The sequence below is a fragment of the Urocitellus parryii genome, unplaced genomic scaffold (assembly GCF_045843805.1).
Source record: "Urocitellus parryii isolate mUroPar1 unplaced genomic scaffold, mUroPar1.hap1 Scaffold_53, whole genome shotgun sequence".
Lineage (NCBI taxonomy): Eukaryota > Metazoa > Chordata > Mammalia > Rodentia > Sciuridae > Urocitellus > Urocitellus parryii.
This window is the reverse complement of record NW_027554068.1, coordinates 2,553,966-2,842,323: the sequence shown is the minus strand read 5'-3', so window position 1 is coordinate 2,842,323 and position 288,358 is coordinate 2,553,966. Positions and strand designations below refer to the sequence as shown.

General features: G+C 36.4%; 2 protein-coding genes and 2 pseudogenes across 5 annotated transcripts; 1 reads left to right on the top strand and 3 right to left on the bottom strand.

Annotated features, from left to right (window-relative positions):
• Nucleotides 1–61,179: 61,179 nt before the first annotated feature.
• On the bottom strand, nt 61,180–63,127 carry LOC144252725 (protein spire homolog 1 pseudogene; annotated as a pseudogene).
• Nucleotides 63,128–89,754: 26,627 nt separating this feature from the next.
• Nucleotides 89,755–125,684, bottom strand: LOC144252711 (corepressor interacting with RBPJ 1-like; annotated as a pseudogene).
• A 17-nt stretch (nt 125,685–125,701) lies between these two features.
• LOC144252709 (secernin-3-like) lies at nt 125,702–166,014 on the top strand. 4 transcript variants are annotated; one of them, XM_077794855.1, is made up of 8 exons: nt 125,702–125,781; nt 127,527–127,693; nt 130,726–130,907; nt 131,386–131,585; nt 143,632–143,694; nt 155,109–155,271; nt 156,215–156,395; nt 159,221–160,497. In XM_077794855.1, the coding sequence occupies exons 2-8, from the start codon at nt 127,538–127,540 to the stop codon at nt 159,395–159,397; spliced, it is 1,122 nt and encodes a 373-aa protein (XP_077650981.1). In that variant the 5' UTR covers nt 125,702–125,781; nt 127,527–127,537; the 3' UTR covers nt 159,398–160,497. The 4 variants fall into 4 exon arrangements, with proteins under 4 accessions (XP_077650981.1, XP_077650980.1, XP_077650982.1 ...); XM_077794854.1 differs by having other exon boundaries at nt 125,704–125,781; nt 143,485–143,694; XM_077794856.1 differs by lacking the exon at nt 159,221–160,497 and adding an exon at nt 165,937–166,014 and having other exon boundaries at nt 125,706–125,781; nt 143,482–143,694.
• LOC144252710 (lysosomal cholesterol signaling protein-like) lies at nt 163,868–212,410 on the bottom strand. Its single transcript, XM_077794857.1, has 16 exons — nt 212,349–212,410; nt 201,248–201,744; nt 193,038–193,437; nt 191,159–191,324; nt 190,165–190,320; nt 188,317–188,400; nt 187,583–187,700; nt 183,904–183,988; nt 183,719–183,809; nt 182,531–182,741; nt 176,247–176,351; nt 173,232–173,368; nt 171,259–171,354; nt 169,099–169,163; nt 167,352–167,489; nt 163,868–164,801 (listed from the first exon to the last, which is right to left on the bottom strand). Exons 2-16 carry the CDS (start codon nt 201,711–201,713, stop codon nt 164,504–164,506), a joined length of 2,616 nt encoding a protein of 871 aa, XP_077650983.1. The 5' UTR covers nt 201,714–201,744; nt 212,349–212,410; the 3' UTR covers nt 163,868–164,503.
• Nucleotides 212,411–288,358: the final 75,948 nt, after the last annotated feature.

The following is a 288,358-nucleotide window of genomic DNA, read 5'->3' as shown; positions in this document are numbered from 1 at the left end:
TTCTTCAAAGAACTAAACACAGGTGAAAAGTCAGTAGCTAGACAACTAGGCAAAGTAGAGAGAAGACTCAAATTCAGACAAGAAAAGGTAAAGATTGCAACTGACACCACAAAAGTACAAAGGATCATTTGAGATTATTAGGAACAAAGATACCCATGTTTGTTATTATTTGCAAAAATTTGGTAACCTAGAATAAATGGAAAAATTCCTGAACACTTACACATATATATCTTACCCAGGTTGAATCATAAATAAATAAAAAAGCTGAGCAGACCTATAATAAGTAACAAGATTGAATCAGTAGTAATAGCCTTCCAGAAAAGAAAATTCCAATACAAGAGAGCTTTACTGCTAAAAGTTCTACCAAATATTTGAAGAACAGTTCCTAGTTCTCCTTAAGTAATTCCCAAAAATAGAAGAGAAAGAAATTCTTCCAAATACATTTGATGAAGCCAGCAATTCCATGATACCAAAACCTGACAACACACACAAAAACTAATCCACAGCTATTTTTTTAGAATATTTTTTAATTGTTGATAAAACTTTTTATTTATTTATTTATTTATTTATATGTGGTGCTGAGAATCGAACCCAGTGCCTTACACATGCCAGGCAAGTGTGCTACTGCTGAGCCCCAGCCCCAGCCCCCACAGCTAATATTTTTGATGAATAAAGATACAAAAATCTTGAACAAAATACTAGCAAATTAAATTCAATTGCCCACTAGAAAGATTATTTAACATGACCAAGTGGAATGCATCTCAGGGATGCAATAATGGTTCAACACTATCTAATCAATAAATGTAATATCCCACATTAACAGAATGAAGGGCAAAACCGATATAATAGATGTAGAAAATGCACTTGATAAAATCAACATCTCTTCATGATGAAAATGCTGAACAACTAGGTATAGAAGGAATACATCTCAACATGATAAAAGGTGTGTCAAATAAGCCATCAGCAAGCATCATATCAAATGGATAAACACTGAAAGTTTTTTCTCTCAGATCTGAAACAGAAGAATGATGCCCATTTTACCACTTTTAATCAATGGAATTCTGGAAGTGCTTGCTAGAGCAATCAGGCAAGAGAAAAAATGAAGGGCATCCAAACTGGGAAAAAAGGAATAAAATTCTCACTGTTTGCAGATGAGCTGATGTTACATTTAGAAAACTCCAAGGACTTCATCCAAAACTAGTAGTGGTAATAGATGAATTTAGCAAAATTGCAAGATACAAAAAATAAAATTATTAGAGTTGTTATATACAAATAGCAAATCATCTGAAATAGAAATCAAGCAAACAATACTACTTACAATAACTGCAAAAAATATAAAACCTTGGAACAAATTAAAATAAAGAGGTAAAAGATCTCTAAAATGAAAACTATAAAGCAATGAGGAAAGAAATTGAAAATAACACACACACACACACACACACACACAAATAAAAAGATAACCAATATTGTTCAAATGTCTATTCTACCCAACAAGATCGGCAGATTCAATGTAATCCCTACCAAAACACCAAGAGCATTCTTCACAGAACTAGAAAAGACAATCCTAAAATTTCTATGGAACCACAAAGCTCCTGAAGAGTCACAGTTATCCTGAATGAAAAGAACCAAGCAAGAGGAGTTCCATGACTTGACTTCAAAATACAGGACAAAGCTGGAGTAATCAGAACAGCATGGTGCTGACTTATAAACAGAAGCATGGACCCATGGAACAGAACAGAGAGCATAGAATTCGACCCACACACCTACAGCAGCCTATTTTTGAAAAAGGTGTAAGAATGTACAGTAGAAAAAGGACAGTTTTGGGGCTGGGATTGTGGCTCAGTGGTAAAGCGCTCGCCTAGCACAGGAGGGACCCGGGTTCGATTCTCAACACCACATAAAAAAATAAGGCATTGTGTTGTGTCCATCTTAAACAAAATTCTCCCTCTCTCTTAAAAAAAAGACATTTTTTTCTATACATGGTGTTGGGAAAACAGGGTAGGGAATCCACAGGAAAAAGAATGAAACTAGAACCCTGTGGCTCTTTACTCAGAAACAATCAACTCAAAGTGGATTAAATGGGCTGGGGGTGTAGCACAGTGGTAAAATGCTTGCTTACCATGCAGGAGAACCAGGGATTAATTGAAAAAAATAAAATTTTATTTTTAAACATTTTAAGGCTATTGTAATGGGAAAAGATTTTTTAGACAAGACCCCTATTTTAGAAAACAAAAGCAAAAACAGATAAACAAGATGAATCAAACTAAAAAATCCTCTGCACAGGTTCTACTCCTGGACATCTACTCGTATCAGAAACAGAGAAAGATACCAACAAAGGGACACATGTAAAAAAAGAGGAAAGAAAATCCATCTCATTTGAAGTGAAAGTCCGTGATCTCAGAAAACATGAGGAAACAGGCACGCGCCCCCCCCCCCCTTCACAATGCTCCAACAAAGGATCCCACAGTTATGGAAGTACATAAAATCACAGATAAAGATAATGAAAAACTAATTATTAAAATGTCCAATGATCTAAAAGAAGATCTAACAACTGAATAAGAGAATAAATGCAGACTAAAGACCTTAGGCTATTTCTAAAGCTTTCAACTTTTCTAACTTTTCAGAATTTTTGGTGATTTGAAAAAAATATTTATTTTAAGAAATGAATTGTTTAAAATTAATTATTTATCTTTCCTGCATTATTTTTCACTTTCATTGATTTTTTTAGAAGAACTAACAGAACAGAATTCCAAAAGTGTTCCATGTAAATTTAAAGGTATGTTTCTAATGATCAATATAGAAAGTAGAAGCAAAACATCATCTAGTTTGGTGGTTCTGCCTCACACTAGAGAGTTACTTATTTATTTCTGCCATTATTCATTAGGTTCCTGAGGTTGCAGAAATCACCAACCAACAAAAAGAAAAGTCTTTTTAGTTTGTTTCTCACAACCAATTCAAGCTAAAATACACTAGTATCATTGTAGTTTCAGACCAAAGTATGTTTCTAAATTATAAATATATGTATACATAAATATATAAATAAATATAAAATATAATATAATATTAGAGAGAATCATTTTGTTAATATTTCCCTTTAGACACAGTTCTGGGAACAAAGTGTCACAAATAAGACATAAATCCTACATTGCTACACACAGTAATTAAGGCACATACTAAGAGCTTGGTATAAAACATAGAGACATAAATAACTAGAGAACAACATAGAGAATTATACCTAAGTGCTAAGCAGCAAATTCATAGTCTTTAAGTACATGAAGAGACAAGTTATCATAGCAAATTTTATAACTCAGTTGCTGCTAATATACAGAGATAATATTTTTCTGCATTTAGTACCTTTTTTGCAGACATATGAATTACAATTAATTCCAACCAGTAAAATGCAGAAATAGTGTAAAGATTATTCACCATGAGTAAAACTACTTAAAGAGAGAACCAAAACTTCCATTCCTGTCCAAATGTTTATTCCTGACAAAAAGACTGCTTCTTTTGAACCATTTCTGTGGAAACAATTTTTTATAATAAATATTTTGGTGATTTTTTTTGCATATTACTTAATATATTTAGGCTTCACATTTTCTCTTTTGTCCTATTTTACTACCTATATTCTGAAAGAAAAGAATTCTAACTCCTAAACTACCTTGATATTTGAGCTATCTTTTAATTTTTAAGCTTATATCATTTCTATAATGAATACTGTGCTTTCAGTAAAGAATGACTATTTTTATGCACCTGGCTCATTTACAGGAGTTTTGTTGTGTTCTTTGGTTTTATTTACAGTGAAGTTAAAAAAAGGTTAATGTTAAACCAAATCACAAAGAAAAGACCACCAACTCCAATTTTAAATCAAATTAAATCAAGATTGTATTGTGTACACAAAAACTGGCCAGGACTGTCTCTTTCAAGATTCCATGCTAGAGATCATCCCGCTGATCTTCAGGAAAAAGTTTTTAAAGCACAAAAAGTTACAAAGGAGGTGGGTGTATAGGGTGCTTACAGCTAACAAGATTTTGACAATCATAATACAAAGGCAGATAGCAGGTTAAGGATCTACATCACTAACATTTCAGGGGAGGGAATAAATTCAGCTCCAGACATTAGAATTTATGAGCTGCCACTGAGATTTAGAGAGAATTGTTGTTTGGTCAGTGGAAGCCAGAATTTATGAGGCACAAGTAAGGTTTTAGAGAGGGTTGTTATCTGGTAAGGGATAGCCAGGCATAGGTGAATTCAAAACACAGGTAGAAATTACAAGTAAGTTTAAAACATCAAAATATTGTCAGGCCAAAGAGAAATTTTAGTTTTCTTGCACAAAACAGAAATAAACTTTTTACTTCTGAAAGCTCTAAGAGAAGATTTTATTTTTTGTATTTTTTCACATCTAATGGCTTCTGGCTTTCCTTTGTTTTTGAGCATAAATGCTTCCCTTTTGTGTTTATGGGGCTTCCAAAACAATATATATATATATATATATATATATATATATATATATATATATATATATATATATATATATATATTGGTAAGCCCTTCTCATAGGGAAGATGTTTTTAACATAGCAAGTAATTACCCTTTAACCCACAGGGTCTGACAACCATATTATAGGATATGAAAGACCCTCCAATATGCTTGTTCTTCCAACCATTGTTGGCAAAGATTGACAAAAGTCAATTCATTGCACACAATGAGTGAGGTGGGTCTCTGCTCTGCAGTCCAGAACAGGAGGTAAAAGAGCCCCCAAAGTGAGTTTACACAGGGCTTTACATGACATAGCTGACAAAATCCTAAAAACAAAAGAAAACAAATTCAAAGAGAACCATACCCACATAATCTCGTTTGACAGAATCAAATTCATAAGAGGAACAGAGGACAGAGGCAAATCTAAAGGGATTTAACTATATTTTCTTTTTCTAAATTGCTATTAATTTCTCCTACAATTATAGAGTTCTGGATCTCCTCAGTTCTACTTTCTCATTACTTTCAACCTACAATACATGAGGCACAGTGAATTTACCCTACTCATGTACTTATCACTTATTTTTTTCTATAGAAATGAATATGAATATATTTTTCCCACATTTCCAAGATTCTACCCTGAAAATTTCTGTGATATCACTTCCCTGAAATGCATTTTCATTATTTCATGTCAGTTCATCTAAGTATTCCATATCATGTGTTGGAAAAGATGAGACAACTCTAAGGCCCTTCTTATTTGACTATTTATAAACTATAATGAAATGTCAACCTCAGTACCTCCACAGAACTTAAGTCTCATTCACCTTTCTCATTCATAGTGCTTTATTTTTTAAGTAGGTAGCAAAAATTTTATTTTGAAGAAGAGTAAGTCATTTTTAGCCATTCAGTGTTCTTTAGAGGATCCCAGAAACCTATGGTTGTGGTTCTTAAACAACCTTACCACTGAAAGGTTGGACATTGATACTATGCTTCCATGGGAAATGGTTTCTTGGTTGTGAATATTGTCTTTCCCTTTCTCCTATAGTCTTGGAAAGGTGTGGATTGTGCAAACTTTTAGAATCACTATTTTCAACACACTTAGCATGGACCCATTTGATAATAGAAGACATCTAAATTCTGAAAAAAAAAAAGACTCTTCACCAAGCCCTAAAGAAGTGATAAAATAATCTCTGGAAAAAATAACAGTCATCCATTAGATTATTTTTAAAAAATACTAAGAATAAGTTTAGTTAGTAATACATTACTATACTAGGAAAAATGATATAAATGCAATTTTAATTTTTAAAGTTGTTTCTGATTACTACAAAGAGAGTATAAAAAGCTGGGTACATGAGCTAGAGTTATGTCTCAGTGGTAGACTACTTTGCTAGCATGTGCAAAGCACTGAATTTGATTCTCAGCAATACATATAAAGATTTTTTTAAAAATTTTTAAAATAAATGACAGCGGAATGCATCACAATTCTTATTACACATATAGAACAATTTTTCATACCTCTGTTTGTATATAAAGTATGTTCACATCAATTCCTGTCTTCATAAATGTACTTTATTTTTTTAAAAAGAGAGAGAGAGAGAGAGAGAGAGAATATTTTAATATTTTTATTTTTTAGTGTTCGGCAGACACAACATCTTTGTTTGTATGTGGTGCTGAGGATCAAACCCCAGCCGCATGCATGCCAGGTGATCACACTACCACTTGAGCCACATCCCCAGCCCCATACATGTACTTTAGATAATAATGTCTATCACATTCCACAATCCTTGATAATCTTTACTCAACACTCCTACACTGGCTACTTCACATAAACTGCCTCAGGGATTTAATGCAGTAATCAAATAGATTTTCTGCAGCCTATGCAGTGCTGTTGGAATAGCTATTATAAAAATATAAAATTGTCATGTATGGTGGCAGATGCCTGAAATTCGAGAAGCTATGGAAAATGACACAGGAGAATTGTTAATTCAAAGACAGCCTCATTAACATAACAAAGCTACAAACAACTTAATGAGAGCCTATCTCAAAATATAACATAAAAAAGAATGTGGATGTATCTCAGTGGTATGCACCCCTGGGTTCAATACTCAGCACCAAACCATACAAAACCAAGCAAATATCTCATAATTAATAGGGATTCCAGGGTACACAAATATGTAAAAATGTTGGTGACATTTTTAAATAAATTTAATAAATATATTTTAAGTAAATTTAATAAATATATTTTATAAAAGGGTTAAGGTTCTTTAAAAGCCCAAAATAAAAATGCCACATAATCCACTAGTAATAATTTGGGGTAGCAGTGCAAGGTTGTACATGCCTGTACTCCCAGTGGCTTAGGAGGATGAGAGGTAGAAAACTATGGGTTTATTCTCAAATTAAAGACCAGCCTCAAGAACTTGGCAAGGTCCTAAGAAACTCAGTAAAACTTTCTCTCAAAAATAAATAAATAAATAAAAGTGTTGGAGACTGGGTATGTAGCACACTGGTAAAGTGCCCTGGGGTTAATTTCCATTATTTAAATAAATAAAAAGATATAAATAATAATTCTTGGTTAAAAAATGCCATACAATCCAGTAATAATAACTCTGGGTATATATGTAAAAAAATTGGAATCGTTTTGCTAAATATATTGCCACACATCTATTTTTATTGTACCTTTATTCACAGTATCTAATTAAAGGAAACAAATGAAGTACCTTTTAGATAGAAAGTATATCAGAAAATGTCTTCCAACTGCAAAGCATCTAATTACTCCATCCCTTCAGATGCTATACACTTAAAATTCAAACTGGTCCCTAGAAGGCAAGACTTAGATAGTGGTGTTTTCTAAATACTCCAAAAAATTTGGAATCTCTGGGAACCTTGTTTCAGATATTCTAAAACTCAGAAATAGGTCATATGGGGGGTCAGAATGAGAACACAACACACAGTAAACTCTTTAATGGGGAATCTGAACTCAGACACTGTCATAACCAAAAGCAGTGTTGGAGATAAAAAAAAAAATAGATTCTGTTTCACTGATTTCTGGGTTATGGATTCAAATCAAATATATATTAGAAAAAAAGTTAAAGCTACTGGTTAAAATCTACATAAAACAGTATTAAAATGTACCAGGGGCTGGGTGTGTTGGTGCAAGCCTGTAATCCCAGTTGCTGAAGAGGCTGAGGAAGAAGTATCAAAAGTTCAAAGACAGCCTTAGCAGAAGTGAGGTGCTAAGAAACTCAGTGAGATCCTGTCTCTAAATAAAGTAAAAAAAAAAAAATCCTGGGGATTTGTCTTAGTAGTCAAGTGTTCGTGAGTTCAATCTCCAATATCCCCCATAAAAAAAGTACCAGGGGCCTAAGGCTGGAGCTCAGTGGAGCTCAATTTTCTGGCACATGTGAGGCACTGGAATCAATTCTCAGCTCCACATATAAGTAAATGAAATATAAGGTCTATCAACAACTTTTATATATAGTACCAAGATATTGACATGGACTTTGATCTAATTTGCTATGTACTTTAGCCCTTAAGATTGAAGTTGGCCAGGCATGGTGGTGCATGCCTGTAATATCAGCTGTTTACAAGACTGAGACATAAGGATCATGAATTCAAAACCAGTCTCATCAATGGCGAGGCACTAAGCAACTCAGTGAAACCCTGTCTCTAAGTAAAATACAAAATAGGGGTAGGGATGTGGCTCAGTGGTAGAGTGCCCCTGACTTCAATCCCTGGTCTCTCCCCCCCCAAAAAAAAAATAAATGGGGCTGAGTAAATAGCTCAGCTTGTAGAGTGCTTGCCTTCTAAGCATGAGGCCCTGGGGTCAATCCCCAGTACAGAGAGAGAGAGAGAGAGAGAGAGAGAGAGAGAGAGAGAGAGAGATTTAACTTGCATGTAATTTAAATTCAAGTTAGTCCCACTTTTATTTTTTCCTGCCACACCAGAATAAAAGAGTTTCCTGAAATGTTTGGAACGTTTCTGTGCGTTATTTATTTATTTATTTATTATTTACTTATTTTTATGTGGTGCTGAGGATCGAACCCAGGACCTTGCACATGCTAGGTGAGTGCTCTGTCACTGAGCCACAACCCCATCCCCTTCTGTGGGTTATTTTAATGAAATGATCTGACCATAAATAAGTAAATAAACAAATTAATTAATAAATGAATAAATCCTCAATTGATGACCCATTAAACTTTTTAAAAATCCTTAAATGGGACACATAAATCTCATTTAGGAGAGATTCATTCTTTTTAATGTCACCTAATTTTATTCTGCTTTTTTCTCATGTGAAAATCTCAGATGATAAATTAAAATCTTTTAAAAATGCCCTCAAGTTCTTGAAGAAAAACATTATAAATGATGCATACATTTGAAATAAAACATGGGAAAATAATGATTAATAATGCTGAAAGTGCAGTTTTGAGATGAACCAAAATTTCTCAGTTTGCCAATTGAATCTGGGTGCTTGTCTCATAAATTTTGAAGAAAAAAATCTATTTAAGCAAAAAGAAATAGAATGACCACCATGTGGTATGAGGAATGATACCAGAAAAAAAATTCATTTTTGTGTACCATCTTACAACTTTACTGATGGTTTTGGGCAGAACAAGGAGCAAACTGCATTTAGAATAGGCTTTGGAAAAGGCATCCTGACTACCATATAGGTTCACTTTCTGTGACCCGTCCTTTTTTCTTCAAATTCAATCAGGAATCACCTCTGGGGCAAAGGACTTTGTAGAAGGTGTTCCCACAAGTGGGCTTCAAGGTCTTTTACATGTCAAATAGGCCTTAATGGTGCTCATTAACATATCTTTCAGTTAGCCACCAGGTGTGTTTGAGTGAGGCCCATTATTCGAATTACATGGTCATTATATCATCTATTCTATTTTATACTCATTCTCTGTGAACAGAGAACCCTAGTTTTGGATATGTGAACAGAGAGCTAGAAAACTAGGGGTTTATTCTGAGACCTATGGAGAGCTGAGCTGAAGTTCTGGATTTCAGATTTTTGTTCTGGATTTGAGATACTGCTTCTGCTACATTTAAAAATCTCAGGACTCATGAAGAGAATGAGTTAAAAGCCAGCATCATCAAATTTCTGAGTCCCTAAGAAATTCAAAGGGACCCTGTCTCTAAATAAAAATATTTCTAAAAAAGGGGGTGGGAATGTCAATCAGTGGATGGACACCTCTGGGTTGAATTTCTGGTACCAAGAAGAAAACAACACACACACACACACACACACACACACACACACACAGACAAACACTGACACATACAAAATAAATAAATAAATAAACAAACAAACAAAACCCTCATGAGTAACAAGCCCTAAAATCAACAGCCTCTCTCATGCATGAATACAATAAATGGATTTGGAGTTCTTTCCTGGTAATTATCTCAGTCTTCACTATGCAATCTGGAGACATGCTGGACTCATGGCACATGGAAGCCCACAAAGGGCTCTAGAAAGAAGCTGAAAACACCATACAATTATGGAATAAAATGCCCAGGTTTTCAACTGCTGATCTAAGCCTCACTAGACTAGTCAGAGGGAGGTGAAGGCTAAGCTACCACAGAGAGACCCTCTGGCCACAAGACTCTGGAGAGGACCACGAGGAGTCCCTAGCCATGACTGCCAGTTTCCACCATTGCCACTCCTGTCAGCTTTAAGCCACCTTCCTACCCAGTCTCAATATAACAAGGCACACTTACCATTTCCTGGCTCTCAGGGTTCTCAGGATTCTCCCTGTGGTTTGTTTTCAGATTCTGCATAGCACAGACACCTGGGCTCCGGATCCAGGACAGAAGCCTACCAAAAGATTGAAAAAATGGCGGGCTCCATACGAAAAGGGAACGGAAGATTGTGGAAGCCCCCCCCCCTCATCACCGGCTGCTTGAGGATTGGACAGTTCTCACCTAAGTGACTGATTGGTCAAGGCTTCAGGCACTGCCCCCAACCTGAGCCAAGTGGACACACAATCAAAGTCTGAATGACAGGCTGCTCCATTGTCACTGTATAAAGACTACACATCTGGGGCTCAGGGTGTGGCTCGAGGGGTATCGCGCTCGCCTGGCATGAGTGTGGCCCAGGTTCGATCCTCACCACCACGTACAAGCAAAGGTGCTATGTCTGCAGAAATTCTCTCTCGCTTTTTAATTTTTTTTTAAAGACTCCAGATCAGGGCTGAGGATATAGCTTAGTCAGTAGAGTGCTTGTTTTGCTTGTATAAGGCCATGGATTCAATCCCCTGCACTACACGCACACACTCCCTCCAAAAAAATGAATTAAGTAAAGAACTTTGGGGACTAGGGTTATGGTTCAATGGTAGAGTGCTTCCCTAACATGCGTGAGGTACTGGGTTGAACACCCAGCATCACATTAAAAAGCCAACCAACCAACAAACTACTAATGATATTGTGTCCATCTACAACAAAAAATATTCAAGAAAAAAAAAGACTGTGGGGAAAAAAAAGACTACAGAACCCATAAACACTTTTTATAAATAATATTTACATATATGTCTTAAATATATATGTCAGTGTATAAAATTCTCCTGTGATGGCTTTTCAATTAACTTATATTACAGGTATGCTTTACAACCCTGAAATCCTCCACACCTCACTTATTATTATTATTATTATTATCATTATTATTATTATTATTATTTAATGGCCTGTAAATTGCATTAAATACCTGTGTATGGGGTTATTTTAAGGCAAAGTTTTCTTCCAATAATAGGAGCTAGTGCAGAGAGAAGTGCATTGACACTTATAACTGTTTATAAGGTTAAAGCAATTTGTGAATAAATATGTATATATTTTTATTTATTAAAATGATATCTCAATTACTTTAATATTTTTTAACTTTTCTGTTCTTTGTCTCATAAAAAATAGTTTGAGCTTTAAACTCATTAGCAATGTCCTTATATCCCTTCCCCACAAAAAAGTGACTCACAAGTATAATTCAAATTATTGAGACTCATAAATCTTGGATCCTTTATTTTAACTAGTGAAGTCTAAAGGTTTTCTTTTTCTTTTTATTTTTAAATGAAGCCCACATTTTATAGCTTTCTTGTTATGTAACTGACCTTTAATATTCTGCAAATTTTACCCCCAATTCTGATCACTTTGGACTATTGACGTTTTGATGGAGGGGATCTCAAAGTGGTCATACACAAGGTAGGAAATGGATATAGTAAGATATAAGACTGGTGATTGCTGAGTATGTAGATTTTGCTATACAAAATAAGTATTGGTGGATGATATGGGGGTAGGGAGAAAAAGAGCAATGAAAAAAGAGAAGAAAAACTTGAACAGTAGAGGGGTTCAGATGCTACAAGTCTACAATGATACCCATTATAGAGGTTAGTGTTCTTGGAAGCAGCAATAAAATTTGAGGGGAAAGAAAATGGTAATTTTTTGCACAGATCCCAAGTGAGAGAGCCAGGTGAATGGGTTCTGTGTTCAACTCTTCCCACCTAGGAGTGGAATTTATAGTTCATAGGGTATGTCTCAGTAAGTAGTAAAACACTATTTCTATGTACCTTTACACTTTTTCATGGTTATGAGCTGACTTTGACAATTCCAGTCACATTACATCTTTGTACTTGTTAGTTATTCATTCATTAATTAATCCATTACATTATTTATTTGTTTTTTTATTAATTCACTTTTTCTTTAGTTGTCATTGTTCTTACATTACTCATCATTACATAATTGCATAAATATTCTGAATGTTAACTTTTTGTTAAATATTGTTTTATGTGTTTATTCATACATTTACTTTTCATTGAAATGTTTTTCCTTAGCCAAGCCTGATTTATATTAGATCTCAATCTTTGTTTATGAAGACTAGATAAAATCACATTATTTCAAATAAATCAAGAATTTATCATCTTGGCAGAACCCTAATCACCCACTAAAGTTGACCCAGTCTGGGTCAACTAAAAGCTGTGTCAAAACTCCCCTTTTTTTCTTATACACACCCTAATAAAGAATTCCTCTCTCACTTTTATATGTTGGAGAGCAGACTAACTTTCCAAAGCATCAGTTAACAACCTAGATGTGTTTTCCAACTAGCTCACTATTACTTTAAAATTATTTACATACTTGACACTAAGAGTGTCACTGATTATTTTTTTTTATTTTTGCAAGATCTCTCTCATATTACAAATTGAAATCAGATATGCTTTTTTGCTAAAAACACTCTCAGTCTTTAATAAATTATTCTATAAAGAAAAAGGGTTTTGTTGATTTTCTTACAGCTTCACTAAGTTGCAATCTTTTGGCATTGCTCCTGGTGAGATTTATGTTGCTAATTAGTGCTATAGGAGATGATTCCTTTTTTTGCTGCTGAAATGTTTTGTCTAGAGATAAGAGAGAGACACAAATAATTTCTATTGCAAAATCAATTCTTATCTCCAGTCTCCATGTTGGCAGTCCTCCTTTCATACTGAAATGGTGTTCTAGTTTGTGTTGGGGCATTTTAGAATTATAGTGTTAGCACACAGTGTCATCCCTACCATTTGTTAACATCTAATTATCTCATTGTGTAAATGGTGTGCACAGTCAGCTACTGAGAGAGGGATGCATGAGACAATGGCGTTATTAAGCAGAAACATAGGGTAATTTGCATATATTTATGTGTGTGTCCATGTGTCTAAGCAAGCCTCTAGAGGTTGATAGCAAAATTTTACTTGTCATCACTGTGAGATTAGAAATCTCCATTAGAGTCATTCTTAACAGTCTTCTCCCAGCCCTTACGGCCAGTTGGTTCATGGATAGTGTCAGTTCTACTACTCGGGTACACATTTATTTCTCTGTATCCTGCTTTTTGCCATTCTTCAAGCACTTATTATTTCTTACCTGTATTATTGCACTGTCTTCTTATCTGTTGACCATACTCCTAGGTTTCCCTTTTCAAATCTATTTTCTCACCCTCAAACAAACAACAACATTTATTGTAGCATTTCTTACTAATGATCTATAATATTCTAGAACCAGTATCACACTTGGTGAATTATGAATCAAAAACTACTATACATTGTATGTTTGTGGTTAATCAGATGAAATTAGGCATGGTATTTTTCCTATTTTTTGGTCTCTGTATAAATTATGATATTTCTGACAATATATGATATGAATGATGAATGCATGTTGTTATACTTTACATGTAGGTGAAATTTTGAATTTCTAATCTGGTCATTTTAATATACATTTGACTTTTCCCAAAAAAAATCTTTAAAAATATTTGCTGGCATTGTATGTTTTCTGTATATAATTTTCAACTTAAATGGTATAGTGTTGATTAAATACATAGTCATATATGAATATTACTAATTGTTTAAAAATAATTTTGTAATCTCATAAATTAAGTTTTTGTTAAACTTAAAATTACTTTTTTATATAGTGACAAAAATAATTGAAATAATTCTTGAGGGGAGTACCGTTATATTTTACTGTGGAAGCAGTTCCTAAGTTAAAAGTAATTATGTGAAATATTATCCTACAAGATCAGGTTCCAGATCTTTAGTACAACCCTAATTAACTTGGACTTGGGCAGCTGTAGAGCCTTCAAAATCAAATATCTGACATTGTGGCCTCAGTTGATGACTTGTCTTTCATTGTGAAATTTCCCCCATTATTTCTTTAATGGTTTGAAAAATAGAAGTAGAGCCCACAAGGCATTTATGAATTGAGTTGTGTGTGTGTGTGTGTGTGTGTGTGTGTATACACTCCCATATACTTTTGATAGTTATCACATTTTTGATATAAGAAAGATTGAATTGCTGAGTGAGTGGGTCTAATGTACTTTTCACATGCAGTGCTTCACAGTGATATAGTAACTTTAAAACAGGATTCTCCACATCAAAGTCATATTAATAGTGATTGTCTTAGTTTGTATATGCCACCATATCAAAATGTCATAGACTGGGTGGCTGAAGTAATAGAAATCTATTTGCTCACAATTCTGGAGACCAGAAGTCCCAGATCAGCCTGGCAGGGTCAATTTTTGATTAGAGGTCTCTTCCTTACTTGTAGCTGACCTTCTTGCTTATGTCCTGATAGGGCCTTTCCTCAGTACAGTTTGCAGAGAAAGAGAGAGCTGTCTGTCACTTCTTATAAGAACACTAATCCTATCAGATCAGGACCCCTTTCTCATTTAAGGTTAGTTATTTCCTTAGAGGACTAAATATAATCACATTGAGGGCTCAGGGTTCAACATGTGAATCTTGGGGAAGGTGAATGGCATTCAGTCCATAACAGTGATTTCCAAATTTGGAACATTTTCTGAATTTCATGGCATATCATAAGAATATTTCTAGAATTGAGTGGTTATTTTGGAAGGTATTTATACTTGTGTGCTTAACATAGTACCATACGTTCATTTTGTGTACTGCTAATATGTGTTTTTCTATGTTATTCCTAACATACAAACCGATGGAATACTTGGCTTAAGAACTTTCATGTTCAAGTATAATGTGTATGCTCACATAACATAAATTGATTTGGATTTTATTTGAAGCCTTTGGTAAAAATAGCTGTGGTGACTGCATATAGCCCTCAAGGCATCAATATCCACTTAGCTATGCAATTATAGCTATGAAATGGCCATTGCTTAATATATCTTTTTATTCTGTCAAGCTTTCTTTCTCCATTCTTCCAAATAATTGAGCAAAAAAGGTAATTTAAGTGATTTTAGCTTTACCAAGATCTAGGTATAATTTACTCCAGAAACACTGAGCACTCTATAAATATTTCAGTGCAGAAATAGAACCAGAAATGGATATAAAATTACACTGTGCATGAGTCTTTCTAAGTATCCTGTGCAGGTGAAAATCTTTGGGGAGGAGCAGGCTTGTAAGCGTCGTGATTTTGTTTCATTCTTTCCTAAGTGGTGCTTTTCTCTTCATCCTTTCTTACATTCCTTGTGCTCTTAATTGCCACACGCCTAAATGATTTTAGTTTTGCTTCATTGTTTTGAACTTGACAACATAATTCAAATGCAAAATAGTTGATATGCTGACATGGGGACTTCTTTTTATAGTTGATTTGTTTTCAGAAGGAATAAAAATTATGGTATTTTGTTGAGCCAGGTTTTCTAAAAGCTATAGTGCATAATTCCTAAGAACAAGTTGTACTTCTCTTAGGGGGGAAAAAGACTATTTATCTAATGCCTCCTCACATACCCAAGCAAAATTAAATTGCTAATTGTTGGCTGGAACTCTGCCTGAAATTCAGGTGATTATTTTGTTAACCTTTTTTTTTTTGTTGTTTAAGTCAAGACCTGTGCTAGGTGTAGTGTAAAGATTTTTTTGTATTTGGTCTCTTCAGTCTGTTGGTTATCATCTTTTGGGTTTTTCTCAGTATGCAAGTGTGTATGCCCAGGATGCATAGGAGTTACATTAGAGGGACATAAGAGAAATTAAAGGGCATCAAGGAATATAAGTTGTAGAGAGAGACTATCGTTGCACAAAGTTGGCCAGTTAAGGGCCTACTCAGTGTTCACTTACAAGATCCTAGGGGCTTTGTGGAAGTTAAGAGGCAAATATTTATTCTGTTAGCATTTCTAAGCCCATGATGGGGTTAATAGAAAAACAAAATGTGGTCTCTGCTTTGGGGTTTAACACTGTGGTTCCAGATCAGTCTTTGTGTTATTTAATTCAATCTTCTAATCTCTGTGAAGCATGTCTTAAACCTAGTGCATAATGTTTAACTTTTATACTTGGGAATGTCTAAACTCTTGATTTTTTTTTTACAAATATCTGGTATTCCAACATGACAGTAAAGATTGTCTTTCTAGCACAAATCTAAAATCATTAAAATAAGAAACTGATACCTTTATCCATTAATTTTCTTAGCAGAGTGCCAAGACATTGTGTTTTATGTAGCATGTCAGGCAAATTAATGAGTAGGGACTTGATGATAAAAAGAATACTGATGTTTATTGATCCTTTATATTAGGCTGAGGACTTTGTGTGAATTATCTTTGTAAAATAAGCACTGCGGTGAGTAGATATTCTGCTATATCCCATGTTACAGAGAAGAAATGGGGGAAGGTGAGGTTAAGTACCTTGAGATAATTCTTCCAGTGGCTAGTGATAAAACAGGATTTCAACTTTACAAAGTTAAAACCTGTAAGATTCTATTAATAAATACTCCTCCCATCTTCTTTAGTGGTTTTTCTGGTTCATTGTTGATATCTTGTATATATTACTCACCAAGATTAAAATCTAACTTGTAGGTAAATGTGTTGAAGTGCTTTCAGTTTATAGTCTATTTGTAATTAGGATGGATGGATAAAAAAAAAAAGCCTTCTCATAAACCCTGAGATTTGTGGGATGCCACGCCTTTGACAGACATTGATGACTATGCTTGTCTAATATGAGGAGGTGATTTTGAGTAAAGAATCAAGGTTATGGGCAGCAGCAAGACATCGTTCAAATGCAAAATTTTTACTTTTTTTTTTAACAAGGTAACACTGTGAGAATGTGACTTGTACTGTGAATAAAGGGAGAACCAAAGACTTCATAGGAATATTACTGTTTTATTGTTGATCTTAGACTTAGAAATTAAAATTCTTCTTTCTGGCTAACTTGATTAATCAAAGCATGATTACTAACAAAATGTAGATAATCCAAAAGACAATTTTAGAGATTAGCAGTCTGTCCATTTGTGGAAACAACTGAATGAAAATAGATGGTATTGTTTAAACCGTGGTTGGGTGGAGGTACTGGAACACTGGGTTATTAATCCCATTTTTCTTTTGAGAGACGCAAGTAGGAAAAGACACTAGAAGGCTGAGAGGCATAAGTAAATATAGTTTCAGAAGCACCATCAGTGCTTCCTTTAGGAAATTTTGTTAAGCAGAAAATGACCAGAGACAATTTACTGTTATTTGTAATTTGTATCATGTCCACTTATCTATCAGCCTTCCTGTACTCCTGCTGGGAGTCACAAGATCGTTTCTCTTTCCTTTTAATTTTTACTTTTACAATAGACACGCACAATTGCCAGGCCATGGTTCTCCTGAATCCATGACTTAATTCTTTCCTAACATGTCTTCATGAAGTATAATGATTTATATAACAAATTATTCAACTTGTTGTTTATGTTGTGTTCTTTGAAGAAGACCTGCTCATTGCTAGAAAATGGCATTGCTGCAGATCTAGGAATAGGCTTTTGTTAGTGGGATAGTTGAAAGAATGCCTCCAATCTTAAGTTGCTAAGTGTTGGGGTTGCTGGCAAAGTTCACTTAGGAATCCCCCACATGTTCACTCCAAGAAGGGAAGTGCACATCTAGGAACAGAGATTCTATTAGGCATTACCAAACCAGTTTCTAACATTAAAAATATTAATTTTATTTATTTATGTATGTATTTATTTATTTATTTATTTATTTATTTATTTATTTATTTATTTTGCAGTGCTGTGGATCAAAACCAAGGGCCTCATGCATGCTAGGCAAATGTTAGAACACTGAGCCATATCTCCAGCCCCCCACCCTCTTAAAAATTCCAATTTCAATATTGGGAATTTTAACTTGATTTTTAAGATGATCACTTAATGCTTATTTTTACAAATCATTCATCTGTCATGTTACCAAAAAAAAGTTACAAACTTTAGTTTTTATACTTTCATAAATTACTTTGTATAATCAGGCACAGTGGTAGAATAATGTGAACCTACAGTCTTCTTTGAAGAAAGGGATGGGTACTTATGAAATAAACTCAAAGGCATTTGGGGAAATTAGGATAATTATCTAAAATTTAAAATCCAGTCTTCCCTTTACTCAACTTCAACTACCTAGTTTCCCAAAACTTCTAGTCTTTATTTAAACAGTGTGGCTCTGTGAAAACAAAGTGGACGGGTAGTGAGAGCCCTCAGTATCAGGAGGGGTTAAGTGCTTTGGTAGAGAGAAGGTCGGGACTAGTTTTACTGTTGTCATTTGTCAACCTTAAACTATTCTTGTGAGAATAGTTGTGAAGCGCAAACTCCCTTCTAGAAGCAGATCCTTCAGACAGCTCCGACTTACGATGCAAGCTAAGATGTGATGAAGTTTAATTTGGAATTATACCATTGTGTTTCTGGGGAGGACTTCACAAATCATATAGTTTTAGATTCTTATTTTACAGATAGTACACTAAGACTTTGAAAATGTAAGTCACTTGTCCACAATAGTAGAGTTGGTGAATATTTGAGTCATCTTTCAACTTAGAAAAGGGTGATTGTTTTGGAGTTTGAGTAGAATATACAAAAGCCTACTAGTGAGTGAAGACTAGACTTTATAAAGAAAACAGGTGTGTTCTAAGGTACTAGTAGAAGGATCATGCCTTTCAGTTGTTTTTACTGAAGTGTTGAGTTAAAGATGACTGTGATCCAGTCATCTTCTATTACCTGATTTTATTATCATCTTTATTACCTGATGACCCATTTGCCTCCAGTAGCACTCTTGGCATAAGGGTAAAAGAAAGATTGTACTGTAGATTATAATCGTGATCTAAAGTTCTTGGTTCTGGTCTCATGGGCTCCTTGGTTCCCCAAAGGAGTAGCAGGAGAATAGACTTTCCTTGCTGGGGGCTGATTGAAGAGATCCAGCGAGAGCCAGGCTCAGTGAACCAATGAAAATGGAACAGATAATTTTATTGACTATTCCTAGTCTAGTTGTTCTTTCTAATGTACATGAGAATAAGACGAGTAAAACAAGGGCCAATAGATTTGCCTGCAGATAGTTTGAATAAAACGGTTCATCCAGCATCCATTTTTCTCTTGATTTCAGTTTTTCCAAGTGGACTTGCAGCCTATTGTGCTTTTATGTATTAATATTCTTAAATGTTATTCTATTTTATGCTTACTTATTATATTTTCTCTTCTCTATATAAACACAGGTGGATAGCAGTTAAATGCACATATATAAAAATAATTAAATATATAAATATAATCAATGAAATTGAGGTGTCTGAAAAGTCCATTGGGTAAATGAAAACATAGACCAATGTGAACCTACAGCAAAAATCAAGTTTTCAATCATTGATTCCTATTTTTCTGATATTAATAATTTATTTGACTTAATGAATGGGTCTTTAGGTATCAACGTAGCATGGAATATGTGTAATGATTTTTTAATGGGTTAAATGAGGTTAAATTCATTACAATTTGTGGCTATCAAATATCTTTTGTAATTAATTATATGTTTTATTATTCCTCACATATAAAATAATATTGAACCCTGAATTTTCTAATGTTTATGGCTGTTCCATAGATTAAAATTTAAAAATACACTTAAAAATTCTTACAACTGCATGTTGCACATTTTATTTTAGCCCTTGCAAATAATTTACATATTTTCAGATTGTTTTGTTAGATTTTTGAGAATTACTTTTGATTGCTATTTACTTTATACAGTAACCTATTATACAAGCTTATGTATAAGTTTAATTAGGTATGATGGATTTCCCACATAAGTGGCTTAATCAAATAGGTGTTTGAAGGGGAGTCCCAGGAGTGATGGGATTAGCTTTGCTCTACCAAGATGTCCCGGGAACCAGATCCTTGCAGCTTGTTGTGTTCCCATCTCTGTGATTTTCTTCTTATCTCATTGATCTGAGAGAGCTTGCAGTTGGAAGAAGGAACACATGTAATCCCTTTGTAGATTTGTTCTGGACGTTAAGGGCATCAGTTCTTTCCTTATGTCCTATTGGCCTTACCTATACTTGTACTAAGCTCAAAGAGAAGCTGAGGCGGTGGTTGGGGGTGGGCAGGGGGTGGGTGTACTATGGTTATTGCAAAAGAGGCATGTTCCCAGTTAAACAGTGGGCAGGACTTAAGTGCAGGGAAGTCCTTATTGAGGATGAAATAACAACCTCTCCCATTCCTATTTTTTCATTTAATCTCATGCTTGGACTTGATTTGAGTTAAATATGTGTTTTTATATTGAAAAAATTGTATACTTTATGTAAACATTTCATGTGTTTTTTAGGTCTGTCACTGCCAGCCTATAAGGATCCTCACTGTTTCTTGCTTTCCGCCCCCATCTTCAAGGCTCAGATGTGAAGTCCACTTTCTCAGTGTAGAATTCTTTTAACTCCTTCAGCTTCAGTTCATCATCTTATCCTTGCTTTTCCATTATAACATAATGTGTGTGTTCCTTTGCTGTAGTACCTAATAAACTCTCTCAAATTTTCTCTTGTTGTAATAGGACTACAATTTCCTTAATGGTAAAGTTCATGTCTCATTGATCCTTTTCTTCCCTATGGTGCCCTTCACATAATAGGCTCATGATGTTTTCTGATTGAGGGAATGGAAATTTGAATTCCAGATTTATTTCTGCTTCTAACATAATGTGTTATCCTGGATAAGTCAGTCAGTCAGTCATCAGTCTTTCTGTCATTTCTTTCTCATCTTTCCAGTAAAATAGAAGAAACTTAACTTTATTTGCATTATAAGGCTATATAAAGATATAAATAATGTGGAAAAATTTGAAAATGTGCTGCCAATTGTAAGATACTTGGTTTATGAGATTTCATGTTGGCCATTTTGTTAGCAATTTGGAGGCAGTTAATCAAGATGGGATGAAGTCCAATTTATATTATTCCTAAGCTATTTACAGTAGTATTTTGTCACAGTGGTGCCAAATGTTTCACATTTCAATAAGAAATGTATAATATCATTGACCAGTTAAGTTCTATCTAAAATTTCATCCAAGATTAGAAAAGGGATTCTAGTTAGTTTCTTAATTCAGACTCCATGACAAGATTTTAAATTACTGTGAGTTGGTAGAGCAAAGCCAGTTGTTATTAGTAATGAAATATGCCAGGGATGAACGTTGGGAGTGTGGGATTAGGGATTTTCCTGATATAGAATACCAGGAATTAAATTATTTTTTGTGAAATAATATGCTTTCCTCGGTCTTATTTGCAATCTATAGAGTGTATTTCCTTAGGTAACTCCCATTGTTCAGCCACCCGAGCCTTCTGAATCTACAGTCTTGATGTAGAATTTCCTCTGCTCCCTCACCTTCTAAATTCATATGCGTTAACATATAGTATCCTGAAAGTACTCCTAATTATCTAATTGGCGTGGTTTTATTTTTTATTTTTGGAGGAAGGAAGATGCATCATAATGTCCTGCGTATTTACATATCACCTAAATTTTGTTTGAAATTCAATTACGAAATTTTAAAAACACAAAATAAAATTTTGGAGAAGAGACTTTAATGAACAATCCCATTTTGCTTTTTCTTAGCTCTAAATTTATATATGTTGTAAATAATTAATTTCTTGGAAAATCTGTGTCATTATTTTTGTACTTCAGTCACTGAGATTCTCACAGCTTTTATATATTTGAATATTTATAATATGTGAGGAGTTTTCTGTTATAATGAAATAGTTTGCTGCCTGTGAAACTAAATATACCATAGTGTATATTTTAGTTGCAAGTATTGAACTGATTTCCAAGATTCTTGTAAATTGCATAGATCTAATGGCTTAGCTTCTGTGGGTTATTACTGTCACTGTCATTCGAATGCTTGTTATCATTTAAGATACAGATTGTCACTTTCCTGATGAAACTTTTCCCATAGCATCCAAGCAGAATAAATTTTCTTTTGTATTTCATGGGAATGTTTTTACTGTATCATTATTATAATTGTTTTGTTTATACCTCTCTCTTTCAACTGAATTATGAATTCCTCAATGGTGAGTGACATACCTTATATTTGCACATCCTGTACGTTTCCTAGTTCATAGTAGGCATCAGAGCAAATGTTTATTGACCAAACCTTTATTACTTACAGATAACCTTTAGCCTTATCTGCATAAGTGATGGTTTGAAAACTGATAAACTTACTGTGCTATGGTCAGAAACCAGATAATGCTGCAGGGTTCAATTTGAGAACTTAACATTTAGGAGGAAAAGCACTATTTTGCAAGCACCAAGCAGTCTGTGAGCTTAAACTAAACAACCAAGTATACTGTCCCTTCAGTTTTTATATCTCTATAAATTTTTAAATAATGTTTTCTGAGTCTTAACTACGTGAATGATCCTTAATGAGGGACATGTCAGTTTTAGGAGATGTAGTGAGGTAGTGGGGACTGTGCAGAAAAACATAATAAGTATTACAGGTCCAAATCTGTCTGAAAGATTTCTGGATATTTAATGTCCACAGAACTTAACGGAGTTGGGAGTGAATGTATGTAGGCAGGCTAGCAGATGGACATTTCCAAGCTCTTTTAATATAAACTGAATGTAACAGATAAGGATGGAGTGAGTCTGGCCAGGAGAGCAAGTGAAAATGGAGATAAGACAGAATTCTACTAACTTTTAAATGGAATTACATGTGACAAGCACTTTCATAGGTAGCTGTTTGCTTGATACAAAATAATTTAGGGTAAGTACATAGAAAATAATGTTGCAGTGATATAACTCATTTAAAACATATTCTGGAAATAGAAACTTGGTAAAATTTTGTGGTGGGATTGAAAGTTGTAGTTGTCTGTATTTTCTTTTAGGTAAAATGGGCAAGCTGAAAGGAATAGTCTTCAATCTTTTAATAAAGGGCTCAAGATAATAAAAATGGTGACTCTTTGATTAAACTTTGTATACTCTATCACCTTCTTTCTAAAAAGTCTATTCATTAAGGAGAGAGAAGGAAATTTTTTTTAAAATTGTCTTGAATTTTATTTTATTTTATTTTAAGTTATAATAGATCTTGGGGCTCGATTGATCACTTTTCTGTTTTTCCTCCCAGTTGAAGTTGTGGTTCACTCTAAGGTTCCTAGCCCTCCCTGTCTCCGCGATGAGTAAGTGCAGTAGAGCTCTTTGATGAGCACAGAGTCTGATAATGTGATTAAGGTGGTGGTAGTTAGGATTATGAAAGCAGTATCTACCCAGTGGGATTCAGGAGATGAGGCACAATTGGTAATAAAAAATTGAGCTTCAAGAATTAATCTGGCACTGTTATTCTATCCCCTGAAAATGCCAAGGCTTTTAAAACAATCAGAATAGTTTGATCCTGTCCACCAAGTTTAGAAAATTAGCCTTGGAAACCAATATTGTGTTTTCTCTCTTCCCTTCAGGACAAAGTATGTTCCATTTGGGATCGCCTCAACCACTTTACCAGGCAGCACCAGGTCTTCATATGCTTTAAGTTTACCTTCTACTATGGAAAGGATCTTTCCTTGAATGGTCATATTTTCACCTTGCAAAGGTGATGCATAGAGGATGGGATTAGCAGTTGTAAATAAATATGACAAAGTAGAAGAGTGGTTTGTGGGAGTTTTACTATATATACACATATATAATATTTTCCAGTCTGGTTTCAGACCCCGGCATGGCTTGGAGACAGCGTTGGTGTGTATGAAGGATCTTCCTCAAATGAAGGATTTGGGACAACTTTCCATGATGATTATATTAGAGCCTCAGCTGCTTTCGTGTTGGTCATGGGGTGATGCTGAACCGAATGCTTGAACTAGCAGGAGTGGCTGGGATTGCATTGGAGTGGTTCCGTTCATTCCTTCCGGGTAGGTACCAGCTAGTGATGTGGGTGAAATGGACATTGAGGGTCTTCCCATATGGAACCCCATAGTGGTCACTCATTCCCAGTTCATGTTTAGTGGACATGAGAGGACAACTTAAAGACCAGGCAGTGCGATCTGAATGACTGGGTAGAAGGTTATGAGAGTGATTCCCAGAATGATGTCGCTCACATACTTTCCGTCTGTCAGTGTGGCAGTGCCGTCTGGAATGGAAATTGAGAAAGGGTAACATGTAGGAAAGTGAAAATATGTGGGGCGCTCTGGTGTGCTTTCTAATTTCTCTGTTAGAATTACAGTTCGTGTACACTGTGGCCATATTTTTAAGCACAAATTTATCTCATCATAAAAACCCTATTACAATTTGAGTAATGTTTAATCGATATGCTGGAGGCTGATGGCTGATTTTTCCCAGTGATTTTGTTTTTTTATTCATTGAAAGCACTTCATTATTGTGACTCTGTTTAACCGAGAATCAAATTGGGCTGTACTTTTAAGGAATTCTGCAACATAATTTTCCTTAAGCTGCTCAGGCATTTTAAGTTTTTTACAAGCAATATGGTAGATTTTCTTCAATTTTGGACATGTTTTCTTAGAAATCTGGTGCCTCTTTTGGTTGTTATTTATTTATGCAATGCAGTTTCAGTTATTTTCCTTTGGAAGAATGAAAATCGTTTTGAGCACTGCACATAGAGGAATCTTATTAGGCCTGTGGGTAAAGAACTGAAAAGAAGAAACACAGATGTATGTGTCTGTAAATATCATTAGAATTGTCTGTTGAATGTCATTTTGGCAAAAGGGCAGGAAACTAACATTTATGCAGTAAGTGATCAGTGTCAGGCACTGAGCCAAGCATTTTCTATTTTTTTGGCTAATTTAATCCTCACAGTAACATTGAGAAGTGGGTGCTGTGTCTTCATTTTACACATGAGGAAATTGATGCTGAGAGAAGTTGGGTATATTGCCTAACTTCACAGTTAGAAGTGGAAGATCTGGTATTTGAGCCTAGGTTGGCTGATTCTAGATTCAATCTTTTCGTCACAGTGGGCTATAAGCAAATGTTAAGCTTTAAGTGGGGTCTCCAGAGAAAAGAACAAAAAGATGAAAAAGAAAAAAAAAAGAAAAACATGGCCTTTTAGGAGCCATGAAAAAAACCAAGGAGGAAATGGGAGACATAGGAATGTACTAGCTGAATGTTTATTTTGAAAACTTTCAGAGTTTTTCTTACAACCCAGTTTGACAAGCCAAGTGACAAAAGGTATAATTTTAGGGTCAGCAAATGTTTACCATTTAAGAGATGAATAGGTTTAGAGTTTGGATTTTATATCTTTGTTCTGACATTTGTTCACTATTGGTGCTGAAAATGAAGTAATGATACCCTGTATTGGATCCTAGGAAACTACTTTTAAAGATCAATGCATGAAGTACTCAGGTAGTAATTATTTGAGAAAAAACAACGTTTGAAGGCAAATACCAGGTGTTTACTGTGAATAAAGGCTTTTAAAAAATGTGCAGAATTTTTCTGTTTGGAACCTCTGCTTACGTGTTCTCACACGTGAACATGATAGATGTGGCCGATAGTGTGCTGAATTTTTTTTGTTCTGCCTAAAGAGTAATTTGTATGTATTTTAGTAAATGGTTGTCTTTATCTTTGAATTGGATTCAAAGTTGGGATTCGTATTGTTAGTCTTCCTTTTTATATTGATGGGTAGCTATCTCTTACCACCACAATAAATTTATTTCAGGAATAGCCCAAAAGAGTGTTGTTTCTGGGCTTACAGACTGGCATCTGTAAATAGGAAAGTGCTATATAATAAATTAAAGTTGTTACTGTTATCCTAGCACAATGTTGTTATTAATTACTTCATTGGTACCTTAGAAAACAAACCCCTTGCAATAAAGAGAGGTAAAACTCTTTGACGATAGTGGTGTTCAATTTCATTGCTATCTTAGCAACTCATAAAGCAGCGTTCATATTTGAGTTCAGTGCCTTAGGATTTCCCAGCTTGGCTCCAATGAAATATTGATTTCATGGAATTGGGTGGCAGGTGTATCAAGGAAATATTTCCTGAAAGCTTTATGCAAGTGGCAGTATAAAAATTCAGGAATATTGATTCCAGTTAACTGAATGGATTGGAGTTATGCTTATTTAAATAAGATGTTTGACAAATTGCTAGAAACCATGATAGCTCATGTTGTGTTTTTAAAACAATTAAGACATGAAGACAGAAAAAATCTTTCTCCTGTAGTTAGGTAAACATAGATGGTTTTCTGTAATTTTAACAACCGGTTAGTTGGTTGAGTAAGACCACGAGTTTGAAGTAGTTTTTCTTGAATGTTACCTTAGCTCACCATTTCTTTTTCTTGCCACCCCAATTTTGTTTATCTATTGTTCTCCCTCTTTCTTACTGTGGTTGTTCTCTGGGGAGTCTGTGTATGCCTGTTTGGAACATTGATATTGCTGTCAAATAATGTACAAGAAATCTTGTTTTATCTAAACATGTATTTCTCCTCATGGGTAATCAAAATGCACAATTTCCCAGAGGAAGATATTTATTACTATAAAACAGAAGTAATATATACATAACCTAATAGTAACATTACTTTTGTAGTTTATTAATATGTATGTATATGTGATTTTATAATTTTCAAAACTGGTAGCCTGAAACATTAGTATTTGTTTGCTTTAAACATTTACATTGATTGTATCCATCCTGAACTTTATGTTATTTTTTTTTTCTTTTACTGTATGAAAGAGTATTACTGTGGGTTACAGTAAACACAAGCATTTCGGCAATCCCCTGCTTCCTATTTATATCTCTCATGAATCATATTTTCCTTAGGGTGAAAGTAAAGCAAGAACTAGGTGTATTGCCTTTCTTTTAGACCTCCTGCTGATTCTTAAGATATATTTTTAAGTGTTGCATGCTAAGTTTGGGAAAAGGAAGGATGCTTCTTCAAATCATTGGTTTTTGTATTTATACTTCTTTCCAAAGCACATTATTTCCATAAGAAGTATTATCTTGAAATTATGCCTTTGGTAAAATAAAGTTTGTTTTTACATTATAATTCTATCAAAAATTTATCATTATAAATAACTATGGTGTTTGAATTTTTACAAAACACATTTTATAGCAGAAAGTTATCTTTTTCCTAAAAGGTTATTTTTATTAAATATCTTTTTATGTTAACACTTCTAATCAAGTAGAAGGCATTATGAACAAAGTAAGAATATGTGTGGACAAAGAAAGAGAAGGGAGAGAGGAGAGAAGAAAACTAAATCAAATTGGCATTTGTTTTGTGGTGTGAATGCCAATCTTAGCAGTAGTGGTCCGTGTAGTTATTTTTAGGCATTTCCTTTATCAAACATTTAAAGGTAAAATTTTTCCCATAGCCAGCAAAATTCTGAGCTGAATTCTTTTGACATTCTGCTGATCAAGGAATTTCAGAGTAGTAGTGCCAGAGTCTTTTGCAGAGAAGGAGTGGGAGGATTCATTTGAACTGAAGTAATGGACAAGGGAACTATATACCTTTTCTTTCTGAGCCATAGAAAGCCATTACAAATGATAAATTTTTATTGAACCTGTAGTGTGGTAGTTGTGTTTTATGTTGAAGAAGATACAAGCCTGATAGAAAATTCAAATATGAAACATTCATACCATTGGGAAAAAATCAGAAAAAAAATCAAATCTAACATTTAAATTCACCACTGATAGAGAAATAGCTTTTCACAGAAGCTATAAAACAAAGCATGAGGGAAAAGGTGGATGTAATTGGCTTGTAATATGCCTGCATATAAAAATGACAATAAACCCATGAAGAAAATATTTTAGTGCACATGTTAGAAGGGCTATATAAATAAATTATTATAACAATAAGAAAAGATAATAACTGTCAAGCATCATGGTGGAAGGATGTGAACAGAGGACCTCCAGTGGAGAAGATTAATGAATAATAAACAAATAGGTGGATAAATATCTGTTCTTACTAATAATCATCAAAGTGCAAGTTAAAGCAACCCTTTGAGATTGTTTTTGGGCGCACCAAATACATTAATAAGTCCATGCTTTTGTCCCGACTCCAAATTGTGCTTCTTGCTTATATGAAAAGTCAGTTGATATTATTCACCAAAGGTCATTAAATAACCTCCATCTCATGAATTAATAATGCCACTTCTGCACACCATCTTAAGAAATTATTCTTGATTCCCAGGAAAAGATATTATATGCACTGAGAGATTCATATCGATGCTATTTCAATTGTCAATAAAGAACATAATGTAAATGTTCACTGGTGATATCAGTGTTTCTCAAATTTGGTTGTACATTGGAGTCATTTGGAAAGATTTAAGAAAATGCTAATGTTTGGGCACACCCAAAGATTTTTATTTAATAGATAGAGAATGGGTCCTGAAATTCACAGTTTTGAAGAGTTCACTTAAGATTCTAAAATGCAGCCAGGTTGAAGACCACTGACAATGTGTTCAACCATATGTGATATGATGTTAATGGTGGTTTTGTGGTAGTATGGAAAAGCGTTATCATGAGTTGTAATATTTAGGTAAATTATAACTTTAAAATAGGGGAATAATAAAAATAGTCTAAAAGAAAATTCACAAAATGCTGAAAGTATTTTAAGGGGTTATGAAGTTGAGCAATTTTTCTCATCTTTTTTTTCAATTGGCAGATGTTTTGTAATATTCTTGTTAATTTGAAAAAGAAGACTGTTAAAGGAAGGGTTTCTGCTGGCAAGATTCTCTAGATAACATCCTATTTATAAGTTGTTTCACCTTGTGAAATCAGATTTTTTAATTCTGGCTTATAAAATAATCAAATGCTGATGTTAGAATAGATCTTACAATATTATAACGAAGTCTTCATAGAATTTTTCCATTCTTTGGTCTCAGGAACATTTTCTCCTGTAGTTTTCAGAAGTTGGAGTATAATAAACTCAAATGAGTAAGTTTTCTTTTGTTTCTCTACAAGTGTGCCTATCGTTTGTCAGTATTCTAAATGCTATCTAGGAAATGATGGTTCCCAGTGTTTATCTCTAACCCCAGTATTGACTCTGTGATGTCTGTGTCTATCTGAATTTGGATGCACACCTTAAATTAGAAAGTCCAGAACTAATTTCACCATATTGTCTTCTGACCATTCTTCTTATTGCCCATCTTTTTTTTTGGTAGTAGGAATTGTACTCAGGGATGCTTGAACACTGAGCCACATCCAAGCCCTATTTTGTATTTTATTTAGAGACAGTGTCTCACTGAGTTGCCAAGTGTCTTGCTTATGCTGAGGCTGGCTTTGAACTCACTATCCTCCTGCCTCAGCTTCCTGATCCGCCACGGTGCCAAGCCTTATTGTCCATCTTAATTAATCAAAGCATTATTCACATTTAGTGCCTGAAGCAATCCTGTCATTGTCTGCCCTACTTCTCCCCATGTGTTTCTTGACTTTTATCCACATCTTTTGTCCTAACACATTTTTATACTAATATCATTGTCTGGTGGAACTCTTCCCATCTTCCCTGCAGGCCAGTCTTACAGGTTCCTAATTGGTATGTATCTAGGAGTGTCTCAGTTTAAATCTGTTCTGCTGCTGGCTGAGGGACAAGAGCACTTTTCCTGTTAATCCTCTGGGCCTCACCATCACCTCCTGCATGAAGTGTAAGCTGTTTGCTGTGTTAGTAAACGTCATGCACTATGATGGAGTGCATGCCTTCCCTCAGGAATCTGCTCCCTACCCTAGACTCTCTCCTACTGTCTGCTGAGGAAATGCCAGCTAATTATGTTGCACTGGGCATTCTGTCCTTTCCATTTATGCCTCATTTGTGCTGCTCCCTCTACTTGGAATGATCTTGCCACACCCACGTTTGATGGGCTTATCAAAAATTCAAAGATTTAAGATCCTTCATTAACTAGGCACTCTCATTGGAAGGTACCCATCAACATTTTTAAAGCACTCTTCAAATTAAAAACTCAACTTTTGGAATTGGTTCAAGATATATAAAATCTAGGGCTGGGGATGTGGCTCAAGTGGTAGCACGCTTACCTAGCATGCCTGAGGCACTGGGTTCAATTCTCGGCACCATATAAAAATAGAAGATATTGTATCCACCTAAAAAAAAAGCTAAAAAATAAATATTAAAAAAGATTTATATGAAATCTAGAATATATACATATATATATATATATGTATATATTCTAGAAAGTATAAACAAGTCTCTTTATTGCTGCCCTATTCAAAATGAAAAAATTATATGCAAATTGATTACTTTATAATAGGGAAATACTTAAGTCATGATACAGTATATGGATTATATAGACTCTTAAAAGCTTTAAATGAATATTAAAATCATTCAGATTCTGTAGACTATTAAGAATAAAACATGGGGCTGGGGATATAGCTCAGTTGGTAGAATGCTTGTCTAGCATGCATAAGGCCCTGGCTTCAATCCCCAGCACCACCAAAACCAAACAAACAAAAAGAACAAAAATTATTCTGTGGGGAAATCTCCCAATCATGTTAAGTACAAAGGCGTACCTACTATGATGCTCTTGTTTGTTTTGAAAATAAAGCCTTTAAACCATTTGAATATGTGCATAAATAGATGTAAATACAAAAAGAGCTAAAAGAAAACATTGTACATTTTTCAGTAGTTATTGCTTCTGAAAATGTTGGGTAGGATTGAGGAGAGTTGAGAGGCACTTTTACTTTTAACCAAGTATAATGTTTATCTTTATACTTTCTATGTACATAAATATTAATTTGCTTGCATAAAAATTAGCCATTAACAAAAATTGAATCAAGCAGGAAATCCGATAGTATTAGAGAGAAGCTGAATCATGGGTAAAAGAACAATAACAATGATCAATCATATATATATATATATATATATATATATATATAAAATTCTGTTTTGAAAATACCACAGAGTGCCCAAATACCAGCAGAAACCAGTTGGAATTAACAGTTCTGGACATATTGTCATAGTTTTTCAGGTTTTGTTTTTGTTTTTTTGTTTTTTAATAAAGTATCAGAAAAAGCTGAAATTCCTTCAATTTCCTTCTCTTTCTGCTCAGAGGCAGCCACTGTTATAGATTTGTTATGTATTACTAAAGTTTGGAACTTTACATTTTACTTTGATTATCTGGGTGAAAAGTTTGCCTATAGTTGTACCCTACTGAACGTTTAGAGTATTTATAGTTCCCCCCACCCCCATAGTGAGTAACATCTCTTTGTAAAAGTGTGAGTTTCTCTAGAGTTATACCAAAAAGTGGAATTACTGGTCTGTAGAGCATGTATGCTTATTTTCACTAGATATTGCCAAATGTCTTTCCAAATTGGTTATATCAGTTCATGTTCTCACTAGAGTATTTCATAATTCCCATGTCTGGACATCCTCAGCCAATACTTGGAATCCTCAAGGTTTAAATTTTGTTCCTCTCTGTAAATTGTGAAATGTTAGCTTCTTAACAAGCCCTGAATTTTTCTGAGTGTTCAAGGCCAGTGGGTTCCAATGAGGGGAAAAGGAAGAATCATTAATAAAGCCGGAGTCCTCCGGCAGCTATTGCCACAAGCATTGCAGTGTTAGACTGGCCAGAGCTAAGTGCTAGGATAGCAGCACAGACTACACTGCCTGTGGAGGTGCAGAGAGGATCCTTAGAGGCTGGAGAGGTAATTAGCAGTTTATAGGAGCAAAGGGCATTGAGAATGAGGGAAGCATGTAGCCAGGAAGCCCAAGTGGAATGAGCTTTAGAAAGCTAATAGTCAACCACTAGCTGCCCTTAAAACTTTAGCCAGAAAGAGATTAATAGAGCCTTAAAACATACCTGTTTTAAACTCATCATTTTATAGATGAGGAAATTGAAATTGAAACACATAAAAATAAGGTCAGCTTATATAAGTCATTTAGGCTTTCTATTAGCCAGGTATCGAAAATAAAATTAGCCAGATTTATTGGCTTATTTGACTTCAACATCTAATGAATGGGTTGATCTTCAACATGATTACATAATGCAGTAGATTCGGTGGGATAATTTTTCTCCCTCTTCTTTCTGTGTTTTGCTCTGCTTTCCTCTTGGTAGCCTTATTCTCAGTAGGCTCTATCCTTGTAGAGGCAGAGAGATACGCACCAGGTAATATTTTTTATGTTTTTACAGCTAATGTTCCTACTGAAAATTACTTATATTCCTTCTCTTTATTTCTTTAAAAATTCTACCCACTCACCCCCCACCCACCAAAATACTCAATTCCCATCCGAGGACTAATCACTATGATCAGGAACATAGTTTAATCTGGCCAGTCTTCTTGGGTTCTTTTTTTGTTTTTGTTTTTGTTTGGTGCTGGGGATTGAACCCAGGGCCTTGAGCATGTGAGGCAAGCACTCTACCAAATGAGCTATATCCCCAGCCTAATCTGGCCAGTGTTCTTGGTGGGAAAATTGGACCATTTCATTGATTTCTGCACTGGAATCACATTAATAAGGAAGGAGAGTTTCTGCAAGAAAGACTGCAGGGCATGCCAGTTGTAAGATGACCTCTGCAGACGGGTGTGTGGAGTGTTTTCTGACATGAAGGGAGCCATTATGATATTCACCACAGGTGTTTTATGTCTATGCATCCATGGTTGCAACAGTTTTATAGCAGTAATCAAACTTACTTCAGTGAACACCTTTTGAGTATATTGGAATGTTTTGTCAGCTGATACAGAGATAAATATATGTCTATCTCCAGGGGAGTTTCCAAACATTTTGGAAGTAGGAAGAATAGCAAAGTTAGAGGTATAAACAGTTTTTGAAGACAAGAAACTGTGCAAGAGGACCTCAGTGTTAATATTTTCCAGAGGAAGGGGGATATACTTGAGTTCAAAGGGCTTCACTGTATAGTAGGTGGTTAACATCTCCTTTAAAAATTGTATTAGAGTGGCAAAATGAAACCCAGTAGGAATGAGGTGATGGTTGCAGGCACAGGTCCTAACCTGAGCTCTAAAGCAGAGAGGTGGAAAACGGCAGAGGCATTGTGATTTACTGAGTTGGACTGGACTGGGAGAATGTCTGAGGGTTGAAGCCGATGAAATGAGATGAGAGCCGAGCATGTTGTATAGGACTACACTGCCGGCGGGGTGAGATTGTACTTCCTTTGGTGGGCAAAAACCCCCCACAAATTAAAAAACAAAGCCAGTGAATGGTATAGCCTAAGAAGCAGTCTGAACAGTGTTTTTTTGTTTTAAAGTAGGAAAACTATTTGGCACCACTGTGTTGGATGAATTATTATACAGCAGGGAGATATTGAAGGCAGAGAAAACATTTAGGGGCCATAGAATTATCCTCTTGTGAGTGAGGCAAGGACTGAATTAGAATGTGAGAAAGTAAAATAATAATAATAATAATAATAATAATAATAATAATAATAATAATAATGTAGTAAAGTTAAGGTGAACTTTGAGGAGGCTTTGTGGAGGCAAATAGTTGGAATAGTCTGAGAAATGTTTGTCCCAAGTGATGATGATGATGAAGAGGAGGATGGTGCCGCTCACTAAGCAATTGGAAATTGGGGAGGATGAGCTGGGTAATATAGTTTTGAAAATTCACAGTATTCTCAATTATATATGGTTACTGCTTATAATATCTCAATACTACTCAAAATTCTTGTCAGTATTTTTCAATTTTATAAATGTACACAGGAAAAAATCTCACCTTGCATTATGTTTTCATAAAAAATAGATATATTGTATTCTTTTAAAATAATCTTTTTAAGTTCTCGCTAATAGAATTAAACACATTGGGAATGATGACTACTAGTACTCTCCTCCAAATGATCCTAACCATATAAACATAGTATTGCATTTTTTTACCATGTATATTTTTTGGCATATAATTGGAGACATTGCTAAATATCATGCTGTGGAGAATTATTTTATTATATGCGGTTAAGAAACAAGGAGTTAACCAGAATTTTTCAGAGATTTTTAATATACATTGCTAATATATTTGGTAAATTTGCCAGAGTCAACTACAGCATGCTGTGTTTTCCAAACACATTTGTCAGGTTTTTTTTTTTTTTTTTTTTTTTTTTTTTTTTTTTTTTTTTTTGAGCATCACTTGGGAATAATATCCCAGAGAACAGATTTTGGGAAGGGAGTTGTGGTATTAACTGTTGCTGACAAGATGGAAGAGGATGCGTAGGTCCTAGTAGAATGTACAAATTTTCATTTTGATCTGGCAGTATTCTCTTTGGGCTTGCATGACTGGGGAAAAAGTATATAGTCCCAGAGAGTCACCAGTGGACATGGATTGACTGTTGCATTTGGAATTGATGACATGAGAAATCTACACATGATCATATCTCCAGTCACCTCCTTGGAATAAACTAAGGGCAACATTTCAATTCTAAATGGTTCACCTCACATTTGTAATGTGCCCCATGGCAGCCTTTTTCCCGAATCCCAGTCCTTTCATATGTATTCAGAAAATTCAGTTCAGTTCAGCCTACATTTCCATTATGTGCGAAGCACTGTCAGAGTGCAAATTTATTTCAAGATTATCTTGACATATATAGTGTTTGAATAAATGTTTGTTCAATGAATGGATTGTTTTTCTTTAATGATCCAATTCTACAAAGGCATCTCAATTGTAGGTCTGAATTCTCTCTCATATTTTCTCAAAGTTTGTCCTTCCTTAGTTTCCAGGGATAGCGTTACCCAAGTAAGAAAACTGACAAAATCTTCTATAGCCTAGGTCTATATTTATAATATTTAAAATCTGTGCTGTGGAATTCAAAGCCATATGCAGTATTGACTTAAGATGGAGCCAACCACCTTACTATTCAGCAACATCTGGCATTTCTTGGTGTGTTTCCTTCAAGTGCTAAATATTCTTCCTTTTGTGGTCAAGATGGGTGAAGTGTAGCAGGCAGTTTTGTGGAGACAGAATATAGGACAGTGGAAAGTTTTGGAATTAGATTCAATTTTGGATTTCACTTTATCACTTAGTTGTTATTGTACGTCAATAAGATTCTTAATATCTGAGCCTCAACCACATCTGTAAAACTGGGAATCATGCTTACATCTTATGTAGCTGTCAGGGATATAAGAAATATGGATCAGTTGTGAAAGCCTAGACACATTTTAGATGTTCTTAATAATCAATAACTGTAATAATCATTTATTGCTGTTATTTTCTCTGTATTCTGACTGTGTAAGTCATCCCTGATTTTCAATATTATTCACATGTGAAGGACTGCAGACTAGGAGTTTCACTGTCTTTGTCTTCACTTGCTAATTCTTACTAATGAGATGAAAATGAAATTAGAACTTAAACAGTATCTTAACTGAACCAGTTCTTTTTTTTCTTTCTTTCATGTCTTTATACATGTATTTTTTTCCTGAACCAATTTTTTAAACAAGATATGAAATACTAACTTCTTTCCATTTTCCATTCTTTGAGCCTACAGATAGATATTGGTTATGTTGAGTAGCAGTGGTAACTTTTGAACACTTAGAACATGTCAAACATCATTCTAAATGTTTTCCATGTTTTGACTTATTTAATCTTTAGAATAGTTCTCTATGATATTGTGACTTTAAGTGTTCACATTTTGTAGTTGAAGAGAGTGTGACCCAGGAAGGCTGAGTTCATTGTGATGCATCTTGTGAATAGTCTGCTTCAGTTGAACTCAGGCTGCCAGCCTCCAGGGACCACAGTCGTGTTCATTCTGTGGCCTTCCGTAGTGAGCAGGCTAACATAGCGTGTCAGGACATGCATGTTCGTAGAGGAAAAGTTATCAATATCTAGCCCCATATGTGGCATACAGGCTGTTGGATGTCTTCAATCAAAGATGATATCTGTCCTCCTGTTTTACTGGAAAGACTTTGAAAATTATAATATAGATTTTATACTTTGTTTATACTTATAGGGATATTTAATGCCCTTTTAGGTCCTATTTTAAAATGATACTAATTAAACTTTTATCTTTCTTTTAATGTTTTGAAATTTTTGTTTCCTAATTATTGTCAGTTTAGTAACAATGTATGAATTATTACCATCTGTTTAGTAGCAGTATCGTAGTATATAGAAATGGATAAAATGTCTAAGTTTCAATATCTGTTTAAGAATATCTTCTTATATTGAAGTCCATCAGATGTGCATTAAGGTTGAAGTCTGAAATTCTCATTTAAGAATTGAAGAAGTAAGTTGCATAATATATGGCATTTGATGATCATTTCTTGCCTCAATATCTTCATCTGATAAAAGAGGACTAGGATTACATTTCTATTACAGACATGCTGAATATTGAAAATCATGTAAATATGTTTACATAGAAATTTACCCAATATCTTCCTTTAACCCATCTCTTATTTGAGTTCCTGAGTTATTCCTGTTTTTTTTCCCCAACCTCTAATCTTTGTTATTTCTCCTGTGTCAGTGTTCATCAAACTCTCATTAGTGAGCTTCTTGAAGGGAATGTGTAGTTTAGGAGACTGTTCTTCAAAATCAATTTCAAGCTTACTTTGGTCATTTTTGTGCATGTTTTGTGCTGGGGTTATTCAGATAACAATTACATACTTACATGCATGTATTATTCATATAACATACAAAAGACCTTAGTATTTAATAAAGGTTTTATTAGCAGTCATTTAAGAAAATATCTTACTAGTAGTAACATTTCTTTAGAGTAGACATTAGTTTGGTCTTTACTTTTAGGGTTCTTTTTATTCATCTAGGCCTCTGCTTTATCAGCTGATATATACTATATTACTATGTGTGCTTAGATGTTATCCTCATTCACTGGTAAAAATAGTTTAATTTTCCACTTGTAGAATGAATAGTCAAATATATCCAAAGGTACATTATTTCCTTTTCAACATTCAAAAACTTTTTTGTGAAGTAAAACGTGTAGATTTAAGTGCATATATCCTAAGTATAAACAATTTAATTTTATAACCCAAACACAGAGATCAACAGCTGAAATCATATTTGCACTGCCAGAGGCCCACATACTTTTCTCTTAAAGATGTGTTCTTTATAATTAAGATATTTTCTGAAAACTGATACTGGAAATACTTGAACAAAGCAATTATAATTTTTCTGAAAGGAGAGTGAGCATATAATTGTTGATATTAATAGTACTTCTAATAACTAATGGTGCTTAATAATTGCTTGTTCAATCTGTTTTTACACTTATGTTGAAAAGGATTATTTTTTGTATTTCCATATCTGAAAATGAGATTTAAAAATGTTTATGAGAAATAGCTTCCATCTAAATTTTTTATAAAGTAACAGGTACATTAATAAAATAGTTTAATATTAAGCTTACTTCAGTACTGTCATGTAAAGCATTTTACTTTATATATAAAGGAATGGAGGCTCATGATTATGATATTTCTTTGTCATGTTTGCAAATAGTCTTTCAGTCACATTCTCCACTATTCTTCCTGAATTTTAAAGTTATTTAAATAGAGAGGCTATTCATTCCCTTCACCAAGTGTTTACTATTAGTAAAATGTTGTATGTCCCATCAGCATTTTGATGGTATAAAGCAGTGGTTTTTCTATGTTTCACACAGCACTGGGGCTCTGCAAAGTGTCTCTGGGGGTTCTTTGATGTCTAGAGAGTTTAAATTATGCCTGCTCCCCTGCCTCCAAATTCCACCCCTGTTCTGCTTCAGGGGTTGTGGGAAATGAAAACAAACTAGAAGGGTTCCACAACCTTACAGTCTAGGGGAAAAAAACAAATAAACAGAATAAGCTGTGTATCTACCCTGGCAGGTGTATAGGAAAAGGCCCAGTTATAGAGGATGGAAGAAAGAAAAGAATTGGGGGTGTACATTGTCCTGCTTATTTGTTTCTTATTGTATTTATAATCTGAAAATATATGTGCATTATGAACAAAATGAAAACATTGTAGAAGAATTAGGAAGGAAAGCAAAGTAACTTTTAGCCCACTGATCTTTTTTTCCTTCCTATCTTCTCATAGGCAGCCAAATCTAAGGCTTTGGTCTAGTTCTTACACATTATCCTATGCATGGAAATGGTAAAATGTGGAATCATGTTTAATGTTGGAAAACTAACTTTCTTTTCTTCTTTTTTTCTTTGTTTTTCTTTTATAAATTGGGACATCATGATTCCTCCAATGCATCTTGATAGAAAGTAAGTAACTTCTGAACTTTTAGAGATATTTTGTTAAAACATTGAAGTTTTATTGCTTTTTATATAAATGTATATATGTGTATGTGTGTGTATGTATATGAATATATACACAGAGATATAGAGTTTTAAACTGTGTAATTTTGATTAGGGTGATTAACTTTTGCATTAACTGTAATTTTAAAAAATAAGTGAAAAATAAGAAATGTTACATAAGTGTTCCTAATATCTAAGAATAGAGACTTCTGGAGCAACCCATTTTTAATTTTTGTGGTTTAACTACAGTTAGCTATATAAAATGTACACTTGATAATTCCATTATTTTCTGAAGATAAAAATAACAAAAAAATATTTTATTTATTCCCAGTCAATATCAGTTAACTAAGATCATATATTTCCTCAAGAAAAGTAGTCCAAGTTTTCTAGACTTCACAGAATTGGTGAGAATAATAGCAATAAGTAAAAATGAAGCTGATGGTCATTAAGTCAAAGAGTTTCTGGCAACTTTGATTGTCTTAAACTCCTCACTGATGACTCATGATACTCCTCCCTATAAATTTTGAAAAATCAAAAGTTTTAAGGAAGCCGTAGCTATTTTCCATTGCCAGATGCTGTGGAGAAACCACAGATAAGCTTTCCTTAAAGAAAAATGTCATTGTTTATTCTCAGTATGAAATCATTTTTATGACATCTGAAAACATTTAAAAGGCATAGGGGTCATTCTTCAACCCTTCACTCAAACTTAATTTTGTTTACCTTCTTATGTTTGAAAAAAATGCATGATACATGGTAATAACACACATAACATGCAGAATAATACAACTTACTTTGAGAGCATAGAGGCCTGACTTTCCAGGGATTTTGAAGAATGTTCCATCCCCTATCCGAGTGTCAGTGTGAAGCATTGCATTCAGACAGGCTAATGGAGAGGTTCCACTAGAAAATAAAAGTGTGGAAAAAAGCGATCTGAGATGCAGCTTCTGTAGCAAAACTGTTCTCTGACTCTCTTAAAAAGAGACCTTCTTGCATGCCTTTTTAAAATATCCTCCCAACCCCAAAACATCTACATTACAATAACAGGCCAGGCCAGTTTCCCTAAAGTTAATCAGATGCATCTGTCTTGCAGGCTTCAGGCAAAAAGTCTCCTAAATTGAAATTATGCTTTTATTCATAAAGCAACCAACACTGTATTTTAAGGAAACCAAAGCCCAGACTTTTATGTGGTGTTATTTTGTAAAATAACACTATGAGGCCTCAGATTTAAAATATTACAGACAAGTTGATGGTTGCACTTGAATGATCAGGGTGGGTGGCGGGGGGTGGAACCCCCAAGTTCAAGGGCAGCTCCATCTCATAGGTCGAAAAGCAACAAAAGAATAATAAGAACAAGGGAAGAACTGATTTGAAATTATAAGTATTTAACTTACAGGACCGCATTTTTCACATGGCCAAATAAGAATATATATCTGTATTCATATCCCTGATACAACTTACACAATGACATCTTCTTCTCAGATATGTCAATAAAAAAATATGTGTTTGAGAATTCTGCCCACCAATTATGTTCTGTAGAAAAGATGCAAGTGACTGAATTATGAAATCAGTTTTCTTAAAGAAATCAAATATTAAATTATGATTAAAATATCAATGCACATATCTACAAACATTATTGCAATGAATTTGTATACTTGCAAAGATGGTTATGAAATGCATAAAACACACACACACTGTCGCGACCCCTTGCCCGCAAGGAAGACGCAACTCAGGAATCTTCTCTCAGCAGTTTATTCAGGTCCTTGATACTTTTTCTTCTCTCTCCCGGATGCCCCTCCCAGCCTTAATAAACCACCTCAAGCCCCAATGCGAAGCTGCCACGTGGACTTTTCTCACAGGGTGCCAAGTCACAGCGTGCCAACTCATTCTGATAAGGAGTTGTTTGTCACAGACTACAGGGGAAACCAGCGCCATCTTGTAATGGCGGCCACAGTTCACAGAAACGGCTCACCACAGTTCCCCCTTTTTTGTTTTTGTATGACAATACAGGCGAGAGTAGAGGTCCTATCCCACTGTGCAGAAGTGGCTGCATAGTATGGCTCAGCCTTAAGGAGGGCCCTTCCCCAAACCTGAGGCCATATCAGCCGACGCCTTTTTTCGTGGGGCGGGGCGTGGATAAGGTGGGGTAAGGAAGGACGTCAAACCCGCATGCAATAGGACATGCTCTCCTTGAGGTCCACTCCAAGGATCACTCAAGTGCAGTGCCTTGCCTCGCATCCTGTATCGTGACGATGGTGGACGGAGGGGGATAGCTGAGGCTGAACTGTGGCTGTTTACAACGACAAACAAGTTGACAGCACCCTGAAAGAAAGGCACGGACTTTAAAGCGATAGAGAAGCACTAGTGTGGAAACCCATCTGCGTGCAATGGCAGCAAGACCGGCAGAGTGCAAGGGCTTTCCAACACTAAGAGAATAGCGAGGAAAGACATGTCGATCCCAGTGCAATGTTATAATAACTTGGGGTGCAACGACCATGTCAAAGATTTACTGTTTAAGATGCGCAAGCCAGACCTGTGGCGAGTTGCCGTTTTCTAAAGCAGCAAGAGCTTGTATGATCATAGCCTTATCGTGAGCACTGCGGGCCTTGAGGCGACAGAGAAACCACAAGCAGAGAAACATACCAAAGCAACACATTGCACCAAAAATGCTTACTCCCACCCATTCCTTAAAAAAGGAAAAGGCAGATGACAACCAATTGGTAAATTGACCCAAGGTCACTGGATCGACACGGGTGTTATTCAAAACAGCAATCTGAGTTAGTTGAGACTGGATCAAGTTTTCTGCTTCCATGGACCAGGTTCTGGATAGATACTCTCCGATGATGCATGAGGCATTTCTGGAATCATAAAATCTGACAGAGGTTATACATAAATGTGCTCGTTGATCAATACAACCCAAATGTACTAGGTCAGACAATTCCTCAACTTGAGCTTGAAGTAAATCTATCCTTTGATTAGCAGCCAAAATCCCAGATAAAATGTGTTGATTAATTCTACTTTGAGATTTAGAAATTACTTGATTGTATTTTTACTTAAAAGCAAATTTATAGTAAACACATTTATCTCAAATATCTGTAACTGAAAAGGCAGAGTATCTGATAAATGTAAATATAAAACATAAATTATGGGTTTTCTGTTGAAGAAAAACAATTAGGCAAATATATATTATCTAATCAATTAGGCATGTGCTAATTAATTTATAGATTAACAAATATAGGTTATCTAAATATCTAAAATATATATATATATTAAGAATAAGAACATAACTTATAATTGTATTAATTTTATGTAACCACGTGGTCTTAAAATATTTGGATCCATTTAAATTTATTTTTAACTAGGAGTGCACTCTTCTATGTGACGTCACTTGATGTAACTGAAATAAGATCCTTGAGTATACATTTTTATTTTTATAGTTAGCAATGAAAATAAGGATTTTTTGGTCATCACAGGAACTTTGCAGGCTTGTTCCTGTGGCGAGCAAATGCATCCTCATAACCTTCAAAATTAAAAGTAAAATATAAAGAAGCATATTTGATATCTCCCATCAATAGAACATTATTTAGTAACACAACTATAGAGAAAAAGTCAGGTTATTTAACTTAGAATTAGCTTAAATTTAGGACTGTAACATAGAAACCTGTGGAATTAAATTTTGTCTGAAAAAGATATCTTTCATTAGCATTTACAGGTAGGCATTTTTTATAAATACAGGCTCTGAGCAGCTCCGGTAGAAATCTGAAACACAGCAGTACAGGTTAGTGGCTGGAAAGCGGGACTAGAAGTCCTGTCTGAGTGACTGTGGAAGAACCAATGAGAATGAAAAGTCCTCCCGGAGCCTTGGACTCCTCCCACGTACGGGGGCAGAGCAATGGGCGGATCTATGGGTGGAACATCAGGTATAGAGCCCTCCTCTAGGTTCTCAACTTCCTCCCCAGAACTGGATTTATTACCCTTCTCACAGCAGGCTTTTACATCTGTTGTTTCCCGTTTTTTCTTTCTTATCTTAGTCTTACGTAATTGTTGTAATAACTTGTCTAATTCCTCAGAACTGTCCGAGCTCCTTGTGTCCTTGGGAGTTTTTAACTCAGTCAAGTCCGGATAGAGCCTTCTCCTCTGTTTAACTTCAGACTCCCTTGTCTGTTCACCCCTCTTACTCCTAATACTTTCTGCTACCTCGCTATGTGACCCCTCCGATTTTTCTTCATGCAATTGCTCAAGAACGGCCTGACCCTCGCTCACAGCTTTCTGGCATTTACCATCCATTATACACCCCCTCACTAATTTCCAAAGCGGAATGGTACTGCCCCTTAAAGTTCCTTGTTTGTAAGCGAAATCCAGATCTTTCCCTAATTTGTCCCAACTAGGTATAGTAAGGCTGCCCGAAAATGCAAACCACGGCGCAGCAATATCTGTCTTCTGTAAAAATCTCTCTAAAGTACTACGTTTCACTTCCAGGCCCTTGGAACGTAACAGGTCATCTAGGGCCAGGAGGAGCGGACTTGAAGATGCGACACCCATGACACAACAACAAAAGACGCACAAAAAACAACAAGAGATACCACAAAAAACAAAAACGAGATGACACAACAAAAGAAACACAGAAAACAAAAGTGAAAGTACACAGTGCAGCTGCAATAAACATGAGGCTCTCTCTTTCTTTGTAGAGGAGCTGACCCCGCTTTGGACGCGGATCCCACGTATTGGGACTATCCCTGCTTTCATAGCAGATCCCACTCACCTGGGACTAACCGGTGCACCACCCCTGACTGACTGAAAGTTCTGGTTCCCGGGTCTCGGCGCCACTTGTCGCGACCCCTTGCCCGCAAGGAAGACGCAACTCAGGAATCTTCTCTCAGCAGTTTATTCAGGTCCTTGATACTTTTTCTTCTCTCTCCCGGATGCCCCTCCCAGCCTTAATAAATCACCTCAAGCCCCAATGCGAAGCTGCCACGTGGACTTTTCTCACAGGGTGCCAAGTCACAGCGTGCCAACTCATTCTGATAAGGAGTTGTTTGTCACAGACTACAGGGGAAACCAGCGCCATCTTGTAATGGCGGCCACAGTTCACAGAAACGGCTCACCACAACACACACACACACACACACACACACACATATATATATATATATATATATATATATATATATATATATATATATATATGTATATATTCCCCCCTTGGGGTAAATTTTAGACTTTTTGTTGTTGTTTACTTATAAACTAATAGTTTTGCAAACCAGAATTTAAAGCCACAATTATTGCACTTTTATTTAAGTCCCTATCATATGCTGCCTATTGGAGACTCATGTGATAGAAAAAGACATACACAGACTGAAGGTGAACGGTTGGGAAAAAACATACCACTCACATGTACTGCTGAAGCAAGCAGGGGCTTCCATCCTCGTATCAAATAAAGCAGACTTCAAGCGAAAGCTAATCAAAAGGGATAAAGATGGACATTACATACTGCTCAAGGGAACCATACACCAACAAGACATAACAATCATAAATATATATGCTCCAAACAATGGTGTGTTCATCAAACAAACTCTTCTCAAGTTCAAGAGTCAAATTGACCACAACACAATCATCTTGAGTGACTTTAACACACCTCTCTCACCACTAGATAAGTCTTCTAAGCAAAAGTTGAATAAAGAAACTATAGAACTCAAAAATAAAATCAATAAATCAGACTTAACTGACATATATAAAATATTTCAACCTGCATCAAGCTGATTCACTTTCTTCTCAGGAACATACAGATTCTTCTCTAAAATAGACCATATATTATGCCAAAAAACAACTCTTAGCAAATACAAAAATGTAGAGATATTAGCATGCATTTTATCAGATCATAATGAAAAGAAATTGGAAATCAACAAAAAAATGAAAATAAAAATTTCTTCATCACCTGAAGACTAAACAATATGCTACTGAATGAACAAAGGGTTAGCGAAGACTTTAATAAGAAGATTAAAAATTCTTAGAGCTAAATGAGAACATATACACAACATTGAAATCTCTGGGACACTATAAAAGCAATACTAAGAGGAAAATTAATTGCATAGAATTCATTCCTTAAAAGAAGAAAATTCAATAAGTACATGACATCACACTACATCTCAAAGCCCTAGAAAAAGCTGAACAAATGAACAGCAAAAGCAGTAGAAGGCAAGAAATATTTTAAATTAGAGCTGAAATCAATGAAATCAAAACAAAAGAAACAAATTAAAAAAGATAACAAAACAAAATTTGTTTTCTAAAAAACTAAATAAAATTGATAGACCCTTAGCTATGCTAGCAAAGAGAAGGAGAAAGAAACCTAAAATTACCACCATTGGAGATGAAAAGTGTAATATCACAACAGACATTACAGAAATGAAGAGGATAATTATAAATTATTTTGAAAACTTATACTCCAACAAAATAGAAGACACTAAAGGCATAAACAAATTTCTTAAGTCATATAATTTGCCCAGACTGAAACAGGAAGATATACACAATTTAAACAGACCAATATCAAGTGATGAAATAGAAGTTGTCATCAGAAGCCTCCCAACCAAGAAAAGCCAGGACCAGATGGATACACATCCGAGTTCTACAAGACGTTTAATGAAGATCTAATACCAATACTCTTCAATTTATTTCAGGAAATAGAAAAAGAAGAAGCACTTCCAAACTTATTCTATGAGGCCAATATCACCCTGATGTCAAAACCAGGCAAAGATACATTGAAGAAAGAAGACTTCAGACCAATATTTTTAATGAACATAAATACTCAATAAAATTCTCAATAAAAAAGCAAAAATTCTCAATAAAATTCTGGCAAATTGAATACAAAAACAGATCAAAAAATTGTGCACCATGATCAAGTGGGATTCTTCCCAAGAATGCAAGATTGGTTGAATATGTGGAAATCAATAAATGTAATCCATCACATCAGTAGACTCAAAGATAAGAAACATATGATCATTTTAATAGATATGGAAAAGGCATTTGACAAGATACAGCACTCCTTCATGTTCAAAACACTAGAAAAACTAGGAATAACAGGAACACATCTCAATATCGTAAAGGCTATCTACACTAAGCCTGAGGTCAAAATCTTTCTAAATGGAGAAAAATTAAAGGCACTCCCTTCTAAAAATGAGGGAAAAAAAAGTCATGGATGCCTTCTTTCACCACTTCTATTCAACATAGTTCTTGAATCACTGCCCAAAACAATTAGACAACTAAAGAAACTAAAGGGATACTTGTAGAAAAAGAAGAACTTAAATTAGAACTATTTACTGACAATATAATTCTATACCTAGAAGACCCAAAAAGCTCCACTAGAAAACTTCTAAATCTAGTAAATGAATTCAACAGAGTAGCAGGATATAAAATCAAAACCCATAAATCAAAGGTATTTCTGTATATCAGAGACAAAACCTCTAGAAGTAAATGAGGGAAACTACTTCATTTACAATAACCTAAAAAAAAATAAGATTCTTGGGAATCAACTTAATGAGAGAGGTGAAAGATCTATACAATGAAAACTACAGAACCCTAAAGAAAGAAATCAAAGAAGACCTTAGAAGATGGAAAGATTTATCTTGCTCTTGGATAGGCAGAATTAATATTATCAAAATGACCATATTTCCAAAAGCACTATACAGACCTAATGCAATTCTGATCAAAATCCCAATGGCATTCCTCATAGAAATAGACAATGCAATCATAAAATTCATCTGGAAAAATAAGAGACCCAGAATAACTAAAGCTATCCTTAGCAGGAAAAATGAAGCAGATGGCATCACTATACCAGATCTTAAACTATACTGGAGAGCAAAGTAACAAAAACAGCATGGATTGGCACCCAAACAGACTGGTAGACCAATGGTACAGAATAGAGGACACAGAGACTAACCCACAAAACTACAATTATCTTATATTAGACAAAGGTACAAAAACATGCATTGGAGAAAAGATAGTCTCTTCAAAAATTGGTGCTGGGAAAATCCATATGCAACAAAATAAATTTAATCCCCTATCTCTCACCATGCTCAAAACTCAACTCAAATGGATCAAGGACCTACGAATTAAACCAGAGACTCTGCATCTAATAGAAGAAAAAGTAGGCCCTAATCTTCATCATGTGGGATTAGGCCCCAACTTCCTTAATAAGACTCCTATAGTGCAAGAATTAAAACCAAGAGTCAATAAGTGGGATGGAATCAAACTAAAAAGTTTCTTCACATCATTAAAAACAATCTGTGAGGTGAATGGAGAGCCTATATCTTGCGAGCAAATTTTTACTCCTCATACATCATATAATCTCTAGGGTATATAAAGAACTCAAAAGATAAGCACTTAAAAAACAACCCAATCAACAAATGGGACAAGGTCTTGAACAGACACTTCTCAGAAGAGGATATACAATCAATTAACAAATATATGAAAATGTGTTCATCATCTCTCACAATTAGAGAAATGCAAATCAAAACTACTCTAAGATATCATCTCACTCCAGTCAGAATGGCAGCTATTATGAAGACAAAGAACAATAAGTGTTGGTGAGGATGTGGGGAAAAAGGTACACTTATACATTGCTGGTGGGAATGCAAATTGGTGCAGCCAACTTGGAAAGCAGTATGGAGATTCTTTGGAAATCTGGGAATGGAACCACCATTTGACCCAGCTATCACTCTTCTCAGTCTATATCCAAAGGACTTAAAATCAGCATACTACAGGGACACAGCCACACAATGTTTATACCAGTACAATTCACAATAGCTAAACTGTGGAACCAACCTAGTTGCCCTTTCATAAATGAATGAGTAACAAAAAGTGGCATATATACACAATGGAATTTTACTCATCAATAAAAGAGAATAAAATCATGGAATTTGCTGGTAAATGGATGACATTGGAGAAGATAATGCTAAGTGAATTAAGCCAATCCCCAAAAAACAAATGCTGAATGTTTTCTCTGATATAAGGAGTCTGACTCATAGTAGGGTAGGTAGGGATAGCATGGGAGGAATAGATGCACTCTAGATCAGGCAGAATGTGGGAGGGAAAGGGAGAGGGCAGGGGATTAGTGAGAATGGTGGAATGTGATAGACATCATTGTCCAAAGTACATGTATGAAGGCACAAATTGATGTCAACATACTTTACATACAACCAGAGATAAGGAAAATTGTGCTGTATGTGTGTAATAAGAATTGTAATGCAATCCACTATCATTTTTTAAACCAATAAAAAATTTGAAAATTGAAAAAAAATAAAATTTCAGGAGTTTTTTCAAGCTGTTGATTGGTAGTTTGGAATCAGCCATGCTGGGAGTATTTACATAACTGGAAAAAAAACCCCACTGTAGACCAGCAAATCTGCAAATTAGGCTCGCTTTCTTCCTGAACAACCCGTGTCCATTACTCTTATCCATTATTTTAAAAGAATTTGATTCCAAATAGCACACTGACATGCTTATGGCCTTCTACATAGGTAGCAGCAGAGAGATAAACCACAGAATATTGTCCCACGATGTGGGATTCATCAGAGATGAATTTGTTAGCTTATTTATGATGTTCTAAGTCATCAGTCATTTATGGTTTTCTCTTGATATCAGTTTATACTAGCAGCAATGAGCAAATCCAGTGTCTGGATACTGATACTGATATTGATACTGTTCTTCAGTAAAATCAATGAGGTATTCTTGGAGAAATGGTTGATTCTAGGTTTGGGACATGGACTATAAAAGATAAAACTGAAGTACTGCCAAAAATAAGAGCTAACAAAACAAAGGGCATGGGGTTATAGGAGCCAAGTAAAAGAATTTCCATTGGCCAAAGCTGGAAGCATGTGACAAACAAAAATAATAATGGAATTTAAGTATAACACAATAAATACAAAAATAATGGAAATAAATATTCCACAAAGAAATCTAAATAAGTTATGTAGATACTCTCAAGAAAATGGTGTCCTTTTTAAATGTGAGCTACTCATAGTGACTTCCTGTCAAAGAGTACAGTTTAGAAAGGAGAGGGAAAAGTTAATTTACAATTTTAAAAAAATGAGGAACCATATCTCAGAGAATCAAGGTTAACATTACTAGTGACTAACACATGTTAACACATGTGCATACAACCTCATTGAGAATGGTGCTTTTCTTTTTTGATAAATATAGTCTAATTATGAGAAAAACATGAGAGAAATGCAAATTAGGAATGTTCTGCAGAACAGTCAATACTCAAACTTTCAAAATTATTAAAATCAAGGAAGTCTGAGAAACTGTCAAAGGGTAGGGAAGCCTAGGGTTCATAATAGTTACATGTAATGCATCCTGTATGGAAATCTAAAGCACCAAAAAGGCATTATGCAAAAACAGTGGAAATATAAATATGTCTGAACTTAGTTAAGAACCATGTTATCAATATTATGTAATTGTTTGGAACAAATACACCATAATGCACAATGTCAATACTAGAGAAATGAGGGCAAGGGATATATAGGAACTTTGTATTTCAAATTATAAGAGGATACATATTGTTGTAAAATAGAAGGTTATTTAAAATTTATCATTTATTATCATATTAAAATTTTAACATTGAAGCCTAATTGGAATCTTTTATTTAAATAAAGTCACTTCATGTTCTTTATTCAAGAAAATTAATTTGATATCTCAGCAGCTTCTACAGAACTGAGTTGTGGTTGGAACCAAGAATAGAGAGCAGATTAAGATTTTCTAAAACCCTAGTGGAGGGATTTTAAAATCCGTCCAAGAAACTAAGCATATTAAGCCACTCAAATGAATGCAGTTGGCCATCCCATACCCATAGATTCTGCACTCATAAATTTCACTGCCAATAAAAATGTTTGAAAAAATATTGCATTTGTTCTTAATATGTATAGATTTTTTTTCTCATGATTATTCCCTAAATAGTACAGTGTAATTACTGATGTAGCCTTGTCTAATCTTTTTCAAGTACCATAATAAATTTTAATTGCATTTAAATGTACATTAAATTTACAGTTGGATTGCATGCCTGTAATAATTTTTTAAATACAAAAAAACCTTAAAAATGTATCAGATAAAAGAAATATTACTAAGATTTTTATTGATTGGAAAATTTACCCATATATCTGGATTTCTAAGAATATCTTCCAAAGAGCCAACGCAATTGTTTGCTATTGAAAAGGCTAGCACATACTGTTAAATCAGTTAATTATTCTGAATAAAGAAATTTAGTTAAATACTGCTATTCATCTAACAGTACTAAAACACATCAAGATTAATCTATAATAAAATTAAATACATATGCCAGAAAATGACATAGTATATATCCAAGAAAAATTTAAATTATATTTTATGAGTTGATAATTGCAAATCTTCCTAAAACTCAAAAGGGAAACATTTATACATACTAAATCTTACTCACAAGGGATCCTACTATCTCTGTTTTTAAATGAGGTCCTCTTGATCATCTGAAATAGGAAATTGGGCATAGCTATGCCATAATCATTGCAGTCTGTAATTACAAAAGGGAGAAAAGAATATAGTTTTCAGTTCAATTACTTCTCTAGAAACTCCAAGGTGCAATCAGTCAAAAGAAGTAGAGTGTTAATAATTGAATTAATAGTGCTCAGTGAAAATGGAGTTCAACAAGATTGGCAGCTTAGAAGAGTTTAATTTAGACATGAGTCAATTGTCACAGGGTTGAGAAAGAGCATATTTGTGATACTGAACTGTACTAAATCCTCATTATCCTGTAATAGCTGAAATGAGTTCAGGAAAAGAAATTTATATATATGTAAAAATACAATTCACCACAATAATTGAACCTCCTTTTACTTATTGCAGACTTATATACTAATTACAATATTGACTAGACTCAGGCTTTGAGAATTTTTTGTTCAATTTCATGTATTCTGGATTACATTCTGGAATATTCTGAAAAGCATCCATCAAATGTTTGGTTATTTATGTATTTATACCTAAGCAGTTTAATTATTAATAACTTTTTATTACTAAATATTTGTCATATTAGTCCCTTTAGAACTATTGTTAATAAATTCACTTACTTCTGTCAACAAAATTAGAACTATGAGGCTAATGAGAGGATGTTATGAGATAGCTTCAAGAAAAACTTTATTTTTTAGATTATATATTAAAAGTAAAATTTTTTAAAAAAGGTCTGCAGATGTATCAGTTGCTTTCAATTAGAAAAATGTCAAACACCAGGATAGTCATCTTTCTTTGGAAGAAATCCAAGACAGAATGATATTTAAAAGTAATATTCTTTGATATGGATTAAGTTTTTCTTAGAAATGTAGAAGGTGTAAGAATGTGACAAAACTTTTCTGGTATATTTCCACAGGTTTTCCAATGTTCAACAGAGTTACAGATCATTTTTAAACCTCAATTCTAACTACAAAACGAAATCTCTGTTCAATAAGTTTATCAGAAAAGTGTCACCTGATTTGATATCTCTGCTGAAGTTTAAAATAACTTGTGAAATTAATAAAATTTAGCATGTGTGATGGGAAAGTGCTGAATTCTACTAGAAATACTGACCTCCAAGCCACTAAGACTGAAAAGGTATGATAACCCCAGGATTTCCCGTCACTGAAGCCATGTGAATTAAGTCAGATTCTTTAATGCTTTGGATTTTGTTAAGAAACAGTAATTATACCATAATATATGAATTGAATGATCTGTTCTTTCAATTACTTCGTATAATAGTTTCAACTAATACAATTTCAGAATATTTTCTATGAATCCCCATTAAGAGGTTTAATTTCACAAAGGGGAATTCAGACATGTGTCCACAGTTATCTGCTTGGGGCAGAACACAAAAGCTTGCAATATTGCAACTAATAATAAGAATTGTCTTCCTATTTCCATTCACTGCAAACTACTTGGGTAGCCTAGTTATGCAAGCAATGGACACATTCCAATGTTCACACTGGAGCACCAGCTAAATGACCATTTTCTCCTTAGTAACACAGGGAAGAGGTATGGTTCTGCAGTAAAGATTGTCTAGCATGTGTGAGACCCTGGGTTGAATCCTCAGCCCCAGAAGGAGAAAAGAGATAGAGGGAATAACACATATTGTATGATCATATCAAACCTCCTATATATATTCACTATTAATTTCTAATTTGGAATTTCCCTTTTACATGGTGCTAAATAATATCTTTGCTCTTTTAATTATCTCTTTTCATCATCTTTATCTTCTTTATCTTGTGTTTAAGTTTTTGTTCTTTATATATATGTAATCCCCAAAAAAACTGTGATGGTGAGACAGTAGTTTTAATAATAGAAACAATGTGTTTGGAAATATTTTTGATATTTAAAATTAGTATTAATCTCTTGTAGTTTTTAAAATACAAACATTCTATACCTCCTATTCTTGCAATAAATTAAAAAATATTCTTCAATCACTAGAATTCATAGTAAATAAATGTATATTTAGAAAAACAGTTGATATGTATAAATGCATAGTATACATCCTTATTTTTTGCTAAAAATGTTTGCTTTTAATGAAAGAAATTGAGATGAAAACCTTACTTAGAAGATATACAATTACTAATTTAGTGAACATAAGAAATAGTACATACCTAGGTCAAGAAAGAAATGAAAAGAATTAGGAAAGAAAACCATAGTAAAAGTGACTCTAGATCTTTAAAAACATTGTTTAATTTTCTTGCTACAGCTAGAGAGAGAATAGAAGAATCAGCCTTATACTGAGAAAATATTGAAATAAGGATGGTGTATCACAGTGATTCAGGGTACATTCTCTGAAAAAACACTGTCTGAGTTTGAAATCCATTTCTGCCACTTACCTCTGTGATATTTGTTGTTTTATGTAGCATTCTGCATTTCAACTTTCTTATCTATAAAATAATTATAATACCCCATAGAGCTATTGTGAAAAAGAAAAATATATAAAGCAGGTAATATGATAACAGTGCTTATCATATCACAAGTCTTCAAAAAAAGAGCTGCTATTATTTCTATTATTATTATTATTATTATTATTATTATTATTATTATTACTATTTGTGTGTATGTAATGCTGGGGATCAAAACCAGGTTTTTGCCCACACTGGGTGAGTGCTCTAACACTGAATTACACCTTAAGCTCACTCTCATTGTTTTTCATGAGTTTTTGCCAATTTAATTTTTAAATTCCTTATGCTAATAATATAAGGAAAAGCACAAATAAGAAAATACATAAAAATTAGAAACTATGTAACTATTATATAAGTACTCAACCTTCCTGCATTGGAAAACTTCTATACAAAAGCTACATCTTCACATTTCTAGATAATTAGATTACAATAATTAGATGCAGTAGCTGAAGACTTGAATGAGTGGTACAACATGGTGACTATCCTCAAAAATATTGTATTGTATACCCAAAATTCACTGAGAGTAGATATTAAATGCTCTCCATACACACACAAAAGTAACTGTGAGGTAGTAGATATACTAATTAGCTTAATTCTAAACATTTCACAGTGTATAGGTATATATCAAAACACCATGTTGTGTGCAATAAATGTATAGGGGTTTTACTTATCAATTACACTGAGTGATTGGATATCAGTTATACCCAGCTGGGTCAAAAGAATTGACTTGCAAATCACTGCACACGAAAATGTGAAATGGATAGATTTGTATTCTATTATCATATTCTTATCTTTATGAGATCAGAGGTAGCATTAAGAGGAAAAGAGCACAATGGCTAGAGCTTTCTATTGTAGCAACACAGATGTGTTTGTGAAGGTTACTACTCAGACACTCTTGTGATGTTTCACTACCAACTTGCTTGCAATAAATCACTTTCTGGTAGAAATACCTACATTAGTTTCTATGTTCTCTATCTCTCTTGAAAGACATGGCCCAAAAAAATGCCAGAAGCAGAATGGATATAGTTACTGTCATAAACAGCAAATCTACTCAGTAATACCTCATAAATATGTGAAATATTATATCTTAATCAAAAATAAAATAAAATTTATTAAAAAATGAAAAAAATCTGGTTTGGATGCCATCTCTGTTTTCTTGATGAAAGACAAATCTTCAGGATTTTACATGGACAAAAATAGATGAACAATCTAATAAAATCCTCTTGGACATGTGACAAAATATTTTCTTATAAAATAGTGTCATTCAATAGATGAATGGATAAAGAAAATGTGATATATATATTTTCCCCGCAGTGGAATATGACTCAGGTTTAAAAAAGAATGAAATTATGCATTTGCCAGTAAATGGATGGAGTTGAAGAATATCATGCTAAGCAAAGTAAGCTTAAAAAAAGTAACCAAAGTAACCAATCCCCCAAAAACGAAACGCCATTTTTGTTCTCTAATATGTGGATGCTAAATCAAAATAAGGGGGATGGGCACTAGGAAAGAATAGAGTTACTTTAGATTAGGTAGAGGAAGTGAAGGGAGAGGAGGGAAGGGAATCTGGGTATAGGAAGGATAGTAGAATGAAACAGACATTATTACTTTATGTAATAATATATATATTATTACATGTAATAACATATATATAAATATATACATATATAATTATATATATGATTGCATGACCAATGTGATTGTACAACATGTACAATCAGAAAAATAAGAAATTATACACCATCTATGTATGATATATCAAAATGAATAAATGCTTTATACTGTCATGTATAACTAATTAAAACAAATTAAGTGATTTGTAAAAATAAATGAAACAAATTTAAAACAAAGCACAACATAAAAACTTTCATGCATGGGGAAATGTATTTATTTGGAATTATTATAATGGAGGGTGCAGATATTTTACCAACTTATAGACCTGAGTCAGTTCATGGACACAGTGCATTTAGAATGAAAAGGGAACAAACTTTATTTGAGGAAGGACATTTTAACATTGCCAGATATATGATAATGTTTATTTGTAGTGACTTGCTAAAGAGAATATGCGTATCAGTGAAAAGAAAATACTCAATTTAGAGGGATTTTGATTTATATACATTAAGTTGATATTAATTTGGGGGTTATAGAAAATTCTTGTGGTTTGGCAAAAGATGAATGGCATTTTGGTTTAGAGAACCTAAGTAGATTATCATGAAAATAAATGATGATACCCAGATTACAGATAGTTTCCTGATATGATTTCTTAATTGGACCAAATTAATGTGGTTAATGTCATTTTTTCTATATTGATTCATATTGTTTATACAAAATATTGAGTTTCATCATGGCATACTTTCATATACATAAAAATGCAATATGGTAAATTTCATTCCTCAATAGCTCCATCATAGAACCCTACTTCTCCCTGATCTCCTTCCTCTACCCTAGCATAGTACCTATATTTTTTTTCTCAACGTTCCACATATGAAAGACAACATATAATTTTTTAAAAATTCTTTTACTCTAAAATATGGTTTCTAGTTTCATCTATTTTCCTGAAAATGACATAATTTTTTTTCTTCTTTGTGGCTGAATAAACCTCCATTGTGTGTATATACATTTTCTTCATCCATTCATATGTTCATGGACAGTAAGTCTGATTCTTACCACTTAGATATTGTGAGTTGTGCTGCAAAGAACCTGGGTATGCATATACGTCTAAAGTATGCTGACCTTAATTTTTGTTTTGATAAATTCTAAAAAGTGGTACAGCTGGATCATATCATTGTTCTATTTTTAGATTTTTAATGTAACTGAATGTTGATTTTTACATGATTGTACATTCCCACCAACAGAGCAACAGTTATTTTCTCTATCCTTGCTAATATTATTATTTACATTCTTGATGATTGCCATTCCAACTGAAGTAAGATGGAAATTAAGTGTAGTTTTGATTTGAATTCCCTTGAGAGTTAAAGAGTTGAATATTTTTTCACATAACTATTGGTCATTTGTATTTCTTTTGAGAAGTTTTCATTGAGTTTATTTGTCCATTTTTTATTGATTAGGTTACTTGTTTTTATAGTGATTTTTTTAGTTCTTTTTATATATTCTGGATATTGATTCTATATTAAAAGAGTATTTGGCATAGATTTTCTCCCATCTGTACTTTGGCTTTTGACTCTTTGGTTTCCTTTATTGTGCAGATTTAAAATTCTATGCTATGCCATTCATTAATTATTGCTCATATTTCACAAGATGTAGGGTTCCTATTCAGGAAATATTTACCTCTGCCTATATGTTAAGAGTTTTTCCTATTTTTTCTTCTAACAGATGCAACAGTTAACAGTTTTTAGTAATATACACAGGTAGGTTTTTGATCCACTTTGAGTTTACTTTTCTATAGAGTGAGAGATAAGAGATATAGTTTTATTCTACAAACACTAAACTGATTTTCTTAGCAACAGTTTTTAAAGAAGCTGCCTCTTCCCCAAAACATATTTGTGGTATCTTTGTCAAGAATCAGAATGAGTTTGTTTTTGAGTCTTCTATTCTGTTACATTGTTTTACATGTCTGTTTTCGTGCATAGTACTTAGTATGCTGTTTTGATGCTATAACAATATAACTTGAAATTGTGTACTGTGATGCTGTTAGCATTCCTCTTTTGCTCTGGATTATTTTGACTGTCCTGGGTCTTTCTTTCTTTCATGTGAATTTTAAGATGGTCTTCTTCCAGTTTTATGAAGATTTTAATTGGTATTTGATGGGTTTACATATAATTTGAAAATGGTCATTTTAACTATTTTAATTCTTCCTATCCATGAAGAGAAAGTTCTTTCCATTTTCCAAAGTCATATTAATTTTTCTATAATTTCCATTGTAGAGGAGTTTCACCTTTATGGTCAGATTTAATTATTTTAAGCAATTGTGAATAGAATTAATTTCCTAATTTCTTTTTTAGCTGAATAATTAGTGATATATAGAAAAGTTAGTTATTTTTTTGTTTATTTTGAATCTTCTTGTTTTTCTCAATTTATCAGTTTAGTAGTGTTCTGCTAGAAACTTGAGGGTCTTCTAAGTATATCTGCATATAGTGATAATTTGATATATTCTTATTTGTAAACTCCTATTTCCTTTTCTTGATTCATTGTTCTGGATAACATTTCAAGCCCTATATTTAATATGAGTGGTAAGAGTGGATATCCTTGCCTTGATCCTAATTTTAGAGGAAATTCTTTCAGCTTTTCCAATTCACTATGATATTGACTTTGGGTTTGTCATATGTAGCTTTCATTATGTTGAAGTAGGTCCTTTTATTCTAGTTTCTTCAGGGTTTTTATATGAAGGGGTGTAGAATTTTCTTAGATTTTTCTGCATCTACTGACATGATTGTGTAGCTTTGTCCTTGATTCTATTTATGTGGTATATTAAATTTATTGATTTACATCTGTTAAATAATGTTCGCATCCTTGAAAACTAATCAACTTAATTATATACATAATGTTTTTAATGTGTTCTTGAATTGATTTTCTAATAGTGTATTGAAAATTTTTTCATCTTTGTTTATCAAAGATATTGTTATAGAGTTTTCTTTCCTTGAACTGTCATTATCCAGTTTTAGTATCAGAGTGATATAGGCTTCATAGAATGAGTTTAGAACGATTATTTGCTTTCAATTTTATGGGATAATTTTAGGAGTGTTGGTATTAGCTAGTCTTCAAATATACAATAAAATTAAGTATGAATCAATCTGATCCTGAAATTTTCTTTACTGGAAAGATTTTTATTATTGCTTCAATCATTTGATATTAGTCTGTTTAGGTTTTCTAAATCTTCTAGGTTCAAGTGAGCCTAGATATAGATACATTTCTTCTAAATTTTCCAATTTATTTAAATGTATGTTTTCAAAACAATCCCTGGTGATCCTTTGCATTTCAGTTGTGTCTGCTGTAACATCTGCTGTAACAAAAATAATTATTTTATTCTTCAATTTTATTAGTTTGGAATTTCTTTGCCTTTCTTTTGATTAGTTTTATGAAGAGTTTATCAATCTCAACAACTTTTTTTTGTTGGTCTTTGTATTATTCTTTACTCTCTATTTTGTTAATTTCAGTTCTACTGTTTATTATTTCTTTCTTTCTCCTGTTTTTAGAGTGAGCTTGTTCATATTTCTTAAGGGATTTGAGATGGGTCATTAAGTTTACCATTTGAGAAATCTGTTTCTTTTTTTTATGTAGACACTCATAGCTATATTCTTCCTTCTTAGCACTTCTTTAACTGTATCACAGATTCTAGTATATTTTGGCTCTATTTTCATTTAATTCTAAGAATTTTTAAGTTTAACCCTTAATTTCTTCAATGACCCACTCATTATTAAAAGTGTACTGTATAATTTTCATGTATTTGAACAGTTTGTATTGGTTTCTAATTTCATAACATTGTGAATGTATGGACTAAAATGTGATCTATTTTTGAGAAAGTTCCATGAGATGTCTAAACAAAAGTGTATTTGATTGTTGTTGGATAGATATTTGGTAGATTTCTGTTAAATTAAATTTATCTGGGGCTGAGGCTGTAGCTCAGTGGTAGAGCGTTTGCCTTGCACACGTGAGGCCCTGTATTGGATCCCCAGCACCATATAAAAATAAATAAATAAATAAATAAAAAGAAGATATTGTGTCCATGTACAACTAATTTTTTTTAAGTTCAGTTTATCTATAGTAAAGTGTAAATCCAATGTATCTTTCTTGATTTTTTTGTTTGGGTGATCTGTCAGTGAGTTAGATATATTGAAGTCCCCCATTTTTTTTTTCATGGTATGAGTTCATGTATTAATCACATAATTTCTTTAACATAAGATTATTTTTAAGACTCGTTTATATAACAACCTCTGGTTTAATTTGAAAGACGTGACTTGAAATCTAGTGAGATCGTTAGGTCAATGCACATGTATGTCATTTACCTGACTTAATTTTTACTGGCTGGGGAGAGTTAATTCCCACTGTCCACTGGATGAATGACTTAAATATTAATAAATACACTACAGTATTTACAAGCATTCTCACATACTCTGACACTGACTGGAAAGTCAAGCCACAGGAGGGAAGATTTCCTGACAACGTGACCCCATGGCAAATGGGACAAAAGGAAGCAGCACTCAGGAAGGAGAGGAGGATGAGACAAGGGTGACCGTTCAGATGTGCACAGTGTTCAAAACTCGCTGGATGACACTGAGGCCAGCATGCTTCTTGTTGGCGTGGAAGTCAGAGGGGCCCACTGGGCAGTCAGGACAGAGGAAGGTGCAGAGGGAGGGCATGCCAGGAGCCTAGGGGTAAGAGTCAGCCTGAGGAAGTTACCTCCTGCAGCCTGCAGGGGGCGGCACACATCCCAGGGCTAATTCAGAATCCTTCTTGGCAGCCCAGGCGATGCCTATTGGTTTTGGTGGTTTCAACCACATGCCATCCATCTGACCTCTGTGCACTTGGCCAAACCCATCCCTGCTGCTGAAGAATCTACACCCTCACAGCCTGCTAAGGGGTGACCGTGATGCCCGGTCATCCCATATGAGGAAGTGAAGGGACAAGGGGTTTAACCAGGTCACTGCTTTGTGAACACGAGTAAAATCCTTGTCCTGGGCTTTGTTTCTTGTGTTGCACACACAGTAACTAGTCACCGCCCTGCATGCGAGTGCACACCAAAGCAGGTGGCCTCACCTAACTGTCTGGGATGTGAAGTTCAGAGTCTCTTGGAAAATTGCATAAGCAAGCTTCCCTGGCGTGATTTCTAAAGCTCTTTAAAAAAGGACTTGAATATGGCTGAAGCAGCCAGCAGCATATTCTGGGGACCCGCTTTCACAAGCAGCACAGACCAACTGTTAACATGTATTATTTAGTCAACTGTTAAAGTTTATTTCATAAGTATCAGTAATTTAAAGCCATTTACTAAATTGTAAATTTCATTCCTTTAAAAACTACTACCAGAGCAGTTCTGAGGTATTACTGTTAACTTAATATGGAAATGTGGCTAGAAATGTGACTGCCGTGCCCGAAGCTCCCTAGGCTGTTGGGGTGTGACCACAGACACGATCTACAGCTTTCAGGAAATTACTGTGCACGTGCATTAAGTGACTTTCTGAAAGTTAATGCTGATTTGGTTGGCTGGTCACTTCTAAGCATACCAAAATAATAAAGGCTGGCCCACAGAAGGGCCCCTGGAACTGGGAAACTGCCCTCCAGGCCTCCTTCATCTGAAACCCAGCCAACACTCAAGTTATCTACCAGGAAATCAGTGCAAAAAGCATCCAAAAATCTTGCCTATCAGCAGGTTAATTTTCATATAATTTTAAAAGAGCTAGACATTTTTCTTTCAAAATTCATTTATAAAAATAAATTTCAGTTTGAGACCTTAGTGCTGCGCCCCTCCCCTGACTCAGGCAATGGCAAGGCCCTACTGAGGTGGATGGCGCAAGGCGTCCATCCTCTGGAGGAGCGCAGTATGTTTCTGGGAATGGGCTGATTTGTTTTTATATTCCTTTAATAAGTATAGTTGTGATTTCTCATATGACCATTAAGTATGAAGGAAAAATCATGACTTTCCCAATTAATGCAACTACTTCTAAAGCATAGATCTGTTTGCTCTAAATGCAATGATTCAGCTGTGGAGTGTAAATTGTTAATGTCTAAAGAAAAACTCCCTGTATTCCTGTCAAGGAAGTTTTTGAGAAATTAAATTAAAATCTAGAGAAGAAAAATTAATGTTAAGAAGATAGATTAGTGCTTAGTACTGGGCAACTTGTTCTTGTTCCTGTGCACAATGGTTTGTGCTCTTACTTTTGTTTGATGAAAAGTAATAACAAATCAACCACTTGCTGTAACCATGGCACTGGTTCCAGTCAGTAAGTCAAGAAAAAATAGTCAAGGTATAGGCCAATAGTTTGGGACATTTGTAACTATTATTAAAAGTTAACTAAGCAGAAACAGCTCAAAACAAAACTCGAACTGAAAGTACAAATGCTTGCTTATGCATAAGCCAAGATACATTCTTCTATTCTAATTGTAGCTAGGTAATATTTTGTTTCTTTGAATAATGATTCCTGTTTTGTAACCACAATATACTGTGAGCCTGCCAAAATGAAAAGTATATATGATCAACTTCACAAGTAAAGATTGGGATCAACACCTTCACTTTGGTGTCTGTGTTGTTTCTCCACCCCCTCTTTCGCCGACTCCTCACCATCCGTTCGTCTCCTGAGACCCCCTGTTGGAGCTGGTCTCCGACACCTTAGGTACCAAATTGTAGCTTAATTTAGTCATGATGGCTGCACTATAAAGTCATGAAAAATGCAGCTGAAAATGCTGAGCCCCAGCTCCTCCTCCCGGCACCCTCTGTGGTCCCAGCCACTCTAGGGCTGACCAAATACCCTCAGCTGCTTGAGAACAGTTTAGCCTTCCTCTGTCCTGAAACTCCCACAGAACTGTCATTCTCAGATCCTCATGATGACACCCAGTAACTGAAATACCCTCGTGATGGGGAAGGAGGCCTGTCACAGGCTCAGCAACACCGATGCAGGCACCAAGACAACATGGCCACCTCGAGGCCCCGCTCCCTCAGATGCTCTGCACTACAGTGCCGGCACAAACCTGAACCTTGGAACAATGACGATTTCAGTCAGCTGGTCGGCATCAGCAAGTCCCTCAGGTGTTGTGCTGAGACGATGGACAGCCTGGCCCGCCATCACCAGGCACCCTGGACAGGCACACTGTCAGGTGGAATTGCCAACGTGCCTTCCTGCGCACAGCCCTGCTGCCATCGACATCTCTGTTGGACTGACTACTTGCGGGAGCAGCTTCTGCCTCAGCCAGGATCACTGGAGGGGCGGCAAGGAACTGGACTCAGCAAGGTTCCAGCCACCACATCCACACACACAAAGCAAATTCCAGAGTACTGTCCTCTCAGGGCCAACGAGCAGGTGGCTGGCCTTTCCTATTACCAGTCGAGGAAACTCAGGGTAGAGCCTGTGGGACAAGGTGATGCAGCAGGATTCTGGTCCACTTCAAACTTAAGCCTGTTTAGTCAAACCACGGAAAGGAGCGGCCTGGTCAGCATCCTCGGACATGGCTGCCCCAACTCTGCACACTGAAGCCAGTGGAAGGCACGGCTCAGATCTCACTGATAGTCCTCTCTGAAGGACAGTACTCCGAGGGGCCAGGAGAGGACACATAGAAGGACTGTGTTTTCCTTTTTAACCGGGCTCTTTTGTTGGCCAGCACCAGGCTGCGCAGGCTGGAGCTGACGATTTCCGAGATGAACTTCTTGCAGTCCACGCACACCTCCATGGTGCTCCAGTCCTCCATGAGCTCCTTGGGAGACTTTGAGGAGAACCTGGCGATGCTGCGCAGTGGCCACTGGTGGCTTGCTGGGGGCTTTTCTGACCTGGTAGTACTGTCCCCTCTTTGTAAGGTGGAAGGTCCCAGAGAAAAGATGGGTAGAGTGGAGTATGGCTTGGAGGGCAGCCGCATCTTTTTGCAGCACTGTGAGCACACGGGCCTCTTACAGAACTGGCAGGTGTAAGACCAGGTGAAGAAGGAAAACCTCCGGGTTCGGCAACGTAAGCAGAGCTTTCCTTTCTTCAGGGCAGTGTAGATGTCCTTGTACTGCTGGTACTTCTCCAGCTCTGCCTTCACCAGCACCTGGTGGATGTGCATCACCTCTTCCACCGTCAGAGCGAGGCATTCCACGGGGAAGCAGAACTCCTCCAGGGAGCGGGAGCTCTGCCGGGTCAGGGGCAGGAACTGCCTCACATTGGTGGGCGTCTCCTTCTCGGTGGAGTGCTGGCGCTGGGGCGGCTGCCGCCGCTCGGGCTGAGGGGTGGACGACATGGGCAGGAACTCTTGGGGCTTCTTCCTCTCGCACGTGGCCTCCAGCGCTGGGTTCTCGAGGAAGGAGGGAGACGCGCTGCTGTCGCTGGACGACCTGGGCAGAGTCTCCTCCTCCGAATCAGAGCTGTCCAGCTCGGCCAGCATGGGGGCCTTGAGGAGCTTCTTGCGCTGTGCAGGTGCTTGCTGGGCAGCAGGGGTCCCCCCAATCTCTGTCTGCGATGTCAGGCCTCCATTCAGCATAGATGGCTCCCCAACATTCTTTGGAGATTCTGGGGTAGTCACATCCAATCGGCTCCGTCTAATCTCCTCTGGGGACACAGGCCGCAGCTTTCTTTCTCCTTTAATTTCTTCTAATATTCTTTCATGCAGGCTCCGAGGCCGTGGTGGGGTTGGTTTCAGTTTTCTGGCTGAAGCGGGGTTTAAAGGAGGTCTTGACATGATGAAGTCCAGGATGATCTCATGAGCGCTCTTCTTTAACCGAGGAGGAATGTCACCATTCACCATCACTTTCCGCAGGGTGTACCTTCTGCACCGGATGTCATCCATCAGCATCTCATAGGGGGTCAGCTGGTACTCGATGGGCAGTGGGTTGTACTGCCGCTCCTGGACCTTCTTAAGTTTTACCCCATTTCGCAAATCCCTCATCACCTGGACCCAGAATCGGGCCCAGTCAGCGTTTTTCAGCTCATCTAGGTCTGTGCTGGAGTCATCACTCTTCTCCATTTCTTGAATCTTCTTAAGATTCTCCTTTGCACTCTTGATTTTAGTCAGGAACGTGTGGAGCTCCATGGTGTCTGCGAACAGTGCGCGACACACTGCCTCATAATGATTTGGTGCCTCTGACTCGGCTGGGAGAAGAGCAGCACACAGCTTCATGACGTCTCGGTAGGAGCGCATGGCAGAGAGGGCCCTCTTCTCATCTTCCTCCTCCTCCAGGCCCTCGTCTGCAGCCTTGTAGCCCGCGTCCTTGCTGCCATCGGCCTCCACCGTGTTGGCCATCCGGTCGATGAGCTGCTCCAGGGGAGGGCTTAGCTCCCGTTCCTCATTCTCCTTCCAGTGCTTTATAGATAATAATTCCCAAGGACTGGATAACCTCTGTTTCTGTACAACGTGAATTTCCCATTTTACCCGCGGCCGCGGGGCCCTCGTCTCCGGGCGCCAGCGTGACTACGGGGTCCCTGCAGACGCGGACCTGTGCGGCCTAGCGCACGCGGCGCGGGCCGGCGGGGGGCCCGCAGCGAGCCGCAGCACTGGTAGCACACGGCCCACGCCTGCTCCTCGTTGATGGGTTGCCCGTAGAGCCGCAGGATCTCCTCCAGGCTCAGCGCCTCCGGCGGGCCCGCGGCGGCTGCGGGCTCGGCCGGGCCCTAGCAGCCAGCCGCCTGCGCCACCCCGTGGAGGGCGCCGCGCCGCTGCCGCGTCCGCTCAGCTCCGCTGCATCGTCCCCGCGCGCCTCCGCCCGAGCCGAGCCCCACCCGGCCGCGCGCGCCGCCTAGGCGCGGGACCCGAGGGCCGGGCGGCGTGGGCGAGCGAGGCGGCCCGCGCCGCTGCGGCTCCGAGAGGCGGGTCGGCCGCCCCCCAATTTTATTATAAAGAACTTTATCAGTACAATTGAGGTTAACTTTATATCATGTAACATTAGTTTTATAAAATGAGATGCACCAATATTTGTGCCAGTATTATTTATAATCCTACTATTTTCTTATTAAATTCTTCCCTTCATCTTCTTTGTCTCTTTGGACTAGTTTTGGTTTAGAGTGTGCTTTGACATGTGTTAGAGTGATTGTGCCTGCTTGTTTTTGGATTGTGTTTGCATCAAATATCATTTTTCATCCTTTCACTTTCAGTCTGTGAATGTCTTTGCCTGTGAGGCGTGTTGCTTGAAGACAATATAAAATTTATTTTTAAATACAGTAGGGCAGTCTGTATCTTTTAATTGAATAATTAAGATGATTTGCATTCTCTTTCATTATAAATATGTATAAATATGCATAGCTATATATTAACTTCTTCTTGTTCTTGTTTTTCATTTCTAAGTCTTGATTTATTTCTAATTCCCATTTGTCTGTGGACAATTCTAATGAGATTTCTTCTTTTCCATGCCCTCTTGGTTGTGTGTAGGATTTCTTTTATATCCTTCTGCAATGATAATTTAGTGGTCATGAATTCATTTTGTTCCCATTTATCATAGCAAGTTTTTATTCTCTAATCCTGAAGTATAGCTTTTCTGAATATAGGGACCTTGGTTGGCAGTTGTTTTCTTTCAGGACTTGAAATACAGTCTAAGCCCTCCTGACCCTTGATATTTTGCTTAGATATCTGCTGTTATTCTGATTTGACTTTATAATTGATTTATTATGTGTCTTTTGCAACTTGTATTCTTTGTACTTGACTTCTGACACTTTAACTGTAATACATTTTGGAGAGGTTCTTTTTTTAATCCTATCTTTTGGGGTTATAAATGCCTCTAGTCTATGAATGTCCATCTTCTTCCTGAGGTTTAGGGAATTTTATATTTACAGAATATCTTATGTCATTGACCTATACCTCTTATACTTCCTCAAGACCTACAATTCTTAAGTTAGTTTCTTATTGTTGTCCAAGGGTTCTTGTATATTCTAGTAAGAGCTTTGTATTTTTTTTTATTTTATTGCTATGAATTTCCCAGTCTTGAAATTCTGTCTTCTATTTTTTAAAATTTATTGGTGAGACTTTAAAAAATACTTATTTTTTAGATATAGGTGAACATAATGTCTTTATTTTACTTTATACTGTGCTGAGGATCAAACCCAGTGCCTTGTGCATGCTAGGTGAGCGTTCTACCTCTGAGCCCTATTGGTGAGATGTTTAACTGGGTTTTGAAATGTGCTCCCCCCCCCAGGATTTCTCTTTGATTCTTATTCAATATAGCTATCTCTTTATTGAATTTCTCATTCATATCCTGTACAGTCTTCCTTCATTCACTCAGTTGTCTGTTTGTGTCCTAGCACCCCTGGGACCCGGGTTCAATCCTCAGCACCACATAAAAATAAATGCATTGTATTGTGTCCATCTACACCTAAAAATTAAATACATGTTTAAAAAGAAAAAAAAGAAAAAAAAGAAAGTGATGCAGCACAAGATAAGTGACATTTTGGACTTAGAGGTAATTAATACCAAAGGTTAGCATGCGTTTCCAATATATCTTTAATCTTTAAAACTACATAAGTTGAATAGGTCCAAGAACAAGACAAGACTTCTCAGCTGGTCCAGGTTATAAGGCATATCCTACCACTTGAGCCATATGAGCCAATACACAGATTCCCCTCTCATATTTCCCTATTATTTTATACAAAGTAAGTATTTATAGAATCTTTGTAGTTTAGTCTTACAATGTAGGGCATTAATGTGGTACTGAATGAGATAAAGAATTAGTGTTATCTCTAAGAAGCAGAAACTCCCATGGAAAAGAAAATGTGGACACACACAACTAATGCTTTAGAATTTTAACACAAAATTAAACAAGAGAATATTTTTGGGGAAAGAAGCATCAAACACTCACAATCCTCTGAAATTTCATTATTCCTCAGAGAGACATGCTAAGCTGGATATAACCAGGATTCTAGTGAAAGGGACATCTCACTTTCATTGATGAACATATTTATAGAAACACAAATCAGGGAATTTTTTTTAATGTCTTCTGTAATCTTCTGCCAAAAGCAAATCAGAAAGAAAGATTTGAATAGAAATATTTTAATTTGTAAGTGATAAAAACAGTTACAGGAAAGATTGATTTAAAGTATATATTTTATGATCATTTTCAACTGTTGATATAGATTCATTAGCTTCTACCAGTTATTGGTTTTGAGGGGTTCCTAAGGTCACTAATTGCTTAACTTTTATAGTCTGCCATAGGTACAGGCTGATCTTGCTCTGACATCAACAAAAATCTGTTCAATGATGAACATGTGATTATAGTAGGAAAAAAATACTTGGTCTAAATAATGAAATACATGAAAAAGCAATTCAGATGGAAGCTCCAACAAGATCTTCTGAATTCTAGTCTACTGCTTACACAGTTTGGAACCACTCATTATGTTACTAATTTCCCACAGTCATGGATGGTCACAATGACTATAATGATACTTAAAAAAAGTAACGTTAAAAATTAAAGTCTACTAGACTATAACTTTTATCATTTATCTAAAGAAAATTTTCTGCACCTTCCATGGTCAAAGAGGAAAGCTGGAGAATTTACTTTCCATCAAGTTGCTGATCCGTTTCCTATTGAAATAATACCATCATGGAAACTCAAAGTTTGTCTCTGCTAATAGAAGAATTAGACCAACTTAATAGAAAGGAGAGTATTCACTTTGGCTCAGGAATATTCCACATACCTGAAACCATAACAACTTTGTTCATAGGACTATTCTATATGCACAGAGGTGACAAAGAATTCCACTCATGAATGAATCACTGTGTGTATGTGTGTGTAGTGATTTACTATCTCTTCTACAGAACCTGCTTTGCTGCTATGAGACACAAGAATTCTTATACTTGTGCTAAAGTCCATAGGTTCACAGTGTTTTCCAAGATTGTTCCAGTGATATTCCAATATCGCTACTTTGAGAACCAGACAAAAATTCAAGTCATTCATATGTGCCTCCAACCTTCCACATCATTCACATCTGCCTCTAACCATCCATTTTCAATATGCACACTATTTCATTGAGGGACTGTTAATGAAAACAAAAAATTTAACTTTAGTATCATTGAGCTGTCTAAACCTTGAATTTTGCTTTCTCTTTTCCATTTGTGTGTATATACAAACACACACACACACACACACACACACACACACACACACACCTAATGAGGCAATAGAAATAGATGTGAGTTGAAGGACAGATGCCAACGCAAGAGATATGGTTGACATGGGCATCCTGGATTCTTTATTTGTAATATACTTGCACAATCTGAATGTACTGAGAGGTCAGCTTAGACTTAATGTAACACTGACATTAAGACAGCCCCATTTCTGATCTCATTCTAGGTTTTAACCACCTGTACTTTTTCTTAAAATTTCGTAAAAAAATAAACTTTAAAAAGATAAATTAGAGAAAGCAGTACTTTGTCTACTAAACTCTCTATATTAGCTATATAACATTAAAATTGACTCCAAATTCCTTAAAAGAGTCAACAATGGCGCTATCACAGTTGATTCCATCTTCTCTAATTTCCTACCTCCCTTATTTTAAATAGCTGCTGTCCAACCCTATTGCCTTATTTGCTGTTCTCTTGGGATATTTGAAGGGAAATTGTATATTCATTTTAGACTGGCCTTGTAAATTTCATAAGCTGTTTTATGCCTAATTTCACAAAGATAGTTTAGAAGTATACTGTGAGGAATTTGAAAACCAGCTAGAAATGCGGAGAATGTGCAGATTGTACATGAACATTCTGTTGAATACATTTGCCTAAGTGTGAAATTTAACATTTATAATGATTTTTTTTCATGCTTGAAAATTCACAGATTTAACACCCATCTATAATTAGGAAATTGCTTTTTTTTCTTTTAAGTATTTTTTGTATCTCATTATAGTGTCCTATGATTTCATGTCACCTGATACCATGCATTCAACTTAAAATAGATACTGTGTAATGCATAATCAATAAAAATTTAGTATATACTCCAAGAACTTAGAAAACACCGAAGATAGGGCTCTTAGATCATGTTAATTTAGTTGTCAACTATTTGGTCAGTCTGCTATATAGATTATGTGTCAACAACAGGACCATCATGCAATATAGCAAATAACAAATTAGATATTTAAAAAATCAACCTAAAAATGTATGAGTTATAAATAATTCATTTTGTATTCTTATACTGGATTTATTACAAGCAACTTTTGGAGATCTAAAAATGTATGGAATGCTAAGTCTCTAGAAAAAATAATCAGGAGAAAAATTAATTTGCTAAAGTAGGGAAATGAATTAATTTGCTTTGCTTTGGAAATCCTGAGACAGTTGGAATAGTTCAGAAGGATTAAAAAAGAAAGTTAAAAAATGCTTATGAATTAACATATCTTTGACACTAATATGTTGTTTTTAATGATTCACTGGATAATAATAGCAAATTATAGTAAAATCTAATGAAAATAATGCCCTACTAGATAAGAAATGCCTCCTTTGAGCAGAGAGTCCAGATGTTTTTGAAAATATCTTACACTACTGTGTGAAGGGGTAGTGGGTAAAAGATGTTTTGTCATATAAATTAGTAAGAAATTCTTTTAGGCAATATCACAACAGATGTGTATTTGAGTTTTGATGGTAGCTACCAGCTGTGCTTCTCCACAATCACCAGAAATCATGTGCATGTATCATCCAGGGATAATATGGAATGAATGAAATTGGCAAAAAACTTCTTAGATATACCAGTAGAAACATTCCCTTTTTCTTTTCTTGGAAGATGCCAAGTCTCTTGCTCAAATGTGTGATATTTTTACATAAACAAATGTGATTACAATGATTTTGAGTTTATTGCATAAATTCAAAGCATATAAATATATTAATAAAATCAAGTTTTATCTATTGATCCATTTTTTTGTTATTTAGCATGTTTATAAGCAGAAAAGTGTTTTAACATGTTAGAGGTTATTTCTCAGATGACATAAGGCATGATAAAAATTTCCTTCGGGAGTCCTCAGTGTACCTCGAAAAATCTGGCAATCTAGGAAACTCATTTTTCTAGGTATAAAATATGGGTCTAGATTACTTTTGTTCATGCAATATTTAGTACTTCCAGAAACATTTGTTGAAAAGAGTATATTTTTTGTTTAATTATCTTTGCTTATTTCCCATTTGCATGGGTCTATTTCTTATGGACCATTATGTATTTGTCTAGATCTGACAACATAAAAACATTAAGTCTTCCTATACATGAACATGAATATGTCTCTGCTTACACATTCTTTAATTTTTTCATCAGTTTTATAATTTTCCTAATATAGATTTTTATGTACTTTGTCAAATTTTTAACTAAGTATTTTTAGTGCTAATGAAAGTGGTATTGTGTTTTAAATTTTGAATATGTATTTTTCATTGTTGATATGTAGAAATCAATTGATTTTTATGTTAATAGCTTATGAAACTTTGCTGTTATAATTTCATACTAGCTCCAAGAGTTTTATTGTTGTCTTTGTTATTGATTCTTTGAAATTTTCCTCAGAAACGTATTATATTCAAAGGAGGATAATTCATTTTTTTCTTCAAATCAATATACATTTTCTTTTTGAATAGCACTAGATAGGACTTTCAGCATGATGAGGAAGTTTGTCTTGTTCTCAATCTTAGGGAGAAAGTATGTAATTTCTAATCATTAATATAATATGAACTATAGATTTTTGTTAAGTGTTCTTTAACAAGTTGAGAAAATTCATCCTTTAATTCTAGTTTCCGAATAGATTTTTCCATGAATATGTGTTGGATTCTATCAAATTATTGTGCATCCATTTGTATGGCCATATGTTTTTTTGTTTTCCTTAGCCCATTGAAGATGCAACTTGCACCAATTGATGAATTTTCAAGGTTGCACTAGTTTTGTTTTAGCCAGTTTTTGTTGCCATCACATAGTACTATAAATTGATATCTAATAAAGAACAGGAATTTATTACTTACTGTTTTGGAGGCTTTAAAGTTGAATATCAAGGCACAAAGAGTGTCTAGTGAAGACACTGGTTCTGTTTAACAGATTATCCTTTCTAGCTATATCCTCAAATAGTGTAGGAGGCAGGACAGCTCTCTGGAAACTCTTTAATAGGGACACTGATATCATTCCCGAAGGTTCTGTCCTTGCGACCTAAATCCTCCTAACAGCCTCAACTTTTAATATAACAATGGTGCTTTCAAAATGAATTTAGGGAGTACATGAACGTTCTAATTATTAAATCTGAATGGATGGGATAGATTTTGCCTGATTATGATGTTCCATTATTTTTAAACAGTTTTGGATTCTTTTTGGCAGTATTTTTCAAGGGCTTTTGCATCTGTGTTCATGAGAGATACTGTTTTATATTTTTACTAAGACATCTATTTCTGACTTTGGATAATACTGGCTTCATAGAATTAGTTGAGATGAATGCAATCCGTTTCTAATTCTAGAAGAGATTATAAAAGCTTTATTTAATTTCTTGCCTAAGTGTCTAGTAGAACTAATTAATGAAATCAATTTGGGCTCAGTGATCTTGTTTTGAAGGATTACTATTAATTATTGATTCAATTTCTTTAATAGATAAAAACATGTTCTGATTTTCTATTTCTTCTTGACTATGTTTGAGAAAATTATCTCCTTCAAGAAATTGGTTCAATTCATCTAAATTAAAAACATTTGGCCATAGAGTTGTTCATAATATTCTTTTGTTGTTGTTGTTCTAATTTGTTATACAAAACAGTAGAATGCATTTTGATACATCATATGAAAATGGACCATAACTTCTCATTCTTCTGACTGTACATGATGTAGAATCATACCAATCATGTAGTCATATATCTACATAGGGTAATGATGTCCAATACATTTTGCTGTCCTTATTACACCTATACTACCTCCCCTACATTCACTCACCTCTGCCTAATCAAAGTACTTCTATTTTTCCCTAGTCCTCATATTGTGAATTAGCATTCCCATATCAGAGAAAACATTCATCTTTTTTTTTGTTTTGTTTTGGGGGGATTATCTTATTTTTCTTTTAGCATATTCTCCAGCTCCATCCATTTACTGGAAAATGCCATAATTTTATTCTTCTGTAAGTCTTAGTAATATTTCATTGTGTATATATATATAACCTTTTCTTCATCCATTCATCTTGTTGAAGGACACCTAAATTGATTCCATAGTTTGGCTATTGTGAATTGAGAACTGCTATAAACATTGACGTAGCTGCATCAAGAAAGTATGCTGATTTTTAAGTCCTTTAGGTATAAACTCCAGAATGAGATAGCTGGGTCAAAAGTGGGTCCATTCCAAATTTTCTAAGGAATCTCCGTATTGCTTTCCATAGTGGTTGCACCAACTTGCAGTCCCACCAGCAATGTTTGAGTGTACCTTTTTCCCCACATTCTTGTCAACAATTATTGTTGTTTGTAGTCTTCATAATTGCCATTCTGACAGTAGTGAGCTAAAATCTTTGAGTAGTTCTGATTTGCATTTCTCTAATTGCTAGAGATGCTAAATATTTTTTTCATATATATGGCAACAGATAGTATTTCTTCTTCTGTGAAGTGTCTGCTGAGTTCCTTAGCCCATTTCCATTGGATTATTGGTTGTTTTGGTGTTAAGTTTTTTTGAGTACTTTATATATCCTGAAGATTAATACTCTAGCTGAGGTGGAGGTGGTAAAGGTTTTCTCCCATTCTGTAGGCACTCTCTTCACAGTAATGATGATCTTCTTTGCTGTGAAGAAGCCTTTTAGTTTGAATCTATCCAATTTATTGATTCCTAATTTTACTTCTTGTGCTTTAGGAGTTTTGTTAAAAAAGTCATGTTCTAAGCTGACATGGTAAACTTTTGGGCCTATTTTTTCTTCAATTAGGTGCAAGGTCTTTAAGTCTATTGATGTGATTGCAAAAAAAAAATCCATAATTTTTGTATCTACCTTCATCAAGGATATTAGTTTAAAGTTTTCTTTCTTTGATGTGTCTTTGTCTGGTTTCATATCAAGGTGATTCTAGCCTCAAAGAATGAGTTTGGAAGGGATCCTTCCTTTCCTATTTCATGGAATAATTTGAGGAGTAGCAATATTCTTTTATTAGGTTTTTAATGTCCCTGGGAAAGAGGTGATGACCTCTTTATTTCTGATATTATTAGTTTGTTTCTTCCCTTTTTTCCTTAGGTTGGATAAAGGTTAATCAATTCAATGGATTTTTTAGAAGAGCCAAATGTTTGTTTCATTGATTTTCTCTATTGTTTACCTATTTTAATTTCATTAATTTTCACTTTAATTCTTATTGTTTTTCTTCTACTTGCTTCAACTTTATGTTACTTTTCTGCCTCTAGTATGTTATTGATTTCAGATGTTCTTATCTAATATATGTGCTATCACTGTATCCAACAAATTCTGAGAATTTTATTTTCATTTGCCCTTAGTGTAAAATATGTTTTTTGAATTTTCCTTGAGATTTTCTCTTTTATGTAAGTGGTATTTAGAAATGTATTATTTTACTTTCAAATATTTGGCAATTTTCCATCTATTTTTCTGGTATTGATTTATAGTTTAATTCTATTGTGTTCTGAAAGAAACTTGCAGGATTTCTGGGATTTTAAATTTATTTAGTGTGTTTATGGCCCATAATGTAGACTATTTTGGTGAACACTTCATGTGATCTTGAGTAGAATGCATACTCTGCTATCATGAAGTGATGTGTTCTATAGATGTTAATTAGATACAGGTAATTGATTATGATCTTTAGTTCAATAATATCTCACCCAATATTTTACCTGCTGGGTCTGCTAATTATTAAAAGAAGATTGTTGAAGTCTCCAAGTATAATTAAGGAATTAAAATTTTTAAAATATTATAATGCTGGAATAATCTATTTTTTCTTGCCATTTTATAGTTTTTGCCTCATGTATTTTGATTCTTTATTGTTGATACACTATTTTGTTACATGTTCTAGCAGAATTAACCTCTTCATCATTATATGATGCCCATTGTTATGCTTGATAATTATTCTTGCTCTAAAGTCTGCTTTTCTGAAATTAATATGGCTACTTCAGGACTCTTTTTATTAGAGTTAACATGACACATCTTTCTCAATATTTTACTTCAAATCTGTGTGTCTTTAAAGTAAAATTTTTAAAGACAACTATAGTTTATTATTATTATTATTATTCACTCTTTAATCTTTATCTTTAATTGGTGCTTTTGGGTGATTCACATTTGAGTATTATTGATATGATTGTATTAATATTTACCAGATTTATGTCACATTTTCCCTTTTTTGCATCTGCTGCCTTTGTTCTTTATGACTTTGGTAAAAATGATTTTTATTGAAGTTACTCTTTGCTATGGAAAGCAAAGTAAATGACTTAGTACTCTGAATAGATTTCAGAATGGTTATTTTTATCCTCTCCTGGAAAGCAAAGTTTTTGAAATTTTATGTAAGCCACTCTGATATATTATTTATATGTTCCAGATATGAGTTGTATACAAATCCATTTAGTGTTTAATTTATAACTTTATATCCTACAAAGAACAACTAGGCCAAGTTGAATAAAATTTTATTTTCCAATATTAAATAAATCATGAAATCATATTCCAAAATCTGAAAATTATAAAAAGATAAATAATTTAACTAAATAATTACCAAAGTGACTAATTTACTTTTTCTACAATACAAAATCCAAATTTAGAGATTCATATTCTATTTTGGTGGGGTATTTGTTTATTATTTTACAATGCCCATAACTTCATACACATGGGGAAGTACAGCACTGATTTCCCACATTGTTCCTCATAACTTTTCAGCTGATTTTTCTGGGGCTTTCAAGTTATACATTATTTAATTTTATAATTTCATCTAAAATGGAATGATTCATTTAAAAATGTAAAATGCATTTAATAATGCAATATGGATTTACACTATATAGTACAATAAACTTGATTAAATGCATTTGTTAGTATGTCCAAATGTTTTATTAATAAAAATTATGTTTTTCTGTTTTCTTGCAATTATATCTCTTTTTCCCTCCCTCACTTCTCCCATTCTCTCTCTCTGTCTCTCTCTTTCTCTCTCTATCTCTTTTCTTTCTTCTATATCTCATTATTATATTTAATTACCTGGATTTTATGTTAAGGAAGTATTCATTCATTTGATTAGGATGAAATTTTAAAATATGGCATGCATCAGATTTTATTGAAACAAAAATAATTAGCCTCTTCTTCTATAAAAAAACCTATAAAATCAGGAGGAATATAAGTATATAATCAAATCAATATTAATTTTTAAATGGCATTATAATTCACTTAGATATAGAAACAATTTACTCACATTCTTTTATACAAATAATTTCTTTTACCTATTTAGAAAAGTGAAAGATTAGGGCACTTTCATACTATGGAGGCAAAAAATCTAGAGCCTACCTCCAATCTAATGATATTGAGATAAATGGTTAACTTAAAAAAGAATCATTTTACTTATTATATTTTTCCTCTCATTCAGTGTAAATGATATTTCTTACAAATTATTTTATTACTCAGCCTGTCTTCAATTACCTGAAATACAACTTTTACCATCGAGATTTATATCAACTACAAAATGCTATATATTATTGTGGAGAAATTTTTAAAATGTTGCATACTTTGAGGAATGCGATACTAGGAAAAATGTTAGTTAATAAAATATCTACCTGTTATTGGTCAATTAATTTATAAATAAAGTTACTTGACTACTTTTCCTTTCTTTGTTGTGAACAAAAGGAAAATAACTTCAATATTTTTGTAGTTGTTTGTTTTAAGATGTCTATGTTAATTTGCTGTTTTCCTTCATCAAAAGCTGAAAAAGTAAGAAAGAAACATATTTTAACAGTTTTTAACTTAAAAATATTCTGAGTTTAGTTTATACTTTACATTAAATGTAAGAGTGACTAAGAGTTCATCATGTGGCCCAACTGGAGCTTATATGTGTCCATTCTTTCTGAATTAACTCAAAAAATCCCCTAGATTAAAATATAATTTATAAACTGATTATCTTAAAATGTCAGCTCTGACTGATCATTCTTCTGCAGTTGCAATTGACACATTCAATTGTTTATTTACCATCTCAACATGTATACTTAATGGCAATCTTAAATTTATTTTCACCAAATCAAAATGCTTTATTCCCTTGTTCCTGACCATCTGCAGTATCACATTATTATCACATTACTGCATCAGTGTTGCCCAGCATAAAATCCCCCAGATTGTTCTCAATTTCAGTCATTAGGAACTTGCTGCTCCAAGTGTGATCCTGGCTTATCATCATTCGAGAACTCGTTAAAAATGCAAAATCACATTTCCAGTTCAATTTTGCAAATTCAGAAACTATATTGTAACAGGATCCCCAGGTAATTAATATAGATATTAAATTTTAAAAATATTACCCCCTATACCCAATGAATCAGTTATTATCATTCCTTCTAAATCAAAACACTGAAGACAATTATTTTTTACCATCTTCATGTTTGCCAATCCAATTCTTCATTATTTTGCATCCAATGTACTTCCTACATCTTTGTTTTCTCTTCATTCATTTTTTTCACAGCAACTCACAGAGCATTCTTTTGGAAATATATATATATATATATATATATATATATATATATATATATATATATATATATATATATATAAAATTATATAGGTTTCTATTCTGATTGCATTTGAAGCTCTTCTGTCTGCCGAATTATATTCTGCATGATCTATCCCTAGCTGCCTTTACTGCCTACCACTCCAATCTCATTTGTTATTCTTCAGCTTCAGTAACCTGTTGTGGAAACATAGCCATGAAGTATCAGAAGATAAAATGCTTGTTTCTACTGTGGCCCAGTAACATGGCAGAAGTTTTTATCAGAAGACATATAATTTGACTGGGTGTCATGGTGCATGCCTGTAATCCCAGCTGTTCAGGAGGCTGAGGCAGGAGGGTAGCAAGTTCAAAGCCAGCCTCAGCAAAATCAAGGTGTTAAGCAACATAGTGAGCCCCTGTCTCTAAATAAAAATACAAAATAGGGCTGGGGATGTGGCTCAGTGGTCAAGTTACCTTGAGTTTAATTACCAATACCCACCACCTGCAAAAAACAAACATATAATTCTTCACTATCAATGACAGGACCTAGTGGTCTACTTTATGTTTCTTCCACAGTAATTTGCCCAAACTTGCACTGGGATGACCCAAACTATATCTGCTTTTTTTTTTATCAAGAAGACACAATAACAGGGTCAGCCAAATCATATAGATCAAGATTTAGGGGCCTCTAATACTGCAACATAGAGCACTTTCCTTACTGAGCCTCTGTTGGGGATGCAAATCAAGTCAAGATGGCACCTGGCACTTTGCCAGGAGAAGTGGTTTGTGAAGTAAAGCCAGCGAGCCATTAAAATGATGAGGATCCCTTAATGACTGACTGCTGTATCTAGATGATGTTAATTAAGTTAAGCTGTGTGTAATTAGCTGGGTATATGAACCTCTGCTGTCCCGCAGAGAAGTGGCTCCTGCTACCTTGGGTGCCCGCTACTTTGAGTTCTCACTCATTTCCCGCTGAGTTCACTCACAATAAATAGTAGTTCACTCCCTTCAACCTTCAAGTTGCTTGTCACCTCTGGTTATTTTGCCCAGCTGGACTATGGCAAGTGTCAGCCAAAAATGGCAGCTTTTGTGTCTACCAATATGTGATTCTGAACAAAATACCTGTGGGTAGAATACAAAGTCTCCAGAAAAAAAAAAAAAGAAATCTACCAGGATCTTCATCCTTTGTGGTAAGGAAATGCAAGATTCTCTGATTTTCTTTTATTTGAAGATTATATTTCTACCCAGATTTGAACATGAGGGCCTAAAATATTTAGTAGCAAGCTCTAAAACTGCATAAGATTTATCTTTTCACATCTGGAGCACATGTATTACCAAGATGTTTGACATACTATCCACTTATTGCTTCTGTCCAAACAGCACAATGCCATCATTATAATATATCTGTGTTATGTTCTGAGGTATGGCCAAGTAATCCAGATCTTTCTGGACTTTTACTATTGAGGGAAGAAGAATTAAGAGACTTAACAGAAAATCTTTAAGTTAATACAATTACCCATATCACACAAATTTGTTCTTTCTAATCCCTCCAGCTAATAGGAATGAAGGAAGAAAAAGAAAAGAAAACAATGAAAAGAAAAGAAACAATCATCAAATCTGTTGTCAATATAACATATATACCTGATGCTTTACTGTTTAAGCAATGATAGCCTCTAAACACAGGTATTCCTAGTGGCTTCTCTTTGATTGAATCTATAGTCATTCTCAAAGATTTACTCAACTTCATTTGAGGCCATATTGGTGAATGACACTTAGATATAATTTGGACTACTTTCCTGTCATAATTTTTATCTTTAATTTCATTACTAATCTTTACCACTCTTCCAAAGATGTTATATAATTTTTGTTTCAGTCTTTTGTAGGACAGCATCAAGAGAAGGGTAGCCTGGGAGAGGTCCATTCAGCTTTGTCCACTAAAACAGCTCTTACCTCTCAGAATAAGGATCTATGCTGAGATATTTCAACTCTGGAATATTTCATTTCCAATTATATAATCAGAAAGAGTAGAATTTACTACAGATTTGGTCCATGAACCTAGTGAATTCATCACTACCCAGCCCAAATCACTTCAGCCCCATTGGCCTGGCCCTATTGTGATTAAAGAGGCTGGATCTGCAATTACTTCTGCTACCATCAGTCCTAGCTTTCAAAGGCCATCTGCCACCTTAGTAATGCTGGTTCCCCTTTCACAAGAACTTTTCTGATAGCCTTAGGTTCTGGTTGTCACATAGAACATAATCTCTGTTATTGTTCTGGTGTTACATAAATATGTATCTTAGAGTAACCACTGACTTAAGCCTCTTTATTTTTTTTCTACTATGTACTAGAGAAATTCAGGCATTTTATTCAGAATAGGCCACTGCTTTTTTTGAGGCCTTTCTCAACCACATTTTCCCTTGAGTTCTTACAGGGCATTAAATCCCATGTTCCAAAAAAGCACCCAAAATTCAATGAATTCTGGCTTATTCAGTCTTATGTTCTGATCCTTTAGATCAAACAATCACAAAATACAATCTCAAGAGTGTTCCCAAGATATGATGCCTACTAATAAAGCTTGTTGTTTTTTATAGCTCTTCCAGAGCTGGGTTGTTATGAAAGTTATGCCTTGATTTCAGCCTAGCAGTCAGGAGTGGACCATAGGAAGATTCTAATAGCAATAACTTTTTTTTTCTTTTTTATGAAGAGACCTCCATAGAATCTTCCTGCTACATCTAGCATATGAGTGGGCTGCTCTTGCAAATTTAGAGGATTCTAAAAGGTTTGAAGAGTTCAAATTCTTGGTGATATTCATCTAGATATCCTGATATCACATTTTATAGTTCCATTTTTTCTCAAATGGCATCCTAATCTTAGTTATGAATGGGGATGTAAAACATTTCTGGAGTTCTCTGACTCAAAGTCCCAAATCCTATGACCATGCCTCATTTGTACTTGTATACTGAAAAAAGACAAGGCTCTATTCCTCTGTTGACTTTCAACACAACTTAATAATAACCTGCCAGCTCTCTTATCTTTGGAGGAATTTCCCTCTCATTGCTTTTAAATGCCTGAATCATCACACTAACACTAAAATTCTCCTCACTTGGAAATTTTCTTAGGGGTCACTATGAGTAAAAGTTTGCAATTGGGCCACATAACCATGCCAACAACTTTCTGTAGAACTCATATCACTCATGATGGGTCCTCCTAGACAGGTGTATCATAGATGGCCTGTCCCCAAACATGATCTTAGTGTTTGTCACTCAATTTGAGTATCATTTATATAGTAGTAGTATCATCTTTGAAAATATGAAAAACATTCCAGAAATGATTTACACCTATTATTTACCTTTGAGTAGAAAATGCAAAGATTGGATTAGATCTTCATAAAATGATTCACGAGAAATATGTATAAAGGAAAAGGAAGAAGCAGGTATTGGCAAGCAAGACTTTTGAAATCACAAAGTAGATTTGGTACAAAGGAAAAAGAAGAAGAAAGCATGACTGAGTAATAGGAGTCACAGGAAATAGGACAATTCTAGAGCAAAGAGTACCCAGCAGAGAGTGGCCTTTGGAATGCCCTCACTAGTAAGACTGGACTGATACTAGTGCCCCAATTATTCAGGGACTGACAGCAGCCAAGAGAGTATGATTTTCACACAATTAAACAGTGGATCCAAACAGGTAACAATCTGTAACTCTTAGTTAATTTTGTTCCCAGTAGCATGTTCTGTTGAAGAATTTCAGAGAAGTACAAATAAGTGAACATCAGATCTCCCAAGTAAATGATTCCATGTCTGCTTAAATGAGAGAGCAATTAAAGAGAATAATCACTTTCCTTCCTTTTGTTTTTATACCTATGTTTCAGTGAATTTATATAGTAGTAGTATCATCTTTGAAAATATGAAAAACATTCCAGAAATGATTTACACCTATTATTTTCTTGATGGGAATTATAGACTAGATATTTCATTTCTTTAATGATCATAGATCTATTTTGATTTTTAAATTTTTAAATGAAATTGAGCTCTGGTGAGTTAATTTATCTTGGAATATGTGCATTTTGACTATATTGTAAGTATTTTTCAATGCCTATGTACATTATATCAGAATTATTGGGGCCATTTATCCTATTTTACAATAGCTAGTATTTATTTGGTCTCATAAATTTCATTTTTGGTCTATATGGGTAAATATTTGCTTATTGTACTAGACTTTTTCATTAATTAAGTTTTAGCTTTGTAGATCATTTTTACTATATCTTCAATTTCATTAACATTTGGTCATATGATTATATTTCCTCTTTTGAGTTTTATTGTACTATTTAGTAATTTTGTTTGAAAATTTTGTATTACAAGTGTGTTTATTAATTTTTAGTTTTGCTGGGCATGGTGGAAAATGCCTGTAATCCCAGAGACTCAGGAGACTAAGGAAAGAGCATCCCATGTTAAAGATCAGCCAAGGCAACTTAGCAAGACCATCTCTCCAAATAAATAAATAAAAAGGACTGGGGATATACCTCAGTGATGGTATTCCCCTGAGTTTTATCCCCATTGCCACAAAAATAAATACATACATATATAAATAATTTAGTCCTTACTTTTGTGTAAGATAAGCATTTAAAAATAAGAATTTTTCCTGTAACTAGTGCTTTAAAATTCATTTAAAACTACTTTTATATTATCCACTATAATTTCTCTTTTGATTTATGAGTGTTTTACAAATGTGATTGTAGAATTCAAAATATCTAAGTGTTCATATTACTGATCCCCTTATTGACTTCAAAGGTATTGTGATCGAAGAACATTTTGTACATATTATTTTTCAAAAATTTATGTTATGTCCTCATATGTGGTCAGCAGTTTAATACTTCATGTATGCTTGAGAAGACGATCTAATATCAATTTTATGGAGGTAGGCAAATTAGTTGATTTCTAAGAACTGGGTTCATTTTTTTAAAAAAGTTACTACACATTTGTAAACTTTTCTGTATATGAGATACTTTTAATTGCAAGAAATATTTCAAATATCTCAGATATTTAGGATAGATTTCTCAAATTCCTCCTGCTATCTTATGTGGTACATAAAATCTAAAATTGTTAAATTAGGACTTTTATCATACAAAATGATCTTAATAACATATTTATCTTAAGGTATATTTTGTATGATATAAGTAAAGCCATATAAACTTTATTTTGATTAGCAATACTTGTTTCTTTTTTTCCCTTTACTTAACATATTTTCAACTACTTGTGTTTAGGTTGGTCTCTTATTCAGAGCATAAGGGTGAAATTTTAAAATCCAAACTGCTACCACTATTTAAGCACTATATTAATATATTTATAATCATCCTGATTATATATACATCAAGTGGGATTTCTTACTTTTTGGAATTTTATCATGAATTTTTACTTATTTATCCTACATTTTTATCCTGAACATTTTTATTCTGCATTATCTCTCAAAAATTTTGGATTTTGTTTTATTTACATTGTTTTCTTATTCAGTGTTTTTCTTTAAAATATTAAACTTCCTTTAAAATTTTTAAAATATAATCCTGATAATGGTATACTCAATTATTATATATTTGAGAAGGTTTATTTATTTTCACTTTGCTTTCAAATGATGTTTTGCTAGATATACAAATCTTAATTGGTAATGATGTTCTAGAAACATTCTACCCCAAATATAGAATTCTATCTTCAGGTTTTAATTGCTGAGAAATCTGCAATCAGTTTAATTATTATTCCTTGATGCATATTTGATCTTATATGTTTCTCTAGCTACTATGTATGTACTTATCATTTTGTTGTGCTGGCACTAAGTAATACCTCCAGGCATTTTCTGACTACTTTTAAAATCCCTCTCTTGAGTATGGTGTTTCTCAGCATTCCTAAAAGCCTCTATGTATTTATATTTTTGTTCTTACCATATGAATTTTAAATTGTACTTTGAGAAATTCTTTGTGGGTTTATATTTTAATACCTTCAGGAAAAGTTTAGATGGTTATATCTTCAAATATTTCATGTCTGCCAATTTCTCTTTTCTACTTTGGGATATCTGATCAGACACACATATTAGACATTCCCATTCTATTTTTCATATCTCCATTGTTATCTAATAATTTTGCTATCTCCCCTTGTCTCCCTATTTATTAATTTTATGGATCAAGTTTCTCTCCCTTCAAAGTGTTCTGATATAACATGGGAGTCTCTAATTCTATCCTACATGTAATACTGGTCTGAAACTTGTCTCCTATCTGTAGCACTGATCTTGTGGAATTCCCTTAGGATGATCCCACATTTTATAGGTGACTTACTCTTTTAGTGACAAGTCTCAGCTCACAAACTCTTTGTATGATTTGATTTTTGGAGTTTCTTCCAAATATTTTCTGTGGCCATACTTTTGCCAAATTTTTATGATTAATCTTTCCATTTTTTGCAATTTTAACTTCAGCTAAATTTATGGAGGTTTGATATACACATCATAATGTCCAGTTATTTTAAATGTTCATTTCTATACTTTTGGGAAAGTAGTGATAGTTGTGTTAACATCGTGATAATCAAAATATCCCTTCCATCACATCAAAAATATCCCAGTTCTCCTTCATATTTTCACACTCTTTCCTCACTCACTAGCCCATGGCAAACAATGATTCACTACTTATTACTGTAGATTTAGACTTTTGTCTTGTGTAAAACTGAAAACAGACCCTTTGTGTGGATTATATTATATATAAAATGCTCCAAGTCCTGCTTGATATCTACTTACAATGAGACTTTTTTTTTTCCTAAAAAGGAAGCATCAAAAAAAGAGGCTTAAGGTGAGAAATTAAACTGGAAGTCTAGCGACAGTTTCTCTGTATTTCATAACATCTGTATAAATAGGGTTCAAAAGATTGTGTTCGCTTTTATTTTCTTGTAAATGTTCATTCGAATAGAATTTTTTTTTTCTTTTTGGTGAATTCCTGAAATTCAGGGAGGTTTTTTTTTTTTAAATTTTCTGATGCACTTTGTGAAAGTCAGTATATATGTAAAAAGATATTTAAAATGTTGAGTTATCATTTCACTCAAACACGTAAGTTAAGGTCATCTAAAGAAATTAAATGCGTTTATCTGTATGAAGAAAATCTTGACATATTTTCATTTTGGTATTATTAAAGGACTCTGAACAATACACTTCCTTTTTTTTATTTTAAATCCTGTTTCCCCCTTAATAACCTTTATGTGGTTGACTTTTTTGTTGGGAAACAATTCCATTAATGTTAGTTGTAGGTAATGTAAAGTTTATGTGGGTTATAAAAGCCATAATACATATACATTTTTGAGAAGTCAAAATTATTTATTTGTATATCAACAGCATAAATTAAATTGGGTTATAAGAACGTGAAGTTGTATTACTTAATGGGTGGGCTCTGGAAAAGTGACATTTTAAGTATCTGCATCACCTAAAAACAGCAGAGTTCCTTGGCAAGTCTAACTGGGGAGACACCTAACTTCCCAGAGGGGTCAGAGACAACGCTGGTGGATTTGTTTGTTTTTTGAAAGTAATTTGAAAACAATCTGTGAAAGGAAAAAGCTTTTTAGAGAGAAGTCTTTTAGCTCTTAAGACCCTCTAGGTTAGGAGGTATCTTAGGGGAATAAATCGCTAGAGTCAATACCCCGGAAAAGACATTTCATGCCTAAATGAAAATCTTGTTAAATGTTATTAATTTTGACTTAGAGCACACAGCAGCCCCCTGTGCCTTGTATTCCCTTATTAGGGATTCATGTCTTATCAAATATCTAATTAATCTCCTAGACATCATTTGTTCTGGCCAACTTTATCTCAGCTGGTCCACGGGGAAAACTCCAAATATTCTCTGTGACAAAGCTCCCTTGAAGATCTTTTTAATTGTCTAAATTAACTGCACCAAATTTGCATGTCAAACAGTAAAGGGCAACCTGAGATAAAATGTAAACGTTTTAAAAGCCCCCAAACTAAGCACTTGATTTGATAACTAGGCTTTTTAATGTTATGGAAGACAACTGCTCCTTTCCTTTTCAAAGAAGGCTGATCTATGCAAATAGTGAATTGGAAATGCCTAGGTCCCCGGAGCCGTCAAATGGCCCTCGCAGGTTATTTGAATATCAGTGGCGCTGCTTCTGAAAAGGTTCAAGGATGCTCTCTGACTTCTTTGTGATTACTCAGTGCGGCGTCTTATTCTGAAGAAAAAAACTCAGGAATAATTAAAGGCTGGGATCAGGCCTGGGAACACATTTGGGACAGGAATCTCATTTAGACAGTCTCTTTCAAAATAAGGCACAGTTAAATTGACCAGAAGGCAATTATTGAAATGAAAATTATTTTCACTCTCTTTGTCTTCTGACCACCAACTTAACAGCACCAGTTTAAAAAGAGGGAGAAGGGAGGGAGAGAAAAGAAAATTGGTCAATGAGACAATTTTTGCAATTCGGAAAAAAAAATGTTAATTTGGAAAATAAAGTACATATTTGCAGAATAAAAATATTTCTAAAAGGCTTCCTACACAATAGGAAATACAAGAGAAGTCATCACCAACAGATTTTTTTTTCTTTTTCGATTACTGTCCTTGGAAATTTGAAGATTTTAATTCTTAGAAAAGAAAAAAAATAATTATTGTTATTAACAGTCATCAGAACTCCGCTCTGAAAAGCTAAGTAGTGAAGTAGCGATTGAACAGAACGAAGGTCCCCATCGGGGCGTTTGCAATGTGAGGTTCAGTGGCTTCTTTGCTTCTTTTGCTCGCTCCCCCCACCCCCACCCCCGGCTTCGGCAGCCCTGCTCTTCCGCAGGGAAAACTCTATTCTATAGTTTTTCTTCACTTTGGCCATTTTCTTTCACCGCTCAAGCCGTTTCTAACGGAGACTCTTCGCCCCTCATGCTCCTTCGGGGTTCATATCTGGTCTTGGGGAGAAGCTGGCAGAGGTGCTTTGGACAGAAGCGCTGCAGGCCCAGAGTGTGCCGGGTAGGTTTTGGGGCCGGGGGCGGGCGGCGTGGAGGTGAGGACGTGGTGAGGGTTCCCGAGGAATGAGGGCGCCCGGGTGTCGGGTCCAGGAAGCTTTGTTTCTCCTTTATAATGAAAGCAGATCAAAGGGCCTGGCTGTGCAGGTCCCGCTTGCCGCGCAGCTCCCTCCGCAGGCCAGTGATCAAGGCATCTGCGCCCTGCCTCTGCCCCGCGGGTCAGCCGATGTCCATCACTGCGGCTCCCGAGAACGGCGGGCGGCGACACAGACCCAAGTGTCCTGCGGGGAGACCAGAGTGCGCGGAACCTGAACCCGGTGGGAGCGGGACAACCGTTCTTGGCCGAAACCAACCTGGGAACACGGATTCCAACTGCCTCCAGCCCCTCCTCCGTCCCTTCCCTCAGCCGTAGGCATCCCAGGGGCGCGGAGAACCTTGACCCCAGTGGGTGGCGACCAGCTGAGGCCGAGCAAATTGGAGAGGGCGTCCGTGAGAAGAGAGAGTCCATAAGCGAGAACACTAGCTGGGTCCCCAACGGAGGTGGGGCCGTGCCTCCCCAGGGCCACCTCGGGGCCCGGGTGGCCTGGGCCTCTCTGGCTTCGCGACCCAGAGGAGGTGAAGGCCGCCGCCTGAACCCGGGCACAGATGTGGAGGTCGGTGCGAGGCTGGAGGCCGTTGCACGGGGGCCCGGAGTCCCTCCCGACCCGGGGTGAGGGAAAATGCGATTTCGTTTTAGCGGGTTTCTCAAAGTTTTCTGTTCCGCAGCTTCTAGGGCAATAGAGGAACCAAGACCCAGCGTTCCTCGGCCTGCGCCTATCCATCCCCAAACCACACCCTCCCTCGGTGCTTTCCTTTCCGGACGCTGCTTTAACCCCCTGGAGTGAATTGGATCCTTCCTGGTGAGGAAAAAGGAAAGGAAAAAATTTTTCTTTATGCAAAGTAGAGAAAACATTATTTTGATGAGATTAGATTGTGCACCTGAACGGCGTGTCTGGACATTCGGTCAAGTCGTTGCAAATCGTGTAAAATTGAATTTCTTATTATTCAGATGGAAACTTTATTTTAACTCTAATCTTATTTGCATCTATTATCTGTATTCACCAAAGCTCTCTTCCACTACAAAAATGCAGATGAAGTAAATCTCACATAAATCCCGCCCATTTGGGTAATTGGTATACTAAGTGTTTATTTTAAGTGAGAATAATTTAGCTACAAATTTTCTTAAGGAATAACATTCTTAACACATTAAAAAAACTGAAAACTCTGATTTGCTTTTATGTTTGACAGTAGCTCTTGATTCCCACAAGAGGAGCGTGGCGAGTGCGGCTCGCTGGCGCCATCTAGAGCTCCAAAATGGGAGAGCCGCCCTGTCTGCCTGGAGCTTGGCTCTTAGCGTGCGGAAACTGGCTTTTCCTGTGAGCTGCAGCAACACAGCGAATCAAGCAAAGAAAAGCGGGGTTTTGTGTTCTATCAGGGAGCGAGCTCCGCTACTGGGGGGCACTGCTTAGCGGCAATTTCAAATTTTCTAGCAACCTACTTTGTACCCTAAACCAAAAGGAAGCAGAAAAGAGTCTGGGGTAGAGTGCTGGTTTAGGGAAATGGACAAGTTTAGGGTGATGTCCTTGGAAGCCCGGCTCCGAACCGCACCAGAGTTCCCGGACCTTTAATTCTTCCCACCCCCTCGGGAAGTCTTTGGAGCAGTAGGGACAGAGGTTTTGTGTGTCTCCGAGTGGGGGAAGGCGGCTCACAGGCAGTGCGGCCGGAGCGAGCATTTCTCTCCATTCCAAGCAATTCTTGGCATTTCATTCCGAACCTCGCTTCATTATTACTGTTACATTCTGGGGGTTCTGGGGTTCTGTTAAGTGTGGTGTGAGGGAGGAGAAAAGGAGAAGGTGTCGAAAAGTTATCTGCTTCCTTTTCTGCCAGCAGGAACCGGGATTTAGGAGCCTCAATCAGAACAGCTCTCAGTTGCGTTTCCCAAAGCTAAGTTCCCTCGTTTCTATTTGTTCCTCACAACTTTTAAAAAGCATTTCTCCTTTTGATCTTAAAATGCTCCCAAGGCCCGCAGGTATTGCATGCCTTTCTTTATTTCTTTTCAAGAAGTGGTAACTATAGCAAAGGTTTCTTTTCAGAAAACCTAAATAAGATGTTTTAGTATCCTTTAGCTACTGGAGCTAAAAATGCAGCTTTCTTCCTGGTCTTAAGCACAGGGTGTGGAGGATGTGGCCTTTTTTAGAGGCCTCCGCCAGCGTCTTGGCTCGTTGGTCGTTAAGTAAGAAAAGTGATATGGGCCAAGTGGATTTTGAACTCTGAGCTTCAGGGCTAAAGCATACCAAAAATGTTCCATGATTAAAATTGGGAAGCCTGCTTCCAGCAGTGGCGACTTGATCTGTTTCTCTGTCAGCAAGCCGTCTCATGGAAGAACAGTAAGAAAGGTCCAAACCTTTCACATAAAAAGCTTTCTTCAGATTGCATCTGTATGATTCAAAACAAGATCGATTTCACATTGCAAGGTAAGCAGACCTGCCGCTACGCTGCAGCAACCTCTTACTATTTTGTCATTTATTAAAAGAAATTATAAGTAATTCACTATGTAGACATTCAGATAACTTAAGTCCTAACCTAGCAGCCTGATCGTTCCTGGTCATTTGTAAATCGACAGCACCTCCTACAGGAATCAGTTTGCTAGTGTTACGTTAAGTGTTAGGCTTGGGGCAAAAGGATTAAGGGGATGTCCCCCAAACATGTTCTATGCCTCTCAGTGCAGTTCCAGGCCTATGGACACATCAAGAAATGTCTACATGTACCCAGATTCCTTTAAAAGAACTTCTCTATTAAGGGTAAGAAGAATGACCAACCTCACCGGATGGATTTTCACAAAATTGTCACTTTGGAGTACTAATTTTGCCTTGTAGTGGAGATTAAACCTAGGGCCACTCTAGCATAGATTAAAACCCCAGCCTTTTTTTTTTTTTTTTTACTTTTCTGAGCTGGAGTGTGGCTAAGTTGCCCAGGCTAGCCTCCAACTTGTGATCCTCCTGCCTTAGCCTCCTGGGTAGCCACTGAACCTAGACTGTTGAGGACTTTTGTTTGGGTTCTTAAATCATATTAAACTTGGAGGATTCTTCTTTGGCTTCTGTACTTAAGAGGAATCTCTACACGTACAATTAGACAGATCACCCCCTTTTTTTGAGGTTCATCTCTGGTTTTTACATTTCAAAAGCAAAAGTAGAATTAGGTGCCTAGTATTTTTATTAAAAAATCACTTCCCCCCCTATATCATTAGGGTGCACAAAGTACACTAGATAAAACCTCTTTAAAGCTGTTTATTATGTTATGACTGTGTGAAAATGCTTCCCTTCCATTTTTAAGTTTACGAAGTTAGAATGCTAGCTTTTTGGGGTTGTTTAGCACACACTTGGGTGACCAAGGCTATAAGACAAACAGCAAATTGACATCTTTCATAACTATGTAGGACTTTTTCTCTAAGAAAATTTTTCTCATAAAGAAATAGCACTTTATGGTTTCTCAATCTTAACAATGAAGATTAAATCAGAGATTTAAAAATAAACAAACAAATCCTTACCCTAAGTACATGTATAAAGACATGAATGGTGTGACTATACTTTGTGTACAACCAGAGACATAAAAAATTGTGCTCCATGTGTGTACTATGAATTGAAATGCATTCTGCTGTCACGTATAACAAATCGGAATAAGTAAATTTAAAACACACACACACACACACACACACACACACACACACACACCAAAAAAAAAAAAACCTAACAGCTATTTTAAAGTTAAAAGTGGACTGCACTTTTGTGAAAGTCAAAGTGAAAAGAAATATGTATTTCTTTAATTCATTCTTAATTACAAGATTCATTTTTAACATTTCTCTTCATGAGTACTATATTGGTTCAGAAACCATTTTTAAAGCACTAAGTATTGCATAGGTTTTGATATTATGAAAATTATAAAGTCTAAGAAGGTATAAGATAAAATAATCACTACAACACTGATGAACTTAAGGTGTAAATTATTAGTCTATCAATTTCAAATGCACAGTTATTAATATATATAATGTGAAGGAATGGGGTCTTTGAGATGAACTGTAAATTATGAAAGAACAGTGAAGAGGAATTCAGGTTCCTCTCCCCTCCTCTAGTTCTCTTAATCTAAATAACCAAAGTATTCCTTACCACCTTAGTTTCTTTTAAATTGTAGCACACGTGTTTTCTGTGTGTGCAGACAAGAATAAGAGATATGTATCAGACTACTTGGAATGATTTTATTTAACTTTTCTTTCAAATTTACTTTCTTACAGAACCTAAGAAATTGTGACTGCCAACTATCAAAACCATCTAATCAATATTTGTTTTGTATTAAATGACAGATGTCTTTAAAAAGTAGAGCCCTAATATTATGTCCATCATATGTGTTTTTGAAATTGCATGTTACTTATGATTTGTGCTAACTTTTTTCTAAATCTTTCCTTTGAAATATAGGAGAATTTACAGTTAAGTTTAAATATGTCTTATATTCTTATACTCATGAAATGTATTGAAATAGTCCGTATTATTTCATTTGGGACATAATCTAAATGCTTGATATTTTTAAGCAAAATCTGATAATAGTTATATGCCGGTAGTAGAAAGGCCATCTATGGTAGGTAGGATGGTCCTTCACAGATATACATGTCTTAACCCCAGAACCTGTACATATTATGTTTCATGGAAAAGGAGGATTAGGATTGCTAATCCATTGATTTTAAAATAGGAGATTATCCTGGATTCTGCAGGTGGGCCCAATGTAATTTCAAGGGTCCTAAAAAAGTAGAATGCCGAATATGGAAGTGTCTGCTACTTGACTCCCCTTTGTTAGTTTTGAAAAATGGAGGAAGGGAGCCAGTAAAAAGCTGCAAAGGTGAGCAAACAGAATTTTTTTCCCCTGGAGCCCCCAGAAGGAACACAGTCCTGCCTCTGCCTTGATTTATATTATGTTGTTCTAAGTTTGAGGTAAAATTCTATGTTATTTCTATGGGAGCACAGAAAGCTAATGGATCATCCAAATGTAATTAGCTTACTCTGTAGAACAAAACACCTGAAAGGAGTTTAAAAGCCTTAAAGAAATATTGATAAATATCCCTTGTTTAATTCACACTAGTGAATTTCAATGACTACACTTTGCTTCAAGCAAATTCAAATCTTAAAAGTAATAACAAATTTGAATTGACCAAAAAGAAAATCAAATTATAACCATTCAATGTACTGTCACTCTTTTAATTTGTTTCAGAACAAAGAAAATGTCAGAATTATATGGAGCTTTATCTGGTACAGGGGCACAAGAAACAGTTAACAACAGAAAATACTTCTACATTCTCAAAATACATTACTTACAAATATTTGCAAAATTAATTCTTATGGTTTTATATTTGAAATGACAGTTTACAGAGATGGAAAATTAAAATAGAGCTTTATTTATTACAAAGATAATAGTACATAATTTAGCCCTTACTAAAAGTGTTTAGTAAGAAAGTGGAGATGCTTTTATTACTAGGTAACTGTTACATGCGGTCTCTTTATTCTCTCCCGACTTCTGCTTCTTTCTCTGTGGGTCCCTTTGGTGTGCTTATCTCCGGGATGCTCCCTGTGCATTCTTTCTCCTCTGTATACACTGGTGCCATGGCTCCTGCTGTCATTTCCTCTGCTGCGCTCTTCACTGGGACTCTGCTGTGGCTGCTTCCTTATCTCCCTTTGCTTATAACTACCAGGACTTCGGCTTCGGCTTCTCCTACTCCTCTCATCCCTGCTACAGCTTCTGCTGCTCCCCTCTTTTTTTTCTGATCCTCTCTTCTCTGGGCTGTGGTGGTGGCTTTTGGACCTGTGGCTATCAGGATAGCTCTGTTTGCTATTCTCTCCGGAACTCTCTTTTTTTAAAGACCTAGACTTTTCCTTGACTTTTTCCTTGTTACTATGACTATTAGAAAGTTTTTCATGAAGTTTTCTCTTCTTAGACTTGTCTTCTTCAGAATCACTGTTATTTCCTGAACATTTGTGTTTCTTTCTTTTCTTCTTTTCTTTGTCACTCTCACTACTGCTTTCTGAAGCTGTACTGGAGGAAGAGGAGGAGCAGGAGGAAGAGGAAGAGGAGGAGGATTTGCTTTTATGTTTTTTGTGTTTACTTCTGTTCTTCTGTAACTTTTTCTTTTTTCTATCTTTTTTCTTTTTTTTTTCTTTTCAAGTCTGTCCAATTTCCTGTAATTGGGGAAAAAATAGTAGCAAACTAAAAAATAGCCATTTCACCAACTATAAAATTGTTAATGGATAATATGCTTTCTTAGAAGCTACTAAAAAATGGTATCCATATATAAACAACTTATTTTATTAAACGGCAAATCATTTTTTTCTTTTAAATTGTTCAAGGCATGTTTACATTATATTTAAGTAAATAAATGTATTAAGTCAATTCTCTGATTGTACTTCATCAATGGAAATGACTATTAAATTCTTACTGGGTTAGAATTTGAAATTATTTAGTACTCTAAAGGTATAGTAATTCTGATCTAAAGAAAGCCTGTGAGGGATGGGACTGTGGCTCAGTGGCAAAGTGCTGGCCTCGCATGTATGAGGTACTGGGTTTGATCCTCAGCACCACATAAAAATAAATACATAAAAGTATTGTGTCTATCTACAATTAAAAAAAAGAGAGAGAAATATCTATATATATCTGAAAGCCTGTGAATGGTGTACACATTAGTTGAACCTGTTGAAACTTTCTGTGTATTAAAGTATGAAAATATTAATATTACATTATCAGTATTCAAGAATATTAATATTACATTATCAATATTCAAGAATATATTCTCCAAAAATTCCAAATAAAAATACACTTTAAAAATTGATACCCTTAGGGCTGGGGTTGTGGCTCAGTGGTAGAAAGCGTGCCTAGCATGTCTGAGGCACTGGGTTTTATTCTCAGCACCACATATAAATAAAATAACATAAAGGTCCATTGACAACTAAAAAAAAATAAGATACCCTTAGCTGTGCAAGGTGGTGCATGCCTGTAATCTTAGCTACTTGGGAAGCTGAGGCAGGAGGATGGCAAGTTCAAGACCAGCCCTAGCAACTTAGTGAGGCTCAAAACCCTGTCTCCAAATAATAAACAAAAAGGACTGGGGATGTAATTCAGTGGTAAACCACTCCTGAGTTCCATCACCAGTACCACAAAAATAAATAAAAATTGATGACCTTTCTAGGTTTATGTAACAAAACAATCACATACTACTTTTCAACAACTGTTCAGTTTTATAAATAATTAGAGCAATTCCATCAGGGCATTGAGAATTTCTAAAGACGAATATGCAGTCTCAGAAGAGTAACTTCTTGTTTATATGGTATGTTTGAGTTTCTCTGAGGTAAGTGTCTTCACTGGCTTTTCTCAGCCATTCTTAAAACTCTACTTCCTGAGAACATCATGAGCTCCCTCTATTGGACTCAGCAGATATTTCTTAGATTTATTAATCCAAAGGTAGTCTAATATAAAGTTTACATGTACCTTAAACATTCTTTCAGCATTTCTCAAAAATTTACAAGATGTAGAAAGAAAACAAAGACACATGGGCAAAAACATTTTCTTTCTTCCTTTTTTTGGTACCCGGAATTGAACTCAGGGGCACTCAACCAGTCAGCCACACCCCCAGCCCTATTTTGTATTTTATTTAGTGACAGGGTCTTACTGGGTTGCTTAGCAAGCCTCCCTTTTGCTGAGGCTAGCTTTGAACTTGGGATCATCTTGCCTCAGTCTCCTGAGCTGCTGGGATTACAGGCGTGTGCCACCACTCCCAGCACCAAAAATAGTTTCTAAGAAAAACTGTGCAAAGATACACACAAATCTATTCTGAAAAGTAAAACCTACAAATAAGTCAATTTTCAAATTAAATATACTGAAAAGTGCAATAGTTTGTGGTATTATCCAAGTACACAATCTTATATTATTGAAAAAAAAAAAGACAACAGAATTGTATTACTTTGGCTGAAGAATAAATCAACATGATGCATATTAAATAGCTTCAAGAGCTCTTAGTGTGGCTGGGGGTGTAGCTTAGTGGTAGCACACTTGCCTTGTAGTGCATGAGGCCCTGCTTCAGATCTCCAGCACCACAAACATGCACACACAAAATCTATTAAATATATACTTTTCCAATTACCTGAGAAGTTTTTCTTTTTGTTTGGTTGTGAGTGACTTTAAGAATTCCACTTCTGGATCCTCTTCACCCTCACTTGCAACATACTCCTGAGTCAACAAAGATATCAAATTGCTAAATTTTCAGACAAGTAGTTATCAGGAAAGAAAACATAAACAAGATTTTTTTAATAGGGACATACTATAGATGAATATGGTATTTTGGACTAGGAACTGCAAATGGAATTTTTTCTTTTTCTTCTTTTTGGTACCAGGGATTGAACTTAGGGATGCTCAACCACTGAGCCACAACCCCAGCCCTATTTTTTGTATTTTATTTAGAAACAGGGTCTCACTGAGTTTAAGTGCCTTGCCTTTGCTGAGGCTGGCTTTGAACTCGTGATCCTCCTGTCTCAGCCTTGTGAGCCGTTGAGATTACAGATATATCTTACTGTACCTGGCTGCAAATGGAATTTTAAAAATTTCTTTGTAGTCTACCTGTTACAGTGGATCATAAGATGTTAGTACAACTGCCTTGCTAACATTAGAAAACTTTATCAGGAAGAAAAGAAAAAATGAACACAGAAACAATCTTTAGATTTCTTGAATTTCAGCATTTTCCTATTTAAATATTTTATCTTTAAAATAATTTAATGAAATTTAAAAAACAAGAAGATCATGAGAGGCTGGGAGTGCAGCTCACTGGTAGGGCACTTGTTTAGCATGTAGCTAATTACCAACACTGTAAAAAAAAAAAAAGATCATGAATCTTATAGGAAGGTCAAAATATCCACAGATATCCATAATTTTAGCCTTTATAATATTAGTTGTATGTTATCGAATACATACTAATACAACCCTTCAAACTCAACTATTTTCTAACTTTAATATATTAAAAAAGTTTAAAATATTTTCTGTAATTTTTAGGAGTTTGCCTATATATTTCTTACCATTAGTTCAATTTAATGTCATGTCAGGGATGAGTTGGCAGGAAGGGAAAAACAATCTTAACACTCATTCGGTTATTTTATCCATATAAACACAGAGGAGCCGTTTCATTTATTAAAATATAGGTTTATAAACAATTTCTCATTTAGGTTAAAATAATAAAGAGGCAAAATCAAAATACATTTTAGGAATTTTCTTTGCTCTATGTGACTTTCCTATGGATATATGCACATTGGAAACATTAAGTAGCAATTCACAAGCAATCACATTTAGATTTATAGACATTTTCAGCTTACTGATAAAAAGATCATTACCTGTGATGGATCATTTGCGGTCAAGTTTCTCCCCAGTACATTTCGTTTCAGTGCAAACCCACTGTTTCTCATCTCCGCTATTAGCTCCGAGGGGTGCATCGATGGCCCTGTTCACAAAAATCACAGTTTGAATGTATCATTTATATCTCTCTACCTTTTTCGGACTCCACAGTAGGAATGCAGTTGAAGCTTTGTTAAGTAAAATCACAGCTAAATCAACTCAATAATCTTCTGCTGAGCAAATAATCAGATATGATTTTCTAAAACAGCAGTCTGGAGATTCAGAATAGAAAATAATTGCATTTTTCTTTACGTGCAAGGGGATTCTCTTATGCAACTTTGTCATATTGAAAAAGATATATTTACATATTGTTTGGTTGGAAGTTTTTAGTATAAGATCAAAACAAAATGACAAACTACAATTAAACTTTTAATAGTTACTCTCTCAGTAAGAATTCACTTAAAAGAGATATTTTTACAGGTACATACACAATTTATTATCCTACTTTCCAAAAGAAAATTCCTTACCCCTGCTTATCAAACACCAATATTGAATACAATGCTGTGGGGTTGATATTATCAACAGTCTTGCCTCCATGTCTACTGAGTAACGACTAGGCTCTTTAATCTCGCTTATAAAATATGCCCAGATTTTGAAATTTCTAGTTATTAGTTTTGGGTTGATAAAAGCAATTTTAGGATAGGTATAGGTGTGCATATTTTATATTTTTCATAAGCTACTGTTTGCAAAATCCCAAACTGAAAAGTGAGTTTCTTTTTGGTCCTGTGATACGGACTAACAGAATATACATTATAAAAAAAAGTTGAAAGGTCTGTCCTATTCCCTTAAAATAAGGCTATGTAAAGCAGAAGAGATTCTTCACTCTTAATTTTCTTTTTCTTTTAAATATTTTTAGTTGTAGATGGATACAATGCCTTTATTTTACTCATTTATTTTTATGTGGTGCTGAGGATCGAACCCAGTGCCTCACATGTGCTAGGCAAGCCCTCTACCACTGAGCCACAACCCCAGCTCCTTCTTTTCTATATTCCTGTTCCATTTTATTTTCCCTGTAGCTAAGAAACTGACAACATTTCATGGTAACTACACCCAAATTTCTGTACATTAGCTTAAATGAACTACCCTGGGCCACATGTCTGTAATACAAGGAAGACTGAGACAGTTACTGAAGACAAGGACTTCATAACAAATGGTAGGAGACAGAGAAACATTCAGAAACAGATTCTCTAGTTTGTTGATTAAAAATTTTGTCTATTTTTTCCCTTTTCTCTTCTTTATTGGTCTTTTACCACTTATTTATCATTAATATGGTAACTATCTGTTACCATGGAAAACAAAAGGCAATCAAGGGGCTGGGGATGTGGCTCAAGCGCTCGCCTGGCATGCATGAGGCCCGCGTTCGATCCTCAACACCACATACAAAGATGTTGTGTCCGCCGAAAACTAAAAAATAAATATTAAAAAATCCTCTCTTTCTCTCTCTCTTTAAAAAGAAGAAAAAAAAGAACTTAAAACAAACAAACAAAAAAACCAAAAGGCAATCAATCCAAATCTGTTCATTTGTCAATAGCAGCTTTGGTAAAACTGGGTGGAAAAGGGTACTGCTCTCTAGGCTTTACCATTCTAGTCATGTTATCAAGAAAAACTGAATGGCTACTCTAGCTGTGAAGGAGAGAATAGGGAGGAAACTGCCTATCATTGACATATGGGGAGAGTTCATATTTAATTCCTATGGATTACTTTAATGACCCTTTAAAATTACAAAATGGTTGCATATATTGACAATAAAATTTTAAATAAAAATCAAATTTCAGGGGCTGGGGTTTTAGCTCAGTGGTAGAGTGCTTACCTACTACATGTGAGACACTGGGTTTGATCCTCAGTACCACATGAAAATAAGTAAATACGCTGGGGCATGTAATCCCAGTGGCTCAGGAGGCTGAGACAGGAGGACCACAAGTACAAAGCCAGCCTCAGCCAGTGGTTAAGTGCCCCTGGGTTCAATTCCTGGTACCTCCCTCCCCCCACCAAAAAAAGTAAATAAAATAAGGGTATTGTGTCCATCTACAACTAAAAATTTAAAAAATTCAAAATTTAAGTATTAGTTACTAGTTGTCTGTAAATGGCATAAAAGTGCTCATACAATTAATGGCTTCACATGAATGAATAACAGCTCCATGTACTTCAGTGGTAGATGCTTACCTAGTGTATCTGCAAAGACGGGGGTTTGAGCCACAGCACAGCAAAAACCAAAAACCCCAAACCCCGAACCCAAAACAATAGAATTGGTGGGATTCTCAAATTTCACATGTAGGAACATACTTTTAGAAAGTAGAAAATGTGTCCTCTGAACTGTCAAAAATACAATTCCCTGTTAACTTTATTATATGTCATATAAATTCAGAAAGCAAATATGCTAAGAATTAAGATAAAAACCACTCTAGTAAAGGGCCAAAGAGCTTGGTCATTAGGATGAGAGGTTACCACTAATTTCATTAGTTTTCATCACAAGATGGATAATTTTAATGTTTTAGAAAGCATGCATTTTTTACAGTACTTCCAACTACTTCAAGAAAATGTTCTCTTTTATCAATGCGACAGATTATACAGATTACACAACTATTACTCTTATGGCATTTATATTTCTTAAAACCCCAACCGAACTTTGTGCAGTACAAAAACAGCATACATTACTACTTTGTAAATAGTGTTTAGTGAAGTGCCTGACAAACAGTACTCAATTAATAGTAACAATTCATTTTTACCAGTAGCTATATAATCTTTATGATTATTTTATAACAGTCTATAATTCTTAAAAATTGTTCTTAGTAGTAACATTTTTCAAATCTAGTCTTATTCACATTTATTTTTTGGGTACTGGGGATTTATTTAGTTGGTTTTGTGTGTGTGTGTGTGTGTGTGTGTGTGTGTGTGTGTGTGTGTGTATGTGTAGTGCTGGGGATCAAACCCAGTACCTCATGTGTGCTAGGCAAGCACTCTTCCACTGAGCCACAACCCCAGCCCAGTATTGGGGATTGAACCCAGTGGTTATTAACCACTGAGACACATTCCTAGCACATTTTACTTTTTATTTTGAGGCAAGATCTTGCTGAGTTGCTTAGGGGTCTCATTAGGTTGCTGAGGCTGTTCTCAACCTTGTGATCTACCTGCTTCAGCCTCCGGAGTCACTGGAACTAGAGGAGTGCGCCACCATGCCTGGCTTATTTTTGTACTTAAATCTCCTAGCATCAAAAGTTCTAGGTTTAAGTCTCTGTGTTTAGAAGATGTGACAAGTCAAGTTTAATTAAGATATATTTAGCAAGACATCTTTATACTTTCATGTCACTATGGCAGTGGCTATGTAGAGTTATATTGACAGAAATGACACTAGGCTGAGAACTCAAAATTCATTGATAATACAGATATGCTAATAAAATAGATTATGCAAATGTTCAAATACAAAAAATAACTACATTTTTAATGTATGATATCTTAATTTAAATTACAAATGGAGTTGGGTCTCAGGAATATTTAGTTAACTCTTAAATTTACTATGGCAGAATAATTCTAGAGATTTCAGTAAAACGTAGACTTGCAAGGGCTTTCTACATCATTCAGCCACACTGGGTTAGGCCTCTATAGCATAAAAAACAATTTCTGATTTAGGAAGCAAGTCCATTGAAGGAATTAATCTCAATATTAATTTATTCTGCAAACTTTTCTTATTGTAATATGGCAATACTGTAAAGTGTCAAAGTACCAGTGCTATGGTGTTCAGTTCTATATACTAATTAGACGTGGACTATGTTCTCCCAGGAAAAATACCATGCAATCAGTAACTCAGGAAAGAAAAAATTCTCAGAAGGTAAATTAAGCTGCACAAAGTATGTTTGTAAGAGGCTGAATCTACTCATTAAGGACATTTATTTTAGCCAGGCTCACTAGTACATACCAGTAATCCCAGCTATTTGAGAGGTCAAGGCAAGAAGATCACAAGTTTGAGAGCTGTGTGGGCAATTTAGCGAGACCTTGTCTGAGGAGGTGGGGTGTATATGGGGATGTAGCTCAGTGTTAGAGTATGTTTGAGGCCCTTGGCTCAATTCCCCGGGTTCGATCCTAAGCACCACATAAAAATAAAATAAAGATATTGTGTCCACCTAAAGCTAAAAAATAAATATTTTAAAAAATATATAAAACTGAACAAAAGCAATGAGCAATAGAAGGTCAAAAATGTTCTGTAGTAAAATAGGTATTTTATCCCAGATAAATATACAAAGCCAAAGGTCTGGCTATGAGGAAAGGCCACAAATCTGACTCCTCCACAATTAGAAGACAGCAGTCCCAGGTGAATGCCACAAATGGTACAAGGGGGAGACTAAGGTGGAAGACAAGACAGACCCTTGTTGTGTTCCGCTGCCAGAGTTAGGTCCATCTACTATTCCCACTGTCAGATGTATCTTCCATTCTGAGTTCATTATTCTTTTTAAATGAAGTATTGTCTAAAAATTTAATGGTATAAGAGAAAATAGGATGAATTGTAGGTTGAGTAAGGCTTCATTATAAATGCCTTTTTATCCTTCCCCCAAATTTTACATGTTAATTTATAGGGATGTTGTTTGCTAAACTAAACTGCTATTCTGAAAGTGAATACAGTTTTGCTCGCTTTTACTGTGGTGATCTATATTTTTCCCTTTCCAATATATGTGTGTGTTCAGTGGTGTTGGGGATTGATCCCAGGGATTTTGTGTGCTAGGCAAGCAATCTTTTTCTAAACTATATCCCTAGCCCAACTATGTCTTTTAAATTTAATTTTATGGTACAGAATGTTTCAAACCTATGTAACATAGCTTCAAGCATTTACTATTTTACCATTCTTGTTTCATCTATTACATCCAAATTTCTTTTCTGGAAAAGTATTTTAAGCAAAATCTCAGATATCACTTTGGTATGAATCAGTAAGGACAATTTCTTAACATTGCATTATTTTTATTATACCTATCAATATTGATAATTTAAAAAACCATCTAATATCCAGTTTATATTTAAATTTCTCCAATTGTATCTAGTTTTCTAATCTTAAAAAATTTACCCGCTCCTTCCCTTCACCCTGCTATTCATTTGTTGAAGAAACCAGGTAATCTGTCCTGTTAAATATCCCACATTATGGAGGGTGATACTGTTGAACATGTTCTTCTAGCTCCTTAATTTTCTGTAAATTGGTAGTTGGATCTACAGGTTTATTATTAGATTATTACCTTTGGAATAATATATAGAAAATTTTCCAAAAAGTTTGTATTCCAGAAAATGATAGCCCCAAAATATATCTCCAATTAAGCAAATCAGGCTAGTAAGACTTCTACTTAGTATGTTCTGTAACCCCTTTTACCATGTATTTACTGCGGCCTTAGTTGAACAGCAGCATAAACTTGAAAATGTGTATTTTAAAATAACACTCCTTGGCTGGTGGTGCTGCATGCCCCATAACTTTAGCTACTCAGGAGGCCCAGGTAGGAAGATCACAAGTTCAAGGCCATCCTGAGCAACCTGGAGACACTGCTGGAGAGACACTGCCTCAAAATAAAAAAATAAAGAGAGCTGAGGATAAAGTTGGGTGGTAGAGTAACCTAGGATTTAATCTCCAAGAATGTATAAGTAAATAAATAAATAAGATCAATAACCCCCCTGCACTGGGGATGCAGCTTAGTGGTAGAGCTTTTGACTGACAATTCTGAAGCCTTGTGTTCGACCCCTAGTAACACTAGAAACAAACAAGCAAGCCAAACCACCACTACCAACAAAACCCCCCAAACACCCAGTGGTTGGTTGGGAGTATACAGCTCAGTGGCAGAGCATCTGCTTAGCATGCACGAGACTGTGGGTTCAATCCCCAGAATGAATACAAATAAGTAAATCATCATATATTATCACAAATAAAAGAAAACATGACTATCATTTCCATGAAAGCATAATCTTCTGTCCTTTTTTCTTTCCTAAGGTTAAACTGACTATGACACTTAGAAACACTATTTATAGTACATTATTAAGAGGGAGATCTAGGTCTTGTGGGAATTATTGAGAATTACCTCACACTTATATTACTGTAACCATTTTGCTTTTAAGAAAGCTTATAGAAAGTTGTCTTTTAAAAAAGACTAAAAAAGGGGCACAGTAGGAACATGCAGCATAATTCCCAGGGAAAAAAGTGAACAAAGCTATTAATAAAGTGTGTGGGTGATTTTTATTTATATAGATGAGAATGTTTTATGTATGATTTTCTAAAGGTTATGCAAGAACCAATTGTACTGAATTGTAATAAAACTGCTCCATACTGGGAATTTTCCTGACACACTGCCAGTTCATCTTTGAGGAGGCTGGAAACAATAGGATTTCTTATTGCCCTCATCCCAAGTTCATACTGAAGACAACTAACTGATCTCTATTAAAACACACAATATAAAGGAAAATCAAACATTTCATTTTAGTCCATGTGTCTAAAAAATACACAAAGGCAAAAAAATATCAAACTGTCCTTATTATATGCTAGTAAAAATTACTATTTATTAAAATCAACCTTGATTTACAGAATCAGTATGAAGATATTTGACACATATTTCATTATATCTTTATAACTTGTTTTCAACTTAATTTATATGCAAATATTACAGTGGTGATACAACCAGCAATAATAAAGTTAATCATGGTGGCGCAGGCCTGTAATCCCAATGAGTCAGGAAGTTGAGGCAGGAAGATCACAAATTCCAGGCAAGCATCAGCAACTTAGTTAGCAAGGCCCTAAGCAACACAGTGAAACCCTGTCTCAAAATAAAAAGGGCTGGGTATGTAGCTCAGTGGTAAAGTGCCCCTGGGTTAAATCCCTAGTGCCAAAACAAAAAACCAAAAACTAAACCAAATAAAAAACCAGGTATGACTAATAGATGGGATTAGAAATTCATGATTAGAGGAGGCAGACCAGAAAGGGACAGAAAGGATTTTTCTAGGGTGATGGTAATGCTCCTTATCTTGTCAGGTATGTTTGTTACCAGGTGTGTACATTTGCCAAACTTAAACCCTATACTTAAGACTAGTGTATTTTATTAAAAAAAAAAAGTTACACATGATCTTTTCAGTCACTAGTAATTACTGAGTGACCATGATACTATAGACTCTGGCTATACCCATATATATTTTGTATGTATATAACTGAGGAGAGCCCTGTATAGGGAATTTGAACTTATGTATCCCTAGTATATAACACAGAAAATTCTTTTTTTAAATTTGTGTGTTAGTGAGGGCTTGTTATTTCATCTTACTAGAACTTCTCAAGAACTTGGATTTTACCTTTAAACTTATAATATTTTGGGGAAAATTAGTTCATAAGTAAAACAAATTATAATTTCTATTATAAAATATAATCAGAGGAAGCCGGCACATGCCTATAATCCCAGTGGCTAGGGAGGCTGAGACAGGAGGATTGAGAGTTCAAAGCCAGCCTCAGCAAAAGGGAGGTGCTAAGCAACTCAGTGTGACTTTGTCTCTAAATAAAATACAAAAATGGGCTGTGGATTTGGCTCAGTGGTCGAGTATCCCTGAGTTCAATCCCTGGTACCCCTAATATATACTCATATATGCATATATATATATAATTAAGAGGAGATGATCAACAATGATGTTTATTAGCAAAGCCTTTCTATTCACCAACTATACTATTATTTACTAAGTATGTACATTGTTTAAGGCAATGGGGATACAAAAATAAATAAGACACAGGCCCTATCTCAGAAAAACTTAAGGTTTTTCAGGAATAAAATAGAATTTGAGTTAGATTTTCAAATTCTCATAGAATTTAGAAAAGGTAAAAAGCAAAGCATTTGGAACATGATGAAGGTTAATATTAAGTTTATTATGTTTGATTTGGGTAGAAGAATTAGTTTTACTAGGTGTACTGAATTCCATTCATTCTCCTTTTCCTTCCTGGGTAATCTCAAACTAATTTCTATTACTTGAGGCTGGAAGACCTTGAAAGGATGCAATGATGTTAATAGGAAGAAATATGTAAGAGAGAATTATGATTGTTATCTGAGAATCATAATACCCCTTTGAGAATGTGGGAGTTGTAGCCTCCTCTAATCCCACACACACCTTTAACACAGAACAGAGTCATTTAGAACAGGACTGTAATTAATTTGTTCACATCAATAGAATTTCAAGGAACAGACACTTTAACAAATTTAATCACTAACTTATAATAATATATACAAATAGTCTGAAATAACTTAACCACTGGTGTCACTTAAAATTTAAAGTACTAGTAAAGAGTATCATTTTGACTTCTGCCACAATATGACTTGACAAGTTTTACTAGATAAACTTCTCTTTTTATTTGGTACCAGGGATTGAACCCAGGGGCAATTAACCACTGAGCCACAACCCAGACTTTTTTAATATTTTGAGACAGGGTTTTGCTAAGTTGCTGAGGGCCTTGCCAAGTTGCTGAGGCTGGCTTTGAATTTACAATCCTCCTTCTTCAGCCTCCTGAGCCACTGGGATTATAGGTGTGCACCATTGTACCCAGCCTAGATAATCTCTTTAATAGGTCCACATTTTTTTTTTCAACGACTACCTAGCTTCTTCTTGCATAAAATATTTAACAACATAAAATCATCTACATATAAAGGAAAAAATTAAATCAACCACAATCAAGTATAAGCACTTGTGATCAACTTTATAAAGGAGAGAATTGGTGCTTAACTTCTTTATTTTTAAGTCAATTTTTTGGTAGTTGTAATATCTGTCTGTTATGGTCTGAATATAGTTTGACCCCACCAATACACATGTTGAGCCTTGGTTCCCAGTGTTATGGTGTTGAGAGGTAGTGGGACCTTTAAGAAGTGTTTAGTCTCTGAGGGATCAACGCTCATAAAGGGATTAATGCTATCTAGTGTGAGGAAGGAAGGGAAGGAAGGAGGGACAGAATCGAGGTTGCTTCCACAGTTTAGCAATTGTGAATAGTTGTTAAACTATGGAAGCAACCTTGATGCCCTTCAACAGATGAATAGATAAAGAAGGTATCTATTTTTCAAATGGAATGATGGTACATATACACAACACACTGAAGTGGTTGCGTCACTTTTTAAATCTTTAGGGTATAGGTTGAGTTCATGCACAACCAGAAAAGTGAAAATTTCTGCTCCATTTGTGTACAATGAATTGAAGAACTTTCTACTGTCAGGTATAACTGATTAGAACTAATAAATGAATAAAAAGAAAGAAAAAACCCCACCAATGTAGAATTCAGTATCACTGAAATTATTGTTCAAAAGCATAAAAACAAAGACCTTCTTTAAAATATAAAATAAACAGACAAACAAGGAATTTGCTGTCAGTACACCTGTCTTTAAGTTTTTCAGAGAGAAACAAAATAACCTAGGTCAGAAACTCAGGTCTACATAAGGAAGAGTGTTCAAGAAAGAATAAATGAAGGTCAAATAAAATCAATCAGATCTTTTATTTTTCAATTTTTTTTCTTTATTTGCAGTGCTGGGAATCAATTCATGGCCTTGTGCATACTAGGTAAGTGTTCTACCATTGAGGTATATTCCCAACCCATTTTTCATATTCTTAACTGATCCAAAGGATAACTGCTGATTCAAAATAAAGATAGCAAAAATAAATGATTATAGCTTATGAGTAAATGAAATTATAACAGCAATGTTTAAGGGATAGGAAGGAAGAACTCTATTATATAACAGGAACTAGGTACTTTGTTAAAAGGCACCTGCACTATTCAGGAAGTTGTAGAGTGTTCTTTGAAAGTAGACTTAGTTATACGTGTATATTGCAAAGTCTGAGATGACCAATTTAAAAAAAAATATCAAGAAATAGTATAATTGAAATGTTGAGAAAACGTGAAATCATATAAAATACTCATTTAAAACCAGATGAAGCAGAAAAAGAACAAAAATGAAACGATGAATGAGGGCAATGAATAGAAAACAATTACAAAAAACAAAAGCTAGGGGCTGGGGTTGTGGCTCAGAGGTAGAGTGCTCACCTAGCATGTGTGAGGCACTAGGTTCAATCCTCAGCACCACGTAAAGTAAAATAAAGATACTGTGTCCACCTATAACTAAAAAATAAATGTTAAAAAATGAAAGCTATTAACTATACCAATCATCACTTTTATATAAAGAATCTTAACATACCAACTAAGAGACTATAAGAAAAAAACAAAGACCCAACTGTATGATATTCAAAAGAAATCTACTTTAAACATAAAGGCACAGGAGCTGGGGGATGCACACTTATAATCCCAGCAACTCGGGAGGCAAAGGCAGAAAGATCTTAAGGACAAGGCCAGCTTAGTGAGACCCTATCTCAAAAAAGAACTGGGGATGTAGTTCAGTGGTTAAGTACCCGTGGGCCCAACCCCAAGTACTGAAAAAAAAAAGAAGACACAAATTAAAAGTAAAAGAATGGGGGATGGGGTTAGTTCAGTAATAGTGCTTGCCTAGCATGTGGTAGCCTCTGAGTTCGATCCTTAGCACCACAAAAAACAAAAATAAAAACAAAGCAAAAGAGTGCATGAATGGAGAAAGATATACCCCAGGCTAACAATAACCAAATAAAGATGGAGCATATATATTAATTTTATTGAATCCAGGAGAACTCTACCACTGCGTTAAAACCACTGAGCCACCCTTTTTATTCTTTAAATCTGTGACGGGGGGTTGCTAAGTTGCTCTGGTTGTTAAGTATGATTGCCTCATATTTGTAATCCTCCTGTCTCAGCTTTTTGAGTAGCTGGGATTACAAGCATGCACCACTGTACCTGGCGCCATATTAATTTTAGACAAACAGATTTCATACCAAGGCTAAATAGAGTATTACATAACGGTCAAAGGGTCAATTTTCCAAAAAGACCCAAATATGTGTATGTGCCTAACAGAGCATCAAAATGTGTAAAGCAAAAACTGATGAGTATCTTTAGAAACAGGCAACTCCACTATTATAGCTGGAGACTTCCCATCCCTCTATCAATAACTGACAGATACAACAGGTGAAAAATCAGAATATATTGAACTGATCCATCAACTGGATCTAGTTGACATTTTTTTCCTAGTTGACATTTATAGAATACTTCATTCACCTAGCAACAGCAGAAAAATATATATTTTCTCACATTCATATAGAACATTTACCAAATAGACCACATCTGGGCCATATAACACAACTTAATAAAAGTAAAAGAAAAACCTAAAATATTTTGAGATTAAATAACAGAGCTCTAAACACATATATCAAAGAAGTCTCAGGAAAAAGTAAAAAATATTTTCAACTAAGAATAGACAATACAACTGCTGTATAACAATTTTGGGCTGGTCTTTGTCCCCAGTTCTTTTTTTTAAAGTACTAGGGATTGAACATAGGGGTGCTTAACCACTGAGCCACATCCCCAACACATTTTATTTTTTGAGACAGGGCTTTAATAAATTGCTGAGGCTGGCTTTGAACTTGTGATCCTCATGCCGCAGCTTCCTGAATGGCTGGGCTGGTCCCCATGCCTAGCCTTTGTCCCCAGTTCTGAGGGAACCTCAACTCTTGACATTTCCTGAGTAATAAGAGTATCTTTGGTGGGTCCTGATAGTTTATGTTATTGATGTGCCTCATGATGGTGACTCATGATTGAAATATTCCACTGTGGTTTAAGAAAAAAGAAAAAGATTTTTAATTTCAATATACATGATCAGATCATGCTCAAGGGCTAGGGTTGTGACTCAGTGGTAGAGTACTCACCTAGTAGGTGAGAGGCCCTGGGTTCGGTCCTCAGCACCACATATAAATAAATGAAATAAAGGTATTGTGTCTACCTACAACTAAAAAAATACTAAACAAAACAACAAAAAAAGAGCTGACTCAAGATAGTGGCTGACCATACCAGAAAAATAAATCATGTGATTAGAGGGCTAGACTTTGAGCTAGGTGAGAGAAGCCCTTTGAGGAAGAAAGAAGAGCTGGAGATAGAAGAGTTAAATCTCATGGCTAATGATTTTGATCATTCACAACTATGTAATAAAGACCAATAAAAACTAGACAGCTTGGATAAGCTTCCCTGGTTAATAAAAGTTGTTATATATTAATGTACAAGAAGATTGACAGGTACTGACTCTACAGGGAGACTTTGGAAGACTGTGTCTGGGACCTTCCCAGACCTTGTTCTATGTACCTCTTCTTTTGGCTTACCCTGATTTTTATCCTTTTACTATAGTAAAATTGTAATCACAAGTATAGTGTTAGTTTCTGAGTTCTGTAAGTCAGTCTAGTGAATTATCAAACCTTAGGCAGGTAGAAGGAAGCGTGGATTTGTAGCAGGTTTGGTGGGTGGTCTAGGAACTCCCAAATTTGTAGCTGGTGTCTTAATTGAGAATAGTCTTTGGAGAACTGTTAACCTGTGAAGTCTGGCCTATTTCTGGGTAGTTAATGTCAGAAATCATTGTAATAAAACCTATTAAATTTTGTAGGACACAGCAAAAACCAACTCAGAAAGAAATTTATAGTACTAAATACATGTATTAGAAGAAAGATTTAAAATCAATATGTAGAGCTGGAGTGTAGCTCCGTGGAACAGAACTTGACTAGCATGGGTGAGGCCTTGGATTCAAACTTCATCACCTCTCCCAAATCAATTACATAATCTTCTGTCTTATAAAACTAGAAAAGGAAGAGCAAATTAAATTCAAAATAAGAAGAGAAGAAATAAAAAGAGGAAAACAAGGGAGAAAAATCAATCACAACAAAAGCTGGTTCTTTGAAAAGATCAGTAAATTGATAAAGCTCTAGCTAACCAAGGAAAGAGAAATGAAATGAGGGTCAACACTACAGATCCATGGACATTAGAGGGGTAATAATGGAATACAACAAATGATTCTATACCATTAAATCTGATTTACATGAAATGGACCAATTCTTTGAAAGACACAATCTACCAAAGCTGACAAAAGGAGAAAAAGGTCATTTGATAGGCATCTATCTAGTAAAGAAATTTAGCCAACAATCAATCAATAACCTTCTAAAACAAAAAGTGACAGGCCCAGATGGATTCACTAGTTAATTTTATCAAATATTTAAAGAAGAAATTATATATATATATATTTTTTTAAAGAGAGTGAGACAGGGAGAGAGAGGGAGAGAGAAGGAGGGAGGGAGGGAGGGAGAGAAAGAGAAAGAGAGAGAGAATTTTTTAAATATTTATTTATTTATTTATTTTTAGTTATCGGCGGACACAACATCTTTGTTTGTATGTGGTGCTGAGGATCGAACCCGGGCTGCACGCATGCCAGGCGAGTGCGCTACCACTTGAGCCACATCCCCAGCCCTAAGAAGAAATTATATTAATAATCTCTTCTAGATAACAGAAACAGAAGGAACATTACCTAACTTATTCTATAAGACTAACATCATCCTGATACCAAAACCAAATACAAACAAGAAAGAAAAATTACATGCCAGTACCTCTCATAAGGTATAAAAATATAGGTGTAATAATCTTTAATAAAATATTAGCAATGGAAGTGCTTCAGCATGTCTAGCTCTCCTATAGAGTAACTATTTAGAGCTAACTATTTGCTTCCTGAAGAAAAAGATCTGAAAGTCAAACATGGAGAGAGATACAAAATCCATGTTTAGGGAAAAAAGGAGTTTAAAAATAGAATTTTGCTTTATGTTCTTTGAAGAAAATCTTACACATTTACCTGTTTTATAGGTGCCTACATATAAACTTGTATCCTGGTGGGCTATTATAAGACTGGTGTATGTGTGTGTGAATATCTGGGCATTTAAGCATAATGGGAAAACACATTCCATGGAAGAATGGAATGTCCAGAAGAGGCAAAGATATAGGGACAGAAAGTAGTTTAGTGGTTGCCTACAGCTGGGGACTGGAGGGTGAGGGTCAAGGGATTTTCTTTCTTTCTTTTTTAGGAAAATTAAAATGTTCTAAAATTGACTATAGTGATGGATGTACAACTCTGTAAATACACTAAAAGCCATTGCATTGATGGCATGTAAATTATAGCTCAATAAAGCTGTTTAAAAAATACTTGCTCAGTTTGAGGTCAGCCTCAGTTTGAGGGCAACTTAGTGAGACCCTGTCTCAAGATACAATAAAAAGGCTGGGGATGCAGCTCAGTGGTAGAGCACTTGCCTAGCATGCATGAGGCCCTGGCTGGGTTCAATCCCTAGTACCAGAAAAAACAAACAAATCACTTGCTCTGTTGAAATACTCCACTGTGGTTTAAGAAAAAAGAAAAAGATTTTTAATTTCAATATACATTAAAAACACAAATAACTGACAGATGTTAAGAGTCAGTGATAAAAAATAAGTTCTACAGAGTATAGATAAAAGATATGAATTAGTCATTTAATTATGTTATAGAATATTTTATAAAAATTCAGTTACCACTGAAGCTTACAAGTTTTAAGGATAATTTTGATGTATCTGGAGTGGATGAAAAAGGTAAGATGATCTTTTCAGTAGAAAAGATATTCTAAACCAGCTTAGCCCAAAGAAGCATTTTGATTGCCTAATTTAACTTTGTAAAGGAGAAGTAAATCTTATAGCTGGTCTCTGTAAACCTCACAGCTGGAGCATTCTAACAGCACCTTGCAGTTTCCAGTGATCAAAGTAAGTTACTTTATATACTAAACTAAGAATTTCATAATAGAAATAATGTAACACCAGGGGGTGCAGTTATCATGAAATAATTACACTCCTGGGAGATTACAGGCACAAGGCTGTACCCCAGGGGTGTGATTATCCCATGATAACCACATCTACTGAAATTGCCTTATTGCAAAAATAATCTCTATTCACTGGTGAGACATTATTCAATAGGTGATTTTTTTAAATGAAAAGATTTTTTTTTTTTTAGTTTGAATCACCAAGTGGATTAGGAAATTGGTCAGTTTATTTTTCATTGCATTCAAGTTCAGAATATTACATCATTATTACTCACTTTTCTATTTAAGATAGTAGAGTTTTGATTTTGTTTTTGAGAAACCTTTAAGAGTTTCTATTAGCTTTAGTTAAGTACTACTGCTAAATTCAGGTCAAACTTTAGAGGCATTAATGGAGCAATACAATTTAAAATAATTTATTTCTATGTATAATTTTTAATTCTTTTAAAGAAATGCTCACTTAAAAATTTATAAATGTAATTTATCTTCACTGTTGGAAATATGGATAAGCAAAAAGATAAAACTAAAAATCTTAGTAATCCTACTACCCAAACACAACCACTATTAATTTGGTCTATCTCCTTCCAATCCTTTTCTTTAAAATATCTGTTTCTGTGTCTACCTATACACATAAACAGATATACAACTGTAACTTCTCTGTCTCATAACCTATTTTTAAAAAATTCACTAAATGTTTTAAAAAATATCCCCATCATTAAGAAATCTTATCATTTTAAATGCTGCATTGTACAGAATTCCATTATAACAATGTTCCATAATTCACTTAATTTCCTTTCAACAGTCCAGGTTCATGTTCATAATCCCAGATTGGTAAGCTGAGGCAGAACAATCACACACAAGTTTCGAGAACAGGCTCAGCAATTTAGTAAGACCCTGTCACAAAATTAAAATAAAAAGGGCTGGGGATATAGCTTGTGGGTAGAATGCCCCTGGGTTCAAACCCCAGTATGAGGGAATTTTTTTTTTTTACTAGATATTTTAGTATTGTCTCTCACTATCATACACAATTCTTTGTGACTAAATCTTTAGGACATATTCATGACTATTTCCTTAGGATAAATTTATGACTTTATGATAAATAAAACACAAGTTAAACAAACAAATATACAGTAAAAGGTACTATCCTCCCAAATCTTCAATTATTCTTATAAACAGCTTAAGATAATGGTTTTCAACCTTGATGGTACATCAGAAACAGATTGGTAACTTTCACCTTATGTAATAGCCTAGATAGTGAAAGCTACTGATTTCTTTTTCTTTTTTTGTGGTGCTGGAGATGGAACCTATGACCTTGTGCATACTAGGCAAGGGCTTTACAACTGAATGAATCCCTATTACTTTCACAATTTTAACAGAGTTCAATGTCTTCAGATATTCTTAGACAATTCAGATACAGAATTTAAGAAATTAAAATACCCTGTGTATATGGCAGTTTTTACTCTCCTACCTTGTCAGTTTGAAAGAAAAAACTGGAAATGGAAGTTTCTCTAATATCTTAAAGATATAAAGATAAAGTTTCCCTAATATCTTAAAGATATAAAGATTAAGGCAAAGAATTAATTCAGTCTGTTAGGTATTTCTCATTGTGAACACAGCCTTTGCACCACAACAATAACTCTGCTTCCTTTAGCTGTTCTAATATTCTGAAAATAAACTTAACATGGGAATAGAAAGGAAAGCATTAGCTTTCTGAAGAGTTTTAGTGCTTAAAAAGGCTAAATTTTAAGTTTATTTTAAAATTTTAATACAAAATAATATTGCTTGTAATTTCATCAAATTAACATCTTAACTAATTCCAATGAAAATTCAGTTAGTATTTTTTATCTGGAGTACTGGGAATTGAAATCAGGGGTGCTCTCTAACACTGAACTATATCCCCAGCCCTTTTCATTTTTTATTTTGAATCAGGGTCTCAATAAGTTGCTGAGGCTGGCCTCCAACTTATGATTCTCTTGCCTCAGCCTCCTGAGTAGATGGATTATAGGCCTTCGATACCACACCTAGTTTAATTAATATCATGCCATTCCCCTATTGCACGATATTTAGATTCTTTACAATACTTAAAAATTAGAAATGTTGAAAATTTGTCCCCCCCCCTTTTTATGTAAAGGCTCTTTCAACACATTTCTCTTTCATTTTCCTCTATATTATTTGCCTTCCAAAGACAAACAACAGATCATAAGCATTATCCGAGGATAAGATTCTCAGACTTTTCTCTGGACTCTTATTCAATAGCCCCTATGGGGCAGGAGCTTGAGAACCAATATTTAAACAAGCTGTGTTAAGTGATTCCTTACAGTAGGTAAGCTTGGGAAACACTGGTTGCAGGATGAATGGACAAATTCCCTCCATCCCATCTTGAGAGCCATTCAAATTTTATTCTATTCAAGTTAAATTCTTTTGTGCTTATGTTTTTCTTCAGGTCTTTTTTTTGGGGGGGGGAGGTGTCAAACTTTCTTTCTACCTATCTAAATTTTAATTCTTCAGAGATCATTTTAGTCCTTCTTACTCTGTTAACTACCTAATTTAACAATGCTTTCCTCTATTAAACAGACTCTTAAATCGTATTCTAATTTTGAGTAGATTGTCACTAGCCCCTTTTATTTTTTATTTAGAGTCAGGGTCTTGCTAAGTTTATGAGGCAGGCTTTGAACTTGTGATACTCCTGCCTAAGCCTCCTGAGCTGCTAGAATTATAAGCATGCACCACTGTGCCCAACTGTCTCTTATGTGATATGTTAATGTTTCTGATTTGATTGGAAACTAGGAATAGTCTATACCTTCAATAAACCAGAACATAAAGTTTAAAAAACTTATTGGCTAATGTGTAGGATGTCAAATACATAGTTGCTAAAAACAAGTGTTTGAAAAATAAATAATAAACTGGTTCTAAGAATTAATTTTCAAATAGGGCTTTTCTGGGGGGTGCGGGTGGTTAGGGATCAAATCCAGAGGCTCCAGGCAAATGCACTACCACTGAGCTACACCGACAACCCTAAAAATAGAGGCTCTTATATCAGTAAGTCATCCTTTTATCATAAAAGGTAGAGCATCTAAAGTCATACAGATTTTAAAAATAACTTCATCCTTGAAAGCCAATTTAATTATGGAATGCTTGACATTTTGTTTATCCTACATACTTTTAATTGATACCATTTAACTTTTTTTACACTTGATATATCCTCCTATATCCTTACAAATCAACATAGATCTCTAGCTATATTACTTATGTATATATATTACATACGGTTGTAGAGTATTCCATTTGCGGGAGATACTCCACAATTAATAAAAAAAAATACTCAAGAAGTGATTATTACATGCCAGGCACTATTCTAAGCATCATGTATTAACTTATCTAGTTTTCATAACAACTTTATGAGATGTAGGTACTATTATGTTTTATACATATCAGCAAGAGATGTTAAATAACTTGCCTAAAGTTACAATTAAGAAGCAGCACAGTAGAAGTTCTAAAGCAGGCATCTAAGGAGTCATCTTCAATCAATATTTTTTTAATATTTATTTTTTAGTTGTAGTTGGACACAATACCTTTATTTATTTATTTTTAAGTGGTGCTGAGGATCAAACCCAGGGTCTCACACATGGCTAGGCAAGCGCTCTATCGCTGAGCCACAACCCCAGGCCCTTTAGTCAATGTTTTTAACCACTAGGTGAGTGCCACTAAGTATGTGCCCTATCAGGATTGATGGTCCCTCTGTATGAAAGGCTGTTCCTTTTGCCTGATACGCCAAATGCTCTTTTCCCAGATCTCACTCTGCTGTAATCGTCTTGTCATTCAGGTCTCATCTTAACATCACTTCCTCAGAGGGGCCTTTCTGACCACTTAATATAGTAACTCCCCAGTTAGTTTTGATCACAGATTCCAATTACATTTTCATCACAGAACTTATAATTGCTTCATAAATAACTGCTGAATAAACCCCCTACTGATGGACATTCATTGGGGTATTATTGTAGAATTCCTCTTCAGTCAAATGAACTTTTTCCAAATAATATGAACAAAGTAGAAAAATGCATAAATTGTTGAATCCTATTGTTTTACCTATATTTAACCATACTTGAGAAGTCTACATGTTGTTTCTAATCTTTCACTACTGTGAATCTTTGAGGGTATACCTTATTGCTTTCTTTTAACTACTGGAAGGTAAAAGGATATGGTGGATTTTTGTTTGTTTGTGTTTTTCTGAGACAGGGCCTCAGTAAATTGTTAAGGCTGGCCTCAAGTTTGCAATCCTCCTGATTCAGCCTCCTGAGTAGCTAGGATTACAGGCATGCCCCAAATGATGTTTTGAATACTTCTGATATATATTATGGCCCTTCAAAATGGCTGTTCAATTTATTAACAAAGGATTTAAATATTCATCTTACCATACTTGCTCCAACACCCTGTATACAGTTCTTTCAAGTCTTTACCAAATTTCACAGGCAAAACAGACAATATATTGTATGTAACATATGTCAATATATGTAGACTTCTTAAATATGGTTAAATATAGGTAAAACAATAGGATTCAACAAGTTATGTATTTTTCTACTTCATTCATGTTATTTGGACAAAGTTCACTTAACTGAAAAGAATAGTTCTACAATAATACCCCAATGAATGGCATACAAAAACCTGAATTGCATACACTGAATTACCATAAGGTTAATGGATACAAATGGAGGGCTAAAGAAAAGTCAATAACCAGCTGCATTAAACAGGAATTTACTAACTGTGTGGCATGTGACTGTGGGGTTTTACTGTTTTCAATACTTATTTTTTTAAAAAATATTTTTAGTTAAACATGGACATAATATCTTTATTTTAAAAAAATATTTTAGTTGTAGTTGGACACAATACTTTTATTTTGTTTATTTACTTTTATGTGACACTGGGGATCGAACCCAGTGCCTCACATGTTCGAGGCCAGTGCTCTGCCACTGAACCACAACCCCAGCTCTTGTTTTAAATACTTTTAAAAATAGGTTAATACACAAGTTCTTTGGGTTGTTGTTAGCATACTTTCTAATACAGACTCAAGACAAGGCAGGCCTACTGATTATTAAAAGAAAGGGCTAAGCCTGGAGTCTATCCTACTCATTCTCTCAGAAGCAGGATCAGAGTAAGATGAGGCTGGGGAAGAAAGACAGCTACTACTTCTGCCTGTCTCAAAACAACCCATGAATCATGTAGGTGTAAGGAAACTATAAGACTGGCATGAAGGAAAAGATGAGAAAGAAGCAACCCTATCTTGAAAACAGAATATACTTTTAAGATGTAACAATGAATCTCTGGACTAAGAAAGGGAAGTGTCAAAAATATTTGAGCCAAATGGGTTCGTGATGTATGACCTACTCCACTCCATTTTCTTTGGGGTTTTATTTCCTTTGGGGCCTTTATCCCTTCTACTAATTGGAAGAGGGCAGGGAAGGAGGGAGAATTAGCTATGTGGGTTATTAAGAGTATCTGTATTGTGGTATCAGTGGTAAGTTCTTTTTTTTTTAAAGATAGAGTGAGAGAGGAGAGAGAGAGAGAGAGAGAATTTTTTAATATTTATTTTTTAGTTCTCGGCGGACACAACATCTTTGTTGGTATGTGGTGCTGAGGATCGAACCCGGGCCGCACGCATGCCAGGCGAGCGTGCTACCACTTCAGCCACATCCCCAGCCCTGGTAAGTTCTTTTATAAGGTATTTTGCCAGAACAAAGACTGTATTAACATTGTCTTACAACTGAACAACTAGTTCTCCTTCTCCTTAAAAGGTGGTTTCTGAACTTATTTTACAGGAATAAAGATTTTTCAAAAATCAATCACAGTATTTTATAGGTATGCTTCCTTCACCAATTCTAACATCTATACCACCACTAGGGAAATGCCCAAAATAACGATGGATCAAATTCCTAAACTCCTAATATTAAGATGAACTTTTTTGAACGTGGTTTTCTAGAAGAAAGTAAGAACAGATGCAAAAGGTTGAAAGCTGAATGAGGGTGAACCCTAGGCTCAAGATTGAGGTGAACAGCAAAAGCCATAGAGATTCTAAAGAGATGACTGGAGGCCTTGCGACTGAAAGAAGGGGACTTAATGCCCAGAGGACTTGTTTCAATAAATAGCAGTGCTTTTATGTTTTAGGGTTTTATGTAAGATTTCTTTAAAAAAAAAGAGTTCTATAGCTGCTTTATAAAGTGCTGAAAATCTGAGTCATACTATCATCCTTATTGTAAAATCAGGAGTTGAGCTGGGTGTGATGGCTCATGCCTGTAATTCCAGTGACTAGGGAAGCTCAGGTAGGAAGATCTCAAGTTTGATGTCAGCCTCAGCAATTCAGTCAGACTCTCAGCAACTTAGTGGAACCCTCCCTCCAGGTAAAAGATTTTATAAAGGGCTGGGGATGTAGTTCAGTAATAAAGTGCCCTTGGGTTCAATCCCTTGTACCAAAAAAAAAAAAAAAATCAGGAGTTGAAGCCCATAAAAGTGAAATTACTCATTGAAGGTTATAGAATTAAGTAGGGTATTTCTATTATGACTTATTCTGAGACAGGATTAAATTAGTATGGCTATCTCAATGAAATAGTAGTAAGATAATGATGAACTTAAGCTAAAACTTCACAGTTTTAGTATCCTTTTTATGAAGAGCCAAAATGATGCAAACCCAAGTGGACAAATTTTTTTTTAGAAAATAATACGTAGTAAGATAAATAATTTTCCAATATAAACCCAATTTAAACATATTTATCATCTTTTTTTACTCAGTTTTGTTTTTAATTCCATGAACCAAAGAGAAATGATTGCTGAGGCTTTCACTCCAGCCTTTTTTAAAAATCAGGAGAATCTAAATATGAGAATCAACTATTTATTTTCTAATTTTAGGCCACTAACCTGATAAAGTATTTATTGTTATCTTACCTTAAAAAATCAAGTTCATAGGGCCTTTGGCTGGAAAAATTACATTTTAATTCTATTACAAAGCATTTTAGTTTCAACACAGAATTTCTCAATGATAATCATATTTTGGTAATGTGCCTTAGTCTAAAACAATAAAACTCAAATAAAACAAAAAATACTCAGATTAAAGAAAAAAATGTTATTTTTCTTTCCTTATTTACCTAAATTCTAAAAAAAATCATGTCTAATGCCTACCTGAGCCATCAATGGGAACCGAACTTGCATTGATTCCAGAAAGACAAAACAAAGGACATTCTCGATCTGTGTTGACATGACCCCATTTGTGACATTTAATACATCTTACATTTCGAACCTGAGAAAAGTGAATGAATATTCTTTTGGTTACTAAAATACTACGAATCTAACCAATGTTTGGCAGGATTCAAGTTAAATTACTCACATTTTAAAAAGATCTGTAGGAAAAGATACTACAAAACTAAGTTTGGTAAATTTAATACAAATACTAAAATCTTATTATAAATTCTGCCTAACACCTAAGCTGAATCCTATTGTTTTTTACTTCTTAGTTGGTTGCAATATAACAATATCATCTTAAAATTTCTTAGTTTTAATAAGTCAAAATTAAAAGTTTCAAATTTCTAAACCAGGAGCTGGCAAAATTTTCCTGTAAAGGTTCAAATAGAACTTATTTTAGGCTTTTCAGGCCCAACCTCTGTGCCAACTGTAAGGACTCAGCTCTGCTGTTTAAGTTACAGATAATACATAAATGAACAAGCAAGGAAAGGTTCCAACAACATTTTCCTTATAAGGATTCCCTCTAGTGACAGGCTGCCCTGATTCTAAACAAATTACTGTTTTAAATCTTTTCTTGGTCATGACCTAATTCTCCAAATTCTTGGAAAAGAGCAGACACCAACATCATTATAACTCTTTTTTTTAAGTATTTATTTTTTAGTTGCAGTTGGATACAATATCTTTATCTTATTTATTTATTATTATGTGGTGCTGAGGATCAAACCCAGGCCTCACACATGCTAGGTGAGGGCTCTACAGCTGAGCCACAACTGCAGCCCTATAATTTTTTTTTAATATTTATTTTTTTAAGTTGTAGTTGGATACAATCCCTTTATTCCATTCATTTAATTTATGCGGCGCTGAGGATCGAACACAGGGCCCCACGCATGCTAGGCGAGCGCTCTACCATTGAGCTACAATCCCAGCCTCCCCATAACTCTTATTAGTAATTTTGATTCACATTTTTGGTCAGTCTACCACATTTAATGTTTTCTCCTTATTCCTACCATCATCTGATACCAATACAAACCATATTGTTCTTTTTCAGCGTGAACACCTTTTTGATAATTATGTAGATATTTACTAAATAAAAATTATTCGTAAAGGGTAAAATACATGTCACTTGCCTGAATGCCAAAGGGCTGATCTCTGATGTTCATGTCATCTTTGGCATATCTATTAAATAGAGAAAATGTATAAATAAAATATTAAGAATAATTTAATAAATTCAATGGTAGTTAACTTGAAAAAGTTATAGTCCTCAAAACAATATGAAATGTGTTATTACTTCAATAAGTATACAGAACTATAGTCTATTTAATATTTCAAAATAGTTATCAAATATCTAGGCTTATAGTTTGTAATTTATAAATAAAAAGAACAAGAATATAAAACAAGACTATGATAAAAGTAGATTGGTTGCATAAGAAAGTTCAATAAAAATGTTTTCATATTAGTTACTTTCTCTAATGCATATAAAGGTAATAACATAAGATGGGATTGCAGATATAGTGATATATATTGTATCTTAAAAGCAAACCAGACCGTACTTTTCTCATGGAGCTCCTTTCTGCCATTCAAATTTGTATTCTGTCTCTCCTTCTGTTTCTTCTTTCTAAAACATTCATTAAAAAGTCTTTCAATTTTCTCCATAAAATCAAAATTAATTATAAGTAAATTAAAACAGTAAATAGTGCTTTACCTCTTTGTTTTCTTGATTGCATATCAAAAATACAGGAGGGGAAAAAGTAAGACAAGTTAAAATTATCAGTGTAAAAATCAAATGTATATTACCACTATGATATGTTATTTGATTATAATTTGTAAGATTGTACTGGTTTGACTTCTTTCTTTTTGCATGAGATAAAAATCAAGGACGAAAGGATAAAATACAATACTGAATTTAACAATACTATATTTAACAAACATGTTAACTGCTAATTGTTAATTGCTAATTTTGAAACTTTTATGCTTTTTACAGATAGTGAATATTGTATTTTATATACACAAGTATATTTAGAAGGAAAGACTAAAGATATAACCACATTATAAAAGAATAAATGCATTTCTGCTGGTGTTGAGATTTTTTTTCCTCCCAAAAGGACACCTCATGAAAAATTACTAGAACAATATTTTTAATATTTATTCTACTTTATTGGTTATAATATTATTCTTTATTATCTCCTCAGAAAACCAATTTTATTTATTTTTTATTTATTATTTTGTAGTACTGGGGATTGAAGCCAGGGGTGCTCTAACACTGAACTACAAACCCAGTCCTTTTTATTTAAGTGAGGGTGTTACTAAAGTTGTGATCTTCCTGTCTCAGCCTCCCAGATAAGGATTATAGGTTTGCACCATTGCACCTGACATGATAACAATCTTTAAAAACAAAGAATACTTTTAAAAAGTCTGTTAGCTGGCTGGGGATGTGGCTCAAGCGGTAACACGCTCTCCTGGCATGTGTGGAGAGCTGGGTTCTATCCTCAGCACCACATAAAATAAAGATGTTGTGTCCACCGAAAACTGAAAAATAAATACTAAAAACAACAACAAAAAAATTTTCTCTCTCTCTCCTCTCTCTCTTAAAAAAAGTCTATTAGCAGTTTTCAATCTTTTTTAAAAATTTTGATTAATTAATTTCTTTGAGATGGAGGTCACTATGTTGTGCAGGTTGGTCCTGAACTTGCCTCTTCCTGTTTTGAGACTCCCTGGTAGCTGCCACTACAGGTTTGTGCTATCACACCCAGCAGTTCTCAATCTGTAGTTGTAAACATATAAAATATTTTAAGGAAACAGGGCAAGTACCTTTTTTGGCTCCTGGTGGGGCTTCATACATGAAATTAAGGCCATTCTTTACACGTTCATCTCCCATAAGCAATCTAAATGACATAAGAAATAAACTTAACAGTTTTATCCTTCCACCCCAAAAGGAACCCCAAGAGAATAAAAATAAATATTTTTTTTGTTAGAGTTCAAATTCTAAAATTTTACCCCACTGATTAGAGGACATTTAGAATATGTGAACGGAAATCAAACAATACTGTTTCTTTAGAATATGTGAATGGAAATCACAATACTATTTCTTTAATAATAGGCTGTAAGTTTTGAAACCGTCTTCTTACTTGAAATATTCTGGTCCTCTCAACAAAAAAGAGGAAAAGCTCTACGGTCACTCTAAAGGACTTTTCTTAAATTCTGAAATGCTGTTGAAATCCTGAAGGTCATCACAGAGTTGGAATTAAGTTAAACAGTTGGACAAGGACAAGGTTGCCAACAGTTTTTCTTAATTGTGAGGAATCAGTTTTGAAAATGAGTCTGGGTTTTCTTGAGAAAGTCAAAGCCAATTAATGCTTGTAAGAATCTAAATGAGAGAATCAAATTCTTTAGTGAGGCCAATGAAAAAAGACTCATTTTAAAAAAACTCTCCAATAAGCAACTTAATATGATAGAATCAGTGCCTGCTGTACCTCAAAAATCTTATTTTTATTGTTCCATTTTAACACTGAAAGTTTCCTGTTCAGGTTCCATTTACAAAAAGAAATGTTTGGCTTTTTATAAAAAATCCTCAGCCACAAATTGTATGCCTGAGTTAAAGTTTAATTCAAAAAATACAGGTAAAGGGCTGGGGATGTGGCTCAAGCGGTAGCACGCTCGCCTGGCATGCGTGCGGCCCGGGTTCGATCCTCAGCATCACATACAAACAACGTGTCCGCCGATAACTAAAAAAATAAATATAAAAAAAAATACAGGTAAAGTGCTAATTATAAAGAAGAAAGCCAACAAGGAAATAGAATTTCCTCTCATACTTGGAAAAGACAATCAAAATGGATATGCTACATGATTGAGATTCTTCTCTTACTTCCATTGGATTCTATAAACAACTGTTATGGAAAAAAAAAGAGAAGCAAAGGAACATAGGTACAGACATCCATACAATGGATTATTATTCAGCAACAGAAAGGAATTAAGTGCTGATACATGTCATACCATGAAACATGCTAAGAAAAAGAAATCAGTTACAAGATGCCACATGTACAGGACATGTCCAGAATTGGCAAATTTATAGAGATAGTAGACTGGCAATTACTTAGGGCTGAGAGGTAGAAGAAGGACAAGGTTGGGAAATTGGAAGTAATTGCTAATAGGTATAAGATTTCTTTTTCAGAGATGAAACGTTCTGAAATTAGATTATGGTGATGATGCCAAAACTCTTAGTTATTGGTGGACACAACATCTTTGTTGGTATGTGGTGCTGAGGATCGAACCCGGGCCGCACGCATGCCAGGCGAGCGTGCTACCACTTCAGCCACATCCCCAGCCCCAAAAACTCTTAATATACTTAGAAGTCAACATATCTTTACACAAGTATGTAAATTTTATCTTATATTAACACCATTAAAAAATGAAAATTAAGGGCTGGGTTGTGGCTTAGCAGTAGAGCAATTGCCTAGCACGTGCGAAGCCCTGGGTTTGATCCTCGGCAACACATAAAAATAAATAAAATAAAGATACTGTATCCAACTACTACTAAAAAATATTTTTAAAAAGTGAAAATTAAAAAGCTCAGCATCACTAAATATTATGGAAATGTAAATCCAAAACTGCAATGAGATACCACTTCATACTTACTAGGATGGTTACTGCTGAACACAAAAAACCAAAAAAAAAAAAAGTTAAATAGAGCATTTCAGCAAAGGAAATTATTAAAAGTATGGAGAGAGAGCTACAGAATGGGAGAAAATCTTGACCAGTGACGTCTCCAATAGGGGGTTAACATACAGAATATATAAAGAATTCAACTTAATACCCCCCCAAAAAAACACAACAAAAACTCAAACCAACTAACTCAATCAATAAATGGGCCAAAGAACTAACCAGAAACTTCTGAAAAAAGAAACACAAATGGTCAAAAAAATCTATGAAAAAATGTTTAACATCTCTATCAATCAGGGAAACGCAAATCAAAACTACACCAAGATTTCATCTTATTCCAGTCAGAACGGCAGCGATCAAGAACACAAACAGTAAATGCTGGCAAGGAAAAAGTACACTTGTACATTTTTGTGGAACTGTAGACTAGTACAACTACTCAGGAAAGCAGTATAGAGATTTCTTACAAAACTAGGGATAACCCACCTATCTCATTCCTTGGTATTTTCCTAAAAGATCTAAAATTGGCATACTACAGCAATAAATTCACCTCCATGTTCATTGCAGAGCAATTCACAATAACTAAATTATGAAATCAACCCAGGTGCCCACCAATAAATGATGGATTAAGAAATTGTGGCCGGGAGGGGCTGGGGTTGTGGCTCAGAGGTAGAGCGCTCGCCTAGCATGGTGAGGCTCTCGGTTCTATCCTCAGCACCACATAAATATAAAATACAGATATTGTGTCCACCTATAACTAAAAAATAAAAAATAAATTAAAAAATAAAAAATAAATTAAAAAACAAAAACATGCCTGAAATCCCAGTGGCTTGGGAGGCTGGGGCAGGAGGATCATGAGTTCAAAGCCAGCCTCAGCAAAAGTGAGGTGCTCAGCAACTCAGTGAGACCCTGTCTCTAAATAAAATACAATAGGACTGGGGATGTGGTTCAGTGGTTGAGTGCCCCTGAGTCAATTCCTGATACCAAACAAACAAACAAAAATCAACAGGGAACTTCACCATTATGCATAAGTAAAAAGAACTGACCAAATATAAATAAATAAGCAAATGGAATTATAGTAGAGGAAGGAGAATGGGAGAGGGGAAGGAAATGGGAGGAAAAAGTGGGGATCATGACCTGAATTAAAATTTCATGCATGTATGAGTTTGTTGGGATAAGCCCCCCAACTACTATATATAACTATAAAGTTCTAATAAAAAAAAAAAGATAGCACAGTCACTACAGAAAAGAATTTGGTGAATTATATGATCCAGTGATTCCATTCCTAAAAATATATTTATTATTTTTTTAATTTTATTTTTTAATATTTATTTTTTAGGTGTAGATGGACATAACACAATGCCTTTATTTTTATGTGGTGCTGAGGATCAAACCCCAGTCCCACCAGTGCTAGGCGAGCACTCTATCGCTGAGCCACAATCCCAGCCCCACCTAAAAATATATTTAAAGAAATTGAAAACAGGAACTTGAGCAGTTACCTCTAAAGATTTACACAGCATTATTCACAATAGCTCAAAAGTATAAGCAACCCAATGCCTATAAACAGAGGAGTGTTCTACAGTTCACTTGATTTTTATTGATTGGTTTACTTATTTTTATTATTTATTTATTTATATTTTTGTACAGGGGATTGAACCCAAGGGCACTCAACTACTGAGCCACAACCCTATCCCTTTTTTATATTTTATTTACAGCCAGGGTCTCAATGAGTTGCTTGGAGCCTTGTTAAGGTGCTGAGGCTGGCTTTCAACTCCAATCCTCCTGCCTCAGCCTCCTGAGCTGCTAGGAATACAGATGTGCCCCACTGTGCTTTGTTTATTAAATCTATTTTTGTGACAGTGGTCTCACTATTTTCCAAGGCTGGTCTCAAACTCTTGGGCTCAAGCAAATCTCTTGCCACACCTCTGAAGCAGCTACCACACCCAGCTTTTCTCAGAAACTATATGAGTCGTAGAAAATACATTTTACGTGAATTATGGGTAAAGTCAAATAAAGTGACCATCTATGAGAGTAAAGGGATTAGTCTCCTGTAATTGATTATTCTATAAACAATGGCAGAGGGGCATATCTCACCTATTATCATATGACTCTTGTTCTTTAAGGTACTGTTGCATTAATTCTTCTTGTTTCTTCTTATCATATGATATTTTCTGTTCTGCCATCCATACCTAAATGAGTAAAGTAAAAAAGTAAATTAAATAGTTGGATTTAAGTTAAGTAGCAAGTTTGTTTTTTCATAATTAAATATAAAATGGCATTGTTTATGACAGTCCAATTTAGTAATAATGACATCATCACAAAATAATATCTGAAAATATGATTTGTATCTTGATATAAATCCTAAAATTCAACCATTCAACATAGCTATACTTTCACACAAACATGAGAACTGCTTTCAGTATGTGTGGTACAACAGCACCTTGTACCGGTCCCTACATTATTTCAGAGAGCAAAAAAAGCATTTCTTTACATAGAATATGTTTAACATAGATAACCCATTAGTACAGAACATTAGAAGTAGTGTTATGCAATGGCCACCAATGCTACTGGGTGTCACCAATACCCTAAGAGAGGAGAACTGGAGAAAGAGAAAAAAGGGAAAGGAAATGAAATTGTAGGAAAAAAAGAAAGAGACAAGAAAAGAAACAAAGAGATAAGACAGGGGCTAGGGATTTAGTTTAGTGGTAGAGTGCTTGCCCAACATGATGGAGGCCCTAGGTTCAATCCTCAGCATAAAACAAAACAAAAAACCAAAGAAATAAGACAGAAGTGCTCAGGAGCATGAACACCTTAGGGTAAAGGTGTCTGTGTGAAATTCACAACACCATAAAAATAGTAAAGAGAATGAGACATAGATTAGAATGCTTTACAAGCATAGAATGCTTTATAAGTTTTGGTTATTTATTTTTTAGTTTTGGTTATTAAAAGTTATTTTTTATCAAGTAATTGTATTCACAGGTTGCTAGTGTTATCCATTTATTGCATATCCTGCCAAAGATTCTTTTTAAATTTTTTTAAAGTTGTAGATGGACACAATATATTTATTTGACTTATTTATTTTTATGTGCTGTTGAGGATTGAACCCAGTGCCTCACATGTGCTGGGCAAGTGCTCTACCATTGAGCTACAACCCCAACCCTTGCCAAAGATTTTTTTTTTTTTGGCACCAGGGATTGAACCCAAGGGTCTTATCTACCAAGCCACACACCCTCAGCCCTTTTAAAATTTTATTTAGAGACAGGGTCTCTCTATGTTGCTTAGGGCCTCACTAAGTTGCAGGTGCTGGTTTTGAACTTGTGATCCTCCTGCCTCAGTCTCCCAAGCCACTGATATTACAGGTGTGCACTATTATGCCCTGTTCTGCCAAAGATTTTCTAATGCATATGCATTAGTATATAAAACATAATTCTATTTACATGGTGGTAACATACTTTACATATATATGTACATATTCACATGGCTATATAAAACTCAAAAACATAAAACATGCTATATATAAAATTAAAAGCCTAGTTCATTTCACAACTTTGTGTGTATAGTCAATTAACAATTTTAGTACCCCCTGTATGTGATGCACACAGTAGTAAGCACTCACTTTGTTTCAAATCCTCTACCCACACTATCTCATTTTTCCCCCCAAAGGCACAGATAGAGATTTAGGAAAGTAGATACACATTCAAGGAAGAATGCAGGGTATAAAGAAAAGGATGGCAGTTCAATGGTATGAGGTGTTAATATTTATGGAGGACAGTCCTAGGGGCTGGATGAGATACACCATCTCATTTACTCTTCACAACTTTACAAGTCAAAGCAAGTGATACTGATCATCCTTTATTTGTAGATTAAGAAATTTTGGATCAGGAATATTAACTATTTTGTGTGACAATGCCTGTAATTCAGGGACTGCAGGAGGATTGCTAAGTTTAAGGTTAGTGTCAGCAACTTGTAGAGAGAGATCCTTAGCAACTTAGCAGAACTTGTCTCAAAATAAAAAATGGTTGGGATGTAGCCCATTGGTTCAATCCCCAATACCAATAAACAAATAAATATATAAATATTTTATGCAAGGTCTAATACCGACTATGCTGGAATGGTTAGAATCCTCGTCTGCCTCCAAAGCCCTGACTTTTTACTTCATCCTTTTGCTTTTCACCACAATCATTTTCGCTGTGGTTTTTCTGCCCTGAGCTTAGCCAAACTGTAATTAATTAATTAATTAATTATTTTTTTTTGAGAGAGAATTTTAATATTTATTTTTTAGTTTTCGGCGAACACATCTTTGTTTGTATGTGGTGCTGAGGATCGAACCTGGGCCGCACGCATGCCAGGCGAGCGCGCTACCGCTTGAGCCACATCCCCAGCCCTAATTAATTATTTTTTAAAAAATATTTTTTAAGATGTTGATGGACCTTGATTGTATTCATTTATTTATATGCGGTGCTGAGAATTGAACCCAGTGCCTCACACATGCTAAGCAAGTGCTCTATCACTGAGCCACAACTCCAGCCTCTAATAAATTAATTTTGCTTTATTTATTTTTGGTGCCAGTGACTGAGTCCAGATGTACTCTATCACTAAGCTACATCCTCAACCCCTTCTTCTTCTTCTTCTTTTTTTTTTTTTTTTTTTTTTATTTTGAGACAGGGTCTCGCGAAGTTGCGGATCTCGCTAAATTGCAAAGGCTGGCCTCCAACTTGAGATCCTCCGGAGTGCGTCACCGCCCCGACTGTAATTAATTATTTAAAACGCTAATATTCAATGAGGGTGATTTCTTTTATACGATCTATCTTAAATAAACAGTCGTCTTTGTAGAGGAGAAAACTAAGGAGCCGTGAACCTCGGATTCGAAAAGACCAAACCCGAACCAGTTAAGGCAAGTATTGAGCAACTGTGAGCGCAGGCTCCACGTTTTATGGATTTACACTTTGACCGACAGAGCCAACGAGAGCATCCCAACTCGTCTTGGATGTAGAACAAACGTAGAGCGCCTGCTTCATCAGTGAGGAAAAGGGGGCGAGAGCACCTGGGCTTCTGGCCTGGAGAGGAGGTGATATCCTGGCATCCCAGCGACATCACCACTCTCACCCCAGCAGCCCCTGGGGACCCAGTGGCCGTAAGCCAGATCCCTTTGGGTTTCTTCTACTCACCTTTTTGATATTGGATTTGGAGGCAGGATGAAAGTCCTTTTTGCACATGAAGTTGGCGAAGGATTTCCCCATCTTGGCATCCGAGCTGAGGAAGGCAACCAACCGGTCAGCGAGCAACGTAAACAAACTCTGCCGCCTAACCGGAACTGCGCCTCCAGCAGCCGCGGGAACTTCCTAGGTCAAAGGTGACAGCTTCCGTCAACTGGCGCCTCCTCCCGCTACTTTCAGCTGTCACTTCTGGAAGCGCAGAGGCCAGGTGAGGGGCTTGCTAGAGGGAGGAACGTGCGCAGCGGAGGCCAGAGCCCTGGACTAGCTGCGGCGCAGCGCTGCCTGACCGCGGGACTCGCGGCCACAGCCGTTTGATCGTCTCACGCAGTGTACGGGGTCCGCGGTGGCGGCTCTTTCTACCAGCTGTCAGATTGCTTTCGTTGAACGCTGACACGAGTTGCAAAAACTTTTCTGCACCGGGTTTTTCACCTGTCTTGTGGAGAGAGTAATTCTCGCTTTAACTGGAGTACGATTGTGAGGTTCAAACGATGTGATGCTTTTTGAAAGCTATAAAATAGAATGTCAGCTCTACAAGAGCGGGAGCTCCTTTTGTTTCTAGTTATTTCCAGCTGTACGTTCCCTAGTGCAGAAAGATGTTCAGCAAACATTTGTTGAGTGATAAGTGGTGTGAGAGTCCAAGTTTCATGTCCTCAATGGGCCAAGTACCATTCTAACTAGGCAGCAATTGTACCTAGCTTCCCTGACGACCCCTCTTGGATAGTTGAGATCTCCTAGTGCAGCGTGATGGACGTCAGGACTCCAGGGTTTTGAATAGATGTGGCTGCTATTATTATAGAGCACACATCAACCAAGTCCTCTAGCGGGGTTTAGACTAGACTATTTGTGTAATTTACTCTTCTGCCAGATAATAACATCTTTCATTTGAGGATCTACTATGTTTCATGTTAAGCAAAATGCTTAACTTGTCTAATTGAAATCTCCCGTAATAACTCTGTTTAATCTTTTATTCTACTATTGAGCCTGCAAGCATAGAACAATTAAATAGCTTGTCAAAGTTATGTAGTGGTGGAACCAACTTTGGAACACAAATAGAAGGAGATGCAAGATATAAAAGTTGAAATACTCAAAGAAAAGAACAATAAGGATAGTGACCTCTTTCTCATCATTGAGAAGAGAAAAACTTCAGGAGTTTGGGCATTATAAAATAAACAGCTAAAACAATGTGTCTATTCTGAAAGCAAAATAAAGTATAGAATACTTAAGTATATTACTAAAATTGATGATTTAAATTTTACAAATTTCTAGTGAAGACAATCTACATATGAAATTCTACAATCAGGATTTACAAATTATATTTGTGAACTTCCACCATAAAATATTGACAATTGGAATTTCATTGACATTTTTTATATTTGAAGTAGTGAATCTGTTTCAAAATTTCTGTCTTTTTAATATTATAATCTCTGCATATTCTTCCTTAGGTCAAAGGAAACCTTTTCTTTCTTATTTCGAGAAAATACTGAAAACATGTTTTTTTTTTCCCCCTGTAAGTTTCAATGATAACAATACAAAGATAATTAAGGCATACTCTCGCCTCATAAGGATTTTATTGCCAATAAGAGGACTGGTGCACAAATATATAGAATATAGCCTTTATAACAGTAGGCTAGGTGTAGAGATTCCCGAATATAGGAATAATGAAAAGAAATTCAGGGGAGACTTTAGGAGAGAAAGGTTTTAGAGAATAAATTTGACCCATCAACTAGAAGAAAGTAGTTCACATTGCTATTTTCTTGTTGATTCTTGTAGTTCATGGTTGATTCTTAAGTCATGTTGATTATTGTATTATAGTTTATGATATTTAAAGCTTTAATGAACACCCTTTATTAGACATGGTAATAATATCCCTTGGCCAGAGAGTAGGAGTATTTGTTTTGTATATACTTAACAATATTTTCTCTTGTTATTTAAAAACTTCTATGTGATTGGTAGTTGTTTAGAAAATGGAGCCCTATTCCTGTGATACATTTGTGGCATTACCTCCAGCAACAATTGATAAGAGGATTATTTTTGGAAAAAATTCAGACAGACTCTGTGATGAAGTACAAGAGGTAGTTTATTTTCCTGCTGCAGTTCATGATAACAGAGAACCTCTTAAGGTAGGTAAAATATATGTTTTTATTTTCTAGATATTCAAATCTTTATTTTTAAAAATTGCCTTCATTCCAAGTCTAAATCTGGGAAGCACCTTCACCTCACAAAGAGTGCATAAATATGTACAACAGAGGAAACTCATTTTTAAAAAAATATTCGTTTTTTAAAAAAATATTTTTTAGTTGTAGATAGACACAATACCTTTATTTATGTATTTTTTCAATGTGGTGCTGAGAATTGAACCCAGTGCCCCACACATTCTAGGTAAGTGCTCAGCCACTGAGCCACAACCCCAGCCCAGAAACTCATTTTTAAAAGAATGTCATTAAAAAAGTATAAGATAACACCCATAGATATTAGTCCATCTTCTAAGAGGCAGTGCAGTCCTCACATCGCCAGAGTACCAAGGTTGTCTTAAACACCAGAATCTATAGCTTAATTTCTCCACTTAATACCAAGCAATAAAAATTAGACAGTCCTGGGCTGGGGATGTGGCTCAAGTGGTAGCGTGCTTGCCTAGCATGCATGTGGCCCGGGTTCGATCCTGAGCACCACATACAAAGATGTTGTGTCTGCCGAAAACCAAAAAATAAATATTAAAAAATTCTCTCTCTCTCTCTCTCTCTCTCTCTCTCTCTCTCTCTCTCTCTCTCTCTCTCTTTTAAAAAATTAGACAGTCCACCAAGGGAAAAACTGCTTCTATCTGACACTCTTAGAAGGGTCCCCAACTTTCTATTTGAGATGATGTTGAATTTTTGTTTCCCACTGGCCCTTGGATTGTTTCTCCAGATGTAGCAATATTATTTCGTAACTCTTTTTACACAACAGTGATTGAAAACTTCCTTTGATCAGAGAATAATGTTAGGTGTAACCTCTAATATTTAAAAACACTGGTTTATATGTGACAACTTTCAATGAGAATATCCCATGGGTGTTCATGTTTCTTGATGCCACAGAAGGTGAGTATAAATGAATTTTAAGAGGTCAGGCATCACTCTGCTTACAAGACAACCCGTTCCTAGATGAGTTCTGGGGTGGCATGTTATTCACAAAAGGCATTTGTCTAATTCTGACCAGGAGCCAGAATTTAGAATAGTTTATAGACAAATCACCAAGGCCATGAATTGACACAAAAAACAGGCAGAGCCCTCTAGCATGTCAGAGATCTTCATTGCTTCAAATTGCAAACCAAAGTATCCCAGAAAACAGGAAATCTGAAATACATGTTTTATTAGCAATATGCTACTTTAAAAATATCATAAAACAGTTATTACTATCATTTTTTTTGAGAGAGAGGGAGAGAGGGAGAGGGAGAGAGGGAGAGAGGGAGAGAGAGAGAGAGAGAGAGAGAGAGAGAGAGAGAGAGAGAATTTTTTAATATTTTACTTTTTAGTTTTCGGCGGACACAACATCTTTGTTGGTATGTGGTGCTGAGGATCGAACCTGGGCCGCACGCATTCCAGGCGAGCGCGCTACCGTTTGAGCCACATCCCCAGCCCTATTACTATAATTAACTAGCAATTTGGAAGAGATAATAGAAGTTAAAATTCAAGAATTTAAATATGAAAAATAATTGAATTAGAAATAGGCTTCTGATTTTTATTTCAATGATTTGGAAGCAATTGAAATAACTAATGAAAATTATTCTTTGATGAAATATTAGAATACTTTTCACATGCAAGCATGTTAGAGCAAGGAGTTTAAAGTCAGCTGTAAGATTCAGATGTTGTCTGATGGGAATTCAGAGTCTACAGTTGGAATAGGAGGTATATGCAACTAATTCCACTATAAATTAAATGATAAATTTAAGTAGAAGCAACATATTGCAGCATAGGAGAAACATGTGATTCAGACTAGGGATCAAGGAAAGCTTCACTAGGAAGTTTGTTAGACAAAAAAGATTTTGATTGGTGTAGAATAAGAAAAGTTAATCCAGATTCTGGATAAAGGTTTATGACTCATTAAAAGGTTTATTAAGCCCTGCAATAGCACTAACAACATGCATTTTATTCAGTCACTTGATAGTATACAAATGAATTGAAGGATCCTTTAAAATTTTTATGGAAGAAATAATTTACTATGGAACTTTAGTGAAAGTTTCACTTTATATTTTATTGCTAAGTTATGTACTTTTTGTATTTTAATTCTGTGACATTCTAACACTCAGATATATTAGACATTTTCTATATATTAGGCTATATATTTTTTCTTTTTCTGAAACTGTTTATTCATCTGGGATACCGGTTCCACTTTATCTCTATATTTAAATCTGGCTATCTTGTAAACCAGTGGTTCTCATTCTTTCCACTGCTGCAGACATACCTGATGGACTTCTTCCACAAGTGATATAGACTTCTATGATAATACTCCTGTATTTAGGGGTTACCATATGTGTGCCTAATTAGGAAACACTGGACATTGAGGTTGAGAATTCATTTCTTTTTCATATTTTATTTTTTAGTTGTAGATGGACACAATATCTTTATTTTATTTTTATGTGGTGCTGAGGATCAAACCCAGGCCCTCGCACACACGGCCTCGCATGTGCTAGGCGAGTGATCTACTGCTGAGGCACAACCGCAGCTGGAGAATTCCTTTCTTAATCATCAATTCCTATACATCTTCCTTTGCAAAAAATGTTCAAGACTTTACAACTAGAATTCTTTCCTGAGCTTCTGTAGTGCCTCATGTTCACTTCTCTTCATGACCCTTGTACTTTATATTTTGTTGTGTCTTAATGTAGAAGTCTTAGTTTGTTATAAGTAAGCTTTGTATTGATTAAGTCTTTATAACTAAGATCTCTTTTAGCAGACTACTTTACGGTAGGAGATACTCAGCCATTATTTGGATGAATAAATGATTTAGCATTAATTCTGAATATTTTTAAGAGTAATGCCTTTATTACTAAAAGTTTCAATTTAGTTATATTTCATTGACCTCTTTGATAATGGTGTATCTTTTGAATGATTTTTGAAATTCTAGATTTTGATAACTTTTTTTGGTTTTGTGGTTATGGCTATGACTTTTTTTTTAACAGTGTACTTATATAGAAATTGATCAAGTTCCAGAAACATATGCTGTTGTCCTTAGTTGCCCTGCTTGGTTGTGGGGGGCAGAAATGGGAGCCAGTGAGCATGGAGTTTGCATTGGGAATGAAGCTGTATGGGGAAGAGAAGAAGTTTGTGATGAAGAAGCACTACTGGGCATGGACCTTGTCAGGTTATTTGTGTGTTATATTTTTTCATTATAGAACTTGTCTAATTGTTAAATCTTGGTATAATTCTTACCTATTTTATTTTTCAATTTTTCTTTTTTTGGACTTTGATACTTCATAGTATCAAAGATAAAAATGTTTTAGAGTTTCAGCATGCAATTTCATGGCTATCAAAGATCACTAATTGGGAGAAGGGAAGGAGAGGGAAATCATGATTCATTGGAAGTACCTAATATAATTGTGTAATTTACACAATAACCTTATGGAATATGTATTACTATCATAATTTTACAAATGAGATATCTGAATTTCAGATATAAAGCAACTTGCCGATAAATTACCAAGTCAAAAAGTTTAAAAATTAGATTTCATATTATTTGTTAACTTGAAAGAATTTTTGCTTTGAATGTAAACACAAAGTCATATGAGCATGAAAATATTTCAGAAAAATAAACAAAGTTTATTTTAATATTTTTATTTTAGACTTGGCCTTGAAAGAGCTGACACAGCTGAAAAAGCCCTCAAGGTCATTGTTGATTTGTTAGAGAAATATGGCCAGGGTGGAAACTGTACAGAGGGCAGGATGGAATTTAGTTATCACAACAGTTTCCTGATAGCTGATAGGAATGAAGCCTGGATTCTGGAGACTGCAGGGAAGCATTGGGCAGCAGAAAAAGTAAAAGGTATGGAAAACTTTTTTTTTTATTTATAAGGGAACAAATCTATTTTGGCTCACAATTCTGAAAGGGGGGAAAATCCAAGAATATGGTGGCACATCTGCTCAGTTTCTTGTGGCAGGTCTTACTGCTTCGGCCTATAGGGGAAAGCAGTAGGGCAAATGGGCACATGCAGAAGACGAAGAACATAAGGAATGACTTTGCTTTAATAACTTGCTCTTGTGGTAATTAATCTAGATGGACAACTTTTTTGTGTGATTTAATTTACTATTAATAAAATATACCCTTAACTGCAGATATTGCATTTCATTGTCTTTGAAGATTTATATTCCAGCAAAATAAAGGGTAACCTGTAGGGGAAAAGTTAAAAATTGGAAAGAACATGTACTATGAAGTGCATTCTTGAAAAGGTTAAAAGGTAGCATTATCTCTGGCTATATGAGTTTCATATAATGTGTGTATATTTTATGTGCATCAGTTTTTGGCTATTTTATAGTGCTTTTTTTCTTTTAATAACCCCTTGCTATCTTGTCCTCTTTTAACTTTGAGCTGAACACCAAAATTCTTTCATGCTTAAGTATGGAGGTGAGAAAAGGGGAATGGAGCTGGAGATGGATGTCTTTGGGTTGGTGGTTAGAAAGGATATAGTGAAACAAGAATGTCCACTCTCACGAGTATATATATTTCAATACATTTTCTGAAATTTTAGCAATTATGTGAGAAGGAAATAAAATAAAAGGGATACAAAGAGTAAAGGGAAAAGTCAAATTATCACTGTTTGCAGGTGATATTATCCCATACTTATAAGATCTAAAAAGTTCCCCCAGACTTCTAGAACTAATAAACAAACTCAACAAAGTATCAAGATACAAAATCAATATTCAAGAATCAGTAACATCCCCGGCCCCGGATACAATTCTTATTACACATATACAGCACAATTTTCATATCTCTGGTTGTATATAAAGTATGTTGACACCAATTTGTGCCTTCATACATGTACTTTGGACAATGGAGTTTTATTCAGACATAAATATGAATGAAACTGTGTAATTTAAAGGAAAATGGATGGAACTTGAGAACATTATGTTAAATGAAGTAAGCCAGACTCAGAAACTCAATGGTCATATTCTCTTTCGTATGTGGATGCTAAAGAAAATAAAAGGCAGGGGCAAGGTTGTCATAAAAATAGAAAGGAGACCAGTGGAGTAGAAGAAAGGGACAAGGAGGAGGATAGAGGAGAGGGAAAAGAAGGTACTGGTGAATGAAATTGTCTAAATTATGTGCATGTACTAATATGTAATAATAAATCCCACTATTATGCTTAATTTTAATGTTATCAGTAAAAAAAGAAAGGGTACGATGATATAATAGTAAAACAAAATTTTATGTCATTGGGTAGAACAACACAAGTTGTTTGCTTTAGAATGCTTTGCTTTTTCTTTCCCATGGTTTTGTTTTGATCATATATTCCTTTTATTTGTTTCAAGTGAGGAAATCCAGAGATGTAAGAGACTGGTATATGCAAAACTTGGAATTGAGATCTTCCTGATTTCAGTTCAGTGTTCTTTCACTAGAGCACAACCTGTGTTCAAACATAATCATGTGATTATGTTTGAGATCCAGGAGGATCTCCTAGTTTTACTAAGGAGATAATATATACATGTAAAAATGTTAATTGTTGTATGAATGATACACATAGATGCTGTGAATATTAAAGAAAGGAAAGGTCATTGTAAGCTGGGGGAGTTCAGAAAGGCTTCATAAAGGAAGACTTGAGCTTTGGAGGATTTGGATATTATTTTCAAAACAGATCATTGCCAGTTGTTTTGTTGGACATTTTGTTATATATTTTGCTTTATATATATTGTTTTATGTTTTATTTTATGTATTTTATCTTTTTTAATATATAAAGTTTAACTTAGACTATTTTCTGATTGTGTTAATTGACCCTATTATATCATTAAGCACTTTTAATTTTATCAAATATGCTACATGAAAAGACAAACGAATTCTGTTCAACACAGTTCAACATTCTGTGAAAATGTCTCATTAGGTCATGCAAAATAAGCACCTTCACTGGGTATCATTATCCAGTTGTACGTTTTGTCACCAGTTTTTCTATTTCTAAATGAGCCCAAGAACTAAATTGTTGTCTTTGAATGTTCCTAACACAAAGAAATGATAAATGTCTGATATAATATACACCCATTTGCCTTGGTCTGATTATTAGACATTATTATACATGTAATGAAATGCTACACTGTACCACATAAATATGTACAATTATTATGTGTCAATTAAAATATATGTTGATTTAAAAAAACTGAATTGTTGGATTATAGGGAATCATCTCTTAGATGGAAACTTCATCACTATCCTTGATTCTATTTTGACTTAAGTCTTGATTTTATAGTGAGACTATCCCTGTTGAGAGCCACAGCCAAAGGGGCCCCAGCAAACTTCCAGCTGCCAGCAAACTTCCAGCTGCCGGCTGATGATTGGCTCACAGTGGCCCCAGCAACATCTAGCTGATTGGCTCCTCTGCGGTGATGTTCATTGGGCTGTTTCCCTGCCCTTCAAGCTGCCAGCTGATGATTGGCTCACAGTGGCCCCAGCAACATCTAGCTGATTGGCTCCTCTGCAGTCATGTTCATTGGGCTGTTTCCCTGCCCTTCAGACTGCCAGCTGATGATTGGCTCACAGTGGCCCCAGCAACATCTAGCTGATTGGCTCCTCTGCGGTCATGTTCATTGGGCTGTTTCCCTGCCCTTCAGACTACGGAACTGCTCATTGGGGGACTTCTTTGGCTCCGCCCATGCGACCTAGCCAATCGGCCTCAAGAGCAGGAGGATTGTGGGAGGTGGTGGTTGGTGTGTGGAGAGGCTTGTGGAAGCCGGTGGTGGCAGTTGGGCTCTGAGGGTTTTTCCTGAGGAGCTGTTTTGTTTGGCGTTTGTAGTTTTAAAAATAAAGTTTGTTTCTTTTGACAAGTGGCTCCTGAATTGTGCCCAGCCAGACTGCGGCATTTGGTGGCTCGCACGGGGAGCGACTGAGGGTAAGTAAACTGCTCGCCCCTGAGGGCAGGGCGAGAGGATGGGTAGCCATTCTAAGTTTACTCTTTTGTTTTGCTTCATTTTTGTTTTAAGTTGCCTATCCCTGGAGATGAGTGAGACGGAAGAAAAACCGCTCACATCTGAGGAAAAACTATTTGCGTTTGAGGAACAGATAGGGAGAAAGGTCGGATGGACATTTCAGTCCCTGGAGATGAGTGAGACGGAAGAAAAACCGCTCACATCTGAGGAAAAACTATTTGCGTCTGAGGAACAGATAGGGAGAAAGGACGGATGCACATGTCAGGAGGATAGAAAGGCTATAATGAAATTTTGTTGTTCCATTTTTATTGGATTCTGTCTCGGTTTTGTTTGGCGTCATCTTGTTGGGTTGTATTATAGTAGAAATACGGGATCAGCAATTAGTAAAAAACAAACCGAAAGAGTGTTAAGTAAATTGTTAGACGAAGGAGGCATCCCAGTAAAATCAAGAGCAGTCAGGGCATACGTTGATACAATACAAAAATATAGCCCATGGCTTTTTAAGGAGGAGTTGTTAGATATATCACAATGGAACCATCATGGTGAAGATTTAAAAAGAATAGAAAAGTACAACCCAGGGACTCTGCCAGTTGGCACATTGACATTGTGGGCGAACGTATCTGGTTTGCTTAGTCCAAAGCCTTCAGATCAGACAAAGGTAGAGGAAGGAGAAGACATATTGATTCAAGTAAAAGAGGTCTCTCAAGTTAGTCAGAATGAGGAAAAGATTCAAGTACAAGAGAAGGTCTTTCAAGCTAGTGAGACAGAGGAAGGAAGTTTAGAGCAGAAAAAGCCATCAGGGGAAAAGTTACAACAGGAGACTGCTAATAACACCTTTCTATCAGAGAGCGAAAGTCTCCAACCAACAGCACCACCTCTACAGGAGACTGCTACTAACAGCATTCTATCACCAGAGGGCATAAGTGTCCAATCAACAGCACCACCTCCATATGCTAAGAGACTCCCAACCCCCGCAGTTGATAGTTGGGATCCTGAGACAGGATCTCAAGTATGCCCTGTATTTGAGGTAGGAGGGCAGCGAATTCACCAGGGTTTATTTTACAAAACAGTGAAGGAGCTAAAAGAGGCTGTAACAACCTATGGTCCTCAAGCACCCTTCACTGTAAGCTTGATCGAATCCATTACCAACTTAAACATGACGCCAGCAGATTGGGCTAATATGTGTAAAGCTGTGCTAACTGGAGGACAATACCTGTTATGGAAGGTTGCTAATGAGGAATTTTGCAAGGAGACAGCTATAGGAAATGCAGCAGCTGGTTATCCTCAGAGAAATCTAGATATGTTGTTAGGAAAGGGACCTTATGAGGATCGGCAGCAACAACTTGCATATGATCCTGGTGTATACGCACAAATTGCTATAGATGCACTTAAGGCATGGAAGACTTTACAAGGACATGGAGGTTTACAAGGTCAATTATCTAAGATAATACAAGGAGCTAATGAACCTTATGCTGAATTTGTAGATAGGCTTATTCAAACAGCTACCAGAGTTTTTGGGAATACAGAACAAGCAATGCCATTAATAAAACAACTGGCTTATGACCAAGTGAATCGTTGGTGCAGAGATATCATTAGACCATGGAAACAGGAAGATTTAAACAAATATATTAAATTGTGTAGAGACATTAATGAACAAGAGCAAGTCATGGCAGCTGCAGTAAAACAGGCTTTAGATGCCAGAGACATTAATGAACAAGGGCAAATTGTTGCAGCTGCAGTAAAACAGGCTTTAGATGCCAGAGACATTAATGAACAAGGGCAAATTGTGGCAGCTGCAGTAAAACAGGCTTTAGATGCCGGGCTAAGAACATGCTACAATTGTCAACAAGCAGGACATTTTAAAAGGAATTGCCCCATAGGAGGAGGGTTTAACAATACTAGGTATCAAAGGAATAGAATACCGGGTATTTGTCCACGATGCCGTAGAGGGAGACATTGGGCTAATGAATGCCGTTCTCAAACCACCATAGAGGGTACTCCATTATCAAAAAACGAACAAGGACAAGGTTTTTATCCACAATATCGTGGACAAAGGCATCGGGCTCCGTTGCCAAAAAACGGACAGGGGGCCCCAATGCTCCGGGGCCCCAAACCACAAATATACGGAGCTCTGGAGGAACCCAGCAACCCCAGCAACCCCATCAGGGTAGTGCCCAGGGCATCAGATCCCTCATCAGACAGACTAGAGGGAGCGCAGGGTTGGACATCTGCGCCTCCATCAAATCAGTACTAACTCCAGAGATGGGAGTTCAAATCATTCCCACAGGGGTGAAAGGACCTCTTCCCAAAGGAACAGTAGGCTTATTATTGGGACGCAGCTCTTCTACTCTAAAAGGACTTTTGATAAGTCCTGGGGTAATTGATCCCGATTATGAAGGTGAAATAAAAATTATAGCCAGTTCTCCAAAGGGTATATCAGTAATTTCACCAGGAGATAGAATAGCACAATTACTAATAATACCAAGCCTACATGATAAATTTTCCAGTCATGTTGTAGAAAGAGGTTCCAAGGGATTAGGCTCCACAGGTGTAGATTGGGCTATGCTTTCTTTAAATTTAGATTCTCGCCCCATGCTAAAACTAAATATTCAAGGACATGAATTTAATGGGCTACTGGATACAGGTGCAGACCTTAGCATTATCTCTCGTCAAGAATGGCCAAAACATTGGCCATTACAACAAGCCACTCAAACGCTTCGAGGCCTAGGAGTGGCGAATAATCCCGATAAAAGTGCAATGGTATTAGATTGGAAGGATCCTGAAGGATGTGAAGGAACTATACAGCCATATGTATTGGATCATCTTCCTGTAAATTTATGGGGACGAGATGTCTTAGATCAATTAGGTTTGACATTAACAAATAATATCAATCAAACTGCACCCACTATTATGGCTAGACAAGGTTTTAGGAAAGGAAAAAGATTAGAAAAACAAGAACAAGGTATAGCAGCACCAATACAAATAAATCAAGGAACAGACAGACATGGGTTGGATTTTCACAAAGGGCCACTGAGACAATAAAAATTACCTGGAAATCAGAAAGACCAGTATGGGTCCCTCAGTGGCCCTTGACTAAAGAAAAGATACAAGTAGCCCATGATCTGGTCAAACAACAATTAGTGGAAGGACATATACAACCTTCTGTATCTCCTCATAATACTCCCATTTTTGTCATCAAAAAGAAATCTGGTAAATGGAGATTATTGCAAGATTTAAGAGCCATTAATAATGAAATGGTCATTATGGGACCTGCTCAATCGGGGATTCCTCAGTTGTCTGCTTTGCCAAAAACTTGGTATGTTTTAGTTATAGATATTAAAGATTGTTTTTTTTCAATTCCAATTCATCCTGAGGATAGTCCACGTTTTGCATTTACTATCCCTGCACTAAATCATGAAGGTCCTGATCAGAGATATGAATGGAAAGTACTCCCTCAAGGGATGGCTAACAGCCCAACTATGTGTCAAATTTATGTTAACAAAGTAATCCAGCCACTTAGAAATCAAAATCCTGAGCTACAAATATTTCACTATATGGATGACATATTATTAGCACACAAAGCTAAAAACACATTGCTAGAATGTTATGCCACACTTACAAACTTATTAAAAAATTATAATCTAGAGATAGCAATAGATAAAGTACAATTAAATTTTCCAATTAATTATTTGGGAGTTCTATTATCCTCAACCATGGTCCGTCCACCAAAAATTCAAATACGAGTAGATCAACTCAAATCACTTAATGACTTTCAAAAGTTATTAGGAGACATAAATTGGATAAGGCCTTATCTAGGTATTCCAACAGGAGAATTGGGACCTTTATTTGATATCCTAAAAGGTCCATCAGATCCAAATTCACCCCGAATGTTGACGCCTGAAGCAAGAAAGGCATTAAAAATCATTGAAACATATATGGAAAATATGCATTTAGATAGAATTGATATAAGTTTGCCTTTATTATTTATTGTATTATCAACAAAAACTATTCCTACAGGAGTATTTTGGCAAGAAGGTCCATTATTATGGATACATTTATCTTATTCTCCTAACACTATTCTTACTAGGTATCCTGAGGCTGTAGGACAATTAATACTCAAAGGAATAAAAACAGCAAAGGCAGTGTTTGGAATTTCTCCTAATAAAATTATTACTCCATATACTATGAATCAAATTGATGAATTAGCTAATGAGTTAAATACTTGGGCAATAATCATGTGCAAATCTAATGTTTCATTTGATAACCACTTACCATCTAATCCTTTATTGTCTTTTTGGTCATTGCATCCTGTAATTTTTCCAAAAATGACAAGAAAAACACCTATCATGAATGCTCCAAATATATTCACTGATGGATCAAATAATGGTACAGCAGCAATAGTTACCCCTGATCGAACTTTTACATTTTTAGTACCCAAACAATCAGCTCAAAAGGTAGAGCTTAATGCAGTATTACAAACTTTTGTGATGTTTAAAGATTCTATATTTAATTTATTTTCTGATAGTCAGTATATAGTTAATGCTATAGTATCCCTTGAAGATGCTGGTAGGATTTCCCCTTCTTCTACTGTTTTCTCTTTGTTTTCCACTATACAAAGTTTAATCTGGGACAGAAAAGATCCATTCTTTATAGGACATATCAGGGCACATACAGGATTGCCTGGAGCCCTTAGTTTGGGCAATGATTTAGCAGATAAAACTACACATGACATACATATTTTCTCTATACTAGAAGAAGCTATAAATTTTCATAAAAGGTTCCATGTCAATGCTAATACTTTACAAAAGCGTTTTAAAATAACTAAGGAGCAAGCTAGACAAATAATAAAACAATGTCAAAATTGTGTGACCTTTTTACCACAAGTTAATCTTGGAGTCAATCCTAGAGGATTGATACCTAACCATATTTGGCAGATGGACGTCACACACTTGCCAGAATTTGGAAAATTAAAATATTTGCATGTTACAGTTGATACTTCTTCTGGATTTTTGATGGGCTCCCTTCATGCCGGAGAAAAAACTAAAGATGTTATAGCTCATTGCTTACAAAATTTTGCCACTGTGGGCATTCCAAAACAGTTAAAAACAGATAATGCCCCTGGTTATACGTCTACTTCTTTTAAACAATTTTGCTCATCATTTGGCATTACTCATATAACAGGAATCCCATACAATCCACAGGGACAAGGCATAGTTGAAAGAGCTCATCAAACTATTAAAATGTACTTATTAAAGCAAAAAGACGGAATTGGGAAGGGGTATATATTCCCCAAAGATAAACTTAAAATAACCCTTTTTACTCTAAACTTTTTAAATTTAGATTCATCAGGACTTAGTGCTGCAGAAAGGCATATGTGTCCAAAAAATGTACATAAGCCCAAGGTACTTTGGAAAGATATTCTAACAGGACAATGGAAAGGTCCTGACCCAGTAATTGTCTGGAGTCGGGGGTCTGTTTGTGTGTTTCCACAGGAAGAACAGCAGCCGATTTGGATTCCGGAGAGATTAACTAAAGTCCTGACCCAGTGATTGTCTGGAGTCGGGGGCCTGTTTTTGTGTTTCCACAGGGAGAACAGCAGCCGATTTGGATTCCAGAGAGATTAACTAAAGCAATTTCTACAGACCAAAAAGAAGATGATTTGGCTCAAATCCATAACAGCTGATATCCAAAACTCCAATTTGGCTATCCTTACATCTGCAACAGAACCAGGATGCTTTTTTCAATATCTATTTTATTCTATTTTGTTTTTTGAGCTCATATAGACCTAGGTTAATGTTTTGCTGATCAGTTCTATATATATATATATTTTTTTTTTACTATAGAGTTTTTAAACATTGCAATGGAGATTTCACCTGTAAAAAGTTATAAGGCCTTTACTATTATGTTATGTGTTGTATGTATTATATTATGTGTGCACACTTGTGTTTTGTGTTATATGTTTGAATGTACATATGTCCATATATCATATATGATTGAGCGCTCATAAAAAAAAAATGGATCCAAAATTTTTTTTTTTATTCACGTGATTTAAATGGTTTAATTTAAATTGAGTAAATAACTGTTAAGAAGGTTAACAGATCTGTTTGTTTACTTTCACCTATTCTTTTCATTATATTTAATAATTCTTTTCAAAATAATGTAAATTGTTAAGAAAATTGTTTTCTTTTAGTGCCTTCTAGAATGTTACACAATTATTAATATTAACCATTATTGCCAAAATTCCTATCTTCATCCCAGTGCCGGTGAAGATAATGTAAATTGTTAAGAAAATTGTTTTCTTTTAGTGCCTTCTGGAATGTTACACAATGTTTTCTTTAGCCATTATTGCCAGAATTCCTATCTTCATCCCAGTGCCGGTGAAGATAATGTAAATTGTTAAGAAAATTGTTTTCTTTTAGTGCCTTCTGGAATGTTACACAATGTTTTCTTTAGCTATTATTGCCAGAATTTCTATCTTCATCCCAGTGCCAGTGAAGACAATGTAAATTGGTAAGAAAATTGTTTTCTTTTAGTACCTTCTAGAATGTTATATAATTTTTTCTTTAGCCATTATTGCCAGAATTCCTATCTTCATCCCTGTGCCGGTGAAGACAAAGATAAAACTAATCTACAGTCTCTGCAATAGCCATCACTGAACCGCTTAACTCACTTGTATGCATTGTGAACTATCTGTTGGTGCAGCGACTTGTGGTAGTGTTGGAGTATTTTTGCTGATGATGTCATCGGTGGTACAATTTTTCCAACAAGAGCTGTCAATTGGCTTGGTATATCTTCCTCTCTTCTGCTTGTCATGATCGTTCAGCTATTTGGGGGCCAACAGAGGTGAGGCAAAGAACCGCACCCCCCCCCCCCGCTGGTACCTCTCCACAGGTGTGGCTGTATACTGGACCGGTAGTCAATGACGGGTAAGATCCAATTACAATGGTACCAACCTAAGACAGGAGGCTGACGCCCTGAGGTCAGCTCATCCGAAGACGGGTAAGGACCATATGTAGTATTGGACAACCTAAGGCAGGCACGGTCCCTAAGCCACATGCTTGTTGTTTAAACAGAGAAGGGGGAGATGTTGAGAGCCACAGCCAAAGGGGCCCCAGCAAACTTCCAGCTGCCAGCAAACTTCCAGCTGCCGGCTGATGATTGGCTCACAGTGGCCCCAGCAACATCTAGCTGATTGGCTCCTCTGCGGTGATGTTCATTGGGCTGTTTCCCTGCCCTTCAAGCTGCCAGCTGATGATTGGCTCACAGTGGCCCCAGCAACATCTAGCTGATTGGCTCCTCTGCAGTCATGTTCATTGGGCTGTTTCCCTGCCCTTCAGACTGCCAGCTGATGATTGGCTCACAGTGGCCCCAGCAACATCTAGCTGATTGGCTCCTCTGCGGTCATGTTCATTGGGCTGTTTCCCTGCCCCTCAGACTACGGAACTGCTCATTGGGGGACTTCTTTGGCTCCGCCCATGCGACCTAGCCAATCGGCCTCAAGAGCAGGAGGATTGTGGGAGGTGGTGGTTGGTGTGTGGAGAGGCTTGTGGAAGCCGGTGGTGGCAGTTGGGCTCTGAGGGTTTTTCCTGAGGAGCTGTTTTGTTTGGCGTTTGTAGTTTTAAAAATAAAGTTTGTTTCTTTTGACAAGTGGCTCCTGAATTGTGCCCAGCCAGACTGCGGCAATCCCAAGTATTACTTCAGTAGAATAATTACTTAGTTGATTTTTACTTTGCAGCTGTCTTTTAAATCAGTTTCAAAACATTATCAATTTTAATTAATTAACATTTATTTTTGTGGTACGGGGATTAAACCCAGGGACACTTTACCCCTGGGCTACATTCTCAGCCCTTTGTAAAAAATTTTGAGACAGGGTCTTCCTAAGTTGTCTAGGCTGTCCTCAAACTTGTGATTCTCCTGAGTGGTTGGGTCAATTTTCATTTATCATCAGCTATATAATTTATTGTGAACAGACTTTTATTATTTTTTCCTCTTTTGTATTTTAGTGGAAAATTTTATTTGTGACTTGTGCCACAATATCTTTGCAAGCAATGTATTTATGATTTAAAAAAAATAGTGTTAGAAACTATAGTAAATCCACATCCTTGAGTATTACTCAGCAATAAAAAGGAACGAACTGTTGATACCTACAGTAAGCTGGATGAATCTTTAGAGAATTATGTTGAGGGGCTGGGGATGTGGCTCAGGTGGTAGCGCGCCCGCCTGGCATGCGTGTGGCCTGGGTTCGATTCCCAGCACCACATACAAACAAAGATGTTGTGTCCGCCGAAAACTAAAAAATAAATATTAAAAAAAGAGAATTATGTTGAGTAAAAAAAAAAGCTAGGATTTTTAGAATTAATATTTAGAGAAATAAGAGAACAAACTAGTGGTTGCCTGGAGTTCATGTATGCTACGGGTGGGAGACAGTGGGTATGGCTCTAAGAGGGGGCAACATAAAGGATTCTTGTGGTAGTACAAGCATTCTTTTTCTTGACTGTATCATTACCAGTATTATGATTGTGACTTTATACTCTAGTTTTTCAAAATGTTTTTGTTGGGGGATATGGAGTAAAGGGAACACAGTTTCTCCCTGGATTATTTCTTATAACTGCATATGCATCTACAATTATCTGAACATAAAAAGTTTAATTCTAAAAATTGTCTCTTAGAATATGCAATAGATGAACATAGTACAAAATTTAGAAGTCTATGTTTACATTTAAATAGTGATTAAGAATTTATAATGTATAGATGGAACATTAATGTTAAACATAACTTTTCGTTTTCATTTCCCTTTTCTTTGAAAATAGAAGGAGTTCGTAATATTTCTAATCAGCTTTCTATAACAACCAAGATTGACCAAGAACACCCAGACATGAGAAACTATGCTAAGCAGAAAGGATGGTGGGATGGTAAAAAGGAATTTGATTTTGCTGCAACATATTCTTATCTTGACACAGCCAAGATGATGACTTCATCAGGCAGATACTGTGAGGGCTACAAGCTTCTGAATAAACACAAAGGTAATTTTAGCATTTTAATAATGTCAAAATAACAAATTACATTTTTGTGGATATAATGTAGGAGTGATAAATCTGTTTTTAGGAATTATATTTAATAAAAATATAGTCATTAAAACTGAAAACAGTATGATGATGTAAGCTATTTTTTGAGATGTGTAAAATTTATAATTGTGGGAAGGTAATGATTCTATGTGAAAGTTCAGATTTTCATTTCTTAGAAACTTTAAAAAAAATTCTGTTAATATTCTTCAAACAAAATTGTGGTTACTTCTCAGATTTTTTTTTTTTTTTTGGTACCAGGGTTGAACTCAGGGCTGCTTAACCACTGAGCTACATTCCCAGTTCTTTGCTAAGTTGATGAGCCTGGCTTTGAATTTGTGATCCTCCTGCCTCAGCCTCCTGAGCTGCTGGCATTACATGCGTGCACCACCCTACCTGGCTCTCAGAATTTTTTGAAACATGGAAACATGCTTCTTTGACTCTTGCTGCTACTTCTTGTATTTATCTTTTGATAGTACTCTTTTAAAAAATATTTATTTAGTTGTAGATAAACATACAGTATGTTTATTTATTTTTACATGGTGCTGAGGATCAAACCTAGTGCCTCACATATACAAGGCAAGTGCTTACCACTGAGCTACAGCTACAGCCCCTTGATAGTACTCTTATTGGTTATTTTATTACTGTAAATTATATCTAGAAGTTCTGGTTGAGAATACAAACTGAGCAGATACAAGAATTCCCTCCTTCCCACTTCAAAACTTCAGAAATATTGATTAAAATAGTCATTAAAAGCATATATAACTAAGTTCAAATACAAGAATAGGAAATCACCAGGTTCTAAAAATGAAGAGAAAACCTATAATATGAGCAAGATTTGGAATATTTCCACCCCCAGACAGTCCTCCTCATCTCTGGGTCAAAGGGCAGGGGGATTCTGCATTGGAGCTAAGCCTTACAGGCTAGAGTTTTAACATCCATGAAAGCATAGATGGCTAGGTCAAAGACTTGTTTGGAAAATAGGAGCTAGGCTCTTTCCCAAGGTACAAATCTAAAAAATACTACTGTACTTCTTGCCTAGATTCCTAGCCTAGAGTTGCGCTTCCTGCTTTCTCAGGCTATAAGTCAATACAGTCTCTTATGAGAGATTGAACTCTCAACCACATTTATTTTGTGGGCTACCTGTGTGGGGCTGAGAAACAAATGTTGGTTTGGAATTAGTAAACCATACAAGACCTCAGCATATGTGTATTTCTAACTCTACTATGTGAATATTTGATACAATACATATTCAGATTTTACTCAAATTACCTATCTAATGGAAAATGTACTATAATAAATCTACATGTAACTGCACTGAAAACATTTAAATTACATGGGATTCTGATGAAAGAATGAAGTTTCTATCTATACTATAATAGCTTCTCCTGTAATGTCCTCAAGTATTCTGACTTTTCCTGTGTATTATCTGATCTGCTGTTAAATCTCATCTAGTGATGTTTTCATTTTCAATATTGTATTTCATCTCTACAAATTTCATTTGGTTCTTTATCTTTCATTTGTCTACTCATTACCTTTGTGTTTTTCTTTAAATCCTTGAGCATATTCGTCATATAGCAATGTAATAGAAATTTTAGCATTCTTGTCTGCTAACAATATCATCTCCATAATTTTTGAGTCTGTCTTCCGGTGACCAAATTTTCATCTTTTTTGCGGGAGGGGGAGTTGCATTTTCAAGGATCTAGTAATTTTGATTGGATGGTGGGCATTATGATTTTATTTGATGAATGCTGCAATTTTGTATTCTTTGAAACACTATTGGAATTTTAGTAATTTCATTCCTTTAGGCCTATTTTTAAGACTTATTAGGATCGCTCTATAGTAGTCTTTCCTTTGGGGCTGGTTTAAGTCTAATTCTGGGGAGGAAGAAGATATAAATGACTAGTGTCAGAAATAAGAGTTCATTATAGGCTCCACAGACTTTAGGAAACTAACAAAGGAATACTACAAATAAATCTATGCTCCTAAATTCATTAACTCAGAGGAAATGAACCAATTCCCTAAAATCCACAGAACACCAAAATTACCTAATAAGAAATGGATAACTTGTTTTAGCAGATACTTATCTTAATTGATTATACTCAATCTGCAAACTATCATTGGCTCAACTTTCAGTCCATTGCTTGCATTCTGCCCCACATGATTATTTAGGGATCAGATGAATATTTGGGCTATTTGGGCAGATGTGTTCTTTTTTTGTTATTGTTTTGAACAGAGAATTTAGAATTTCTTCTGCCTGACTCTCTGCATTATGGGATTTGCCCTTCACTTTCCAGTGCTTGTGGTTGACCTCTGGTTCTTGAGGTCAGAAATACCAAGGTTATCTGTTGCAGCCAGCACAGCACTGACTGTGGACTTCCTATAAGTTGCAGTCATAAAAAAATTGGGAAACTCACCCTATGCATCATCCTCTCATCCACATCACCTCCAAATTTTCTTGCCTTTGTTAGTTGTAAAGAGCCCTCAGGTTAATTGTTCATTGCATTTTTATTCCAAGTTTATATTAGGGAGGGTTGGTCTGATACGAGCTTACATAGTGAAGTTCAAAGTAGAACTCCTTCACATGTCTTTTATTATTCCATGATATTATTTTACTTTTAAAAATAAATATATTCACATGATTGAAAATTTAAAGGTACATTTGTAGTCTGTCCCCAAATACTTAGTTTTTTCCCCCATAGGCAGTTCTTTATATATTCTCCCAGAGATGAAACAGGTTTAATGAGACAAATATGTATATGTATTTTACTGAAATGGTAGCATGCCATTTATACTTTTGTACATATAACTTTCCAAAGTTAGTAGTATATAATACAGATCATTCTATTTTAGTATCTGCAGAACTTTCCTTTAAATAGATACATATTTATTATTTTGATATTGCCTCAATTTTTATGTAGTAGTATTTTGATCATTACATAATAAAGAATGATTGTATGAATCATACTTTAGCTAACAAATAACTGTTACTTAGGTAATTTTTAGTTTTTCATTACTGAAAATCATATAAAGTGTTCATAGCCTACTTATATTCATATCCATGGTTATTTTAGTAGAATGAGTTTTTAGAAGAAGAATGTGCAGTCAAGATGTATATATATTTTAAAGTTTTTGAAACACACTGCCACAGTGGCCACCAGAATAGATACATCAATTTAAATTAACACCAGCAATATTTGAATAGTTGAGTGCCTATTTTCTAAATACTTATTTTTTAACCTTTATAATTTTGTGGGGGGTACCCAGGATTGAACCCAGGGGCACTTAACCACTGAGCCACATCTCCAGCCCTTTTTTATGTTTTATTTAGAGACAAGAGTCTTGCTGAGTTGTTTACGGCCTTGCTAAATTGCTGAGGCTGATCTTATTTTTATTCATTTTTAAATAGTTCTTTTTATTTTTTAAATTTTTATTTATATATGACTGTGGGATGCATTACAATTCTTACCACACACATAGAGCATAATTTTTCATATCTCTGGTTGTATACAAAGTATATTCACATCAATTCGTGTCTTCATACATTTACTTTGGATAATAATGATCATCACATTCCACTATCATTTATAACCCCATGTCCCCCTCTTCCCCTCCAACAACTCTGCCCTATCTAGAGTTCATCCCTGCCTCTCATGCTCCCTCTCCCTATCCCACTATAAATCAGCCTCCTTATATCAAAGAAGACATTCAGGATTGTTTTTTGGGGGATTGATTAACTTCACTTAGCATTATCTTCTCTAAGTCCATCCATTCACCTGCAAATCCCATGATTTTTTCTCTTTTATTCCTGAGTAATAATCAATTGTGTATATGCCACATTTCTTTTAATACATTCATCTACTGAAGGGCATCTAGGTTGGTTCCACAGTTTAGCTATTGTGAATCGTGCTGCTATAAACACTGATGTGATTGTGTCCCTATAGTAAGCTGTTTTAAGTCCTTTGGGTATAGACCCAGGAGAGTGGATAGCTGGGTCAAATGATGGCTCCAGTCCCAATTTTCCAAGAAATCTCCAAACTGCTTTCTATATTGGCTGCACCAATTTGCAATCCCACCAGCAATGTATGTACCTTTTCCTCCACATCCTCGCCAACACTTGTTGTTTGTATGCATACTAGCTGCCATTCTGACTGGAGTGAGATGAAATCTTAGAGTGGTTTTGATTTGCACTTCTCTAATTGCTAGTGATGATGAACATTTTTTCATATATTTGTTGATTGACTTATATCATCTTCTGAGAAGTGTCTGTTCAGGTCCTTGGCCCATTTATTGATTGGGTTATTTGTGTTTTTTTGGTGCTTAGCTTTTTAAGTTCTTTATATACCCTAGAGATTAGTGCTCTATCTGATGTGTGAGCGGTAAAGATTTGCCCCCAAGATGTAGGCTCTCTATTCACCTCACAGATTATTTCTTTTGCTGAGAAGAAACTTTTTAGTTTGATTCCATCCCATTTATTGATTCTTGATTTTAATTCTTGTGCCACAGGAGTCTTATTAAGGAAGTTGGGGCTCAATCCCACATAATGGAAATTAGGGCCTACTTTTTCTTCTATTAGATGCAGGGTCTCTGGTTTTATTCCTAAGTCCTTGATCCATTTTGAGTTGAGTTTTTTGAGTGGTGAGAAATAAGGTTTTAATTTCTTTTTGTTGCATATGGATTTCCAGTTTTCCCAGCACCATCTGTTGAAGAGGCTATTTTTTCTCCAGTGCATGTTTTTGGTACCTTTGTCTAATATAAGATAATTGTAATTTTGTGGGTTAGTCTGCCGAAGCTAATCTTGAACACATAATCCTTCTGCCTCTGCCTCCTGAAACACTGGGATTATAGGTGTGTGCCACTGCACCTGACTAGCCCTTATAAATTTTGTAGGTAAAAGTGGCATATTATTATCTCAATATATATTATTTTATTAGTAAGATTAGACATTCTGATATTTATTGAAAATTTATAATTTTCTTATAAATTGTCCACTTATTAGTGTATCTTTTTCCCATTTTTTATATTGGGTCACTATTAACTCCTAAAAAATAACTTTTAATGTACTTTTCCCCTTTGCTACCAAATAATTCTGGCAGAATAAATTTTATTTAGATTACTGAGTAGCAGATAATAGCTAAAAGAGTCATTTTACTAAAAAAACATGTGACTGCTCTATCCTCCTTCACTTAAAGAATAAAATGGTTCTATAAATCAATCAGATACCAACTACTCAGATGGATCAGTCAGTGATTGATATTTGCTTTTTTCAAGTATTCATTAAACAAATTAATTTCACATTAGTTATTTTTCAAAGTATTTAATATCTTATATTTTAATTTCTAAAACAATGTCAAAATTTGAAATATTTTCTACAAAGTTTCTTAATGTTAGTTTATCATTTTATTTTATGTATTAATTAATTTATTTTTAGTACTGGGATTGAACACAGGGGTGCTGAACCACTGAGCCACATCCCCAGCCCTTTTTTGTATTTTATTTAGAGATAGGATCTTCCTGAGATGTTTAGGGCCTCGCTAAGTTGCTGAGTATAGCTTTAAACTTTTGATCCTCCTGCCTCAGCCTTCTGAGCCACTGGGATTACAGGTGTGTACAACCATGCCCAGCTAATTTATCATTTTATAAGTATATTTAAACTATTTTTCCATAGGGATAGGTATATAAAAAATGATACAGAATGTTATACTAAATATTTCAATTTTAGACTTATTATAAAAGTAGATTTAAAAAAAGTTGTAGCAGTATCTACTCTCATTTATTGCAAACTTATCCAGGGCTAGGTACTGTATTAAGTTATTCACTTACATTTTCTTTTTAAACAGCCATATGAAGTAGATATTATCTTCATTTTACAAATGAGAAAACTATATGTATTTGTGCTCTTCATTTATATTCTCTATGAAACTGAAAAAAGGGCTTTTTAAATTTACCTTTATTTTTCTCTTAATACTTAGCTCAATGTCTTGTACTACTATGTTGTGTGTGCTTAATAAGTGTTGAAATGATTAATTAAGAATCATTATTGGGTTGAATTGAATTAAATTGTAACTTCTAGGTAGTTTAGCAAAGATCACTGTTGTGTATATTTTTCAGGCAGTAAACATAAAGTCAAGGAAATAAAATTAGCAGATAATTTTTAAAAATGAAGAGCAACAATGCATAATTAAGATGGAAAGGAAAATGTCAAGAATGTAAGGTTTAGAGTAATTGGACAAAAGGAAGAAAACCAAATAGAAATAATAAAACATTAATTCCCCAGTGCATCATAATACTTGTTATATTTAACTACAAAATACTGAATTGTAGATTTGATAGTTATACATGAATATATTAATATATGCATCTGACATGAAGCTTATTTTTTTCAAGTGTGAAGTATAGTTCATCTAGCTTTCTGTGCTTTGCCAAAAGAATAAATGTATTTCCAATTCTTTCATAGAAAATTGTCCACTAGTACATTATGGCTAATTTTTCTAGATAGAAGAGCCTACCTTTCTCCTTTCTAACCATCCCTACCTGATGGCTATTAACTGTGCTGCATGTATATCCAAATTGTATCTATATTCACTCATGTATTTTAAATAACTAGTTTAAATTGCAATGAAATTGCACCCTGTGTTTTGCATTTATTTTACTGAACCCTGCCACTGCAGTCTCAGTACTTATTCAATGCTTGCTAGTGGATTACTTATAGCTACCCTACTCAAGTGATCATGTAAATCCTCCTTTCATTTTGAGAATTGTAGGTTTTGAATACAGAAAACATTTTTGTAATACTTGTATTATCACAGTGTTATGTTCTGCCACTGTTTTTTATTAAAACTTGCATTTATAGGAATTTAGACTTGAATCATTTTTAAATCTCACTAGGTATTGGAGCTATGTATCTGATAGTAGTAGATCAGTATGGGTGGTAGGCTTTTGTTTTATTGCCGAGTTTTAACATTAAAGGTGCTTTTTTGGGTAACACCCTTTTTTCTTCCTGTGTTTTTCAAAATTAACAGAAAATTATGACTCCTATAACAAGTTACCTATAAATTCAGTAAGTTATTTTTCTTGTTTGAATTTGAAGTCATGGTTATACTGTGAAGAAACCAGATAGAATATGGACTTGTGTAAATCTATTTTCATTACCATAAAATTGTTGGTAAGTTGCATGATTAACTGATGACAGAACATTACATTATTGTATATGAAAGTTAATTTTCTTTTGAAGTATCACAAAAATCATATTTTGGGTATAGACTTGCTATGAGCTTTTTCTTTTCTTTCTTTCCTTCCCTCCATTTTCCCTCCCGGAATTGAACCCAGGGGCACTCAACCACTGAGTCACATCTCCAAACCTTTTTGTATTTTATTAGAGACAGGGTCTTGCTGAGTTACTTAGGGCCTTGCTAAATTGCTAAACTCTGGGTTTGAACTTGCAATCTTCCTGTCTCAGCCTTCCATTGGGATTATAGGCATGCACCACTGCTCCCAGTGAAGCTTTTTCTTTTAATCCCCATGTTAGGGGAATGGTGTGGGGAGATTCTTGCTTTCCCTATTCTATTTATCTTTGTGAGTTACTTCATTTTAAAATTTCTTTCTGGTAAGTATTGTAAAATGTTGTGTTTATTATTTGGTGCTGGGGATTGAATCCACGGCATTGTGCATACTAAGCGTGTGCTCTACCACTGAGCTATATCTCCAGCCCCAAAACTGTAGAGTTTGGGGAGAGAGGAAAACAAACAAACAAACAAAAACTTGTGGTCAATTAACCATGTTAAGTGAAAGTTATTTAAGTCTTTAGAACTATGTTTAGCTGGGCATGGTGATGCTCGCCTGTAATCTTAGCAGTTTGGGAGACTAAGGCAGGAGGATAGGAAGTTCAAAGCCAGCTTCAGCAATGTAGCAAAACCCTGTCTTAAAATAAAAAATAAAAAGGGCTGTGGATGTGATTCAGTGATTAAGCACCCCTGGGTACAATCAAAAACAAAACCAAAAACTGATTTTAAGGAAACAATTAAATATTTCCACATAAGTTATCTGAAATACCTGATGGCAGACACTATGTTTTATTACTTAAAAAACAAACAAACTGTACTTGTTACAATATGGATATACCATGTTCATTGTTGTTATTAAGAACCTGGTACTGGGCTGGGGATGTGGCTCAAGCGGTAGTGCGCTCGCCTGGCATGCGTGCGGCCCGGGTTCGATCCTCAGCACCACATAACAACAAAGATGTTGTGTCCTCCGAGAACTAAAAAATAAATATTAAAAATTCTCTCTCTCTCTCTCTCTCTCTCTCTCTCTCTCTCTCTCTCCTCTCTCTCACTCTCTCTTTAAAAAAAATAACCTGGTACTATTTCTGGGTAAGAAAAAACTGATGTATTTAATAAATTGGAGGCATCATAATGGAGTGGTTAAAAGAATACTGCTACCTGTGTTGGAGTACTTGGAATTAAACTTACCTTCTTCCAGGAATAACTATAATAACTGGAGTAGTGGAAATCTCCCTGTTTAAAAACATGAATGAATACCTGAAACAGTCAGAACATGACTTTTTTTTTTTGCAGTCCTGGGAATTGAACATTTTTCAAGTATGCTAGGCTGACTATACCCCACCCCTCTTTTAATTTTGAGACAGGTTTTGCTGAGTTAACCCAGACTGGCCTCTAACTTGCAATCCTGTGTTCCAAGTAGCGGGATTATAGGTGTGCCCCATGGTACCCAGTTTCTCTTTTTCTTTCTTTCTCTCTTCAGTGCTATATATTGAACCCAGGGCTTCATTCATGCTAGGCAAGTACTCTTCCTCTGAGTTACAGAGCTAATATCGCCAGCCCCCCAAAACCTGTTTTATGAGCTAGAGAACAATATGAGAGTATTTATAATACTGTTTTTTTATGTGACATGAAAAACACCTCCTTATTACTCTGCTTTTTCAGAATTATCCTGGCAATTTTTTTAATAATCATATATTTTATTTTATTTTTAGTTGATTTAATTTTTTTTATTTCTGGAAATTCTTGAATGTTCATTTTTGCCAATGAATTTTATAATATTTTTTCAGTTTATCCCAAGAAAAGTCTCATACAAAGTCAATGACAAATAACACATGGGTAGAGTTAGACCTATTAATTGAAGAGAAAACTAAGGATGGTAATATGATCAAGTGCTTTCAAAGACAGTGACTTCAGTATTAAAGGATTAAGAGAGTGACAACCCATTATTGGATGCTGGGAAATGATGGGTTAAGAAACTTGATGTAATCCTCAAATATTTTTGTGAAAATTGTCTTTATGATCATCCTGCAGTAGTCATAAAGTATTCTCATAAAATTTTGTTGGAAAAATTATACTTCATTCTTTGTTCTAAGAATTAGCATGTTAAAATTTAAAACTAAATTGTTTTTTGTAAGTTTATATTTATATAAATTTATTTCTGTAATATTTTTATTTTACATTAAAAGTTCAATCAATCCTTTTTACTCCATTATTTACCATGAAGTTTTGATTCTCATTTTAAATGTGTTACTTTGAGTAGTAGTCTTTTCTTGTGTCAGTTTTCTTTTGATAATGAGAATTTCTTATATTCAAAGGAAAACTTTTAAGCCTATTCTGAAACTTTTTAGGAGAGATTGTCAATGACTTGTTAACTGTTGTTACTTTAGTTGAAATTGGATCATATTCATGAAGAGATATATCTCTTCATATTTATATCTCTATATAGATATACACCTCTAGTTTCTATGACAGTGCCTGGCACTTAACAGATGCCCCAAAATGTTTTTTTTTAAATAAATGAGAACTAAATAGAGGGAAATATCATCCTTTTCTATAGGGAATGTATAATCTAATGATGGGGCTACAACAAATAAACAAAAGATTAGTAATGCTTATAGATGGAGAGGAAAAGGTCATTTCAGTTGAGCTTAATAGTAAGTTTTAATTTTCAGGAGTTTGAATTTGATTTAGGAGGAATTTGGAGTGATAAATTTTGCAGAAGAAAATTAATGATAGGTCAGAAGAAAAACAAACTATTTTTGTAGGACTGCTGTGTTAGTCAGCTTTTTAATTGCTGTGACCAAGATACTTGACAAGTACAACTTTGAGGAGGAAGTTTATTTTGGCTCACAGTTTCAGAGGTCTCAGCTGATTCCATTGCTCTGAGCTCTTGGTGAGGCATAACATCATGGTGGAAGGGCTGATGGAGGAAAACTACTCAACTCATGATGTCCAGAAAGCAGACAGAGAGGGATCAGGGACAAATACAAAGGTACACCTCTAGAGACCTAATTCCTCCAGTCATTCCCACCTGCCTATAGTTACTGCCCAACTAGTCCATTCAAATTATTAATCCATCAATTGGCTTAATCCACTAATTAGGTTTCAACTCTTACAATCTAATCCTCTCACTGCTGAACATTTCTGCCTTCACACAGGAACTTTGGGGAAATACCTTATATCCAAACCATAATAACTATATAGGTAGGTTAGGGTTTTTTTGTTGTTGTTGTTGTTACTGTAAGGTAGTTCTGAGCCACATCTTTGACTATAAATGTGTATAGCAAGGAACAGAGCTGTCTGAAAACATCAATGACTTTAAAAAAATTTTTGTGATGCTTTCCAAATACTGAATTCTGAAACTCTGTGTAACCAGGGACATGTTATATTTACTAAAGATAGAAAATAATTTTTTCTATTTTCCTCAAAAAAAATTCTGAAAAACAATACACATTAAATATAAAAGCATAAAACAGTATAATCACATGCAATATATCATCACATACATGTTTCATCTCACACATGGACGTTTAATTTTTAAAGTAGCCCAGCAGGATTATGCACACCCAAATTCCATTAACCATAATGTGTTTTGTCATCTTCATTCTTTTTCAAGTTCTAGCCCACACTTTAATGTAAGCTTATTAATGTCAGACACAGAAATTAATATAGGAAAAATAATGTGTTGTTTTATAAAAATAATTTTTTATAATATTGGAAACTAAATACAATATTTTTATTGATTGAATGGACAGGCTCAGATAATAGGTTATTGAAATATCATCAGTTCATTACTAAATATGCCTTAAAAATTCTGTTAGTGCAATAGGATTGAATGTATTTTTATACTATTGATTGCTTTTGCTTACAAAGTTTTTACCTGTTAGAATGTTTTTGAGATTTTGCATATTTTATATTTAAAAGAAAATATCTTTCTGTGACAATGTGCTGTTGAAACAGAGTTTGTTTATAGTTGATATCTCATTTATACCAAAATCGATATCTCCTATATTATCAGTAGAGAAAGCAGTTTGTAATTGTAAAATATATATATGCAAACATATTTAATGGATTTTAAAATTATTTCCCTAGGAAACATAACATTTGAAACAATGATGGAAATTCTCCGAGATAAACCAAGTGGCATTAATATGGAGGGAGAATTCCTGACCACTGCAAGCATGGTTTCTGTTTTACCTCAAGATTCCAACCTTCCTTGCATTCACTTCTTTACGGGGACTCCTGATCCTGAGAGGTAAAGTCACAAAATACTGTGAACTAGCAAGTGGTCATGGTATGGGGAAGAATCATAGTGTGTTGATAATTCTGTGAGACTAAATTTTTGTTACATAAATAAGACAACTTGTTGGTGGATTTTCTGGGCCAATTTTAGATTGCAATTTCCATAAATGTGTAACTGTTCTCATTTTTTATGGGAAGAAAAGGCTTATAGTTTTGTATTTACCCTTATCTGTACTCCTCTTTCCTACAAATATATTTAACATTGTCAAGAAAAGAAGGTAGATAGGTTTCTCTACTCAGATTTCAGACATTAATGACATTAGATGATTTATAAGTTAGTAAATTGAATAAGTAATGTAGTTGTGCTAGATTTACTTTTGTACATATAGAAAACACATACATATAAAACTTAAACTATCAGTAGTTCAAGTTATATCTTTAGGACTTTATTTATAGACTATCTTGATTCAAGTCATTTGTATCTCTTACCAAATTTAACACCACATTACATTTAGAAATGATTTCGTACTTGCTATCCCTTAATGTTATAGACTTTCATATTGTTAAAGATACTTCAAGAAGTTAGAGTGTGAAACCTGTGTCCCTTCATTAACACTTGTACTGATTTTCACTCCAAGTTATAATCCTCAGTCTATAACACTGAGAATTGTTCTTACCTTAGGAAATGGAAAACTGTTCATTCACTGACATGGTATATGTGCTGTGCTCTCAGTAGGTCGGTATGAATGCAGCCCTAAATTAAGCATTGCCCCTGCTATAAATGAGATCACACTGTACACTGGGATTTGGGCATAGCATAATTAATATGACAGGAACAACTTACTTATGTAGCATCATTAACAGAAACTTCTCTAAGAGAATCTTGGAAAACTTAGAATAATGCTGAATTTTTAAACATTTTGACATGTCAATTTAATTAAGTCTCTTTCTTCTAGATCAGTTTTTAAGCCTTTCATATTTGTGCCACATATTTCACAACTGTTGGATACCAGTTCACCAACATTTGAACTTGAAGATCCAGTTAAAAAGAGGCTGCACTTAAAGAGTAAGCCTGACAGAAGACACCCACTCTACCAAAACCACCAACAGGCTTTGGAAGTAATAAATAATAATGAGGTATTATTATATTATCTGTTGTATCATTAGAATAGTTTAAAGTATGATTCAATCTGAATTCTAAACATTGAAGAACCAATTTCTTTCCTTCATGTAAAAAGTAGGATTATAAATAGTATAGATGCTGCTGGAGATGATGGTGCCCGCCTGTAATCCCAGCAGCTTGGGAGGCTGAGGCAGAAGGATTGGATTTCAAAGCCAGCCTCAGTAACAGCGAGGTAATAAGCAACTCAGTGAGACTCTGTCTTTAAATACAAAATAGGGCTGGGGATGTGGCTCAGTGGTCAAGTGCCCCTGAGTTCAATCCCCGGTACCCTCTACCCCCACCCCCCCAAAAAAAAAAGAAATAGTGTAGATGCTATTACTATAGTAAAGCTGTATTATTTTTACTTTTGGTTAAGAATATGTATGTTGTGACTATTTTAGAGAAATTTAGTATATTAAACATAATAATAACTAACATTTATTAAGCACTTATCATATACCATTTTATATGGATTATTTTATTTAATCTGCACAATCATTTTATGAGATAGGTACTATTGTTATCTCCATTTTACTGATAAGGAATCCAAGACTAGGAGAGAGGTTTAGTAATTAGCTTAGTATCTCACACCAAAAATTACAAAGACTCTAAAGGGCAGTAAATTTTAATCCTACAACTGCAGATGAAAATTAATTGAAAGTGATTGAAGGCCACATAGACTTAAAATAATAAGTTGTTTTTTAAAAAAATAATATATGCTTATTATTTTAAAAATGTGAACATTGTAAAGAGCAACATATCACCTGAAATCTCCAGAAATAAGCAGATGTATTTATTTTATGACATAGATTGAAACTTAATTTTATAAAATATACCTCTTCAGCCTTCCCTATCCCTTGCCTGTCCAACTCCCCCCCCCATAAGAATGAAATGGGGCTGGGGTTGTAGCTCAATAGTAGAGTACTTGCTTAGCATGCATTAGCATGCATGCATGAGGCCTTGGGTTTGATCCCCACCCAGCATTGCAAAAAAAAAAAAAAAAGAAGAAGAAGAAAAGAAAGAAAGAAATAAAAAAGAAAAAAAGAAAGTACAAGTGCTGTCTAAAGGCAACTATCAATTGACAACGTGCAAGGAAGGAAAAGATTAACCATCCTATATCTTTTCTTGGCTATTTTTACCACTTGCTAATTTTTCTTGCTATATAATCCTTTAACTTTTTCAAGATCTAGGCATTTACATCTGTCTACATTTAAATCAATTAAATTAATTTTCCTCCAGGCAATTACTCATTTTTGCCTGTAATATGTTTGCATAGTTATCTGCCTTTTTCCCCCCACTTCACTATTTTGCTTTTGCTTGAAGCACTTTGCCAGACTTCCTATTTGCTAAGAATTCTTAATGCTGATTCTGCTTTATTGGGGACCAGTTTGTTTTCACATCTGGTCTACAGTCTAAATACTGTTTTGTAGCTTAGTGGTGTGAAATGAGAGGCAAGTAATAGGAACCCACTTAATATGCTGACTGGGGCCCAAGTGACTGGGCCTGAGGTGTCTATCATTCCTATGTACTTAGCTTATTCTCCACACTCAGAACAGTGTGGTGAACAATGATGTGCACTCTGATTCTTTGGTCTTTGCTCAAGTCCCTTAGTGTTATGCTTCAGGAACTTCCCTTTACTCCTCCTGTGCAGTTTCCACACAGCCTTTGTTGCTCATAATTGCTCTCATGAGCTTTCACTTCTCTTTTCCCCATTATACTGCTTCTGGGAGGTGAGCTTTATAGAGTTAGTATTAAATATTTGTTAAAGTAAATTAAATTGCTGATTGGAATTACAAAGTAATTTTGGGATAAAAATGAAAAGCTCGGGGCTAGGGTTGTGACTCAGTGGTAGAGTGCTCACCTAGCATACATGAGGCACTGGGTTCGATCCTCAGCACCACATTAAAAAAAATAATATGTCTGCCTAAAACTAAAGATACATAAATAAATAAATGTTTAAAAACATTAGAAGCTGTTACTGTTTAAAAGATGTTAATTGTTGATTGACAATATAAAGTGGTGGAAAAATAATGTAATTTGAGGGTGGTATCAATAAGCTGTGTTCTAGTTCTGACTCTATAACTACTTTTTTGTTTTAGGGAGACTCAGTCCTACTGATAGTTTTAATTTACATTTCTTGATTACTAGTGAGATAGAAAATCTTCTATATTTATTGGTATAAATATTAAATGACTTGGCTGGGTTTTTTTTCATAGCTTATTTCTTAGGTGATTTAAAAAAAAATTTTTTAGTTGTTGATAGACCTTTCTTTTATTTATTTATATGTGGTGCTGAGAATTGAACCCAGTGTCTCACACATGTCAGGCAAGTTCGCTATGCTGAGCCCCAGCCCCAGCCCCTCTCAGTTGACTTTTGGGTCATTTATGTTTGTGTGTTTTGCATCAAAGAGGCAAAAAATATGAATGTTAACTTTGTTATGTGCAGGGATTTTGTTGTTGCTGTTTTAAAATATATATTTTAGTTGTTGATGGACCTTTAGTCATTTATTTGTATGCAGTGCTGAGAAATGAACCCAGTGCCTCACACATGTGAGGCAAATGTCTACCACTGAGCCACAACCCCAGCCCTTGTTGTTGTTGTTTTTGATGCTGATAATTGAATGCAGGGATTTCATTCAGTCTAAAATAGAGATTCATTCCTTCTATATTTACATATTAGGAGGGGTAACTAATCCAGAAGTAGAAACCACAGTGAACAAATCTTGTCTGTGAGGGTGGGTTGGAATTTGGATAGATTCATGTACTCATGTATGTGTATTTGTGTACTTTTCATTGTTTAGGATAAATACTGTTTAGGAACAATACTGGATAACATGAGGAAGCTGGAGAAAGAACTATTCAAAAAGATGGAGTCAGTCCTCCAAAACAAGCATCTTGATATGGATAAAATTGCTAATCTCTTTCCTCAGAGTACAAAGGATGAAATTAGAATTTATAAGGCAAATATTACTTCATAGCAATCATAGAAATGGTGGAAATCTCCCTCAAAGTCAGAATCCATTGTCTTGAGGTAAACCTACTTAGCTATTATTCTTTAATAGCATTCAAGTGATAGTTCAATTGTTAAAACTCATATAGTTTTGCTGAGATACTGACAAAGAAAACCAAACATATATCATGAGGTAGCTAGGTGTTATTCCAGGCAATTATTTCTTTTAGCCACAATAACTTTTTTTTTGTCACAATAATTAAGTACTCAGGTGCTGGGGCTGAGGCTCGGTGGTACAGCACTTCCCTCTCATGTGTGAGGCATTGGATTTGATCCTCTGCACCACATGCAAATAAATAAAATAAAAGTATTGTGTCCATCTACAACTAAAAAAAATTAAGTATTCAATTCTACATAAAGCATAAGACATTAATATGATGCATGGATTTATACTTATAATTTCGTAGAACCCTCAAATCATTTTATCAATTATTTTAAGTTTTTTTTAGTAACGGAAAAAATATGAAGTGGTGAGTTTTCTTACGCTTTAAGCAAATATTAACCAGTGCTAACATGGGAATTTTCTAGATTTACACACTAAATCTTTGTCATTGTATTAATTCTGAAAATACACTTTCATTTAAACACACTCTGTATCAAGAGTTGGCTTACCAGTGAACTTATAGCTCCAATTGTTTAGCCTTCCACTGTCTCTTAGAAACCACTATTTTGTTTTTAGTTTTCTCTGTTTTGCTTTCCCCATAATGTTGGAATAATACAGTAGGTATTCTTTCAGATTGATTTCTCTTGCTTACTAGTAACATACACTTAAGTTATTCCGTGTTTTTCATGACTTGATAACGCCTTTCTTTTTAGCCTGAATAATATCCCACTGTCTGGATGTATCACTGTCTGGATGTATCATTACTAAAGGACATTTTGGTTGCTTTTAAGTCTTGGCAATTATGAGTAAATCTACACACTGCCATATGCAGGTTTCTGTGTGGATGTAAAATTTCAACTTACATTGGGTAAATTACAAAGTGTGCAACTGCTGGGTCATATGGTAAGACCATGTTCAGTTTTTGTAAGAATTCGCCAAACTGTCTTCCAGAGTCACTACCATTTGCATCCCCACCAGCAGTGTTGCACCATATCCTTCCCAGCATTTTTTGTGTCAGTGTTTTAAATTTTTACCATTCTAATAGTTGTGCAGTTGTTTCTCGTATTAATTTGCAATTCCCTAGTGACATGAAATGTTGAACATCTTTTCATTGCTTATTTGCCACCTGGGTACATCTTCTTTGGTGAGGTGTCTGTTCAGATCTTTTGCCCATTTTGAAATCAGTTGTTTGTTCATTTTCTTATTGTTGAGTCTAAAACTCTTTCAAAGACATTGTTCTTGGGTTAAAGTCTCTTAACAAATACCACCAAGAGCCTGCTAATTAATCTGTCCTCTGTCTTTATCTTATTACACGTTCACCATTGTTTTTTATGTTTCACCTATGCTGCCCTTTCAAGTCTTGGAATGTTCCCAGTTCCTTCCTCATGGAACATTCATTCCGTGTTCTCACCTTTTGTAGTTCTTTTAATGGTTTTGCCAAGACAGGAATTCCTTAAGGAAGTTTTCCTCAAACCACAAGGTCAGGTCTCTCTTAAATACTCTTGGAGCCACACGCTATCCTGATCACAAATTAATTATACATTAAACATTTGCACAGAACTTTAAACACAGTAGAACTAAGCTCTATGAAACTAGGAATCATATTTGTTCTTACTGTTGTATGTGCAGTGTTCAGTATTGTGTCTGGCATGTAATAAATGCTTATTAATAGATATTTGCAAAATGAATATTCAGATACTGACAGGGAAAATTTATACAGTCCTCTGCCTATAAAAAGCAAGGTTGCAGAAATTATCTAGATAATTTATCTATACAACTTGTTAGCTTTTGATAAGTTTCAAATCAAGCTGTTGCTTCTTTCCATATTAGAAATGGGAATATATCCCCATATGAAAGCAAGGATAATTGGGGCTGGAGCCATGGCTCAGTGGTAGAGGACTTGCCTCACACGTGTGAGGCACTAGGTTCAATCCTCAGCACCACATAAAAATAAATATATTGTGTCTATCTACAACAAAAATGTTTAAAAACACAAGGATTATTAATGTATTATTAATGTATGTAATTATTAGTGTAAATTAATATAATATAGCTTGACTTTTACTGTATAAATGCAATTGGGCTGTGAGTACTTGTGGGGGTGATTAATGCCTTGGGATATATTGTAAAAAATTTAAGGTTTTATTAAATTTTATCTATTGTAAGAGTAAAAAATATAGTTGCTGAATTAAGCTTTTTATTAGGTCAACCCTTAAATTATGTTATAAACCAAGGGAGTCATCTAATAAATTGAGTACTTTACAGAAAGCTACATTGTTTGATCTTGATGAAAATATCAGTTTATATATTTATTGTTAAAAAAAGAATGTTGTCCTAGAAATAATATGTAGCCTAGAATTTTGGAAAGTTAGTTCCTTCTTGTAAAATTTTCCAAAAACAGTTCTACATAGTGAATTTTTCTCTTTTGCATAACTTTTGGGTCACTAATCATTATTCTCCAAGTACCAAAATATACTTTATCTTATTCTAAAAATATTAAAAGCAAAGCACAAGTTAGGCATGGACTTGTTCATTGAGAGTTAAGATAACAATAGACTATGCTGAAGATTAGTAAAAAGGGGTAGATTTTAATCAAAATTGTACCAGATAATTTTCTCAGCTGTGACTCTACATATGAAAAATCATGAGATGTGGCTCAGCAGTAGAGTGCTTGCCTAGCATGTGCAAGGCGCTGGGTTTGATCCTCAGAACCACATAAAAATAAATAAAATAAAGGTATTGTGTCCAACCACAACTAAAAATAATATTTAAGAAAAATCATGAAATGTATGTAAGGCACTCTTAATTTCATATTAACTCACTCATAAAAGGTGTTTAGTGAATTCATAATTGGGGAAGTTCCTATGCACAGGACCTAATGGGTCATGAAGAAAGGGACAGTCTTAAGAAACTCATTTAAGAAAACATTAAGAACTTAGATTAAAGACCCGTTTGATAGTATCTGTATCATTGCAGTTGCCCAAAGAAAAGATGACAGCAGTGAAAGTTAAAATAGGTAGTTTATTGAGAAACTTGCTTTGTCAGTGAGAAAGTAACAGTTACAAATATTTTCATTTAATAAAATTAACATATCCTTAATCTAAAAACATCTCTTAAAATCCTTTATCTGAAACTGCAGATCATTCTGATCTAGGATTTTCTTTTAGTGTCTCCCATGGAAAAAGAGGTTGCAGAATCCTTTTGTGCAAATAACAGAACATATGCAGTATGACTTATTTGTATGACTTGTTCATAAATAAAAAATTTCTCCACTTGAGTTTGAGTTGCCTGCATGCATGTGAGTTACATCTCTATTGGAACAGCAGTGAGGCTTTATGCTTACTCCTGAGCATTCAAAGAGTATTAACGTGGTCATATTTTTTTAGAAAAAGTTCCCCCACAAGACAGTTCTGTTTAAAAACACGCCCATTCTCTAATGATAGCTTGAAATTTGTATAGGTTAATGGTATACTAAAGTAAAATTTACTTGTTAAATACACTAGGCTTCCATGCAGGTTTTTAAAAAATTTATATATCTGTTGCATTAAAAGGGCAATAATTTTCTAAACGGCTTTATATAGAAAACACTAAACATGAGATAAACATTTCAACATATTTTAAGTAAGTTAAACTGACACCTAATAATTAAGTAGATGTTCAAAAATCATGTGAATAACTCCCTTTAATTTTCTGAAGATGAACTTTATCTGTTATGGTCTGAATGTTTGCATCCCCTCAAATTCATATGTTAAAATGTAATCCCCAGTGGGATAGTACTGGGAGGTGACTAGGTCGTGAGGGTAGAGCCCTCATGAATGGCATCAGTCCCTTTCTCAGGGCTGAAGAGACAAGAGTTTTTCCCTTCTACCATGTGAGGTCACAGCAAAAGGGCACCAGCTGTAAACCAGAAATCAGGCCTTCACCAGACACTGAGCCTGCCCATGTCTTAAATCTTAGACTACACAGCCTCCAGACTTATAAGAAATAAGTCTCTGTTGTTTATAAGCTATCCAGTTTGTGGTGTTTTGTTATAGCTGCCTTAATGGACTAAGATAGCAACATTTAGTAATTTAAAAATTTAAAAAACAGATTTTTTTTAATACATAGAATTCATAGACTGAATTCTAAAGGTAGTCATAGGGTGCTATGTCTAGAAGTTTTAACTCTTGACTTGGCCTATATATATGGTCCTTTTTATTCACTGCAGGGAGAAAAGTAGTAGGGTTATTATTCTGTACTATGTTGCTTTGTGCAAATAATAAGTGATACATCACATGACAATAATTTTTTAATATTTAAATAAATATGCACAAATTACTATCTGTAGCACAAAAGTTAGAGATTGGATTTTGATGATAATATTTATGGAGGTTTTTATTCCTTTCCTAATGACATAGATTAGTACTTTGGTTAGAAGAGCAAGAAGAGACAAGCCTATTTAAAAAAAAAAAGGCAGTGATTCTAATTTGTTAATGAGTTTTTTCGAAGAAATGGACGGGGGCTGGGAGGAATAAGAACCTCTTATTAGATTCAGTAAAATTATTTTTTTTAGGAAGTGCCATTAATAAATGTAAAGTTACCATAATTTTATGTCCATTTCACCAGCAGAACATCTGTCAAATTTGGCAATTAAAAGGAATTGTCAACTGGATATTGATTTTGAAGTTATAGCAAACAGTTGCAGGAAGAAATCATTTTATAATGTTGCCACATTAGTATTATTTATAGTAATTATTATATTCACTATCAGAACTTTTCCTTTTGTTTCTTTCTTTTTCCTAGGTCACTTTCCTATGTGTTTTCCATACTAAAACCACAGTGTTAGCACGGGGCGGGGGGAATGCATCTTGTCAGATTTTACAGAAGTGGCAACTAAGGCTCAGAGAGGGTCTAACTTTCCCAAGATCACACAGATAAATACTGGATCTGGGACTAGAATATGATTCCATGGAGGATTCTCTCCTTTATCATTTAGGACTTAGGAGAAAGTGAAGATGGGGGTGAATGCTCAATTTCTTTATAGCTTTCCTGTTGGGGGCTGTCTGCATTAATAGCAGAAGTCTGTTCAGGACTCTTTTGAAGAAATCTGTAAAACAAGTACTCATCCCGAAATTCATATTCATTGGTAATATGTTGGATGACTCCCCCTTGCACCAGTCTGTCTCCATATATCACAGCTTCACCACGGTCAGAGGCAAGGCCAACTTCAATTAGCCAGTTCACCTGGTCACAGCCACAGAAGGTCCCAGCAGAAGTCTTTGCACCACACCTGTATGTCAAAGGAATGATTCACCCATATGTTCTGTAAACCTGGTATCAGCACTGCATGGTAGAGGACAAGCAAGGAAAAAATAGAAGGAAACAAGGGAAGACGGCACGATAGTTAAAAGCATGGCAGGAATGAAACTGTTCTGAATATAAAGGAATTGTTAACTTTCCTGACCCCAGAAAGACTCCTGGAGAAAAATAAAATATGCCAATAATGCTTGTGAAAACAGAAACGCTTCAACAACAAAAAATGGACATAGGTAATGTCTGAATATTAAATATATTATAATTTCTTATATTCTTATTTGTGCTAAGTAATTTTAATTGTCTCAGGAACATTACATATTTTTTGTAAGCTCTTAAGAAGTGACTATTTTTATTAAACTACTCAAATCAAACTTTATTATCGTGCCCACAAGTAGTGTTTCTTTCCATCAGCAACCAAGACAACCTCACTTTTGTGTTTGTCAGGATTTGCTTCATTAAAAAGCAAGGAAAGAATAAGTGAGATCTGTCTTGCTACAAATCTTAAGATTTTTTAAAATGTGCTTTATAAATCTACTTCTTGATCACTTAAATTTTGTCTTCTTAATGCAAATATGAGGTCCTTCAAATGTGTTCAAATAAACAAGGAAAAGAGAAATGAAAAAAAAAACCCAACCAAACCCAATTACATAAATTCTGTACAAATATGCAATAGACAACAAAAATCTGTCCACAAGCATCAGTCAAGCTGTAAAACCTAAAGTGCTTGACAATGAGAAATAGCGAATGAAGACTGAGATGAAATGAGAAACAGGTGACAAGAATTTAAAAACATTTTATCATAAATAAAATATATGTGTATCATATAAGAATTATAAAAAAGGTTAATAAACGAAAATGTTTCTCAAGTATGTAAAAATCACAGTATGTTTTGTTTTGAGGTGCTGGGGATGTCACCCAGGGCCTTCATGCTTGTTAGGCAAGCACTCCACCGCTGAACTACATCCCCAACCCCAGATTACAATATTTTAACTTAGTAATAAGAACTCTTAACTTAATTCTTTGCAACTGCAAACATCATTTTGACAGAAGCCTGAATGTTACAACCCCTGTCTGAGCCTTCTTCCTGTTTGTTGGCTTTTAATTTATAGTCCTAATGCCTTCTGTCCCAGACACCAATTGAATAGTTTCTTGAAGACTGTGATCAGGCAGCTGTAACAAAAGCCCATGGAGATGTACAGAGTGTCAGAGAATGTGATGCTGTACAGGCAGTAGAGCCTGGAAAGGGACAGGGAACAGGCCAGAACACTACCAGCTGGTGCCCATTCAACCATCTGGGACCAAGGCAGCCTGGCAGCCCTGCAAATGGTAAGAGCTACACTTCCCGACAGTTGGCAATCACAACAGGCCTGACAGAGATAACAACAGAGTTTTCTTTTTTAATTTTGAAAAGCAGTTGAAAAACAAGTTGTTGATGCGGATAATATCTTGAAATAATTGTGCTCAGCCCTTTAAGGGTAGAACATTAGCTTTTCTCCATAGTTTACCATTAGGCTAGGCATATCACAGACATTTTGTCACCTAATTCAAACAATATTGAGAGTCGGATTTTTAAAGAAAAGGAAAACTAAGGCTAGAGAATTGAACCTGCCTATTGTCACACAGCCAAGAAACTTCAATTCAGGAGTTGAATTCTACTATTAACCTACACCCAAATGCTTCCCCTTTCCACCATCTAACCTAGGCTACCTTCTGATTATAATGGCATGTATATTAAATATAGTGGCATAATAGGTGCAAATAAACTCTCCTATATAATTTTCCGTTATACACATGTTACTTTCCTTATGTTTTATTTTTCTTGCATGACAACCAAAAATATTTTCACTACAAATTTGTTTATTCAAAGTTGGTCATTTCCTGCTGCAGTATATTCCATACCTTGAAGATATAATGTCATAGACCAAAGGAAGATTAGGACTTGAGGTGAAATATAAGCAGCAGAATTAATTAAGAGGCAGAAATTTTATTATTATTATTATTTGTGGTACCAGAGATTGAATCTGGGGCACTTTACCCCAGAGCTACATCCTTTTTTAAAAAATTTTTGAGACAGGGTCTCACTAAGTTAACATGGCTGGCCTTGAATTTGCGATCCTCCTGCCTCAGCCTCCCAAATTGCTGGGCTTACAGGAGTGTGCCACCACTCCTGCCTTCATTTTGTTTTCTTGGCAATATGAAACAATATAATAATATAACACTAGAAAATGGGAATATAAAACCATTTCTGAATCCAATGTATTTCAAAGCTTTGTGAGAGACACTAATGGCCAACATGAAGTGAATGTTAATATTCTACCACATTCGGGTTTGTTTTAAAGTTCTCACATTTTATGTAGAAATCAGAAGTTATATGATATTTTAAAATAGTAAAATCAAAGTAATATGTCTCTTTCATATGCTACTTCTTAAACTAAAAATTGACCCATAACTATTAGCCTATTAAAATCCAAAAATAGTTAATCTAAAATATAATTATTTGGATCTACAATGGCAATTTGCTTACCTTCTTTCCTTGAAGATGTTACGGATACAGAGGTCACGCTGATAATGGATAAATTGTTGACAGGTCATTTTTATTTCCTCAGAAACAAGAGAATCTCTGTTTTCTGCTGTTTCTTTATTGTTCCATAGAAATTCAAGTCTGAAAACCAAAATTTAAGGAGTTTATTTTTTCTTACTGGAGATTGAACCTGGAACTTTGTGAAAACCTAGGCAAATGCTCTACTGCTGAGTGACATCCTCAGTCCCCCCACCCCCCACCATTTTTTGTGGTTCTGGGGATTGAACCCAGGGTCTTGTTACATGCAAGGCAAGCACTCTACCAAACTGAGCTATATCCCTAGCCCCTCAGCCCCTTTTTAAGAAATGTTTTTGTCTTGATACAGATTCTCACTAATATGCCCAGGCTTGCCTCAAACTTGAGGCCTCCCAGGAGCTGGGATTATAGATGTGTATTACCATGCCTGACTAAGGAGGCTATTTTTTTTAAAAAAAAATATTCACTTTCTTAAAGTTTTTTTTCTAAAACTTTATTTTACTTTTATTTTTATGTAGTGCTGAGGATTGAACCCAGTGCTTCACATGTGCTAGACAAGTGTTCTACCACTGAGCTACAACCCCAGCCGAAGGAGGCTATTTTTAACGAAAGAAAAGCACGGAGAGAGAATCCCTTCTGCTCTATCAAAATGGCTGTTCCAAAGCCAGTCACCAAATTTCCCATCTCATCTACAACACAACTGATTCTGCATTTAGTTTCCTTTTCACAGAAGGCTGGGTGAGTGACCTAATTATTTTATAAATCCTCTAGACATTTTTGGCTCATTTCAGTTTTTACTAAGAAATATTCCTTATACTGCATTTTTGAAACATAAAGATAACTTAGATATCAAATAGTTTACTCAATCATTTTGAAATTTTGGTATCACAGAGGCAAATACTGGGCTCTGGAGTACAGACTGGTTTTGTTTTGGCCAGCTCACACAATTGAACTGTTGAGTAGTTCACATTATGAAGCTGATAACTAAGTTCAATAACTTTCTTACTACGCTTTTCCTTCATGAAATGATTATGACCCTAACAATGAAATCTTAGTGAATAAGATGATGCTGATGCTGATGCTGAAGGAGAAGAAAGAAAGAATAAAAGATACTGTTTTGGGGCACTATTCATAGAGCAGGTAGGATGAATTCTGTTAGCACTTCTAATTTCTACTAATTTTGACTTTAAAAGCAAATGAAGTACAAAGATTTGTCCCTCTGCCTTTTCCTCCCACCTACAAGTTGCAATACTTGTTACTTTTTAAAATTCTTGATCTTAATTCAAAGAAGCCCTTTACTAAGCCAATAAAATAATTTAGAAAGAAAAATTGAGTTTTCTATAAGTTAGTTTGATAGAAGAATCCTGTTGTCAAAGGTGAAAGACAATCAAATATATTCCTTTGGGGGCACCACTTAATACTACCCTTTCTAAAGATATGTTCAAGTTTTATTTAACTTTATGTAGCTAATGGCATAGATCAAAATCAGAGTCCATCAGTTTTTGTTAAAATGCAAATTATATTGCTCCATTTATAATAGTTCTTCCAACATTTTCTCTGCAGTTATTTACAACTATGTGAATCAACAGATAACCCTTGTATGGTGTTTAGTGGTGGTCTAACAGTTTAAAGGTATAAAAATATCAGTATCTTAATATAATGGCTTTGTCATCAAATTTAGGAATATAGAGATTTATTTCAAAACTAAATTTACCTTCTTTTGAAAGGCAGGATGATTAAATGTTTGTCCAATCCAAAGATTCCAAAGGAAATAAATCCCTAGGGAAGAAAACAAAATTATTTTTTCTGAATGCAGCAATAAAATTGTAAGAGCAGGAATTAAGGAAGTCACCAAATTTAGTGCTTGAGGAGGCAAACCTATAGTGTGATTAGAGCAACATTTCAAATGGAGCATACAAAGCAGGTACTCTAAAGTTCAGTACCTGGAACCAGACATGTTTGCTGCCTCTTCCCAATCATTCTGTTCTAATTATGATGGGTGATAAAAACTAGTGCTGAGCAACCATATTCCTATGACTTCTTACTAAAGAAAAATAAAAATATTTAAGAATTATATGTCTTTGTTTTCTTGTTTTTGAAAAAAAATTCTCCCACTGTGCTTAGTATTTATTGTTTTTTTGTTGAAACTTCATAAATTACATAATTAACAAGTGCTGCAATATCCAATAATAATAACTGAACAGAATTTATGTGAAGTGGTACTGGCTAGTGGTTAGGGAAAGGGCTTGAAGGAATTGGAGTAATAAGGCAAACTGGCACCAGATATAAGCCCCAGATCAGGAAATTTAGGACTGCCTGGGAGAAAGAGAGCTCAGCTGCCATTTGTGAAGCATACTGAGGTGCAGGTTGGTGGAAGGTGGGATGGAGAAGGCAATATAACATTATATGAAGGGCCCGATTTTCTTTACCCCAAACTATAAGCAGTCAGAAGGGAATATCTTTCTCCTCCTCTCCAAGAGGAAGACTGGATGAGAGTGAGGTTTGTGTGTCTCTCACTCCCTTGAACTACTTGTGTGGGAGCATTCCTGGCACTAATTCAGTTCATGACAAAGTGCAGTGCAATGAAGCTTTCTCAGCCCCAGGACTAGGAGGGCTAAGCTTGAATTGGCTTTCTGAATGCATAATGCCACAGAAGACTGAGATTTTTCAATCTAGTATTTTATAATTCTTGGATACAAAGTCAGATCTTAATATCACAATGTAAGATATAGTTATCAAGTAGATCTTGGGAAGTTCATATTGTTGTAATAAGCTGACACAAATAACCGAGGTAATTTGTACCTTTAGATATAACCATTTTGTTCCCACAATAATGGCAAAACAAACTGGAAATACTTCAAGAAATTAATGTTAGGAAAAATCTTGCAGGAGCATTTATTGACAAGTCTTAACTAACTCTTGGCAAATTATTTTACATTTAGTAGGCAACATACTGATTTCAAATACAATATTTTTTCAAACTGATATTCAATCTCTGGATGAGGGATGAGTATTCTCTAATTAAAAAGTAAGGGGCTGAGCTGGGGATGTGGCTCAGTGATAGAGCACTTGACTAGCATATGCAATATCCTGGGTTTGATCCCCAGCACCACCACCCCGACACCCACAGTTAATGAAAAGATCAAATTTTGAAATTTGCACCTAAAAATATTTTCCAATATGTAAAACGTATTGTTAAATATGTATTTTAATAGTGTCATGAACATAGACAATAGTACCTTTTACATCACTTTTTCATGGAATTTTAGTTTTCTATGTTTTAAACTGGGGATGATAACATCTATGTTGCAAGTATTATTGTGATGTTTAAATGAGATAATGAATATAAAATGCTTAGCAATTTTTGGCACACAAATAACTATCAAGGAAAGAAAAGTATTACCCCTGACTAAAGTTTTATTTACACACCACATGATTTTAAAGTAAAGATTTAAGTATCTGTTGTTTAAAATGTAAATGAAATAATATTTGTCCATCTAAGGGGATAAATCCTTTAAAGGAAGGTGAATTATTTTTCCCAAAGTGAGTTTTTAAGATTACAAAAAGTTTAAAAAGAACTTAGGACATCTTGTCCCTGCTTAAATTATGATTCTTTATCTCAAAACCAAAGCAAAAAAATTATTTGGTATTGCTGGTTGAAACACTCAATGTACATTCTGATGACTTTAACCAATATAAGAATTCATCTCTACTAGAAGACAGGCAGCAGCTGTCAGCTGTCATGTATACCAGCAGCTGGCAAACAAACTAAACCCTATTGATTTAGAAGAAAACAACAACATCCGCATACCCTTCTCTGCATTCAACTCATCCAGGAAGACAAAAACCCCTCAAAGTTTCAGTAAATAAGTACCTGGCCAAAGTTAAACACAGCACAGAAAAACTGTAACTCAACGTATAGTCTTCCAGGCTCTTGGTTGAATAGCCACCATAAACAACTGGAAAGATTCTATAAAGAAAAAAAAAAGAGTATTTTAAAATGAAGCCTGCTAATCATTTCTCTCCATCCAGAGCACAGTACAATAACTTTTCTACCTAATAATTAGGGGGGGGGGAGACTAAAGGGAAAAACACTGAGAGAATACAGAGGCTTTGTCTTTCAAACAAGAGGTTTCAACTACTTCTTCTGACAGATGTCTTTCAAACAGCATCTATTCTGATCAGATTTGAAGCAAGAAGACATGAGTCATAATACAGAGACTTACATAATATACCAGGACTGCCGACTAGCCTAAGACAGGACTGATTTTAAAATTAGTTCTACACAATGAAAATAATTATATCACTAAGCAGGAATTCTTGGAAGCATTTCTTTTTTTTTTAATTTTTGTCCTTAAACAGCAGATAAAGTGTAGCTGGCTGATATCATACTATGTAACAAGCATTCTGTGTGAAAAGGGCTCGTAGGTTATATGGCCTATCTCCCACCTCTAGGCAGGTTACACTTAAACTACCTTTAAAAAATTATAATAACTAGCTGGGCCCGGTGGTGCATGCCTATAATCCCAGTGGCTCAGGAGGCTGAGACAGGAGATCACAAGTTCAAGACAAGCCTCAGCAACTAAGCTAGACCCTATCTCCAAATAAAATATAAAAGGGTGGAGATGTAGAAATCATATCTGGGTTAAATCCCTCCCCCCAAAATTACAATATTCAATATTGGTGAGAGCACTTTATAAATCTATACTATCTACCCTTTGAAAAACAATTTAGTAGAATACGTCTAAAATCACAGAAATATTTATTCTCTTTGATCCAGGTTTCTCAACTTTGGGAATATATCACTAGAAAATATAATGCATGGAGATGTTTTTTAGAGTATTTTGAAAAGTTAGAAACAATTCATAAAGAAGTGGTTGAGTAAATTATATAGCTCTCTATTGTTTACTGGGGAGCCATTTAAAGTATTAATTTTGGACACTTTGAAAATGCTTGACATAAGTGAAAAACCAGGTTATAAATATATGTATTATTAGAACCATGAAAAATGTGTTAAAAATTCAAAAGCAGGGGCCAGGGGTGGTGCTCAGTGATAGAGCCTGTGCTTAGCATGTGTGATAACCCTGGGTTCAATCTCCAGCACCCCCTTCCCCACAAAAATGTTAGATGTCAGTAATTTTTTTTTAAAGAGAGAGAGAGAGAGAGAGAGAGAGAGAGAGAGAGAATTTATATATATATATATATATATATATATATATATATATATATATTTTTTTTTTTTTTTTTTTTTTTTTAGTTCTCGGTGGACACAACATCTTTGTTTGTATGTGGTGCTGAGGATTGAACCTGGGCCACACGCATGCCAGGCGAGCGCGCTACCGCTTGAGCCACATCCCCAGCCCCAGATGTCAGTAATTTGATGGGCATTTTTCCTCTTTTCCCTACTGCATGAAGTAGTTAGGTTGATTTCCATAATTAAATCTTATTCTTTCAAGTTAATTTATATGAGAAATATCTTGTGAGGGATAATGTAGGCATTTGTCCACTTCGGTCAGTCAAGCATGTTAGGGATAACTGGCCCTTGGACACATGATGGAGATATCTATCTGATTTTACCAAATTTACGTTCAGAGCACAGAATGAATAAGTAATTCTAATAGAATAGGCTACTGGAACACTTAGGCAACAGAGTAATATGAATGATTCTCCCCTCGCCACCAAAAAAACTAAAAAAACAAAAAACACTTAAACTAGATTAGAATTTAGATAGCCTAGCCACTCTACTCTTGAAAAGTAGCAACTAAGTTTTGGTCCCAGATGCCTAAATAAAACCTTTGCCAGACATTTAAAGAAACAGGTCCCAAACAAAACCAGAGAAACATTTACAGCAAATAGGCCAATAATGAGAAGTAAACACAGCAAGACATGTCGAGTCAGTTGCTGGTCTCCACTCTGCAGATACTGTTCTTCTTCCTGGGCTAATATGCAGCTCTGGGAGTTACAGCGACTCACACAGTGATCATCTATGAAACAGTAAGCACAACAATTTGTAATCAGAGCTTTTTATTTGAATGCATTTTAAATTTATAATGACTTCCTAAGAGAAACAACAAAAAAGCACATTCAGCTAAGAATCAGTATGTAATTTTCGATGAAATCGGGGGAAAGCTCCGTCATGTTGTTTTAGGAGTTTTAGTTGGAGAGTGTTTTTATCTGAAAAAAAACCACTAGTATGTAATATTTCCCTTTTATTCCATTCACCAATGTTTTCTATCTATATAATTTGTTATATAATTATATATTAATATATGTTTTATAATTATACATAAAATTTTAAAAGGCTAAATTAATAACTCATGTTTCACCTGCATTAAATCTTCATAGTAGTCATGAATACACTATTTTGACTAACTGTGAAATAAATTTACAATTAACTCCTGCCTTTTCTGAGTTTAAAATTTGCCTTACAAAAGGCCTTACAAGGTACCAACTAGGTCTATATGCTATGTTTTGTTCACATATGAGACCAAACTCAAATCACAGAACTGACTCTTTTCTGGCCTAAAACAGGGGTGAGGGATCTTTCAAAAGAAACTTGTTTTTCCACTTCAGCTCCACTTTGTATATGGTACTAAAGAAAAAGGAAAAATTTTTACATAATACATGCCTAGTCTAACATACAATCTTATATAAGTTAAAGATTAAAAAACAATTTTATAGCTCTTACCCTAAAAATAAAAATCTATTTCTTAAGGCCACTTTTTGGGAAAGGACACATACAACCACTAAATGTGGTCTAGCATAATAGTTAATGGTAGGGAGAAAGTTTACAGTCTTGCTAAGTAAAAAGAAAGTAGGTCACCAAACTATCTCTGTAGTATGATTCTATTTTAATAATAACTATTTGTATATATCTGCTCTAGTTTGACTCTTGAATGTCCACCAAAGACCCAGTATTAAAGGCTGTCCCTAGTCTGAGGCACTGTTGGGAGGTTGTGAAACATTTAGGAGGTAGGTAAGGCACAGTGGAAGAAAAAATATTGGGACTCCAGCCCCTCCTTTCTTTCTCTCTTTGCTTCATGGCTGCCATGAGATGAGCAGCTTCTTTGCCACATGCTCCCACCACGATGTACTGTGCTGCCTTAGGCCCAAAGCACCTGGTCACTTGACCATGAATTGAAACCTCCTAAACTATGAGCCAAAATAAACCTTTTTTCCTTATTAAGCTGATTACCTCAGAAATTTTGTCACAGTAATAGAAAGCTAACATAATAACTTATGTGTAGAAAATTTGAGTTATAGTTATATATGTGTGTATATATATTATGAAAAAACTGGTTTTAAAATATTATGTACACACATTATTAAAATGCATAAAATAAATCTTATTAGTTTTTCATTTGCCTTTTCCCACATTGTTGCCACTTAGCAATCTAAATGTAATATTTATTTTGCCTTTGTGCAACAGCAGGGAATGGGGGATGAATTATATTGTAAAGCTCTAGAAATTCTCATTTGTCTATGGTTTAATTTCCTTTAGGCTTTTTTTAAAATTTCAGGCTTAGGAATGATACTAAATTACATGGTTAGATGATGTCCATATATGATGGCTTTCTTTTAATATGATTTTTACAAAACATGATCAGAAAATTTTGAAAGTCCCTATAGTATAAAAGTTTTCATGAATCAGTATTAGTAATGAAGAAAATGATAGTTAAAGAAAGACTAAGGATAATTTGAGAAGCAGAAAATGACTTTACTATGATATTGGGTAGAGAGAAAAAAATTAAGAAAGCAAACCTTGGGACATAAAGAAACACTACTTTACAAAAGAAGCACATAAATAAAAACTAAGACAATTTAACTGAATTCGAGATTGGATGTCCTATTAGAAAATTTAATGAAGGCTGATAATCTGATATTTCTTTCTATGGAAACCGAAGTTCTGCTACTATTTAAGATTCATTCCTAGCCAACAGATAGCAGACAAATATAAATGCCACCTGAATAACAACTGTTGCCAGTATTACATTTAATGAACATTTACCACGTATACCATACACAATGCTAAGTGATTTGCACCCATAATTTCTTATAATCCTCCCAACATTTATTATATAAAGACATATGCCATGGGCTGGGGTTGTAGCTCAGTGGTAGAGTGCTCGCCTTGCATGTGGAAGACACTGGGTTCGATCCTCAGCACCACATTAAAAATAAAAATAAAGGTACTGGGTCCATCTATAACTAAAAAACTTTTAAAAATGCCTTTTGCAACAATGTAATTGACAGATTCTCCATCACAAAGAGCAAAATCAACTGAAAGTGCACTGCAATTCCAATTCTATATAAATATGTTCAGTTTTAAATAATTTAAAATTCAGAAAAAAGTGATTTAGTCTCTTAGTTTACATGCCAAAAGTTTATTACTTTTAAAGTTGTTTTTCTTATTTTTAAAAGAAGTTATATTTAAAGCACAATATAATTAAGCATTAATTAATTAGTCCTGGTCATAAGGGTTAGTGATAGGGGAAAGTCTCAGCTTCTAAAATAAGAAAAAAAGCCAAAATAATAATAGCTTTTAGGGCAAATTTCTTGGGTTTATCTCTTGAGTTAAATTTATTGGAAAGTGTGTGTGCATGTGTGTGTGTGTGTGCGTGTGTGCGTGCATGCATACACGCGTGTGATACTATAAGAACTTTATCTTTTTAAAATAAATGTTTTCTCTGCATGATTATTATTCTATTCACATCTTTTTCCTATTTTATTTGAGAATCTGTTCTCAAATAGTGTTCTGTAGTATTACAGCTGCTGAAGAAATACTATGTAGAGGTTTCATGACACAGAAGGACAAGGGCTCTTCTGTTCCTTATGCCCTTCCTCATATCCCAGGGCACTTACTTTTCTCAAATGAAGGAATCACAGGCCCACTGGTGCTTGTGTTTGCTGCTGGCTCTATTGATGGGTAGCATAATTCACCATTTCCCATGGAGCAAGAGCAGCAACCTATATATAGAAAAATAATGTGAGAGTAGAGCCCAACCACAACAGAAATGGACAAGTTCAAGAAATTCCAAACAAAACCAAACCACCCAAAACCTACTCATGCTGCCTCCATGGAAATATTTTCACATGACAATTATCAAAAGTATTCAAATGTGCTGTACAATATTAACATTTTAAAAAGTGTAGGATGAATGATCATCATCTTTATATATTGTCTTCTTATATGAGAGAAGAAAAAATTTATTCATTGCTGTTTTAATTCTACTGTATTTTGGGAACTAAAAATTCACTTTCCTAAAACACAGCTTTTATTTCATCACTTTTCAAAAATACATACTAGTGTTCTATTGGTAACTGTGGAAAATTCAAACTCAGTCTAAATGGATAGCTGCCTATGACTTGGCCTCTTTTCCTAGCCAGCTACCCATCCTAAGCAACAAAAAGCATTTCCTTCTTTCAGGAAAATTCTTCACACCCTCCACAAGTCCCATCAAGACCTAGGCTGACTCAAAAGACCTAAATATGGCATACTACAGGGACACAGCCACATCAATAATTATAGCAGCACAATTCACAATAGCTAGACTGTGGAGTCAACCTAGATGCCCTTCAATGGATGAATGATAGAAAAAATGTGGCATTTATACACGATGGAATATTACTCGGCACTAAAAAATAACAAGATCATGGCATTTGCAGGAAATAGATGGCAATTAGAGCAGATCATGCTAAGTGAAGTTAGTCAATCCCAAAAAACAAATGCTGAATGTCTTCTCTGATATAAGGGAGGTGACTCAAAATGGGGTAGGGAGGAAGAGCATGAGAAGAAAATTACCTCTAGTTAGGGAAGAGAGGTGGAAGGGAAAGGTAGGGAGAAAGGGAATTGCATATTCATTATACAGAATACAGGTATGACGATGTGAGGGAAAAAAAAGAATTGTGTCACATTAGATTGGGTAGAGAGAAGGGAGGGGAGGGGAGGGGAAGGGGGGAATGGAAGGACAGCAGAATAAAATAGACATTATTATTGCTGTGGGTATATAAGTGACTGCATGACCAATGTAATTCTACAACCTGTACACTTAGAAAAATGAAATTATATCCCATCTGATTCAATTGTATATGTCAAGATCATTGTACTGTCATGTGTAACTAATTAAAACAAACAAACAAACAATAAAAGACCTAGGCTGATCAAATCTTCTCCTGCTTTCTAAGTTAGGCTTGAAATCACTTCTTTCAAGAATCTGTCTCCTATTAGTTTAGATGATGCAGTAAAAACAATGATATATGTTTTTCTTTCAAATATATACTGCTGAAAATCTCTTGCAGGTTTATAGGCAGGTTGGCTTATAGAAGTCACACTGAGATATCTGTTATAGAGCTGTATTTTTTTCTTCCATATAGTCATAGAACTGTACACTGTGCTCTTTATTTTATTTATTTATTTATTTTTTTATTGTTTTTTCACAACATTACAAAGCTCTTGACATATCATATTTCATACATTATATTGAAGTGGGTTATGAACTCCCAATTTTACCCCAAATGCAGATTGCAGAATCACGTCGGTTACACATCCACAATTTTACATAATGCCCAATTAATAATTGTTGTATCCACTGCGATTTTTAAAACCTTTCACACTTACATAGACATGGTGCTCCTTGACATGAATTATAATTGAATAATAACTTTAATAATAAACTATTAAAATTTAATATGCTAGAAAAATGAATAATTCCCAAGAATAACCTTTCATTGACAACATGCTTAATTTCTTCAATGATGTTCTTAAAAGTATTTAAAAGTAACAAAACTGCAGTCAAAAATGGCCTTGCTAAATTTAAGATATTGATGCTATCTCAAGGTTAAAATAGAACCAAAGGATAATAGAAAAGAAAATACATTATCTAGTCCATACTTCTTCAGAAACTTGAAGGTTTCAATCAGCTAATTTTCTTTTCAGTGTTAGGGATTGAACTACATCCACAAAACATTTTTTATTTTGAGACAGGGTTTTGGTAAGTTGCTGAGGCTGGCCTTGAACTTGCAATCCTCCTGCTACATCCTGAGTAGCTGGGATTGCACCACCACATCCAGCCAGTCTATCAGATAGACAAATCACTTATAGTCTAGTCTAGTGGGCTATATAAACAACTTAAAAAGCAATTATAAAATAGTGAAATAAGAGGGAAGTATAAACATCACAGAAGGTTTCTTAGATAAGGTATAGCTATCATCTTGCTCTCCATTTATTTATACTATAGGTTCACGTTATTTTCTTGCTGGAGATGATAATAATGGATTTAAAGAAAAGCTATTATACAGTTCATCTGCTATTTTTAAATAATAGGTAAAGATGTAGCAGCAAAAGTCTCTGGGCCTAAAACTCTTAGTTCATCAATTCCCACAGATGTCTGGCCTTTGGTAGCCAGTTTTAAAACACTTGTGGAAAAGAAAGACACAGCCAGCTGTAGGTGGGATGGTCTTCAAGCTCTGTCAGAAAACAATCAATATATGGGTTTGTAGGATACCTGAAAGATTCTTCAAGAAAGTAAAGTAGGAAAGGAAGTTGTGCATGATCAGAACAGTACTCTAGGCCCATGGAAGTCAGCTTTTAAATATTCAATCCTTGAACTTCAGCTTTCAAAAGGAAAGTGGTCAAGAAACTTGAATGAAATTCTGATATAATCATGAATTACCTAAGAAAGAAATTAGTGAGCTTGGGTTTAAAGGCCATGAAGTATAAAAGAATAATAGAAAAGAATATAATAGAAAAGAGGTATAATATATATAAAATATATATTATATATTTAAAAGGAGGTATAATATAATATAATATAATATAATATAAAAGAGGTGTAATAAAATGAATGCCATTTTGGGGAAAAGCATGGAAAGCTCAGTAGTGGAGAGAGGGGAAAGCTGAAGAGGAGAGGGGGCAGAACTGGGCCAGAGCAGGGCATGTCTGGATTGTGGAAGATCTTGAGCACCATGTTCAGGAGTGTGAACCTTGTCCAACTGCAGGGTCCTCCTAGACCTGCATCAGGAGTCTATGTGACCAGAGCTCTGTGAGGAAGGTTTTGCCAATTCATATAAAACAGATTGGAGCAGGGAGTGATGGGAGACAGGCAGCCCAGTTTGGAAGGAATTACAAGAATCTAGCAGAGAGACTGGAGGCCACAGTGGGGAATAAAGGTCAGGTGTAGATGAAGGACCCTGCGGAGGGAGAACTGCCTGTTCTGAAAGGCTAAAATACCTGAGAAGGAAAGAGAAGATGTGCCTGGAAGGCCTGAAGGATGATCACACATTCACTAAAACCAAATTTCTGGAAGTTATACTCAGGTCCTCCATTAGCTCTCACCAGTCCAGTTGATTGCAAGTCCATCAGTACAGCTTCTGAGTCTGACCTATCCGGTCCATCCCACACCTACCACCCTCTGCCCTGTATCTGGCCTAGCCTATTGCAAAAACTACTAATAGGACCCTTTACATGTAGGACAAAACCTTCATATTTTCCGATGACACAGAATGCCCTCTGTATCTGCTTACATTTCCAACTTTTTTTGATCTCTTCCCCATATGTACCCTGAGTTCAAGCTTTACTGAATTTCTTACAGTTACCTAAGAAGAAAAATTGTTATCTCATATTTCATTACCTTTGCAGAAGTTGTGGAACATTATGAATTGTGATAAATAAACCATAAAATAACTCTGGGGAGTAGAGCCAAGGGCAAGGGAAGGGAAGAGTTTAGCTTCTCTTTTAATTGTCTTTGAATTCCTTTTTAATTGTATTTGAATTATAATTGTAATTGTATTTGAATTCCTTACTGTATGAATGTCTTTTTTTTTTTTTTTTGTACTGGGGATTTAACTAGGGACAATTTATCACTGATCTATATCCTAGCCATTTTTATTTTGAGACAGGGTCTCACTAAGTTGTTTAGGGGCTCTCTAGTTTGCTGAGGCTAGTCTTGAACCTTGATGTCTTCCTTTTATAATGAAATGTTATAATACGCGGGGTGCAATGGTGCATACCTGAAATCTCAGGGACTCTGAAGGTGAGGCAGGAGGATTGCGAGTTTGAGGCTAGCTTCAGCAAATTGGTGAGACTCTGACTCAAAATAAAAAGTAAAAAGGACTGGTGATATAGTTCAGTGGTAAAGCCCTCCTGGGTTCAGTACCTAGTACCAAAAATAACAATAACAGTAATAATCATAATAAAAAATGTTATCAGTACCTAGTCCTATACCTCCAGAGTCTTGGGGTCCCTACACCTGCATGTGGGTGCCCTTGGGATTATTGGCATTCAGGGATGTAGCCACAGTGTTTTCCAACAGGAGAAATGCAAGTGCCTGAACCCCGCTCAGAGGGTTTTGTACAGGGGTGCGATATTGGAGAACTATAGGAAACTGTTTTTCCTGGATAAGGATGTCTTGTCTTCAGAAAACAGGATCTGCCCTGTATCTTTGTGTTTTTTCTTGTGTGCCTCTTGGGAGGCTCTTCATCAAGCCATATTAATTCAAAATGCAAAAGTTTCATATTATTGGATATTTTGATAATTTTGTTGAGTTACTCTCTTTGTTTCAATACAATTGAGTTGATTTGCCATAGTTTGTCATATAAAATATCTGGAGTACACTTAAAATTCTGTAAAAAAATTAATAAATGTTATAATAATAGCTATTACTTACTCATACTTACTATGTGCTGGACTTTATACATGTTCACTCATTTTATACAGTAACATTCTTTTTCTTTCTTTTTTTTTTTGATATTGGGGATTGAACGCAGAGGCATTTAACCACTGTGCCACTTCCCTAGCCCTTTTTTACATTTTATTTAGACACAGGGTCTCACTGAGTTGCTTAGGGCCTTCCTAAGTTGCTGAGGCTGGCTTTGAACTCGGGATCCTCCTGCCTCAGCCTCCCAAGCCGCTAGGATTATAGGTTGCCACTGTACCTGGCTCCAATCACATTCTTACAGGTAGGTGTTACTAGATAAAGAAAGTGAAACACTGGGAAATTGCCCAAGATCAGACAGTAGTAAATCATGAAGTCAGGCTTTGAACATAGGCAATATGGCTCCAGGGTAAGTTTTTAATCACTCTTTTATTTACTTCCAGTTTGGAACGGGTGAGGAAGGAAGAAAGGAAATGTAAAATGGCGAGATTTGTGGGCAGCATTTTAAATGCAACATTCCTAGCACTAATACAGTTCATGACAAAGTGCTGTGCAATGAAACTTTCTCATTTCTTCCTTTTGAAGATGAATAAATTATCTTCTATCTCTGTTGTCACTCTTTCTTCTTATACTTTACTCATCTTTCTACTCCACAAGCTATCTAAACAAAATATTGTAAACCATCATTTATTCTTCTGAACACAATGTCCGTTATCTGTGAACTTTCCACATGCATCAGTGCATCCAAAATGCATACACTATTGTTGACTTCCCTTCATGAATTGAAACAAATCCTGTAACAATTGTTGACTCTTACTAACACATATACTAGTTAGGATCATATTTTTACTTATACCAAGAATGGGCAAACATCTTCCATAAAGGGTTAGATAATATTTTAGGCTTTACAAGCCAGTCTCTGATGCAATGACTCAACTCTGCTATTACAGCATGAAAGCAGCCATAGACAATGCGTAAATCAATAAGCATGGCTGTTTTAATAAAATTACAGACATGAAATTTAGGTTTCATATAATTTCCAGTAGTCACAAAATATTTATTAATTTTTCTTCAACCTTTTAAAAGTGTAAAAATCATTTTTATATGGTGGGTGTGATTTGGTCTGGGCTCTAGTTTGCAGATGCCTAATTTCTACTATCAACCCAGCCTCTTAGTAGGCCTCCTTTAGCTCACTTTGTTGATAAAATGTTGTTAAATTAACATATATATGTGTGTAGATTTCTAGGAAGAATATTCCTTTCCATTGTGACTTTTTTCTAAACTTTCTAAGCTCTCAGGTCTCAGGAAGTCCTACATTTTTAACAAAAGATTGTTCTCACAAACATACTTTCAGAAATAATTTGTAAACTCTTCCGATTATTGACTGTGATTCAGGTTCTTAATTTGGCAAATACCTATGATTTTCAGAATAGTTCAGGGATCCTCTCTTAAGCAAAATAATTAGGATGTATGCTATAAAGGCACGTAACATACTTGTTTCTGGTACTGAACTTGTAAAAAGTTCTGGTTCATTTGTTGGTGCTGGACTCTCATCAAAAGCAGTGTTTCCAGGCTCCACTGCTTTGTGGCTCTGAGACTGACTGAAACCTTCATAGTGTCCTGCTTGGGTGGTGCGGTTCATGCACATGAGTGATATACCAGCTATTAGAATGCTGCAGAACAGGGTGACTGCTGTGGTGATCATCTGACGATGTTAAAAAAAAAAAAAAGACATTAGGCCACTTTTATAATCCCATCTGATAATCTTAGCAGAATGCATTAAGAGCATTTTTTGATGGAAAATACATCTGCACAGTTGTAAATACTCTAGAACAGTGGTTCTTAAGAATGGGTAACAGCATATAAGGAATGTACTTGAAGAGAAATCAGAGTCTGTTTATAATCATGTAAGTGTTCTAGATGCTTTGTTGTACAGCAGCTGATTAACATAGCCACTGGTTTCTTTTACAAGTAATTGGAATAATTTGTTATAACTTTAATTTTGAATTTTTGCTTATGTAGTTCAAGTATACTTCAGTTGAGAAATTTTATGATAATGATAGTAAAAATGAATAAGTACAGCTAATACTTATGAGCAGTAACTATATGCCAGCACTAGTCAAAGTTCTTTACATGTATATCTTATTTATTCTCATAAAAACTCAAATTCAAAATTACAGAACAGGAAAAAAAAAGGATAACAAATGAAAATCTTCAGGGAGGTTTTTAAAAACACATTCTTGGGGCCTTCCTGAAGAATTCAGCAGGCTCATAAGCCTCCTATTCTATAGCTGTTCAAGTACACTTTTTCCCAGACACATTGTTTTCTGAAATTTATATTTTTGATAGGATTAAGAATCAAGAGTTTGACATTTACTATAACTACTAGCTTGTTAAATGGCTTTAAATTAATCACTCTTTTCTCCAGTAAAGAAAACATAATTCATAAGAGTTTTTAAGAAGAATCAATTAAGCTCAAGCATTCTTCAGCTAAATATAGACTTAGCATGCAAAACGTTCATCATATTTGAGGTGTGACAAGGTGATATAGGATCACCAGTATAAACTGCAATAAATTAGAATAGATTTTTAAAGTTAATTTCAATGTAAGTATAATTAGGTACATTAACAAGCTAAAATGAGATGTTCTCAAGAACAGAACTGCTAATAAACTCTTCCCACCTGCTCTTTTCCATAAAAGAAGGCTGAGTCAATGCTATCTCCATTGTGTTTTCCAGTTATCAAAAGAACACCAACAAGGAGAGCAGGAATTCTATAATAACAAGGGTAATTGAGAGAGAAAGAGAGAATGAATAGTAACTGTGCATATGGAAACATGTAAGCAAACAAAAAAACTACCAACTTACCCCCAGCCAGATATTATGATGATTCCGACAGGAATTTGTACACTTTCTCGTTTTTTCAAAAGAAACAAAGAAATTGCTAGAAGGCCTAAGAACAAGAAATAAAGATAGAAAGAGAGATCATTATTCTTGATGTTTCCCTAATTTAAAAATTATTTGAGGGCTGGGGATGTGGCTCAGTGACAGAACACTTGCACATGTGAGGTACCAGGTTCAATCCTCAGCACCACATAAAAATAAATAAATAAAATAAAAGTGCAGTGTCCATCTACAGCTAAAAATGAATAATAAAAATCATTTGAATTCTCTCCTGTATCGTTTCTTTACTCAAATCTTGTTTTATCCAGTAGGATTTTTTTCCCCAAAAACCCTGATCATTTTATTCTTTGGACGTATATGATTGGAATCTAAATATGATTGAAAGAAAATTAGCTGTACAGAAAACATACTCTGTCAGTGGTAAGAACTATAAGCAATTCTTATACAAGTTATGCTTCACATTAAGTGTGCTGATGGAGCTTAATACAAACATGGTGTGACCTTAATACAAACACGGATGTTTGCAAGTTTTTAGACTTTCCTTATACCTTATACCCAATCATTTATACAAGGTACATCTTGCTTAATAAATTCTACAGAGCTATAAGAATCTTAGGACTTTAGGGCTAGAAGAGACCTCTGTTTCAAATTAACACCTTCATTTTTTAGACATGGAAACAAAGGTTTGCCCAAGTCAGACAGCCAGCAGAGGGCAGAGCCAGTCTAGAAACTAAGCCTTTTGACATAAGGTAAATTCTTCAATTCCCTGTTTCTCAAACTCAGATCTGTAGGTCTCCCTGGGGTTGCTATCATATATGCTTCAGGATCTGAGGGAAAAAAATCAGTTAGAAATTTTAAGTCCTGGGATGGGATTGTAGCTCAGTGGTTAAGCACTTGCCTCACATGTGTGGGGCACTGGGTTCAATCCTCAGCACCATATAAAAATAAATAAAATAAAGGTATTGTGTCTATAACTTAAAAAAAGAAATTTTAAGTCTTTTGGCTTATTTTCAGTGATAATCATCTGTATGCCATCCTTATAATCAAGTATAGTCTCATGACTTCAGAGCTTGTATTTGGTTTTATATTAAGTTTGTAACAAGTTAGCTGGGTGTAATGGCATACACCTGTAATCCCAGCAGCTTTGGAGGCTGAGGCAGGAGGATCACAAGTTCAATACTAGCCTTAGCAACTTAGTAAGGCCCTGACTGAGACTCTGTCTGGAAATTTAAAAAAATAATAATTTATAAAAGGGCTAGAGATGTGGCTCAGTGGTTAAGTGCCCCAGAGTTCAATCCCTGGTTAGTACCTCTCACCCCTCCGCCTTCCCAAAAAGTTTGCAACAGCTGAAAGCCAAATGATATCACAATATCCAGTCCAAATGAAGGTTCTGAGGTAATTTGAGGAAAGAAAAGTAGTAAGATAACCAGGTCATGACCTAATAAATTCAAGCCAAATTAAAATACCAGGGAACTGAGTTCCATTTTACATTACAAGTTATTAATTACATTAGTAACACAAGTTCCTTTGTTATGTTATTTAATGTGTTAATAAAGATTACTGGGTTTGTAGTTTTGCTTGACTCTAATCTATGAATTTGCTGTGCTTTTATAGTTGTATACAAAGAATTCATACCTAGATTTGAAATTATACAGATTAAATAACACTGCTAGAATGAATATTTATCCACCTAAAGGTCTTTGAGAATTTTTTTTTTCTTACCACTACTCCCTCATCAATATATCTATATACTCTCTAGTTTTAGGTTTTCAAAGTGCCAAGGAAACAAGTAATTCATCATCGAATGGTGCTGTTACTGTGTAAGAGCACTCCTTAAGATTCTGTTTTTCGTTTCTGCCTTATGAAAGGAAGCATACACAATAAGGCAGAATATAGTCCTGCTTCTCACTGAGGGAGCTGTGAGATCCCCTGCCTGAAATCAGTTGAACTCTTTGGGCCTGTTTTCCTAATTTGCAAAATGAAGGGTTTAAACTAAAGCAGCAGGAAGATGGAGATTTTTTGACTAGCTATGCATTTAATGAGCATTTGAAAAATTGTAATTAGCATATGAAATCTGAGATTTCATTGACATAAAGCTCAATTGATTGAACTAAAAAAATAAGTTGACTTTAAGAAGAAAAAAATGTGGTATGTAGACAGGGCAAAAATTGTGAGAATGGTATGCAAATGAATAAAATTGAAAATAACGGAACAGTAGATTTAAAAATATACTTTGGGGGGGTTGGGGTTATGGCTCAGCAGTAGAGTGCTCGCCTAGTACATGTGAGGTGCTTGGTTCGATCCTCAGCACCACATAAAATAAAGGTATTGTGTCCTACTACAACTAAAAAAATATATAGTAAAATATACACTTTGGGATCTAAAATTCTGTAATATCATAATAATCTGAAGGTTAAAGGGCACCTCTTCAGGGTCAGGGAATTCAGAATAATTTCTTGGGATAAATTTTAACATGCATACTTGAAGAAGGTTTCAGAGAGAATTGGGAATTTTTTAACATATTGATTTATTTGCTATTCTTATTCTCATCCTAAATTTTACCTAAATAAACCTAGGTATTAGAGATCAGGTTGATGCTTCTATATTTGCAAGTATAGTCGATAGGCTCTTTTAATTTGACATTTCATGAAAACTCATGCAAGGTGTACTTCTCTCTAAGAAGTACAAACTATCTTCTGTTTGTACTGAATTTTTCATTCTACAATTCCTCACCTCATTGTTGCTTCACTTCAAAAGACTGTTAACTTGGATGGGACCTGCTTTTGATCCTGAAGGCATGAAACCAAAGGTCTGTCCTTGGAAGCCTCTTTCTGACACTTTCTTCTTAACCATTATGCAATTTCCTTTTATGTACAATTTTACAGGTTCAAATTTGTGGTATTAACACAAAATAGCCAGACAGAACTTTTAATACACAACCAAAATGCTGGCATCCAAATAAATGTTATACTTAAGAATAGCAATGTGCTTAAACACTTTAAATACCCTTCTGGAGCCAGTTGAGATGAGAAACAGTCTTATTGACTCATATTTCCACATTCTTTTATTCTCCTACTTTTCTTGTTCTTCTATTTAATAATTAATATAGGTCCATTTATTGAGCACTTAGCACCCAGCAGACATAAATATCCATACTTTTGTTTCATCCTCAAAATAATTGTAAAATACTATAACCCAGATTTACAGGTGAAGAAACTAAGACTCCAAAAGGCAATTAATTTGCATAAATCAGAGCCACAATTTTGCAGGTCAATGGGATTCTAGTAATAAGCTCTGAGATACACACACCTCTGTTCTTTCTCTACTTTCTCCACCTGCCTTCAGCACCTGCCCCTTGGTGTCTCCAAAGGGGAGCTGTGCTGATAGTGGCCTAGATACAGCCAAAGACTCCAAGAAAAAGGGCCATGCTATTGGAAAAGGCTCTGAGCCCAGGGAGAAATAGAGTACATTAGGAAACAGAAACCAGCTTTGTAGACTGCTCATATTAGTGGGCATATCTGCTTGAATGAACGCCCTGATCCTGTGCTACCAGACTTCAAGTAGATCACTAGAAGCTGAGGCCTTTTAAACATGGGGGAAGGGGAAGCACACCTCAATATCCATCCATTCATGATCAACTTACCTGTCCACAGGTAGGTGCTATACAGGGAGCTGTACAATAGAACAAACACCAAAATTTGTCCAACAAAATTTTTTTCTTTAACGAAATTCCATATCATCATTCCAGCACAGACAATAGACTAAAGAAAGAATTATTAAAAGACTTTGTAAATAGCTAAGCAAATCGTACGATTCAACATTATTATAGAAAATAGCTATTGAATCAACTATATTTGTATAAGTTTTATTCACAGCAAATATAATTATTCATTGTAAATTATTTCTGACCAATTATCAACTACTTATATGAAAAATTCAAGCTTTGTAATAAAAACTTCTGTATATAGAGCCTTTAACAATGTACATGTTTAACTGAAACTGATAATGAATATATTCTAAATACTAACCTTAAATTTAGTAATGATTTATATAGAAAATGCTAAATTTCTTTCCATTATGATTTGTGACATGCAAAGATCTAACTAGAAAAATAAGACTGTGAGAGTTCAGATTTTAATGATTCAATTGATTCTATTAATAACTCAAAGTTATTATCAAATGCTATTATTAGCCTCAACTGAAAGTTCAAGGCCTATTGCAATATTTAATATATTAGGCATAAACTAATTATGATCAAATTTAATTGATCATATTTAATAGTATTTATGACTTTATAACTGGAAAAACCTAACATTAATTTTCTCAGGAGCAGTAGAATAGCCCTGAAAAATTCTAAATATCTATAGATATACTAACCTGAGCAATGAGTAAATTGGTTGTAAGTATATGAGGAAGCTGCTTATATTTTTTACTCAAGAGAAGAATAGCCAGAGACCAGATCTTGAAGACAAAAGTTTCAAAAGTTATTCATGTTTCTAAATATTTAAAATTACTTATTAAATAACATATTGATTAACTCTTTTTTGGTGGCATTGGGGCTCAAACCCAGGGCCTCATGCAAAGTAGGCAAGTATTACACTGAGCTACATCACCAGCCCTGGGATGATTATCTTTAAAGAATCCTCTTATCAAGGCACAGTGGCGCATACCTGTGATCCCAGCAACTAGTTATATGAGGCTGAGGCAGGAGGATTGCATGTTCAAAGCCAGCCTCAGCAATTTTTCGAGGCCCTAAGCAACTTAGTGAGACCCTGTCTCAAAACAAAAAAGGGCTGGGGATGTAAGTCACTGGTAGTGCCCCTGGATTCAAGCCCTGGTACAAAACAAACAAACAAACAAACAAACAAACAAAAACTTCTTTATCTTAGTTCAGAAAGAAATTCCAATGTTATTTTCTTTACCTAGTACCAAATAGAGTATTAAGGTAAATAACTACATCAAAAATAAAATGAAAAGCATGGGAATCTCCCATAGTAATTAACCATCTTAAAATTACGTGATCTTTAAAAACTAATGCTTTGACTAGAGCCATGTTCTAACTATGCCTATCTTCCATGGCTGAGAGGGGACACTGGGTCACAGCCAATTATTTGGGAAAGAAGTTTTAGTGGAGAAATAATAATAATAATAATAATAATAATAATAATAATAATAATATAAGATCCTAAGTTTTCCCTTTTTTATCTCTACCACACTGGCTGATAAGGTAGCTAAATTCAAAATTCTAAGCTGTCTTTCTTTAAACAGACTATCTATACTGAGAATTATCATCTTGCATTTTTCATATTTAAAAGGATTAGGTTTCTTTTCTTTGTTGTTCTGGGGATTGACCCAGAGCCTTATACATGCTAACTACATGCTCTACCACTGGGCTATGCCCTGAGTCCCAGGTCTGGGTTTCTATTCTATCCACATAGTGGCCAAGTAAGTAGGCTAGTCAATTTCCTTCTTTCTCCCATCATTGCCAATAGATTTTATATCACCATTCTCTTCTCAGTGGGCATAGATTTTACAATATGTGACATGTCAAATTTATTAAAAACTATGTTAGCCATACATTTATTTGTTGCCATATACATATTCATCCCCACCCCACCCCCTTTATCATTGAAAATATTGCTTGAATTTAAGAGGCAAGTTGATCTACAAGATATTGTAGTTGTCAAATGCTTAATTATTTAAGTTGAACTAGATATATCCAATTTGAATAGTAATCTAAATTGTCACTAACATAAAATCGGCAATTGAACAGGGCCCCAAAGATCTCTTCTGACCTCATGATTCTACAACAGCTAGTATTTATATGGTAAGTCGTCATTCACAGCATGTTTATCACATTTATTATCTCATTTATTCCTTAAACAACCCATGGAGATATGTGAAATTATTATCTTTCTTTTATAGCTGAGAAAACTAAAGCTTAGAGAGATTAAGTTAACTTTCCAGGGATACACAGCTAATTTGTGATAGGGTCAGGAGTCAAATCCAGGTCTGACTAAATCTCACACCTTGTCTACTCTTACAACTCTCCCAAATGAAAAGACAAAACTCATTTAATTGAAAGGTTGATATTCCATTTTATGGGCAGGCTTTAACTTTATTTTATTTCCTAAGAAACTAATTTTTAAATCTTTTTTCTATTACTAAGCTATTTTCAAACTTGTTCTATGGTTTCCATTCAATTTTACACTGAAACATACTTACCAAGGAGACCAGGCTGATAATACTTATATCGAAACTAACATTCTGTATGGCATATGCCAATGGCTTAGGGTCCATAGTGGGAAAGGTCAATAACCAGGCAGAAACATACATAATTGGAGCTGACACAAATGTGCTTATTACCATCCCTGAGGTTATCTGTAAAAAAATAGATCAAATTGAGGAGTCATGATCTCATTCAATTACTTTAAACTTTAAATACCCACAACACACTAAAGGTTTCTGAAATAAAAATAAATCAGTAAAAAGATATTATAGAATCCAGCATATTGTCTAATAACATATTTTACCTTTCTGAAAGTCTTTAAAAGAAACCATAGGTAAGTTCCCTTGGTCCCTCTTCTAACCTAGGTTAAATCAATATTTGTATCACAAGTACTAGAAATTCCATTGTTATTTTTAGGTTCTAAAAGTGATCCTTTTAATGATATAATTAAACTCATGAATAGTTTCCTTACATACTATTTCATAAAATATAGGACAAAAAAAGCAATTTGCAAAGAGAAAAATAACCACACATACATTCTTCAGATTATATAGTAGAATTGACCTTCAATAAATAATTCAGTTCTCTCATATTTCAAAATCTTTGATGCTGTAGACACAATACTCTTAGACACTGATAATTTGATGTTAATTAATTTTAGATATTTACTGCTATAGGTTATGTGGTATTTTGTATCTGGTGATAAATTATCATGAATAAAATATATTTTTTTCCTCATAATTTCCAAAGCTACCCTTCTTTAAATAACTTTCAGGCTTAAGTATAAGTATGGAAACAGAATACTTGAAACTAAAAAAGAATAGTAAGAAAGCAAGGATGACTAAAGACCCTGGATTAAATAACTATTGTTACATAATGTTACACAATACCTCCTTATTTACAATGAGGTAGCTTAGAGATATCAAATTATCATAGAAAGAATGTTGCTTTCTGGATTTCAATCAAACTTAGAAAGTAGTATATACATACAATCTCTACTTCCATGTTGAACTGTGTAGCAAAGATAGCCACTCCTGGTGCTACAGGGAAGACACCATACAAAAATGCATAATTTGATAAACTTGTGTGATTCACTACACTGTCACCCTTGTCCAAGAGTTCCACCATTTCTCTGCACAGAAGTGGCAGCACCAAGCTGAAGAAAGAAGAAATGCATAATTTACTTGGTATCAAGGTATGCTTATCCCTCAATAGTAGATTGCGCTAGTGAACTGGCATTAGGTTATTTTTCTGTTCTTTCCCAGAGTTGTATCTATTTGCACATATTCTATGTATGCCTACTTATGAACATTTTATTGAAAGAATTAAGAATTCATATTGGAACCATTTCAAGAGTTACAACATTCTGTAAATACTTCAAACATTGGGATGAGGGGAAAACATTATTTCTATACCAAAAAATATTAGTAAAACTTGCAATTATAGCTGCTATCTTCCTTACTCTATTGGTTCACTTAAATATTAGAAGAAAAAAAACCTGATCATTTTGGGGAAGAACTTCTTTTAAGAAAATAACTAAATAAACAAAATATTAAGAAAATAACTAAATTACTTTTTGGAAAATAACCTGAATTCTATTAAATGATTGGGAGTTTAAATGGTAATAACACTGATTGATTAAATTCTAAAACCAGTAGAAAAAATACGTATCTTACAATTAATTCTTTGTGTGTGTGTGTGTGTGTGTGTGTGTGTATGTGTGTATTATGTACATTCAGCAAAAGGAACTCAAACAACTGAAGTAGAGCAGAAAAATTAATGAAACACAGATCTGGTGAAGAATAAATTATTAAACAAATTCTTTTAAGATTTCATTGAAGAGCATAAAACCAGTGACTAAAATAATTGGGTTCTCCTTTAAGAAAACAGCAAGACCGAGGTTGATAACATTGTTATAGCAGCACCCAGAGAGAAGCTCCAGGATGAAATAAAGAACTACTCATTTAATTTTTTAATTGAAAAAAATACATATACTTAATAAGAATTTAACTAGAAAAAAATTTAATTGGACTAGTTAAATTCTACTTTTAAGTTGAAGTTGATAATACTGTTATCATTAGAACAATATTTATTACTGTGACAATTTTATTTAATACTTTGTTTCTGAGGAGCATAACAGCAGTGTAAATGATTTTCAGAACTTTTCTTTACTTTGCAAATATAAATACATATCTTATTGCACCACTTTCATGAACTTAACTGCCTATACAAGAGCTGAGTCCCATAGTTAAGTATGCCTCAAGTACTCTGAGTTAATATTGTAGTCAAATTATGTCACCTGCACCATGAAGTGTGACTCCATGGCTAATGATACACATAAATTGAAAACTAAGAAGCTAAGAAGAACTTTTTGACAGGTTAGGATCAGATATCCAATAATATTCATCAACATCTCTATTTAGAAAGTTCATTCAAACTCAGAATTACAGAATATTTTCCCAAATTCATGAAAAAAATTTGTTAAAAATTATTGTTCTTACATAACTAGGATGCCTCTTCCTTTAGGATTTTAATAGTTTCAGAAATCCTGCAAAATTTCTTGAAAAATAAGATCTAACTAGGACATTAAGAGACAATTAACAAACTATATAAAAGCAGGATAAAAAAGCTAAAGGGAAACAGTTATTAATATCTGACAGTAAAATGCAAAGAATAGCCTACATGGAATAAGGAAATGAAAGACCATTTTTCAAAATGGACCAATATTCCATTCTCCTTTAAATCACAACTATTCTATAAGGAAGGATTAATAGTCAAAGGAAAAAAATAATTTCAGACACATCCTAATGAATTGGTTAAACAAGGTTTTTACAAAGTATAATTCCCAAGTTAAATAAGTGAAACTTACAGTTTAGCTGTGATGAGAAGAATTAGTACAACAAATGCTGACTTCTTCAGTCTCCTTATTTTTCCTACCATTGTAAGACCAAGATAAAATAGGGCTGCTCCAGAAAAAGAATTTGCAAGTCCATCAAGAAAATTTTTCATATATACAGGCACCTTTTTATCAAGAATAAAATTGAAGGCAATGCCAATGAAGACCATAAATACTATTGGGTTCTGTAATACACGCAGGAATCCAAGTCCCACAATTTTTACTTTGTTTTGAGAAGCATTTTGAGAATCTTTCCACTTCTGGATTTCACAGAAGATAAACCCAATTGGGTTTAACATCATAAGAGATATTGGTGCCACCAAATAAATGTACTGAAGATATTCTGGGTATGTAGTTTGATATAAAGCTTCAACTGCAAAACAAGAATATTGATCTTAAAATGATTACCATAGAAATATATAAATATGCAAATAACATTTTCTGTTTAATTTTAGCATATTGCAAAGTTATCTAAAGAGTTCCAAATGACCTCATTATCCTATTTTTTGAAAAGTCAATTTTAGTAATAAAAAATTATTATACTAAATGCAATCTAGTTTACAAAATGATAACCTAAATTTTTTTTAATATTTATTTTTTAGTTGTAGTTGGACACAATACCTTTATTTTATTTATTTATTTTCATGTGGTTATGAGGATCAAACCTAGGGCCTCGCACATGCTAGGCAAGTGCTCTACCGCTGAGCTACAACCCCAGCCCCCTAAAATTATTTTTAGTAAAACATAATTAATTTTTACTATCTAGGATCTAAGATTAGTCTTCAAAAACAAACATAAAAAAGGCAGAACTGTAAAAGTTTTAAAAGAAACAATAAAAATAAAAATCTAGTATCAAACTAAATGTTTAAGTAGTAATAGCAACAAAGTGATTGACTGTATCCCTGGAGAGAGCAGCTTCATTGGAGTCATGAGGCATAAGTCAGATTTCAGAGGACTGAGGAAGGTGTAGAGAAAAGGAACTAAAAATGAGCACTGAAGTAATGGAGTCCACACTGTATAGGAAAAGAAGTAAAGATGGGAGGTGACTGACTGAAAGTAGAGAGGTCAGGGACTGGAGGCCCTTATGAAGCTCGAGAATTAAGTGCAGTTGGAAGTATAGGATTCAGAATAGGTCAGATAGTGTGTTGAGTTTAATATTTTCCAGATCACTAGGTCCAGAAAGTGGCCACGGGAGTTGTTCACTGACAAGGAGTAAAGTTATCATTAGAGATGAGGAGGCCAAGGGATCTAGAGGGCGGAGAATTTGATGGGAAGTTCACAAGGATGCTAAAGTCAAACAAGAGAACAGCAGGACTTAGGACAAAGAAGATGACAGCAAGCAGGACAGTAAAGTCTTCAATGAATGAGGGGAGATGGCTAGAATGAAGTCAGAAGATGAAAGCAATGAGGATGAACAGACTGGACAGATAGCATGAACTTCAAAATAGTTGTCAACAACAGAGTAGGGAGCAATGGATTAGCAGTGGTTCACGGCAGCTAGCCAGGTGAGGATGCCAGTCTCACCTACCTCTGGCTCAGGTGGTATGTAGGCTATGGGGTAATGAGTATCCTCCATTTGAGAGGGAATGAAAGGCAATGAATACTGAAAACCTGTGAAGACACTAAGCAAGTAGGGACAGAAAGTTGGATCTAACAAACGTTTGTGAGAGTAATGAAGTGGAGTTACATAAATGTACGTTTGATAAATACACATTCAACTATACCTTCTTGGGAAAACAAAATCTTTTTTTCTCATATAGCATGTTCTCAAGTACAAACTAATTATTTCACCTTTTGTTCATTAAAGAACAATAAGGCTCAAGAAAAAAGTCTGGCTATGTTAGAGTTATAGGAAATAGAATAAGACAAAGTATGTGTGCTGTGTATTATAGGTAATTTTAAGGAATTTTCCCAAGGGTTTGAGTATCCATGATGACTTTAGAATCTGATACTATATAAGATGTGTTTCCTTGGAGGGAGTTAAGTGGATTGGATCTGACTTCTAACAGTTTCCTGGAGGAGTTAAGGGTTGGTGGCCTGGTCTGGGATTATTAGGGCAATTTAGAGTCATGGAATAAATAACTTGGTCTGTGGGCACATTTTTGGCAGTAGGTCCCAAATAGAAAAACTGATACAGAATTGAAATTGAAAAAGATAAAACGTGGACAGCCAGTCACCAAGGAGAGACTCAATCTTGTGGAAAAATGTAAAGATTAGGTTTCTCTGTTTATATTAAGATAAAGTGACACAGGCAGGAAAACATAGTTGTTTACTTACTCGGGATACATAAGTTCAGTTAATATCATGTGCATGACCCGTTAAAGTTATGTAACTAGATTATATAACCTTTAGAAGTTCACCTTGCTCTCATTAGCCAAAATCTTCTTTGTATAAAATTCACCCCCACCCCGCATTTTTCAGCAAAGCACATAGGAAGTTCTATTATATCTCCAAAATGAAGAAGTTAAAAGATATTTGATTATATAAAGTTTCATAATTTTCACTGAATTCTAAATTATGCTAGCTTTATAACTCTTAGTGGTTTTCTTTCATGATTCATAAGGTTCATTTTACTTCTAATTAAACATTCTATCGCTAAGAGAAAGATACCTGCTCACCACTCAGTTTTTAACTTGAGTGGATATTTTGGAAATGTCTTGTTTTAAATCTGAGTATAAGAATTTTCCCTAAGCAGGCACACTACAATGCAAAGGTGTTTCCTCTAACAACTTACAGTTGTATGATCTACTCAAAGCCACTTATATTAATGACCTTTTTCTGAAATTTACTTTCCTGGTACATTAGTAGTCCTCATCACATAATAGATTCTGATTGTTTTAGGAGCTCAATGCAACTTTGAGCAACCAGTTTTATTACCTAAGGCTGCCCAATCATCAAACAGTGTTTTTGCTTTCCTCAGGTTCAGTAACCTGAGGTCAACAACAAGAAGGGTGAGTATGTGGTAGGATGAGATATTCTGAAAGAAAAGAGAGACTATATTCACATGACTTTTATTTCAGAAGAATATTATTATGATTGTTCTTTATTGTTAGTTATTATAGTTAATCTCTTACTGTGCCTAATTTATAAATTTAATTTTCTTTTAGGTAGGTATGTGTGTATAGGATTAAAACATTGGTACCCTCAGTTTCAGGCATCCACTAGGGGTCCTGGAACATATTCCTGGCAGATTAGAGGAACCACCGTGTTTACTTTCTTCTTTGGCAGGATCTTCTTTATTTTCTCTGCTTGATTCTTACTACTGTTACTAGTTAGAAGTCTCAAAATTAGACTACCTAATGTATTACTAAAATACATTATTTTGGATTTTTTCAATTACTCCCTTCATCAATTTTATTTACTGCTAACAAATCATAACTGTCAAAAGTCAACATTATCCCACGGTTCTCACTGTCCACAAGAAGAACTATAGGGTTGGGATTGTGGCTCAGCAGTAGAGAACTTGCCTAGTACAGACGGGACCAGGGTTTGATCCTCAGCACCACATAAAAAATAAAGGCATTGTGTCCATCTACACCTAAAAAATAAATGTTAAAAAAAACAACAACTATAAAGCCTTTTTTTTTTTTGTGGTGCTGGGGATTGAACCCAGGGCCTTGTGCATGCGAGGCAAGCACTCTACCAACTGAGCCATATGTGTAATATGAAATGAATTGCATTCTGCCACCATGTATAACAAATTAGAATAAATAATTAAAGAACAAAACAAAACAAAACAAAAAAAAACCTCTTTTGACATAAACAGCCCAGTTGCCACAACTGAATTTGGAATTCACCTACCTCAGCCTCCTTAGTCACTGGGGTTACATACAACTGCACCCAGCACCCTCTTTTTCCTTTCTTAGTCCTGAGTCTTGGCTGCTATTTAAGGCCAGTCTCTCATGCTACTTCTTCCACCAAGTCTTCAGTTTACATCAATAATCTCTCCACTGGAATGCTATGGTATTTTGTTCCATATTAGTACCACCTTGGCAAATTCTAAGTTCCTTAAAGGCATCATTTTATGACCCACAGTCCCCAGCACAGTGCTGAACAAATCTGAAAATACTTGCTGAATGGGATTAACTTCCCATCAATGAATGCTAAAGTTTTCAGACTAGCAAAAATGTATTTTGTAACACACAATAATTTTTTATCTAATCAACATCAATTAATCCATTTCTTTTTAGATCAGTTTTTCATGTTTTTTGCTTTTGTGTGTGTTGGGAGGAGTTCTTCAGATTGAACCCAGGGGCATTCTATCACTGACCTACATTCCCCAGCCTGTTTTTGAGAGAGGGTCTCATTAAGTTATTGAGGCTAGCCTCAACTTGCAAACCTCCTTAGACTCACACGTAACTGGTGTTATGAACATGTGCCAATGTGCCCAGCTGTTTTTGCTTTTAGAAAATCTATTTTTTAATTGACAAATAAAAATTAAACATAATTATTTGTACATGTTGTTTGTATACATTGGGGAATGGCTAAATGGAGCTAATCACATACTTATCATTTTTGTTATAAAAACACTTATAATCTACTCTTAGCAATTTTAAAAAATATAAGACATTAACTGTAGTCACCATGTTTTACAATGCATCTCTTGAACTTATTCCTCCAAAATGAAATCCTATAAGTATTTTTTAACACTATGAATATTTACAAGCTAGTTACAATTGGGGTTTTTAAGCTCAGCTGAACAAGTGTTCAAAGGCAAAAGAAGTATAGTCTAGTGGGGGAGCAAAAATTGTAATTAGATGCTTATTAAATTACTAGAAGAATAGGGTTCAACATGGGAATTTTAGTCTATGTCAGCCATTCACTTGCATAATTATTTAACATTATATCTTTATCTATAAATTGGCATTGCTTTTCTGTTATCAATCTGAAGATGGTTTCTAAATCTGAAAAGAAATTACATATGAACATGGAAACCTACAGTAACTAAAATTAGATTTATAATCATTATATCAACTATTAAGTTCTAATTAATTAATGCTTATAAATAAGGCTCGTGGAGGGAGGGAGGAATCCCATTATGAGGACTTATTATATAGCTTTGAAGAACTAAGAGATAAAATTAGCCACCTACTGTGGCTCCTATTTTGATTCCTGCAGGGTTTCAATCTCTAGCAAATAACACAAAGACTCTGACAAGATCATTCTATTATATAATGGCATATAGTTAAATGCTTCATTTCCTTTCTGTTTACAGCTCAAGCACTAGGGCATAATTATGATTAGTCAGGGTACTTATGCTATCAGCATTGTTTGAAGAATAAATTATAGGACTTAACTATGCCCTATTAGTATCTTTTAATGACAGAGGCAGGGAACCATTCTGATTTGCTGAAATCAACATTTCACCTTGGTAGATTCTTGGTTTCTTCTACACTTGGATTTTTAAAGTACTTTTGAAAATAATTGTTATAAAAAACAGTGAGCTTTTTAAAAAGTCTGTCATAATGCACTATTCTGTCACTTGAGTAAAAAAGAAAAATCACTTTAATGTAATTTTATAGACCATTATAAATGTCATGGTATTCAAAAAAGCAAATGTGACTACCCTTTTTCTTTATTCATTAACTTATCTGCCTTTTCCTTGCTAGCATTTTTCAAGTCACCTATAAATTGGACAGATATGGAATAAATGTCTTAAAAAGGACATCTTTTTAGAACTCCCAATTGATGCTCCTCTGTGAACAAGAGAGTGGGAATTCTTGGGAGAGGCTACAGAACAAACAGAAAGGTCTTCTCTCTGGAGAGGCTTCTCTGTTCACCCTGTACAAGGCCAAAAGGCAGATGGACACAGGCAGAAATAATAAACAACCTCACCCAGGAGCAGATATATGTCTATATAGTTCAGTATCACATTTTCCAATCTGAAGGCATATGAGAAAGTTGTCTATGTTATTGGGTTTTAGTAAAATTATAGACTACAACCTAATGTTACAAGAGTTCTTATTATTTGGGAGTAAAAAAAATAAAATAAAATACAAAAATTGCAACCCAAAATTGGCATACACATCAAAGAAATTTGGGCAAGCACATGCCCAACATGATTATTACAAGATTCACTAAAACAACATGGGACACAAGAAGAGCAGGATGAGAATGGCTGGTTATATTCTTTATTTAGATATTCTGCCTTGATAAAAAATTTGATTAATTCATCTAATAGATCTTTTTTTCATTACTGCTCATTTCATGGAAAATTTAGGAATACTATAGGGACAAAGAATTTTGATTCTTTCTGAAAATAATGTATAACAAAGGCTGCTTGGGTGTTCTGAGATAAACTTGGCATGTTATATAACTATGTGGCATAAGAGAATGCCCAGGACTTAGAATCAGAAAACTTAGGTTTGGATCTCAGTCACCTGTTAGCTGTGTGACCTGGAATAAAACAATCTCTGTAAGCTTATCTCCTTATTTGAAAATGAGGATAATAGTATCTGCCCTATTCAAATGAGATAAGTGTAAGAAAGTACTCTGTAAACTACAAAGTTACAAATGTTAGTTTTGTTTAGTTATGGGTTTACTAATCTATGAGATTATATGAAACTAATATACTTCTAATTGATGTCAAAGTAAGATAAGCAATATTTATTAAATATATAAACCATGGTACTGAGCCACTTCTGAATTTCTTATATCATAAATATATTGACTAATCTGTTATTAGTTCTAAGGAAATGGTCAAACACATTAACTCCTCGATCTTCTATTTCCAAAAATCTTTTCCTTTAAAATTCAATAACCTTAAAGGAACACCTATTTAGTTTGTTACTATTTATAGCTCAGTTACCTAAGATTCTAGTTTTCCATCTACTAAGCCTCCTGCTTTACTCATGATTTGATTTCTTTGGTATTTTTAAATTTTGGGTAAGTGAGATGGAGAAAGGTCAAAGGTGGAAAAAGGTATGAAGTATAGTTCACTAGAGTCTTTTTGGTACCAGTGGTGAAATAAATTGGGGGTGGGAAGAGAGGATGAAATGAATAGATAAGAAACTTAAAAGTTAATGGTAGAGGGGCTGGGATCATGGCTCAGCGGTAGAGCGCTTGCCTAACATGGGTGGGACCCAGGTTCGATCCTCAGCACTACATAAAAATAAAGGTATTGTGTCCATCTACACCCATAAAAATAAATTTTTTTTAAAAAGCTAATGGTAGATTTCAGTTGTATACTTTAAAATTCCAATCACATTTCTGCTCAGAAGATGTCATCAAATAAACCTTAACTGACCACCTTGTCTAAAATGGCATCTTCTCATTCCTGTGCCTCTACACTACTTATTTGTTTACAGGGGTATTCTTAGCAGCAGGCACAGTCACTGGTATATAACAGTGCTTTACGAGTGAATGAATGACTATATCCATACAAGTCATGTCTGCACATTGCGATTCATGATCAAAATACACATAACTTTAATTTTAAAATATAAAAAAGAAGCTAGTAGGTGTACTTTTTCTTGGTGACCGAGTGTTCTGAAAAATAGAGTACGTTTCCTTCCAAGATACCCCAACATCTCAATTTGGTTTATTTATTGTTTTTCAGGAAAACATACACATATAGAAACATAAAATTAGGCTGCTTAAAGAGATGGAAAGATAAAAATACCCTTACCATTTCTGTTCTTAAATAATAATTTAACTTCAATGAAAATACTCTGAAATTTTGAAAAAAATAAAAGCTTCAAAACAATTTTTAAAGTAAAACCAAACATATATATATAGTAAGAAAAATAAAGAAGGGAAAAATATCACTCTTAATGAGCATAAATTTCTAATGCTAATACTTAGTAACGACTATTTTTATATAAATGTAAGTTTTCTTTACATGATTTAAATCAGAATTTGAGCCCTTCTGGGAAATTATATTTCTTTCATATGTGATTTTTAAGAAGAAATAGAATACTACTAGAAAGAATATTTACAAAGGTTATGAGGATATGACCATTTATTTTAGGTAGGTGTTTAAAGGATCCTTAAACTCCTATGTTGAGGGAAAATTACAATCCATCCTAATTTATGATATACTTAAGATAAAAATATGAAAGATTTCTTAAATTCAAGAATAAGAATCTATTACTAACAAATGTTTAGATTTAAACCTTATATTTGTTACCTCCTTAAACACCTGAATTTTTTAAAAATTGAAAAAACAACAACAAAGAACTTACCTATAGGGTATCCCAATGCAAAGTCATTACTTTGTGTAGCAAAAATAGGGAAGAGTCCAGCTTTGCTAAATCGACTATCAGGACTGGCAACCAGTAAGGTTAATACACATACAATGAAAAACACAGAAGCTTTGCCAATTAAGATACTGTATAAGAATGCCCAATCTACATTGGAAAAGTTAAGTACAACCATGTTTTTGAATAATAAAGCCGGAAGTGCAAATCTGGAGACAAAATTTCCCAGTCCTTTAGCCTGTGTTGATGTTATGACATTGGCCCTTCCTGCTATGTAGCCACAAAGGACTATGCCAAAGCATTCTAGTAAGGCTGGAAAAAGCCTTGTTATTGACATTGAAGGTGAATCATTAGTGGAATTGAATCCATGTGTTACTGTGGTAGATGAAGTCTCAGATACATTGATGGCAATGGTTGAGTTCTCTGTAGGCAAATTAGAAAAGGAATCCATTTTCTCTCACTCTCCAACTCTGGTCAGATCTCTGAAAAGAAAAGAAAATTCAGTGTAACAATATGAAGAATTCTAGCTGAAAGGAAATACTGCAAATTTAGAATTATTTACTTATTAAACGGTTAAATAATTATACATACTTCCTTCAACGATCACCAAGGAAAAATACAATGGAAATAAAGTGGAGGTGGGGAGGATACTAACATTAACATTTTTAGTCTCTAAGGTAGGTCAGCTCAAACATTTGTATTGCTACTCTACATTCCTATCCAACATATGTTAAATAAGATGCACAAATATTACAGCTGCAGTGATGCCCTGAGGCTCTTCTCTCCAGTGATCCACAACTGAGGTATCTAGTATTTAAGAGATGGGATCCACAGAGTCTCTGTTGTTGTCCACTTGCATCCAGATTCTCTGGAAATTTCAGAAATTATCAGGGGATGACCAAGGAGTCATTCTGAGTCCCTTCCAGAGTGTGATCATAATTGAGTATAAGGAAAAAGAATACAGTATAGCATCACTTATCAACTTTGAACCAATAATTTTAACTTTTCTATGCCTCACTTAATCTGTGAAATGGCAATAACAGTCTATACCTCACAAAAACGTGAGCCTATTCAAGTAAAGTCCTTATGATCACATCTGGTGAATTAAACAAAGCTAAATATAACTTTAGATTGAATATGAGAGCATGAAAGACAAAATTATGAAAAAATGATGGCATTCCATCAACCTACACATACTGACTGGCCCAAGAGTTCCTTTGTACCACAGCGACTTTGCACATGCAAAACCACTCTAAAACATTCCCTACCTACCTGTCTACCACTCTGTACATAATTAACACCTACCGATCCTCCTAAACCATATAATTAATTAGCCAAGTCAAGTCTCTTTCAAATGGAATGATTATCCTTACCTTTAACCACTTTTTTCTCATTTTGTAATTATACTATATATTAGAGTGACATAGAACTTATGTCTGTCTCCCTCACCAGACATTAAGTGTAACAGAAGAAAGAACTAAGCATGTCTTTGTTCACTGCTGTGTCCCTAACATCTAGCATAGTATCTGGCACACAAGAAACACTGAAAAAAAAGTTCTTGTTTAATGAATCACTAAAACAGTATCTTGTACTTAAATAAGCTCCCTAACCTTTCATGGATCAATGTTCTCTTTCAGGCATTCTCTAGTTTGTGGAATTTTTTTTTTTTTATTGTTGGTCGTTCAAAACATTACATAGTTCTTAATACATCATATTTCAGAGTTTGATTCAAGTGGGTTATGAACTCCCAATTTTACCCCGTATACAGATTGCTGTATCACATCAGTTACCCTTCCATTGATTGACATATTGCCTTTCTAATGTCTGATGTATTCTGCTGTCTGTCCTATTCTCTCCTATCCCCCCTCCCCTCCCCTCCCCTCCCCTTTTCTCTCTCTACCCCTTCTACTGTAAATCATTTCTTCCATTTGTATTATCTTGTCTTACCCCTCCTTTCCTCTTATATGTCATTTTGTATAACCCTGAGTATCACCTTCCATTTCCATGCGATTTCCCTTCTCACTTCCTTTCCCTCCCACCTCTCAACCCTGTAAATGTACATCTTCTTCTCAAGCTCTTCGTCCCTACCCTGTCCTTATTTCCTCCCCTTATATCAAAGGAGTCATTTGGTATTTGTTTTTTAAAGATTGACTAGCTTCACTTATCATAATCTGCTCTAATGCCATCCATTTCCCTCCAAATTCTATGATTTTGTCATTTTTTAATGCAGAGTAATACTCCATTGTGTATAAATGCCACATTTTTTTATCCATTCATCTATTGAAGGGCATCTAGGCTGATTCCACAATCTTGCTATCGTGAATTGTGCTGCTATGAACATCGATGTAGCAGTGTCCCTGTAACATGCTCTTATTAGGTCTTTAGGGAACAGACCGAGAAGGGGAATAGCTGGGTCAAATGGTGGTTCCATTCCCAGCTTTCCAAGAAATCTCCATACTGCTTTCCAAATTGGCTGCACCAATTTGCAGTCCCACCTACAATGAACAAGAGTACCCTTTTCCCCGCATCCTCTCCAGCACTTATTGTTGTTTGACTTCCTAATGGCTGCCAATCTTACTGGGGTGAGATGGTATCTTAGGGTGGTTTTGATTTGCATTTCTCTGACTGCTAGCGATGGTGAGCATTTTTTCATGTACTTATTGATTGATTGTATGTCCTCCTCTGAGAAGTGTCTGTTCAGGTCCTTGGCCCATTTATTGACTGGGTTATTTGTTATCTTATTGTCTAATTTTTTGAGTTCTTTGTATATTCTGGTTATTAGGGCTCTATCTGAAGTGTGTGGAGTAAAGATTTGTTCCCAGGATGTAGGCTCCCTGTTTATCTCTCTTATTGTTTCTTTTGCTGAGAAAAAACTTTTTAGTTTGAGTAAGTCCCATTTGTTGATTCTAGTTGTTAACTCTTGCGCTATGGGTGTCCTATTGAGGAATTTGGAGCCCAATCCCACAGAATGAAGATCATAACCAACATTTTTTTCTATCAGATGCCATGTCTCTGATTTAATATCAAGCTCCTTGATCCATTTTGAGTTAACTTTTGTGCATGGCGAGAGATAGGGATTCAGATTCATTTTGGTGCAAATGGATTTCCAGTTTTCCCAACACCATTTGTTGAAGATGCTATCCTTCCTCCATTGCATGCTTTTAGCCCCTTTATCAAATATAAGATAGTTGTAGTTTTGTGGATTGGTTACTGTGTCCTCTATTCTGTACCATTGGTCCACCCGCCTGTTTTGGTACCAGTACCATGCTGTTTTCGTTACTATTGCTCTGTAGTATAGTTTGAAGTCTGGTATCGCTATACCGCCTGATTCACACTTCCTGCTTAGTATTGTTTTTGCTATTCTGGGTCTTTTATTATTCCATATGAATTTCATGATTCTTTTATCTATTTCTACAAGAAATGCAGCTGGGATTTTGATTGGTATTGCATTGAACTTATAGAGAACTTTTGGTAATATCGCCATTTTGATGATGTTGGATCTGCCTATCCATGAGCAGGGTATATTTTTCCATCTTCTAAGGTCTTCTTCTATATCTTTCTTTAGGGTTCTGTAATTTTCATTGTATAAATCTTTCACCTCTTTTGTTAGGTTGATTCCCAAGTATTTTATTTTTTTGGGGGATATTGTGAATGGAGTAGTTGTCCTCATTTCCGTTTCAGAGGATTTGTCGCTGATATACAGGAATGCCTTTGATTTATGCGTGTTGATCTTATATCCTGCCACTTTGCTGAATTCATTTATTAGCTCTAATAGCTTCTCTGTAGACCCTTTTGGGTCTGCTAGGTATAGAATCATATCATCTGCAAATAGTGATAATTTAAGTTCTTCTTTTCCAATTTTTATCCCTTTAATTTCTTTCGTCTGTCTAATTGCTCTGGCCAGTGTTTCGAGGACTATGTTGAACAGAAGTGGCGAGAGAGGGCATCCCTGTCTTGTACCAGATCTTAGAGGGAATGCCTTCAATTTTTCTCCATTCAGAATGATGCTGGCCTGTGGCTTATCATATATTGCTTTTACAATGTTGAGGTATGATCCTGTTATCCCTAATTTTTCTAGAGTTTTGAACATAAAGGGATGCTGTACTTTGTCGAATGCTTTTTCTGCATCTATCGAGACTATCATATGGTTCTTATTTTTAAGTCTATTGATGTGGTGAATAACATTTATTGATTTCCGTATATTGAACCAGCCTTGCATCCCAGGGATGAATCCTACTTGATCATGGTGTATAATTTTTTTGATATGTATTTGAATCCGATTCGCCAGAATTTTATTAAGGATTTTTGCGTCAAGGTTCATTAGAGATATTGGTCTGTAGTTTTCTTTCTTTGAAGTGTCTTTGTCTGGTTTCGGAATCAGGGTGATGTTGGCCTCGTAGAATGAATTTGGAAGTTCTCCCTCTTTTTCTATTTCCTGAAATAGCTTGAAAAGTATTGGTGTTAGTTCCTCTTTAAAGGTTTTGTAAAACTCTGCTGTATACCCATCCAGTCCTGGGCTTTTCTTAGTTGGTAGTCTTTTGATGGTTTCTTCTATTTCTTCTATTGTTATTGGTCTGTTTAGGTTGTCTATATCCTCCTGGTTCAATCTGGGCAGATCGTAAGACTTAAGGAGTTTATCTATGCCTTCACTATCTTCTATTTTATTGGAGTATAAGGCTTCAAAATAGTCTCTGATTATCTTCTGTATTTCTGAAGTGTCTGTTGTGATATTGCCTTTTTCATCCCGTATGCTAGTAATCTGGGTTCTCTCTCTTCTTCTCTTCGTTAGCATGGCTAAGGGTCTGTCAATTTTATTTATTTTTTCAAAGAACCAGCTTTTAGTTTTGTCAATTTTTTCAATTGTTTCTTTTTCATTAATTTCAGCTCTGATTTTGATTATTTCTTGCCTTCTACTTCTTTTGCTGTTGTTTTGCTCCTCTTTTTCTAGGATTTTGAGATGAAGTATGAGATCATTTATTTGTTGGTTTTTTCTTTTTTGAGGAATGAACTCCAACCAATGAATTTTCCTCTTAGGACTGCTTTCAATGTGTCCCATAGATTCCGATATGTTGTGTCCGTGTTTTCATTTAACTCTAGGAATTTTTTAATTTCCTCCTTGATGTCTTCAATAACCCATAGGTCACTCAGCAACCTGTTGTTCATTCTCCAAGTGATGCTTGATTTTTCCTTTCTTCTTTTATCATTGATTTTCAGTTTCATTCCATTATGATCAGATAAGATGCATGGTATTATCTCTACCCCTTTATATTGTCTAAGAGTTGCCCTGTGACATAATATATGGTCTATTTTTGAGAAGGTTCCATGTGCTGCTGAAAAAAAAGTGTAACTACTTGATGTTGGGTGGTATAGTCTATATATGTCAATTAAGTCTAGGTTGTTAATTGTGTTGTTGAGTTCTATAGTTTCCTTGTTTAACTTTTGTTTGGAAGATCTGTCCAGTGGTGAGAGAGGTGTGTTGAAGTCTCCCATGATGATTGTATGGTGGTCTATTAGACTCTTGAACTTGAGAAGAGTTTGCTTGATGAACACCGCTGCACCATTATTTGGGGCGTATATATTTATGATTGTTATGTCTTGTTGGTTTATGGTTCCCTTGAACAGTATGAAGTGTCCTTCTTTATCCCTTTTGATTAGCTTTGGCTTGAAATCTATTTTATTAGATATGAGTATGGACATGCCTGCTTGTTTCCGCTGTCCATATGAGTGGTATGATTTTTCCCAACCTTTCACCTTCAGTCTATGGATATCTTTTCCTATCAGATGCGTCTCCTATAGACAGCATATTGTTGGGTCTTGTTTTGTGATCCATTCTACTAGCCTGTGTCTCTTAATTGGTGAGTTTAAGCCATTGACATTTAGGGTTATTATTGAGATATGGTTTGTACTTCTATCCATATTTGTTTGTTGATGTTACTAAACCTGATTTGTTATCCTCTTTGACTACTTTTCCCCCTTTACTGTCCTACCTCCCATTGTTGGTTTTCAATGTTATTTTCCATTTCCTCTTCCTGCAATGTTTTGCCAAGGATTTTTTGAAGAGATGGTTTTCTAGCTGCGAATTCTTTTAACTTTTGTTTATCGTGGAAGGTTTTAATTTCATCTTCTAACCTGAAGCTTAATTTTGCCGGATACACGATTCTTGGTTGGAACCCATTTTCTTTCAGTGTTTGAAATATGTTATTCCAGGATCTTCTAGATTTCAGAGTCTGTGTTGAGAGATCAGCTGTTATCCTAATTGGTTTACCCCTAAATGTAATCTGCTTCCTTTCCCTTGTAGCTTTTAAAATTCTTTCCTTATTCTGTATGTTGGACATCTTCACTATAATGTGTCTAGGTGTGGATCTCTTATGGTTTTGTACATTCGGCATCCTGTAGGCTTCTAGGATTTGGGATTCTGTCTCATTCTTCAAGTCTGGGAAGTTTTCTCGTATTATTTCATTGAATAGGCTGTGTATTCCTCTGGTATGGAGCTCTGTGCCTTCCTGTATCCCAATGACTCTTAAATTTGGTCTTTTGATATTGTCCCATATTTCTTGGATGTTCTGTTCATGGTTTCTTAGCAGACTTGCTGAGCTGTCTATGTTCTTTTCCAGTTGAAATACTTTGTCTTCATTGTCTGATGTTCTCTCTTCTAAGTGATCTACTCTGCTGGTAGTATTCTCAATTGAGTTTTTAAGTTGGTTTATTTTTTCCTGCATTTCTAGTATTTCTATTTGTTTATTTTTTATTTCCTCTATCTCCCTGTGAAGTTGATCTTTTACTTCCTGGATTTGTTTGTCAATATGATCTTTCATTGACTGATTTTGCTGTCTCATGTCTTCCTTGAGACTCCAGATCATCTGAAGCATATATATCCTGAACTCTTTATCTGACATTCCATCTGTTGCAGCTATTACCTCTTCTAAAGTTGAGTTGACCTGCATTGCTTGTGGTCCCTTCTTTCCTTGTCTTTTCATACTGCTGGTGTTTCTTTCTGCTTGGTGCAACTGATGTGTTTTTGAAATTTACCCCCTATTTATTTACGTTGCTCTTGTATAGTTGGGAAGCCTCCCTTGCTGGGCTGGTAGTAGCTGTGCTCCTCCTCTAATTATGGTGGTCTGTCTACCTCGCTGATCGGTCGCAGGTCTGCCCCCCCCCGCGGGCCCGGGAGGCAGCTTTACTTTACCCCCACTCCAATTGTGGTAACGTAACTACCACACCCTGGGGTCGTTTGTCCAGATCTGGATGTGGGTGGCGACTCTGGTGGGTCCCTACTCCAATTGGTGTGACGCATCTACCACGCTGGCAGACCTCTAGGCCGGTGGGTCGTAGTTCTGCACAGCCCCCACTCCCAATGGGGGGTATCTGACTACCTCTCCAGCGATTCGCTGAGCCCCCTCCGGACTCGGGCGGCAACCCTGCTGCGCCCCCACTCCGACCAGTGTGACGCGACTGCCTGGGTGTTACGTGTCCACCACGCTGGCAAGCTACCTGGCCTGACTTGCCATTGGGCGGCAGGTCTGCCTGCCTGCACTACTTGCTCAGATGGCAGGTCTGCACAGCCCCTACTCCAAATGAGGTTACTTGACTACCGCGCCGCGAAGTCGCTGGTCCTATTCTAGGCGTGGGCAGCAACTCTCTTCAGCCCCAGCTGCGTTTGGGGTGTCATGATACCACGCCGGCGGGTCACTTGTTCTACTCTGGGCACAGGTGGAAGTTCCACTCTGCCCCCACCGCTCCCAGCAGGACCCTGATTGAGAAGCAGTCACCGCCGGTTCCCTAGCCTTGGGCCAACGCAGCTTAGGTAGCCGGAACCCCGCCTCTCCGATCCCGATACACTCTCCGCTGGGAGCTGGCTCCAGCGAGCGACCCTCGCGGGTTCCCCAGCCCCAGGCCAAAACTGTTCCGGGAGTCAGAACTCAGTCGGCCCAAGCTCAGCGCACACTCCACTTGGAGCTGGCCTCCGCAGGCCGACCCCACAGTTTCCTCAGACCTGGGCTCGGTTAGTCCCGGAAACCAGCCTCTAGCTGCTCAGTGCCTGGCGCACGCCTTGCCTGGCACGAGCCCCTAGTAGTATTCTCCACAAGATCCCCAGTCCCGAGCCTGAGCAAGAACTCTGTCTGCTAGACGCAGGCAAATACCAGCCTTATGTCACCTGTTCCGTGGTTGAATGGGCTGCGATCAGTAGAACATGGAGTTGATTACATCATCTCTCCGAAATGGCGGCTGCTGTCCTCCTTTGTGGTCTGACCACCGGTATCTGGAACCAAGCTGGACCGCTTCTCTCCTCTGTCTCAAAGCCGGAACTCAGCACTAGGGGCTGCCAATGTACCACTGGCGGTGGCCCCCGGAATCCGTATTGCTGCTCCGCCGCTCCGGCCCCCTGCCGCCACGGACTTCAGCCGCGGGGTGAACGCCTGTCAGGCTATGCGGCCCTCCGTGCGGAGAAATAGAGCTCTCACAGCCGAACTTCACCCGGTGGAAATCTGTCAACTAGATTCTGGAGCACCTCAATTTCACTTGAAATTCCCAGCAAGATATCCTTTAGCCGTTTCACATCGACTTTCTCCCGATTAGTTACGCAGCTCACTGCGGTGATGCCTTCCCTTCGCCGCCATCTTGAGTCCCCCCCTGGAATTTTTTTCTGAATAATAAAATATTCTAATTTTTTTTCACTATAGCAACAGACCCTAGAACACAAAATGTGCTCTAAAATGTTCTAAAGATGTTCATAAAATGTTAAAGAACACAAATATGTTGTAAAACATTATGAAGATGTTCCAAAAATGCTCAACAAAGAACAAATTCTGTATGTTAATATGACAAAAAATTATCAGACTCTCCTCTTGCTGCCAGGGACACAATGAAGAAGAGGTTTGGATGACTCAAGTTAAACAGCTTTTATTAGTAATTTTATTAGTAATTTGAAGTTAATTGATAATTATTGCCAATTTCTAAGTAATTATTCTGGGTTTACCATCTAAAGTGGCCTTATATAAGGCAGAAAGTAAAACGGCTCATGCTTCCTGAAATTTATAATACCCTGCATGGTTAAGTTATCAAATATCCTTAGCACATTAAAAGACTCACATGGCAGGCCAGAGATCACCAGGTGATATATGGGGATGTGTTAAGAGAGTTTTCTCTATCCTATCCTTGTATAAACCAAACCACTTTAAAATCTTACATTCAATCTGGATTAGGACAAGTATTTTTCTACCAGGATTAGACAGGAGTGGTTCAATATAAACAAACCTGACAACACTCACGTACTTGAAGTTTACCAAATGAGCATCAAATTATATCCTGGGAAAGTTATTCATTGGTACAAATACCCATACTTGAAGCAGCTGGTAAACAAAGATGTTAAACATTTGGAGCCATTAAGAAACGTGGACTTGGAAAGGCAGTTGTAAAGAAGGTGATAAACTATTCCAGTCTTCTGATGTTTTTCAAAAGTTCTCTTTGTTTGGAGCATTAATAAGTCATACTGCTCCACAACCTCTTATTTGGACCACAAAAACATCAATGTAGTCCAATATTTTTTGAAAACAATTGTAACTAACAGTAGTTCAGTGAAAAGAATCTAACAGATTCTGGACCATAACAGTTACCAACACCTTGGGTCAGTGACTCTACCTCCCAGAATTTCAGTTTCCTCAACTGTAAAATGACAGTAAAAACCCTCTCAGAGGGATATTGGGTAGATGGGCTATTTTATGCACAGCTTATCACAAAGTAGGCCTTTAAGAAATGGTAGCAATTGCTATTAGAAGCTATAGTCCTAATAAGAATGGTAACAAAGTTAATAAAATGTATTCCTGGTTCTCCAAACATACTAGGTATTAAAGATCCTACAACTAAACTAGAGGATAGCATATGTCATGAAGTTATCAGCTTCTGTTTTATAATCAAATTAAGGGAGGTTGAATTTAATTTAGTTTGATCTTAAATAGCTGCTAACAGTAAAGGGAGCTCTTCATTTTTCTCTCTGATGGTCAAAAAATTGTAGCAATGTCCAGAGTTAACTTTCAATTAATTGAAAATTAAAAGAAAAAACTTTGAAAAGTAACTTCTTCCTTCCTATGAGGTTTCTTTTAATGTTTTCCAGTATTATAAAAGCAACACCTGCTGAGGGAAAAGTCAAAACAATCAAAAGGATTTAAAAGTTTTATCCATCCTAATCTTTTTTTTTTCTTTTAGAGGTGCTAGGGATTGAACCTAGGATTGCTCCACCACTGAGTTACATCCCAGTCCTTTTTATTTCTTATTTTGAGACAGGGTTTCTCTAAATCGCTGGCCTTAAACTTGTAATCTTCCTGCCTCAGCCTGTCGTGTAGCAGGGAGATTACAGGCTTGTGCCACCACTCCTGGCTCATCTTAAATCTATTTTAAACGTGAAGAAAATATGTTTCCAAAAGCATATTTTAAAAATGAACAGAAACCATAGCAAGGGAAGTTTTTAAAAATTACACCCAGTCTTTTCATCTATAAAAATAAGGCTTGTTACAGAACAAACAAGTTGACCTGTCACAGTACAAGACGGTTCACCGGACCAGGTACTGGAGAAATTATGTATACAAACTGCGTCTGGCTCCTTCATATTTGACTTAGAAAACTTCTGCAAACCACATAAATTGCAAATAATTATTAAGTGAAAACGGTGTGTGTTAACATCAAAGATAAAGCTGTAAACTCTTAGGCTATTTCTCAAACACGGACATCCTTTATCCCATGGGAAAAGCCCAATACAGTGAGAAACTACTAAAGAATTCTACAATACGAACAGTCATACCATTCATCCACTCCCACCTACTTGCTGGGGACCAAATATCCTCCCTAGGGAACCCATGGTGTGGAGCGCTGAGCATTTCCATCTTCCTTTATCTTCAGGGACAGACTTTAGCCCTTCCAGATAAGGAGTGCGGAGAGTCCCTAACTAAATACTGTCCAGAGGGCAGTTGCCACCCAACGCCTGGGAAAGCAGTGGAAATGGAAAAGGCAAACGGGTAAGAAAAAGGTGGTCGCTCAACTTTGCAGGGCATGGAAGTCACAAGGTCATGGTTAACTAAAATGCTCTAGGTACCTGAGCAGATGCTTTCAGGAGGGCAGATACTGTGGCCACCCGCGGGATAAAAGGAAGAGTCGGAGAATGACAGGGTGGATACACGTGCAGTGAGGAGCTGTCCACACTGGGAATGGTTGTTCTGCCACGGGAGGGAACAAGCCGCCCTTCCTGCGCAAGCCTTCCCAGGTGGTCCCACTCGGGCCAAAGGCAGGCGCTGAGAGGCAGAGGCGAGCAGACGCAGGCAGCTGGCCGCGGGGCCCGATTGCAGAGGGAGGGCCGGGCGCCGTCCACCAGCCCAGCCCCGAAGGGCGGGGGCGGGAGCATCGGGTGCCCGCTAGGCAGAGTCAGGGCTAGGCGGGTCCGCGCCCAGGGGCCCTAGCTCACCTGCTGCGTCTGCAGCCCTGCGGCCGCGAGAAGGGAGTCGGTGCTTGCCGAGGGCCAAGCAGCGAGGAAATCACCGTCATCTCCCGCCCCAAGCCCTCCTCTGCAGAGTGCGGCCGCACGTTTCGAGAAAGTGAGGTGGGGTAAGCCACTGTGGCCGGGTCGGCCCCTCCCGGTGCCGGCTTTTGGCCCCGCCCCCGTCCCGCCTTCAGCCCCCGCCCCGGCCTCCAGCTTCGAGCAACCTGGCGCACGCCTCGCCTGCAGGCCCGCCCCAGCCTCCAGTCGCACAGCCCCCGCCCCTTCCTCAGGCCCGCCCCGGGTCCCTAGACTAACCGCACAGCCCACCCCCGCTTCAGGCCCCGCCCCAGTCTCCAGCTTCATTCAGGGCCACACCGCCCCCGCGCTAGGCCCCGCCCGGCCACCACAGTCTGCAGCCGCGCGACTTCCGGCCCGGCCCCTAGAAGATGGCGGTCGCCGCGGGGGATTTCCAGGGGTTGCTGGTCTCTCCTCTGGTCGACTGCGGAGCTGTCTCGTCTTTCTGGCTAACGTCAGTCTCGTGTATTGAGATCTGCTAGTTCCCCTCTTGGTTAGTGTAGTCTTTGCATAGCACAGAACATAAAAGCAAGGACTGAGACTCCGATCAGTGTCGAATCCTGCCTCCCATCTTTCCTAAGGAAGTGTGACCTTGACCTTCGAAATCAGATTAAAGTGTAAAGCTTTAGCATTGTGTTTGATTTTAGAATAAGGGCCTTATTAGTAACTGCTTGTATTTCTAATTTGGGGGAAACATAAAGGCAGTATTCCCTCAATATACTGAGAAGAATCTGCCTGTATCGGAGGCTAACCTCTGAGCCTGAAGTCAAGGTCCTCAGATACAGTGTGCCATTTTGAAAACTGAAGAAGCCCAGTACTTGGCTAATGCCATGAGAATCAAAATTATTTCATATTTTAAAAGATTTATAACCTGATCCCACTTAATATCTCCACAGCATTTTTTTTTAAATCTTTGCATTTTTAAAAACTGTTCTGTCTGGCAACTTAAGGACATTCTTGTCATCCTGTCATCTCTGCAGTTTCAGTGTAAAGATATAAAACTCTGTGGCTTCCGAGAAATGACTCAGTAAGTTGATCATAGGTTAAAGGGTATGAAACTTCGAGAAAATGAACATTATTGAAACTATAGAAAAGGCATGCATCCTGCTCCTACTTTCTTACACTTCTTTGTTCGTTGTGTTTTTCATTTTAACATCCTTTTATGTTTCCCTTGAACCTGGCTACTTAAAATAAAAAAATCTTCTTAATACCACAGTTATCTCTATTTAGAAAGTTTGGAGATTAATTCAATTAAATAAATACTTACTAAGCTTTGAATATTAGGGGACTACTAAGAAGATAGGCCTAGAAAGTTAGCATCAACCTGTAGGAGGTTCCTTAGATTAGCCTTAGAATTTGAATTTCATTCTTTGACCACAGTGAAACCATCAAATTTTTCCCCCACAGAAACATGATCACACTACTTTTGGATGTGTGATCTGGAAGCTTTCCCAGGATTAGTTGAAAGACTGAAGGCAAGAAAAGCAGTAGGGTGATTTGGGGAAAACCCAAGACATAAGGAAATGAAGGCCTACTCTAGGATGATGGCAGTGAAAAGAATGGAATTGGCTTAAGAAATATTCTAAAATGAGAACTGATGTGACTAATAGGGCTAACAAAGAAGAAGGCGTTAATTAAACTATGTATTTCCTCATGTATTGCAATGAAGAGAAGATATTGGTGTAGTGAGCTTTTAATATCTCTTCCAGTTTTAAAATCCATTGTTTTCTGTAATTCTTTTATCTGAAGATGAAAGGAAGAAATATTCCTAAAACAGTTACAAGGAGGGTGAATTTGGTTTTAGACCTAAAATCTAAAACTTTGGGAAGCAATCTTGTGTCGTCTTTTTTCTTGACGAAGTTATTTGCTCCATCTGAGGCCTTATGGGATTAGAACACCCAACTGACTAGGGGTGAGAATTAGAATGAAAGACCTCACTGTCTTGTGAGCTAACTACTTATGAAGGCATTGGTGTATGTGCATAAACATTTCTGGTAGATACCCAGAGAGAAAAAAGAGAAGCTCAAGAGATAGAATAGCACTAAAGGTGTGGTTTGAAGAGACATCTGTGTGGACTGATTGAGTTTTCCAAGAATATCTTGTGGAGGGAAACTGTAGGAACAAAGTGAAGAAAAAGATGACAGACTTCAGTGAAAAGTCATGTTTATGTAAGCAATTAGTGGTGAAAGCCATAAGAAAATCATTTGATTTCATTATCAAATCTACTAATCATTCTGTGTAATGCAGATCTCTATTAATTATAATGTTAACTGAGTGAGGAAAAGCTCAAAGTTATGCAGACCAATGAATAGGAACTATAAATTTATCTTAACTTCCACTACTTACAAATAAGTTATTTGTAGCCATTGAACCCGTTGCCTTCAACTCCAGCTGATTGAGAGGAGAAATAAAACAAGTGTTTTGACTCAATGATAAGTGTCATGTAGGTATATGTTGAGACAATGTGATGTGCATATAGATTCCTGATAAAATTTTGCTTTTTCCAAAATGAAGTAGTTCTGATTTTTCTCTGATTTTTAAAGTGTAAATAACCATTATAAAATATTCAGATAATACAGAATGGAATGAAGGAAGTGAAATCATACCTATAAATAACCTGTTAATATTATAAATGATATTATATCACTTTCTGTGCACATGCAGCTTATTTAAGGAAAATGGGATTATAATACATATGAGATTTTAGTACCTTTTTCCTTTAATAATATTAACATTTTAACCCATAGATATTTTCAGCATTTCTAATGAAATGGTGAAAATTAAGTATTACCTAATGAAAAAAAAATTTAAATATACTTTTAGTTGTAGTTGGACACAATATCTTTATTTTATTTATTTATTTTTATGTGATGCTGAGGATGGAATCCAGCGCCTTGCACATGCTAGTTGAGTGCTCTACTGCTGAGCCATAACCCCAGCCCTACCTAATGAAAATTTGAGGATGATCTTCCATGAAAAAGTGGCAATTAAGTGTAATTGAAGAATAGAAATGTAAAAGAATGTCTTAAAATGTGTTGTTTGAATATATCTAATATGATGTAAGTTTCTTTTAAAACAGCTTCTTGTGTGTTTGTGTGTTTTTAACTTTTTATTGGACTATTATATTTACACAAATTAGTGGAACTCATTGTTATTTATTTGTACATGTACACAATGTAACAGTTTACTTTTGGTCAATTTCATCCTGAAATATTTAGTTTCTGGAAAACTCTCCTCCTCCTTACAACAGTACCATTTTTCTCTAGGTATCTATATGTTCCCAGAGAAGTTGACATCCTTCCACCTTAAGTGGTAATGTAACCTTGCCTATCCAATCAGTACATGGCATGCTTTTGAACTTAGTGATTTAAGTCAGAGTGGGCATTTACCGTAATGTACTTCAACATAATGACTCTTAAGACTTTTGCAGAAAATATTGATGTTCTTTTTTGCTGGACAAGAGGAAGATGCTGACAGCCTTCTTGGGACCGTGAAAGAAATCATCCTCAAAATGATGCAGATACCAAGTTTGGCACAACAGAGAGAAGGAAGTAATAGGGAACTTGATGACATACTATACATGTGAAGTAGCCTCACAAGTTTACCTGGGGATCTTTCGTTTGTGTGAACCAGTCATTTTTTATTTTCATTATTTAAACAAGTTTGAGTTGAATTTTCTGTTACCTGAAATCAATTCATGGAAAAAATTCTAAAAGAAAATACCTATAGTAATTATCTCTGTATGACAAGAGTACACATGATTTTTTTTCTGTGTAGAAAAGTTCTCAAAATTTCTATCAAAAATGTGTATTAATTTTATCAGGAAAAAGTCTGAAGTAAGTCATAAAGGATATATTTTGGTTATATGGAAATGTTAAACAATACTTAATAAAAATTCTTCTAAATCACTACCAAGTACTAAAACAGGTAGGTAAACTAAATTCACCCATAAAACAGAACAATTTAAGAGCACTGATACAGTGAAGTGCATAAACTTATATTATACAAAGGCTTTGTGTTTGTTAATTTTTGTACCCTTAGCACTTAGACTAGTGCTTTCTCTGACATATGATAGACATTCAGAAATGTTTTTGAATGATTGAATAAAACTGATTTCCACTAGATATCTAGGAAGTTGAAGTGTACTTCTATTTAGTGGGAGCTATTTGATATAAGCAGTGGAGATATAGCTCTTTTACAATAAGTGGATTTCTTATTTTTTCCTAGCTTTCACTTGTGCTTTTTGTTTATAGCCTTATTTAAATATTCTTCCAAATTTCTGACTTCTTTTTGTTATTATAAATGCTTTAATTTAATAATTTGGTTTCTCATCTGTCAGGGTAACACCCTGAAAATTTTCTTTTAACTTAATATTTGTAATAATATGTGTGTTTGAAGAAATGCCTGTCGCGACCCCTTGCCCGCAAGGAAGACGCAACTCAGGAATCTTCTCTCAGCAGTTTATTCAGGTCCTTGATACTTTTTCTTCTCTATCTCGGATGCCCCTCCCAGCCTTAATAAATCACCTCAAGCCCCAATGTGAAGCTGCCACGTGGGCTTTTCTCACAGGGTGCCAAGTCACAGCGTGCCAACTCATTCTGATAAGGAGTTGTTTGTCACAGACTGCAGGGGAAACCAGCGCCATCTTGTAATGGCGGCCACAGTTCACAGAAACGGCTCACCACAGTTCCCCCTTTTTTGTTTTTGTATGACAATACAGGCGAGAGTAGAGGTCCTATCCCACTGTGCAGAAGTGGCTGCATAGTATGGCTCAGCCTTAAGGAGGGCCCTTCCCCAAACCTGAGGCCATATCAGCCGACGCCTTTTTTCGTGGGGCGGGGCGTGGATAAGGTGGGGTAAGGAAGGACGTCAAACCCGCATGCAATAGGACATGCTCTCCTTGAGGTCCACTCCAAGGATCACTCAAGTGCAGTGCCTTGCCTCGCATCCTGTATCGTGACGATGGTGGACGGAGGGGGATAGCTGAGGCTGAACTGTGGCTGTTTACAACGACAAACAAGTTGACAGCACCCTGAAAGAAAGGCACGGACTTTAAAGCGATAGAGAAGCACTAGTGTGGAAACCCATCTGCGTGCAATGGCAGCAAGACCGGCAGAGTGCAAGGGCTTTCCAACACTAAGAGAACAGCGAGGAAAGACATGTCGATCCCAGTGCAATGTTATAATAACTTGGGGTGCAACGACCATGTCAAAGATTTACTGTTTAAGATGCGCAAGCCAGACCTGTGGCGAGTTGCCGTTTTCTAAAGCAGCAAGAGCTTGTATGATCATAGCCTTATCGTGAGCATTGCGGGCCTTGAGGCGACAGAGAAACCACAAACAGAGGAACATACCGAAGCAACACATTGCACCAAAAACGCCTACCCCCACCCACTCTTTAAAAAAGGAAAAGGCAGAAGATATCCAATCGGTGAATTGTCCCAAGGTCACGGGATCGACACGGGTACTGTTCAAGACAGCTATTTGGGTTAGTTGAGACTGGATCATGTCTTCCGCTTCCATGGACCAGTTTCCGGCCAAATATCCGCCAATGATGCGGGAAGCATTCCTGGAATCATTAAATCTGACAGAGGTTATGCATAAATGTGCACGTTGGTCAACACAACCCAAAAGCACCAAGTCAGCTAATTCTTCTATCTGAGCTTGGAGTAAATCTATTCTTTGGTTGGCAGCTAAAATTCCTGACAAAATATGTTGATTGATTGTGTTTTGGGATTCGAGTATGGTGGAAGTTTGTTGAACAACTCGATTAATGGTGGCAGCAGTTTGTACTTGATTGGCCATGGCCACTGCGGTCGTAACCGCTGCAGCAGCAGATACCGCCACGGCTGTCACTATGGCTGCTGTAATTCCAAAATCCCTGCGGACTCGAAATAGCTCAACAATGGGGAATTTTTCAGGATCTGCAGTTACCGGGATTGGGACAAAAGTTGGAATTTTCATAACCACTGCTACAGTCCAAGAACCATTCCAACACTCAGATAAGAGACAGGTAACATTAGAACAATCTAGCATCCCTGACGAGGTGTCATTAGCCAAAAGGAACAGGAACGGGGATTGGACACAGACCATTGCAGGGGGTAATGTGGCACTATATAACAGAGAGTTGAACGAAACAGATGTAAGTCTATTTCCTCGTTCACTCTCCCCAACAGTGCCAGAAACATTAGCCAACCAGCTTTTGGCTCCTAGCAATTGAGCCAATGTAGAAATATCGGCTGAAGCCCCCCTTTCATTGGAAATCAGCCACTGAAACCAGGACCAACCCACTCCTGTAGAAGAGTTGGCACCGTTATTAAAGTCATAAACATGCCTCTTAAGAGAAGGAGAAAGGGAGAAACCTTTAGCAACTTGATGTTTCTCCCAAGAATGATCCTGACAAGGCGTAAATGTTGGGGGAAAACCAAGATTAGGGGTACAGTAAGGAGAGGCCTTGAAATGAGTGGCATGATAGATACTATTAGAAGAAGAAGGCACTGGGATTAGCACCTCGGAGATAATAGCCAAGGTAGTTATATTTAAAGCAGAGCTATTTGCGGGGGTCCCTGAGCCTGATTGCTTCCCCGAAACTACTTGGCTCAGTACGGCACTGATAATGCTCCCCGAGTCCTGACTGGACCGCAATGGGTCCTCCCAGTTAGTCAAATTTTTGGTCTTAAGGCTAATGCAATTAGCGTTCCCAAGGCTGAAGCAAAAAACTCCTGTGAGATTAACTTGAGATTGATTAAAAATGCTCTCTATGTCCCCTCTAGGAGAAGCACAGGGAGCAGACATCTCACATGAGGTAGAAAAAAGAGTAGGGAGAACACTAGAATTACCATGAACCCGCATCGGCATCGGCCATGCCCGTGCCACTGCCCACCACTGCATCGGTGTCGCCTGTACCATCGGCATCAACATCAGAGCCAGAGCACTTAGCAGGATGAAGATCCTCATCACAGGATTGCTGTGGTATCTCTTGTTGCTGGTTGGCTGGAGTCAAGACTCTTCTTGTCAGGCGTTCAGGGACCCACAGCGGTTCCGTGCGATCCTGGGGAAAAACACATACAGATCCTCGTGCCCATGTCAGCACGGGGTCGGGGCCGTTCCATTGGCCCGTAAGAACATCTTTCCACTTAACATAGCCAATCACAGAGGGCTGAGGGGACACATGTCTATCGGCCGCAGAGCGACCATGAATATCCAAATTCAAAAAATTAATGGTAAAGAGAGCTAAGGACAGGCGTTCTTTAGGAGTGTGCTCAGCTCCTATTCCCCCTTTTTGTTTTTGTAAAGTTTCCTTTAAGGTGCGATGAGCACGCTCAACAATGCCTTGTCCTTGAGGATTGTAAGGCAGACCATGAGTAAGTTGCACTCCCATAGTAGAACAAAAGGATGTAAATTGTCTGCCAGTATAAGCAGGTCCATTATCAGTCTTAAGGGATGTAGGAGCACCCCATGCTGCCCATGCCTCTAGGCAATGAGTAATAACATTACGTGCCTTTTCTCCCGATAAAGCAGAAGCGTGAATAATTCCAGAGCACGTATCAACAGAGACATGTACATACTTGAAGTTACCAAAGTCAGGAATGTGTGTCACATCCATTTGCCAGACAACCAATGGCTTTAATCCCCGTGGGTTTACGCCATAATGAGGGGGATGAAGAAATGTGACACAATGAGGACATTGTAATACTATCTGACGAGCATCTGCTCTTGAAATGGAAAAACGCCTGCGTAGCGTTAAGGCATTAACATGGAAGTTTTGGTGAAATAATTTAGCCCCCTCCAAGGAGGAAGCCAAGCATATCAAGTGATCTCTAGTGGCTGAGTCCGCACAGGCATTGCCCTGTGATAACGGACCAGGAAGAGAGGTGTGAGCCCGGATGTGCATTGGATAAAAAGGAGCAGCGCGGCTACAGATAAGCTGTTGAAGTTGAGTAAAGTAAACAGATACATTATGGGCATCACTAATAGCTCCCACGGCTTCCAGGACTCTTAGTGCTTGTACCACATAGATGGAGTCCGAAATGAGATTAAAAGGAAAAGAACACTGCTTAAAAACCTCAATAACAATTTGTAGTTCTACCCATTGTGGATTTCCTGGAGCAAATTGATGCTGGACAGGGGGAGAATCATTAATTACATAAGCTCCCATTCCAGACTTGGAACCATCAGTAAAAATATTAACAGCCCCCGGAATAGGACTGGGTGAAGTCACCTTAGGGAAAATGATGGGATGCTCTTTAACAAAATTGAGTAATGGATGGGAAGGGTAATGATTATCAATATCTCCTTGAAATGAGCAGCATAGAATAGCCCAGTTGTCTAGAGTAGCACACAAAACATTAAGTTGAGCTTTAGTGTAGGGTATGATAAGAGAAGAAGGCGACTGTCCGAAAAATTGAATGCTTTGTTGAATCCCTTTAAGTGCTAACGCTGCAACAGCATCAGGATAGTATTCTAAGGATTTTCCTGGAGACACATGTGGGTGGATCCATAGTAAAGGCCCATCTTGCCAAAGTACTCCAGTAGGCTGCCGCATAGTGGCAAGCACACATAACTGGAAAGGTTTATCACTCTGGAGCCTGTATAGAGTGGCATGCTGTATAGCTTCTTCTACTTTCATAAGGGCCGCTCTAGCCTCTTTGGTGAGGCTACGAGGGGAAGTAAGATCTGGATCACCCTTAAGAGTAGCATACAAGGGCTGAAGCACAATATTAGGAATATGTAAATATCCTCTTATCCAATTAATATCTCCCAGCAGTTTTTGAAAATCATTTAGGGTTTGGAGATCCTGAGTTCTTATGGTGATTTTTTGTGGTTTTAATTTGTCATACCCAATCGTTGCTCCCAAATACTTAATAGAATCCCCCGTTTGAACCTTTTCAGGTGCGATATGCAGTCCATATTGAGCTAACAGGTTTATTAGGTCTTTATAAGCCTCATTAACCCTTTGTTCTAATTTAGCAGCCAATAGTACATCATCCATATAATGAATGATCTTAATGGAGGAATACTTTTGTCTGAGAGGTACGAGTGCTCTCCCCACATACATCTGACACATCGTAGGACTATTAGCCATGCCCTGCGGCAACACTACCCACTCAAACCTTTGATCTGGTTCCTCGTGGTTACACGAGGGAAGGGTGAATGCAAAACGCTGTGAGTCTTTAGGATGCAAAGGAATAGAAAAGAAACAGTCTTTAATGTCAATAGCAATAATATGCCAGCCCTGAGGAACAGAGGAGAGCAGAGGCAGCCCTCTTTGAATGGGCCCCATAAGTTGCATTTGAGCATTAACCGCTCGTAGATCATGCAGTAGGCGCCACTTCCCTGACCTTTTCTTAATGACAAATATGGGAGTATTCCAGGGAGAAGTAGAAGGTTGGATGTGACCCAAGTCAAGTTGTTCTTTAACTAGGTCATGGGCTGCTGCCAATTTAACCGAGGGAAGAGGCCACTGAGGCACCCAAACAGGCTCCTCGGTGAGCCATGTTATGGGTATTTGAGCCCCAGTGGCCCCTAGGAAAAACCCAGACCAAATCTGTTAAGCTTTTGATGACCTTGCATAGGATGCCTACGCCCCTGTAGGTGTTTTCCTAGTCCTAGACCTGGCCTATACCCCATATCTAGCATAATTTGTTGAGACACCGGGGAATAGTCATTGCTAAGAGTAAACCCCATGTCATTCATCAGATCACGGCCCCATAAAGAAACAGGCAAATCAAGTACATAAGGCTGAAAAGTACCATGATGTCCTTCCGGGTCCTTCCAAGATAGATGTCTACAGCTGATTTGAGGGGCTTGGGCATATCCAAGTCCTCTTAGGGATTGATCAGAAGTCTGCACTGGCCATCCCTTAGACCAGTCCTTAAGGGCTATAATGCTACGGTCCGCCCCTGTGTCCAGCAATCCCACAATAGATTTACCTTCTATGCTTAACTCCAAAGTGGGGCGATTGCTCATATTCAGTGACAAATAGGCACAATTTCCTCCGGTGGCACCAATCTCATCTCCCGTCCGTGACCTTGAGTCAGAAGGGAAGTGGGTATGCAAGCTAGGCAAAATTAGTAATTGAGCAATCCGATCCCCTGGAGAGATAGACACAATGCCCCTTGGAGCTTCCACCATAACCTTTACTGTCCCTACAGCATCAGGGCTGATGACTCCAGGGAAAACATGAAGACCTTGCAAGATAGAGGATGCACGTCCAATTAGCAAACCTACAGTGCCAGGTGGTAAAGGCCCTTTAAACTCAGTTTCTACCAATTGGACTCCCATCTTAGGTGTCAATACGAGTCTGGAGGTGGAACAGAGGTCCAATCCTGCGGCGCCTGTAGTGGCTCTCCGCGTTTCATGGGATGGCGTAGAGACGGCCATGTCTCGGGTGCGGGTGTGACATTCTCCATTGCCCCATATATTTGTGGGCCCTGGGGTCGGGGGCCCCGTTGGCCGTTTTTTGGCCCAGCTGAAACAGGCTGTCCATGGATGTCTCTCACTGATTGACACTCTCTTGCCCAATGTTTCCCCTTTTTGCATCTTGGACACAACCCCGGTAGACGAAGGCCATTGGAAGGGCCACCGTAAGGAGGTCCAGTAAAACTGTCTTTTTTGGGACATTCCCGTCTGAAATGACCAGATTGACCACAATGGAAGCATGTTCTGGCACCAGGACCGCCCCCTTTGGCAATCCGAAGGACAGCAGCTGCAAGACCTGAATTAGTTAAAGGTCCTCCAATCTCTCTACACACCTTCATCCATGCTTCTATGCCCTTGTTTTTATAAGGAGTGATTGCTGCTTTACATTCCTTGGTGCATTGCTCAAAAACCAATTGCTTGATAAGGGGCATGGCTCTATCAGGATCCCCAAAAATCTTTCCAGCGGCATCTACCATCCTAGCAACAAAATCTGAAAAGGGTTCTGTAGGGCCTTGTAGAATCTTAGTCAAATTACCAGATACCTCTCCTCTATTTGGAAGTGATTTCCATGCCCGAACGCAAATGCTGTTAATTTGGTCATATACCTCAAGAGGAAATCCTGTCTGTTGATTAGCAAATCTCCCCTGCCCCAAAAGCATGTCCTTATCCCAAGCGGGGTGTCCCGCCGCATGGTTTTGGGCGGCCTGCTCTATTGCGCCCTCTAGCATGAATGCTCTCCAGTCCAAATATTTACCCGGGGAAACACAAGCCCGAACAAGGCTAGCCCAGTCAGAGGGAGTCATGCAGTATCTAGACAAACCCTCCACCTGAGTTAGTGTGAAGGCGGCATCCACCCCATAAGTGCGCACGGACTCCGCCAGGGTCTTCACAATTTTGAAATCTAAGGGTTCATGGAATCTTCCCCTATTGTCATCCTGAAAAACTGGATAAGCAAGACCCATCTCAGCGTTAACAGCCCTCCATGTTTGGGCATGGAAAGCTCTCCCCGAAACACCCCCACCATACGGCGGTGGATCTGGAGGATCATTTTTCTTGAGCCCCTGTTTATTTCTGTTCCCTTCTCCCATGCCTACACTCCCTAGCTGACAAGACAGCCTCCCAAGCTCCTCCTCCTCATCCTCCTCTTTCTCTGACCCACTTTCGCATGGGGGTGTGCGCAGCGCACTGAGATCTGGATACAATCGTCTCCTCCCCTGTTTCACATTCCGTACATTCCCATCCTTCTGAGATATCTCACTTCTTGCCAGAGACAGCCGCCTCCTCCCCTGTTTCATGCTCCGCACACTCCCATCCTCCTGAGATATTTCACTTTCTGCCGTTTCTGACTTCTCCTCATGTAATTGCTCTAAAACTTCCTGTCCTTTAGTAAGTGCTTCCTGACATCTGCCATCTGTGAGGCAACTACGGACCATCTTCCAAAGGGGTATCACCCCACCCTCTAATATGCCCTGCTCAGAAGCAAAGTCAAGGTCTTTGCCTAATTTATCCCAGCTAGGTATAGTAAGGCTGCCCGAGAATGCAAACCACGGTGCGACAATATCTATCTTCTGTAAAAATCTCTTTAAAGTACTACGTTTCACTTCCAGGCCCTTGGAACGTAACAGGTCATCTAGGGCCAGGAGGATCGGACTTGAAGGCGCGGCACCCATGACACAACAACAAAAGACGCACAAAAAACAACAAGAAATACCACAAAAAACAAAAACGAGATGACACAACAAAAGAAACACAGAAAACAAAAGTGAAAGTACACAGTGCAGCTGCAATAAACATGAGGCTCTCTCTTTCTTTGTAGAGGAGCTGACCCCGCTTTGGACGCGGATCCCACGTATTGGGACTATCCCTGCTTTCATAGCAGATCCCACTCACCTGGGACTAACCGGTGCACCACCCCTGACTGACTGAAAGTTCTGGTTCCCGGGTCTCGGCGCCACTTGTCGCGACCCCTTGCCCGCAAGGAAGACGCAACTCAGGAATCTTCTCTCAGCAGTTTATTCAGGTCCTTGATACTTTTTCTTCTCTATCTCGGATGCCCCTCCCAGCCTTAATAAATCACCTCAAGCCCCAATGTGAAGCTGCCACGTGGGCTTTTCTCACAGGGTGCCAAGTCACAGCGTGCCAACTCATTCTGATAAGGAGTTGTTTGTCACAGACTGCAGGGGAAACCAGCGCCATCTTGTAATGGCGGCCACAGTTCACAGAAACGGCTCACCACAAATGCCTACTAGTTTTTTCTTTCCTTTCAATTTTATTACTGAAATATTCTCACAAAAGCAATGAAAGAAAGTGGAGCCTAACCATCTCACCTCATTATTATTATTATTATTATTTGCACTGTGGATTAATCTTAGGGGCACTCAACCATTGAGCCATATCCCCAACCCTATTTTTGTATTTTATTTAGAGACAGGGTTTCACTGAGTTGCTTAGCACCTCACTGTTGCTGAAGCTGGCTTTGAACTTGTGATCCTCCTGTCTCAGCCTCCCAAGCTGCTGGGATTACAGGTGTGTGCCACTGTTCCTGGCCTTTTATGTTTTTGATGTTGTTTTGTATTACTGGCCATTGAATCCAGGAACACTACCACTGAGCTACATCCCAGCCCTTTTAATTTTTATTTCAAGACAGGGTCTCACTTAATTGTTGATGCAGGCTTTGAATTTGTAACCCTCCTGCCTCAGCCTCTGGAGTAGCTGGGATTATGGGAATGTGCCACTGCTTCTGACTTTGATCTTTTTATCGACTTAGGTAATGTTTGAATATGGGTAAATAGGCAGAGGCTTTTAACTGGGCCAGCACTTAAGACATTAAGAAGAGAAACAAAACAGAATTATGTGATGAAATTATAAGCTAATTCAGTTACTTAGATAAGACAAAGAGTAGAAACTATTCAATAGAAGCATGGTAAGTTTGGGGGCTCAGCCAGTCTCTTTCAAGACTTAGTTTCTTAATACCACATTTTTTTAAGGTCAGAGATCTGAAATAGGAAATGAAAGACAAAAAATACACTTGTTTCTTCTAGCTTGTTCATGAAAAAGTGGGCTCACTGACAAATTTAATAAGCATTCTTTAGTGAAGTGACCTTGTAACTGCAGAGCATTTTCTAATGTGAATAGTGTCTAAAATGAAATATTGCTGGATGTGATGGTGCAGGCCTGTAATCCCAGCCCCTTGGGAGGCTGAAATAAGAGGATTGCAAAATCAAAACCAGTCCCAGCAACTTAATGAGGCCCTAGGCAACTTAGTAACCCTGTCTCAAAAAATAAGAAGGGCGAGGTGTAGTTCAGTAGTAAAGCAACTCTGGGTTCAATCCCTAGCGCCAAAAAAAGAAAAAGAAAAAAAAAAAACGAAATACTTAAAATAACCAATTTTGTACATTAGAAAGAGGAAGTGGAAAAAACCTCAGATTTTAACGTTGATTTGGAATAAGTAGGCTTTTAGCCACTTCTAGTTAGAATATGTGTAGAGCTAGTGAATGAATAGTTAGCTAAGAGGGAGAGAAAAGAAAGCTCTCACATGCGCAGTCCAACAATTAAGCCCAGTACGTCAGAAACATTCTTTTTGTAGAGTATATATTTCAAGGGTTCCAGTCTTCTTCCCTCCTTGAAGGGGCAGGTCCTCTATCTGTTGATTTCCATAGTATTCTAAGTGCCTATAACAGTGCTTGTCACATAGTAGGCACTTGTTGACTTCCTAACTCTTGGAATACAAGCCAAAAAAGGTTTGTGAAGTTTTCTGTATTTAGAGAATCACTTAAAAAACGGAAACACCTGCTCTTTCTTGGCCTGTTTCTTTCACTTTTGGTAAAAGTAACTGATGGAAAAGAAGAATCAGAACTCAATTATCTGTGTGGCAACAGAGGAACCAGATCAGTAGTTGAAACAGAATAAATGTTGAGGAATCATCATTGGTTGTAATATAGACTAAATATGATAAAGTGTTTCTATAATTAATTGTACAAATATTTAAATGTCTCTATAAGTCCAAAGGTTATGTATATTTCCTTTACTCTCTTATGCATGCTTTCCCTAACCCTTTCCAAAACATTGAAACTAGAAAGAAAATTTACAGCTTCTGAGCTGCAAGAAAATTACCCAGACCTTGTCACAAAGAGGCCTAGTCACTAGTTTGGCAGTCATTATTGTTGGAGAATAAAGTGGATAAAAGTGAGTTTCTCATGCAGTGTTAATTGAGGTTTCTGTACTATATAGCTAGTAGTAGCCTGGTTAACTATATCCTCAAGTCTGGCTTATTATTAGTCCTAAAGGCCTATCCCAGACCCTCCCACATAGGTTTATTATATGCATTCATTATGGAGATGATATTTATGGTGATGTTAAAATTTGGTTAAATTCCTAGAAAACACTTTAAAAAATTCATTTCATATGTTGCCTCAATAACTGATCAACAATTTTCCTTTTTTTTTTAACCCACCTAGATCTAGTATAAAAAGTTGAAGCCCAAGGCTGGGGCTAAGGCTCAATGATAGAGCCCTGGGTTCAATCCTCAACAGGAAAAAAAAAATCACACCCAATATTTACCATAGTGAATTGATTTGTTTGTTTTAGTGACAAAATTAGATCATCCCTGAGGGCAATAGGAACATTTTAAGAAATCTTTGAACTACATACAAAGACCCCAATAAAATTGAGAAGACCCTCTCTGAATCTCTTCTCAACCATTGGAATTTCACCCATCCAGCTGCAAGTGTTAAAAATTGGAGAATTATGTTTGTCCAAAATCCTTTCCTTACTATGGAAGGTGGTAAGCAGGGAACGAGTGTGACCTCTGTTACGTGGAAGTTAGCTTGTATACGAAGGTTGGAGAAGAGAAAGCCTTCATTTCAAATGATGTAGAACATTAGTGAACATAACTGCAAAGTAAGTGAAGAAGGGAAATTTGTCTCCCCAGATCTTGGAAATAAGAGCAGTGTTGCAACAATCCACTGAGGATAGGTGACCAATGGAAAACTCCTGTAAAGAGACAGCAGGGACAGGGATTATATTATATGAGGAATGTTTCCCGAAACAACAGGGGGTTAGAGTTTAGACCTTTCCTCCCAACAGAACGATAGCTGTTCTGTTCTTTTTTCTTCAGGCCTCAGTCTTAATGTGCTTCCAGGCACTCTATCATTCTTGTACTTTCTCAGCATTTTCTCATCTTTTTAGTGATCTCATCTTGTTATTACATGCTAGTGATTTGGTGCTACCAGGCTACTGCTTGTTCTACACATTATTTGTTCAGTATGACTTGCATGTGTGGCTACTGGACAAGAGCCTCGGGAGGCCAAAATGGGAAGAACATGGAAGAACATGGGGTGAAGATCAGTCATAAAGATTGAGGATTTAAGCAATATTCTTAATCACAGTCAGGAATCCAAAGGTCTGTCACAACAGTTTTCAACTAGAATCATCTGGGGAAAACGTGTTTGTGTGTGTGTGTGTGTGTGTATTACTGGTTGAACCCAGGGTCTCACGCTTGCTAGGCAGGTGCTAAGTGTACCACTTGGCTACTTCCTCGGCCCTTTCTATTTTTAACAGGGTATACTAAGTTGCCCAAGCTATTCTCAAACTTACAATCCTCCTGCTTCAGCCTCTTTGGGGGAATATAATGTTTAAAAATATAGATGCCAGAACCCCACGCAGACTTTCTAAATCAATATCACTGCAGTTGGGTCCATGGTCTGTATTTTATTTTTTCATATTCTCAGATGTTTCTAATATAAATTCTTGGTCAAGAGCTACTCATCTAGGTAACAAACTGAAAAGTAGAAATAAATCTTAAAAGCAAGTAGTATTTGTATGAGAGGAGCACAGAAAGTTTTACTAGAGTCTTAGTACTCTCTGGGGATAAATGTATTCTCATTATAGGAAAAAAGTCACATTGAATCTGGCATCTTCCTTCAGAAAACCATTTCGGTAACTTTTTCCATTTGTTTGGTTTGTCCTTTGTGGAGAAGAGCAAAACAAAGCACAACAAACCACTCTCTTTATGTCTTGTGGATATATACCACATCTTCACTATAGTGCCATTTTTCAAATCCCAGACACAAAGTTCACATCAAGGGAGAACTAGTTTTCTGTCAATACGTTGAGCATATTATGAATCATGTAACAGAATATCAGTGCAGTCATTTCACCATCTCTTAAAACTAAAGTTTTTGAGAAACAATCAAAATTCCTCCCATTTTTCCTGAGTTTCTATTTATAAAATATAGCTTTTAAATAATCTTTTCTTTAATATTTGTGCATGTGGCATCTTATTTAAATTTTTTTTCCCTGCATCAAGGATGTGGGGGAAAAGGCACACTCATATACTGCTGATGGGACTACAAATTGGTACAGCCAAAATGAAAGCAGTATGGAGAATCCTTGGAAAACTGGGAATGGGACTTCTATTTGACCCAGCAATCCCACTCCTCACTCTATACCCAAAGGACTTAAAAACAGCATACTAAATGTTTATAGCAGCATAATTCACAATAGCTAAACTGTGAAACCAACCTAGATGCCCTTCAGTAGATGAATAGATAAAGAAAATGTGGTATATATACACAATAGACTATTACTCAGCAATAAAAGAGAGTAAAATCATGGCATTTGCAGGTAAATGGATGGAGTTGGGGAATATAATGCTAAGTGAAGTTAGCCAATCCCAAAAAACCAAATGCTGAATGTTTTCTCTGATATAAGGAAGTTAATTCATAGTGGGGTTGGGAGGGGGAGCATGTGAGGATTAGATGAACTCTAGATAGGGCAAAGGGAGGGGAGGGTAAGGAAGGGGGCATGGGGCTAGAAAAGATGGTGGGATGTGATAGACATCATAACCCCAAGTACGTGTATGAAGACACGAATGATATGAATATACTTTGTATACAACCAGATATGAGAAGTTGTGCTCTATATGTGTAATATGAATTGTAATGCAGTCTGCTGTCATATATAACAAATTAGAATAAAAAAATTCCTCCCTGCATCAAGGTGATAATGATATTCACCTACATTTTCTTCTAAGAGTTAAATGACTTTTAAAATTGTTATTCTTGGTACCATCTTTCAAATTTCCATTTGTTATTAGAACCCCACTCTACATACACTCAAAAATGCAGAAAGTTCCTGCCCAACACAGAGAAAAATGCTTTTGTAGTTTCTGCTATAATCTAGATAAAAAACCCTTAATGTAAAATGAAATAAAATTAGAATGTACAAAGAGATGTAAACATCTATAAAATGTATTCAGAGAAGATAGCACAGTGGGATTAGCTAATGGAAATATAAATTTTTCCATACTGAAGAGATAAGGCCTATAGCACACGTGGCCTAAGGGCTAGTTATCACTCCCACTGTAGGTAGGCATATTACATGTTTGTTTAATGTCTAACTGGGATATGCTTATCATATAGTAATATCTGTCAAGGCCTTGAAGATGCCCTTGAGCAAAAGTCACTTCACAGCTCCATGTGAGGTCAAATTAAAAAAACCGATCATTTCAAAGAAAGCAATATTTGAACAATTTCTAGAAGATGTTCCCACAGATGATTAGGAAGAGTTGTTTTCCTGCTTTGATACTCACACCCACCATTTCCCTAGAGTCCTTGACTCAACTTTGGAATTGATTGTTGATTTCCAGCTCCTGCTCTTGCACTGCGTTGTGAATATTTATCCCCTACTGTCTTCTACATGCTCCCAGGATTGCCTTAGGTACCCAGTTGCTTACTTGTGTACTGTCCTGTGTCCCATCAGAATCAGAGGGCCTCCATGCAGAATCCTCCATACTCTCTCAAGATGAGCATAAGCTTTCTCAACCGTAACTGGCCAGCTGTTACCTTCTGAAACTATGGTTTATATTAGCATAACCAAATCTTGATGATACTTTCCACTTACTCATAGGATAAGATTGAAAATCATCCTAGCAAAGGCGGCATCTCCATGGACATGGAATTATCTGTTTTCAAAGCTGTAACTTGTATGAGGCTGCAATGGGCTAAGTAGCCACACCCTTTGTGGAAAGACCTGTTTTCCTCTTAGCAAGTAACTCCAATATTTGGGTGGGCCCAAGGGAAGATTCCTCTCCTCCCAGGCAGCAGCGTTCCCCACTGTTCACCAGAACAAGTATCACTGCTGTTACTGAAACTCTGAGCAGGTTAGGGTGGGTCTCTGGGTGTGAGGGTGAATGAGGGGGTTGAACCGGCTGCCTTGGCTGGCTAGGTGATGGCACTTTTCTTTCTCACTACTCTGTGTACTCTCCCCCCCACTCCGCCCCGCACCCCGCAAGTCAGCTTCCTCAGTAAAAAGGCATGGACTGACACTGTCACATTTCTACTACTTCCATGTTCAATACCCCTTAACAGCCCAGGAATATGAGGCTCTGATATCTTAGACCCCCACCCCTCAAATCATTGGCTGTCATCTATGCTGTGCTATGACCTCCAGTGGTTAGCATTCTACATGGAGGCAATTTTGTGCCTCTCAGTGTGTATAGATCTCATCTGTCACCAGAGTTCTTGCAGTAGCAGAGCCCTGGCCATCACAGAAGCCTCATAAGCTTAGCTACAATTCATGAATTGTAGGTCTGGAATTCTCTTCTGCTTTCTTCAAAGTCTTAGGTGGGCTATTGCCACTCTCAGTGTTCCTTCTCTGTCCCTATCAACCTCCCCGGCATCCCTAAGGGATAGCTTCTTTGCAAGCCCCATGAGACATTCCAGTCATTTACAGTTTGCATTTCTGTACTGGGTATTCAGACTAGATCAATGAGGAGTGGCACCTTCACACCATGGGGACAGCCTCAGTAGCTTTATGTATCTTGTGCTAGAGCCAACATGTGCCTGTGACCCAGGTAAATTGTTCTTCTGCCTCCCCAGAAAATACCCCAATTCTAGCAGAAAGGTTTTCACTGAGGCTCCCTACATGATCTTCCTCCTAAGAGGAACTTGGTGTTAGGTTCTGTGTACTCTTCAGAACCACTGAATACACTATCTGGGAAAACATGCATATTATGCATATTTGTTTTCAATTGTTGATATAATAAATTATAATGAACTTAATGACTTAAAACCATACACAGTTATTATTTTGCAGTTCTGCAGGTCAGAAGTCCAAAATCTGTTCCACTGGGTTAAAGTCAAGGCATCAGCAGAGCCAGTTTCTTCAGGAGGCTCTAAAGAAAAATTATTTCCTAGGTTCTAGAGGCTACTCCCATTGCTTGGCTTGTGACCCACTTCCTGCACTCTCAAAACCAGCAATGTTGCCTCCCCATGACCTTTCTTCCATGATCTCATTTCCCTGTGACTACAATCTAGAAAAGTTTTCTGCTTTTAACGATTATACGATTAGGTCCACCTGGAAAATTCAGAATAATCTCTCCATCTCAAGGTCCTTAATTTGATCAGGAATTTTCTTTGAGTACTTTTTTCCAAGTCCCTTTTGTTGTGTAATGTAACAGATTCTGAAGATAAGAACATGGACATCTTTGGAGTGCTATGATTTAGCCTACCACATATATTTTCGTAAGAATACAACAAGCCAGATTACTCACAAATTCCATCCTGTAAAAGGATAATTTTCCCTCGTGCACGTATTCCTGAGCAGATTATAAACCCTGTTTTTGTCCTCTACTATTTAGCTTTGTACCCTGCATACTGAAATCACTCAAAGGCTTTGTTTCAAGAATAAAGATACCCTGGTCTTATGGGGAGAGACACAGTTCTGTTTGTGTGTGTGCTGGGGATGTGGAAGTTTCATAAGAACAGAGAAGATAACTGTAATTATGTGGGTTAGTCTCTGTTTTCTCTATTCTGTACCATTGGTTTACCAGTCTATTTTGGTGTCAATACCATGCTGTTTTTGTTACTATTGCTCTGTAGTATAATTTAAGATCTAGTATAGTAATGGAACTTGCTTTAGCTATTCTGGGTCTCTTATTTTCCAGATGAATTTCATGACTCCTTTTTCTATTTCTATGAGGAATGTTACTGGGATTTTGATTGGAATTGCATTAAATCTGTATGGTGCTTTTGGTAGTGTGGTCATTTTGACAATATTAATTCTGCCTATCCAAGAACAAGGTAGATCTTTCCATCTTCTAGGATCTTCTTTAATTTCTTTCTTTAGCATTCTGTAGTTTTCATTGTGGAGGTCTTTCACCTCTTTTGTTAAGTTTATTCCTAAGTATTTTATTTTATTTTTTAATGCTATTGTAAATGGGGTAGTTTTCCTTGTTTCCCTTTCAGAGGATTTGTCACTGATATACACAAATGCCTTTGATTTATTGGTGTTGATTTTGTATCCTGCTACTTTGCTGAATTCGTTTACTAGTTCTGGAAGTTTTGTGGTGGAATTTTCTGGGTTTTCTAGTTAAAAGAATCATATCATCAGCAAATAGTGCTAATTTGAGTTCTTCTTTACCTATCCAAAAATGTACATTGGAGAAAAGATAGCCTCTTTAACAAATGGTGCTGGGAAAATTGGAAATCCATATGCAACAAAATGAAATTAAACCCCTGTCTCCCACCATGCACAAAACTCAACTTAAAGTGGATCAAGGACCCAGCTATCCCACTCCTCAGACTATACCCACAGGACTTAAAAACAGCATACTATAGGGACACAGCCACATCAATGTTTATATCAGCGTAATCCACAATTGCTAAACTGTGGAGCCAAGCTTGATGCCCTTCAGTGGATGAATGGATAAAAAAAAATGTGGTATATATACACAATGGAATATTATTCAGCATTAAAAGAGAATAAAATCATGGCATTTGCAGGTAAATGGATGGAGCTAGAGAATATAATGCTAAGTGAAATTAGCCAATCCCCCCAAATCGAACACCGAATGATTTCTCTGATTTAAGGATGTTGATTTATAATATGCTGCTGGGGGTGGAGGGGTGATGGGAGGATTAAATGAATTCTAGATAGGGCAAAGGGGAAAAGGGGAGGGAAGGGAAGAGAGGGAACATAGGAGTAGGAAAGTCGGTGGAATGTTATGGTCATCATTACCCTAAGTGCATGTATGAAGACGCGAAGGATATGACTCTACTTTGTGTACACCAGAGATATGAAAAATTGTGCTCTATGTATGTAATATGAATTGTAATGCATTCTGGTGTCATATATAACAAATTAAAATTAAAAAAAAGAACAGAGAAGATAGCACAGACTGTGATCAATTGTCAGTTATCACTGGAGGATCTGGTCTGATTGGGCATGACCTCTGATAGAGATGCCCTGAACTAATGTGTGGAAAGTGGAATAACGGGGAAAGATGAGGATTCCATGGCTAAGGTGCTGAGAGAGCAGCTTTGCTGCTAAAGCATGCCTGAAGAGTGGGACCTCCATCTGGTCAGAACTTCTAATCCTAGAAAGCTGTTCTTATCCCACTGATTTTCTGCCTGTCAAATCTGTCCATTTCTGACACCGTGTTGTTGAAGTCACCAACTATAAAAGAAGATTCATCTGTTTCTCCTTGCAGTTCTATCAGCTTTTGACACATGTATTTTGATGCTTTGTTGCTAGAGGCATGCCCATTAAAAATTATTCTGTCTTCTTAGAGAATGCATTTTCTAATCCCTGATAGCTTTCCTTGCTTTGAAGTGCTCTGTCTGAAACCAGTATAGCTATACCCACTTCCTCTTTTTTCCTTTTCTTTTTTTGGTACTGGGGATTAACCCCCCTGGGGGGGTGCTTTACCACTGAGACATCACCACCCCTTTTTATTTATTTTATTTTAAATATTTATTTTTTAGTTGTATCTGGACACAATACCTTCATTTTATTTATTTATTTTTGTGTGGCGCTGAGGATGGAACCAGGCCTGCACACGAGCGAGGCGAGTGCTCCACCGCTAAGCCACATCCCCAGCCCACCCCCTTTTATTTTTATTTTGAAACAAGGTCTTGCTAAGTTGCTGATGCTGGCTTTGAACTTGCCATCCTCCTGCTTCAGCCTCCTGAGCTGTTGGGATTACAGGACTGTGCCACCATGCCCAACTCCCCTTTCTTTTTATTAGTGTTAGAATGGTAAATCTTTCCCTAATTGTTACTTTCAAATTATATGCATATTTACATTTAAAGTCAGCTCCCTGGGTCTTGTTGTTTGATCTACTTTGACAATTTTGTCTTTTAATTGGTACACTGTCTTTTAATTGGTAGACTGATATTCAGAGATTATTGATATAGTTGGATTAAATCTACTAACTATATCAATAATCTGTTACTGTTTTCTATTTGTTGTCCTTGTTTTTTGTTTATGTTTTTGCCTTTAATTCTTTTTTTTTGTTTGTTTTTTTGTGGTTTTAATCAAGCCTTTTTATACGATTCTATTTTCTCTGCATTTTTTTTTTAGTATATCCATTGTACTTTTGGGGGGAAGCACTGGAAATTGAACACAGTGGTGCTTTACCCCTGAGATACATCCTCAGTCCTTCTTATTTTTAATTTTGAGGAAAAGCCTCACTAAGTTACTGAGACTAGCCTCCAATTTGCCATCCTTCTGCCTCAGCATCCTGAGTAGCTGGAATAATAGGTATGCGCCAACACTCCTGGCTTCAAGTTATACTTTAAAAAACTTTTTAAAGTGGTTGCCCAAGAGTTTGAAATATTCATTAACAACTAATCCAAACTTACTTTTCTATAACACTATGGTACCCATGAAATAGTATAAGTACAATAGCAAAATAATTTCTCCCTTCTATCCCTTATATCATGGACTGTTATTTGTTTCATTTATATATAAGCATATGTTTATATGATATATACATAAATTATACATAATCAAATGCATTAGTGATGTTATTTGCTGTCTAAGTCAATTAAGAATAAGAAAAATAAAACTGTGCATGGTAGCACACACCAATAGTCTATGTTTTAGTCAGCTTTTTCATTTCTGTGACCAAAGGATTTGACCAGAACAACTATAGAGGAGGAAAAGTTTATTTGAGGGCTCACGGTTTCAAAGATCTTAATTCATAGAAGGCTGGCTCCATTCCTCATGGCTCAAGGTGAGGCTGAACACAGAGGAAGAGTGTGGTTGAGTGAAGCAGCTCACATCACCGTGATCAGGAAATAGACTTCACTTTCCAGATACAAATATATACACCAAGCCACAGCCTAATTCCCACCTCCTCCAGCCACACCCTAACACTTCAGTTACCACTCAGTTAATCCCTAGCAGGGGATTATATCACTGATTTGATTAAGACTCTTACACCCAATCATTTCTCCTTAGAACCTTCTTGCATTGTCTCACACATGAACTTTTGGGGGATACCTCACATCCAAAACACTAGTTGGGAGACTGAGGCAGAAGGATTGCTTGAGCCCAGAAGTCGAAGCCACACTGAGCAATACAGTGGGACTCAATCTCAAAAGAAAAGATTTTTTTAAAATAAAAGTTTTTATTTTACTTCCTTTAAAAATGTCCTTATTGGGGCTGGGGATATGGCTCAAGTAGTAGCGTGCTCACCTGGCATGCGTGAAGCATTGGGTTTGATCCTCAGCACTACATAAAAATAAAATAAGGATATTGTGTTCTCCAAAGCCAAAAAATAAATATTTAAAAATAAATATTTATAAATATATATGTTTGTAGATCTGAGTTTCTAACTATATTAATTTCTTTTTTAAAATTTTTTAAATATTTATTTTTTAGGTGTAGATGGACTTCTTTTAATTTTTTTTTTTTTTACAAGTTGATCTACTGGCAACAAATTCCCCGATTTTGTTTATCCAAGAAAGTCTTTATTTCTTTTTCACTTTCTAAGGATAGTTTCACAGAATTCTAGATTGTTGTCTTTTTTCTAAATTGTAGTCTTTTTCTCTCAATACTTTAAACATTCAGTTTTATTTTGCTGGTGTAGCTTCTGGGGAAAGTAATATGTATCTTATCTTTGCTCTTCTTTTGACAGGGTGGTAATCCCTCCCCGTGTCCCACTCTCATCCCACCCCCAAGCTTATTCAGGGCTTTATCTTTGATTTTTCTGTAGTATAAAAATGATATATTTAGGTGTATTTAGATGGATATTTATCCTGTTTGGTGTGGTCTGAGCTTCCTGGTTCTGTGGTTTGGTAGCTGATCTTAATTTAGGAATTTCTCAGTCATTATTGCTTCAAATAATTCTTCTATTCTTTTCATCTTTTCTTCTAATTCTGGCACTCCCATTATATGTATTTACACCTTTTGAAGTTGTCCCATCGTTTCTGGATAGTCTGTTATATTTTGTTGTCATTGTTTATTCTTTGTTCTCTTTAAGTCTCAGAGGTTTCTATTTACATATCCTCATATCCTCAATTTTAGAGATTTCTTTCCTTAGTCATGTTGTTCATTAAGTCTATCAAAGGCATTCTTCATTTCTAAAACAATGTTGTTCCTTTTTGTTTTTTCCACTGGGGATTTGGGGATTGAACCAAGGTGCACCTAACTGCTGAACTACAGCCCCAGCCCATTTTATTTTCAGATGGGGACTAATTAAGTTGCTTAAGAGCTTGCTAAATTGCTGAGGCCAGCCTCCTGCCTCAGCCTCCCAAGTTGCTGAGATTACTGGTGTGTGCCACAGCACATAGCGTGTTGTTGCTTTTTAAAGTCCCTAGTATGTTTTGATTTTTAAGGATTTCTACCTCTCTATCTTTGCTTACATTGCCCATCTGTTCTTGCAATGTTGTCTGCTAACCAATCAGAGCTCTTAGTATATTTGTCGTAGATATTTGAAATTCCCTCTTTGATAATGTCAGTGTTCTTGCCACATTTGGTTCTGATGCTTGCTCTGTCTTTCAAACTGTGTTTTTTGCCTTTTAGTATGCCTTGTAATTTTTTTTAATTGGTAGCCAAACATGATGTATTGGGTAAAAAGAATAGACTAAGTAGACCTTTAGGAATGTGTGGTAAGGTGGAAGTAGGTAGGAGGCACTCATGGTCCTGTGATGAAGTCTCATTATTTCATGAGCCTATGCCTCTTAACTATGAACTTCAGAAGTGTTTCCTCAGCTTTTTTTCTCCCCACTTAGGTGGGATGGAATGACTAGAGTAGGTTGGATTTGGGTTTTTCCCTTCCTCCAGGTTAGTTAAGTGCTAGTAAAACTCCAGCAGGTTAGGTTCTGGTAAACTAGCTTTTCCTGAGGGCAGACCTTGGTACCAACTGAGGGTTCTGCCATATTCAAAATAGGACCTTTTCTCTTCTCCCACCGGAGCCCTAGGGGAATTTTTCCAACATTTACTGTGGGCACCTGGAGGTAAAAACTCACAAAAGCATGGAGGCTCTCCATGACTGTGTCCCTCTGGAGTCTTTAGCTCTTAGTTTTGTCCACCCCTTGCCTTCAGTGATTTGTCAGTTAAAGCTCAGATATTCCTACCTAAATGCTAGCTCTTGCAAACCTTTCTGCTCTAGTAAATTGTTTCTATATCCATCTGTCTGTCTCTCCAATTTGGGAAGTAGCAGTTTACCTGTAATTCTACTCTGATTGATCTAAGAAGAGTTTTGATTTTTCAATTTATTCAGCTTTTTACTTGTTAGAATGGAGTGGTGATTTCCAAGCTTTTTAGAGGTGAAAACTGAAACCAAAAGACTCCACTTATTTTTTAAATTTCCTCTTTTATATGTTTCATCGGTCATTGGTAAGTGTTTAGGAGCTCAAAGTATGAATGTACATGTTAGCCTTACTATATGCCATGTATATTTTGTCTTTATAGCTTTAGCACATTTAAAACTTTCCCATGAGAAAAAAGTACACTCATACGTTGCTGGTGGGATTGCAAATTGGTGCAACCACTATGGAAATCAGTATAGATATTCCTCAGAAAACTTGGAATAAAACCATTATTTGACCTAGCTATCCCATTCCTCAGTTTATACCTCAAAGACTTAAAGTCAGCATTCGACAGTGAGGCAGCCATGTCAATGTTTATAGCAGTTCAATTCACAATAGCTAAATTGTGGAACCAACCTAGATGCCCTTCAACAGATGAATGGATAAAGAAAAATGTGATACAGATACACAGTAGAATATTACTCAGTCTTAAAGAAGAATGAAATTATGGCATTTGCAGGTAAATGGATGAAGCTGGAGAATATCATGCTAAATGAAATAAGCCAAACCCAAAAAACCAAAGGTTAAATGTTTTCTCTGATAAGTGATGCTAATCCTTCATGGGGGAAGGGGTCAGGAATGAAGGGACTTTGGATTGTGCAGAGGAGACTGAGGGGAGGGGAGGGGGTTTGGGTATGGGAAGGACAGTGGAATAAAACAGACATTATTACCCTATATATATGTGTGATTATACAACCAGTGTGACTCTGCACCATGTTCAGCCAGAGGAAGGAGAAGTGCTCCATTTGTGTACAATGTCAAAATGTATTCTACTGTCATGTTTAGCTAATTAGAATAAATTTAAAATTAAAACAAACTAAAATTTCCCATGATTTTAACCTGTTACTCTCCAAAGGTTTTCATTATGGCACTTTCAAAGTTCATTTATTCCTGTGGATTCTCTTTTCATACTGACCTTTCAAATATGTTAATCCCTACTCTTAAATTAGACGAGTTTAGGGTAAACTGCTCTCACGTTCCTTCTCACCCAATAAGAGCTCTACTTCTTTTCTTCTCATGTAAATAAATTCTACTCCTTTCACTCTTGAAAAAAAAATTCAGAATGAGTTTAAGGTACTCTCTAAGGAAACTAATGCAATAGGTGTGAATCTACACCTTACCTCATGCTTTCTTAACTTTAACATAGGAACAATAAAGCCCTATTGCATGATTAAATGACATGAATTAAAAATGACATCTTATTCAATTTGTCATACTACAGACACCCAACAAAATTCGTTTCTCACTATTATTTTGTGCCACTGAACCCTGCATCCCCAAGAAATGGTCTTCCTATGAAGTAATGAAGTAACATCTTCATTACTTCTTTTGAAAACTTTCCGTGTCTTTCTTTTTACAACGCCATGCTTCATCCTCTACTTTATCATTCTTTTCACAGTTGCCCCTGTCCTTTGAATACTATTTCTTTTAAGCACAGGGCGCCCTTCCATTAGTCCTTTCAGTTGTTCCCATCTACCTTTTCATCACTGAAACATGAGAAGGCTCAATGATTTTGTGTGAACTGGGGCTGGGTCTCTCTCAGCTGTTTCTCTAACTTGTCCTGTTGTTCTACTGGGGCTTCCGGAAGATATATGTAAATGGACTTCATGTCTCCTAACTCAAAATATTAAAATGTGTGTAACTGAAATAGATCGGTCAGTCCTACACTGACCTCTAGTTAGTTTCACAATCTGCCATATGGCCACCCTCCCTCTCTTCCTTTTTGTTCTTAAGCTGGAGATGCAGCCTAGTGGTAGAGCACTTTCTAGAATGTGTGATGCCCTGGGTTTGATCCCAAAACACACACACACACACACACACACACACACAATCACAATTCTTTTTGTTCTTAATGTGATGCATCTTCCATGCCAAGACATAACCCGAAAATTCTGTAAAGTTCTGTAAAGTTAGGTAGTTATTCTATCTTTACAGATGTTTGTTTTACGGTTTTACATAGTGTTTTATGAACTCTGGTTGAAGTTTTTTTGTTTGTTTTTTTGGTACTGAGGATTGAACCCAAGGGTACTTAATCACAGACTCACATCACCAGGCCTTTTTTATATTTTATTTAGAGACAGGGTCTTGCTGAGTTGCTTAGCACCTTGCTAAATTGCTAATGCTGGCTTTGATCTACGGATCCTCCTGCCTCTGCCTCCCGAGGCACTGGGATTACAGGCCTGTGCCCCCAGGGCCAGGCTAGTTGAAGCTTTTATAGTGAGCTTTTGTTGCCAGGGTGAGATCATCTGTTGAATTAGTATTGGCTAAGCTTTCAAATAAGTGTCTCTTTCATCTTCAACATTTCAATTCTGTTTTATATGTATTTCCTTGTGAGTAATCTCAAGTTCCCTCATTCTCTGTCTTCCTTAAAATTTTCCTTTGTCTCATATATCCACTGTGGAAATGCTGGCCATGTTAATATAGATTAGCCCACATTAACTCTCCCTCTTCAGTGGCCCAGAGTGTCCCTTTGCCCCTTCTCATCACTACCTTGTTCCTTATCACATCAGTCCTGGTCTTCCTCTGATCTGGAGCCCTTCAGTATTTACCCATTCCATGTTATTTTGCTGTGACAGTAGAATCCTTGAATTTCAACTAATGGGGAACTCAGATGGATTTCAACAATGAAAGTGATGTATGCACCAATAGAACTCTCCTGAAGGAGCGAGAGTCCCATTTGGTGGCTCCCTCCACAATGTGAGAAAGCTTTTCTCCCAGAAGGCCTAGTAAACTTACTGGGCCAAACTAAACCAGCTGCTCTCCATGAACCAACATCTGTGACTGACAAATGAAAGCACTAGTTGGCTTAGGTCTAGGATGCAGGGGCCAACATTGTGAAAGAGGGATGGGATAACCTGAGAGATTTACAGTCGGAGATTCCTCCTCTGCGGCAAGTGCATCAGCTCCGTCCTACACATGTGAGAGAAGCAGACATCTGACTGGAAGCCTGGAAACCATGAGGAAGGAGAATGGGGAAATAGATGCTGACTCAGTAACTGTAAAATGTATACTATGCTTGTACGTGGTCACTTAAAAAATTCTAATAAAACCCTGCTTTATTTTATGACACTACCTCTCTAGCCTAAGGGCCAATACTAGTTTGCCGCCTGTTTTCATAAAGTTTTAATGAAACACAGCCACACTCATTTTTGAAGTATTGTCTAAGGCTGCCTTCACACTGCAAGGAAGATTTGAGTTGTTGTATGGCCTGCAAGACTCAAACTATTTACTGTGTGGCCCTCTCAGAAACAGTTTGCTGACTTCTGACTTGGAAGGTCAAATCTAAACTTGTCCTAGATTTTAAAGCCCTCTGTCATCTATGGTTACTTGGCTGACCTAACTTTGGTGGCATTCTTCACTTTACACTAGTACCCTACTCCCATCAGATCAGTTTATTCACCCACCCTAAGTATTGTACAATCCTCCACTCTTCTGTTCATACCCTATCCAACCTGGAATGCTCTCCTTCAATTTTATTTATCTTCTTTTTTTAAAAATTTTTTTATCTTTTGATTTTTAAAATCTTCTGAGTCTTTAAAGACCATTCTCAAGTTCATGGAGCTTTCCTTATTAACTTTACCCACACTGGAGCCTTCTTTCCTACATTATTGCCTCTGTCACGCTAGAAGGCACGTTGAGTCTGTGTGCGTTTTATAAATATGTCATAGGTATACATCTTATCTCTAATTACATGCAAAGTTACTAGATATAAGACTTGGTAATTTCTTTTTCATCCTTAATAGAATTTCAAGTAACAGTAAGCCCAGAGAAGCCACTTAAGTTATACTTTGCTAGTCCCATGAAACTCTACCTCCCAATTTGTAGAATGAGTCCACTTCTCTACAACCCCAGTAAACTCTGCTCTTAGCTCCACTTAACTCTCACCTAGCCTATGGCTGCAGTCTCCCAGGCACCTCCTTCTCCTTGCACCCCACTGACCCTTTTCCTACACAGCATCAGATTGACTTTACATGTTTAAATCAGAAAATGTTACTCTCCTACTTATTATCCTTCATTTCCTTATGTTTTAGAAAAGACAGTGATCTGTCTCTACCTAAGTCTCCTAGTTTAGTTCCTTTTACTCATCAGTGGTCACTCTGCCTGGAATGCTCTTACCCCAGGTCATGAATGCTACTTCTAATGATTCAGATTTTAGCTCTCTCTTCCTTGTCTCTCCACCCAATCTAAACTGGCTCTTTGCTCCCGGTCCATCACTAAATCACATCATCTAGTTTCGCTTTCTTCATAGCCTTGATCTCAATCCTGATATGTCTTGTTTGTGGCTTCCCCTCTGAATGTGAGCTCTGTGATGAGCAGTGACTCAGTCTAAATTGTTCGCACTGTCTTTCCGGGTCCTCAAAGATGCCAGTGCATAGAGGCTCTTATGGAATAAATACACTAAAGCATTCATACATTAAGGAAACGTTCATTCAATGTTATAAAAACACATTTGCTGGGTTTGGGGATATACCTCAGTGGTAAAAGTGCTTGCCTAGCAAGGATGAGGCCTTGGATTCAGTCTTCAGTGCAGCGCATGCATGTGCGTGCGCACGCACACACACACAAACACTATATATATATTCACTAAGTGCTATAATTTGGATGTGATATTTTTCCAACAAAGTTCTTATGCTGTAAGCTTGTTACCCAGAGGGGTTTTACCCTTATGACCACTCATGATGGATTAATACCATCTGCAGGAGTGGGTTGGGTCTCATGTGACTGAATAAGTCTCTCCAGAACAGGTTGCTATAAAGTGAGGCCACCCCACAAGACTGGCCCTTCTGCATGCAGCTCTTTCCCTTTCTACATATTCACCATGTTGTGATATAGGCTGGGGGTGAGGCTGGTGGGTGTCCTCACCAGATACTAGCATCTTGCTCTTTGGACCTTCCAGGCACCAGATTCAAGAGCCAAATCAACCTCTTTAATTTGTAAAGTATCAAGTGACAGGTATATTTTGTTATAATAACATAAAACATACTAAGGTATAAGCATTCACTTCCATAATCTTACCTCTTAGGGTTCTGCAATAAAGAAATTGCTCTTAGGAGTTGTATTAGTTTCCAAAGGCTACCATAAAAAAAGTACAAACAGAATGGCCTAAAACAACAGATAAGTATTCTCTCACCACTTAGAAGGCCAGAAGTCCAAAATGAAAGTGTGGACAAGGTAAGTTACTTCTGGATGCTCTGAGGGAGAAAACATTCCATGCCTCTCTCTTAGCTTCTGGTGGCTGCCAGCATTCCTTGTTCCACAGATCTCTTGGCTTGTAGATGTATCACTCTAATCTCTGCCTCCATCTACATATCTCCTTCTTCTCTGTGTGTCTTTGTGGGTGTCCTGTTTTGTCTTTTATAAGGATACTTATCAGATTTACACTCCACCCTAATCCAGTGAGATCTTATCTTGAACCATAACTAATTACATGTAATAATTCTATTTCCAAATAAGGCCACCTACTGAGGTTTTGCATTTGAGGTGGGAGGGGCACTACTCAATCACATATAGAGCTTTACAGTGCAATACAGAAACTCAGTCTGTTCTTGCTATAGTAGTAATACACATGGTTGGGCTGGGGATGTGGCTCAGCGGTAGAGCACTCACCTAGTAATACACATGGTTGATTTTTTTTGGGGGGGGTCAGCCAGCAACCATTCTCCCTTCCTAGGAACACTCAATTTCCTCTTACCCTTTGTGGGCAGTCTTGTTAGGGGTGTAAATCAATATATCTCATCCCATTGAAACCAAGGAGCCACATGTGACCCAAGGTAAGACAACTAGACTTCTGGAATGTTTTCTTTTTTTTCCAAACTGTATTACTTTATACTTTGCAAACTTTCAAGGTTCCATAGATCTATGAGTGCACAGAACACATTAGGCAGTCTAGCTGCTTGGAACTCTTCATCTTGAGTAGAGACACACAGGTTGGGAAAAAAACTGGAATGCATACATTGGAACAGCAGCACCCAGACAAGATCCTGAAGTGGTTCTTGCTATATGTACTCCAGGAACTGACCTCATTCCTGTCTTGTGTCCAGTATTGTCCCTCCTGCCTTCCATCTATCCCAAGACTTCCTGGTTAGCTCTCTGTTGAAATCTGCTTTGGTTTGGTTAGCCAGAATTGTCCTATCATTTGCATCTTAAGAAACTGACTGTTCCACAGATCCCAGATTTTGTTCAGCACTGTCGCTGTTTTGCATATTCAGCTGTGAGTTCTGACATGCTGAGTTTACTACTACAAGAGATACTACCTTCAAAATGTCAATTTCATCCCAAACCCATAAATTAGTGTAATTACAAGACAGCATATTCGCATTATTATTAATTTATTTATAACCCATCTTGTTCCCCAAGAATTTCATTGTGTTGAATTATCCTACAAAGATACAGGAAGAAAAAGTACATTTGAAATAAGGAACAAAACTGAGACAAAGGGGGAATAAGGACAGAAAGCGAAATAGAACCATAAGGAAACTAATCTATAAAATGGTTACTGACAAGGCAGGGCAATAGGTAGAGGAAAGATGCACTGATGTGAGAGGGTCCTCAGGCTACAGTTGCCATGGTATTTGGCAACAATATTTTCTACTTTAAATAGGACCAGCTCAACCTGCATTTCTATTAAAAGTTTACAATCTCTCTACATTAAAGTGGCTTCATGAGATTATTATGCAACATGTGAAAAGAGACCCGACTAACCAACTAACAGAAAAGACAATGTATTTGCTTAAAGTCTTGAGTGTTATTTCGTTAAAGATTGTGAAACTCCTGAGACACTTGCTTTAATTTTTATTTCCTTTCCTTACTTCTGTTCTCCTTTCTTTCCTTACTATTAATATTACTTATAAAGACTTTAAGCAGTAGTGCTTTATTTTAAATGAACAATTACTTATTTTTCTTTACATGATAGATGGGCCTTGGAACATAGATTTTGTAATCTGTTTTTACAAATTGAAATATTCCAAGTGGAATAGAACAGTTATTTTAAAAACACCACTGGTCAATCTAAGTATAAATCAAATATTATTTTCTCTTTTATTATTTTAGTAATATTGGGTTTTCATATATTATAGAGATGTTAGCTCCCCTCTTATGGTTTTTATAAAGCAAAGCCCAGGTTTAAATGCAAACACTGCATAAAGATATTGCTCATACATATGAACATAGTAAACTCAATCATAGGAAACTGATCTTCATTATTGTAATGATGATTTTTCCATTTTAATATTTATTGCATTTTTCCCTTTTCTAAAAAGAATCCGAGGCAACAGATCCTTGATTGAATACATCACAAGTGCCATCTAGTGCTTTCTTTGAAAATAACATTTTTTCCCCCTTCAGACACATGAACAAACAACATGCAGAACACTCAGACTCCTTGGCCAGAGTGGATTTAAATAGCTCTAAAACCTAAGAAAGAGTCAGTTTTCAATCAAACAAGATTTTAAAAGAAGAATTTAGAAGTGATTTCCTTGACGACAGTCAGATCTCCCAATACTGCATGGTTCTAATTCTACATAGGTATTGACAGGGATAACTAAAGAATGTTAAAGAAAGGACAAATAAAGTAAGGCCTTTCACCAAAGAAAAAGTAATGACAATAATTTCAAAAGGTAGTTTCTTCCAACTCTTGATAGCAGCTGGCATCTCACTAATCTCTATTTCCATCATCATTATTTTATGCCCCAAAGCATAAAATAACCTTTACAGTATTGAAGCAGCAGCAGCAGTAGCAGCAACCACAGCATTATCTGAGTGCCTGCTGCCAGGGGCCCCAGAATTCCTGTCAAGGAGACCAACACACACTTTCACCTCTGCCAACACGGAGCTTAAAATCAACCTGGTGGGAAGGAAGAGGAAAAGGAGGTGGCCAAGGGCCAGGAGGAGGGGAAGTAGGTGAGTAATAATTAAACAGCAGGACCAGATCAACACCCTCATCATTTTCTTGTCTAAACACCCCAAAGCCTTGGAACCCTCCCCACCCATGTATCCAGTCCTTGTACCTGAGTCCTGCAGAGTCCTGCTTTGAGTGCCTTCCTGATGGTTCTCTTCTCCTTCCCTAGTGTGGGGCTATCCTCCTCCTCCTTGGGCCTGGAAAATTGCAACAGGTGCATCCTTCAGCTTCCTGTCTCTCCCACCGCAGGCTGGTGTTTACTCCAAAGCTGCCTTAACGTTTCGTTCTGTTCTTCAAGAACCAGTTATGGTTCTCTGGGCCTCTTTAGACCACAGGTACACATTGGAGTGTAGCTTTGAAGGTCTCCCTTAATCTGTGCAGACACTTGAACTTGACGGCCACTCACTCCACTCAACACTGAACTTGGACCACTAGAGGGCAGGTCTCTCTTGGGAACTTGGGCACACGGTGCTTTCACTTCCTTTTCTAATTGTGGGATTTTTCTATTTTCCTTCCTCCCCCCCACTCCCAGATTTTTCATTTTATTGTTTATTCTATCACTTGTTGCCATCCCTCTCCTTTAGGTACCCTTTCTTACCTCCCGTGGCATCACAGTCTCCTCCAATCTCTACAGATTTCTCATTAGTCTTGCTAAACAGCAAATCAAAGAGAAACTTCCTTTACTGGCTTTTTGGGTTTGTTTGCTGTTTCCTGGATCACTGGTCTTCCCCTTTCTTAGTTTTTCAAGGAACTTCCCCCAAATGAGCATGTGGGAGGTAAATGAATCAAATCCTTGTGTATCTAAAAATGGTCCTATCCCACATTCACACTTAATTGTCTTTTTCTGAGTACAATTTGTCTTTTTCTAGTTCATAATCATGTTATGTCTGGCTAGGGTGTAGCTTGTGGCAAAGTATTTGTTGAGCATACTCAAGGCCCTGGGTTCAATCCCTTGTACACACACACACACACACACACACACACGCACACAAAATCATGTTGCCAAAGAATTTGTGTGTTAGTACCCGTGTTGCTAATGAGAACTCTGATGTCACCCTGAGTGTTGCTTTGTAACATGGGAGATTGTTTGTATTTTATCAAGTAAAATCCTAATAATCCATTTTCCATTTTCTAAAATTGAGCTGCAGTCTGGGTGTAGTGGTGCATACCAGTAATCCCAGAGACTCCAGATGCTGAGGCAGAAGTTTCACAAGTTTGAGGCCAGCCTCAGCAACTTAGTGAGACTCTTATCTCAAAATTAAAAAAAGAAAGAAAAAGGATGTGGATGTAGCTCAGGGTTACAGCGCCCCTGGGTTCAATGCCCAGTACTGCTAATAAATAAATTGAATTAAATTGAAGTTCACAGGTTTGCGTTCTGGTTCTTAATAATGCTAATGAACGACACATCAGAACTTGGCTCTAAAAATATAAAATGTCATTTTTTTAAAGTCAAAAGTCAAATAAAGAGATGGAAAAAAAGTTTCTTCTCCACAGCTGCAAAGGGAGAATCATCCTTTACAACTTCAAACTCAAAGGACCTAGTAAGGAAAAGAGTAAATGTGAACTCTCCCAAAGACATCAGTCTTTTTCCTTGTGTGTTCTGAAGTCTTGTCCTGATACCAATTTGTTCTGTTCTCTTTAATATCAATCTGTCACCAGAATAATTTGAACAAAGCGGTCTTTCAGATGCTAGAGGTTTTAGAAATTGTTGCCATGTTTTGTGAACAAAACCTTCAGTGTCACCTGTAAATGCCAAATTACAGTTGTATTTGTTGATTCGTTGCCCTGGGTGATAATGTAGTTGGCATTTATGTTCCCAAGTGACATAAATGTTAACAGGGTTGCTCAGTCCAATCAGAAGAGGATCCTTGGTCCTCTTCTCTTCCAACTTATGTAACAGACAAACAGAAGTCTTAGCATAGTAAATACTAATGAATAAAGAGGTTGAGTCTTGTACCATTTATAATGCCACATAGATAACCAGTTGCATCAATACCAGGGACTACAGTGACAACTTCTCAAATCAAAAACTGGTTTTATCAGATATTTTAGTGCTGACACCTGACCCTTATTCACGTCATGGTGCCTGTTCAATATTATTTACAACATCTATCATTTCAATGCCATTTAGGAATTTTGGGAGGGGGGAAGAATACTTGACAACAACATAAAAGGCAAAATGACTGTTCCTTTGATTTAAAAAAAATAATTTACCCCTGTCCTTCCTCCAAACCCACACTAAGATTCAGTGGGACAACTTTCCAGTAGGGGGGATATGGCTCAGTGGTTGAGCACTTGACTGGCAGGCTTGAGGCCCTGGGTTCAAGCCCCAGCACTGCAAATAAAAGGGGGGAAAAAAAGAGAAAAGGACAACTTCTCACAGTCGGTGTTTTTAAATTATATTTTTTAATATTTATTTTTTAGTTTTAAGTGGATACAATATCTTTATTTTGTTTTTATGTGGTGAGGATCGAACCCAGTGCCTCACACTTGCTAGGCGAGTGCTGTACCACTGAGCCACAACCCTAGCCCCTAATTATATTCTTCTAAATATAATTAAAATATTTCTATCAAAACCAAAAGTATTTTTCTACACTACCATAGTATTAAATCTCACTGAGCCTATCGTAAAGAGTAACCAGTTCTAGAACATAGAACAGGAGGAAAAATAATATGGTGGAAAATTTTCCTTGTGGTTTATATGAACATCCATATCAACATTAAAACTGATGTAATATATAAAAGATAAACAGAATAAAATTGAGCCCAGAAATAGACCTGCAATAGAGGATCACTTAATTTATCACAAAGGTGCCAGTGAAACCCAATGGGGAAAGAAAAGGCCTTTCAAGATATTGGGTTAGTTCAAAGAATATCTGCATTGAAAACTAGGATAGATATTTAAAACTGGAAAGCTTACACTAATTTATACTCTTACCAACTTGGTTGAAGAATGCTCCTTGTTCTCTTCATGTAAATGTTTAAGGATGTTGGAAAAGATTGGCTATTCTATTTATGAAGCCCCAAATCCTCTTTCTGTATGTGTACACAATGCATTGTGCTCATTGTTCAAGCAACACGTATTTATTCAATGCCTCAGACATAACAGGGATGCTCTAAGCCCTGGGGATTTGGCTGAAGCAATGTGCTTATTTCCTCAGAATTTACATTCTAGTGGGAAAAGACAGATCATAAACAGATAGAAAAATAGTAGAGTCTCCTATGGATCTCAGTATGAGGGAAACCCCTGCAGCTGAAGGAGATGGAAAGAGATGGGTGGGGGTGAGAGCTCTATTTCAGATAGCAGAGACAGGGAATGCCTGTCTGTGGAAGTGGTCTGCATATTGAAAAGGGGGAGACGTGCAGCCCAAGGGAAGGCATGGGTCCCTCCACAGGAGCTCAGGGAGCGTGCTGAAGATGTCTGAGAGAGGTCAGTGTGGCTAAGATGCTCAGAGTGGTAATGAAGCCAAATCATATCTCGTTGGCTATAGCCAAATGTTTGGATTTTATTATGATGTAATGAGAAACCACCAACGGTCTTCAGCCTTGGTGTGGCATGATCTAATTTACACTATATTGTGGAGGGAAGGGGTACTGGGATTGAACCCAAGGGCGCTCTACCACTGAGCCACATCCCCAGCCCTTTGTATTTATTTATTTTAAGACAGGGTTTTCCTAAATTGCGCAGGTTGGCCTCAGACGTGTAATCCTCCTTTCTCTGCCTCCCAGGTAGCTCAGATTACAGACATGTGCCACTCACTGCTCCTGTTGGTGGCTAGGGAAATAACCCAAATTGGGACAGATCTTGATGATACAACAGTTGGGAATTGCTGATGGTTTGGGTTCAAGAGAAAGAGGAATCAAGATGTCTTCTAGGTTTGGGGCTTTAACAACCAGTCAGTATTTGTACCACCAACTGAGATAGAGATGTCTGTAGAGGGGAAAGAGCATAGGGCAATGAGAAGAAAAACCTTAGTGTGTATTGGTGGAAAAATTCATTCCAGTGAACACCAGCAGATAAATGGATAAGCAAAAGGTAGTCAGTTTGCCCGCCCTTAATCCAAAAGTCTGAAATCTGAAACATTTTTTTAGGTTTGTTCCTTAAACATTTTTATTTTTATTTTCTTACTTGTTCTCTTTATTTATACAGGACAGTAGAATCTATTTTGACATATTTATACAAACATGGAATCTATCTTATTCTAAATAGGATCCTAGTCTTGTGGATGGACACAATGGTGAGATTCACTGTGTTGTATTCGTATATGAATACAGGAAAAAGATGTCAGATTCATTCCACTGTCTTCCCTTTTGCCTCCTCCTCCCCTTCATTCCCCTTTGTCTAATCCACTGAACTTCCAACTACCCTCTTTGTTGTGGGTTAGCATCCACATATCAGAGAGAACATTCAACTGTCGGATTTTTGGAATTGTCTTATTTCACTTAGCATGATAGTCTCCAGATTCATCCATTTACCAGCCATAAAGTCATTCTTCTTTATGGCTTAGAAATATTCAATTGTGTATATGTACCATAGTTTCTTTATCCATTCTTCTGTTGTTGAGATTCTAGGTTGGCTGCACAACTTAATCATTATAAATTGTGCTGCTATAAACATTGATGTGGCTGTGTCACTGTAGTATGCTGACAAAGTGAAACTTTTGGCATCTGACATGATGCCACAAGTGGAAAATCCCACACTTAACTTTATGTGGTGGGTTGCAGTCAAAATGCAGGCACCTAACACACAGTTTATTCAGGCAAAGTGTGCAAGTTATACATGAAATACAAATGAATTTATATTTAGAAATATAAATGAATGTTTATATTTTATATTTTGGGGTTTCCATCCCCAAGATATATCATTATGTATATGCAAATATTCCAAAATCTGAAAAAAAATCTGAAACACTTCTGGTTCTAAGCATTTTGAAAACGGGATACTCAAACTGTATTCCACAAGTAGAATATTATTCAGGAAAGAAAAGGATGACACAATACAAATACATGCTACAACATGAGTGAACCTTTAAAACATTGTGCTAAGTGAATGATCTCAGACACAAACACCACATATTGTATGATTTCATTATATGAAATGTCCAGAGTAGGCAAATCCGTAGACAGAAAGCAGGTAAGTGGTTAGCAGAGGATTGGGCTGAGAAAAAGGCAATGGGAAGTGATTGCTTAATGAATATGGGGTTTCTGTTTGGGTGTTGAGAAGTTCTGGAACTGGCTAGTAGAGACGGTTGCACAAAATTGCAAATAAACTAAGTGCCATGGAACTGTTTTAAAATGTTTACAATGGTAAATGTTTTGTTATAGGTACTTTAGCACAATAAAAAAAAGAATCTGAGCTGTTACAAACACTTTAGAATGTATGTAGAGAATTTCAAGAGTTTAGTTTGAGACATTAAATTTGAGCTGCCTATTAGTTATTCAAGTAGAGTTGGGTAAAGGGATCTGAAACTCAGGGGAGAGTTCAGGGCAGGAGAAATACATTTGGGAGTAGTTAGCTTAGAGATGTCATGTAAAGACTGCAAACTGGAGGGATCACCTAGGACTCATTCTCAGGCAAGTCAGTATTAATGAGGTCAGGAATAGGGGGAAGAGCCAGAGAAGTAAGTTCACCACACTGGACCCACTACAGGAACATCAGAGGGGAGTGGGGTCTCTAGAGCTCAGTGCAGAGCTTCAGGAGAGGGGATGCTGAACATCAATTGCTGCTGAGACAGGAAGGTGAAAATAGTGGGATTTTGTGGAGCAGAGATTCCTGATATCTTATAAAGTTATTTTTTAGTTTAAGATGGTTCAACACATTACTCAAATATACTTACTAACTTAAAAGAATGTCTTTTATTTATCAACTTCTGAAACAGGTATGATAGTCCTCCCTCCCTCCCTCCCTTCCTTCCTTTTTCCTTCCTTTTATAGTACTAGGGATTGAACCCAGGACCTCTTGTATGCCAGGCAAATACTCTGAACTACATCCCTAGCCCTTTTTAGTTTGTTTTGAAACAGGGCCTCCATATATTGTTCAAGCTGGCTTTGAACTTGCAATCCACCTGTCTCTGTCTCCTAAGTAGCAGGGATTATCCATGTGCACCACTGTACCTGGCTCAGATTATTGTAGTTTTCTACCATCGTTGTAGATAGATCAACATCTTTTGGTTTTCAAATTTTCAAGTTCTATGTTAAGTGAATAAAGATTCTTGATTTTTTTTGGTCTGGTTAGTAAATTGTGACTTTTATCATTTGGAAAGAGCATTCTCTCCCTTTAATGTAATAGATATCTGTTTCATAAGTAGCATAAAATTGGATTATTTGATTTTTTTTTTAATTTTACTTGGACATGATACCTTTATTTTATTTATTTATTTTTATGTGGTGCTGAGGATGGAACCCAATGCCTCACAGGTGATAGATGCATGCTCTGCCACTAAGCCATAACCCCAGCCCAAAATTGAATTATTTTTAACCTGAATCAGCACTAGATTTTTAAATAAGGGAACTTAACTCATTCACATTTATTATTGTTTAGCATGTTTGCATATATTCCTGTTATCTTGATACATATTTTCCACTCATTTTTTTCTTTCTGTTTCCTTTTTCTGCTTTTCTTGTATGTTGTTGTATTAATTAAGTTCTCTTTGTTTCATTTGTTTTCCTTGAATGGTTGGCAAAGGTATATATTCTATTTCAATTATTTAGATGTTAACTTATTTTTTTAACTCCCATGCTGTTTTCTATCAGCATCTACAATCAATACATCTTTACATTGTAAGGGAAGCAAAGTTTTATCTCCACCCTCTCAGGGTTTTCAGCTTGAGAATAAATTGGCATGAGACAGATTAACAGGAGAAAAACATCCAAATTCAAATAAGTCTTACTTAACACAGGAGGAAATGAAGGCACAAAGAAATTCCAAACCTAGGTTGAATAAAGAGAGGCAATTTTTTGGGGAAAAAAAAAACCCTAAACCATGTGGGGAGCCTAAAGTAAAAATAATTTTAACAAGTTCTGTTTCTACAGAGTTCTCTTGTCTTTGACTCCCTGCACAAGAATGTTTTTTTCCTCTGGTACAGAGACGACATCTTTCACATGGTGGTTTTCATTTCATTTCATTTCCTTTTCTTTTCTTTTTTGGTACTGGGGTTTGAACCCAAGGGTGCTTAACCATTGAGCAACATCCCCAACCTTTTTTATTTTTTATTTTGAGTCAGTGTCTCACTAGGTTGCTTACAGCCTCCCTAAGTGGTTGAGGTTGGCTTCGAACCTGCCATCCTCCTTCCTTAGCTTCCTGAGAGGCTGGGATTACAAGTGTGCACCACTACGCCCAGCTCTGGTTGTAATTTATTGTGTCCTGGAAGGAAAAGGGAGACTAGAATGTCCTGCTTGCATTGGCTGTTTCTCAAGTGCCTTTAACTCAAAATAATCCTTAAACCAAAGTGTCATATTATAGGGTCACATATTCTGCCACCCCTCAATATCTCCCATAAGAAAAAAAATATAAAATGTATACACTTATATATATATATATATATATATATATATATATATACATATATACTTTTAAATAAATTATACATATATGTATATATATGCATACATATGCTCTGACTTTCTCCTTCCCTTATAGTGTAAGCAATTCGCTAGATTAGTTTTAGTTTCAGTTGAGTTTGACTCTTGGGGGTTTTGTTTTACCTCTGACTTTCCCCTTTCTTTGTGTGTCACGTGATCTTTTTCTTTGGAGTACTTCTTGTCATTGATGTTTTTGTTCTAGCACATTTTTGAGGGCAGAAATCATTTTACTTTTACTTATTACTCATATTTGGTGCTAGGGATTGGATTTAGGACCTTGTACATGCTAAGCACATGCTCTACTCTTAAGCTACATTCCCAGCCCTATAATTCTTTTAGAGATGGTATATTTGCAGCGAAACTTCTGAGTCCGTGTATGTTCAAAAATGTTGCCAGGCTTTTCACCCTTGATTATAAGTTTGCCTCCATATAGAATTCCAGGTTCAAAATTGCTTTTCCTCTCAGAAATTTGCAGATATTGTTCGGATGCCTTCAGCATCCAGGATTGCTGGTGAGAGGTGTAATACTCCTCTGCTTCTTCTCCTTTGTAGACTTTATTTATATGGAATTTTTCAGGATGGTTTTCTTCATTTGTGTGCTTCTTAAATTTCACGAGGACTTGCCAGAGAAACTTTCAATCTAAAATTTGTGCCCTCTTCATCTCCATGATGTTTTATTAATAAAAAAATTAAATGATTTCACCCTTCATTGTTTTCATACTTTTCTCCTGGAACACCTATTCAATGCATTTTTGGTCACCTGGTTGAATTCTCCATATTGCTTAAGATATTTCTTCTATTTTCTGCTTGCTTTTTCCTTCTTATTTTAAATTTTGTGAGCTTCTTACCTTTATCTTTCAGATTACTAATTTGAATTTTCAGCTGTATAGGTTCCATCAATATTCGTTCACTCAATAAATATGTATTGAGTTCCTGTTGGATGTTAGACATTATTTCAAATGCTGGGCTTTGGTGGTGAACAATGTCCTCTTATTGGAGTTTTATTATCTAAGAAATTTTTCACATTTTGGCAGTATTAGGGATTGAACTCGGGGATTTTCACATACTAGACAAGAAAGCTCTACCACTGGACTAAATCCCCAGGTCTTTTTATTTTATTTTGAGTCAGGGTTTTGCTAGGTTGCATACGTTGGACTTGAACTTGATATCCTCCTGCCTTAGCCTCCAGTGTAGCTGGGATTAGAGATTTGTGACACCTGCTGTGCCTTCAAGGTCTCTTTCTTGTGGACCTGAGTGCCATGGGGGTGAGGCTCCTTGGGGGCTTGAGGCTCCACTGAAGCTTGGGGCTCCTCGAGGGTGTGAGGCTTCGCGGAGCCTTGGGTCTCACCTAGCTATGAGCAGGTGGCTGGCTGACCTTTGTTCTTTCAAGACAAATCCCCAAACTTGGGTCCTCATCTTGTGCAGGTTTCTGGCCTTGGTTGGAAAATAACTGTGAATGATAATATGCTGCAATTTCGAAAATGAAGCTAGAAGAACTACTTCATTAAAATAAGGAAATTAAACAAGAAGATGGAAGATGTGGAAGCATCAAGGAGAACCCTAAGGTGGCTGGAGGGGATATCCCAGAACCTCAAGGGAACAGCTGTGCTATTGAGAAGGAAGGGAGAGGGCTCCAGAAGCAGCTTAGAAAAAAGAATCTTAAGTGTTCTCAGCTTCAAAAAAATAGAATTGGTTAGTATAGAGCAGATACACTGGAAAATTGGGAAAAAAATGACAATAGGTAGATGAAAAACAAAGCCAATGAGAAAATGAGGCAATTATTAACTTCAGAAAAAATGAAAGCAGGTGGAGGAAAAGAGGTTGCAATGCATTATTTGGTGCAGTGAATAACATTGATATTGACTTAAGGTAACATTGACCATTGGTTTAACAAAAAATTACATATAACTAGCCATGAGGTAAGAAAAATGAAGGGATAGGGGAGAGATATTTAACATTTTTTCACCCTGGAGGGAAGTTGAAAGACAAGGATTAAAGTTGACAAATCAATAGTGACATAGGGGCTGGGGATGTAGCTCAGTGATTGAGCACTGGCCTACCATGTGCAAGCCCTGAGTTCAACTCCCAGCTCCAAAATAAATAAATAAAAATAAAGAAAATTAATATAAGCATATAGTTTTTTAAAGATATGGAGAAAAATGTCAGTGAAACTATAGGGATATAACTGGGTGTTGGGAAGGGAGGAAGGAGAGATTTGTTTTAATCACAAGTCTTCTAGTACTGTTTGGCTTCTAAAATGATACAGACGGGTATGCTTATTTCTCTGTTTTCCTTTGATTAAAAACAGTTTATTTTTAAACTTCAAAAATGAATGTTGTTATTCTCTTTTATTGATGAGTAATATTCCATTATGTATATACACCACAATTTCTTTATCCATTCATCTACTGAAGGGCATCTAGGTTGGTTCCACACTTTAGCTATTGTGGATTGTGCTGCAATAATCATTGATGTGGTTGTGTCCCTGTAGTATGCTGTTTTTAGGTCCTTTGGATATAGACCGAGGAGTGGGATGGCTGAGTCAAAAGGTGGTTCCATTCCCAGTTTTCCAAGGAATCTCCATACTGCTTTTCAGATTGGCTTATCATTTTGCAGTTCCACCAGCAATGTGTGAGTGAGCCTTTTCCTCCCACATCCTCGCCAACACTTATAGTTGTTTGTATTCTTGATGGCTGCCATTCTGACTGGAGTGAGATGAAATCTTAGAGTGGTTTTGATTTGCATTTCTCTAATTGCTAGAGATGATGAACATTTTTTTCATATATTTGTTGATTGATTGTAGATCACCTTCTGAGAAGTGTCTATTCTTATCCTTGGCCCATTTATTGATTGAGTTATTTGTTTTTTTGGTGCTTAGCTTTTTGTATATTCTAGAAATTAATGATTTTAGTATATTCTAGAAATTAGTGCTCTATCTGATGTGCAAGTGGTAAAAATTTGCTCCCAAGCTGTAGGCTATTTACCTCACTGATTGTTTCTTTTGCTAAGAAGAAGCGTTTTAGTTTGAACCCATCCCATTTATTAATCTTGATTTTAAATGGATGGAGTTGGAGAATATAATGTTAAGTGAAGTTAGTCAATCCCCAAAAAACAAATACCAAATGTTTTCTCTGATACAAGGAGGCTGATTCATAGTGGGGTTGGGAGGGGGAGCATGGGAGCATTAGATGAACTCTAGATAGGGCAGAAGGGTGGGAAGGGAAGGAAGGGGGCAAGGGGGTAAAAAAGATGGTGTAATGAGATGCACCCTCAGTACATGCATGAAAACATGAATGGTGTGAATATACTTTGTGTACAACCAGAGATATGAAAAATTGTGCTCTATTGTATAATATGAATTGTAATGCATTCTGCTGTCATATATAACAAATTAGAATAAAAAATTTTTAAAAAATGGATGTTGTTAAAATTTTTATTGGGGCGGGGACTAAGGGTATAATTCAGTGTTACAGTGCTTGCCTAACATGTGCAAGGCTCTGGTTTCTATCCCCAGCCCTATAAAAATAAAAATAATGAAGGTTGTTGTTAAAAAGAAGATCTCTTTCTTATACACTAAATAAATGCTCTTGTGTGTAGGCAAAATATTCTCAAATCCCTGAGTATACCAAATAAACTCTTATAGTGTTAAGATTTTGTTCTGATCTCTTTTTCTCCTAGGACAGTTCTGTTTTATTTTTCTCAAAATGCTCAGGGTGTTAATTTTCATCAATGCCTGGTGATCCTGGGTTCTAAATGAAGAACAAGGTGAATGTTTATAGACAAATAGCATGGGTCTTACTTGCTTTTGCATAGGAGTGTTATCTAACAGACCTTTCCTATAAGTGCAAAAATGTAAGTTGTGTGTAGGTCTGTGGGGGAATCCACAGGAAGCATTTATTTAAAGATAAATGGGTGTGGAACAGGCAGTAGGATATTTTTATCAGTCAAACTGGCTCCGGGGGACTGTGGATATAGCCTAGTGGCAGAGTACTTACCTTTCATGAACCAAGCCCTGGGTTCAATTTCTAGCACCACAAATGCAAATAAACAAAAACTGGCTTTGGCTAATTTATGCAGAAAAATAATTTATTGATAGGCTTTTTGGGTGCTTGCAAAGTTGACCAGAAGCCTAAGAATCAGAATTGGGAAACCAATAGGAATCAAGGGAAACAGCCAAGGCTACCCTGCAAAAATGGGCTGGCTTAGGCCACTGCTGCCTCTGCCCAGGGACATCACTCCAGCTTCAAGTGGAACCGCCAACCAGGATACAAGGGCATCTTGTGGTGGTCAAAGTAATGGCCCCTAATTCCTGAAAACCTGTAAACATGTTCCTTTACATGGCAAAAGGGACTTTGATGAGATTAATTAAAGGAATTGTAACTGAGGAGATTATCCTGGGTTATTCATCTGGGCCCACAAACAGGATTCTTGAAAATAATGTTCCTTCCTATTATCAGAGGGAGATGGAACTGTGAAAGAAGGGTCAGATGGGGCGGGATCGTAGCCCAATGGTAGAGTGCTTGCCTAGCTTGTGAGGCACTGGGTTTGATTTTCTTCACCACAAATAAACAAAGTAAAGGTCCATTGACAATAAAAAACTATCAAAGAAAGAAAGAAAGAAGGAAAGAAGGGCCAGAAAAGTGCAACACTGCTGGCTTTGAAGATGGAAAAAAGAACCAGGAGCTCAGGAATGTGGGTGGACATCAGTTGCTGGAAAAATCTTCTCTGGGGTCTCCAGGAAGGGATGCACCTTCCACAGGCCTTGATTCTAGCCCCACAGGGTCTGTGTTAGACTTCTGACTTACAGGACAGCGAGACTATCAATGTGGGTTGTGGTAGGCCACTATGTTTGTGGTCTTTTGTTCTGGCAGAGATAAAAAACTAATACCCACACATCTGCAGGTTTCCCTGCCATGGTGCTAAAGTAAGGAGGGTTTCACTCTGGGGGCAGGTCATATGCATGACCCTCCTTGTGGAGTTAGAAGTAACACTTCCTCCCAGGCATATCTCTGGTGCCCTCTCCTTGCCCTCTGCCCTCCTCAAGCCAATCACTACTGATGTTTTCCTTCTGCCAGTTGAGGGGCAGAAAAAGGCCATGGATTCCATGCTTTGAAAATAGATTTTAATAAATCATCCTGATGGTTTACTCAGAGTCTTTGTTGTAAATGCCCTTCTGAGTTGGGAACCTCTCTGGATTTGCTCTTGTGTTTCCATTATTTTAAAAATTTATTAGGATCATTTTCTGCAGCCAGTTTTGGAATGTGGCCCCCCCCCAACTCTTGTTGATATTTATTTTATTTAATTTCTATCTACCAGAAACTTTAATTTTTCTTTTCTGATAGTAGCACATTTTCCTCTTTTCCAGTGCTGTGTGTTCTTTAAAAGCACCATTTTCCCTCCTTTAATTATAAAATAAAAAATCGGGGGAGGGTAATGGTAGGGGATACAGTCTTAAGAGCTCACTTGGGCATCTATTATTTAGACTAGTTGTGTACCTGGGGCTCCAACAGAACAAAGGACTACAGTGTTTCCAGAAGAGTGGACTATGTGATCCAGTCTCAGCCACAGGCCACAGGAGAGAAGCAGATTACTGGTGGGTTAATACTAGGGCAGTCCAGGAGGAAGCAGAAGTTGGGAAGATCCCACTTATCATCAGGGAAGTCCTCTAACAGGAAAAGACAAGACAGACCTAGTTTCAAACCCTGATGGTGCCCTTGGCTAACTATGCAAACATTGTCTCTTTGAGCTTTAGTTTCTTCCCTTGTAAAATGGGGGTGACAGTATCTATTAGAGGGTTGCTGCAAGGATTATAGCAGGTAATCCTGGTAAAATCCTTGCTATGGCTTGGTGTATAATAGTATTGGATATCTCTGAGTGTGCTTACATGGATTAAACTTGTTTAATCCTGATTATTAAGCCTATTACACAGATCCAGAAACTGAGGAATGAAGACTTTAAGTAAGCTGCTTAAGGTCATAACCACCAGTGACAGAGCCTGGTTCTGCTATCCTGCATATAAACACCATGCAAAATGCCCACCATGGATGAGGATTCTTGGGCTGAGTGTTTTTCTCTAGCTTTTTAAATTTCTCATGCAATTTTGGGGTAGGGAACTATGTTCATTTTAGGAATTGGAATGGGCTTGAGTCAGCAAGAGGGGAAAAATGACCCCAATAATAGGCAGGCCACTCTAGGTTATTGTTTAGTATCTGTGTTCATTTATTGGCTTGTTTGCTTTATGATGTATTTACTATTGCGGAGGTAACATTTACCTAACAGTAAATAAAGTCCATGGATCTTATGTGTACAGCTCAATGGCTTCTTACATATGTGTGCACCTGTGGAACTCTGAGTTCATAACAAAATTAACAATTGTTTGTTTGTTTTTTCCCCTGTAGGAAGCTTTAGTTATTCTCTCTTCCCAGTAAACATTTTAAAATCAAAGAGCACATCCTTTCTTTTAAATATCACTCAGGAGCTAGGTGTGATGGCACGCTCCTCTAATTCCAGGTACTCAGGAGCCTGAGGCAGAAGGATGTCAAGTTCTAGGTCAGCATGGGTGATTAAGTGAGACCCTGTTTCAAAATGAAATAAAAAGGGCTGAGGGTGTTGCTCAGTGGTAGGGTGCCCCATGTTTGTGTCCCAGTACCTCCAAACAAAAGAACCACACACACACAAAACTCACTCAGGGAAAGTCTGATGGACCCCTGCTAGATTTATTTTGGATAACACTTCTGAAGCATGGTCACCTTGGTAACTATTTTTTGAGCTGGGGTCTAGCTATATTGCCCAGGTTGGCCTTGAACTCAAAACCGTGGTCTCAAGCCATCCTCCTGCCTCAGCCTTCCCCATAGCTGGAATTCTAGGTTTGCTCAATTTGTGGTAATGATCACTATAAGCTTTCTAAAAAGAAATTTTGAGAAAGAAGCATTGTCTGGCTCTAACTACTTAAAATCACAATCTTTCTCACCTACACCTGCAGAAAGCATCTGATGGGCAACCCTCTGGTGTCCCCCCCCCCCCAAGGCCAGGCTAATGCTGCCTTTTTCTGACCCTGCATTCTGTGCAGTGCCATGAAGTTTGTCCACACATGTACCACGACCCCCTGTTTTACCCACCCCATAAATACTCGCAGACCCTGTTCTTGGGGAAGTGGATTTGAGTCCATAGACTCGAATCTCCTTTTGGTTGGCTGCTTTATTGACTCAAGAATTCAAATGCTTTCTCTTTTGCAAAACTGGGCACTTGAGGGATTGGCTTTTCCTGGGCATCAGGTGGAGATGAGCCTGGTTTAGAAACACAGTTACTATCCAGACCAAGATAAAGAAGGTTTCCAGCACCAAGAAGGCTCCCTGGTGCCTTCCAGTCAATACCTGGCCAGAGATACTTGCTGTATGAACCTCCGTTACCACAGGTGAATTCAGCTATTTTCTAACTTCACATAAATGGAACATAAACAGCTTGAGCTCTTTCACATCTGGTTTCTTTCATTCATCCTATTTGATCCTTATTTTGATAACAAATAAGATGTTTGACAGGCCATGAATTTGTAAGCAGAGGAGCACACTCCATGACTCCACAGCAGGGGCAGGAGGAAACGTGCTGGACAGGGCCGCCTCTGCTCCTACTTGGACTCAACCAGAAGGTTCTCAGGATCCATGGGTCCCAGAAAAAAGTGATCTTGGAACAGTAGAGGTTGCAATGAATGTTTCTTTTCTCTTCCTGCAGTTCCTGTGAGTCCAATTTTGAGATGCGAGGTTTGCTGAGGGTGGCATGTTCCTTGCTCCTTTGCAGGTATGGTGGAGGGAAAACTGAATTTGCCTACACACTGAGTGCAGGAGATGTTCACACCGCTTTCCAACTTGGAGTGGGGTGGTTCCATCTCTCTGGGGAGAGGCATATCTGGCTCTGACCAGAAACAATGTCTTACATCTCCTCTATTTTTAGAATAATCCAATTTTTTTAGTCTATTTATCTATCATCTATTTTGAGGAGTCAACAACTCCTTTGGGGCCTTTTCCAGGTTAACTTTTGGAACACAAAGTTCTTAAAACTCTTACACTTGAGCATATAAATGTCCTGGGCCTTGGAACAGGAGTGAGGGACTTCCTTCCCAAGAGGAAAAGAGGGGGGAAATCAAATTTTCTACTATTCCTAGAAACAAGGACATAAATTACTATATAAATTACCATTTAAATTACTTTATAAATTACTACAAGGGCATAAATTACTATGGCAATAATCTAGCCCATCCCATTACACTGGACTCTAACCTCGCCCCCCCCCTTGATTACCCACAGAGGAAACCTAGCAAAATTAAATATCAGTTGTCTAGCCACTTCCTCAGCTACAGAATTGAGCTAATACCAACCTGCCAAGGAAGTAAAGAAGTTAGCTGTTTGATACTTAGGGTTCTAATGAATTTATTTCCTCTTCTTATTTTTCCCCTACAGGAGGGATCACTGGCTTTTGTAGAAGTGCAAACAGCTGAATTGGACGGTCCAGACTCTAGGGGTCTGAGAATAGAGAACAGATGAACTTTGCCAGGCAGGGGACACCCTACAGCTCACAAAGTCTTTTCTTCCCTCTCTATGTGGTTCTGAGCAGTAAGAGGTACAGCTTATCAGGTACTGTAGAAATCTCTGTGCTTTCAACAGTGATGCCCAAGCCTGATTGATCAATAGAATTAACATGGAGAATTAAAAAACACTCCATGGCCATACCACCCTTAAGGTGCCCAATCTTGTCTGATCTCGGAAGATAAGTAGGGTCCAGCCTACAATCCCAGTGATTCCGGAGGCTGAGGCAGGAGGATTGCAAGTTCAAAGCCAGCCTCAGCAACTTAGTGAAACCCTAAGCAACTCAGTGAGACCCTGCCTCAAAATAAAATGTTAAAAAGGGCTGGAGATGTGGCTCAGTGATATATATTTATATATTTTTTAAAAATAAAATTCCTAGGGGCTGGGGATGTGGCTCAAGCGGTAGCGCGCTCGCCTGGCATGCGTGCGGCCCAGGTTCGATCTCAGCACCACATACAAACTAAGATGTTGTGTCCACTGAGAACTAAAAAAGTAAATAAATATTAAAAAATTCTCTCTCTCTCTCCTCTCTCACTCTCTCTTTAAAAAAAATAAAATAAAATAAAATTCCTACCTCAGACTCTTATAGCTCCTCTCCCACCCTGGCTAAGAATGTGATTCAACAGGGATGGGGAAGATTAAAAATGCTTATTAAAAAAATTTAAAAATTCCCAGGAGATTCTGATGACTAATAAGGTTTAGAAATCACTTTTGTAAAAATATTTTCCTGCCTGAAAATCTAAAATTTAAAAATATATCCATATTATCTCAATGGGGGCATAAAAAGAGATGGATAGGGAAATCATGAGCTACCTTGACTTTCTGGAAGAAAAAAATGCTTCTATGAAACTATCAAAACTACGTGAACCTTCTTATGTGCATCTTTAAAAAAATTTTTTTTGGTAGTTGTAGATGGACAGAATGCCTTTATTTTATTTGTTTATTTTTATGTGGGGCTGAGGATCGAACCTAGTACCTTACACATGCTAGGCAAGTGCTCTGCTGCTGAGCTACAGCCCCAGCCCTCTTATGTACCTCTTAAAGCTTAAGTCTTAACTTCTTTTCTGTGAAAATTTTCATGAGGTGAGAGAGCAAAACCTACTAGTCCTTTGTTCTGTTGCTTTGTACCACTCCTATTCCCAAATACTTAGCCAGGCTACACTTTTAATTTTTTTTTATTAGAGCTTTATAATTATACATCATAATTGGGTTCATTTCTAATTTTTTTTAAATTAGAATGATTAGGCACATTTGAAACTTCTTATTCTCCTTGGTTTCTGTTATGCAAGGCCTGTGAATACCTACTTCTTTAAGATGCAACTTTTGGGCATTCCATGAGAGAGAATATGAGGCTAATAGGCCCTAAGGACTGTGAGCTGGTAGCTGAGAATGTCTGTTAGAGGTACAGTAATATGACCTTATTATCCATGGTCAATTGTCTTCTGAAAATAATTAAATGGAAAATTCTAGAAATAAACAATTCATAAATTTTAAATTACATACCATTCTGAGCAATATGATGAAATCTCATGCAGTGCAGTTTCCAGGACATGAATCATCCCTTTGTCCAAAATATACACGCTGTATATACTGCCAGCCCATTAGCTGCTTATTAGACATCCTGGTAATCAGATCTGCTGTTGTGGTGTATAATGCTTGTGTTCCAGTAACCCTTATTTTACTTTGGGACCATTATTGTCCCAAAGCACAAGATTAGTGAAATTTGTATATGTCAAAGAGAAGCCCTGAAGTGCTTCCTTTAAGTAGAAATGTGAAAATTTATCATAGGAATGTATTAATGGGAATAAACACGGTACAGTATGTATAGGGTTTGGAACTAGCTTCTGTTTCAGGAATCCACTGAGGGGCTTAGAATGGATCCTGTGTGGCTAATGAGGGACTCCTGTAGTTCAATTAGACTGCTTTTATAACTATTAGATTAGATCACACCAAAAGAATAAGGAGCAATGAACATTTAATAAGAGGCAAAAATAAGAGAGGTTCAGGGAAGCTGGAAGACTTGACAGCACTGGAATCCTAGGTAGGGATGAAGAGGGATGAAGTCAGAAAGTAAGAACTTGAAGGTGGAAAAATACCAAAAATAGATATTATTTCTTTCTTTCCCTTATGGTCTTTCCTGGGCTACTTACATCCCACTTTCCCCCCCAACTCTTGTCCCTGTCTCATTGTGGTAGAAGTAAAAACCAAACTAGCATCTTTTTTTTTCCCCAAATGTGCTGTGACCAATTTATTACAAAGAATATATTAAAGGGTACAAATAAACAGCTGGACGATGAAATACACAGGGTGAGTCTGAATGGGTCCTGAGCACAGGATCTTCTGAGCCCATGGAGTTCTGGGGTGTGCCATCATGTATCTCATGAATGCATTCTTGTCTACCAACTGGGAAACTTGCTGAGCCTCATCCTTTTGGTTTTTTTGGAAGTTTTATTATATAGGCATGGATGATTAAGTCATTGTCCATTGGTGATTAAGTTGACCTCCAGTGTCTTTCTCCATTTCTCTCTGTCTCCCTCCATCCCTCCCTCCCTCTGGGAGATGGGATAATGGGGTGGGATAGGGTTTAAAATTATTTTTTTCCCGCCAAACTAGCATCTTGATTGAGCTACTGTGAAAATGATTTACAGCAGAAGTGTAGGAAATGCTTAAATGTAGTCAGGAGAACACCTACCTGTATCAAACCATAGTTTTGTGCTGTGGTTCAGATGTTTTATTGGGGACTATGCCCATTGTTCTTTTGCAAGCAACCTGGAGCTAAGAGGGGATCTTTACCATTCATATTTTTAAAAAAGTTTGAATATTGTCTGTCTATTTTGGGTGTGTGTATATTTTGCATTTTGTTTTCTTGTCTTTGGAAAATAGAAATAATTAAGTCATATTGGAGCAAAGTTGGCTTACCACTCTGAAAAAGTTTAATTTTTTAATTTGCTCATATTTATAGCAAGCAAACAATCTAAAAAGTAAGTTTCTTATTTCTAAGTGTACCATGCTACACCTTCTCAAAATGAGCAGAGGCTTTATTGAAAGTGAATACTTATAAGTCTTCAGACACTAACTTTAACAACAACATATAGGATAAGAGTACTAGAATTTTATTTTTATCAAAAAATAAAAATCTAAAAATTACTTAGGACTTCAAGGGCACTTAACACTTTATAACTTGATAACATTTATTTCAATGGAATAAAGATATTTATTTGAAGATGCTGGGTTTGGAATAGTCAGAAATGCTTTTCTGCATTTTCTCACAATAATGGTGCAGACTACTGTTGTGAGTACTCCCTTGAAACATCTTGACTGTGTCACTTTATAGAAGCAGAAGGCCAGCTGGGTGCAGTAGTACATGCCTGTAATCCCAGTGGCTCGAGAGGCTGAGGCAGGAGGATTGAGTGTTCAAAGCCAGCCTCAGCAACTTAGCAAGGCTCTGAGCAACTCAATGAGACCCTATCTCAAAACAAAATGTAAAAAAGAGCTAAGGATGTAGCTCAGAGGTGAGGTGCCCCTGGGTTCATTCCCTGGTAACAACCCCCCTCCTCCAAAAAAAAAAAAATTGCAGAAGGCCTGTCTAGAGGAATTTCAAGTATCCATCACTGTCAGTTCCTGCCCTGGACCATAAAAATCCCAGCAGAAGTCCATTGGTTCAAATGGATGACTGAGTAAGTATAGTTTGCAGTAGTTCTTCCTTCTTTTCTTAACCTTTTCTCATCTCTTATTTTTTAAATCTACAAAAACTGTCATTTTGAAGTAAACAAAAACAGGAAGAATTGCGTGATGAACTCCATGTACACATCACTCAACTTCCCAACTGTCATTCACAGCCAGTCACTTCCACCACCCTGACTGGCCCACTTCTGCTGCACTATTGTGAGGGCTCGGAGGTAAATCTCAGATGTCATATCATTTCTCCTATAGTTATTTCAGCATATGTCTCTAAAAGACGTGAGCTCTTTTATAGAATGATCACAATACCTTTACCACTCATGAAAATATTGATAATAATTCCTTACTATCATCAATTATTCAGGTTTAAATTTCCTGTTATTTACAATTGGTTTGTTTGAGTCAAGATTCGTACAAGGTCTGAATGTTGCATTTCACAGATATATTTTAATCTAGAAATGTCTTTCTCTTTTATTTACTGAAATCAGATCACTAGTCCTATGGAGTCTGGGTTTTGCTGACTTTTTCTCCTGTGGTGGTGTTTAATAAGTTCCTCTGTTCCCTGTACTTTCCGTAAGCTGATTTTTTTTTTTTTTGCAGAAATGCTTCATAGATGCCTTGTATATTTTTAAAGGAAGGCAAATAAGGTTTTTTTTTTTTTAAAAAAGACCTCTTTTTGCAATCTTAACAGCAACTAATTATCATTGTCTAGAAGATTTTCTTTCTTTATTATTGACCAATCTTTCAATTCAACCATCAAGCTATATACCCCCTCAGACTTGCCTTCTCCTTTTTATGGCTTTAACTGAGGAGAAAATGGTTACCTGGTTCTAAGCGCATTTCACAGATATCATCTCCCTAGAAAATAATCAGAAGGATCTGTTAATTTTCAGCACATATGATTGGAGTTTTTCTAAAGTCTCCCTATGATAGATATTGTGTCTATTAAACTGCCATCTCCCCAACCCACCTGCCCACACATTTTTATATGCTCATGGAGCTCACCTCCCATTTTAGAGGTTGACCAGTTACTTACTCCTTTGAAGCCTGGATAGTTTTGAGGAAGCTTTTTCTCTTAATGAAGATATTGTCACCTTGTGCCTTTAGACGATGGAAGGTGCTGACTGTGCAGAGGTCATCTTCACCCTCTGGTGCAGACTTGAGGATTAAAACCAATGTGCCCAGGGTGGGTTGGAAATATGGAAGGAAGCTGGGTCCTTAGTAGGTCACTGAACCTCAGAGTTATTAAGGAGGAAAATTGGGATTTCTAGATCTGAATTTCTTCCCTTGCAAACAAACAGTTCCCAAGTTTAAAACTGAATGTATGGGAGTGGTAGACAGAGCCAAACCCGCAAATGCCCTACCTCCAGAATTCCTCTAAGAGATTGTGAGTTTAGTCCACTTTTATTTGTTTGTGGCTACAACAACCTAAAAGACACAGCAAGTATGTTCAAATAAATTTATTTTATGTTTCTGCTTACTATTTAAAACTCTGATATGGAGGAAGGGGAGAAGCTTGCGAACCTTGGCCTTGAGTTTCCCCTAAAACTGAGTTCTTAAATACTCTAATAAAGTGTTTATTCAGATAGCCCAAGTCATGGAAATGTCAAAATTAACTTATGATGCCATATTTTTAAATCAGATTTTGATAGGATATAAGTTTAAAAAGCACACAGCAATTTAAAAGTAGAGATGGAGGCTTAGAAACTTCTGTGTTGCTGCTAGGAATTAGAATTAAAATATTTTCCAAGGCTTATTCTCAAAGCACATAACTGAGAGCTGACTTTGAGTGTTGGCAATAAAGGGAAACTTATCTCCTATTACATTACACTGGACATAACTTTCTTATTAAGTAGGAGAATTGGAATTTCTGAATATCTTCCTTTGCAGCAAAACAGCTCCCAAGTTTCAAATTGAATCAGAAGACTAACAAGCAGAGGAATGAGGATTGAACTTTAAAAATATGGTGTGTTTTGAAATCTATGAAAGAAGCAGTTATAGAACTGAAAGAGAAAAAGACAACTGGTGATCTGCCCTGTTCTTGCTCCAGCTCCTAGTATTTTGCATTCCCAGACTGTGTTGTTTGGAAGAAAAGCTTCATTGTTTTTTGGTCAGGAGATTGCACCTTTGTGACTTGCAAACAACAAGGTGATGACAGCACTGGTTCCAGGAAGACCTCATAACAACCCTTCTTTGTGTTGGGTGAGGAAGCTCTGGATCCTAAATGGATGACATCAGCAGGCTTCCCACCCACTCCACTGGGTCCCTCAACTCACAGAGATTCATTGTTCATGACTTAAACTCTGAACAGCTGCTGGCTTTTGTTGTTTTTTTTTTTTTACTGTGACCACATATCAAATGGTTTGTCCTATTATCAGGCCATGGACCAGACTACCTGCCCTGGGGTCTAATTAGAAAAGTTAGGTCACTATACCCTGGCACAGTGCGTCTCAACATCTTAACTCACTTGGAGGTCTCTCCCACTCCATTCATTGGCTTGGATCTCTCTGTAGTGGTATCCTGTCTTCTTTGCCCAATAAGCAACTTTTCCACGTGTCTTTTTTTTAAATATATTTTAGTTGTAGTTGACACATATCTTTATTTTATTTATTTATTTTTATATGGTGCTGAGGATCGAACCCAGGGCCTTGCACGTAGTAGGCAAGTGCTTTACCACTGAACCACAACCCTGCCCTTCCGCGTGTCTTGAGTAGAAATATCCTTTCTCTCTCTCTCTCTCTCTCTCTCTCTCTCTCTCTCTCTCTCTCTCTCTCTCTCTCCACACACACACACAAGGATTGAACTCAGGGGCACTTAATCACTGAGCCACATCTCCAGCTATTTTTCTTTTTTGTATTTGAATTAGAGACAGGGTCTCATTGAGTTGCTAAGTTACTGAGGCTGGCTTTGAACCTGCAATCCTCCTGCCTCAGCCTCCTAAGCCACCTGAATTACAGCCATGCACCAATGCACCTGACCAGGAATACTGTCTCTTTGGGGATCCTGCAGAGAAGGGGTTTAATCAATACTAAAATTAGACAAAGAAGCCATGATTCTAACTCCCTATGAAAAGTTACCTGAATCAGAATTTCAAGTGAATTGAGTGACCATCATCACAGTAAATTTTATACATTTAAAATTCATACTTTATGCATTAAAAATGTATAAAGTAATGTATTCAAGGAATTGAATATAACTTGTCTTGGAAAAGTCACTGAAGGGAAGAAGGCAGGTTGGGGTTTATCTTTGGATATCAAAGATGAGCAAAAGGTCTGATCAAAGCCCACAGGGCAGCTTGCTTTCCACAGGTGATGGGACAGGTAGTGGATTCACCATTTATTCTGACACTGTGTCTTGGATGCTGAGGGCAGAGAAAGTGCTAGAATCTCTGGTATCTGTCATGGTACTTAATACAGGTATCACCACCATGCCTGTATCACAGAAGTGCTCTGTGGATATTTGTGGACCTTTTTTGACAGATAACTTCTATTTGGATCGAATGTTGATCCAGATTAATACATTTGCAACTCTCTTCTTTGTCCATAGTTTAAAAGCCTATCTGAAATGATATAAAGATTTTTTGTTAAAAAAAGGTATTTTTTTAGGAAGGTACAACTTTGATTTCCCTGATTTTTGAAAATCCCTGATTATGCAGAAAGAATAGGAGAATAAAATTTAGGAGAGGACAGACAGTCCTTGGGTGTAAGGAGACTGGCTTGGGACAGCTGAACAATAACATATATTTATCTGGCTCTCTGGCTTTACCTGAGCCTTTTTACAACTACCAGGTATATTACAGACATGTTTTTCTATGAGGTGGTCAAACTGTAAACAGAGTGAATCCACACTAATAACCATGTGTTAAAAAAGAAAGAAAATGGAAGAGAAGCACCACAATCATTTCCCAATTGAAATGTCCTCAGTCTTCATCTTGGGAAGCACAGGGCCAAGGTATGAGGGCAGATTTGTGGTTATGCACTGTCATCTGGCATTTCCTGTGCTTCCCATCCCCCCTCATATGGGCTGTTTAGGTCTGCCTATACAGAGAACCATGGTGCTCTGAATGGATTCACTGCGCCCCAAGCACAATTCCTATGACACTACTGCAGTGTTTTGTACACAGAATGGGAGGTGCTTAGAAAATGCTTGTGGGGTAAATAAAGCATGTTTTGTTTTAGCAATATTTATGATCAGTCTAACTTCTCCTTCATGTTTATATATTTCTTGGGCCAAGAATTCCATCTTACATCCCCAAGTACTTCCTAGTATACAAATGTATGAATCCATAAGTGTTTGTGACTGAGTAGACAAAGGGCCACATTCCTGCCTGCCACAAGGGGCCTGTACTATTGACCTCCATGCCTGTGTCACCAATCTTGCTCATTTGGCAATGGAAATGGTCTCCCATTTCCTTTCTAGATCTCACAGATTCATGGTAAGAGTTGGAAAAGGACCTGAGAGATTATTCAGCATAAACCTTTTATTTTATAAATGACAAAATTAGCAAGATGGAATGACTTACTAGTCTTTGGCCAAGCCAAGGAAGAATTTGAGTCTCCTTGAAAGTAATTTTTCTTCTTGAAGTATTTTTAAATTTTATCTAAAATATCTTCATTTCACCGCTATATATATGTCCTCAAATAGTTGCTATAATCGGTTACTTCTCAAGAAAACTCTACAAGCTTTTAGCTAGTTATTCTCCACATGACACTTTTCAGAATATTAAATAAGAAGTTCTCACCAAGTCACCAAGGTAGAATATATATGACAAGCCAAAAAGAGGTGTCACAGAAAGATAAGACATTTTCAAAGGGGTTATCCAAAAAATGGGTAACATGACTCAAATCTTCCCTGCCTACCTTCAAGGTATAAAGGTGTTGGCTCTCTGAGGGGGCTAGACTAATGGCACCTCTCTTCCTCTTCCAGATTCTGAACAAATTGAAAAACTCAATGAAGTGAAGTAGATGGAACAAAATCTTGCCTTCGTTATTTAGAGAGGCCACGCTGAAGGGTGGGCTTAGCATAGCAGCAAAAGGGCTATTAGCCTAAGCCCAGGTTTAGGTCCACTGAGCTCCCAAGCAGGACAGATGCAGCCTGAGGAGTAAGAGCCAGGCCAGTGGTGTTGGGAGTGATGGGCTGGGGGAAGCCTGGAGTATTGGGGCTTGTGCAGTTCTCTCTACCACTGTCAAGGCTGGGAAGAGCCATTCTCCACACACACACACACACACACACACACACACACACACACACACGGAAAAAAAATCAGAGGGAGAAGATGGGAGGGGAAACTTGTGAGTAGGTTTTCTCTGGGAGAGGACAGGCTGAAGAGTACCCCCACCCCAAAGTGGTTTTCTCATGCAAAGGACTTCCTCCAGAACTATTCCCTGCCACTTGGAGAATGTTTAGGGCACTGAAGATTGGTGTTTGGCTCCTGCCTGGAGAAGAGAGTTTCTCTCCTGGAAAATTCTCAACTAACAGCTAAAGGAGAGGTGACTGAACTGGATGGGCCAGGGCTGGTTGTAGAGAGATAAAGGGAGGGAGGGGGTTAGGGTGGGGGTAGGTGAAACTTAGCTCCTATCCAAAAGAGCCACCTAGAGGGATGCTAGGCTTCAGCAAGGGGAAGCTACAATTTTGCTACAGAGCTGAGGGAATTTTAGCTGATCAAGAGAGGGTCAGGTGAGAGACCTCCAGAAATGCAGCTATGGAGTGGAAGTGTTTCTAAAGAACCAATGAAATTATGCCACACAAGGAAATGTCAGCTTTAAATATTGTACCTGGCCCAGAAATAGAGAAGCCACCTTACGAGAAACCAGTTAGTTAAGCACTGTTCTCCCTTCTTTCCTCTTCTTCCACCTTTGAGCCTGGAACAAACCACAGTGAGTAAAATGGGGCAGGGAGTTGGAAGCAGAAGGAGGAGGCAAAGAAGAAATGGCTTCATGGCTGCAGAAAGCCCAGATGAGCAAAGGAGAAGTTTCAACTTTAAATCTATTTCTAAAAAGTAATTATTACAGCTGGGCACGGTGACGTATGCTTATAATCCCAGTGATTTGGGGGCAGGAGGATTCCAAGTTCAAAGCCAAACTCAAAATTTAGCAAGGCGGCTCAGTGGTTCAGAGCCCCGGGTTCAATCGCCATTACTAAAACAAAGTAGAGAATTATTGCACAAGACTGGATACTTCTTCAGTAAGACTATTGGAAACATAAAGTGAGTGTGGGATTTTTTAATTACCAAAGAATGATAAAAAATAAGTCATAGGATGTTGGAGGTTTTCACTCAGGGGCAAGGAAAGAACTTTACTGAATAACTTGAAAGGAGAGAGTGGGACTTAAAGCCAAAGTTCTTTCCTCATTTGAATGTTTTTATCTTCATCTTCCAAATGAAGAGCCTTATTGACTTCATTTTGTTTTTTATTTCTTTAAGCCACCAACATATCTTCTGGTATCTCTATTAAGCATGTGGGATATTAAGAACACTGGACATGCCAGACTCTGTCTCAAAATCAAAAAATAAAAAAGAGGGCTGGGATGTGGCTCAGCAGTAGAGCACTCGCCTAGTACGTTGAGGCCCTGGGTTCTATCCTCAGCACCACATAAAAATAAAATAAAGGTATTGTTTCCAACTACAACGAAAATATATATATATATATATATATATATTTAAAAACAAACAAACAAACAAATAAATAAAAAAGGGCCAGGTATGTGGCTCAGCAGTTGAGTGCCCCTGAGTTCAATCAGTCCCTTGTACCACAACATACAAACAAACAAACAACAAAACACTGGACCCTCCAAGCAATCAGGACCGGAATCCCCAGGTGGAATGTTGCTTGTGCAGCAACTCCACAGCTGTTCCTCCAGCAAGTTATGAGTTCAGGAGGGAAAACCATAGATGGATTAAAGTCAATAATGTTTTCTTTCAACAAGGTGATCGAAGCACTCTCCCAGCACAAAAGCACAAAGCACTGCTGTTATACCTGTTGGTGGGTAAGCCAAATTAAATATGTTAAAAGGCTCTCTAATCATGCCCAAAGCCAGGCAGAGGAGGCCAACTTGAGTCCTCATCACCATCTCACAGCATTTTTTTTTCTTTCTCTCTTTCTTTTTGTATTAGGTTTGAACCCAGGGTGCTCTGCCACTAAGCTATATCCCCAGTTCTTTTTATTTTTTATTTTGAGACAGGGTCTCACTTAGTTGAGGCTGGCCTCGAACTTGGGATCCTCCTGCCTCAGCTTCTTGAGTCACTGCGATTATAGATGTGCACGACCATGCCCAGCTTTACTCTTTGTTTTTGGAGTGGAATAGTTTCCCTCTGCAGGATTTAAGGATCCCAAGTCTGCTTTAAGAAGTTTCTTTATTGTATGAGATGTGATTGAAAACTGTCAATCATGGATCTGCGGTCCCTGCTCCTCAGCTTAAAGACTGTTCTGATTACGGTAATTACGTTTTTATGAATATCCTACCTAGAGAGTAACAATTTTACTATGTCATACTACACCACACAAAGATGCATCAATTTCATCTGCAATGAATAATAGAGACTAATAACATAGTTATATTTATATGATAGTCAAACATCAAGATGCAACATAAGTACTCCAACTAAAAGAATTCTGATCATTATTTAACCTTGAGATGATTAAGGGTGAAGGCTTCTGAGCTTTCATGATTTGCTTTTTTTCATAGTTTGTGCAGTTTTGATTTGATTTTTTAAAATCCATAATTAACATTTATTAACATTTGGATTCACTCAACCCCAGTGATATGGTGGCAAAGCAAAAACAACAACAACAAAAGACCGATAGGCATGATTAATGGTCAAAGCAAGGGCCATTGGCCCTGACCAGGGAGCCCAAACCAGCAAGTTGTTTTGGCCAAGTCGGAAGGCTGATGCCTCTTGCTGGATTTTCTCTTCTCTGAATCTCCTCAAAATTGTTGAGGGGATTCAACTAGTCAAAATTGTTAGTCCATCATCCCTGGTAGACGAGATGGTTATGATACCCTTCATAATGTCAAAGGAGGGCTGGGGCAGGAGCTCAGGGGCAGAGTGTTTGCCTTGCACATGTGAAACACCGGGTTCGATCCTCAGCACCACATAAAAATAAATAAGTAAAATAAAGTCAAAGGATTTTCCTCACCCTGAATCCCTGTGGATACCTTCCCTTTGTTACCAACCACTTCCTTGAAGTCATTTGACCTGGTTAAATTTTTTTTTAACCATCCAAAAAGTTAATCTCCTATATTTCTTCTGTTAGGCGGGATCCTTGTTGTCACCTTTTGAGAGCACCATGGGTTGAAATTGTTTACAAGAACTCATTAGAAAATGGCACAGATAGAGGCCACCCTTTGCAAGTGCTGAACGTATAGTCAGTACAGAGTGCTGACTCCCACTGGCCAGATCTGAACAGTGCTTTTGCTACATGATTTTTCTTTGGCAGAGAGAATGTATCATCAGTTTGGTAGTAGATAAAATTTCCTTTTATTGTGGTAAAAATATCATGACATAAAATATACTGTCTTAGCACTTTTTTTTGGGGGGAGGGGTAACTGAACTGTAGATTGAACCCAGAGGTGCTTTACTACTGAGCCATATCCCCAGACCTTTATTTTTTATTTTGAAATAGGGTCTTGCTAAGTTACTGAGGCTGGCCTTGAACTAGAGATTCTCCTTCCTCAGCCTCCCTAGTTGCTGGGATTACAGGCATGTGCCAGCTTGTCTTAACCCTTTTTAAGTGTGCAGTAAGTGTATTCACATAAACTTAGTTTCCAAGCTGTTTCATCTTGCAAAATTGAAACTCCATTTCCTTTAAATAAATATCTTCTCTTCCCTTACTCTTAGAAGCCAGCAGCTACCATTCAACTTTCTGTATCTATGAATTTGATTTTTAAAAAATATTTCATAAAAGTGGAATAATGCAACATTTCTCTCTCTCCCCACACCCCTCTCTTTTGGATTGATTTATTTCAGTTAGCATAATATCCTCAAAGCTTATCTGATAGATAATTTTAAAGGAAGGTTTTTAGAGACAAATAGCATCCTGATAAGCAGCACACCCGAGGCAGTGCTAACTACTTTTTTGGTGATTTCATCTTTATGTTATTTCATATATTCTTTCATAAGAATATACTATTTTAAATGTCTGGTGCAAGAGCAGAACATGTAGAACAGTGGTCCTGGAGCCTGAATGTGCATCATAATGACCTTGAAGTTTGTTAAAAACACAATTTCCCTGGGTTCTGAGGATTTCTATATTGAAGAGTCTGAGGTGAGCCCCGATATCGCTGGGGATTCTGGTGCAGGTGGTTCTTCACTTTTGTTGTGGGAAATACCTCTATTTGAAGCCAGAGGTGAGGGCGACCTCCAAGTGTGGCACAGTAAGGCTCCACCCGCTTTCCAGGAGCTTTACTTTCTGTAGATCCTCATGAGGTATTATGTTAAATGCACCACTGAGTGTATTCTGCCTAGTTCTAGAGGTCTTCGAGTACTTGCCTCAGCACCCAATCTCTGCAGGAAAAAAAACATCAGCTCCTGGGACCTGAGCAAGATGTAGCACTGAACTTCTGAGTCTTCAACTGAGCTCATCCCACATCTTCTTTTTTTTTAAGAATTTGATTACAGATCATATTATATTTATGCATAGGCATTTTTCTTTTTTTAAAAAAAAATATTTATTTTTTAGTTTTTGGCAGGCACAGCATCTTTGTTTTTTTTTTTTTTTTTTTTTTGTATGTGGTGCTGAGGATCGAACCAGGGCCGCACGCATGCCAGGCGAGCGCACTACCGCTTGAGCCACATCCCCAGCCCCCACATCTTCTTAACATTTGTCAAACAAATGAGGAAAATAAGGGTAAAAATGTAATGAAATGAGCATGACTGAAATGGTCAGAGAGTGGTTTAATCCTGGCCTCCTTTTACCCAACATAAAAGTTGTGAGATCTTGATTGACCAACCCCCACATCTCAGTGTCATTAATCCTGCATCTGTATCATGGAGGATTGGTTTCTGCCTCCTGCAGAGGGCTGCGGTGGGGTACAAATGAGGTAATGTATGGAAAAGTACTTTGAAATTTGGAGGCACTTATTTCAATTTTGTTGAATATGAATATGACTGTCTTTTTGCTCTAACCTCATTTCCCCTGTGAATAAGTGCTAAGTTGTTTGACTGCGGTGCACAAGGTCTACTTCAGGCTTTTACAAGAAAAAAGAAAATCCTATTATTTGGTATTTTTAAAAGCCACATGGCTTTTCAAACTCTATGGAGAATAAGAAAAGAAATTCATTACTACAACTTTATGATATGAATGGTAGAAATACCCAATATATAATGAGCTGTACAAAGGATGGGAGATACACCAGAGAGCAAATTAACTATTCATGGCGCAGTTTGACTCTTCCATGGGGACTTTTAGAAACCTGCAACTGTTCAGTGAAATGGCATTTGAATTTTAGCAGCTCCTTTGATATCACCTTAAAAAGTAGCAAGTGTCTGATAAGATGAGCTGAAAAGCATGCGTATAAAATGCCACTTTTAAAGCCTTAAGTAAGGTTTATAACCACCCACTAAATTGTATAGAACTAAAGATTTAGATTGCATTTAAGAAGCAATGTGCCTCAGGTGACAATAACTGGTGTATGACTAGAGCCAGTCCATGGTCCAGTGAGGAAAATAAGGAGTTTTCCAGGAGGCATCTGTATTTATCCGGTTGAGCCTGCTGTCCTTGACCTCAGATTAGGTCTTCCCTTACCCTGGTTTATTAAAATGTTCTTGCTTTTTATGAAATGTCAATATTTTGGAATTTGAATTCTAGATCCACTCAAGGCAAGTGGCTTGAGGGAAATCTCTAATCCATGCAGGTTTTGGTTTCTCTATGTGTAAAGATAGAAATATTAGCAATAATATTTGCAAAAACCATAGCTCAAATTATAGTACATACTAGATAATAATTAGTGGTGGCTATATGAAACATAAAAGACAGTAGGTAAGTTTGTAATTTAGGCAAATAAATTAGGTAGAGTGTTATGAAAGTATAAAATTATTGTTTTCATTTCTAGGTTACATATTTTTTTTCTTTTTTGCCCCTATAGTCCCATTTGGGACCTATCCTTACCTTTGCTCTAAAAGCAAATTGCTAAGGAGCCAGTGAATGGGACATCTCCCTTTTCATGTGAACAACCAACCATATAGCCCTATGTTGGTGATGAGGAACATTCTAGAATCAGTGATAGAATGGTGTTGTGCCTACCTGCGGAAATTTTGGTTGGATCTAGAATTTCAACTTCCAGCCTTGGATCTAGGACTAGGTCTTAGACCTTTCTAGAATATAATACATATCTTTACCAATGCTTTAAAAATCATAGTTTTTCAACCAGTATTTATTGATTGTTTGAATGAGTAAATGTTCAATAGCTCCTTAAATTATTTGGGTCTTCCTAACCATGTGCTTCTATGTGGTCCATGAACTATCTGAAATACATAGCATGTTTTCGTTAAAAAAAAATGTTGGTGCATTATAATTATATATAATAGCAGGATTCTTTGTTCTACATTTGTATATGCATACAATATAATGTTATAATTTAACTAATAAAATAGATAGCATTTTTGGTGAGTGATGTTCAACTTATTAAAAAAGAAAACAGGAAAAGGGTGGGAGTCCCTCATGATTAAATATACATATGCTAAGTCCATGATGGATAATCCAGGTATTCTGGCAGGTGTCTTCCTGGGTCGAAATTGAAGGTAAATTTGAGCTTGATGTCTAATATCATCCAGACTTGTTTCCCAGATACCTGAAAGGTCACACATATTTTCCTAGCTGGGTCACATTATGGGACTTTGGTTCTAATACAATATGGACAGCCCATTGACCAAATCATTTTAGAATATTTGCAGGCCACTCTGGGAGTACAAAGGAAGCAAATACTTTTGCCATTTCCTTTTTCTCCTCATGCCCTCATGTCACTCATAAGAAGCTGGTGGCTTAAGAATGCTTTTAAGACATTCACTTTTCAAGAAGCTGAAGAAGACAATCATGCAAGGAGACACTAGGTTTTGTGAGGCCCAAAGCTAGAGAGAATTTAAGATTCCCTATTTCAGAAGTATTAATGAAAACTCACAACTAAAAAAAAAAAAAAAGATATTAAAGTCCCTAATTAGGACTCCCTTTGCAGGTGAAGTCCCAAAGCTTAACCTTAATTAGCTTGTTAAAGACACACCTTTGTAATAAAGGAAGCACCATTTTAAGTCAAAGGGATTTGTGTTGTAATATCGATTAAAGGAACATTTCTAAATAGTCAGGTTGCCAGGGGAGGAACCACTTTAAACTGACTTGACATTTGTGTGTCCAGGAAGCCTCTGTTGAATAAGAATCTTTAGGGAACTTGGAATCCTTGAATTTACTTTTCATCAAAACCAAAAAAGACACCTGGCCAAATTTTTCCTATCAAAAAATTAAAAAAATATATTTTTTAGTTATAGATGGACACAATATCTTTATGTTGTTTATTTATTTTTATGTGGTGCTGAGGATCGAACCCAGTTCCTCACACGTACGAAGCAAGTGCTCTACCAACGAACCACAACCCCAGCCCTCCTATCAAATTTTTAAAAGAAATCAATGTAATTCAGCCATTGAGAAAACAGGAAAAATGAAAAAGGAAAGCAATTAAGTTACTTAAAGAAGGGGGAAGATAAAGTGTAGGCTTCCCTCCTTGGTAGAAAGCCCTCTGCTGGTTGGGCGGGTGAAGCTGCACCCATGTATGGTAAAATAGGTTCTGGGTTTCCTAACTGCCACTCAGAGATCACTTGGCATGTACAGATTTGCTACACATGCCACTTTGCCACAAATCTGGCACATTGTAAGTGCTTACTGAAAGTGCACTGAATGGATGAACGGACCAAATAAGTGAGTCCACTTTGAACAAACAAGGCCAACTCTGAAATAAAGTTTTACAAAAGAGTCTGTAATTAAGTGTTGTCAGACTTCTTTGCATTGGGAATTCCTTCCTGACTATGTTTTAGGTGTGATGGCAAAAGGATTAGGAAATACAATGGGGTCAATTTTTGCTCCTTGCCTAACTTATGCTAAATATTTTGCCTGATGTTTGTATGTGTCAGTGTTTTAAACATTTTGCAACTGAGAAAATTAACTCAAAAAGCTTAAATAACTTGTTTCTGTCTTCTCAGGGAACAAGTGTCAAGAGCCAGGATTTGGATCCTGGTTTGGGTGTGCAGGGCACAGTCTCTGACTCTCTGGCCTCTCCTTTAGCCTCTTCTTGACAGCAAATGTGAAAGATGTGAAATAGTGACTAAGGGAGGGAGGATAGTAAAGAAGGAAGCGTGGGGTAGTCACACTGCCTATTCATGAGCAGGGTGTGTTTTGTGACATTAAAATGCCCATTTGTGCCAGGCACAGTGGCGCATGTCTGAAATTCCAGTGGCTTGGAAGATTGAGGCAGGAGGGCTGCAAGTTCAAAGTCAGCCTCAGCAATTTATCAAGGCCCTAAGCAACTCAGTGAGACCCTGTTAAAAAAAAAAGGCTGGTGATGTGGCTCAGTGATTAAGTGCTCCTGGGCTTAATCCCTGGTATCCCCACCCCCCAAAATAAATAAATAAATAAATAAAAACATATTTGTAAGGTGGCTGGACATGTCTGGATGACCTCTAGTGGGGTGACCAAAAGACCCAGCTTGCCAGGGCAGTTGCCATATATACCTACTGCACCTCAGCAACTGTTCCTAGCAACTCTTCCACTCCAAAGTGTCCCACTGTGGACCATGAGTTCTGTAGCCACCCTATCTTTACGGTTCTTTCTGGCTCTTAATTTCTGTGACTTCAGATTGAACCTAATAAGAACTCTTTTTAAAAATATATTATTTTAGTTGTCGATGGACTTTTATTTTATTTATATGTGATGCTGCCTCACACATGCTAGGCTAATGCTCTACCAACCTCAGCCCCTAATAATATCTCTGACTGAAGAAACAGTGAGTTTTCATTTTCTAGGCCTGTGAAGGATAGGGACTGACAGTACCTCACCTAGAGGTTGCTTTGCATTTCTGATACAGGCTGTTCATCTGCTAGTACTCCTCTCCTTTAAAAGTACACTAGTAAATTCCCTTCTAACAGATTTGGTTCCAGTTAATCTGGAATTGGTACATATTTGTTTCCTTCTTTCTATCAGCAGTGGCTACCACTTACTGAGGAACAAGGGCATCATCTTGTTTATCGCACATATTGATGCTATTAGTTCTTCATTTTATAGATATGGAGAAATGACTTGCAAGAAAGAGATGGAGTCAGCAAATGCACCTAACCACTGTGCCATATTGAGATATGTGTATACAGTATACACATACACAGCAGATAATTTAAAAATCACCAGGCTTCCTAAATTCCCAGGGGCTTTTCCTAGATCAGTCAGTGTCCATGCTAGCCTTTGTAATTTCACCTTTCTTTGCTTCCACTATTCATTCTACAGACTGAGGCAGGTTCTCCAGAAAAACAAACAAGAAGGGATAAGCAAGGAGGTTCAATGAGTGCATTGAGTGTTTCACTTCTGTGGACCTTCTTCTCCTTTTTGAGTTTGTCTTTCTTTACCACAGTATAAGACAAAAAAACAGGCACTTGTTTTTTTGTATATTTACATAGACGATACTTAAAGAAAAACCACCAGTCGACATGTATCTTTCTGCTTTTATTTATTGTCTGGCTAACTTACAAAGACGCAGATGTCTAGGGTAGATTCTACCCTACCATTTAAACTATCCTGATGACATAGATACCAAAATGTGTCTATTACGCAGTGCAATGGTATGAAAAAAATATTTTTCTTCCTCTACAGACCCTGACCATAAGCAGGGAAAAATTAATTTCATACCAAAAATTTTTGGGCATTTGAACAACCATCCCATTTCTGCTACTAAAATAACAAACAGGTATTACAAGTTAAAATATAAAGGCCTAAGAGTTTTTACAAATATGCAAATTACCTGCTACTTAGACATAAAACGCTGATTTCTTTTAAATCACAAAGTAAGGCACCATTGGATTAAACATTTTTCTCAGCTCCTACTAAATAAAATGCATAGTGAAATAAATACCAAACACTGAATTTTAATACTGTAATACATTTCGGTATAAAATGATATGTGAATGTTAAAATACTGTATTGCATCTTGAATACATTTATCTGGAAATTTTATGGAAAGAACATACATGTAAGCTTTGATTTCAGGGAAGAAAATACTCATTTTTGTGATTGCCAGAGTTTGAAGATTTTAGCATAGAACTTATTCAAAGTTTTGGATACAATTAGGTTGATAACTTTTCAAAGTCAGCATGTAGGTGTATTAATGAAATATTGCCTTAAAAATACAGTCTAAAACATCTCTATTCTGGATGAATGGCAACTTTGAGCTGTGACCCTGTTTCAAACTTTAGAAAAGTACCTGCAAAGTTGAGATACACAAGGGATTATTCAATTCCTGCTATCCCTTACAAAACTCAGACCTACCTTTTTGGAGGTCAGAATTTTCTCCACATTTGCTAGGAAGCCCAAACTCCATTTTTTGTGCGGTGGGTCACTGGGTTCTATTATGGGATGTTTTTCAATATTGCCAACAGATCAAAAATCCAAAATAAAATGATGCTGCTAAATTACCAAAACCTCAGTGATTTTAAATCACGAAGCTTGTTACACCTTTATATAACTTGGTTCTCTTTGGGGAAAGAGCCCAAGAGGCTATGTGGAAGGTGACAGATGAATGGCAGAAAAGAGGGAGAAAACAAGTTCTCTAATGTACTAAACCCAGGACTTTGGCAAGGAAAGTTATAAAAATACAATATATTCAATCAGTAAATTCATAATTTATTAGACATTCCATTTATTAGAACTCTAAGTTCTGCTTTTATATAAATGAAACAGTTATTTATTCTATAAATAGGAATGCATCTTTCAAATTTTTCTTTGGATTGATTTCTTGTTAGCATCTCCCAGTAATACATGAATAATACACTGAACCCATGATACAAAGTTAAGGTAGATAGGTATATACATATGTGGTCATATGCTTTTAAAAAATAAGAAATGGTAATTTTAAACATAACCATATAAAACATCAACATGGAAATATTTTTTCCAACTCTATAGCTATATTTAAGAGTCCCAGTAAAATTTTGTAAACAAAATCATATTTAAAAAAGGCAAAGGCTGGCTCTTCCTCGTGGTCCTTTAGTGGAGATTTATTTGCATAGATCTAAAAAAATGATTCTCCTGGAGAGTTCAAAACAAATTCCCTCCCAATTTCTACTAACAAGCTCCCTAATTCACTCAACCCCATCAGCATCAGAGTTAGATTTGTAGAGTTTTGCCCATCAACTCAAATCTATTCCCTTCTTCCATGATTCTGATTTGAGCCCTTTCCCTCACTTTCTTCCCCTACTACCTAGCCTTCTTAGCTTCTCCAGGCCTTGAGGAGTTTGCTCAGTGGGAGAAAAACAAAGGCCACTTCAAAACTCCAAGACAGGCCTCCAACTGACAATTGAACACACAAGCCAGCTGGTTTTGAGTCAGGAAGGCCTGACATGCTTTCGGTTTCTTTCCAATGGCTTGATTTCACATGACTGTAAACCATTATTAGATTGATTTCTGACCTTGGTACTGTGAAGCAATACTTCAACACAGATAGCAAAGGAAGGGAAAAAATAAATAACAAAAATCAAACGTCAAGCTGCCTGCCAAACAAGGTTTTGGGTCCTAATTTTATTGCCTCTTGAATTGCTAAAGCTCAATCTTGATTTTAAAACAAGAGATTTTGGTACAAATGTCCCTCTTCCAGAACTGTGCTGAACACTAGGGTAGCTACCATTACATGTGGTTCCTGAGCACTCTATATGTGAATAATTCCAATGGAGATGTGCTCTAAGAGTAGGATACACACTTTTGTTTGAAGATTTAGTAGCAAAAAAGAATGCAAAATGTCTCCTTAGTAATTTTTATATAGGTTGTTGGTTGAAATGATATTTTGGGTGTGTAAGGTTAAATAAAATATACTATCATTTCACCTGTTTCACTATCTTTAAAAAATGTGGCTACTAGAAATTTTACAGTTATATATGGAGCTCACATTATGTTTCTGCTGGACAGCTCTGTCCTGGGGCCTACCTTGGTCTGCCAAGGATTGGATATCCTTGTAACTGCAGAAGCTTCATGTGAGCCATGCTCAGCCATTTGCTTAGGCAGTCTGTGGTTCATGGAAACAGGAGGCCAAGCGTGCGAAAAACGCACAGACGAAAACAGCTCTTAGGGACTTCAATAATTATAGCCTGTAGCAAATAAGCAGTGAATATTTGAGTTTGTTTGGTTGAAAGCTGGGATACAATTTGTCTCTGCCTACTTTCCACAAAAGCCTATTGATCCCAGCAGCCAACACTGGCAGGCTGTAGCTGAAGCAAGCAATAGCTTTGACAATATACACAACAGAAGCTAGGTGCTTCTCTTTACTGGATTCCCCCCACCCCCAACACACACATACATGCACACACACATTCCCACCTCACCCTCCCTTCTTCCTGCTTGCCCTAAGTGAAGGGGACAGGGAAGTGGGGAGGAGGGTGTGTAATTCTCCGACAGCAACATCAGAAGCAGCTCTGGAGCTTGAGTAGAGAAGAGCAGGCCAAGATCACCTTGGGATTGGAGGAAGGGGTGGGGCACCCCTTTCTCTTCAGTTGGATCCACCTTCATGAAAAAAAATCAGACAAAATATAATTTTGGTTAGAAAGCTTACGTTCTTAGTGTGGGAATTCTGGAATGGTGCCCACTACCTCACCCCTTATGATCAAGGCTGTAAGCTAATTGGCATGTGCAGATGAGAAAGGAAAAGTGTGGAATGATCTGAATAAACACTAAAGATGACCCCACTGACTACAGAGTCCCCACACAGAGTTAAGTAAAAACAAATACTTTTCTTCTTAGCACACAGTTTGTGTTAATTATTGATTTATAAAACATGGATGAACAAAAACAAAACATTCACCCATCTTGCACCACTGAGATAACCAATAAAATTTTGTGTATATTTTCCATTTAGATTCAGTTCCCTTTTTTCTTACAAAAGTTTGAACATCTTCCAGTCAATATTCTTTCAAATGTAATCGTTAATGACACACTGCATTATATTATATAGAACTATACTGTAGTTTACTGATCTAATCAATCTGCTTTTTTTTGGGGGGGGGTAAGGTTAAAATGGCCGTGAAGTCATATTTCACTGTAGGTTTTTTTTTAATGGTATTGGGGTCAAACCTAAGGGCTCTGTACCACTGAACTATACAACTGAACCCTTTCCACTTTTTATTTTGAGACAGGATATCTCTAAGCTCTGCAGGTTGTCCTCAAACTTGTGATTCTCCTGCCTCAGCCTCTTGAGTCCCTGGGATTATAAGTGTGTGCCACTGCACCTGGCTCACTGTAGTTTGATTTGGCTTTCCCTAATGACTAGCAATGTTGAGCATCTTTTCATGTGCTTATTGACCATCTGTATATCTTTAGAGAAAAGCCTATCAAGTATTCAATCTATTTTTTGATTTTTTTATTGTTGAGTTGTAGAAATCAGAACATTAGTTCTTTAATAGATGTATGATTTCCAAATAGTTTCTCCTATTCTATGGACTGCCTTTTCACTCTCTTGATGTGTTCTTTTTAAAAGCCATGCACATCTGTGGGCTACAAACTGTAACTGCCGTTAAAACCCAGTCACATTGGAAAGAGGCATTTATCCCACACTCATACTTTGAGGATCTAGCAGGTGTGAGGTATGAAGTCAGGTGTTCAGAGGCTGTGGCCAGGTCTGCTGGAGGGACATGTTGGTTAGGTAGTCGTGTTCACCACGGCTCTGAGATTCAGTGGGCTGGCTCTGCTGGGTTTCTCAGCAGGTGTCTCGATACTGACCCTACAGACTTAGGGACTTCTGAGACAGAACCAAATATCTGAGCAAGGAGAGGAATTAGAGGAATATATCAGCTGTCTACTCCTTTGCATCTTCCTTTCACCATCTTTTCTTGAGCAAATGTCTGAGCAAAGGCTTATCTGGATGGAAACCAGCCACCTGCCGTGGAGCCTTGACCATCAGCTGACACACCACAAATGGTTAGCAAAATGAGGGCTGGCCTTATTCAACACTGCTGAGAGTGTACTCTGTGCTGCTCGGGATGGTCTTGGTGCCTACCGGGCTTTGGATCTGGAGGCTAGGGCAGCTACAGAAGCAGAAGAAAACGTGGCACTCAATAGTAATGTATTTATTTTTGTTAGATGATCTGTTATTATTATAAAATGTTAAGCATGACTAAGACTAGAAATATTTAAAGCAAATCTACAAAAAAACAAAAACAAAAACAAACAAACAAAAACCCCAAACAACCCACTTCAGCAGGCAGTGGAAATTAACTTATTTAAAAATATTTTAAAATGTCTACTATATTTCAGGTGCTGTGGAATATGCAGTAGTGAGCAGGATTAGCATCATTCCCATCCTCAAGTTGCTTACTTGAGTTTTGAAGAAAGAGTAGGGAGAGAAATCTAGAAGCTATGGGTTCTATCATTGATTCAAAAATACGAATAATATTTAAATTAGATTAAGAATGTTTATAACAAGTCAGAAAAAGTATTTAGAATTTATATAAGCAACTCTTTAAAGTAAATTCATTTGTTAGTGTGCAAGAGGGAAGAAAGACTGGCCGTACTCCTATCAGACAGAAACCCCTCTTTAAATGAACACATACACAGAAAGATAACTGTTCCATGTAAAGGCTTAATTTTCATCAAAATATTGAACTGCTAACTTGTATATACTAACTTTGTTAAAGTTATATAACTTTTTATTAAGTGTTGTCTAGGAATGTGGCATTCCATCTAAATACATTTTTCAAATAATTAGTTTTTATTTCGAGCAGCAATGTTCTCTTTATTTCTGGCAGTTTTTCATGGAGATTTGCCCAAATATTTCTTAACACTTTGAATTCTTCAACAGAGGCACAAAGCATAATTTGACTCATTTAATTTAACCCAATAGAAATGTACTCAGTAGAAACTCTGAGTTCCTAGCTCCTCCTCTGACCTGAGGCGGCCACCCATCTCCCCACTCAGTGATTTTGCTTCTTCTTTTTTTTTTTTTTTTAGAGAGAGGGAGGGAGAGAGGGAGAGAGAGAGAATTTTAATATTTATTTCTTAGTTTTCAGCGGACAGAACATCTTTGTTTGTATGTGGTGCTGAGGATCGAACCCGGGCCGCACGCATGCCAGGTGAGCGCGCTACTGCTTGAGCCACATCCCCAGCCCCAGTGATTTTGCTTCTAACTGCCCTTAACTTCAAGGCTATCAGCTTCTCTAAGAGTGGAACCAACAACCAAAAATTAAGAACTGGTGTGTTGAGAAAGAATCAGCGGCTCTGAGGGGGTGTAAGGTGCTCTGTCAGGGGGTAGGGACGAGGCTGAGGCTGTGGAGACTGTTATTTGACTTGCTCGATTTGGTTTTGAGGTGAAGTCTGCTATAAGTCGGAACCTCATAGGTGACATTTGTATGTCTCATGCTAATTCATTCATTCTGTCTTTCTCCCCTCCTCTCTCTCCCTCCTTCCTTCTCCTCCCTCCCTCTCCCGCTCTCTCTCAATTTGTGGTGCCAGGGATTGAACCCAGGGCCATGCACATGCCAGGCAAGTTCTCTCCCACTGAACTACATCCCCAGCTCCCACGCTAATTCTCTCTTAGTCCTGTCACAATATTTATTGTTGTGAAATCCCAATGTGTCTATTTTCCCTTCGTGTTCACATTTCTTGGACAGGGGGAAAGTGCTTTATTTTTTATAGTGTATTATTAGGAAACAAACAGGAAGGATCTAAATGTCCAATAATGCTCAACTATTGTACGCTAACCTGAACACCATGGAATAAAAGCCACGTGATAAAATGGGGATGGATGTTATGGAAAATCCTATCACCAAAAAACCTGTATAACTATATAAAAAATCAGAAGTATATGAAGAAGAATGGGAAGAGAACCTAGTAAAACTGAAATATCTGTTCTATGGAGAGATTGTGGATATATTTAAGATTTTTAGATGCTCCATAAAGCTATGGTTATAATACATTTAAAATATCAAGAAAGTTGACAGTGAGTTTTTGCTATAGTTAGTAAGACATTTTGCCAGTCTCAAAACTTGTTGGAATAGAAAATGGCTCTCCGTTTACTTTGTCTCAGAAAGATCAAAATGGGGTAAGAATGATCAAAGAGGCCAAATAGTAGCATTTAATCCTGACAAACCAAAGGTCTCTGAGCTCCCCATGACACATAATAATAATTATCCCTCATCCCCTTTCTAAATATCTACAGCCTCCTCACTGCTCGTGCAAGGGGAGTTTACCAGGATTTAGAGAACTCGGAATCACATTCTCCAGGTCAGAGGCCTGGACTTCCTACATAATGCCACGCATAACCTGGGCTATTCAAGTATGAATTTGCCAAAAGTTGGCAGAAATACTCACTCCGGCTTTCACTTCTTGCCAATTTACTGGGATACGTTTTGGTCGTTGGTACATATGGCTCTGGAGGTGGCAAATCAGAAATCGGATGGAAGTAGAATCTGCTTTCCCACTCATCTGGGGAAGAAACACACAGTATCTTCAGCAACAGACAATCTGCTACAGGCTTACGTAATGAAAGGCACAGACGAACCATAGAGAGAACTGCAGAAGTCAGTTCCAGTTTTATGCCTAGAAATTTACAAATGTCCTTGATTAGCACACTGA

Bases quoted from the DNA above. Each gene is read 5' to 3' on its own strand.
- LOC144252709 (XM_077794853.1), top strand. From the start codon at position 127,538: ATGGAGCCCTATTCCTGTGATACATTTGTGGCATTACCTCCAGCAACA. The intron at 130,908-131,385 runs GTTATTTGTGTG...TTTTTATTTTAG, and splicing joins CTGGGCATGGACCTTGTCAG to ACTTGGCCTTGAAAGAGCTG. The intron at 131,586-143,481 runs GTATGGAAAACT...CTTTGAAAATAG, and splicing joins GGCAGCAGAAAAAGTAAAAG to AAGGAGTTCGTAATATTTCT.
- LOC144252710 (XM_077794857.1), bottom strand. From the start codon at position 201,713: ATGGATTCCTTTTCTAATTTGCCTACAGAGAACTCAACCATTGCCATC. The intron at 190,321-191,158 runs GTATGTATATAC...ATTTTTTTACAG, and splicing joins TCAACATGGAAGTAGAGATT to ATAACCTCAGGGATGGTAAT. The intron at 182,742-183,718 runs GTGGGAAGAGTT...TAACATCGTCAG, and splicing joins TCTTTTATGGAAAAGAGCAG to ATGATCACCACAGCAGTCAC.